The 233,616-nt window shown below is 43.3% G+C and overlaps 5 protein-coding genes and 1 long non-coding RNA gene across 16 annotated transcripts; 4 read left to right on the forward strand and 2 right to left on the reverse strand.

The window, feature by feature from the left end:
* Positions 1-41,465: 41,465 nt before the first annotated feature.
* Positions 41,466-72,029, forward strand: YWHAZ (tyrosine 3-monooxygenase/tryptophan 5-monooxygenase activation protein zeta). The gene is made up of 6 exons (XM_054814988.1): positions 41,466-41,626; positions 44,130-44,433; positions 62,351-62,474; positions 66,473-66,636; positions 66,728-66,823; positions 70,976-72,029. The coding sequence occupies exons 2-6, from the start codon at positions 44,140-44,142 to the stop codon at positions 71,033-71,035; spliced, it is 738 nt and encodes a 245-aa protein (XP_054670963.1). The 5' UTR covers positions 41,466-41,626; positions 44,130-44,139; the 3' UTR covers positions 71,036-72,029.
* Positions 72,030-88,522: 16,493 nt separating this feature from the next.
* Positions 88,523-92,283, reverse strand: LOC129202351 (uncharacterized). The gene is made up of 2 exons (XM_054814989.1): positions 92,258-92,283; positions 88,523-90,939 (listed from the first exon to the last, which is right to left on the reverse strand). The coding sequence occupies exon 2, from the start codon at positions 90,935-90,937 to the stop codon at positions 90,314-90,316; it is 624 nt and encodes a 207-aa protein (XP_054670964.1). The 5' UTR covers positions 90,938-90,939; positions 92,258-92,283; the 3' UTR covers positions 88,523-90,313.
* A 9,225-nt stretch (positions 92,284-101,508) lies between these two features.
* On the reverse strand, positions 101,509-109,887 carry LOC129203547 (uncharacterized). Of its 3 annotated transcripts, none has more exons than XR_008576073.1 (3): positions 109,598-109,887; positions 108,543-108,712; positions 101,509-102,798 (listed from the first exon to the last, which is right to left on the reverse strand). It is a non-coding gene; the product is annotated as an uncharacterized LOC129203547 (long non-coding RNA). The 3 variants fall into 3 exon arrangements; XR_008576074.1 differs by having other exon boundaries at positions 108,371-108,712; XR_008576072.1 differs by lacking the exon at positions 101,509-102,798 and having other exon boundaries at positions 106,727-108,712.
* Positions 109,888-110,448: 561 nt separating this feature from the next.
* PABPC1 (poly(A) binding protein cytoplasmic 1) lies at positions 110,449-127,610 on the forward strand. Of its 2 annotated transcripts, none has more exons than XM_054814622.1 (15): positions 110,449-111,231; positions 116,084-116,277; positions 116,381-116,496; positions 118,349-118,488; positions 119,828-119,922; positions 121,461-121,598; positions 121,697-121,792; positions 122,245-122,517; positions 122,697-122,790; positions 122,983-123,093; positions 123,942-124,096; positions 124,541-124,625; positions 124,809-124,939; positions 125,241-125,336; positions 127,169-127,610. In XM_054814622.1, exons 1-14 carry the CDS (start codon positions 111,039-111,041, stop codon positions 125,331-125,333), a joined length of 1,914 nt encoding a protein of 637 aa, XP_054670597.1. In that variant the 5' UTR covers positions 110,449-111,038; the 3' UTR covers positions 125,334-125,336; positions 127,169-127,610. The 2 variants fall into 2 exon arrangements, with proteins under 2 accessions (XP_054670597.1, XP_054670598.1); XM_054814623.1 differs by having other exon boundaries at positions 110,485-111,231; positions 118,349-118,479.
* Positions 127,611-133,441: 5,831 nt separating this feature from the next.
* SNX31 (sorting nexin 31) lies at positions 133,442-165,565 on the forward strand. 3 transcript variants are annotated; one of them, XR_008576046.1, is made up of 15 exons: positions 133,442-133,559; positions 133,634-133,708; positions 140,391-140,505; positions 141,703-141,767; positions 150,184-150,294; positions 153,581-153,671; positions 155,282-155,369; positions 157,283-157,352; positions 157,860-157,952; positions 158,800-159,003; positions 159,524-159,616; positions 161,396-161,473; positions 162,067-162,151; positions 162,507-162,566; positions 164,721-164,800. XR_008576046.1 is itself a non-coding variant. In XM_054818004.1 (14 exons), exons 1-14 carry the CDS (start codon positions 133,494-133,496, stop codon positions 164,814-164,816), a joined length of 1,305 nt encoding a protein of 434 aa, XP_054673979.1. In that variant the 5' UTR covers positions 133,442-133,493; the 3' UTR covers positions 164,817-165,565. The 3 variants fall into 3 exon arrangements, 1 of the variants encoding a protein (XP_054673979.1); XR_008576045.1 differs by having other exon boundaries at positions 162,067-162,566; positions 164,721-164,810; XM_054818004.1 differs by lacking the exon at positions 162,067-162,151 and having other exon boundaries at positions 164,721-165,565.
* Positions 165,566-166,326: 761 nt separating this feature from the next.
* ANKRD46 (ankyrin repeat domain 46) lies at positions 166,327-225,310 on the forward strand. 6 transcript variants are annotated; one of them, XM_054816102.1, is made up of 6 exons: positions 166,584-166,652; positions 168,896-169,001; positions 179,181-179,522; positions 180,815-180,973; positions 210,871-210,939; positions 222,094-225,310. In XM_054816102.1, exons 3-6 carry the CDS (start codon positions 179,212-179,214, stop codon positions 222,440-222,442), a joined length of 888 nt encoding a protein of 295 aa, XP_054672077.1. In that variant the 5' UTR covers positions 166,584-166,652; positions 168,896-169,001; positions 179,181-179,211; the 3' UTR covers positions 222,443-225,310. The 6 variants fall into 6 exon arrangements, with proteins under 6 accessions (XP_054672074.1, XP_054672079.1, XP_054672075.1 ...); XM_054816099.1 differs by lacking the exon at positions 168,896-169,001 and having other exon boundaries at positions 166,327-166,652; XM_054816103.1 differs by lacking the exons at positions 166,584-166,652; positions 168,896-169,001 and adding an exon at positions 166,794-166,868.
* Positions 225,311-233,616: the final 8,306 nt, after the last annotated feature.

The raw sequence follows: 233,616 nt of genomic DNA on the forward strand, positions 1-233,616 counted from the left end.
GTTGAACAGTGCCGGTCTCAGTACCGACCCCTGAGGAACGCCACTTGTCACTGTTCTCCACTTGGACATTGAGCCGTTGACCACAACTCTCTGAGTGTGACCATCCAGCCAATTTCTAATCCACTGAGTGGTCCATCCATCCAATCCATGTCTCTCCAATTTATACACAAGGATGTCGTGCGGGACAGTGTCAAATGCCTTGCACAAGTCCAGGTAGATGACGTCAGTTGCCCTTCTCTTATCCACCGACGCTGTAACCCCATCATAGAAGGCCACCAAGTTTGTCAGGCACGATTTGCCCTTAGTGAAGCTGTGTTGGCTGTCACCAATCACCTCCTTATTTTCCATGTGCCTGAGCACAGTCTCCAGGAGGGTCTGCTCCATGATCTTGCCAGGCATGGAGGTGAGATTGACCGGCCTGTAGTTCTCTGGGTGTTCCTTTTTTCCCTTCTTAAAAATGGGGGTTATGTTTCCCCTTTTCCAGTCAGTGGGAGCTTCTCCGGACTGCCAGGACTTCTCAAATATGATGGAGAGTGGCCTGGCCACTTCATCTGCCAGTTCCCTCAAGACCTGCGGATGCATCTCATCAGGTCCCATGGACTTGTGCACCTTCAGGTTCCTTAGATATTCTCAAACCTGATCTTCTCCTACAGTGGGCGGTTCTGCATTCTCACAGTCCCAGTTCTGCATTTCCTCCGTTTTTTTGACAGTGAGATATGAGCATCATGTTTATCAACAATGCTTGCTCGCTGTGCTGGAGTTGTGTGAGCTTGTTCAGTGTATAGCTCTGGGGGCTCTGTGTTTTCCATGCAGGATACCAAGCTCAGACCAGCTCAGATAATTTGTCAGGAAAGCTGCCACATCCCTTTTTGCAATTGTCCTTCAGCTGAGCCTGTACCAACACCTCGAGGCCTTGAGTTGGGGTTCTGCTGTGCTGCCAGGACTGCAGGGAGCCCATTTTCTCCACCTTTGGAGACAGCATTTTCAAGCCTGCTGAACACCTGGGGACTGAAATTTCACCATTTTTTCTCATGCTAATCCTGGTATCTGTACGGAATTTCAGCTGGATGATCAGCAGCCCTTCTGGAGTCCCACCAGCACAGCTCACTCTCACTCCCAAGCTGAGCCCTAGTACTGCTGGGATGCAAGAAGGGACTTGTGTCCCTTGGCTTGTTTCTGGAGATGTAGTTTTCATTCCTGTGTTTGCTGCACAACATTAAGCAAATTATCTGCAGTCAGGTTTTTCAAGCACACAGCATTCAGTGGCAGAGCTCGGTCTTCAAGGCATGCAGGTCTTGCTAATGCACCATGATGGAGGGGCAGATTTTAGTAGGAGATTTTTTTTTAATTTTTATTTTCCCAGCCAAAGAACTGTGGTCTTAGAGCAGTCTGGCTTTCTGCTCTGCCCAAATGGAAATTACACTCTTCCAGCCCTGAGCTTGGCTTTCCTTATGTCTCAGTTCTCCATCAGTGAAACTCCACCACAAATTCTTCATTGGGGTATTTGTAAGAGAAAAATATGGGCATTAGAGGCAGTGAGCTTGTGAACTAATGCTAGGGAATGTCCTGGGCACTGGAACCGGATGGTCACTTCTGTTAAACTGCTTGAATGTCCCCTGGCACACAAAAAACTTTCCAGGTGTAGCTCAGGACCAGCAACAGGCCAGGGACCTTTCCTGACAAGGTGTTCTGTTTTGGAGGCTGAGAGAGTTCAATGGTGGGAGGTGGGTTGGCCTCAGTGCCTGAGGTTGGGTAGAAGTGTCTCTGATGTACCCATAGAAATGTCACCCCAGATTCTATGGTACAGGAGAACCAAAGAAAATAAAATATATAATATAAGCACTGCTATTTGAGAGGCTGGTGTTTTAATTTATTTCACTGATGGGTGAAATGGTTAATCCTATACATAAACATGCACACATCACACTCAGAATATGAAATACTGAGTCAAAAATACAGGTTTAGACTTTGTTGGTTTGAATGCTACTCTCAGGCTTTCCTGAATGTAATTGTTATTTGTAAGTGTTCTCAAACACTTCAGAAAAAAAACATTTTTATGCTGTGGGTTGTCTGCAAATGTTCATTTTGACAAGTTGCTGTCTGTTACTGGTATTGGACTAGTCACACAGTGTATCTTCTGTTCCCTAACTGGATGACAAGCTTGTAAAACAGAAGAATAGCAAGTGACAGATACTAGCATGATTTCTGGTTATTTTTTATAGTTCCTGATTTCACGGGCACTGGAAGCTGTATGAATATCATGAACAGGATATTAGGAATGAGGAGGTTATTGGAAAATATGCCAGCAGTGGCTAACCCTGTCAGAAAATGAAAGGCTTAATGATGAATCCAGTAGCTTCCCTTCGAACGATTAGCATTCAGTTGCCGAGATGTACAAGGAAATGTTTATAGGAAATAATGGATAGGACACAGTAAGGTTTGATATGTGAAAGACTTGTCTAAAAACTCCTGGTGCATCAGAGAAAATGTTTCACAGATGTTTCACTCATATTTAAACACAGGGAAGAAAAAAGGGAAATATCCTTAAAGCTCAAAATGACAACCTAGCAGCCCAGAGGCTTCTTGCCCTCTCAAGATGCTCTCCATACCACTCTCTCCACTCTAATGAATTCAACGTAGTTTCAAGCTAGAACAATAATCATACAGGAGCATCTTGTTCTCAGGAACTTCTACCTAACATCTACATGGCAAGCACCTGGTGTCCTAATTAATTCTTATACAGAACTGCAATAATTAACCATCTGATTCCTGAATTACAGCTCTGTGCAAATTACCAGTCTAACAAACAAACACATGCCATCCATCAACCAAACAAGCTATTTAAATTAACTATAAGAGTACAAACAGCTAAGAATTTTAACTGCTTTTAATAAATATATTTCTGAAGAAAAATTATGCTTAAAATATTAATGTTTAGCTAAAAGGATTATAATTTGTTCCAAAGAGAAACTGCAATATGGGGTATGTGGCTTTGCTGGCACTCTTTAGCCACAAGAGGAGCCAAGAAATTCAGCGGGGTATTTAAAAGACAGCAGGATATTCTCCTGAAGCATCTTTTGTAGTTATTCCCCAGACTCAGTTCTCTGCTCAAGACTTCACGTTCTAACCTGTCAGAATTATGGAAAGGGATTTTGAAGGTGAAACATGACCTTCAAGTCAACATGTGAGCGTGTCCAAGTTGAGAGGTGGATGCTAAACGAAAATGTTCGTTTCAGTGCCCTTTTCCTTAAAGCTCCTTAAAAAGCAAATAGGCCTCTTTAAAAGGCCTTGGCCTATGACATCAGCACAAAGTGATGTGAACCTCTAGTTGGTATCAGTTGGTCCAAAAGGTATAAAGTTGTGCACAAGCCCTTATAACCTATATGGTAGTAACAGATTTGGCCTGAATTAGGGGATCAGAATAAGAAAACTATTACCACAGTTGAAAGGCAATATCCATATTATCCACACAGAATAAGAAGCATTCTTCCTATCATCCATGCAAAACCAGGTTTCCTGGAACTTAGACTTTATGCCTTTTGGTGGTTTATGGGAGATGAAGGTCAGGTAAGACCAGGTAAGAATATTCACAGATGCCAAAAAGGTATTCAAATAAATAAATTTGTGACCATAGTGGTGAAGAGCTTTGAAGAACCTAAAGCAATCTAGCTGAAGGGCAACACAAGGCATAGGAAATGCAATGCAGATAAATGCTAGAAAGTACCTGCTAAAAGGAAAAAAAATCAGTGCCTGCTACACATTGCAGAGACCTAAATGAACCCATCGACTCTGTAAAGACATGTGGGCATAATGCCAGCTTTAGGCAGGGGCCAGATAACTAGCACATAAATGAAAAGAGAAAGTCTGCATACAAACAGAACATGGTTCACATACCGCATCTCCCCTGCCAGCCCCACTGAGTGTGATGGGAACCGAGATGAAGAAAGCACCATGGGCCCAGCAACAAGGTCACTGTCCCTCTACTTGGCAGACATCAGCAATTTAGAAAGGACTTATGAGGCCCCAGAAAAGAGCAGGTCTCCTGTAAATGCTTTCAGTTGGACAAACACTTCCACAGGCAGCTCTCGAAGATGAACAGCACAGCCTTAGCAAAGTGAAGGGATTCAAATTTGTATATAAATTGTGAACAGAAGATAAATGAAAAAAAGAGGTTCCCCAAGGAACTATTTCAGCCTCAGTACTATCATTACATTCAAATCTCATTAATCACTATGCCAACCATCCAGGTTTAAAGGCAGAATGACCCATTTCTGATGGGGGGTAGTAACTGAGGGACTGCAAGTGTCATGCCTCTCTGCAAAGGAAAGACAGAAAGGCCTGAAAAGTACAAAGTTTACCTAAGTTAAGGTGGTTCTGGACCTGATTCCAGCAACCAGTGCTACCTGTATCACCTCGCATACTCCACAGGGAAGGACAGAGATGTTATTCCTCCCTTGCCACCACCACAGACAAGGTGGAGTCAAACACCCATCAGCTGAGGCAGAATCCACCTAACAGCAATCTCAGAGATGCTGGGTGGCTGCTATGTGTCGGCTGTCTCCATCTCCTCTGCAATCAATGGAAAGAGATAGGCACTCTCATAGATGACTCACTGCCTCTTAAGTGAGGTGTTTAGAGTAGGTGGGATGACTCATCTTTGGGGTGGTCCTCTCCACGGATGTTCACAGGATCCTAGATCATAGCATAAATTATATGCCTGCCTTTCAGATGGGAGGCAAAATGAATTCCTGTCTTGCATGACAAGACATTACTTTCTCTGTTTTCTTGCACATACTTATGACCTAGGACTTTTGGAGGAATGCACAACCTTGTCTGGGACCTGATGCATTTAGTTAAGGCTTTATGTATGCAGGAGGCTAAAACTATAAAATGGTTTTCACAACTTTAGACAATTCATGCTTCAATGATATTACATCTCAGGCCCTTTCTCTCATGTGGTGGCAATATCATAAAGGCCAGCGTGAGAGTAAGGTCCAAATTCTGGCAGGTGACCAGTGTAGGCAGCACTACACTGGTTGTCATGTTCTAACCAGCAATGCAGAAAATTTTTATCATTAAAGTGGTAAAACATATGGGACATTAAACACAGAACATTTTGACATCCTGTTCTGTGTTTGCCATCTTCCATGAATCCACAGCATCGTTAGCAGACATGCTGAGGAGTGGATTGTCAGAAAATCTGTAGTCTTATTTAAGAGCTCATTACATAAAGACCAAAACTGAATAAATTAGAATAACTCAATAAGTAGCCATAGTGTAAGGATTTTATTTTTCTAGTAATACTAGAACCAAGGAAAAAGTTCTTACCTTAGGTCAGATGCAGAAAGAAAACCAGTAATTATCTGGAACCTGCACCAACACCTTGGTATGCCCGGGCGCCTGCCAGGCAGATGTCTCCTCTCTGCTTGGAGACTGACTGAACTGCCTGCACAGGACCCAGAAAACAAAAAACAGGACTCAGAAACAGTATTAGGATTTCCTTTTGGGGAAATCCTGAGATCTACCAGTGGGCCATCTGGGATGCCACCTCTACTCTGTGATCTTTATTAACACATCTCTGGATCAAAAGTGTAAAGTCCTCGTGAAGGCAAAAAAAAAGTTTTGACTTCATTGTTTATGGAGTCAGGCCACAAGGACGGGATCCAAAAGCTTTGCTTTGCATCCAGATGCACTTTTTGTTGATATCTTCCCTAAGGGGATAAACATCTTCCTGTCTGTCAGACTGTGGTTATATTAAATGCTTCAAAACCATGTCTCATAATGAACACCACTGAGAGCAGCAGATCTGTACAGCAGATGGCTGCAGAACATGAGTGCCCTGAGAGGACGGTCCCGAGCTGTGCTTTTATCTTATCTGCCTTCAGCTGACACTGGAAAACCCAATACATCCCTTTGACATTGAGGGTGCTAAGCCTCCACCAGCATAACACTGTAGCAGAGGTCCTGCCTTCTTGAGATGTAAAGTTTGGAAGTGTGATTTCACTTCTTATACATATAGTGGTGGTTTTACACCTGTAAGAATACCTTTGTGCCTCTCATGACTAGCTTTTTTTCCTTGGCACAATTCGAAATGACACGTTTCTGGGCATCTTGGAAATCTAAAGGAGTGGATAAAATTGCCTGTCTTTCAATAGAGGAACACAAAATGAGCACTGTATTTCAAAACTGGTTAATAATGTTCATGGAGGGCTTGATTCCACCAAAGTTAGTCATGCTGAGTAGTTTCTTATTCCACAAGTAGCCTATTCATCTCAATTAGATTAGTCACAGCACAAGGAGAGCAGAATTGGACTCTGAATAATTCCAATTAATTTTCTGCTGTAAAAAAGTGCTATTAATTAATATTTCCCATTTCCTCAGCATTTGGCAAATATGTTTTAACTATGCATAAATATTAGTCATTTTATACATTTTCTTCCCATAAAATATATCTTGATGATTTGTCAAGTTCCACTTAGCTTTTTAATACAGTTTTTGTCTAAGCATAATTCACTGCATAATCTAAACAGAAGTGTCAGCCTAGAGCAGGCATAGTTTTGCTCTGCTACAGTTTAGAGTACTTGCAATTAGGGCCACATTTCTTATATACAGAATTAGGAGAATTATATGACTGATCTAATGAAATTACTAACATTTAGTATTCTCTTTTCTATGTAGGAAAGTGCTTAGTCCTTTAATATTATCTTACGTACATAGGGAAGTGCTAACTTCCGTAGGGCTCAGTACTGGGACCAGTTCTCTTTAATATCTTTATCAATGATGTGGATGAGGGGATCAAGTGGACCTTCAGTAAGTCTGCAGATTACACCAAGCTGGGCGGGAGTGTTGATCTGCTCGAAGGTGGGAAGGCTCTACAGAGGGATCTGGACAGGCTGGATGGATGGGCCAAGGCCAACTGTATGAGGTTCAACAAGTCCAGGTCCTGCACTTGGGTCACAACAACCCCACGCAATGCTACAGGCTTGGGGAAGAGTGGCTGGAAAGCTGCCCAACAGAAAAGGACCTGGGGGTGGTGGTTGACAACCAGCTGAATGTGAGCCAGCAGTATGCCCAGGTGGCCAAGAAGGCCAACGGCATCCTGGCTTGTATCAGGAATCGTGTGGCCAGCAGGACTAGGGAAGTGATTGGCCCCCTGGACTCGGCACTGGTGAGGCTGCACCTCGAGTGCTGTGTTCAGTTTTGGGCCCCTCACTACTGGGGTTGTTTAGCCTGGAGAAAAGGAGGTGAGGGGAGACCTTATGGCTTTCTACAACTACCTGAAAGGAGGGTGTAGCCAGGTAGGGGTTGCTCTCTTCTCCCAAGTAATAAGTGATAGGATGAGAGGAAATGGCCTCAAGTTGTGCCAGGGAAGGTTTAGATTGGATATTAGGAAAAATGTCTTTACCGAAAGGGTTGTCAAGCACTGGAAGAGGCTGCCCAGGGAAGTGGTTGAGTCACCATCCCTGGAGGTATTTAAAAGATGTGTAGATGTGGTGCTTAGGGACATGGTTTAGTGGTTGGAGTTGGCAGTGCTAGGTTAATGGGTTGACTTGATGATCTTAAGGGTCTTTTCCAGCCTAAATGATTCTATGATTCTAAGTTCTGCATTTCCTCCTCATGGTTGAACCAATGTAACTGGTAAATCAAAACTCTCCTCCATTCTTTCCTTTTACTACTATCCTACAGAGGATAAGATGTTCTCTCCTGATAACTATGGTGTTGGTAAATACATTGCAGAGTATCAGTATGCATGTACCTCTAAATACTGGTGAGGGGGATCTTATGGAGAGTCTAAAGCATACATATGGCCTCAGGATGAGAGGTGATGGCTCTGCTTCAAAGCATAACTGAAAGAAGGAGCTGTGCTTCTAGAAAGAGGTGCTACAGCTAGATGAAGTCCATCCATCAGAGGGCAGTGCTTCCCCTGCACTCAGGTAGGAGGGCAGGGGGCATTGGCCTCCAAAAGCAGAGGTGGGAGGTTGTCCCTGAGTTTGTCCCTGCTGGTCCCATATGCTAAGGGGTCAGTTTCTGCATCAGTGCTGATTGTGAGCAAGGATATAACCAGCTCAATGAAAGGTTCAACATAAGCTTCCAGAGGGAAATGGAGGGACATTCATCTGCCACCCACAGCACCAGAGGATGACTGAAGAGGCCAGGGCAGCCAGGTAAACTTTGGGTTTGAGGTTCCACAGCCTCAGTGTGACAGAGACGTTCCTGAACCATTTCTACAGACAGAGCTGTTCTGCAACTTGGTACGATGGGGAAGCAGAGGGGACACTGTTTGTTTGCCTGGTCTGCTGCTGGGTAAATGCCAGTACTTACTGCCACTTAGGTTTCCGTCAGAAGTATCTTTAGCTGACAAAAATATCTGTCCAGCCCTGCCCGGGGGAGGCTTCTGCAAGAGTCTCTGGAAACATCTGAACAACATGTTCCATCTGCTGGCCCCTGTATCCACAGTGTTTTTAGGTGGCATTTGATGAGGTCCAAGTCTGTGCTCATGTCTAAGAGCTTGTCTTTGACATGCTACAAGTGAGCTATAAAGGTTAGAGGAAAATCTGAAAAAAGAGAGCATCTGTATCTGATTTCGCTGGATGCTTAGACATTTTTCTTTTTTACTTGTCCTATGAAACTGCTATCTGCCAGAAGTTTCACTCTGTTGTCTTACATAACTATACCAATTCTCTCCCCTGTGTCACTGCTCCTGACAGACACACAGTCGTCCCCTCCCATACAAGCAGCTGATCTCTATGAGGCTAACCAGAAAATTCAGAAAACAGATCGAGAACCACAAAGCAGACAGATGCCTCGTTTCCGTTAGTTTCTACAGGTATTAGGCTGTTATAGATCAGGACCTTAGTCATTCTGAACACAGAATGTAAGCAAAAGTCATGTTATCAATGCAAAAGAGGTACATTTGTTTCATGATGCTGCACTGGGTTATACAGACAACATTACAGAGGAGTAGCTTTGGGGAAAACAATGTTTGTCAGCATCCTTGAATACTGAAAATTTAAAATCCATGAGCAGAGGAACTAAAGAGATCATCAGACCTCTTCAACCAGTCATCCAGAATGCAGTATTAATTTGCTGCTCTACCAAACCCTGAAATGCCATCCTTAATAGATAGGAACTGATTTGCTAAGTTCGGTGTTATTTGCCTGCGGGATTTATAGGGATAACAGCAAGATCAGATAGAATTAATACTTTATCCTATAATATCTCATTTCTCTGAGAGCAGCTGAAAATGCTTTACAAATCGCAGTGATCCTTCACTAATGCACGGTATGCCAAGTACACTATCACCTCAGAAGAATGGACCAAGGACCACTGTTGATCTCCTCCTTAGCGAATATAATAATAGGGAAGAAACAAGGACAACTTTCCATGACTGCTTTGCTTCATGGACATTCCTTTTAGAGCATTCCTTGTAAAATAATTAAAAATAAATGGTGCACATAGGCACCGTTTTTCCTTACCATAGAAAAGATCTTCCCATAGGACCGGTAATGGCATACCACAGTAGCAATACTGGTTTCCATAATCTCAGAAGCTGCATTTTCTAGTTGCTGACACTGAACAGCTGGTCTGATTTGTTTCACATAACAAAGACAGTATAAATTAAGTTGCCATGTGAATCAAGAATGAATCCCACACACAAAGAGATATGCAATACCTTTTATTTAGCTTTGTGCACTAGAAGCGTTCACAATACTGAAACCTACCATCCTGCAGTGAGGGAAAGATACATATCGTGCCATTTCTTTGAACCCCAAATACATTCCTTTAGGCTTTGATTTTAAGAGTACGTGAATCCATATAAAATACATATTTTTATTTTTATAGCTCTAAAGAAAATTTTTGCAGTGTGGCTATGTTTTTCTTCAACAATGTAGGTCTTTTATCCTATTTGGCATTCACACAAATGCAGTTATATACAGGGGTTAATGAATATCCAGTTTGCTGATGGTACCCCAGGGAGCTGCGTTTTATTGTAGTGATGGAACTTCAACAGATATCTCACTCACCTGTCAACCTGGAGGTGTAAAACTGAAGATTTATATATTCTCACTTCACTTGTACAAGTACTGCCTTTAAAAGAAATTGTTTCTGGCAGTGGTCAGCTGGCATTTCTGAATGACCTAGTTCCCTCCTGAGGGATGATTCCTAAAACCACTTAATTCAAAGGCAGTGATCCTTACTTCTTTAAAAACACTCTGGAAAAAACAAAAAGAATACTAAATTCAGTGTTGTGTTTATCTGGCCAACTCTTCTGTGCTGGCTCAGAAATACCATACTTTCAAGAGAAAGTTTATTTTTTGGCATATCCAATCAAGTAAGGGTTAGTGCCTCTCATGAGGGAAAAATATCAAATAGGCAGCTTCAAAGAGTCACCCCACCACCTTGTTCTTTGCCCAGTTTTGCTTTAGAAATATTGGCCTTTGCCTGTCCTTCCAACTGCCAGCAAGGGGAGGCAACCAGGAACTTTGCATAAGGGGCAAATTCAGTCTGGTTGGGCCACCTTCTCCCTTCTCTTTGAGCAAAAACTTCTCTGAACTCATTGGAGGGACAAGTGCTTTTCCTCAGACGTTTGGGCATCTCTCTACATCATTTCCTCTTCTGGAATAATACCATCACATTTCCCTTCTTTGGAAGAGTTTTCCCAGTGTGCAAAGGCTCCACCAACGTACAGCCCCCAGCGAGGGATGCACTGATGGCTGTACTGTTTGAGGAACAACACGACTGCCATCTTGCCCACAGCCATAACCTGCTGCACGGGTGCCCCCAAGCACCCTGTAGGATCACAGCAAGCTTTTATGGAGTGAAAATGCTCTCTAAATCCTGCTTATCTAGCAAGAAGATTTGCAAAGAAAGAGCCCTCTGCCCCCTCATCTCGCACAGACGGTCTGACTCACTGGACTCAGGATTCCCATCTGGATGTCTCTTTGAAAGATGGGTGCAAGCCAAGGAGTTTGCCTATTCTTAGCTTTATCTGTTATAAAGATAGTTTTCTGCACAAAAATCTACTTTTGTTCAGCCATCTCAGAGAACACCTGTCTCTAAGCAAACACAGCAGCCATAGCAGTGTGAATCCTGTTCCCTGCTCATTTTAATGTGTTAATATCAAAGCCTGCTAGAGATTATATAAGTGCTAACATCACTAAGCAAAACCGCGAAAGAAACAAAAATAAATGGAAGTCAAATCATTTGAACCCTGTCACCACACAGTGCCAGCTACAGGAACGTGAACCGCACTTCGAGGCAGAAAAATCTTCTTACATCTCCTGTGCTCCAGAAATGACACCGCTTGTTTGCCAGCTTCTCTGACCAGCATCTTCCCACTTTCTCCCATGTTGCCTGAGGACGTGGCGTGTCCTAGCTGACGTGATCCATAAAACTATGCCGCTGTCCCATTCTCTGCAGCCCTGCTCCCCTCCCGCTTGCACTCCCGATTCCTGCAAGAGATTGGCACCTGGCAGCAAAGCAGCAGCAGAGAGGAAAGCCAGAGGGGGCAGTGTATATTAAAAAACAACCGCACAGCCTCTTAAACCGTCTGGAACAAAATTGTGCAATAACTGGCTTGTGCACCCATGTGATCTTATCACTGCGAGCCAGGGTTTTCACAGGGAACTGAAAGGAGTGAAACACCCACTAGATTCTGCTTCAGATCATCTGAAAAGCTCAGCTGTTTCCTTCATCCTCCTCTCTTCGCATTTTACATTTGCTCATCGTGGTATTTCTCCCTGGGAGCTCCTGGGAGGCCAGGCTTGTTGCCAGATCTGTTTGTACACAGTCCCAGGGTAGGTTTGGGTTGCTGGCCGTTTTCCCTCGTGCCCTGGCTTTCCCTGCAGCTTGGAGCTGAAGCAGCCCCGGTCATCTTCCAGCAAAAGGCCAGTATGGCCAGGCAGGGTCAACCAAGTGCAGGGTGGGATTTGCCCCGGCTGTAAATGGCTTTGCAGGCTGCCACCCTAACAGTGCTGGGGGTGCAGGGAGGACCTGCAAAGGTGGTGTCTTGGGATAGACAAGATGTGGAGACCGAAAGGACTGAAGAGAATGAGGAAAGAGAAATCTTCCTCACTAAACAGTTAAGACAAAAAAATAAGAGTCTGTAAAAACAGGAAGAAATCATAGCGAAGCATAGTAGTGTGTTGGGTGGTTCCTGTGCTGGGTTTATAAAGAACATTCAGGGTCATTGAGTTTATGGTCTCTTGGCTGTCCATGACAAATGCCTGAGGCTTTTCCTTTCCCACAGATGTACCTTGCAGCTTACCCCACCTTCAGATGGGATCTCTGGTTGCTGCACTCTGTGTACCAGCCAGGATTACACTGTGGGGCTGACTGTGTTTGCTACCCACATGTGCTTCCTGTGGAAGCTATGATCAGTCAGGGATGCAGGGAGACATGAGTGACACAGGGAGCAGGAGGCAGGGGTGCTGGGACAGCAGCACCAAAGCAAAATGTTGGACTCCTATGATAGTCAGTGTAGAGAAATCAACACATCCAGAACCTGATTCCTCTCATCCTCTTGCAGATGTCTCAAGGAGATCATAGAATCCTAGAATCTTAGAACACTTCCAAGGAGGGGGCATCCACAGCTTCTCTGAGCAACCTGTGCCAGTGCCTCACCGCCCTTACAGTGAAGATTTTTTTCCTAATATCTACTCTAAATCTACCTTCCTTCAGCATAAAGCCATTACCCTTTGTCCTATCACTCCATGCTCTTGTAAACAGTCCCTCTCCAGCTTTCCTGTAGGCCCCATTAGGTACTGGAAGGCTGCTCTAAGGTCTACCCGGAGCCTTCTCTTCTCCAGGCTGAACATCCCAACTCTCTTCGGCAAAACACCTTTTAAGTGCCTGTTTCTCTCTGACTACAAAGGGACCCCAGCTGCCTGACTGACACAAGAGACACGGAAAGCACTGAAGTCGGGTGAAATCAATCTCATCACATCTTTAGAAACCAGGGAAATTTCACACAAGGGCTTGATGCATGGCACTTATATGTGGAGACAATTACGTGTGGAGACACCCATGTGTGTAACATTATACCAATATGCATGAGCAAGTATCATCCTCAAGATGATATAAACAGTACACTTAATCCTACAGTCAGATAGCTGTAGCACCATAAGGCCTTTTAGTACTTAAAACTGGGTAAAATACCAGAGTGACCTTAAATAGTCCCCCGGATAAAGCCCAGAACTAGTTTGGGACCAGACTGACCCCAGAGCTGCCAAGCCCCACATTGGCAGAGTGTGTGATGCTGGGCCTCATCTAGAAGTCACACATGTGCCACAATTTTCTTTTTAGTACAAACTGCCCTTGATTAGTCATCGACCTGGTTTAGAAGTTGCACCGCTACCACTCAAGCTGTGAGTGTAGTACGTATTTAAATATAATAGGCTCTGCGATCATTTTAAAACTGGCCTAGATCTAAACCCACGGGGGGCTACAGCTAATTTGATAGAAACTGTAGCTTCTAAATAGAGACCTGAGACCTCTCAAGAGTTCAGTTACAGGGTTCACTGTTCCAGCACAAAGTCTCAGCTTAGCTCCCCTGACTGCTTCTCAGCCCTTCTCAGCAAACCGAGGCCAATTTGGTGGGGCAGCAGGACCAAGTTTCCTGATGGGTATCCTTCCCCATGGGAATTATGAAGCAGATCATGGGAGGAGGGAATTATGGTTTCAACTCCCAGAACCATTGAAAGGCTGCATTTTTGCACAGCTTTGAGTCAAAACCATATGCAGCTCCATGGTTTTGGCTGTGTTTTGCCTTGGGTTTTTTCCAGCTGACTGCAATAGTCGCTGATCCAAAAGGTAGGAGTAAGTAAAGTCACCGTATGTTTTAAACCTTCCATACTGGAATGTTTTGTGCAGTATGCAAGTCCCATTTTTAATGTCAGAAGTACTTCCCACCTGAGCTTTTCACTTCTTCGGCATTGACTAAGTACCTCTGCAAACTCAGGACTAAATATCTGCCTTTTATCAGCAAGCACAACACTGTCAAGCAAATAGGTGTGTGTATCTGTAGTGAATTTGTTTGCACTAGCATGTACCACCTTTCTGCATTGGTACTCCTGTAGCCTCCAGACCTGAGCATCACAGGTGCTGGCTCTATATAAATAGTGAACAAAACTTTGGCTGATGGTGGGTGGCACTTAGGTGCTACTGAACTAAAAGCATCAGCCTTCAGATGGTCCACAGCTGAAATTCCCTTGCCCATCACTGATGTCAGCTGAAGTGGAAATCAGTCATTGCCCCAGGCTCTTTTTTTCAAATTCAATTTCTTTCAAATTTCACCTCTTCACTCTCCAAAAAATGTTTCAATGGAAGCTTTGAGTGAGAGTGTTATAGCTGCCATATTTGCCTCCAAAATCACTTTCCCACTTCTGTATCATAATATAAATGCCATGAAACCGTCTTTGGACAGTAAAGCAAGCGTTAGTGGTATTGAGTTCTAGGATCACCTTTATTCACTGCAGACAATACTACAACATGCATTCTGAATCCAGTGCTACACAACTGACCAAATATTCCAGTGCAGGTGAGGCTCACCTGTAATAAATATGAAGTGCAACTTATTTGCTAACTAACTTTCTTGCATCAAATGAAAGCAGACATTCCTAAAATGTTTATTATTTTATGCTTCCTCCACACCAGCACAATTGGTATTGCAAAGTCTGCGATACTCATAATGAACTCCACACTCCCCTAGATCCCAGTCATTAGAACTGTATTATACCCTTTCTTGCGTGGGGCACAGGAATAATGTTCAAATCTTGAACGTACAAAGGGAGTATTTGCCCCAGGATTTGAGCGAGGGAGGGAGGTAGACAGGGTGCAGACAGGGTTTGCGTGCAGACTTTGCGTGCAGACAGGGTTAATTTTTCCTTCTTCCTGCATTCTTACTCACAGCCATCCCGAGGGGACGTGTCATATTACCTCACCTCTCATTCCTAGGTTTCTAAGCTGGACCTGGATTTGAATTTCCCTGGCATTAGAGAGGAGTCTCATTTGGTGTTCTGGTTTGGATCCATCTTACAATGGTAGGTGGAACCTTCACACAAAAGGAGTTTGATTTGCTTATTCCCATTCCAGCCCATCTCATTTTGCACAAATCCTGGTGTCTAGTCTCCCCCCTTTTGTGCAGCTGGGGAAGATACTGGGAAGAATCACTGCTTTAAAGGGGAAATAAAGCATTGCCTTCCCATGGGAGAATTCCTGAAGACAGAAAGACAGGGTGGTTAAGCACTGCAGCCTTGTCCTGGCTTGTCTACACATGAAAGTTATTCCAGAATAAGCTAAGGGTTGAATGTAAAGTAGGATAGGCATTCCACAACTGCTGCCTGTGTTGCTGAGATCTCAGCAGAAGCAATGGGTTAAGGTAGCTGCATGTTGATTCATTGGGACTTCCCTGGGTCTTCTTTAGCTATGTCCAACAGAAAGAAACAGGCAGGGATTTTGAGGACTTTGTATGCAGTGTAATACATACAAAAGCAAAAGTAAATTATTGCAGAATAGTCAGAATTAAATGAAGAATTCTTATTTTCCTGACTTTGTAAAACTGAAACAATGAGACATCTCCAGGACTTGTTTTCTTCACCTTTCATGTCCTTGGCTCAGAGCAGGATGAGAGCGCAAGGTGAAGATGCATGAAAAGGTGGCTTCAAACCATTTTGTTCCTCCCAGGTCTCACCCCAAAGATAGCTCAGTCCTGCCAGTATCCCTTTCGGCTGCACCATGCCTGGCTCCAGCACAGCGGCTGGGATGCTCACAGGTGCTCTTTATTCACCACCTGAAAGGCACACTGTGGTGCAGGATAGTTCAAAGGAGCCGGCTCCCAGTCCAGAAACATCTACTCCATTTTCCACACCATCACAGATGCAATCTAAAGACAAACACTGCTTGGCATCGGTTTAGCCAGATTTCGCCCAAGTATTCTACATTACCCCTAAGCACCAGGGATACAAAGAAAGGTTATTCTTTATGGCCTTTAACTGAGACTTCATGTCAACCATTTCCTTGAACAGCCTGGCAGTGTACCTTTGGCCTCCACCTCCATCCCTCCCTGCTGTCCACTGCAGGACAGAAGCAGGGCAGTTGAACCGATAGAAACCCCACCTTGAAGGCATTGGTGGCCCACTTTTTTCCAGTGTATATCTTCTGCAGTGGTGGGCATCAGATCTTTTCTGAAACTAGATTCCGGTGACTGTCTGGACACTCACTAATACACCTTTTCTGATGATGATAGCACCCAAGCATAGTGATCATGCTCTTTATTAGACTCTCATTTGCTTACTTAGGATAACATTATCCTTGGTGCTCATACTATAGCTCTGCTGCATGTTCATGGAGTGTCCCATGGAAGTGACACCTGATGGCATTATTTGGCATTAAACCAGTGCCATAGGGGCAGGAGCATGTGAGGGGCAGAGGTGATGGGAATGCAGGTGGGTTTGTTATGGCTTCTGCATGTTCCCACCGTGAAATGTCAAGCCAGCCACCCCACAGCAACGTGGTGGGCATAATACAGGTGGGTGGCAGGGGCGACTTGGATTTGCTGTGTGGATGTTGTAGGTTTCCCCAGCTACCTCTGCCCACAGGTTGCTGGAAAACTCCAAATACTTCTGCAGGGAGAGGGCAACACCAGCAATACATCCCAAGGCAAAGCAAAGGAGGAGGAAGAAGCATCTGCCCAGAATTTTAACTGATTTTCTCTGTGTGCACGACAGCAATTCAAAAATGATTGTTTTACTTCTTGTTCCTGTACATATGGGGAGTTGCAAAGGAGAGATCCTCACACACATGCTGAGACCATTTAAACAAACAAGGCACACACTTTCCTCTGCTCTGCAGAGGCCTCTGACCCTCACAGCCTGTTGTTCCTCGCTGCCAGGTCCTTCCTGTCTCTGCTACAAAAAAAGCCTGGGGCTTCTAACCTTGCTTGGGGCTCAAGCCTGCTGTTGTCCCTGCATTGACCCACTCAGCTCAGTGCCTTTCTCCTCCCAGAAAGAGGATGGCTGCCACCTCCTCCCCCTCCAGGAGCTTCTTCCCATGCCAAGTGGAGCCTCTTCAGTCTCTGGCCCAGCCTGCCGTGTCCTGACACCACCAGTGCTGCCCTAAGATGGTGGTGGGGCCCAGTGGGGCCTGGGCCCTGGCCCCAGGGTGGTAATAGCAACCAGGCCCACCTCTGCCCCACCACAGCACTGTGCTTCAAGGCTCGAGTCGCCAACTAACCCAATTAACCAGCACCTGACTGAGGTGCTAATTAGGGGTCCCGGAGCCCTCCCCTGACAGCATACTCTCTGCTCATAGGGGTGTCCCAGCAAGGGTAGTGATGTTGCCCAGCCAGTGCAGGTGAAAATCCTCCATTTTGCTCAACTTCACAAATAACCAATGTTTTGTGTTCACCTGATGAAATAAAGATTTATAAGGTCCATGGCTGGTCTGGATTGAGAGCTTGTTGACCCTCCGGCTGAAGTGGAAAACCAGCAAAGAAAGAAAATGCGGGACCTGGGCACAAGGGTGAAAGGTGTTGTGTTTTATTTGGGGAGATAAGCTGATTTTTACTAAATTAAATGCACATAAAACTTGAAAAGGCTTTTAGATGTGAAAAAAACCCAAAGGTTTCATTTTTAATATGTTGGAATAAAATGTTTTATTTTCAGGGTGACTTCTGAAATGAACACAATTCAGTGCATTCAGCATAGACTTAAATATGTTTTTAACATCCTTTCCTCCCCCCAGTGTGGTGGACTCCAAACTCCCCAGCTGGCTGAAGCAGAAACACTTTATGCCACCCAAATTTAGGAAATACTTCCCTTGGATTTAAAAGGATGCACTGCTTTGACTTCCCTAGAACATGATCAGAGACTAATGAACAAAAATTACTTTAACAGTGGCTTAAAGACTTTTTTCTTTTTTTTTTTTTCCTGAGAAGTGCTAGGCTATGTCTTCATTGTGAAAAAAGTGTATTTTAATGTAGCTATAAAGTCCAAGTTGAAACAGGCTTTCCTACTGTTCTGCCACACACTGACTGACGGAGCAGGGGTTGGGTTCAATTTTTAGAGGGTCTTTGCAAAAAAAGCACTTAAGTATTATTTTGAGCTTCCATGGAGAAATCTGGGAAACTGCATTATATTACCTGGGCCTCATTGTGTGAAACATCTCCAACTGTGAGCAATAAAGTAAAAAATGTATTTGAACAGACATAACATCTTTGGAGGGGGATGAAAGAAAAGCACAATAAATCACATCAATTTGGTAAATGTGAACAACACTCCCCAACACCTTTCACTCGGTACGCTGGCAGCAGTCCTGACGTTTTCTCCTCTAGCTGGGAGTGCTCTCTGCAGTGAGCAGCTCCTACCCTCTCCTCTCCCTGCTTTCCCTAGCAATTTTTCCCCAGCTCAGAGGAACGCAGTCAGGGAACATGGTGATGTCTTGCTCCTGTTTTCTGCAGCAAGGATATAATTCTTTAGTCAAACGCATCAATTCTATAGAGGTAAAGCTTCAAAAACAGACATACGCACAGTGCTCCAGCGAAGAGTTACCATCTGCCTTCCCCTCTCCTCCTCCTCCTCAAAGGAAGGAAGAAAGAAATTTAGCAGGGGCTTAGCTCTTCATTACCTGCTTGTGCTGACATTCATGAGATTCCCTGCAGGATTTTTCTTGCTGCCCAGGCAGGATGAACACCCACAAAAATTGGCAAGGAGATGACTTTTAACTCATTTTCAAAAGCTGGCTCTATTTCAAGTAGACAGTGTCTCTCTGGTATCAAACCAGAAAGAATTTGGTTTTGCTTTCCTCTGAAAAATAGAAAAGACAAGTAGCCATCCTACTGGCTGCCTTGAATACTAACAGAGAAATGTGATGTTTCAAGGATTAAAAGGAATACGATTTCACCTGTCAAAGCCTGAGGATGAAGTTCCATGCTTGCCTGATAACATCTTTTAGCCAAGAATCCTAAAAACCTGAAGCAGAGTTTGCTTTCTGCACAGTCTGCTCCCCTGCCACTACTCCAGAGATGCAGGCACTACTGCCTACAGCAGGCAACACTCAAACGTCAAATTCAGAGCTGGGCCATTGTGTCAGGAGAGAGCTGTTACTGCCACACCAGTTGTTAGTGTGCAACACTATACATCTGAATGATATTTGTATGCTTGGAAAAGTTGACTCCTGGTACAGAAGCAAAAAAGTAATTTTGTTGGGATAATTTTATATTGAGAAAAGTTAAACTGGCTCCCTCAGCAAAAAAGCCCCAAACAAACCAAAAACCCCAACCAAACTTCCTTAGCCAAGGTACTGTGAGTGAGGAAATTTACTCTCTTGGTAGAACTATATGAGGCTTGACAAGGCTTGAGATAGACCTGACAGATGACTGAGAATTTAACAGGAAAGCAGAGAAGCAGCAGGTAGGAAAGGACTGTTGTAGAAGTGTGGCTGCAGAGTTACTCAGCATAGGAAGGCGCGTGTATTCTCAGACAGTATTAATCTTAATAAGCTTTAATTTAAGTCAATTTATTGTCTGGGCAATAAAAAGAAGTGTTATCCCTAACAAGTTGTCCAAGATAGTTCCCTATCTTGGAATGGTTACTTCTGCTCTTTGAGTTACAACTCAGCTGATTTGAGTTTCTTGGGGCTGTGAGGTTCTGCGATTGCGTGTAGGAAGTGATATGTTTGAGAGACAACCACCAAGATCTGCTTGAGCCACATGGAAAAAGACAAACTTGCTGTACAGTTCATATGCTGCAGATAGGGAATGTGTTTCTTTTGGATGGCCTCTATGGCAAGCTCAGCAAGCAAAGCGCTGTGAGGAACTAGCACCCAACAGAATTACATGACTGAGGCTTTTATCACTTACTGGAAGTCTTCCACAGCCTGAAGAAACAGTTGCAGTTTATTGCATCAATAAGAGTGCAATTTACATTAGAAAGTAAGAGCACAGTGTTTATTCCAGGAAATTATTGCCATAGCTTGATGCCACTTATTACCTTGAAGGTGAAGAGCAGTATCACTACCCTGTAGTCATTAGCAATAATTATGAACAGCTCATCAATCTTAATACCTCCTGTGGCAGACAGGGAAACTTTGACTGCAATCTCTACCGTCTACAAGTATAGAAAGCAAGAAAAACTCCTGAATATTTGCAACAGTGGGATGGATGACACTTTTGTGTTGCCAAAAAGATATGCTTTGTAATGCAGCACAGGAGTCAGTTACCCTCCACCACTTTGTCTTGATCAAGATTTCTCATAGGCCAAGCATGAGATTTTTACTTACCATAGGAATTTACGTGCTTTCCTTTCACCTATGCTTTTCAAAAATATTATAAGAAATATTGATGTATTCTGTTTCCTGGCTTATCTTATGTTGCTGCAATGCTGCATCAGGTATGGAGTCTTGCTCCATGTTAACACCAGTTGGATCAATTTGTCTTGAACGCACTCAGGTCTAGATGGTCCTGCCACTGCATCTGGCTAATCTTCACTTTAGATTCAAGATGGATTCAAGATAAATCTGTTGTTCAGATTTACCACTACTCCCGGCCCGAACATGGTCTAGTAGCAAGAAGAGACTCCTTCTGTGTCATTCACCTATAATGAAGGGTCTGACCCAAACTCCAAATCCACATACTCCAGTCATTGTAGATATTTGCATTTTGATCATACACTACAGAAGTTTTGCTAGTAACTATACACACAAATCCCCCGCTGGCTGGAGAAACATTTAATACCTCAATGGAGACCTGTGGCTAATACAGTTAAACTATCTCCCTGAAAAATTCAAGCTATCTAGTCAAAAGGCTCTTTCGCCTGTATGTGTTGTGCCTGCTTTGGCTGTGGGTTACAGGAGAGGTGCCAGCAAATCTTTGTCAGTAACAATATTGTTTTTCCTACTCCTGAGCCAGTGGGGCCGTGCCAGGAAAACTTGGTATCCAGAACCTGCCTAGCATGACTCCAGTCCACTTCCACCTCTCTCTGAGCAGACTTTACAATGAATGATGTGCGATATCTCACTTCGGGCATCTCACCAAGTCTCCCTCCCCAGATCGCTGTAGCTGCTAGGAAAACCAGTATCCTCAAATTAGACACCTACTTTAAAGAACAGTGTGCCTCACAGTAACAGACATGATAAATGCTATGAGTAATGACAGATCCACGTGTTAACAGTACTCTCTATCAGCCACCTACTGGCTCATTTCTTCTTTTGATAAAGGCCTTTCTCCTCTGGTTATGTATGAAATGCATACTTCTTGTGTGAAGGTGGATCTCTCTGCAGAAGCAGTGGGAGCAGAAGGCAGAAGTTCTTGAGTCCTGACTGCGGCTGTGAAACAGACTCAGTGCTCATCAGACAACTGGCACTCTTTGCCTCAGTTTCCCCACTTGTAATATGATTAATGTCTCTCTTGTAATCACGCTGCAAGGCGTAGTTAATATTTGTACAGTGGTGCTTTGGAGATGCCAAGCATTAGATAATCCCAGGAGATACCAGTATCGTCAGTATATCAATTGTATCTACACGGTGAACAAAAGCAGGCACAGATGCTAGCATAATGTTATGTATTTTGGTGCAAAATGAAATAAAAATCTTGCCTTCTGTCCTCAGATTTCTTGTCAAACATTCGTTGCTTTACATGCTGAAACAGTTAGTAATACAAAGCATATTTCTATCCTACTTTACTTTATTCTTTGAACAGAACTCTACATAAAAAAGTGAAGAACCATGACTGAATCTTAATACAAAAAAAAGGGCTTAACTTACATTCTCCTGGGATCATCTGTAGCAAAGCATAATAAGTTTCTCAATATCTGACCTAATTATATCTGTCCTTCTAAGTTTTGTTTCCCATAAGAGCTAGATGTCTATGGTTAAAAATAACATTTGAAACTCCTCCAAGTTCCAACAGAACTTTTTCAGCCTCTCTCAAATTTAATATCTATTTTTAATTTGTTTTAATTTTTCACCCAACTTTAAAAATTATGATTTTGAGGCTGGCATTCTGCTCTATTATCCAGTGTCTAAAAATGCTTGGGTGAGATAAACTCGAGAGCTGGGGGAAGAAAAAATTATGTTACATGTGTTTATTTCATGTTGGAAAAATACCACAGCTATCGAAACAAGTGACAGAGAGGCATGGGGAAGGAAGGATGCCTCTGCAGTTGAAAAGGAATTGGCTCTGTTAGAAATCTATCTTCTGGGTCATGCTGAGGTCTCCTGACAGACAACACCAGGCAATTCTGCGATGGCTGGTTGTATCATTTGTCCCCACCTGAGCACCCAGCTCTGCCAGCAGTCTCTGCCCCAGAGCAACGGTGATGGAAGGTGATACAGGCCCCAGCCCCTGTGACCTATCAGTCCTGTTTAGAGCAAAAAAGCTGGCAAATTATGCTAATATCAGGATGGCAGAATACTTCATATGCATCTTTTCCTGCTGGCCCCATTATTAGAGGGCTGGCACAGACCTGAGGCTGGGAATGCCTCGCATCTGGACCCCAGTCAGAGATCCCAGTGGCCATTTAAAACCTTTGTGCCTTGGTTTCCCACCCGTATTCCACAGATAACAGCACTTACCTTCCTGACCAGACACTGCGAGGCAGAAGTCCTAATGTTTGCCAAGGGCTAGGAAATCAGGTATAAGGTGTTTAAGAAGTGCAAGGGATTATTATAACTGGTCATGCTCCATTCCCAGGGAGGTTAATAATAAATGACATTTATACAGCACCCTCCATTGTGAAGAGGCCAAGAAGAAAGGGAATCTGCAAACAGAGATCGAAGACGGATTTTTGGATGGGAAATTCAGCTCGGCCCTTCTGTTGAGAAGCTTTTTTGGCTTTGTGCAAGGAAGGATCTGGAGATCAGACTGACTATTTGAATATCAAGCCCTGTCCACCTGCAGGAGTTGTGCATCCATCACTGTGGACGGGCCATAAAGCCTCATCCTGGAGCTTTATAAATGGTGCTGCCTGGTCACAAGTGCAGAGCCTGCGTGAGCACCGTTTTCATGGTTCAGTTCACAGGAGGGGGGCGCAAGCTGAACAACAAACGCAGTTTATAATTGCCCAGCTGTTCTGCTTCCGAGGGTCTGGGAGACTTAAATGTCACAGTACACAAATGGGAATTGTTGGGAGAAATAGAGCAATGCAAGGCTCAAAGTGACTTCAAAGGCATCCAAGTCCAGTGCTTTCTCTAAGTCACAGTACAGGTTCAAGGCTGGAGCAGATTGCCTAAATTCCCTTAGAAAGAGGCAGCGAAGGGCCGGGAGGACAAGGCAGCAGCTCCTCAGCAGGCCCTGTGGTGAAGAGGTCTGGTTTTGTTACACGAGCGGCAGCGCAGTTTGGTGGTCATGGTCTTCCCGAAGGATGTGTGCATTCAGATCCCTGCAGGCTGAGACGCACCGAGCTCTCTGGTTTCACTGACCTTGCCTTAACTGTGAGGTTACTCTGCTGGTGCAAAACCTGATGGCAAGCTCTGAATCCTCATTTAGCTGAAGCATCTGACTTTTCCCTAAGAACTCACATGAGGGACACATTCATACCTTTCCTGTGGACTGCCTTAGGACCATGGGCTGCTGTGAGTGCCCAGCTTCAAAAGTAGCCCTCTGCTACGGGGAATTCAAGGCAGAGCCAGCCGAAGGCTCCTCAGAAGAGCTGGTGGGACTTAACATTGCCATCCTGAGGACAAGGGGCTGGGGCTGGGTTGCTCCTGCCACAGGAAAGGGGAAGGAAGGGCAGCACTGTGACGGAAAACCAGGCTTGTTACTGCTGCCTCTGCTGCCGAGATAGGAAGGGTGAAGACAGAAGTGCTGTTGCAGGATGGGGCCCTCCCTTTACCCCTAACAGCAACTGCTGCCCTGGCTATCTGCGCTCCTCTGCCGGCTGTTGCGGCTGTGAGCCTGGTTTCCCGGGGCTGATGCATTGCGTTGCAGTGACAGCCTGCCGTGCTGTGCCCGTGCCGTGCCGCCTGTGCCCAGCACTCGCCCTGAGTGGGGTGCATGTGGCAGCGTACATTCCCCTGGGGAGCTGTGGGTCTGCATCTGCTGCACGTCTGCACTCCATGGCAAAACATCATCCGGTTCCTGCAGAAGGCTTGGCTACTATCTAATATCTAGCTGGACTAGATGACCGTTGTAGGTCCCTTCCAACTGAGCTATTCTATTCTAGTCTCTCCTGCACAGAGAGAAACCATAATGGTGTGGCTGGGGTTGGTAGCAAGGAGAGCATCCCATGTTCACCCCCAGAACAACAGAACCACCAGGCAAAGGAGGAAGGAAGACGAGACAGCAGAGCTGGGCTTTATTTACATGGGATTCCAGCTACTTTAGTTGGGGGCTGAAATATAGCAGTGGTACCCTGGCTCACTTGTAATGCAAAGGGAGAATTTTACATGTGAATTAAATGTAATGTGCTTCTGTTCTCCATTTTCTAGCTATTCTCCCCTGGATAAGGTGTTGAATTGAGGTTTTTTTCTTTTAGCCATCTTTTTTTTTTTCAAGAGTAAGGTAGAAATTAAGGATCCTAGACACTTCTGAAAGTTTAAATATCCCCAATTTTGGATAATGGTTCTTTTTTCACTAGGATGTTTTCTAATAAAAAGATGGTTTACAAGTACTGAGCACATGAAATTCTTTGATGATATATCACAGCTCTACCACAACCACTTTGGGAAGCAGTAGATGGGAAAACTGCTATTACAGAAAAGCCAGTGTAGATCTATCTTGAAATAAAAGGTCTACAATTTTACCAACATTAGGCATCCTATTTTGGGAAGAAACTGAAGAGAGAACTTTCTTTTTTCCCCAGAAAATATTGACATTTCCAAAAGCAAGATATTCATAAGTGACGAGACTGATTTACAGCAATAGGTGCACACAAACATTCACTTGCTCCTAGACTGTGAGCAGGAATGTCAGAGACTCATTTCTAAATTGAGCACTTGCACCTGCATGTGTAATATTCCAAACATAGTAGGTGCTTCTGACTGTTTTGCTATGTCTGATTCTGAAAAATCTGTTCCTTGCTAGATTGAACTCATTACTTCCCAAATATCTTCTTAAATACAAGTTTGCATGTGATATTCATCTTGGAGTTCTCTGCAGGATCAGTTCTGATATTATGGTTTTGGATGTTATTTGTTTTCATTGTTCCATAATATTTTTCTGTCCTCCCTTTCATTTCTATCTGATCTCTCAGTAAACCTTTATAATCCTGATATGCTATGTTTTCATAGTTTCTCAGATAATCTCTTTGAAGAGACTGGACAAGCTAGACCATCCCTCAAATGATGTAAAACATTTCCCTAATGTGGACATTATGTGTGCCAAGAAATTCCTGAATTAGTTTGAGTGTTTCCATACTGCATTCATGTATGTCAGCAGCAGTCACGGGAGCTGTCTGTCCTCACAGGAGACCGCTTATTCCCGGAGAGGTTATTTTGCACCTCTGGGTCACCACATCCACCCCCAGTGATCACCTGCCCAAAGCCCATCACGACAGATTCTTTTCAGCATCCTAAGAAACAATTCAGATAGCCAAAGTTCGTTTATTTTTTATGGCTAAACACTGCTCAGATGCTCTTTTCAAAGAATGACATTTTTTTCTTCTTCTTTTTTGGTGTCTAGAGCACGTTCTGATCACCCAAGCAAGGCCAAAGCAAAGACACTTTAAGCAGAGAAACACAAAAATAGGATCCTCTCCCATGGTGATTTTGGATTTCCAGCAGAGCTGGTTGTTGCAACAGCTTTTACACAATCGCTGCTCCTTTGCTCCCCCCATCCCCCCATAGGGAGATTTCAACCGTCCCAGCTCAGCACCCTGCCTCCCTGAAACAGAGAGGCTGTGCGCAGACTGACGGGCTGCTGCGATGTGCAGCCAAGGTGCAAAGGCAGACCCGGGGGCCCTGCAGCTCAGTGGCCTGGCTCGCAGGGAGGTCAGAGCCTGCCCACTGCACCCCTTCGCAGCCTGCTGACCCCTGCGTAGAAGAACAGGGGTCCTCTTGTTTCTAGCTGCTGCAGGCTTGCTAGAGGGAATGAGGGTTTGTTCTTCTATCTCTATTTGTGAGAGCGTTCAAATACCGAAGTTAAATCCAGGCTTATCCTCTCTTTTCTTTACATAAAAGCTCCCACTCAAAGCAGACATGTTCTCAAATCTATTATCCTCTATATTGTTCATAGTGGTTCTAATTTTTCCCACGTTGCTCAAAGCTCTATCCTCAGGTGACTGTTCTCTGAGCTTTCGCAGCTCTGCTTTACCTTTCAAATAAGATTTATCCATTAAAAAACAATTCCACTGCTTTTTGCAGCTATCATTTTGTCACATATGGATTTATTCAATAAATGCTTTTAATAGCAACATTTCTAGGCTTTGTTTGTCAAGAGCTGCCAGGCTTTTACAAGCCAGGGTTGGCACAGATGCTGAATTGCCTCTCTGTACCCAGGGGAGAGTTCCCTGCTGGTCATGACAGAGGTCCTGCACACACGGCTAAATGAAAGGAAATTAAAAATACGAGTATCTACATAATTCACAGCCAGTAAATGGTGGAGAGTATCAGGCTTCCAGCAACTTCTGGACCTCAGCAAAGCTTCTAATAAAAGCAGAGATGTGGGATTTTAATCTGCAGTTCCAAGATTTACCCGAAGACCTAAAAGCCCAGCTCCAACACAAGTACCAGTGCAGGGAACGATATCAAGGCCATCAGCAAGAGCACATTCAGCCAGCCCAAGGGCACTGGGAGGTAACAGCTGACAGGGCAGAAGAGAGAGGTCAAGATCGGTATGCCAAAAACCTCTTGTTCCTGGGTCAGCCTGAGATCAAGCAGCATTGCTGTTGTCTATCTGCCGCCTGCTGTAGAGCAACGGGTGCCTAGCGTTTGTGTCTCGGTGTGCGTGGCATCCACCCACGTAGGACTTCACACATGTCTCCTGAAGAATGGGAAAAGGTGGTGGTTGTTGAAAAAGAGAGAGAGTCTTTCCTTTTGTTCTGGTTCCCCAGTCCTCTGCTTTTTCTGAGGTCTTCAGATGTCTGTTGCTAAATCCTTGGCCCAAATTCTCCTCCTTGAAAGTGGTGCAGTACTAAGAAAGACTGTCTAAAGCAAAATTGAGAGAGACAAGAGAATACATTGTCTAATATTCTTTTTTTAGGTTTTCCAAGAATTATAAACTCCTTTTGGTGGCTCTTTTGCTTTCTTTCAATGAAATACTTAGTACATTCAGACATTAGGAGGATTTCTTTTCGCTCATCTTCCTCCATTCTTTCCATAGTCACCCACAGTCCCACAAGGACTTATTAATTAAATTCTCTTGGTGCAGTGTTATTTCTCTCTGACTATCTCTATTTTTTTGTACTGCAGCTTGTGTACATTGTTGAGAGGAATCAGAGAGAGCAAAGAACCAAATAAAAAGATCCCTCCAGGAATACAGTGTTCGATTATACAAAGAAAAGCTGCAGTTTAGATTGCTCATCCTTATTTCCCAGAGGAGGCCTCAAATGTCTTTGTTCTTTGGCTTTTTAAAAAGAATTTCCTTTTCTGGTAAAATCATTTTACCTGTGAACTGCAGGCCAGGCTTTTGGTCACATTTACCTGCTTTTCTATTATCAACTGTTACACATTGTTCTTCCCCATGCTCTGCCTCCCACAAACAGCTTCAGGGTGTTTTGCAGCTCTCCCTCCCCGCAGCTTTGTGCCCGGGCTCCAGGACCTTCCACCAGCTCTGGGTTTCCTGGTGGGAATCTGGCTTCGTGCGAACAACACAGCGGGTTCTTCTCACAAATGACAAAGTGTCATAAAAGCATTACTGTTGATAATGGTGATGATGAGATCCCTGGAGAAGCCAGGAAAGGAACGAGCGTGGGGCCCAAAGCCCCCTCTCATCTCCTGAAGTGCTGTACCTGGTTTATGGACAAAGAACTTCTGCTCCCAGAGTTGTCAGTCAAAGCCAGCTTCATCAGTGCTAAAGTTACTATAAATAACAGAATAACTCTTAAAAACATAAATGGGAAGTACAGTAGTATATATCATTCGCCAAGCATTGCAAGCTGTGAACTCCCTGCCTCCTTGAAGTCCACAAATTTGCATGACTCATAGCCATCACACCTATATTATATGTGCACGCATATACATGTTTTGATATGTTCAGTATTTCACTCTTGTCTAAAAATAAAGATGTAAAATGGAAGGGGAAAATACATTTATTCCCTTACACTTTATGCAGGGAACCTGATACTACCTCCAGTTTGCTGTCTTCCCAGCTGGCTAGATATTGTATCGTTTATGTTGGACCTCCTCCAAGATTAATGGCATCATCTGTACGGTTTTAACAGTCTAATCTTGCTAAATCTCTTTGTTTTGAAATTTGATTGTGCCTGATCTTCATTATTTTAATTGTTTAATGTATTATAACTAAGGCTCAATTAGATCTAACAGATCCCAATTCAGCCCAACATATTCACATCCGTCTGAGCTGTGGGAAGCACCAAACCAACCAGGCTGATTCCATGCTGGTTTTTCAGTCCAGAGCCCAGGTACTATTTTTGCCACTGACTTATGTTTGACTGCAGGCAAGTCATCTATCTTTCTGTTTCTCCAAGGGATTCCAGCTTGCTGTGTTTATAACCTAACTGGGTCTCAGCGCAGGTTGACATCTTTACAGGCAAGTGTTATGGAAATAACAATAACAACCCACAGCCCATCCCAGACGCAGCTGCCTTCTAACTGGGACTGACTCCTGTTTACACAGAGCACAGGAAGAAAGATCGCAAACACAGAGCCTTGTAAATATGCATGTCGTTTCGGCGTGAAACATGGAAACCTCCCTTTCCTCTCCACCCACCTCATATCAAATCAAGTTCTGGCAAGATTTTGGTACTTCCCGGAGGACAGGCTCTCTGCCTACGTAGAGGTATACTTTGCACTCGCTGTGCACGATGCAGCCACAATGGAGCCATGACAGTTGTCTCCTGAAAACGCTGTTGCTGCAGGCCTGGCCTCCAGATTTCCTGCACCATCTTGCCAACGGTGCATCTTCATTCTGCCTGCATCCAGGTTGCGGGGAAGGATGTCTCTCTGCCAGGAGTTAAAAGCTAGTTGCTTCTTCTGAAGATGGAGCTGGGAGAACAGCAACCAGGTGTCATGTGTTCCTCTCAAACAGTGAATCAAGTCGCCTACCTTCTCCTCCCCATCACCTTAACCCGGCACATTAGCAGGAAGAGCATTCACCCAGGACACAGGGGACCCAGATTCAATTCACTCCTCCATCTGCAAGAAGACAAACCCATTTCTTCAGAACACACTCCTGATATCAGGCTCCACAAAGGGAACTTCAGCTCCTGCTAAAAATTTGTCATATTTGTCCAAAAATTAATGACAGAACGTTGATCCTGAGAGCAATCGCAGCCTGCTGGTCTGCTGGCCAGAGCTCAAAGCCAAGGGCAAGGAGATCAGGTCCGATGATTATTACTGTGTAAAATAAGTCAACTCAGATTCCCTTTCTGAGGAGTATCAGGCTTCCCTAGCACCTTCCCCACAGCAGTAAGCAGCATGGCGAAAGACTGAAACCACCCTACAGATAACAAATCAGACCTCGGCTTACTTCACCACAAAAACAAGATGAGAAGAAACAAACATATGCAGAAACCTGCCATTTTCGTCTCCACAAGGAAACCACGTGTTAATCCCCCCACAACCTGATAAAAGGCATTCTCTTCAGCATTGCAGGCAGCCAACTGCACGGGGTCGTTAACTTGATGGTAACGAACACACGGTCCGAGGAAGATGCAACAGGTGTGACAGGAAAAGAACACACACACTCGGTCCAGCCAAGATGCCCCCCGCTAGGTTACAGATCAAGCCCCCACTGGTACCGCACCCCTCACAAACACTGCGTCTGCAGCATCAATGATTTTGTGGGCTCAGCAGCCAGCCCCCTCTGAAAGTATTTTATTCAGATTAATTAAGACCCTCCCCAAAAACCCCAAGAAAAATAGTATCTTACTTAAGAAGCTCGGTATACAAGAAGCAGAGAAGAGGATCTCTAGCAAACATGGAGATAGAATTTAGATTTTTAAAGCCCTAGGAGCAAAAAAAAAAAAAGTGCCTCCTTTATTTTTAAATGCCTTTGAACATTTTCAGATCTGTAAAAGTATTCAGTTATAACAACTGTAATCAAAATAATATACTGTGTATTTTCGTGATGTAGTTTAGGGATTCTTTTTCACTCCCAAAACATAACACAGGCTCGTTTATTGGTAGAGAAACATTTTTATTTTTGCAATTTATTTTTTTTCTAAAGAAAATGCACTTTTAAATGACATGCAGGATGGCTTCATAAATTTGAAGCAGTTTGCGGGCTGTTAGAGCTGAAAAAATAATCTGAGAGTTTGCAGCGTTGGGGCCAGGTATTCTCACATCCAGCTCTTTCCGCTGAGACAGTCCGGATGGCTGGGTACAATTCAGCTGGTGACTTGCTCTTTGTTGTGCTGTCAGTGGAGCTGCCGAACATTTCTGACTCAGGTGGGCAGAACACTTCACACCCCAGTAGCCATGACCACAGACTGGGAGGAACCCAGCAGGAGCTATTGTTGCCAAGGGAGAATTTGTCAGAGCAAGAAGCTCGCTGGGGAGTGCTGGGGAAGGGAGGAGCAGGCCAAAATCACCAGCAAGGCTGGTCTGTGGGAGGAAGATCGTGGCGGGGGGGGTGTGGATTTTTGGTTGGTGGGAAAGCACCAAGGCACAGAAAAAGAGCGCTTTATTGTCCCATATATCCAAATGAATGTATTGAAGAGCCCTTCTGAGCTGCTATGCTTTATTTACTTGGAGAGGTGATACGCTGGAGATATAAATTGTTCTGTGAATGTCGGAGTGGTGCCAGGGACCACGTGAGCTGGAGGCAGGACATGCCCAGCGAATTCCCAGATCTTGCTGGGAGTGGCACGCTGCACAAGTGCCAGGAGAGGCTTCTTGGTTTACAGCTGAGGTACGTGTATGTCAGCCTGTCTTCTTACCCAAGAACCTGCAGGAAAAGTCTGCCCCGAGTCTGCATCCACCTGTTTGAGGGGTACATTTGGTATTGTAGATCTGTGCACCAAGAGCTTAAAAGTTTCATCAGAAAGAGAACTCCTAACCACATTTGCCTCATCACCAGCTATCTGTAGGAGATGGAGAAAATAAATAGTTTGGAGACCTTCTTGGTCAGTGCTGAGTAGCTGTAGCATATACCGCACTGACTTAGGGATTTAAGCATGCTCTGTGGAGGTCAGGACATGTCGAGAACTTCCTGCCTGAACATCAACCACAGCTCTAGCTGGAGACTTCCGAATCTCCACCTTGTCTTACAATCCGCTTATCAACATCCCCGCCCCATTGCTTTTCCAATAGTTGCAGGATGCAGTACAGATCTTTCCATCCTTTAAGACCATCTATGGATTTCATCTGTAGTAGTGATTTTTATTGCTTCTTTTTCTTCAGCTAAATTCTGAAACTAGATACACCTCGAACTTCTTTTAATACTCTCCTTTGTTTTTATTTTCACAGCAGGTGGAACAGCAGGTGTTTTAGGTTTAGGGTTTTTCCCCCAAATCTTGCCCCTCTACCTATTCTCCTTAGAAGAGCACCCAACCTCTGCTTTTCAGTTCTGATCTTTCCTTGTGCAAACCATCGTCTCTGAAAATTGGCACTGGTATACATCTTAATCAATGGCCTAGCAAGTCTTCCTGCGCGCTGTTGTCTCCATACAACTTTTTGCATTTGCAGGCATGAGCTGTAACCAGCTCTGGTGACAGTTTTTCTGTTAAAGAAGAAGAAAAATGACATTGTAAAATCTGGAGCTGATCAACAAATCTGTTGGTGAAGCTCAGAGGAACTCACTGCATTCTGAAGTTAGACTACTGCTATTATTGCTGCTCACATGCTGCTTATTGTATCATAGAGATCGTTTGGTTACAGCCTAGCTGCACTCTTAATTAGCCTAGCCAGAAGCCTGCCAAGTTTGAAAAAGAAGTTTGTTTAACTGAGAAGTGAGACATTAACTATTTGAGAGATAATAACATCCATAAACTTGGTAGCCTCCTTCAGCAGTTTAACTTTCTTCTCATGAAAACCTCATTTTCAAGTTAAGTAATAAGTAAAAGAAAATCCAGAAATCGGGGGGAAAAAAGAATACCTGCCCTGTGAGACCTTAGGCCTGGAGGTTTTGCTCCAAAAATCCTTCCTTGAGGCTTAGGTTTCAAAGTCTGCCCTAGATAAATGATGAGCAAGATTGGCTCAGTAACTGGCTCTGGCTTGCAAGTGACAGGGTGGGATCTCAACTCCTTCTTCGGCCTCAGGCAAATCATGCCGACATTTGCCTGAGAGCTTTGTCCTTACAGAGCCTTATCCTGCAGGACTGGGTGTAGATGTCAATTTGCTGCTGACCTTTAAACGACTGTAAAACTGTAACTTGGCCACACTGCAAGCACTGCCACTAATTTTATACTTCCTGGGGCTTATCTATTATGCAAAACCAGACAGGTTTCACAAGCTGGGAAGTTGTGCAGAAGAGCAGCATTTATCACAGCCCAGTACTATGTATGTGTCTATTCTTTGTTTTGACATCAGCTCAATTGTGTCCTGTTTAGATAATTGACCAGAGAAGAGCTGCAAAAACTTTCCATGCTAGATAAGGTATCCATCTTGAGGAAGAACCTAACAGAAAAGACAAAAAGGAGACAAAGCATTTTTCTTTGTTTCTCCAGCTAAGCTAATTTGTAAAATACACAACTCACACTTTTTTTAGAGCAATACAGATCCTGCGGGACAGCCATAAGCCTCCATACTTTATACGAATATTCTAAAATCATTGTGATGTTGGGTTGGATATACTATTTGAAATGTGTGTATAGATTTTAAAAAAATACAATTTGTTTAATTGTAGTTAGCTGCTTTTAAACTAGATTCACTAGTCCCATCACACAACAGCTGGGTCTTTAAAACGTCAGGTAGCTGGCAGGGGGGCACAGTAAGAATCCACAAATGTTTGATGAGTATAAATACCAAAGCAAGAGATCCTCCAGTCAGGGTGGAAAGGGGTCAGTACCAATTAGTTTTGTTACAGCTATTTACATGAGTACATCCTAACAGCCTGGTTGAACTTTTTGGATGAAGAACAGCCATTAACTGGCTCCCACCAGGGTATATCTGAGACCTCATTACTAAATCAGACAGAACTCTTAGGCCGGTTAAGTTACAGGAATTAATGCTGAGCCAGGAGAGCAAGGGGAATACAAAGATAGTAACAGACTCTGGAGATTCTGGGAGGAAAAAAGGTGTTCAGGGTGGGAAGGAGGAAGAAAAGGCAGGGCAAGAGAATCCAGTTGCTCTGCAAGAAATACAACAAACAAGGTGGGGTTTGATTGATTGTTTTCATGGACTTGTGTTCTTTGTCTCCTAAAATCTCCTCTACCAATAGCCTTAGGTTCCCTTCTGAAGCCCACTCTCCATATAGGGCACATGCTATGCTCAATCAAAAATCTTTGAGCACACTCTGGCAGGCTGACGGCTCTCAACCGCTATATAAAGGCTGGCTTCCACCTGCCTTTGCCACAGCACAGGCATTTAATTACGCGCTTTGTCCTCTGTACAGCTGCAGTTTTTCACAGACCTTATTTATCTTGAGATTTCAGCTCATCTTTCAAATTTGGTTGAAATTGGGTCCCAAAATTTTTAAGGGGAATTGCTGAATGTACAGAGAGATAAACAACACAATCTCATAAACCTCATTTCAGAGGCAAGCAGGCTAAAAAAAATGCCAGTTTTTAATTTCTGATCCTGTTCATGCCAAATGTTGTCTAACATTTCAGCAGCAATCTGTGGCCCTGAGAGCCTCTTTCAATATCCTATCAAGAATATATAATAAATTGTGATAAATGTAGTCAGTATAAAATAAAATGAGTTGAAACTGGTTGCTGGGATGCAAAACTGAAGTTGACAGGCAGTTGTGAGGAAACTTGCAAGAAAATGCTTATTTTATGTATTTCTTTGGGGCTTAGCAGCCTGGAGCTGCCAAGATGGTTTTGCACATGCTCGGCAGCAAAAACAAGGGAACTGAGCAATTTTACCAGTGGAAATTGTAAATTCCTACTGTATTAAGCAAACCTTCAAGATTACAAATGCCATTAAGGCCTATAACTTGAATAAAGTTACTTAAATACGTATTTAGGGGCCTAAGTTGCCCTTGTAAAAGTACAGCTTGAATTTCTTTAGTAGCCTGTTGTGATAATTTTACCAAGGGCTTGTGAAAATCTAAATAAAGTATATTAGTCGGTTCTCCATACCTCTACTGAGCCATTCAGATACCAGTAAGAGATTAATGAAATTTTTCTGCTCTAGACCATCTCATAAAATGACTTTGAGGTGCTGTATTATTCCATTTTTAACTTCAAATGATCACCTAATACAAAATTCACTGTATTATTAATTCCTTGAATTACCTTATAAAAATACAGGTTCAATACATTACCCATTGATCCTTTTAATGGCAAATATTTATAGTGAGAGTTTGCCTGTATCCTATAGCAGCTACACTATTTCATTTCTGAGGTCCTCCAGAAATCCTCAGGGTATTTTTCTGATGCCTTCAACTCTAACAGCTACAGTATATTTCTAAAGAATGTAAAGAAAATAAATAATTGATAATTTAAAAAATAAGATACAAACTCAGGATAAATGCATACAAGACAAGAAGCTCTGAAATTAAGTGGCAGAACTGATTTGAAACAAGATGTTATGGAGCCTTTTTCCTGACAATCAACATTAAAATAACATTAGCTAGTAAGTGCAAATAAATAAAAAATAAGCTCAAAAATAAATCAAAGTAGGTATAATAGTATGATGTTAGTCTCAAGTTTGCTTCAAGACATCCTGTTGCTTCTGGTAACACTTTTTAAGTATTATCTTGCTCACTCAAGAGCAGTTACACATAATGGAAATGAATACAAGCTAAAAAGAGTTCCAAGTTCCCAAATCTCAATGGCTATTGTTTGCAAAAATAAAAGAACTGTTTTCATGTATAAACCAACAGAACTACTCCAGTAGTAATTCAGTAATTCAGAGTGTAATTCAGTCCTGTGTGGAGGATTGGGATAAGACCAATACATGCTTATTTTATCAACACTGTATTAAATTCACTCAAACTTGTAGTTCCAGTCCCGGACGACCCACGTTCAGTTGGTGCTCCCAGTGAAGCAGGTGGCCAACCGCCTTCATGCATCCCAGGGCAAAGCACACCCGTTTTGGCACCATCCGTCTTGCTTCCTGTAGGGAGAAATGGAGAAGAAAACATATGGGATATGATGTTTCAGTATATATATTTCTTTGAAAGACACACAAATACCTCAGCATTGGGCAATCAGTTAGGAATGAGAATATAATAAAATCATAATATATAAACTGCATATATTCCACTTGCAGGCCTCTGTCTAGCCAAGTGTTTTCAAACACTCATGTTCAATCTCCTTTTTGTTGCTGATGTTGGGGATGTTTCATTTGATTTCTTCATGGTTCTGATGACTGCAGCAGCATTCCTAAAACGCTCCTTAGCTGCATCTCAAAATAGTCTGATTAATCAACCTCATTCAAGAGTGATGAACTTTGCTCTTCCGCACAGCTTTTGAGTTTGCACCTAATATTGCAAAATCAGGACAGGTACAGAAACAATCTGAATTTTCCATGGGAAAGTAGATACACCCAAAGCAATGCTGAGGTACCTGTTTTCAAAATGAGCTCTCAGCGATTCAAGAATTTGCACGCTTTTACATTCAATATGTCAGTAATGCACTTAAACACTACAATGAAAGGAACCAAATGAGATCCGTATACGGACCTATACCTACATGACAGCCTTCACCCAGACCTCTCAAACCCTCCTTCCAGCTAACTGGTTACTGAAAGTTATTGCAGCCCTTCAAGTTTGGCCAGGTCCTGATGTTCTCCTCCATCTCATACACTGAATGTCAGAAGTAAAAGTTCTTTAGATTAAATTCAGCTCTTAGTGACCCCTGTGCAAACTTACGGTCTTTCATACCTTTCAGGAGCTTTTTCTAAACAAGGAAGAACAGCATCTAGCTTCCTTTCTCAGAAAGGTCAGTAGGAAGTAAAGAGCAGCGCTGATTTATCTTCGTCATTTGGTGACAAGTTCTGTGAAGGAAGTTGCCATTTTACATTACTTTTTTTTCAGAATCAGGGAACGTGGTAACTTACAATTCATCACTTCTGTGCCATTTATTTGGTGGGTATTCTGACATCCTTCTTGGATACTTGTCACTTTGGTGACAAGATATTTGCAAACATTTTTAAATTGTTTTTGTGAAAATGACCTTTGCATTTTACTGACAGTCGAATCTGTGGAATCATCCTTGGGGACACTTCCAACCATGCACTAACTCTCTAACATATATACTTAAACCAGTCCATATACAAAATCATTTGAGGATTTTAACCCAAGGTACGGGATTACTTATGCAGGACTCACTGGTACTTTGATTCTTCAGCTAAATGTGTCATTTTTTATAAAACTAGACTATGGACAGACAGGTGAGGATGTTAGAGGTGGTTCTGAGGACATCTTTGATGGGGCAGAGAGAAAGGTCATGTGAGATACAGCAGCTCTACTTTCCACTCAGTGATGGAAAATAGCAACCTTACCCACAATTTATAGGTTTTACCACTGGCACCTGACAGAGAGTCAGAAATCTGACTCATTTTAGACCACTGGGGGGTGGGAGGGGGAAGGAACAAAGAGAAAATAAGTCTAAAATGCATCCATCCTTCACTAAAGTTGGGTCTCAGTTGGGTCAACCTACACAACCGTCTGGAGGATGAAGGGTGTCAGTTGATCCAAAGGCACCATCAGACTACAAAGGAGAGGAATGAAAGATCTCATTCCCTTGTGCAAAGCTTGAAGTTTGGCTTGTAAATCACAGGCTGTGGCCAAGAAAAGAAGTAAAGGTAGCTAGGACATATTCCTAAAAATGTTAATAAATGTTTTATTCCAGAATGATGGTAATACTCCAATCATCTTGCTTTTGCTAAGTGGGGGCAAGAAGCTCAAAGCCTTACAGAAGCACACAAAGACTGCATAAGAATACCCCTATATACAGTATAACCATGTAGCCTGAGAATCAGCACAGAAAGGTATGTAGAAAAGTCACAACAGTCAGGATTTTGAGCAAGCAGCTTTCGAAAAAGTAGCTCCTGACAGCAGAAGAGCACACAACAGAGCTGCCAACTCTTCTTTTTTCCCCTCGCAGGCCATAGATTTGCAGAATCATCTCCTGGTCTCTGGAGAAATGCCCTTTGCTAGGCTGTCTTTCCTCATTTTCCTGTTCCCAGGGGAAAAAAAAAATAAACCAACAATCAGAACATCTCCATTTTCTAGCATCAGCCTGGTTAGCACCAAGAGTAACCACCACTGCACCTTCGAGTCCTGACAGCATTCGCCGACTTTTAAGAGCTGTTCCTACGGACTTCCCTGGCCTGAGTGAGGGTAACCCCCCCAAAACCCCTGCTGTCCTCTTCTAGTGTGTGGGTAACCCTGCCTTGCTACCCATCCACATTTAATTAAATATGGTTAAGCACAGGGAAGAATAACAAAGCACTTATGGGAGAAAGGATGGGGGGGGGAAGAAGAAAGAACTAAATGCTGTGTCAGAGGGAGAATAAAAGATATCTGGGGTCATTCTCCCCCCATCCCTCCATTTCTTCCTTTCATATAAGAAAGTAAAGTAAGAATGACTGTAAATAAACACACATATATGTACTTTTATATGCAAATGTGTCTAACTACAAATGAGTTTTTGCTCCTCACTGCTGACAAGTACGCCTGACAGTCTGAGATAGTGAAAGTGCAAGTCATCGAACAAAAAGCTGTGTGGAGAGCAGCAGGGAAAATGCATTTGAAGAAAAGGGAAACTGCTTAAAGCCTATCTTTTTAAGAGACCAAGTTCCCCGGTCAAAACTGCAATAAGCAAGACAAAATAAAACATTCCACACTGGGGGAAAAGTGCAGGAAATAGAAGAATAGAAGACAGCGGGAGAGTATCTGTTCAAGAGATGGCATATGCAAAGGTGAGTAATGTCTAATTCCTTGGATCTGTGTCAAATGGCAGCGTTCATGAAATCCAGAGGAGTGGAAATGGTGTTTGGCAAAAATAGTCCACTTAAAGGGGAACTGAGTGCAGCATCTATTGACACATGGGGCTGTTAGCAAACAAAAACTCTGGTTAGTGGCAATTAGGGTTGTTGGAGGAGACATTCCATTCACTCTAAAACCAGAAATAATGGAAAGGACTGAATGAAAAGGCTGATGTTTTCCTTCCACAAAACTATTGACACTGCCTACGGTATTGCAGCCTACTTCACAGGGGGTTCCCCTATATTTCCTGGAGACATCAAAAAGCAACACATACCTGTGCTTCATCTAACGTATGCTCCAGTCTGGATTCTTTATGCATTTTTAAGGATTATTCTTTTTCCCATATCAGTTAATTTTTCATCATGTTACCGCAAAATATTCAAGCACCTCTGAAAACGTATAGTCTGTATTTGGGTGGTTGCCATTTCAAAGAGACTTTTCTACAAAATAAAGGTTTAAAGCTTATGTTAAAAATGAACTCTGTAACATAACTTGAAGCAAGTTGCAGCAAATGCTGTGCCATCATACCATCTGTGTTCAAGTACAGCTCTCAAGCTCTCCTCCTATTGCTTCCTAAAGTGGAAAATAATGGTAAAAAAATAAAAACAGATAAGATGAAGAAGCATTGTGTATTGGAATACATTACAAACCTGAGTGTTACAATGCTTGTTTCAAAACCGAACTCCTCTATATCTGTATACCCCAACAAAGCATCACTGGGCAAGTAAAAAGGAAGGTTGTCTTCTTCTTCACATTTAAATTAAGCAACAGTGATGTTCTCACCTGACACAGCTAGTAAATTCTGGTGAGCTTTGCTCTACCCGATATTGCTCACTTTGCTTTTTTTTTTTAGCTCTCTTCACAAGCATTCCAGCAATATTCCTCAAGAACATGAGTGAAATTCATTAAATCTTGAAGTAAATGGAAGGCACTAGAACTGATGGAAAATAATAACAATAATAAAAAATATCCCACTGTTAAATCAATGTCTAAGATAACAAGTTGCTGGACAAAAATTACACGGAGAAAAATGTACGTTATGACAAACCCCAATATACATTTTAGGCCATGAAAAAGGGTAGTAAGAGGTCCATAAACAAACCCTACAGGTAAAATGCCACCACAGAAAACCTAACTCTTTTTTATATGATGCAATTTTTAGGGTAAATGAAAAAAAGCCCTATTCTTAAAAAAGTCAACTTTGTCATGCAGAGCTTAAAATAGCACCTTTCTGATATTCAGTCAAAACATGGGATTGTGTTTTGAAGATTTAGAAATAAAACTCCCATTCTGGTCACTTCATCGCACTGTCAGGTCTACAGTCACTTCATCACTGCAGGGTGGAAGACAAGGAACACGCTGAGAAGGAACATTCTCCCAGAAGCACCTGGAAAAGACAGGGAGAGGCATGCAGGCAAGACTAGGAGGCATGAGGCAGAAGGCAGTGCATCTGCAGAGGAACCTATTGATGCTGTTTTCTCTGATACGATACCAGCCTGGTCCCGGTCAGTCCCTAATCAAGAACACAAATGCATTCATAACGTCCTCTGGCTTTCCAAGAAGCAAGCACCTCACTCTTCCTATGCTATTCCCATTTACTGCCCTACTAACAGATTTTTATGGGTCCATCTACGTACACATCCGTCCTGCTCTGTAGCTATTTCTGCGTGAGTTGTTTTGAACGATTAGTCAAGCAAGTATTTGTGATCTGAGCGTGAGTCGCTCAGAAAGCTGCTGCTGCTGCTTGATTTCCAGTTACGGCTCCACAGCTGGGATTCGGTAACCCACCGTGTGACCGAGCCTGAGGTTTTATATGAGACCTGGCATTGAAAAGGGATGGGCAGCGTGCTCACCAGGGTCTCCCAGAGGCACTACAGCCTGGAGCAAACCCCTGGGCAGGGATCTCCCTCTCCCACTGGAGATGCTCCTGTTCCCTAGCATTGCCAGATACAACATGAGTCTGGAAGGGGAAATCTCCCTACCCCCTCTATCCTACTCCACCCTTTTCAAAAAACATATTGAGGTGCTCTCTCCATCTGTTTTCTTATTCTCCATCTTATTTCTAATCCTGTGAGATAGTGCTGATCCCAGAGGCCAGGAGAAAGCATCTGAGAGGTCAGGACACCGCATACTTGAGACAGGGATTCAAGCTGGGACATGCTGTTCAAAAAGGGGACAAGTGAATGCAGGCTTTGAACACCTTTGAGAAACACTCTTTTGTCAAAAAAAGCATTTCCAACAACAGCAGTGTTTGTTATTTTCATACTCTTCCTACTCCTGCCAGGATGTTCTCATCAACATTTGCGTGGTGCTGGCCAAAATGCCCTTTGCCTTTCCAAGGCAGAGGCTGGCAAAAGGGCTCTTGTGCCTCTGCAGAGCCCACCTGCGTGCCAACCCCACCAGCCCCAGGCAGGTCTGGAAGAGCCCTGCTGCTACCCCCAGGCTCCTTCCAGGGGCTTGGGGGTGCCGCTGCCCTGGCTCCTTCTGGACCTTTCCGACCCACAACCTCCTTCCCACGCCTGGACCAGGATTAGGTTCCCGTCACACAGTTCGACGCCGAGCAGGCCGTCACGCAGACCTGCATGCACCGGGACGGTCCCTGTCCCCTCGGTACCCCGGAGATCACCCACCACCCACCCTCTGGCACAGGCGCCCCAGGTTGTGGCCCTGCAATGGGAAGGGCGGTGGATGCTCAGCCAGGCCCTGCAGGGGCTCGGCAAGGGGGTAACTGGAAAAACTCGGCCCTCGTGGGAAACACAAAGCCAAGAGAGGTCGCTTGGGGTGTGTGGGGAATGGGGGGGCGGCGGTGGCACCCACACACAACCCACGGCCACATCAGGCGGTGCCGCCCTCCTCCCCCCCCGTCTCCACACGGCGCCCTTTGCCGCAGGCCCGGGGACAGCTCCGCCACCGCCGATCTCCTCAGCCGACCAGCGGAGAAGCGGGGGGAGGGGATGCGGGCTCCCCGCCGAGCGGCGGCGGGCCCGGCCGGGCCGGGCGAGGCGGCTGGCGGAGTGTCAGAGGCCAGGGCTGAGGGGGCGGGACGCCGCCTCGCCCCGGCCCGGCCCGGCCCTGCGGCAGCCCCGCAGCGCGGACGACCCCCCCCGCTCGGCTCCGCAGTCGGGGGGGAGGGGGGGAGCGGGGGCAAAGGCGCGCGCCCGCGGGCGAGGCCGCGGGTTCTAGGCGTGTCCCGCCGGCCCGCGCGCCGCCGGCGCCCGCGGCGGTTGGTGAGGCCTCCACCCTGTGGCGCGCCGGGGGAGGCGCGGGCTCGTGCTCGCGCCTTCGCCGTTGCCATGGCCCCGCTTGACGTCACGGGCGGTGCGCTGCCCGTGCGTTGCGGCGCGGTGATTGGCGGAGACGCCGTGTGTGGCGCTGGGAGAGAGGCTGCAGCGCAGCGAGCCGCGAGACAGGCACAGTCCGCGCCGGCCGCCCGCCCCGAGACACCCGCCGCCGCGCTCCCGCCGCGCACAGGTAACGGGGCCCGCCGCGCCGCCCCGCCTCCGGCCCCCGCGCCGGGCGGCCGCTCCGGGACCCTGCCCCCCGCCCCCGGGGGCTTGGGGGGGCCGAGCGAGGCGGCCGGCGGGCAGCGCCGAGACCTCCCTAAACCCCCCCCCTCCCCTCCGGCCTCGCCGGCGGCGGTAGCAGGGCGGCTCCGCGGGGAGGGAGCGGGGCGGCGGGAGCAGCCTGCCCCACGGGGGTCGCTGCGGAGGGCGGCGGGGGCCGCGCAGGTGAGGCCGCGGGTGCCCCTCCCCGCTGGCGAGGAGGGAGTGGAGGGGGGGGAAGAGTGGCTGGGGGCGGTGGGGCGGGGGAGGGGGCGGCAGGTGAGGGCCCCGCCCGTGGCGCGGCAGGCGGGGGCGACCCTGCGCCCGTGGGCGCGTGGGAGGGGGGGGCGTCGCCTCCGCCGGGCGGGGGGCCGGCGCGCCGGGCGCGGGCGGCCGCCGCTGGGTGTGGTCTCCCGCCGGGAGCGCTGCCCGGGCGCGGAAGAGCCGCAGCGGCCGCCCCTCGGTCGGGCTCGCTTCCCTCCCCTCTGCCCGGCCTCTCCCTCCCCCGCCTCCGCCCATCCTTGCCCCCTCCTCCCCTCGCCCCGGCCGAGGGGTCCGGGCGATAGCGGCGGCTCCCTCGGGACAGGAGGGGGCTCCCCCGCCGCCGCCTCTTCTTCCCCCCCCCGCCTCATCCCCCGGGGCTGGGCCCGCGGGCTTCCCCTCGTCCGGCCGCTGCCGGGGCGGGGACGCGGCATCCTCCCCCGCCGCCGCCCCCGGCGCTGGGCGGAGGTGAGCGGGATTAACGCGCGCTGAAGTGGGCTGGGCTCCGGCGCCGATCCGCCATGACAAAGGCGGCCGGCGAGGCGCTCGGTGTCCCCGCGGCGGGCGGATGCGGCGGCCGCAGCGCGGGGAGGGGCGGCCCGGAGCTTGCTTCTTCGCCCCCGGGGACCGCGCCGCCCGCTCCTCCCCCGGGCCTCTCCATTTTCTGCTGTCACCTCGCGTGGGGGGGAATCGCGGGCAGCGCCCAGCCCTCGCCGCGCCTGCGGGCGGTCCCCCTCGGTCGCCGGGAACGGCGGACGGCCTGGCCGCCTGGGAAGGATGCCGCCGTAGCAGCCTGCGGGCAGCCCGGTGGCCCGGTAGACTGGCGTTGGGGCCGGCTTTTTAACTACGTTCGTCCTGATCACGCCGGGTGGTAAATAGCCGTAGCCAAAACGTTGCCTTAAAATGGCTCCTTAACCCCGCCGTTCACGGTGCGGTCAAGTTTTACACGCACATTTGCAAACGCTGTGGAACAGACGCTGAGTTTATGCCCCGATGTCGGGGGGTAGGAGCTACTAAAACTCTTTCTTTCAGGTGACTAGAATGTTAAAAAAAAGCTTAATTTATTCCTAAACGGAAGGTAGTGCTGCTATTGTTTGTGATAACAATGTAAAATGACAAAAAGGTTAATGGTTAAAGATTAAGATGCTGGATTGTGGTGTATGAAACATACAGAAATACATAAAGCAAACATGACCAAAATTGCATCTTGCTTTAATAATCTAGAAAAACTTTTAAAGGCTGGTGTATCCCAAAGCACATTGCCAGCGCCTCAAAATGATCAAGTCAAGATATGTAAAAGGATGGGGATTGAGGGAGGACTAATTTTTCATGATGTACCAAAAAAACCCCAGCCCAATACCTCTGTTCAACAGAGCTTGATTTTATTTATTTTAAGTGCTGATAAGATGCAGATTATGAAACATCTCATCTGGGTTGTGCTATTTCAAATACTGATGTTGAAGTAATATTTTTAAATAGTAAATTTTCCTTTTGTCTCTGAAAGCATAGCCTCTCAGGCTGAGTGGCAGTACCCAGCTCATAATGTCTACTGTATCCCATTTTGGGAAAGGAAGTTATTAACATTGTTGAAGGGTGTACACCTTGAAATTTAGATATTTGGTGCACTCTATAACACCTAGCGTGGGATTTGATTTGCAGATCCCTATGCTAAGTCTTTCTGTATGTAAGATTCTGTTAAGGCACAGAGAGTTGCCTGGTACTGTTTGTCTAGCCTTTATTTGGTCTTCTGTGAAAAACTTACTATTGGATATTTTCTTTGTCAATTTTGTTATATTGATAATTTAGTGCAGTTGATGCTGCAGCTTGAATGTAGTCATATGAGTGAGTGATGGCAAAGAACTAGGATTGTTTATGTGCGTAAGATAGGAATGATTTGCTCTGACTGCACTGTTGGATGTTTTTGTTTGCATTTATTAAAATAACATACCTGTAAAAGTTAACAATTTTCCAGGAGGAAGCAGTGACTTTAACTCTTTAATCATGTATCCATGTGTTTAAGCATTGGGTGCTTGTATGCCTTGCATTCTGGATTTCAGTTGTACCTCTTGTAGTTCCAAACTACTTAGAGAATGGTTGCTCTGCATATGAAGTTAAAACACCTTTGTGCTTGGTCAATGTCTGAATAATCCCTCACTATTTTTCCTCTTTAGAAATATCAGCATGGATAAAAATGAGCTGGTGCAGAAGGCCAAACTGGCTGAGCAGGCTGAAAGATATGATGACATGGCAAGTTGCATGAAGTCTGTGACTGAGCAAGGAGCTGAGTTGTCCAACGAAGAGAGGAATCTTCTCTCTGTTGCCTATAAAAATGTTGTAGGAGCCCGTAGGTCATCTTGGAGAGTCGTCTCAAGTATTGAACAAAAGACGGAAGGCGCTGAGAAAAAACAGCAGATGGCTCGAGAATACAGAGAGAAAATTGAGACTGAGCTAAGAGACATCTGCAATGATGTGCTGGTGAGAAATAATGAAACTGTTGATCCATTTTTACTTAGAGTTGCAGGGTAAATGGTCCTGGGCCCTCTGGGACTACTTCCAGTCTGTTAGTAAAGCTGTGATCTATGCTATTTCTGAAGGACAGGGTTTAAAAAAAAGTCTGACTTTTCTCTCCTTCTAATGTATTGATTATTTATGTACAAATCATCATGCTTTTCAATGCTAGTGAATTTGGAGATGTGTTGAAACATTATTGTATATAAAGTAATAGGTATGAAAAGTCAACGTATTTATTTGAGACTGAACCAGATACAGGTTTAGTTTGGGGTTTACTCCTCCGCCCTCCCTCCTCAGTGCAATATTTGTATCCTAGATCACTTTGATTTCTGCAACTTTAATATGCTGCTCTGGTTGTAAGAGGTAGTTCTTACTCTACGGAAATTGTGCCCCTCCCTTGGCAAGATGATGTAATGTTAGTTATGACTCAGCCATGCAGAAAACTGTCTGCAGGAAGAGGCACTAGAAATGCTGTGATACCTTCTTAAACTTAAAATTTTTAGTAGCAAACTAAAAGGGTGTTCAAGTTGGGTGTTTCTGTGGCTTGTAGTTATGTTAAAACATGCATATACCCGGTAAACAACCCTATATTTTCGTTAGGAGACTGGTTTATGAAATCTGAACCTCTTCCAAATGCTTATTCCAGATTGTCAGGGTTTTTTCAACTGCATCCGCCTGTGGTGCTTCAACAAGCACACGATCAACGGATGTCCAGTCCTGCGACCACTTGTGAGGTAGATGTTACTGTCAGCAGTAGAATTGTCCACTGGACTGTGGACCCTGCTGGTGTGTCATCATGTGTGTGACAAGGGATCACGTACCTGGAGGTGACAGAATGCCATGTGATATGAGGGAAGTGTTAAATAGCTAAGTATGTGCTTGAAGATCTGATGTCAAATGAAAATTAAGATCAATGAGTAGCATCAATTTTGCTTGCTGTGTAAGATAACTAAGTGACATGGATGGTAATTGCATCTAGAAGACTGGTTCTCCAAGGGTGCGTAAAAGTTGGCATGGATAACTCTGAGCCTTGGCTTCCAGCTTAGGCTGGCTTCCATGGTTATTGTAACACACCCAGTTTTCGTATGTTTTGTTATTTGTGTAAGAATAACTCTTAAACTTCCACTATAAAAATGGAAATGCCAAACTTGCACATAGGAAAGAACCGATTTGCTAGTTCTTGTGTTGTTAAATGGTTGCTCATCTATTTAAGCCAGGGAAATAAGGATCCAAATCTGGTGTTCTAATTTCTTGTTATTTCTTTTTTAAATTAATGAATTTATTTTATTAATAGGAAAGTCCTCGGGGGTGGATGCTTTCAGTTCAGAGTGATCTGAAATTCTTTTGTAAACTACGTTTGGGTTTAAGAAATCACTTTAAGTCATTGGGCTTAGAAACTCCTTTTTAGAAGAACTTAGTGTTTGCAATTATTTTCTTTTCCAATAATGGAAACCAGATTGAGGTGAAACTACCTTTTATTGTGCATGCTATATACAAAAACAAAACCCCAGCTTTCAAGTTTGCTCCTGCAGCAGCTAAAGTATCTGGGTGAGTGCATAGAGGCGGGGAATCTTGTTAAATCTTCTGAATCTCAAAATGGACTGGAATTTCTTTTTGAATTTAAGGAGATACACATACATTATTCAAAGAAATTATTATTCTTTGACATGTTACTACTTTTAGGCAGCTAATGTCTTAGTAATCTTTAGTGTTGCCAGTCCGGTTTTTCTTAATGGATTAAGAAAAAATTACTGTCCAGAAGAAACTATGCCTTAGGCAGTCATGAGCAGTAATAAAAACTACTGGTTTAGACTTGGGTTTAAAAAGAAAAAAATTAAAAACTTTTTTTTATTCAAGAGAGGATTTTAAAATGCTTTCAAATGACATGCACTACCTTTGCCATTGCTAATTGCATTGAAGAATTAGATTAATATTTAAAAACATATTCTTGTTTCTTGGGAATATCCTGTTCGGATACATTCTTACTTACCTAACAAGATGATACTGACTGTATTGCTTTAACAGAGGAAAAAAGAATTGTGGTAACATATTTAGTTGGTTTTTTTATGAACAGGAGTCTGCACAATGCCACAGGCAAGCCTAGAACTAGGTTGTTTCGGGGGTTTTTTTGCCAGAAGTTCCTCTATAATTTTTGTATGGCCTAAGCTAGTCTGTTCAGAGAAGTGAAAAACAAAGCTTACCAAGTCTTGATTGGTGTGAACTGTGCCATTAATAAGACCCGAAGTGTTAACAAACTTTCGAAGTTTTCAGTCACGAGCTTTATCAATTACAGTACAAAAGTAGCTTGGAAACTTTTTTTATCTTTTATTAAGACTGTGAATCTGTTTGAGCTGTTGTTGTGTCTTCAATTGGCTGCTAGGCTCTTAAGTAATATTTAATGCCCTGGGGTGTTACATCACAGCTCTGTGTGGAAGTGACTGGTGTCCTAACTTCAGTGTTGAAGGGAGGAAACCAATTAATAGAATGTGTTTGTGACTAGCAGAATGCAGCCAAAGCTGGCTCCTCTGCTGCTTCTCACTCTCTTCCCTCGTTTGTTGGAATCAAATTACTAGTGGATTGGAAGAAATAGCTCCTCTAATCCAGTAGACGCAGAGTATACTAAACTGTGCCTGGGTTCTGTTCCCAGCTCTTCCACTAACTTATGGAGTGAGTAAGAGCAATTAATATTGGACTTCTTTATTGCTTCATAACTATTAGACCGTTTATTTTTCTCCTCTACACTGACCTTGCAGCACGAAAAGCCAGCATCTATATCAGCTTCTTCCTAAATCTTCCCTCACTTGAGCCTGCTGTGGAGTACCTCTGCAGCTCTACAAACAGCTGAACTCATCCTTTTGTTTGCAGCAGCCTCAGAGTGCTGCTCTGCAAAGAAGAGACACCTAAAATTTCTTGGTCCAGCACCAATTCTGTCAGATGTACTCTGGAGTATATTCAGGTGTGGTATAACTGACTCTAATTTGGAGTTGGTCTGGTAGTGCTGATAAACTGCAAATAATTGTGATACATTGTGCTTAGTAGAAGTTCCTTACACTTAACAATAAAGACTGAATTTCCAAATTCTTCAAGAGTAATCTGATGTGTGTGGGGAAGGAAGTACATTGCCATACTCGAGCATCTTAAATGTACTTGAATATTCTAGAAAATTTCCAGCCTCAGAAATTTTGTATTGATACAGGAAATTAAGCTTTCTGTTAAGTACTTTTCCTCATGTTAGCTAAGTGTGTGCTTCACATCCTGTTTCACTTTCTGTAGTAGAAGGGAGGGTCTGTCTAAAATACCAGTATAACGATCTTCTATTTGTCATTTCCATAATAAAAATTGTTGTTAATCTAAGAGGTGTGGATTTTCTTCAAAATGCTTTTTGCAGTTAATGGGAAACAGAGCTGTAACTGAAGCAGTTCAAATTAAATCTGTAGTAAGGTGAGTTTTTCAGCTAGTGAGGATTCTGAGGTACAGAGCAGAATGTATGGAGAGGACTTAGCTAGCATCTGATACTGCTTGCATGTTAGAAGTTCTCAGGAGCTCTAAACTACTTGTAGCTTTCAGGCAGTCTCTGATATGAGCTAAATGTAAACTAATAATTTAAAACACAACTAGTTATCTTCACTTTAGTATGAATGTAATTCTAGACTGTTACGCTCTTTCCCTAGGCTGGTGCTTGCGGCAGCGGAGTAGTCCCCTGGATATCTTCCACAGGATGCACAGTTCCCGTGTCCTTCCCCCATGCCCGGTTTTCTAGCTGATGTCTTCCTCCCCCAAGTTCCCCCACAGTCATACCTTAAGTAAATCTCTTTCCTTGCAATGCCCAAGCACTCTGTTTCACTGTTTCTTTTTCCCTTTTGATTGTTGCCCTTAAGGTCTGGAGAGGTACCGAAACTGTGGCTGCCTTTCAGTGCTCTAGAGTTACTGTTGCACATAAGTGCTACACAGCACACTTTTCCCACTCCCTCCCTGCCAGAAAAGCTGTAGGTTAATGGTGCTGTTCAGGACCCTTGTTGGCTTTCTTCACCACATTATTTATTCATAATTTCATGCTCAGAAGTGTAAAATGGTACTCCTTGTGTGCTTCTGCTATTTAGACTTCTTTGTACTTGTTATAAATGCTTCACTTTTTAGAAGTGGTTATTCTTGTGAGAAGAGAAGGTACAGTTAAATCTCAACTAAGTGACTTTAGGTTTGTGATTCTTTCATATGTATATCGGTTTTGGGGGGTGTAGGAGGTTGAGTAACCTGTCATGGGGCTGCAGGTCACTGGGGGAAAGGGAGCGTAATTCCATTCAGAATGCATTTAAATGGCTTTTTAAAGAACATACCACAGAATTAATGCCTATTGCAGGCATATTCAAAGTATTGTGGGACTATTTTCTAGTTGCCTGCAAACATCTAATAGGTTACTATATTAGCATTTATAAAACCTGTTTCCGCACTAATTCTTAACAGGATTAGGAAATTTAGTCCTCACTCCTACAGGAAGCCATATGCTTTTTGACATGCACGTGTCAAGTTTGTTAGGTTTTTTTAGAAATGTCAACCATTGTATGGTCAAAGAGCACAGCTAACCTATAAAGTGGTGCTAACAAGCAGATGAGTAGATTGCTTATGAGCTCATGTGACTGATTATACCACGCAACCTTCTATGCTATGAAGACATCTGATACTAACAAAAACCTCAGTGTTCTCACTGAAAATTGCTACCTTTAGTTCTGTAACTCCTTCATGCTTGGTTAATTTTTTATCTTTGGCTCCACTTTGTTTCTGTCTTTGAGATCCGTGTCCTTTATTTGATGTTTTTGGAAAAGAAGAGGAGGCGTTTGTAGAAGCTTCTATTTGCAGAATGTCAATCACAGAAGAGGGGTTTGAATTGAATAGATTTGTTGAAATCTAGGTGCCAAAAATCTTTGTTTTGAAAAACTTAAGTCTTTGTTGTTTTAAGCTGTTTTGATTGAATAATTTAGGTTGGAAGGGAGGTCATTTAGTACTCTGCTCAGAACAGATCCAGTTAGATCACATTGCTCAAGGCCTTGTCAGTCAAATTTTTAATATCTTCAAGGATGGAGATTCCACAACCTCTCCCAACAGCCTGTCATAATATTTGGTCATATTTATGGTTAAAAGAAGAAAAAAAAAATCCTTGTATGTAACCAGAACTTCTCGTGTTCCAACTTGTCTCATGCCTCTCGTCTTTTCACTGTAGACCTCCAGGAAGAGTCTGGCTCCATCTTCTCTAGGCAGCTGTACACAGCAGTAAGAGCTGCTGGTTGTCTCTTTTTCCAGGCTGAAGAAACCTAGCTCTCAGCCTTGCCTTGTACATCACGTGTTCCAGCCCCATAATCATGCTGGTGGCCTCCACTGGACTCATTTTACTGTATTCAGGTCTCTTGTACTGTGGAGCCCAAACGTCAACATAGAACTCAAGATGTCATCTCCAGTTGTTAAAATTTGTATTAAAAGATGGTAATTGATAATGTGCTAGTGGTGTACATGAAAATATGTGAGTATCTCTGGTTCACAAATGCTTCTCTGAATGAACTTTCATATACTGCAGAGCAAAATGTAGCCAGGGTTTACGAACTTCCCAAAATGGTTATAATTTAAGCTTTTGATTAACTCTCCAAGCCTAGCTTTTTCAGTTAGGGTTTGTCTGGTATAATTGCTCACCTATATTGAAGGTAGGAGGCTGAGACAATTTGCATCAACCTCATGATTTCACTTTGTTAATCCTTTAATCACTTTCCTGATTGTAGCTACACCCCTTCAGGGTTTTAGGGTTGGTTTTTTTAATCTATTGGGTTTTTGGTTTAGGGTGTTTGGGTTTTTTCTTTTTTTTTCTTTTTCCTCCCTGCAGTGAAAACACTGTCTAAACTAGAGCAATTTGCTTTATTTTTTTAAGCAAATTAAACTTGAAAATCTGTTGAATCTTGGAGAATTGAAACATCATTTATGGATCAGGTCAAACATGAGATGACGTGCGGTTTTTTATTTATTCTGCATTATTCATGTAATTGTTTGTAAATGCATGAATCTTCAGCTCATGTTTGAAAGGATTTTAGATTCCAGCATTTAGAAGTAATTTACTGGTGGCTGGGCTGCATGAGCAAAGGTGAGCTAGTACTTACTAATTTTAGCAAGAAGTGCATCCATAATGTTTATACGTGTGTTTAATGCACGCATTTATCGTAAAATCTGCTAAGGTGCTCTGCGTAAATGGAAAAAAATTAAATTAAATATGCAGTTACCTCTGATAGTTGCATTAACTATGCACACACGTGTATACACATATATACATGTATCTATATCCTCTTGCATTTATTGGAAGTAGATCAAATCTTTACTATAACCAATAGGCTGCTTTATTAATTCCGCTAGGCATTATTGCTTAATAATTGGCTGTGGTGTACTTTTTAAAAAAGTACATTGTGCTTATACTTTTCAGAAGCATCCAAGTAACAACTTGCTTTATATGACAGCAGCCTTCAGTATTCAAGTACTTTATGCATTTACTGTTGATACACAGTTCTAAGCAGCAAATTAAACTAAGTTGATCAGTTTAGTCACCTGTGACAGATACTCTCCTCCTCCTTCCATGCTGTTGAAGTAAGAACTTCACTGCGTGTACTTGTAATTTTGTGAAGCTAAGTGTGTTTGTTTCACTGGTTGGTTACTTAGAAGGCTAAGAGTAGTAACGCTGCATTGTAGAGATACCTTTTACTGTGCCTGTGAAAGTTCTAAGTGGTAGAAATATGAAATCTAGAATATAATCAGAGTTGGTGCATTATCTCTGTACATCTGTATAAACAGATGCCACACTATCTCTGGTTTTGTCTGGAAACTTCTGTCTTGTTACTATACACTTGGCAGAAAACCATTTCTGAAACAGGTTCTGAAATGCTTTACTTGTTCTTTGTAGTAGGCAGACGCAGTGGCTCCTGTCTCTGAACCTGAAGCTGGTTGTCCATTCAGGCAGTGGTTGACTACCCTTTTGAAATAGTTTGAGAAAGCCAGTGCTATTAAAGTTGATTGAAGAGCAGTAAGATTGTGATTATTTCTTAAGCTTGGGTTTTTTTACTGAATGTCAGCTCTTGTGTAGTTGCTTATTTTTCTTGAATTCTGACAGAGGATTGGCAGTACCTCTTCTAATGAGAAGTAGTAATAATAAGTCATGCTGCTGCTGAGATGAATAGTAAATTCTTAAAGGTTTTGTTTTGGTTTTCAGCTCAAATGAGGTAGCAGTTGTGGGTCAGTTTGGAGGTTTCTTCTGGATGTTGTTGCCCGTTGTGATTATGCAGGTTACAAAATATTTAACAACAGGAATCTGATCTCATAACTGATCAGATTCTCCTAGTGCAGAGTAGGCTAAAATGGCATTTTTGCTAATAAAATGCTTTTATTAACATTGTATGCTATAATGAACTCCTATTAGATACATAGTCTGCTTCAGGAGGTTTCGGATCTGCTCAGACTGCAAGCTGCTAAAGATGGTTCGTATTTCTGTTTCTTATCAAGGATAAAAAGTGTTACATCATCTTTATGGGGCTTTTCTAGTAGTATTTCTTCAGAGACAAAACTGTAGAGTCTTAAAACAGCTAGGACATGTCCTGCTTTGAAGTACAGCCATCATAGCTATCACTTAGACCTACCTGTCTAGCAGAAATTCTCATCCAACTCAATTGGTTTTTCAATTTTGTATTATCTCAAGTTTCTCAGAAGATGTCTGTTTCTTCAAAGAATAATGATCGATGCATTTGGCACCATTCTTTTTTGTTGCAAGTCCCCAATATTCAGGAAATAAATTAATGAAGTGATGCAGAAAAAAAACCCAACAGGTAAAAATTGTGTATTGGCTTTGATCCTCAGTGGAGGAAACTGTTTTGTGTACTAATGTCTATAGCAATGCCTCAACAAATTAAATACTTTAATCCTAATTATTTTTCTGTAAAGTGTCTTATTGGCTGCTGCTTTTAGTATGAGTTTTCTCAGAGTTGGTTACTAAACTGGAGATGTATTTTTGCCTGTGCGTCAGAATTTGGTTCCTTCACTATTGTGTTAAGCGCACTTTCGTAAAAACCTGTAATGATTAGCATGAAGGACTTTAAAAGTATTTTGAATAATCTCAAATAGTATATCCTGATATGAAGCTTGCTTCCCTTGCCATAAATACTAATTGGAAAGCAAAGTGATAGAAGGAACAAGCTAGTAAAGGGCGCGATAGTCTAAGTTGGGTAGGGTAGATCTGCAAGGAGAGCTAAGTGTATGGCTGTAGAAGTGTGAACTGAGATGCTCCTTCTCATTGCCTCAGTTTCCATCCTTTTCTTTTCATGCAGACCAGTGGTGTGTCTGTCCGTAAGTGCCATATCTTCCCTCTAAGCACCCTGTAGGCGTTTTAGTGTGTATACCTACTTCTTACTGACTTAGTTCTATCCCCCAGCATGTGTCGGCATGAAGATGGTTTTTTTTTAGGGTGTCCTACTTCCTCCATATTTTCTTCTGCCTGCCCATATGTGATACTGCTTTTGTTCTCTTTTCTAAAGAAACACATTTAGACTGTTTTAGTAGTATTTGTTTTGCATAAGCTAAAATTTCTCGCCATTCTGTCTATTACATAGGATTCCTTTTTCTCCATTAATCCTTTAGTTCTTTTTTCAGTTACCCTCTTATTACTCAGGACTCATTTCCTCCATTTTTTCCCTTTGTAGAACTTAAGATTGACTACAGCAAAACTGCTAATCAAGAGTACCTTTTTCCTGCTCTTATCAGTCCCAGGTGTCCCTGTGCATGTCACATCTCCCACTGTTGCATGAATTCCACAATCAAATTCCTCTTTGCCCCCTGAAGATCCTTTGTCCCAAATTCTGAATTCCTCCCATGCTGAGGTTCATCATTCTCACCTAATCTTTCCAGCCAGCCTTCTCACCTTTTTCAAACTTCTATCTGTTTGTGTGGGTGGTCAATTTGATGGGAAGGGAGAATAACTGGTACTGAGAACAGGCAGCAGGCTTCTTTCCTTCTTTAGCAGATATTTTGCCAGAGAGATCTCCAGTGCCACAGCAGTATTTGACAGATTTTCTTGTATTCCTGTTCTGCTGAGCAAATGAGTAGACAGAAATCTATAGCTAACTTTGAACAGGAGGCTTTGCTTTTGGCTGGAGTAGAAGGCTGACAGCGGAACAGTCCTTTTGGTTTTCCCCCAGGAGGGCTGGAGGTCACCCATGAGGCAGCAGTTGCAGAGTCCTTATACCAAGCTCTGGGTAGAACTGTCATCGGAAACAGCGTAATGAGCCTGTCTCAAAACAGCCTGGGTTTGGGAAGGGATTAGCTAAAAATATTCCTCTTAAAAATACAAGTATTTGTTACTTTTCTCCAACAATTCAAATAGACGTGTGTAAATAAAGTTTCTACTGGCCACAGATGGCTTGGTTAAAAACCCTTTGTAGTGTGTGTGCCAGTCTGCGCAGAGCAGATAATTGCACGTGTTGTTTTTATAGCCCAAGTAATTTTACTAACTGTGATGCTGAGGCAGAAAACACACGCCTGGAAAATAACACACTGGCTTTCTAGGCGAATTATAGGTGTCTTGAACTTGTCCAACACAGGTGGACTACTTTTACAAACTTCTATTTTGATGACAAAATTATTAAAGAATAACTTAACAAAGGTGTGCTACAGTTACTGTGCTGGTTGGTTAATGGGTTCAACTTGATGAAACCAAGTACATTTAGCTCTTCCAGCCAAGCGTGTCCCCAGAAACACTGATCTGAATCAATACTCTTGAATGCCTACCTAAGTACACCTGATACTTTTTACGTGTAATTCTTTAAGATACTCATGCTCTGCTGTGCAGGTAGTCTGAAAACAGCAAGTCAACATTGTAACAGTAGTCTGGATAGTTTTGTGTCTCGTGCCAGGAAGGAAGGATTGTTGCCCTAGGAGCTTTGGCACTCAAGGAAAGCTTGGTACTCTCTGGGTTGCAGTTGGTAACTGTATCTTGATGCATCTGGAAAGCTGAATATTAAGATTCAGTAGACTGTAATTTTATTGCTTGTTTTAACACAGTGCTTTAGCTGGATGTCCCTTTTCTTAATATCCATCCCATCTTTCTTGTTTTTCTTTCTCTCCTCACCTTCTTCCTTTGTAGAGAATAAAATAAATAACAACCAGGATGGCTTTTGATTCCTGTTTGGAAATGGTACTGAAACTCTTCAAATAATCTGAAGCTATCTGGTAGTCTTCTAAAAGAAATGCAGACTTGAATACCAGTGCTTTTATAAGCTAAACTTTTTTTAAATGAAACTGTGAAGTAGGTTTAAGACAAAAGTATCACTTTCTCATGTACAGGTAGTGGTAGTCAGGTATCTCCAGCTGCTTCTCTGTAGTCTGTTGTGGGTGTCAAGGTTGTGCTGATGTGAGGGGAGTTTGGACAAGTGTGGAATGCAGATGAGAAGCCTGTTGGAGGTTACTACAGTCAAAGAAGCCACATCTGGCTCAGGAAGTCCCGAGGCATTGATGGAGGCTAATGGAAGCATGACATTTTCTTGCTTTATCTGTGTTTCTAATGGCATCCCCGTTTGGGCATTGTTACAGGTAGGTTAGTAGACAGAAGAGTCCTGTCAGCACTACAAGCCTTCCTGTGGTCTTGTAAAGTCTTGGAGAAAGATAGTGGCGTGCTGCTTACATCATGAAAATATTAGGCCATTGTCAGTGTGAAATAGGTTTCAGGCTAAGCTTAAAAAAAACCCACGAATTTTCTTTCATGTCTTCCGTGAATTTAAAAACCAAAGAATTCTTCCATGTCATCTTCATCCCTATGCTATATGCCACAGATGGATGACAAATGAATTAAAGTTCAGCTAATACTCCTATGTAATTTATCTTCAAAACTAGAAGTAATCTTAACTATGTCAGGTGGCTTTCAATACTGCATGAAAACAAAAGGCCTGCCTTGTTACCTCTGAGAAAAACTGATACTGTTTAAATTACCTAATGTTTATCAGTGTATTCTTTTGGATTTTTGCCATTCTGCAGTTTGGCTCTTTTGTGTGAGAGCAGTATCTTCTTGTTTCAGCGTATTGGGTTTGCATGGCAAGGTTTTGGTAGCAGGAGGGCTACAGTGGTGGCTTCTGTGAGAAGCTGCTAGAAGCTTTTCCCATGTCTGATAGAGCCAATGCCAGCTGGCTCCAAGACGGACCCACTGCTGACCAAGGCCGAGCCCATCAGTGATGGTGGTAGTGCCTTTGGGATAACAACACAGTTAAGAAGGGGGAAAACAAAAAAAACCACCAGGAACATTTGCAGCCAGAGAGAGGAGTGAGAGGAACAACTTTGCAGACACCAAGGTCAGTGAAGAAGGAGGGGGAGGAGGTGCTCCAGGTGCTGGAGCAGAGATTCCCCTGCAGCCTGTGGAGAAGACCATGGGGAGGCAGGCTGTCCCCCTGCAGCCAATGGAAGTTAACGGTGGAGCAGATGTCCACCTGCAGCCCATGGAGGACCCCACACTGGAGGAGGTGGAGGCACCTGAAGGAGGCTGTGACCCCGTGGGAAGCCCACGCTGGAGCAGGTTCCTGGCAGGACCTGTGGTCCTGTGGAGAGAGGAGCCCAAGCTGGAGCAGGTTTGCTGGCAGGACTGGTAAAGGACCTGGGGGTGTTGGTCAACAGCCGGCTGAATATGAGCCAACCATGTGCCCAGGTGGCCAACAAGGCCAATAGCATCCTGGCTTGTATCAGAAATCGTGTGGCCAGTGGGAGTAGGGAATTGATTGTCCCCCTGTACTCAGCCCTGGTGAGGCCTCACCTCGAGTGCTGTGTTCAGTTTTGTGCCCCTCACCACAAGAAAGACATTGAGGTGCTGGAGCATGTCCAAAGGTGGCAGTGAAGCTGGTGAAGGGTCTAGAGCACAAGTGAGAAGCAGCTGAGGGAACCGGGGTTGTTTGGCCTGGAGAAAAGGAGGCTGAGGGGAGACCTTATCCCTCTCTACAACTACCTGAAAGGAGGTTGTAGCCAGGTGGGGGTTGGTCTCTTCTCCCAAGTGACAAGTAATAGGACGAGAAGAAATGGCCTCATGTTGTGCCAGGGGAGGTTTAGATTGGATATTAGGAAAAATGTCTTCACTGAAAGTGTTGTCAAGCACTAGAAGAGGCTGCCCAGGGAAGTGGTTGAGTCACCATCCCTGGAGGAATTTAAAAGACATGTAGATGTGGTGCTTGGGGACATGGTTTAGTGGTTGGACTTGGCAGTGATAGGCTAATGGTTGGACTTGATCCTAAGGGTCTTTTCCAACCAAAATGATTCTATGACTTGTGACCTCATAGGGGACCCACGCTGGAGCAGTTTGTGAAGGACTGTCTCCTGTGGGAGGGACCCCACACTGGAGCAGGGGCAGAGTGTGAGGAGTCCGCCCCCGAGGAGGAAGGAGTGGCAGAGATAAGGTGTGATGAACTGACCACAACCCCCATTCCCCATCCCCCTGTGCTGCTGCAGGGGAGGAGGGAGAGAAAATCAGGGGTGAAGTTGAGCCCAGGAAGAAGGGGGGGTGGGGGGAGGTGTTTTAAGATTCAGGTTTATTTCTCATTACTTGACTCTGCTTTGATTGGTAATAAATTAAATTAATTTTCCCAAGTTGAGTCTGTTTTACCCATGACAGTAATTGGTGAGTCATCTCTCCCTGTCTTTATCTCAACCCATGAGCCTTTCATTATATTTTTCTCTCCCCTGTCCAGCTGAGGATGGACAGTGACAGAGCAGCTTTGGTGGACACCTGGCCTCCAGCCAGGGTCAACCCACTACATTCTCCAACAGTTCTAGAGTTGTTATTCAATGGTATATCTTAATAATTAATTTTTTGGCATTTAAAAACAAAGTTTCTTGCTCTCAGTACTTTATATTACCTGCTCTTTTACAATTATATTTTCCTAGAATCTGGTGATTTTATTCTTAATCTCCTGTTTGTCAGGAGTGAAATATCTTAAATAAAAAATAGAGCTGTTGATGCAATCCTCAAGTGCATTAGTAATTCTCTAAAGTTCCCAGGCAATAACGTACTGAGACCGAGCTTGTAATAAAGGGAAATATGCACGGAATTATAAGCAACAAGGCAAAACTGAGGCATTGATTCTAATGCTGTTATGATGAATTTGGGAATAGTCTTCTGGCCCACACAAGTCAAAGATGTAAGCAAATGCTTTTGAAAGGGTAGTTTTAGGCTTCAAGTGTCAGGAAAGGACTATTCAAGTCTTTATGGGTTGGCTTCCTGTCTTCAACTGTAGTTCTCACCACAACTTTACAAATTGAAGCATGTCTACTTGAGTAAGAAGCAGGCAGACTTTTTGTAGAGGGTTGAGCGTGGGGGGGGGGTTGTTACACAGAATTACTACTTGTTATGCTTTCTTCACACTCCTGAGTCTGATAACTCTTGCCTTTCAGACTTTATCTTGCAAAACCACAGGAGCAAGTCCATAGAGCCTTTCATCAAAATAGGCTCAAAATGCATTGTGTTAAATGTTGCCATGTGTTGACTGTGTCCTGCTTTAGCAAAAGAATGTGTGTAAGAACGAAGAAAGTGAATCTCTTACCAGTTTAGTGTTTAAAGGATTGAAGTTTGCCTGTAGAATAATAAAGCTGTGTACATGCAGCCTCTGTTAAGTTTTTGGAGACAAAGACTCTTCTCTAGTGCGTACTTGCTGGGGGTGGGGGAACATACCAAATTCATGAGATTTCTTATTTGTGCTGTGTGTGAGCATAGCTGACATCTCCCGAGTTCAAATGTGCTGTCTGTCCCAGTCCAGAGTACCAGGAAGCTGTTAACTTGGTCGTAATCACAATTGCAGATGTGAGGTGTTGAAGCCTGACGTTCTAATGGCCAGCACATTAGTAAGAGTTGATATTCAAATTTGGTACATGCATGTTTGTTTTAAAAAAAGTAATAATTTTCCATTAAGTCTTTCTGGAAAGACTGTGTATGACTTTGCTATGAAAAGTATTAGAAGCACTTGTACAAGCTGTTACAGGTTTTGGCTGAAAAGTGCTCTAAGATGCTGCTGCATCTGCCTAATTGACTACAGTGCTATGGTTTGTTTCACAGCACTTAGATTCTTGCTGTCAAATTAAAAGCTCTGACAAGTACGGCTGAGTAGTTGTGAGGCTTGAGGGGCAGGGAGTGGTGTTTTGGTTTTGTAGAAACAGCTTTTTAAACCAGGTTCTGATTGAGGCACTGTAATTAACTGCCCATGGAGTTGTAGTTAGCCCCTATTAGTACATATCAAAAATGGATGGGAATTTGGCACCATAGCATGAATGTCATGAACGAGCACAAGGGCTTAGCTACATACCATGTAGCTATAATATACCTGTGCTGTAGGGACTTCGGTTGTCAGGGTGTTGTGTGCGTTGCAGTGATGGGATCACCTAACAAACCTAGTAATTACAGATCAGCTTATTGGTCCAGTCTTGGACTAGCTGTTAGCACTTCAGTGGCCCTTATGGTGATCAGGTCTATACTCATAAACATTGTCATGTCAACTGATAAAGGAGAGAGTAGGTAGGCATATATTGGTGGTACTATTGAAAGAGTTCTTATTTCTGTTTCTTCTTCTTTGGACAAACAGAACTCATCAATAGGATTTGAATTTCAAGATATTCCTCATTGTGAGAAAAAATGTATCCTCCAAAGAAGCCTTGCAGTTAAAGCTATTTTAAAAAAAAAGATAAACAGTATTCCCCGTAAGCAGATGTTTAGCAGATAACAAAGTGTTAGGTTGGTTATGCCTTTCGTTATGCCTAACATGTTATGTTCTCTTGTGTAATTGAACTCTAAAAGGTCAGTAGTTTTACTGGTCTCATCTGTATGGCTTTCTGTAGCCACACCACCTCCATGCAGACTGCAGCTTTCACAGCCACTCTCTAGGATAAGATTCAGTGTACTTTGAATCTTCAGGCTAACTTCAAAGGAGTGTTTTATGTTTACTTATGCCAGTAAAGGAAAATATATCCTGAAATAAAAAGACTGGTACAGACAGGAGAAACTGAATATATATATAGCACTAGATAAATAATAGGGAGGAGATCTTTCAGTAATTTCACATGCTAGCTTTTAAATGTTAATCTGCTTTCAGGTTTTGTTGTTGCTGTTTATGAAGTATTTGGCATAAATAAAATTCTTACAAAGATATGTGGCCTACCAGTCCTATGTGTTGTTTGTATAGAATAGAGTCTTTCATCCAGATATGAGCAAGCTACCAGCGCAGTCTTGGAGTCAGAGCCTCTTTGCATAGGCAATATGCTATGAAGAGCTGTTCAAAGGGATTTTCTTAGTTTGTCAGTCTTCTAAATTCGACATGGATTTAGAACATTTTTTCAATACAAGGTGTATGCACTGTCCAAGCTGCTGTTGCTCTGCTACTATCTATCTGATTAGGAAGACTTTCTCAATTGATAATCTTTCCTCTTCTCCATCTGCTGGTCCCATTCACCCATTCAATTAGGTGTTTGCAAACAATTTTACCTCATTTGTTGCCTAAGTGAAGTCTGGCAGTTTGGTTGCTGCTGTGGGAGTGAGCAGAGCTGTACTTTTTAATCTAACAACCTTCTATATGGATGATGACTGATTTCTGTTTCTGGAATCACTGACAATATTTTGGTCTGACCAGTTAATGGAGGGTACAGACGGAGGGCAGTTCCCCATGGTGCCAGAAGTGTAGGTGCAGACTGACACACCTGGCTTAATTGCAGTCCTACAGAGAAAAAACTAATAAAGAGCCTTATTCTCAGTAGCTGGGAACCTTCAGTTGTCATTGAAGTCAGAGTTTCTTGGCACTGATGAAAAAAATCTCATAGCTGTGAATCTCGAAGCTCTCTAATGGTGAGAACAGAGCATGTAAGTAGTTAGAGAGCTGAAGCGCGTGACCCATATACCTTCCAGCCTTCTGCTTTGCGCCAGCGCCCTGGGACAGAGGTGACTCTCAGCCTTTCCCCTTGCATAGTGGTATGCCCTCCAGAAGGGTGCCCTTGGCATGAGGCAGCTTGGCAGCCCGTTTCACTGGCTCCATAAAAATGCTGCTGCTGCCGACTTGCTTGTCTTGTGTTTCCTTTGTTGCCATAGGGTTGTCTCTGCCGTCATTCAGATGGAAAGCAAGGGTATGCAATATCTTTTGATGTCTTCCTGCATGTTTATAAAATGAAGCTATATACTAACCTCCCCTGGTACTGGAAATATCTATATATTAAAGATAATTGAATAAATACCTCTCATTATGTTGAAACAAAGAAAGTCCACTAACAGTTTTCTGTCTCATTGGAGCACAGGCGTAGCTTGTTTCTGTCAGCCAGACTTCTTCATTACTCTGTCTGCTGAGTTAGAAATGAGAGAGCTGCCATCATAGGTCACTTCATTTTGAAGGGTTTCACACAATGTTGAGGCTACCAGGCTAAATACACGATTTATATAAATGAATTAGCAGTACTTAAAACACACAAACAAAACCAAACAAAACACACACCCAACCAACCAAACTTGTTCACTCTTCATGCTCTTTCTGTGAATTATGAACAGTTTTCTGTAGCTTTATGTCAGTTGGCCTGTTAAGCAGCGCAGGTATGATGGGTACCTGTGTCACACTACAGGGGTTACAGGCTGCCATATTCAGGGTGTGCCTATGCCAGGAGTACATCGTGCAAGATACTCACTTAACCTGCAGGGTGCTATCTAGAAGAAAGTACTGTAAAGCAGCCATCGCTCTGTGGGTTGGAACTGAATTAGATTGTCCATTTCTGTGGTGTCATTGGAAATATGAGCTAAAACCAGTGAGGCAAAACTGAAATGCCATCTAATTTATGGGGGGGGGAACACCCAAAAAACTCTTACTAAAACCTTTTTTAAAAATTATTTGCTACATAGCCTTAGCAAAGTATTTGTAACAGCTTCTGATTTAATTTTGAGTATTCAGTAGCACTTCTGCACTTTTTCTGGCTTTTAAATAACTGGCTTTTCTTTCAAAGTCTGAATTTAAGCACTCTATCAAGAAGTTTGACAAGCTTGTACCTTAATTTGACTAAATGTGTGGAAGCTAGTGATTTTTTTTTTTCTTTTTTCTTTTCATCCTAATAGAACTCTTGCTAAATTACATGACTGCCTCAGCTGGGAACTTGCTATGTTAATTTAATAAGCAGTTAGAATAATCTAGAAAAACCTGATCTTAACTGGCAGCCCACAGGGAGGATTTGGTGGAATAACTCCAGAGTTTTGCTTGGGAAGATATAGGAAACACCTGTTAGGGCAGCACATAAAGTCAAATAGATGATCCTTTTCAGTGCTACACAACTGACTGTCAGATTGTCAGCTGTCTGGAAATGCAAGAGTCCAGGTTCACCTTGCAGTTTCTTGCTGGTGATGTCAGTATGGCATTCCAGTTAATGGGAGCTAGGGTAATGAGGCTTATTTATTGCCTGTGTATGTGAAATATCTGGGTCTCCGATTTCGCAGCTGATAGTTCAACTCCTTTTATTATCTTCTGTGGATGCAGACTTTCTTCCATTGTATACCCTCTGCCCAGACTCTTTAGATTGCTTTGTTTTTGTGAGGGTACTGTATAAGGACTTACAGAAACCCTTCCTGTGGTCTTACAAGACTCATCTGTTAAATTAACGTAGCCTCTTTCCCATAGAGTCACACTGTGCAGCATACCTTATTGTACCTAGAGTTGTGATCCAGAACATGTTCTCCTTAGCTGAATATGCTCTGTAGGAAGTGAAGAAAATAGGCAAAAAGTAAAGCTGTCTTGACTTTGAAATGGACTGTAGTATATCTGCAATGTTGGTTCAACACGCTGTACAAGTATGTATGTTCAAAACACTATGTTCTTTGTTTCTCTTTTAGTCTCTGTTGGAAAAGTTCTTGATCCCTAATGCTTCGCAAGCAGAAAGTAAAGTTTTCTATTTGAAAATGAAAGGAGACTACTACCGTTACTTGGCTGAGGTTGCTGCTGGAGATGACAAAAAAGGTATTGTATGTCAGCTTGTGGATAAATATTGTCAAATTAATTGCTTTTGCCAATTCTAGAATAATTCTGATTTGGATGTAAATTTCTTTGGTAATATGAAAGTTTCCATGTACCTCTGCTTTTGTAAGCAGGGAACAGATGTTCGGTCATAAAATCTTGAAATCAATTCCAGCTTATGCATGCACACATCTAGTTTATCACTGAAGTACAGGTTTATGCATCTTCTGCCTGGCCAAGTATTAGTTTTTTATCTCTTTGTAGGGGGACAAGTCTTGTAGCTTTTTGAAGTCTTATTCCTGCTATTTCTCCTGCATTCCTACAGAATATAAAAAGCCTGCATAGGTTCAGTGAGCAAAGAGACTAGAAACCACCTGGAGAAGAAACGGATTAATAAAACTAATCTTACTGTTAGGGTAATTTCTTCCATAACCATGGTAGTTTAATGTCCAAATGTTTATTTTCTCAAGTTTCTTGTATCTTCATGTAAGCAGCTTGTCGTAATTGCAGTTAAGTTGTCTTCACCTAAATTTACTTAGAAAAGTTAATATAAAGTGGCACTTAATATATTAGGTGGCTTAACTACTGCAGTTGAAGAGACGCCCTAACAACATGCTGACTCCATACAGAGTCACCTCCAATTCAGAACTATACGTTAAGTTTAGATACAGCTTGTTGCAAACAGTGCTAAGCTGTTTCCTGGAGCCAGTTTAGGACTGGTGGCAGCGTGCCCTGAAGAGCAGCGCGCTTCAGCACAGAGCCCAGTCTAGTGGCTTCTGCTAGCCTTGAGCTGTCTTCTTGCAGGCTCAGTTTAGTCTGCGGAATTATGGGATGCTTGGGAGTGTGCAGGCAATCTGAATGTGTGGACTTGGGACTCTCGGGTTATTGGAGAAGCATTCAGCAGTGCAGCTGTTGCTCAGCAGCATTCGGCCCTTTGGTAGGACTTTGTAGGTTCCTTGCAGTGCTGTTGAACCTGTGGTACCCCTGTGGCCTTGTGCTGCTCTCAAGCTAATAAGCTCTCCCAGTACCATACAGAAAGATGTCTGTGCAACTTCACAGAAACTACGTTGAGTCTTATATGGAGGTGAAACAGACTTGGAATAATTTCAAGGGGATAGATGTGTCTGCTTTAGCTTTGTGGCGTATGTGTTATGTCCACATTACATAGGGTAGCCCAGTTTCTCCGGGATGCTGGATAAAAAGGAGTTGCATAAAGATACTACATCTGAGTATAATAGGGCTTGATTTGGCTTCGGATGCTTACTGTGTGTCAACTGACCCAGTCTTGGTGGCTGCAGAATTGTTATGTGTCACCAGTACTTTAGATCTGTTACTGCACAGAGAGTAATTATATTTTCCTTTTAGTAATCTCTATTCACATGCATAGAAGGTATGATATTTTAAGTCCCAACGTTTCTTTTTCTGTTGAGAATTAAGTTGCAAACTCTAAAATTAGACTGTGAAAGTCCTTGTTTAAAGTGGTTTTAAAGTTCATTTTTACTTAACCAAGTCTCCTGGCTGAGCAGGTTTTAGTGGGTTTCCAGATGAAGGAAATTTTTTGAAAGCCCATCTAGCTCATAGTTGCTACAGCTCCTAAACTTCAGATTTTTATTTCCCCCCGCCCCAAGTGTTTCATCTCACAGGCTTTTCCTGTATGCTGTCTGTGACCTTGAAGAAGAGCAGTTGATAATTATTGTTTAGGAAATAATCGCTATTTAGTTGGACAGTATTCTTTCAGCCTTTTGCAGTAAATACAGCAACAGTATAAAGCTCCCAGCTCTAGGACTGGGTTTTTATCTTCGTATACCAGATTGCTGTAAGAAAGCCCCAGTCAAGAAAATAAACAATCTAGTGGACAAGAATCTCAAGCAGGTACTCACCCTACTATTTTATCCTTGAACTTTGGAACTGTGCAACACTTTGTAAAGAATTCAAGGTTAAAATCTTGCAACTTTTTTATACTGGGTGACTGATTTAAAAATTAACAGAATACATCAAATTTTGCACTAAGTTTCTTGCTCAAAAGGTAGCTGTATTTTCTCAAGGAGAAAAAAATGCACTTTTTTATGTTATGTTAAATAAAAATGCTTAACAAAATAAAATGCACAGCTTCATTCCTCGAAGTTACTTGTTTTTCATGTTTTGAGTTTCATAAGCAGTACCATTTTCTAAGGTTTTTCCATTATGAGAAGAGTAAAATACTTCTCACTATTTCTAAATTTAACTTCCAGTAAACCTGGTTCTTCCCAACTGTAATGTACCAACATCTGGTTGCTTTCAAGGTAGTAGGGCAGTTGTCTGATTTTTCTGAAGCACTCCATTATTAGTGATCAGTGTAGAGAGGAGAAACAGGTGAATAATTGTGCAGTGAGTGTCCTCCCTCTTCCATGTTGAAGAGGACAACGTGATGCTTTAATTTTTGTGAATACATAAAGGTGAACAAATAGAGATAGTATAGACATCCTGAATATTAGTGTTCAGTTATTCTTAGACTTTGAGTTCTTCTAACTTAAATACTAATGTGTTTTTGAGTCTTAGCCGAAAATTCCTTCCTTTATTTTTGAATACGTGTGACTGGTGCTCTTGCAGAGATCAAGCTGGATGCATTTCTGGTTTGCTCCAGAAATGTTAGGATTGGAATCCTTTTGCATCTGAATTGAATGATTTCCTGCCCACCTTTTTCTCAGATGCTTTTAACAGCCTTGGAGAGTGCAGGAACAATGGTCCCTTTATGCTCAGTGTCTCTTGTCTCCTGCAGTCATCAAGGGCATAGTCCTGCTTGTGGGCTGTGTGAGACCATGGTCTCTGGCTTGTGCAGGCACAGTCTGCTCCTAAGTTCAAGTGCGTTCAGTGAGAATGGAGACGGAGCTCTTCAACTTTGGTATACACAATATAGTTGGGGGTTTTTTTGGTTGTTTGGTTTTGGTGGGTGTTCCCCCCCCCCAAACATTTATAACTTGTACAATTGAACCAATTAAGAGAATGGCAAAAGATTAATATCTTTAAAAAAAAAAAGACCAATTGTTATTTTTTCTCCCTTACTTCAAAGTTTATAGGTACTAGAACATTTAAGTTAGGTAACAATGCTTTCCATATCTGCATTGGAAATGGAACCATGTTGGAAGCTTTTAAAAGTATATATTTAATTTGGGTTGAGGTATGCCACACTTTATTATCATAGAAGCTTTAAGGTTGGAAAAGACCTCTAAGATCATCAAGTCCAACTGTCATCCCAACACCACCATGTCTACTAAACCATGTCCTGAAGTGCCATGTCTACACGTTTTTTGAACACCTCCAGGGATGGTGACTCCACCGCCTCTCTGGGCAGCCTGTTCCAATGCCTGACCACTCTTTTGGTGAAGAAGTCTTTCCTAATATCCAATCTAAATCTCCCCTGATGTAACTTCAGACCATTTCCTCTTGCCCTTTCACTAGTTACTTGGGAGAAGGGACCAACACCCACCTCACTACAACTTCCTTTGAGGTTTCCAAGCATTTTAAATGGCAGTTCATAGATGACTGTTACTGAAAGGGTTCAGTGTGATAGGCAAAGGTCATCAGTGTTTTCTGTGACTAAAATGTGGATCTGTAGTGCTTTGCAGCGTTTAAAGACGTTGAAATTGTGGTATTCCCTCAAACCTGTGTGTAGTTAAAACTTCAATTTTGTACCTTTTCATGTAGGTGGTGGGTTTTATATTCCTTAAGTGCTACAAAACTGCTGCAAACATTTGAAAAGACAAGTAGTCACAGGGTGGCAGGGAGAGACTCAAATCTGTGATCTGGTCAGTGACAACTTCCTTTTTTTCATAATTTAAAAATGTAATTTAGTAAAATCTTCATAAAATAGTGACTTGTTAGGTAAAGTGCTCATTCACAGGCGTTCATTCTTAAGATACTTTGTTCATGCAACCGTGAACACAGTCCTGGTTGTATGTCTGAATACAGTATGTGAATTACTTACTTGTTGTGCGGTTTGTGTGTTTGTTTTTTCCCCAAAGGGATAGTGGAGCAATCACAACAAGCATACCAGGAAGCTTTTGAAATCAGTAAAAAGGAGATGCAGCCAACACATCCTATCAGATTAGGTCTGGCTCTAAACTTCTCCGTGTTTTATTACGAGATTCTTAATTCCCCGGAGAAAGCCTGTTCCCTTGCAAAAACGGTAAGTGTAAGGGGGGGAGAAATTCCATTGATATTATTTGCATAACCTTTTGTTGCATGGCCAATGGAGTTGTTTGTTTTTATAACACTAGGCTTTTGATGAAGCAATTGCTGAACTTGATACATTAAGTGAAGAGTCATACAAAGACAGCACGCTAATAATGCAGTTACTGAGAGACAACTTGACAGTGAGTATCATTAAAGTTTGCCTATTGTTGATAACGGGATTGGTCTTTGTGGCACTCAGTTGTCATGTTCGTTCTTAGCTGTGGAGCTGTGCCTGTCATATACTTACAGATGAGTTTACATCATGTTTCTGAGCTATACCTTTTTCTCCTGCCTAGTCTTTTTTGTCTGCATGCTAATTAACACTGTTTTCTGGCATGACAAATGACCAAATTATTCAGGTTTTTTTAATTCAAGGAATTTAGCATGTTTAAGTGACGTAGTTCGGACTGTGACTAGCAAAGCTATTATCTTTTGTTAAGCAGCATTTGAGAATACAGTTGCATTTGCCTCTTGAAAACTTAGATCAGATTCCGTATAGCTTATTCTGTGTGATTGCATGTGCAAGGAATAGATCCTACATGAAAACCACAAACAAAGCTAACAAGCCCATTTAAGGGCCTGTTGTTTGGGGTTTTTTTGTTTGGTTTTAATTTTGATGAAGCTGAAATTGGAATCAGTGCTAGCCAGGCTATTTCCATGGCAGTCCTAAAACAACTGTCTTAATTTTTTTTCTTTTCTTGGACTCATAGCTGTCTGTGGTGTAAGTTATGGATCAAGATTGTGTTGCTCTGTCAGTAATCAGAATCTTCATCTTGTGTGGGGGGTTTTTTAACCTACTTTGAACTTTAAAACTGGCAAAGATAAACATCTAAAGCAAATGAAACAGTAAATGTAAGCAAACATGCAATAGTGCAATTAATGGCATAGTTCATTCCCTGGTCTTCGTGGGGGGGAAGGGAGATCCACAAGCAAGATCTGAAAAAATAAGAAGTACCTCTCATTGCCATATGTAACCCCTTGTTCACGTTCTGTGTATCTGATATCAGAGACACTTACAAAATACCTGGACTTCTTTTTAAATGACTAGAAGTTGTACAGTTGCATAAAATTGCAGTTGCCGTATTTTCTGCTTTTGTTTCTAACACATTATTTCCCTGTTCCTTGGAGCCTTTTCCACTAGAATGGTAACTTAATGCTACTGAAAAAATTACTTGTGATTGTTCCAGCTGTTGCTTACAAAACAAATGGAAGAGATTTCTCAGCCTCTATAATGGAGACAGATACAGGGTTGGCATTGCTCTCAATGTCTGCGTGTACTGTCCCTTTCACTGAGATTGCTCAAGAGCTGTCCTCTGAATGAGTGGTATTGAAATAGAGAATAGAAGCTGACTTTAGTTGCTAGCTTCCCAGTAAAAATAATGTAAAGCTTGTCATAGCAGTTGGAAGGCAAATTGTTTCATGTAAGAGCAGAAGTTGGGCTGAGCTACCATAGTGTGAGTGTTACGGTAGCAGACCTGATAATTGATGTGAGCTTTCCATTATAAGAGAGAAAGCTGTAGACAGCTGCAGGATTCCATATTCTTGAGTGGATGATATGTCTTGCCTGAAATGCTTAGCGTGACCTGTATGAGTGCATTGATTCCATGTTTTTCCACAACTTGTTGAGGTAGAAAATAAGTTTTGATGTATGGGGACTGACAGAGACTGCAATGAATTTCATAAGTGTAAAAAAGGTCTGTTTTGCTAGTTATGCAAGTCTGTTACAATTTTTGACAGTGATTCAGCACGTTGATCAGTTGTATACAGGAGCAGTTTCCTCAGATCATTATTTTTACATTGAGTCTTGTATGGCTGAAGAAGAGTCTGTGTTCATTTTCAGTGGGGACTGAAGGCAGAGAAGTGTTCAAAGGGTTGCTTAATATATCAAGTCAAAATCTGTTTTACTGGGATAATTCCTTCTTTGCTCTGTTATGAAATTGTTTTATCTTTGAAAAACAAAACACATTAAAAAAAAAAAAGCATCTCTTCCCCCTGGGGTTTTTTTTCCCCAGCAGATTTGTTAAACTGTGCTTTTAATTGGTAATCTTCCTTTCATACCAGTCAGGCCCTTTTCTATTTAATGAATAAAGGTTTATATATGTACATATATATATGTAGAGGTGAGGATTTAGGATAGAAGCCTCTGATAAAATTCTAATTAAAAGTGTTCTTACTAACTGTTCCTTACAAGAATAACACTGAAGTTGAGATTAACATAATATTCTAATAATGCAGTGTAGAATGTAGTGCAGGGGCTAGAAACTGGCGAGTGTGCTGTTGTCTCCAGTAAATGGACTTGTTGCTTAATGCCTTCAGCAAGGAACATGTAGTGCAGATATTGTGTGTTATGTTCAGAGCAAGAACAAGGCTACTTGTGCAAGTTTCTCTATTGTCTTGTACTCCTGGAAAAGATAAAATGTTTCTGATGATGGATTTTTTTTTTTAGCATCTTGTGAGACCTTAGTGTAGGTAGAAAGTAGACTGGAGACAGAATCAGTTCTTTTGTTTTACCACCTTATGCTATAGAGCATGGAGGATTTAGTTAATGCCGCTGTAACTCCATAAAGTGAGAAATTACAAATCATACTGGGCTGGTAATCATTTGGAAGCAGTCAGTGTGGAGAAATACTTGGTTCACAAAATAATTTCTTTGCCCTGGGTGTTGCTCTGAACTGATGCTTAGTTTCCTTAGTTGGTACTTAATCTTGATGTATGACTCCTTAGTATGATATTTTTTTTTTACTGGTGCTGAAAATAAGATTTTGTGCATACTGCATATTTAGCATGATTTCTTTCCTCCTTGCCCTGCCCTCCAAATTTGGAAACACTGTGTTCCAAAAGTTGCTGAAAGGGGGCACGATTGGCTGAGCAGAGCCAAGGGATAGAGATTTCAGTGAAATGGTCTTGGATTTAACTCCCCTGTCCCGTTCCCCCCCTTCCCCCCCCCCCCCCAAAAAAAATAAAAGCCACCACAAAACTTTAGATGCCTGTTTTGAAGAAAAGGTGGCATTCACTCTAATGTTGCATGTGGAGAGAGACCTTTACTTAAGCTCTTGCTTCAGAAAGAAGTGTAAAGCTCGCTGGAGGGAAAGGTACAAATCCACAGGAAACAGAGTAGTCTTAGTTCCTGATTCTCATGTATCTGTTCTGTAGGTCCGATTCTTACCCGTTCTTAATCGTATTTTAGTGAGCCTTGTGGATAGGAGGCTTTGGTTTTGACTCTTCACGAACTTTCTCATTAAATGCCATCCAGAAGGACCTGGACAGGCTGGAGAGGTGGGCCCGTGTCAATTGCATGAAGTTCAACAAGGCCAAGTGCAAGGTCCTGCACGTGGGTTGGCGCAATCCCAAGCACAACTATAGGCTGGGCGAGGAATGGATAGAAAGCAGCCCTGAGGAGAAGGACTTGGGGGTATTGATTGATGAGAAGCTCAACATGAGCCGGCAGTGTGCGCTTGCAGCCCAGAAAGCCAACCGTGTCCTGGGCTGCATCAAAAGAGGCGTGACCAAGCAGGTTGAGGGAGGTGATCTACTCTGCTCTTGTGAGACCCCACCTGGAGTACTGCATCCAGCTCTGGGGGCTCCAGTACAGGAGAGACATGGAGCTGTTGGAGCGAGTCCAGAGGAGGGCCACGAAGCTGATTGGAGGGCTGGAGCACCTCTCCTATGAGGACAGGCTGAGAGAGCTGGGATTGTTCAGCCTGGAGAAGAGAAGGCTCCAGGGAGATCTAATTGCAGCTTTCCAGTACCTGAAGGGGGCCTACAGGAAAGCTGGAGAGGGACTGTTTATCAGGGAGTGGAGTGACAGGACAAGGGGTAATGGGTTTAAGCTGAAGGAGGGTCAATTGAGATTAGATGTTAGAAAGAAATTCTTTACTGTTTGAGTGGTGAGGCACTGGATCAGGTTGCCCAGAGAGGTTGTGGATGTCCCCTCCCTGGAAGTGTTCAAGGCCAGGTTGGATGAGGCTTTGGGCAACCTGGTCTAGTGGAGGGTGTCCCTGCCCTTGGCCAGGGGAGTTGGAACTAGATGATCTTTGAGGTCCCTTCCGACCCAAACCATTCTATGATTCTATAAATGCAGTGTAGGGTTGGATCACCTAAGACTAGATTTCCAGTTTTGTCATGTGTAGAAGTAATAGCAATTTACTTTGTCTGTGTTCTTGTAAAGAGAAATATATTAATGCTAATGTGTGCTTTTCCCCATGGTGCTTTGTAGGACCTCTTGCAAAATTAATTACTAGTCATAAATGTTAATATCTTACATACTCTACTCGTTTTTCTTTCCGAAACAGTTGTGGACATCGGATACCCAAGGAGATGAAGCTGAAGCAGGAGAAGGAGGGGAGAATTAACCAGCCTTCCAACTTTCGTCTGCCTCATTCTGAAATTTACACAGTAGACCATTTGTCATCCATGCTGTCCCACAAATAGTTTTTGTTTACGATTTGACAGGTTTATGTTACTTCTATTTGGATTTCTATATTTCCCATGTGGTTTTGTTTAATATTAGGGGAATAGAGCCAGTTAACATTTGGGGAATTTATCTGTTTTCATCTGAGATGGCCAATATAGGGTTGTGAAATTTTTATACGAGTTTTACATGTTTGGCATAGTACTTTTGGTACATTGTGGTTTCCCACAAGGCCAGTGTTAAAACAGCTTTCTATGTCAAGCAAAGACGACTGCTTGCATATTGGTCTGTCATGATGGAAAAAGGGATAATCGGTTGCAGCCACAGGTGTAGTTAGCATGAGTAGTCAAGCCGGAGCACACATGGCTGTGAATAAACTGATGTCCCATAGATATTGCATGTCAAGTCAACATGTGAAATCTGTGGAATATACCAATCAAGTGTACATCTTTGATTGCAGCTGAAGTGTTCCTTAAGACAGTTTGATAACCCAGTCGACTTTCTCAAGAAGGACAGAGAAACGGTTCACATTCCATTATTTGTAAAGTTACCTGCTGTTGCTTTCATTATTTTTGCTACACATTTTATTTGTATTTAAATGGTTTAAGCAACCTAAGAACAAATGTACAAGTAAAGATGCAGTAAAAAATGAATTGCTTGATATCCATAATGACACTGTATATCGAGCACAGCAGTAAAACAAAAACCCATGTATTTAACTTTTTTAGGTTTTTTGCTTTTGTGATTTTTTTTTTTGATACTTGCCTAACATGCATGTGCTGTAAAAATAGTTAACAGGGAAATAACTTGAGATGATGGCTAGCTTTGTTTAATGTCTTATGAAATTTTCATGAACAATCCAAGCATAACTGTTCAGAACATGTGTATTAAGTTGATGTAAGTGGAATAAAAGTTTTATGAATGGACTTTTCAACTACCTTTGGTGTAGATTTCATGTGATCTGTCTTCCCACACCTTTTAGAGTAATGACAGTATTATACACAAATTCGATATGGAAGTATTTTTATTATGGAAAATCTTAATACACATTTTGGCATTTAGTTAATTTCAGCAAAGTCAAGACTGAATACTTCATATCTGGTTTTAAGATTGCTCTAATTAATTAATTTACAATTTTTAGATGCCTACAACTTTCTGACTGTCCAGCTGGTACTCTGGAGATACTGTAACAAACATCTGGTCCCCAGACTTACGGCAAAAGGCATATGAAGTTCTTTGAGCTGACTGTTGGAATAGGTCTAGTGATACGGACACCTGTAGCTTGCTGCTGTTAGCTCTTCAAAGGAGAACCGAGCAGGAGCCTCCGCAGAGTTCACAGGGTTCAGACAATGCAGCTCAGTTTGTGGAAGGGCTCCCCAGAGTAAAGATGCTCTTCCTTTCCTCATCCCCAGTGAGGTCTGCGCTGATGGTACTCACAGAATAACTGTGGCATTTGTAGATACTTGGTTTGAAACTGAAATAATTACGGGGAAATTGAGACTGATTTTCACACAGTGTCACATCTCTGTCAGGAACTTGAGACTATTGGAAAATACTTGAACTGTATTAAAATACTCTTGTTGTATTTATGTAGTCAGCATAAGGGGAGCTCGAGTGGCCTTTTTCTTGATTGAGCTGTACCTGCACAGTATAAGTATTGTCTAGTTCTAGATAATTTTCACTCAAATGTTTTCTTGGTGTCACCAGCTTAATCTGATACCTGGAAGAATAACATGAACCAAGTCACTGAACGTGAACTCCATTGCTTTACTCTTTTGCACATGCAGCAGACTTCAGCAAGTTACAGGTCTGACTTTTTAGAAGTTCAGTATAGTGGGTTTTTTGTATTTAAAAAAAAAAGTTAAAATACATATGGTAATTGCATTTGGAATGTGATGTTCCATTTCTAGAAGCAGCTGAGCCCTTTGTCCCAGAATTTAAGGATCAAGAGTGGTAGAAAAGGTGGGTAGGATAATCTTAAACCTTAAAGTAGTCAGGCATACTAGTCACCATTCCTGGAATTGAAAGTTAATAATCTGTTATAATAAGTAATAAAAATTAGAATCTGATTAAGAACAGAAAGAACATGGACAGCAAAGGTTAATGAGGCTTTCTAAGGGAGAATTTAGTCTATCCCTCAGTTACCACTAAAAAAAGTAAGGATGGCTTCTTCAGTACATGAAAGGCTTGTCAAAAGGAAAAAGCAGTAATCAAATACATTTACAAAACAAAGGGCTACATTCCAGGCTTGGAAGCAAGGCAAGTTGGCAGACCATGACTAAAAAATTCCTTTGGGGATATCAGATCCACTTTTAGAAAGGAAAGACCGTAGCTCACTGTACAACAAATGTGTGTTCTGTCTCTTGGAAAGGCTTTAATGAAGATGTTCCCTGCTTCCCTTACTGAAAGCATTTAGCTTTCAAGTTGCACGGTAAACTGCTTTACTCTAAACGTTTAAATTTAAGCTATATGAAATAATGTGACCTGAAAGTGCCTTTTTGGGTTTTGGTTTTTTCTTTTTTAAAAAACCTTTATCCAACTGTTTAAGAAAGTTTTGAATTCATAGGGTTCTGTAAAGTTACTCCACGTACTTGGAGAAGTCAAGGCATTACTGAAAATTAAAAAGCTCATAATCAAATAAGGACCAGCAGAATATAGCAGAAGAAATACTATATTCTTGTGTCTTTAAACACAAAATATGAAGGTACCTTACATAGGAAGTCATTGGGGTTTTTTGGTGTGGAGTTTTTGGGTTGGTTTTGGTTGCATTTCTGGTTTTTGGGCTGCTTTTTTTTTTTTTTTTTTAAAAAAAAGCCTTCCTTATTTCAGTACCTAAGCTGATCTTTTAGGTGTCCCTGAAGGTTCACCCCTGAGTCTTCATTTCCTCCATTCCTCCACTAGAGTGATCTACAGTATTTGATCATGAAAAAAGTCCTGTATTGAATGATCAGCCTCCTGTTATTACAGGCATATTTTCATGTATTTTTAGTCTTTGTTCTGACATTGAAGACCCTCCTAAAATGTGGCAGCGTTGCTTCGCACACAGCACGTACCCTGTTCTGCCATGTAATCTGCTTCATTGAGCAGAAAAGCCTCACAGGGGCCCTGAATCCTTGGAGCTGTTAGTGCAGTAGTAGCACTGCACGTGTCTGCCATGCAGAACGCTGTTTCTACGGGAACCGTGTAGTGCTTACAAACCAGGGACTGCACAGCACAGGTTGAACAGGCAAAACACTGAAAGGTGGAAGGCGTTTAAACTGAGCCAGCTGTTGGGCTGAGGGCAGCCCCCAGCACCCACCTGCAGCCTTGTGTTCCTTCAGGGGAAGACTTGAACGATGCTGTGGGTGTGCAGAAGCTTTAAAGATGCAAGTCCAAGGTGCTGCAGAAACCGACTCAGTCTAGTTAGCACCTGCCTTTTACTCATCTTGCCTTTTGCTTTGGATCCTTTTGGAAGGCAGGTCACTAAAGTAGCTACACCTCCTGTTGGTAAGCTGTCCGTGCAGCTGGTAGTATGTGACGGGGTGTGCTTCCTTATTTCCAGTAATTCACGTCTCAGCAAGATCCTGCCAGGCTGATATCTCCAGATTCTGAATGGAGGAGGGAAGGAAGGACAGCTCTATGGATAAGAAAATGTATTGGAAGTCAAGATTTACTCTCTGTTCCCAACTCTCTCTTGGGACTTTTTTATGGTAAGTAGCTTTATTTTCTTCCAAGGTGTAGTTATGGGTTGTTGGAAGTTAGGGAATCAGCCTTTCTGAAAACGGTGTCCTGGTTTCGGCAGAGATAGAGTTCATTTTCTTCCTAGCAGCTGGTATAGTGCTGTGTTTTGGATTTAGGATGAGAATAATGTTGGTAACACACTGATGTTTTCAGTTGTTGCCAAGCAGTCAAGGACTTCTCAGCTTCTCATACTGACCTGCCATCGAGAAGGCTGGGGTGCACAAGGAGCTGGGAGGGGACGCAGCCAGGACAGCTGACCCCAACTGACCAAAGGGATATTCCCTGCCATATGATGTCATGCTCTGTACATAACTGGGGGGGTGGGTTTGGAGGCAGTTCGGCTCAGAAAGTAGCTGAGCATCAGTCAGCAGATGGTGAGCAATTGTGCTGTGCATCACTCGTTTTGTATATTCTTTTATTATGATTATTATTCTCTTCCTTTTCTGTCCTATTAAACTGTTTTAATCTCAATCCAAGAATTTTACCTTTTTGTTTTTCTCCCCCATCCCGCTGGGTGGGGGGGGGGATGAGCGAAGGGCTGTGTGGTTGTTTTAGCTGCTGGCTGGTTAAACCAGTGGTTACTCAAAGTACCCTTTCAAAGGGGGAAATTGCCCACTACTGATGTGGCCTTAAGGTGCCTCAACACTCCTGTAAGGAGTCTGTTAAAAGTGAGAAATATTCTAAGCAATTGCTGTAGCCTTTGAACTGTATTCAAAGGCCTTGCATTAATCTTGTGGGTATAACTGAAAATAATTTTTTTGCCTACCCCACCCTCAGAAAAATTAGTATTACCTGTCAGCTGGAATAGTAGGGGCTGCTAGTTGTGATGAGTCAGACCCAAGCACGCTTTTTACTCTTGAGGTTATGAATTATACAGCAAAGGTTGCTTGATTCATTTATTCTTCTCTTTTAATGTAACAAAATAATTTGCCTTAAGGATTCTTCTCTTTTTTTCCCTATTCTCTTGTAGCCTAGTCTGAAATAACAAATTCATTTTAAACTTGGCAGTGCTAATTGCCATAATAATTACTCATTTTTAAACAAAAATTAGAAATATTCATGACAAAAGACAGCTTCAATGCAAATCCAGAAAATGAAGCTCACTTCTATGTTCTTTACATTGTGTCCCGCTGTCCCCAAGCTCTGCTTTTGACAGACGAGTGACAGGAAAGTGCCCCAAAGACTTCCTACTTCATGTAATCCAGTTTCCGGCTGAAAGCCGAAAAGCTGAGGCTGCTCTCCTGGTTTGGTCTCGGGGTAAGAGATCCCCCTCGGGTTGGTGTGGTTTTACTGGAGTCAGCACTTTGCGCTGTCGTTAGTCGTTTGAGTTGTGGGTCAAATTATCTTCTACCCTCTCCTCAGCAAGGCTGATGTGGAGCTTTGGAAGATGCAAAGCACAGCAGTCTTTAAATGGCTGCTTGAAGCAGAATGAGCTATTTTAGAGGTGTAGATTTGCTTTGGAGGCAAGAGGGAACATTAGGGGTATCAGTCATCTGCACTGGCTGGTTGTAGTGGGTTGAGCCTGGCTGGAGGCCAGGTGCCCACCAGAGCCGCTCTCTCACTCCCCTCATTCACTAAACAGGGGAGAAAAGGTATAACGAAATGCTTGTAGGTTGAGATAAGGACAGGGAGAGATCACTCACTAATTATCGTCACGAGCAAAACAGACCAAACTTAGAGAGGGAATTCATCTAATTTATTACTAGGCAAAACAGAGTAGAGGAATGAGAAAATAAATCAACTCTTAAAACACCTCCCCCCACCCCTCCCATCTTCCCGGGCTCAACTTCACTCCCGGCTTCAACCTTCCCCCCTCAGCGGCACAGGGGGACGGGGAGTGGGGGTTACGGTCAGTTCATCTCACGGTGTTTCTGCCGCTTCTTCATCCTCAGGGGGAGGACTCCTCTCATCGTTCCCCTGCTCCAGCATGGAGTCCCTCTCACGGGGTGCAGACCTTCAGGAGCAAACTGCTCCAGCGTGGGGTCCCCCACGGGGTCACAAGTCCTGCCAGCAAACCTGCCCTGGCGTGGGCTCCCCTCTGCACGGGTCCACCGGTCCGGCCAGGAACTTGCTCCAGCGTGGGCTTCCCACGGGCCACAGCCTCCTTCAGGTGCTTCCACCTGCTCTGGCGTGGGGTCCTCCACGGGCTGCAGGTGGAATCGCTACACCCCCTCATCCTTCCTCCATGGGCTGCAGGGGGACAGCCTGCTTCACCATGGTCTTCTCCATGGGCTGCAGGGGGATCTCTGCTCCGGCACCTGGAGCACCTCCTGCCCCTCCATCTGCACTGACCTTGGTGTCTGCAGAGTTTCTTACATCTTCTCACTCCTCTCTCCGGCTGCAAAAGCTCTCTCTCTCTAAGTGTTTTTCTACTTCTTAAATATGTTATCACAGAGGCGCTGATTGGCTTGGCCTTGGCCAGTGGTGGGTCTGTCTTAGAGCCGGCTGGCATTGGCTCTGTCAGACACAGGGGAAGCTTCTAGCAGCTTCTCACAGAAGCCACCCCTGTAGCCCCCCCGCTACCAAAACCCTGCCACGCAAACCCAACACACTGCTGCAGGAGGATGCTTGGACCGTGGGACTGGGCTGTAGCTACGCATCCCTTATCTCTACCATATAGATGAGGGATGCATCCACTGGTTTTCCACTGGGCTAACAGTGAAATACTTATGGGGTAGAGCCAAGTCAATCATGCTGTGTCAAATTGCCGTTTTTTCTCTAGTTCTAAAAAAGCAATTTCAGATTCTGTTCCTAGGCAAAATGCAGCAACTCTTACGGCTTGGAAGTAGGAGTTTCTAAGGGCTTCAGTGGTTCACTGTGCAAGCTGGGCAGTTTTGGTTCGCTTCTCAGGAACACACATTTTTGGAACATCTGAGGTTCCTGCAGTGAGCAGGGCAGTTTTAGACACATTTGGAGAACTTTCTGGTAGAGTTGTTCTGCAGAAAATTATTTTTTTTTTAAGGAAACTTTTTCTAATGCAGCTGCTTAGATGGATGCTTAACCCTACTGGCAAAATCTCGAGACACTACCAGATGGTAGTGACTGAAAGCCTTGAAGGAAGCTGAACCATGCAGGCCCCCCAAGCTCAACTACTAGATGCAGATCTGGAATGCTGTAATTCATTGCAGGCCCGTTATTTTATGTGACTCCTGACTGGGAGGAAGAGGGCAAAAAGAAAAGGTTTCAGGGACAAAACTTCAAATACGTCAAGTTTTGGATTACATGTCTGGGGCTTGTCTTTAAAAGAGCTTGGAAGACTTGAAGACAAGTATTTTTAACTGTAGGCTTCCTTTTTTTTTTCCTCTCCTCTCCTTAGGGTGTTTTGTATGTTTTCTTTCCTACTAGAGATGTGCTTCCCTGAAGCAACTTAGCAAATGATTTCTGTTGACCAGCCATTTCTTACCTGGCAAGAAACATTGGGTTTGGTGGGAGGAATTATTCCCTTGCTGCCTCTGCTTGCTCCAAGTTCTTTCTTCTCCTTGCTTTTAATTCCGGTCCTTTGTATAAGCTGTGCTGTAGCACTTTAAAGCTGGAGCATTTCATCAGGAATCTACGAGTTTGTGGTGAGTAAAGTGGTATCTGCATATTGGAAGCTTTCATTTACAGTGCCACTACTGCTGTAGATTAGAGTGCTGTCTGCGTAAATTCTCAGAATCATACACCTGAGCTGCCATCACAGCAGACCATCCCAGGCAGACTGGCAAGCATGCATGGACCCCAGGTGACTGGTAGGGCAGATGTAGCAGCCTGTAAACATGTGTGAATTTGCAAAGCCAAGTCCCATGCTGCTGAATTTTTTAAGATCCTTAAAAAGGAAAGAATTATTTAAGTATAAATCTTTATCATTGTAAAATATTCTCATTCATAGATGAATGTCAAATTTAATTCCATCAGGTTATTTTTTTACATCTAAATTTGATAATTTTCATAGAATCATAGAATGGTTCAGGTTGGAAGGGACCTCAAAAATCATCTAGCTCCAACCCCCCTGCCATGGGCAGGGACACCCTCCACTAGACCTGGTTGCCCAAAGCCCCATCCAACCTGGCCTTGAACACTTCCAGGGATGGGGCCTCCACAGCTTCTCTGGGCAACCTGCTCCAGTGCCTCACTACCCTCATAGTGAAGAATTTCTTCCTAAGTAAAGAATTTCTTCCTTCCTTTCTTTACATTTCAAAAGGAATACTTATAAATGTTCTGGTCTGGATTGACTCTTTCTGCTGCTGTATGGCCACTTACTGAGTCGAGAGGAAGACTGATGCCCAACCTTGTGCTACAAAACCTAGTGCTCATCCATTGCAATGAGTATCTTTTAAGAGGCTCATTATAGTTTAACCTTCTGGGACAGAGTAGTTAAGCTGTTTTGCTGTTAATGCTAAGCCATTTAGCATCAGCGTATCTAATTCCAACTCCTATTGCCAAAAGGAGCTGGAGAACCCTTCTAGGTCAGTGAGTTTGTCTCTGGATTGCCAGCAAGTGGCATTTCATGAATGAGAATTTTTCTGACCGGAGAGAAGGATGTACCGTTGGCTGAGTTGGTTGCTTAATGTGTCCTGGGATGACCAGAGGTTGTGGGCTGTAGGCTTTGTAGAGAAAACACTGAATAAACATCTGTCTGTGTCTTTTGAGACCTGACAGCGTTTATGTACTTGGTTTCATGATTCTAGTCAAAGAGGAGAAGGTTAATTCCTTAATGCTTATAGCTGAGATGATGGTAAGGCATTTCAGTGTGAATCCAGACCATTCCCCTCCTATGTTCTCATCCTGCCATGTGTCCATGGCCACGAAAGCGTGACAGGTTCTTATACTAGAGTGAAAAATCACTCAGTTACTGAAGCAAAGTGCTTACCTCTTAACAGCAGAAAAACAAGTGTAAGTCTGTTACCTAAAGCAGCAAACATCAGCAATGAGTGATTTCCTCCAAGACAAAGCAGGTTGATGGTCAGTCTGCAATTCTAGCATAGCTTGAACTTTAGGCCTGACCTGCCAAGACATAAGGATGGGGTTTGCTTACTGCTGCCCATCAGTAGTATTAAAGAAGTCTAACTTTTGCGTAGCAAATTTTATGTACTATCCATCTTTCCCCCATCTACTTTGTCAGGATTGAAATCCACTGTGTGCCAACCAACAAAACAGAAGGTTGCACAGCTGGGGCTATAGAAATAGCTTACTTTTAAACGTTAGGGAAGATGAGTCTGTGGTGTTATGTATTGTGGAAGATAATTATTTTACAAAGAATGCAAACAGATACTTGGGTGAGGTGAGCGAAGAAAAAGCTAATAACAAGAGTACAACAAAAAAAAAAAAAGACGGCATGTTGAGAGAGATAGGGAAGTGAGGCAGCAAGAATCTAACCTCAAAGCACATAGGAGATGGCATGACCCAATTTCCGAGCCAGCCCTCTGAACATTGCAGTGAGGACGATTAGAGTAGCACGTTGAGTGGGACCCTGCCATTTTGTAGGACTGAGAAGTGTTTCACAAACTATTCACATGTGGACTTGATAAATGGGAATTTTTAGACGGAATGTGACCTAGAAAAATGGTCTGGACTTTTGCAAAATGGGATCAGGTTCATTAAATGTGACCTGCAGAGAGAAGCAGAGTTAGACTTGTTAGACATATATATATATTTCTCTCCCCCTCCCCTGCCTTTTTTCTAAATTAAAAAGTTATACATTAAGCATATGTCAGGCCTATGTTACTTACAAAACTGTGATGAGCTTTTGATTAAAATTTGGTTTTGGTTTTACTGCTATTCCCAGTAGAAATTCAGGTCACAATTAAGGTTATAAGGGAACCTGTAAAATAACATCATCATCAGAGTGAAGATACTGAATGCTGCACAGATAAGGGTTTTAAAGGAAGTGCGTAATTGATTTTGATTTTTCTTAACTAAAAACCTGCCAGTGCCTGATGAGCACTGGGGCATGTCAGCACAGACTCAACAGTCTCTCCTTTTCCATTACTGCAGGAGCTTAAAATTATTACCCTGAGAGGTCGGTCAGCAAAGGGAGTTTTTGCTTCAATGCCCATTACAGTGATATAATACCCACCAGAAATAATTCTTCCCTGCTCTTGAATCTGCAGTATATACAGGGCCCAAGGTTTTGAATATGCTTACAAAGTAAAATCAAACTCAGCCTTGATGTTCCCAATTGCAGCGTGTACAAGCCAAGGACATCATGCCGAAGCTACCCACCTGCCACCCACCCAGCTGCAGAGCAGAGGCAATTCTCTGCCTTCTGCTTCTCCTGCCGTCAGGAGCAACTGCCAGGACAGACAGACTGCCTAAGGAAGACCTGGGAAGCAGATTGGGAGAGAGGTGTGGAATTGGCAAGCAGAAAGTGAAAGGACTGATGGGTTTTTCAAGGAGAGAAAGGACATAGGTCTGATGGCATGCAGTGGAGACTTTTTATGGTGGGGATAAACATAGTAATACTGGGGGGGGAAAAAAACCTCCAAAGAAGTCCCTTGGCAATATTTTGGTAGCACCTCATATTCCAAACCCATGGAAAGGTAAAGGATGGATCCAAGATGCCTTCCAGACAAAGTGGGCTTAGGTCGGGATACTACCTGAAAGTCAAGTGAAAGGCTAAAACTGATGCCGAGGTGAATATTTGGTGGTGGCAGAAAATGTACGTGTGAAGAGGGAGGGTGGCTTCTAATGATCACCGTGACAAAATTTGTAATGAGTTTGTAGTCTCGCCAGGTTGTGCATCATACATCTGAAGAGCCACAGTGATTCATGAGTCACCTGCTGCTTTATCCTACTAATTCATTGGGATTGATAACAAAAGGAAGCGAAAAAGAAGTTGCTGTGCTGGTTTTGGCCAAGAAGTTTTCTTAAGAAGAAACTTTACTCAGACTAAAAAAAGAAAATTGCATTTTTCTGTCACTGAATTCCAAGATTTTTCTTTTTTTCTTTTTCCCCTATCAAATGGACGAAACAAGATAGCCAATTATTGAATTGTCTGTTCACTTTCTTCTGGTAATACTGTATATGTGGTATTTAGTTGCAAAATGAAGAGGAATGATGTTCTTCCCCAAAGAAGTTCAAGAGCTCGGTATCTCCATCCTGTGCCGCACCTGATTTTCAAGCTGTGCTGCTTCCCTGTCTCTATAAGCATCTTAACCGGGCAATATGCATGTTTAGCAACTGTTGCTGAACATGGCAGTGCTCTGAGGGCTGCATCCTCATCTGCGATTCGCTTCTCTGAAACTCTGAACAAACTGGTTTCAGGGATGAAGCCACGAAGATCTCCCCACAGGCCAATACGATGGATGCCCGAGTCATTTTTGCAGATTAGTCAGTTAACACGTTATGGTCATTAAAGCTTTGAAACATGAAAATCCCATCCGAGGCTGACGGCACAAATGACAAGTCAACGAGTGAAATGGAGAGCCAATGGAGAGCATGTGTTTATGGCCATCATCTCTGATGCAATATTCCAAAATGATTCCCCAGAAATTCAGTTCATTTGAACCTGGGAAGATGATGTGACCAACCTCCTTCACCTGCCTGTCAGCTCCTCCTCCACTTGAGAAGGCAATGCGAGTGATAAACCTCCAAGGAGCTGCATGCACTCGCTGTGGGTGTCCGGTGCAGACTGGTGATGACAGCATTCATCCATCAAAGGCCAACCAAACGGGCCAGCTCTTTCTCCTCTGCTGCAATCACACCATCTGTCATTGGTGCTCTCTAGATTTTGTGGTACGGTAATAGGAAATTACATTTTCTTGGAAGGATAATGAGGAAGCCTGAACTCTCCTCTGTCCCCAAAGGTCACAGCTGAGACATTGGCAATCAGGGTGGCTGCCTGCCTTGCTCCTGCCTCTATTCCCTGGCTAAAGAATGGACTTCAGTCTGCAGGGCTGCCAGGTTTGACTTTTTTGTATCTTTTAATTGACATGTTCAATTAAAGCATTTATTATTCAAACAAGAACTTCAAGAAGTAATTTAAACCTTATTGAAAATCACAGATATTTTTGAGGAAATGTAAGCTGAATTTGGAGCAGACTTCATGCCGCATACTGAGCAAAAGCTACGTCACGCTCTCCCTAACAAGGTTCCTGGGACAAATTAAAGAATCAATTAAGTATCTTTCACAAGGAAATAAGATATCCAAGAGCGATGAACCAGAGGACCTTTTCTTGATTCAAGAAATGTCTGTTACACTTTGATGATACATTTTCTTTTAGTTGTTAACCCTACAGAATGTACTGTAATACTATTTTTTGTGATATTAGATTCTCTCTGTTTTTTTTCTTTCATGCAGCATGTGCTGAGGTTTCCAGTTGTGTCATAGACTTAAACTCCTTATGCTAAGACCATATGTAGCTGAAGATAAAACTCAATTTAAAAAAAACAACAGATTGAGAAGCTATCAGATACTCTAATGCAATTTCAGTGGCATATTACAGCAAGACGTAAAATCTACCTTTCAAAAAATGGAAACGTTGCTTATGTTGTTGATGGAAAAACAAGTATTTTTGTAGTTACTTAAGGGCTACTGCTGAAAGTATCTGACACCCACCTTTAGATGCATCTCTGATGGAGAGCCTGAGGATGCTGTGTAGAAGTCTGGCGATTCTGTAGCTGAGGAAGGAGCACCAAGAGAAGGGTTTGTTTCTTCTCAGAATTGCCAGAAGATGCAGAATTATCTGAGAGAAGAGGGAAATCTCTTGGGAGATGTTTGTGCTGTTGGTAATGGCAGCAAATGCTGTGCTGGGCTCTATAGAGGCATACAAAACACATGCCCTGGGGGGCTTACGCTCTCAGCTGTTGTTCAGCGCCTCCACAGAATTCCTCCAGCAGCTGGATGCAATGCTGGAGTTCATGTCTCTGTCCGTGACTGCCCAGCAGCTCCATCTGCTATGTAACCTCAGCGGAGAATTGTCCAGAGACCCAAGTACTAAAGCCTTGGCACCCGCAAGTAAATGCTGTTGGCGATCCACACTGAAACTCCATTTTCTGTAGTAAATAATGAACTCGAGCTCTCTTAGCAGAGCGGCAACGTGTGTGTTTTCTGTCCAGAGATACCTGTAATCTTTCTTTTTGCCTACCTCATAGAACGGCATCATTATCCATCTCATGACGGAAAGCATCTGGTGTCACATAGTAGGAGAAAGATGTCGGGCTCCCCAAATTCAACACTGCATCCAGCCTAATGGAGCAGTTTTGAACACGAAGACCCCTGGACAGTATTCCTTGGCATTGAGCCATAAAAGAGGGCAACGTGCTGAACTGTAAAGCATCTAACCCTTCAACTTGGTGCTGTAGATGGAGAGGACAGAGTGGGAGTGCCCCCTCCACCTGCCTTGTGTGCGCAGCCTTGTCCGCTGCCCTTCCCCCCCATGTCAATGCCAGGCTGGATATGTTTAAAAGTCCGTGTCCCCAGGAGCAGGCAGCTCTGGCAGCGCTCCCGAGCCGACGTGCACAAGCAGCCCCCAGAACGGGCACACTCTGCGTGGCTGGAGATGACGATGTGAAGAGCAGGGAGATTCCTAACCTTCTTGTTTTCATAGCTGGTTCCCTCGGTGCCAAGCAGCAGGTTAGGCAGCAGGCAGCTCCTGCAAACCCCCCCAGGTTTCTCTCACTTCTGCGCTTACGTGGCCGGGGCAGGAGGGCAGCGGAGCCGGTCAGCCACCCCTCAGCAGGGATGGTACCACTCCATAGGCCCTGCCTGCAGTGATCCCTCTGCCTGCAGGCACCCTGGGGCCTCAAGAAGCTATTTCTTGCTAAAATCATAATCTCTGAATAAGCAGAGGAGCTGTGCAGATAATAAACCCTTGATGCTTCAACCTGTCATACACACAAAGCAGAGCACTAAAGAGAAATGACGCGCAAAGCTGCTGAGAGTAAGTATTCAAGCAGAAAAAGTGTTCACGAAACCTGCAGCTGGGACCTGGGCATGTTTTTCTTATCATTAATTCAAAGTTGTCCGCAGCACATTGATGCTATCTGCACAGAGTGGTGCACGTCAGGACACTGACCTCATCTTCACTGCAAAGCGAAGGAAGGGAGCGGTAGTCCCCACACACAGCCACCCGTTGGAGCGGGCCTCCGGTCCTTGCTGCTGTGGTGCACCCCATGCTCGGTGGGGAATTAGCTGTTTCTGAAATCAGGTGGGGTCTTGCTGTTGCCTTTCAGAAAAAACTGGATTGGAAACTCAACAAGGCAGAAAGCATGTGTTGCAATTAAAAAGCAAAAGCCTCACCGCAAATGTTGTAGTTCACATGAGAGGGAAAGATTTACAGTTCTGCTGTGTTTCTTTCCCAGGAGGACTGGGCTCTCCTACATGTCTCTTCTTGTGGTTTCACAATCAGCAAACTGATGCAGCTGTAAATCTTTATTTTTAATTAATCTTTGTTTTCTACTGGATGGGGTCCCTGATTGCAAGGGCACAAAGACGCCAGTGTCAACACCAGAAGAGTGTGGGATCACCCTTTCTGATCACAGCCCATTAGGAAACCACAGCCTGCACACAGAGCTTGAGCCTGCAAACTTGCAAGAGTCCCGTGCAGCACTCAGCTTTTCCCTCCCATGGGGCAAAGGTGTGGGTTGTGTGAGCATCTATGGCCTGAACCGGGCTTATTCATCCTTGAGCCACTCCGTGAAACAGAGGTCATGCAGTGCTGAATCCTGCCCTGCATGCTCTCTTGATATAAGATATAAATAGTTATTGAGCCTAAAAATGTTTACAATTTTTTCTGTACCTGAAAAGAAACTAGGTTAGGCGCTAAAAAATCACATTGCTTCATCTTTCTTTCCCCTAAGGAGAGAGGAAGGTGAACTTGCTGTTTGTAGACAATACGTATAATGGTGTTCATCAGTGAGTTGATCTCATCCTCGTGTTGCCTTGTTACTCAACAGTAAACAGCGTGCTGATGAGATCTTTTAACGTTTTGGGTTATGGGTTTAGTTGCATGCTGCTGTAACCACGATGAGCTGGAGATAGAAGCCAGGCCATGTTTGTAGGGAGACACTAACAATATGTTGTATCAGACCAAATTTACATTGTAAATGTTGGGCACAGCATTTCTCAGTGCATTCTCATTTGAGAATCTTTCCATCACGCATGGTCAGGATCCTGAGTGAATAAACTGAATTTTACAGTTTCTAGCATTTGCTATCTCCTACGAGAGGGGATGGGAAAGGGAGAGCTGTTAATTCGGTTTCCATTGCCCCGTGATGTTCTAAAAACACTTCACCCACCACAACCGTGCTGTGGAGCCTCTTCCAGAAAGAGCACGGGATTCTCCCGCTTGCTGTAATTGCTCCCCAAAGCTCGTGGCATTGCCAGCAGCTGCCTGCAAGTGGGGGTATCGCTGCTTGTCAAGATGAACCATGGTAACTGGAGAGAAGAAAGGAGTCTCTGGGGGTTCTTAATATTCCAAACTTCCTGAAGTACATGCACAGCAAGATTAAAAAAGCCTAATTTATTTTGCATTTGAATAAGTCCTTTGGCAAAGAATTTTGATTTCCCGAATCAAGACGACTGTCAACAACTGCTGAACCAATGGAAGTACAGCAAAATTCAGTGGCCCCACTCACCTGAGATCAAAAGACACTCTGAGAAATTGCCTTTGAAAACACGGTGCTGGAGGGAAAGGTACAATCTAGACATTGCTTTTCATTCTTTATAAACATGAGCATATAGCAGCTTCAACAGTTGATGTCCTGATTGCAGCTGCTTGGAAGATGCCACGCTAAGCTGACGTGGCTCTGGGCAAGAACTGCTTTAAGTAGCGCTGTCGCAACCGGTACCCACGGGAGGTCAGACGTCTGCATGGCAGAGGCGAGCAGCCCGGCTCCTGCAGCCCCTCCTCTCCTCTCACCAGCTGTCAGCCACGGACCCTCTCCGAGACACCACTGAGGAGGATGCTCTGTGTGCCGAGGCCATGGCACAGGCCCGGGGAGGCTGCTGGGACGTGCTGGTGCCATAGGGCGCTCCTTCACCGGCAAGAGCAGCGGTTGTCTTCCTGCACCGAGGTTTATCGAACTAGGCGCGCTCATATTGGAAATTAAATCCAAAGTGCCTTTCGGGTGTTAGCAGTAACTTATGCCGCTGAAAAAGAGATCATGAGATCTTCTGAAGTTGTCTATTGTGTGGGCTTAAAACCACTGTTTGGGATGTAATGAATGCTGCTCACAAAGATTCAGGCGACCACCCAGGAGTTAATATGATTAAGATCATTTATTCCTTTTGTAATTCTAAGAAAGCTTTCAGGTTCATCAAGCGAGCGGCTTCTGTTCCTTTTATCCTGAAATGCATACACCTACTAGAGCTCGCTGCATGTCACTTTTTGACAAAATACATTTTCTGAGCTTTATCTACATGGAAAAAATCCAGATTATTATAAACAATTCTATTCACATCAAAAGCATTTTTATTTTGCAAGTATTTCTTTGTTATTTCCTACTTAGACTTCACTGCTAAATCACAGCTGCTGAGAGAGGAGTGAGCACTGCTGCTCAGCCTTCCCACCTACCGCTGCTGAACCGGTGGGGTTTCCATTCCTGCATGGGGACAACAGGTCTGTTGATGGTGGCCCATGGAAACACACACGCCCAAAATAACTCCTGGAATGTCCAAGCTCAGAGCTTCAGCCCCGGGAGAGTTGGGAATTGCTGCAGGCTCTGGTGTCCCAGCATTGCTCTGCCCAGGTTTGCCCATGCATGCGTGGGGAGGCCGTCCCTCCTGCCCCACCATGAGTGCCGATGACCAGAGGTGAGAGATGGCCACTGACACCTCGGCAGGGAGCCAGGAGGCAAGCAAGAGCAGGCAGCACCCAGCTCCTGCTGTAACACGAGCTGGCCTGGCGGCACGCAGCCTCCTGCATCTGCTGGGCACCCAGGCAGAAGCTGCAGGAGAGGCACTGCTCGCACTGGCAGGCGATGGCAGTGTGAACGGGCCCTGGGTGAGAAGACATCTTGGTGCCAAGCACTGTGCTGCTCGGACAGGGCCCGACCTGATGCCTGTAGAAACGGGGGAGACCAGAAGCTCCTTTTTAAGGTGGAAGCTTTGCTCCAGCCCTGGGAAGGACGAGCTAACGCTGCTGCTGGGGCCTCACCTGCAGAGCTGAGCTGCAGCAAAACGGGACACAGCCGCGGCACACAGGTACGGACACCATTGCGAGGCAGTGGAGTGGCATCTGGCCTGGTAATGGGATCCCCACGGTTAACTGTGAGGTTGGTTTTTTGGCAGCTTTTTCTCATTCTTACAACAGCATACTTGTTCGCAGCCACATCTCTGTGAAGACCCTGCAGTCACACGAGCTGTTACATAAATCAGTTACTAATTTCTCCAGTGACTGAAATACCAGGCAGCCTCCGGAACGGCTCAGCTAACGCAGCAAACCCGTGGGGGTGGGAGGGAGGACGAGAGACCTGCCCACGCCTGGCAGAGTGTGGGACGCAGGCAGCAGGTGGTGATGGAGCCTGAGCTGAGAACAGGGTTTCCACCTGTCCAGGGCTTGTCAGCAGAAGGAAAAATTAACCCATCCAGCATGTTTTAAGCACGGCTGTGAGCCTGCAGGGCACCGGGCAGCTGGGCCGACACCAAGCTGCTCCCTGCGCCAATGCGCTGCTCTCCTCCCTCATGCCCCGTGAAGCCCCTTTGGCTCTCGTTGCAGCAACCACAAAAACTCTTCTGTCCTTCAGATCCGAGGGAGGCAGGCAGGGCTGCATCCTGTCTGGGCAGAGGCAATGCCACCTCGTGCCCCTGGGGAGGAACAACCCCGTGCACTAGCCCAGGCTGGGGCCGGATGGCTGAGAAGCACAGGGCTGCTCATAGCAGCCTTCTGCACTCCTCCATTCTTTATTTCTTAAATAATTTGTTTTTAAAACACCTTAGTTTCTTGGCAGATGCTGCTCAACAGTTTGCACACTGCAGTGCACCGCAATGCCCTGCAGCACGAGGACGCTTCTGCCGAGCGTGGGGCATCAGCATGGGCAGCGCTCAGAGCTGGCAGACCCAGCCTGTGCCTGTGGGTGAGAGCAGCCGGGCTGGGTGCGCTGGGGATGTGGGATGGTGAGGCCTCGGCAACCCACAGAAACTGAGCCAAAGGCTCCCACAGATGCGCCTCACTGCCAGCGGTCATCCGCTCATGGTTGGAGCCTCATGTTGTCCTCGACCCTGCAGGGTCTGTGTGTGATCTGGTTAAGAGAGGATGGTTTTGCCAGGGGTCCTGTCCAGCCCGGGTAGCCCCATGACAGCCTGCCATGGGCGCTCCTGGGTGTCTGCAGCATCGGAGACCGGCTAATAACTGAGTAACTGTACAATGTAATTACAGGGTTACTTTTGCCCTCTCAAATAAAGTGCTACCTCATAATTAAACATAAAGAGAAGGGCAATTCCAATTATTAGACTTTAATTAGGCTGACAGAGGCACACACGGCACTGCAAGGTCTGTTCTCGCAACCTGCTCTTGGTCCCCACACCTCCCCACGATGCTCCTGGGCAAACCAACTGAAAACAGAGTGAGACATTCATCTCCACATAAACCTCACCAAATGCCATGTGGATCTGAGAAACAAGAGGAACCTGCCCTCGAGCATCCGTCCAACTCTGATGCCTGTTGCAATCTGACCTGCATCTTGCTGCTGTCACTCGATCCTCAGTCACCTTAGCAGCTCACACATTGCAATTTTAACATAAGAATCATAAATTAGACTATGTTCAATCTGTTCACATCTACATGGAATATAATCATAGCCTGGTTTCTCTTTGTGCTTAAAATACTGCAGCAAATACACTGTGTTGTTCTTTCCAGCTTCCCCCAAGCAGCCTTGTCCCTGGTGTGCTGGGGAAGGAACAGCCAAGTGGAGCTGTCTCAGGCTGCCTCTGCTGAGGTGCTGGGTACGGGTGGATTCTGCTGGAGGTAGGAGGGCTTAAAAGTCTCTCTTGCTCCCACTAATCATGAAGTGAATCATAGAATACCAGGTTGGAAGGTACCTTGAGGATCACCTCATCCAACCTTTCTTGGCAAAAGCACAGTCTAGACAAGATGGCCCAGCACCCCATCCAGCCGAATCTTAAAGAAGTGTCCAATGTTGAGGAATCCACCACTTCCCTGGTGAGATTATTCCAATGGCTGATTGTTCTCATTGCGAAAAATTTTCCTCTTGTGTCCAGTCAGAATCTCACCAGGAGTAGATCCAGCCAGGTAATGGGTACAAGTTACTCCTGGGAACATTCCAACTGGACACAAGAGGAAAAGACAGTAAACAATGTTGAGTCCAATACCCACTGCATGGACCACTTGTCTAGACCATAACACATCAGTTTCTCTAGGAGGAGGCTGTGGGGAACCATATCGAAAGCCTTGGAGAAATCCAGGCAGACAATGCCCACCGCTCGCCCCACATCAACTGAGCAGGTTACTTTGTCGTAGAAGACGATCAGGTTTGTCAAGCACGATTTGCCCTTGGTGAATCCGTGCTGGCTTTTCCCAATCATGTGCTTTATTTGACTTGTGATAGCCCCCAGGAGGATTCATTCCATTAATTTCCCAGGGACTGAAGTAAGACTGATAGGCTTAAAATTTCCTGGAACCTCCTTTAAGCCTTTCTTGTAGATGAGGGTGACATTAGACTTCTTCCAGTCTTCTGGGATGTCCCCCGATCTCCACATCTTCTCAAAGATTATGGAGAACGGCCTCACAACATCAACTAGCTCTTTTAACACCCGCGGGTGGACACTGTCAGGGCCCATCGATTTGTATGGGTCAAGCTCCTGCAATAGTTCATGTACCAACTCTTCCTTCACTGATGGCTGCTCTGTGTTTGCATCAACCTGGAGTTTTGTTCCCAAGGCCTGAGGCCCAACAGTGCTGGTAAAGATAGAGGTGAAGAAAATGTTGAGCAGCTCTGCCTTTTCAGTGTTGTTGGTGACTAATTCACCTCTCCTGTTTAACAGCGGGACAATATTTTTCTTCTGTTTCTGCTTGTTGTTTACCTCCCCAAAGAACCCTTTCTTGTAGTTTTTGACATCTTCGGCCAATTTCAATTCAAGCTGAACTTTTGCTTTTCCAACTGCATCTCTGCACGCCCTGGCAATGCCCTTGTAGTTCTCAACAGATAATTGTCTGCTGACACAATATTGTATTAAAAATTCCATTCCTGGAACAAAAAAAGGGTGAAAATCAGGTTCTTGGAGGCCTCTCAGTTTGAGCAGACAGTGGATTTGCCCATATTCCTTCATGAATCTCTTCAGGAGTGCGCACGGGTCCCGTTCACCCACACAGGCAGTGCTTCCTACTAGCAATGCCATCAATTTCAACTGGACAAAACCCACCAGAGCCCCCGATGAATAAAACCACATCCCCGGCCCTTAGGCTATCACAGAGTGGATCTGATGCCTCTCAACAGTTGGGGCCACACCTGCAGAGGCAACTCAGATTTCTGGGACCGGGCTGCGCACTTGTGGTTGGAGGAGCCCTCGTGGTTTTGCACTGCAGCCAGGCACCTCCGGCGTCTGTTTGCAATGCTGCGTTGAAAACAACCAAGCAAACCTGGGGCTGCTGCAGCACTGCCTTTGCTGCTGCACAGGTCAGATGATTGCTGAAAACCAGGAAACAGGGAATTAAAGCGATAAAGTGTAAATGTCTGAGAACTAGGGACCACTGAGATAAGGTACGTTCAAAATGCAGCCCTGCGAGCCAGCTCCCTGTGGGATGACCATGCCTCACCTACCCCATCCCACTGCCCAACCCTGTCCCCCCACCCCTGCTCCCATCCTTTCCTGCCCTAGGCCCCCCCGCTGCCCAGCCCTGATGCTCTCACACTTATTCCCTACTTTAAAAGCAGCCAGGAACAGCTTTACCCCATGCATCTAAGGCTGAGATTGAGGAGTGCTGTGACCTGAAGCACTCTGCTCCAGTACTCAGGGAGCAAGGCTACTACGTTACCTGAGCCAACTTTCCTCCTCCTGGTTAATCAGTGCTAATTGTTTGATTGATCAGGGCTCACCTCCAGCTCAGGAAGAAGAGAGGCAGCACTGCTCTGTCTCAATAGAGCACATGTAATGTATGTTCTTTCAGAAAGCTGTTAGCACCCTTTCAAAAGCAGCTGGGCACACTCCCCAGCACAAGAAATCATCATTTAAGTGAGATGGAGGGTGGCTGTGTGCCTACCAACTACTCTGACACCTCTGCCTGGAGTGGGACCAACAGTGACAGTGCCCAGGTGCCACTCAGGTGTGATGGCCACGTGCTGTCAAGAACCTTGAAACCCTTTTTCCTGGCCTTGTGCTGGACCAAGGCCTCTCGGTGCATTTAGCACCTGCTATCTGGGACAGCTTTTTCCACCATCCTTCCCCTGGGGGTGCAAGGGATAGGGAGCACAAAAATGGTACGGGGACCTGGTATTTGTACCAGGCACTGGGGAGGCACCCAGCTGCCCCAGGGAATGAGGCAGGGAGGGGGCCGGAGGCACTCACCCACTGCCGGGGAAGGAAGCAGTGGTTTTTGTCAGCCACAGGAGGGGAAATCCAGAAAGACGGCTGCTTCGTCAGTGCCTGAGCCTCCCAGGGGACCACGTCATCTTGCTGAAAAAGGAGCTCATGTGCTGGGAAAGTTAAAAATTGACTCGGGGTTATTTAGTCACTGGCCACAAGCTGGTAGCAGGATTACGGGCATGAGCGCAACGCCCCCGCCAGCACCCACCACGCAGCACCCAGGGGGACAGGCTGCCTTTGCTCCTGCATGCCTTGTCCCCTCTCGTCCTGGCAGTGCGGTGCAGGGGATGTGCAGCTGGTGGCCCTTGAAAGGCAGCTCCAGCCAGGCAGAAACCCCGCCACTGCGGTGCCCTTGCCGGCTGCGGCAGTGCTGGCCTCTCCTCTGCTTGCACCCAGCTCTGGCTCTCGAGCACCCTGTATGCCACTGACAGCCTGCAGAGAGAGGGGCCATGCCTGGGGGACAGGCCTTGAGGACATAGCCTGGGGACATGCCTGGGGACATGCCTGGGGGATGAACCACTGGGCTGGTGGGAGCAGGCTGAGGCTCTAATTCAGTTATTCCTATCCAACCGGGAGCAACCTTGGACATCCCTCCAGGGCACCGTGTCGTTTAGAGGTGAGGCTGTCCTCAAGTGCCATCATTTTGCACATTTTAATACAGAAAGAAGATCACCCCCCACTCTGTGCCACAAGAAAGGGGGTGGCAGGACCCCAAGAGACCTCAGCCCCTCCCTGGGCAGAGGGACAGCACTGCCAGGAAAATAAAGTGAGTCAAAAGGCGGCATCGTCCCTTGCTCCTTGAGGGTTGCAGGACATGATCATTTTGGGATCAGCAAAAGGAGATCAGCAGTTCTGGGCAACCTTTCCTGTTCTGCCATTACCTTCTTTTTAAAACCTCTGAAGGGGGCAAAGCAGCAGGGAGGAAGCCAGAGAAGCGGTAAAGGCTGTGATCTGAGATCTGTGTGCCATCGATTCGTTGCTCACAGAACAGGGATGGCAATTAACTGTCTAAAAAGTGGAGGATGAGGGAGAGCTCAAGGAAGGAGCAATCCGCTTTTTCACATACAGTAAGCCATTCTGGATTGCTGTGGTCACCTACATGGTGCAAGACATCACGGGACAAAAAGTTGGAAGAGACAACTTTCTCAAGCTCCCTTTTAAGTCACATACCCCAATGTGACTTTCCACCTCACGTTGTTTTGGTGGGACAAGCTGCCCCGGTCTGCAGGGAGGATTCTGCAACTTCCAGGAGAAAGGACATCTCAGGATGTAGGCTTGTAACTGGCAGCTTGAATTCAGCCTGTCAAATAAACGTGGGTTAGATTCAGGCTAAAGTAGTAGCTGTACAGGTGAAACAAGAAAGGTCTCCAGATCCACATGGCTTGAACTCCGGGGGAAGCTGAGCCCATCCTCACACATTCAGTCCTGAGATGTGGTGAAGCAGAGACCAGCAGCAAATTTTGGACATGAATCAGATGTTTTCAGAAACATATGCAATTTTTGAGATCCTGGCTGCTGATTCAAGCCCACCTGTAATTTATAGTTCTGCTTGTCAAAAGAGAAGGCAGTGTTTTGGGGCAGAGCCAGACTGGAACAGCTTCAGACTCAGCAACAGACCTTTCATGAATGTAGGCATGTTTCCAGTGACCTCATTTTTTGGAAGGGCTGCCCTCTCTCCTGTCCTCAGCGGATGGTCCTCTTTTGAATATCTGTTGGCTCCCTGTTTGCATCTCTATTCTTAAGATTTTGAATCCGAAGCACCGGTTAGGACATACACCACTTGCAAGAATACCTTGTTGTGGCAAAGCCCATGAAACTGCAGGCAGTGTTAATTAGCTATAAAGCTCCTGAGCCAACTTTCTGTAAATGGTGTCGTAGGGCTATAATTCTCCATTCAGCTCTCCAGGCAGCCTCCTGCAGATATAAGCTCTCGTTCCCTTCTGGATTGTTACTGGATTTGAGAGATATGCTTCGATCCTTGTTGCTGCCAGAGCAGCTAATGACTAGACAGGTCTACCTGGCAGGCTCTGTCATACAGCGCACCGGGTGCTCCAGCCCTCAGTCCAGCAAAGTGATGACGTGCCCTGTATAAAGCATGTGAAGATTCTTGCAGAAGTCAGCATAAGGGCCCAGCACCTTCTGGATCGGGCCACCAGCAACCCATGAAGGAAGAGCCATCAAGTGGCAAATACTGCCATGGCTGGATATGGTTCTTCAGAGCAATGAACTGGTGAGCCATGGTCCAAGTGGTCAGTTCCCAGTCCATACACCTCTAGTCTATAACACTGGTTTCCACTGCAAAGATTGTAAGTTGCTCCAGTATGTGCCTCACCCTTCTTATTTATAGCAATTAGTGAGGCATTTCATGAAAAAAAAAAAGGGGGGACTTCCTATTAAAGAAAGGAAACGATGACAAATCAAAAGATATCGGTGGTAAAAAAAAATTACAGCTTGCCTAGCAAAACAGCTATCCTATTATCTCATCAACATGGCACAGACAGCAGAAATTATAAATAGCAGCAGTGGTAATGCCTGGGAGTTGCATCTTGGCACCGCTGCCTCTGGCCACCTCTTTCTGGCTCCCGTTCACAGTGACGTACGAGGGCAGGGATAGCAGCTAGACAGAAAATCCCTGTCAGCCCTCTGACCCCGTGCTCAGGCAGGGCAGGCCCCAGCTGAGCACTCACGGGGACGCAGCAGGCAGGCGTACCACTGACACTCAATCCTAGCCTCAACAGCAGTGGAGAACAAGGCTCTTTTGTTGGGAAATGCAGATTTTCTTGGTGCAGCTTAGCTGAAAGGCACAAGGGGAAGAGTCGGGAGATGGTAATTGTTTTTAACTGGTTGTCCTGATACTTGAGATGATGGCGTATAGTGCAGCCTTGGCTATGATAATCTCTGGAGAAAGGCTTTGTGCTACTATTACAATATTGGACTAAAGAAAGGCAGGAGGAGAGCCAGGAGAGCCTCTGTGGGCTGGCTCTCACACCAAAGCTGGGAATGGGGAGCATCATTTATTAATTTCTATTGGGAGGGCTTCATTAAGAATGTGACTATATTTATGGAGGATAGTGAAGGAAACAGCCTGTGCACCATCCTGTTGCTTGCATGTTTATTCCAAGATGTTGGAGACATGGATGTATACGAGCACCTCATTGCATGACCCTCGCGATATGGGACAGACACAGACTCCCAGAGCCAGCGTGGTATTCCAGAGGGGTTGCAGCAGGATCCCACTTTCTTTTGGGTTTCAGACCAGCACACATCACTGGGACCATGGGCAGCAGATCAGTCCCAACCAACAGCTCAGCTGACAGACAGTAACTTGGGACCTTTGGTAATCTGAAACGTGTTACCTTGTTCAGGGTCAGGCCAAGCTCAGCAGATGGGATGGGACTTCCTAACTTAATTTAACCGCTTCAAATTCTGTGTCCCTAGCCTAAGATTGGTATTTAGCCAAGATACTTGCTCCCGGCTCCAAAACTAAGGCAAACTTCACACACATGCCTCCCATGTGAAGGTCGTCTGCACAGGGCATAAAGACCTTACCTCGTTGATGGAGTTAAAAGCACTGAGTGCATCTCCTCCAGCCCACCACAGCTGTGGGCATACGGAGCAGTCACACATCCCAGTGGGATCCCCATTTGCAGCAGGGTCTGGGTATCACGGTGCCAGCTGGTCGCCTGTCACTCCAGAAAAGAAAGGCTAACTGGGCCTAAAATGTAGGGCACAGCTTATTTCCAACAGATGCCCTCACTGACATGTTAGTTGTGACACCTACTGATGTTCAGTATGGAAATCATCCTTGGGTGCGGATGCACGGCCCACTCCAATTCATGACTGGCACAAGGTGTGTGCTCCAGCCCCTCGAGGGGATGTGGGACATTCTGCACCAAAAGCAAGACCAAGTTCAGACCCCTCTGCTCCCATTTTGCCTTCAAAGCTGATTTCCTCAGTGAATGAGAATGAAATCATGCAGAATCTCCACAATGACAACAGGAAACGCTTTAAAAACAGGCTGTGGCTCAAAACCACTGGCCCAGTAGCTGCTTGCAGGTGGAGGGCTGGGGCATGGGAAGCCATGCCGGGCTCTGAGACCTGGTGGTTCATGTTCTCCAACTACATCCTTCCTGACCACAAATGTCTGTGCCAGTAGAGAGTGGGACTGAGACTGAGGGGCTCCAAAGATCCCAAATGAACAGTCAGTGATCTGGTAGGAAGCTGAGTGAGAGACAATCCAATAATGACAGAATGTAAATTGGTTTTTGGTTTTTTTTAAAAAAGGTAACTCAGAGAACAGGAAACTCTTGGGTGGGGTTTTCTTGTGACCATCTTGCAAAGAGGAAAAGGAAGATGCAGAGACGCGATTTGCAGATGCCTGTGGTGGGGAGGAGAGGGAGGCTGCAGAGTCCCACCACCAGAAGCAGTGCTGTCAGTGAGCTGAGCGAGGGGTTTCACCCACCGATGCCCTGCTCTTCCGTGGGCAGCTGGGCTCAACTCTCCCAGTGGCCCTTTGACTGGCATCAAGGAGTTCCTGCAGGTTGCCTAGAGGCGCTCAGAGACAGCCCGAGACCATGCCCTGCCTGCACCGTGTGCTGGCCGCCTGTTGCCTAAGCCAGGACTCAGCATCTCCAGGTGTGCTGGCCGCCTGTTGCCTAAGCCAGGACTCAGCATCTCCAGGAAATCTCCTTCCGTGGTGTTTTCTCCCCCTGTGGTGTGGCTGGGGGTTGGCAGTGTGGAAGGAGTGCAGGGTGCCTGGCTGCTCTGACTCGCTCTGCTTAGGGTAACAGCAAACTTTATCCTTCAGGAAAGGGAGTTGCACAACCGGTTGCGTATTCCTGTATTCTGTGGTTTCTCACCATACAACCCTGCTTTCTGATAAACCAAGCAATGTCAGGGCCCCTGTTTGCTCCCCAACAGCAGGAATTAGTGGGTAAATGCTGGCTTTCCTGGGGGCCTTGTGATGAGAACAAAGGAGGAAAGGGGATGGGCAGGAAAATGGAAGTGCTGAGATGGGCAACAGGTACGGGTAATTCGACATCGGGTACAGCGTGGAGGTAAATCCCTTTCCAAGATAACAAAACACAGATGAGACAGGCTTTCATTTGGGTACTCCAGCCCCAGATAGCCACCGTTTGGCTACAGTGGCAGAAGGCTTCATCTGTCATGAAGTGAAGGTGGGACAAAGATGTAGAATTATACAGAAGGAAAGCCAAAGCTAATTAGCAGCAGAGCTTCCTGTGGAGTAGTCTGCATTGGGACACTCATGCCTTACTGGGGTTGGTCCTTCTGGAGCAGAACACAGGATTGTTTTCTCTGTCCAAATCGACAGGATTACTCAGAAAGTGGGAATGAAGCACACTGGGAAGCCAGCCCTGTTTTTCAGTAGCCCAGGGTTAGCAGCAGATACTTCTAACGAGCTGTTCTCCTTAGTTTCTGTGGCAATTTTTGCTATGACTTTCACCTGAATTTGGGGAGGTTTTGGATTATAATCTGGCAATATCCTGGCTGTGGATGAACGCCCCTGTGGAGAAACTGAGCTGCTAAGTCTCAGCTGCCTAGTCACATCTTATGAAGATGGGGAGGGGGATTGCTTTTATGCAAAATGGCTAAACCAGCGATAACTTGATTTTGAAGATCAGCAACCCAGCTGCAGTGGCACTGTTGCAGGAGGCAGAGGTTGCTGTTATCCTCCTTTTCACTCCAGGGAGGCTGTGCTGCTGCCACGCAAAGCCAGCTGCAGCACCAGGGAGCGCAGAGCCTGCTGAACAAAACCCAGCCTGAGCCCTGAGGAGTTAGAGCTCGCCCAGTCCTCCCTGTTCAGCTACGCTAGCATCAGCGCCCTCAGGCTTTGTACTTTGCTAACGCGGTATGGAAGATGATTTTGGATCACTGTGCTCACGGTTTACTCCAGATGCCTTGGGAGTCTGCCAGCGTGCCGTACCAATACCTGCTTATTCATGCCCATGCAGCATGCACCTAAGGCAAAGAGCATGAAAACATCAGCAGCGCTGCTGGAAGGTGCAGCTGGATGAAAGAGGCCTGTTCTTATGGAAAAAAATACCTGGCACAAAACCAATGCCCTGGTAGAAACCAGTCTATATCCATGTGTAAGCCAGATCCTTGTGACTATCAAAGCACATGTTCCTGAAGACTTTCACAGTCGATCCTCTGAAGTACCTGAGCATCATGGCTCTCAGCACCGGGACATCTGACCTGTGGAAGACCTTCACACCTTGCAAGAGGCACAGCCAGGCTGAGAGCAGGGGAAGATGGCAGCAGCAGATTCTCACCAGGTGAAGAGATGGCCATCCCTGTGCTGGCTGGACCTCCCCCTCAGTGCTGCATGCCCAGCTCTGTCAGCCAGAACCATTCCCTACCTTTTTGAGCTCTGGATTAATTTTTAGTCTGCATTTCATAAAGGCAAGAGACTTGTATAATCCTGAGGCCCACCTGCCTGTTTTTTCCCAGTATCCCCAGGTAACCTCGTTCAAATTTAGCCAAGACACCTCAGATATACTGGAGCTCCTATAAATTTACTGACAATCAGTGGCTGGACAGAGAAAAGAGAGAGACCTGTATCAGTGACCCTGTCTGTGGAAAGGGAGGCCAAGCTCACCTGGTAGGAGCTTGGTTGGATGGCAGATGACATGCCACATGCACCAGCCACCCCTCAGCACGTGGGCACAGCTGGGGTGGCCATGCCACCGCCTGCCTCGGGCCCAGCAGCGGCATCGCTGGCAGCAAGATTTAGTGGGCCGAGCAGCTCAGGGGGGTTGGGAGCGCAGTTTTATCCATTCCATCACTCAACAGCGTGTTTCCTGATGCTTTCAAAAAGTGGCAGCTTGCAGTGCATGAAAAGACAGTTCCTTTTCCTGTGTTCATATAATATTTCTTTGGATTGCTTTTGCAATGATATTTTTAGTAGCTGTTTCTATTTCATTTTCCTCTCTCTTTCGGTTTAACTGCACTCATGCTACTACAGTTAAGAATCACTGTTTAATGGTTCCCCTTTCATTTTAAGCAGCCATGTTTAGAGTTTTGCTGGTCCATAGGACTTTGCCACATCCTCGATGGCTGACAGCTAACGTCCTGCGCTTGTTCAGGGGGCTCCGTCACTTGTACAGATAGAGCAGGCACAGACCTGGGGGGAAGGCAGCAGGAGAGTGAGTGCAGCAGGAACTGGAATGGAAGAGTTTACCTCAGAGTATCTGAGGACACTTCCCAGAGTATGCAGTCCAAGCAAAGGGAGTTTCATAGCTGGTTTTAAAGTCCTTCCTTTGAGCTATGCCTGCAGTGCTGGGCTAGATGTAATCCCCTGCTTGCTCCCCTTCTTCCAGTCACATTTTGGATGTGTTATACGCAGCCCTGATGTCATGCTTTTCCCTCCCCTTCTCCACTGTCGTGGTTTTACCCCAGCCGGCAGCTAAGCCCCACGCAGCCGCTCGCTCACTCCTCCCTGGGTGGGATGGGGGAGAGAACTGGAAGGGTAAAAGTGAGAAAACTTGTGGGTTGAGACAAAGACAGTTTAATAGGTAAAGCAAAAGCCACACACATGAGCAAAGCAAGACAAGGAATTCATTCACCACTTCCCATGGGCAGGCAGGTGTTCAGCCATCTCCAGGAAAGCAGGGCTCCATCACATGTAACAGTGACTTGGGGAGACAAACGCCATCACTCCAAACGCCGCTGCGCCCCACCCCAGTCCTTCCTCTTTCCCCAGTCCCTTATATGCTGAGCGTGACATCATATGGTATGGAATATCCCTTTGGTCAGTTGGGGTCAGCTGTCCCAGCTGTGTCCCCTCCCAACTCCTTGTGCACCCCCAGCCATCCTGCTGGTGGGGTGGTGTGAGGAGCAGAAAAGGCCTTGGCCCTGTGTAAGCACTGCTCAGCAGTAACAAAAACATCTGTATATAACAAAAACATCTCTGTATTATCAACATTGTTTCCAGCACAAATCCAAAACACAGCCCCATACTAACTACTATGAAGAAAATTAACTCAATCCCAGCTGAAACCAGGACACCTCCCAGCCCTCAGCACAGTGCACAGCAGAGCTCGCGCTGCACCACATCACACCCGCAGGCCTCCAGCCCTGGCCAAGGCTGACGTTGCAATAGGCCATTGATGACTTGCTTCTCTGGGCCAAGTCAGCTGCGTCTGGCTCTCTCACTACGTTCACCAAACATGGAAGCCTGGGGGAGGAAGCCCTCACCAAGCATTTACCAGGAGGCTCTCAGTCAGCTGCATGGGTTTGGTATTTCTCACTAAAATGGCCATAAGCTGGGCAGGCACACAGAAGGTACAAGACACTGAGGACTCTGAGGTATGGATGTTCAGAGCAGAGTGAACATTTCTAGAAAGCAGAAAAGCATCAAAACGTTCAGATGCCTCTAGGCTGCCCACAAGCAGCATCTGCCACGGGATGGAGCAGCCAGTGCTTTTGTTCTGCCCCTCTGCAGGGATGACGGGGACTCAAGCGGTCCCAGTTCAACACATGCTTGAAAATAACAGCCTATTTGCTTCAGCTCCCCAGTGTCACAGTAAGGCAGTGAGTTGCCGTCTTTCCTAGGAAGGGTGGGGAATTTGTACAGTGTTACATCATTTGCTAATTTGTGTGTTACCTGGCATTTTGTTACCTGCCCTTTGGGGCTGCAGGTGACTGGACTGGTTTGACTCCCATAGCAGGGGGAGCTGAGTCCCTTTCAGCTGGGGGGAGAAGGTGTTGAGGAGCCAAGGACCACCCCTGTGGTCATCTCAGTGGGTAGGAGAGCTCCTGCTCCATTTCCAGCCCAACTCTCCTCTTCACTCACCAACTTTGTTTCTTTGCAGACTCGTACAAAGCCCCATGGGAACGAAGCTAACCTGGCAAGAGTGATCGAGGCACCGCTGAGTCTAAATGGATGCCCTTACAAGACATAAAAATGAAGTGTATTTTATCTAATGCTGATAACTTGGACTTGGGCCTTCAGAGAGACCAAGGTGCTTAGCCAGAGACCCACCACCTATTTTCCATACTAATTGGGCCCTTTTGTTGGGAGAAGCTGGACAGAAGCCAAACATGTTAGATGTTAAATCCTGCCCCAGGCACCTCCTAGGGCTCTCGGTGAAATCCCTCTTGCTCTGGAGGAGGGTCTGCTCCCCCTCCAGTCATTGAAATCCTCCTCCCATCAGATCACTTCCCAACCCCAGGGCCTGAAGTCCCTCTTGACACATCAACTCTCTCTTCAGTCCTTTCCCAATCCTCTCCCCTTCCACATCCCCCTTTTTTGGGTAAAACAGGGTGACCAAACAACTAGTGCTAATTATTCCTCCAGAATTGTGCTGCAACGGACATAGTTTCACAGGCAGCCAGAAGGCCAATTAACATTTTATCAGCACTGGAACAGTCTCCCTTTGTCCCTGGGCACGAACCCTGCTGCTTATCTTGTGTCAGCTCTGACTCTGCAAGCAGATTTGTCACTAAAACATCCGAAACTAACTCATTGGAAAAAAAAAAAAAAACAAACCCCAAACCCCCAAACCTACAACCAATGAACACTTAAGAGGGAAGTGGTCAGGACTGCATGGGCTGGAGAAGGGAGAAAGCTGTGAGGACAAGGGAAGAAGGGGGCACAAAAGGGGAATGGTCCTTCTCTCAGTGGCAGCTAGTCACTGGGTATGTTCAGCTGCCGGTGGAACCACAAATGGTGACTCAGTGCCCTCTAAAGGATGGCCGGGCAGGGCCACGCTCCCAGTCTTCTCCAAAAACACCAGGTTTGGCCGTGTTGGGTTCCAACTGTAACCCAAAATGCATTGGAAGCCACAGACACCACAAAATGCACCTGAAGTGAACAGTTATTTGAATATATAGAATCACAGAATCATTTAGGTTGGAAAAGACCTTTAAGATCATCAAGTCCAACCTAACAATGGCAGTGCCCTACTTCCCACCTCTTACAGGTAAGAGCATTATTATTATAAGGCAGTTATTAATTGCCACTACGATCCTTTTGAACCGAGAGAAAAACTCTGCTGTGGCATCAGTGGTGGAGAGGGGAACAGGGTCAGCTTTGGCCAGAAAGACCATGTCAGGCTATGGGCAAGCTGGCTGGCTCCTTTCACAAGTGAGGGCCACAGTCTGATGATACAATAAATTACGTCCTAAAATTGGGTTAAAAGCAGTGTGTGATATGAAGCACTCAGTGATATAAACTCCTCATGGTGGATCAAATTTATGCAGTCATGATGGTTTTACTTCATATTAGCAAGCTTTATGCAGCAGGTTCTGTCATCGTGTGTCCAGGCCAGGGTTTCATGGCACCTCATGCAGCTACCTTGGAGGCTTCATCATCTGTTCCTTCTTGCTCTCCACCTGCTTCTTTATCCTTGGTGTTACCAGCTTCCTTCAAATGCAGAGCCTTTCAATCCTGTTTGCACCTTCTTCTCAGAGCACCTGCTATATGCAGGTCTTTTCCTGCCCCAGGTCTCAATTCTTGTGTCCAACTCCTCCAGAAGATGTTTGTCCAGACCCTCCTGCAACTGATGCAAAGGTTTCAAGTCACCCTGGGAAGGTGGGTGCAGCACAGAAATTGTGCTGACAGTGGGAGAGGGAAGCCTGGCAAGTGGATCTACAAGGTCTTTAGGTGGGTGCAGCATTGTGGAACCAATAGGCATAGACCAAGGTGAGGAGTGAGAGTTCAATCAAGCCAGCACAGACTCAACAGGAGCTCATTCAAGTATGACTCTCATTTTGAGGGTCTCATAAGGGCTTATCACCAGCCAACTCCTCTGTGCATGAGCTGCACCTCCATGCCCTGCACACACCTTCCTCAGCAGGCATCCTTCCCACGCCACGCTGCCACTGCAGACCCCCCCAGCGCAGCAGGACCAGGCTGCAGGAGGCACTCGCTGTGTGGCCGTGCACAGAGCCTCGTCCAGCCCCACCATCCTGGCAGCCACTCTGCTCTCTCTGTCCTCTCCCTGGCTCAGTTTCATGCAGGTCGGTGAATCCTATTCTACTTCAGTTTCGGTTTGCCTTTTGTTTTTCCTCTTTGTACTTGTTTTCAAACAGTCCTTCCACTTTTCTTTGGCTCATCATGTGAATTGAGATAATTAGCTCAAGGCTGCCAGGGCTGCAGGGCTGCGCTAGAGGACCTGCAGGCTGACATTTCAGAGCCATCAGGATTTTGGTACTGGGTCAGAAGATGTCAGGCTAGCAATTCAAAGGTGGCAGGACTACAATAAAATGGTTAAAGGGCCTGGACTGAGACCTGAGAGAAGAGTTTAGGGGAAAGCATCATCCATGAAGTAAGAAACACAGAAATACATCCTGCATATGGGCAATCTCATGTCCTAGTGAACAGCTAAAGGACTTTACATAAAGAAATTGGCAAAAGCATCCTTGGGGATTTGGTCCTTCCAGTTCTCACAGCAAATGAACGAACTGCAGTTGGCCCAGTGAAGGTCCATGTTTTCTCTCAGGCAACACACTCTTACACTACTGCCATCAGCCTTTTGCAAAGCAAACATACACACAAAATCCCCGCACCACCAAAGGACTGGCACCCCATCACGCACACAGTGCACACATGGCAGAGCAGCAGCAACTTGCTCTGTAACAGGGAGCAGCAGATTGGCACATGCTGGCACAAAAATCACTATCATGTATACCTGCTAATTCAGCAATGCCCATCCGAAACACGTTACCTCTTCATGCCAGAGCTCACTCTGGTCTCACTCACTAAGCCAGCACCACAAGACAAATACCAAAGCATGCCCTACAAGAGAGATGTGGCTTTGTTAGGAGAAAAGTAGTTGAGGAAGGAAGGAAGGAAGGAAGGAAGGAGGAAGGAAGGAAGGAAGGAAGGAGGAAGGAGGGAAGGAAGGAGGAGGAAGGAAGGAAGGAAGGAGGAGGAAGGAAGGAAGGAAGGAAGGAGGAGGAAGGAAGGAAGGAAGGAGGAGGAAGGAAGGAAGGAAGGAGGAAGGAAGGAAGGAGGAAGGAAGGAAGGAGGAAGGAAGGAAGGGGGGAGGAGGAAGGGAGGGAGGAGGAAGGGAGGGAGGAGGAAGGGAGGGAGGAGGAAGGGAGGGAGGAGGGAGGAGGAGGGAGGGAGGGAGGGAGGGAGGGAGGGAGGGAGGAGGGAGGAGGGAGGGAGGAGGGAGGGAGGAGGGAGGGAGGAGGGAGGGAGGAGGGCGGGAGGAGGGAGGGAGGAGGGAGGGAGGAGGGAGGGAGGAGGGAGGGAGGAGGAAGGGAGGAGGAAGGGAGGAGGAAGGGAGGAGGAAGGGAGGAGGAAGGGAGGAGGAAGGGAGGAGGAAGGGAGGAGGAAGGGAGGAGGAAGGGAGGAGGAAGGGAGGAGGAAGGGAGGAGGAGGAAGGAAGGAGGAGGAAGGAAGGAGGAGGAAGGAAGGAGGAGGAAGGAAGGAGGAGGAAGGAAGGAGGAGGAAGGAAGGAGGAGGAAGGAAGGAGGAGGAGGAGGAAGGAAGGAGGAGGAGGAGGAAGGAAGGAGGAGGAGGAAGGAAGGAGGAAGAAAAAAAAAAAGAAAGATGTTCTGCACTTCCACTGGGGATAGAATGAGAAGGAACTGCAAAAATGGGAACTTGGGTCAGACACTAGGAAAATAATTTCCAAGTTAAGGAGAGTAAAACCCCAGAATAGACCGCCTTAGAGATTACTGCATTGCCATCCTTGGAGGATTTCTATGAAAAAGCTGGAAAAAATCAGTCGGGATGATACAGTGTTCTCACTTGGGAAGAGAATGGACTAGGACACTTACCACACTTCCTTCCTGTCTCTCTTTTCCCCCCACAATTCTGCAACTCTAAGTTTACAATCTGGCATAATCTAGGTGCTTGCATGGAAATATGGCAATTTCCCGAAGTACACACCAGGAGCAGCAGCATGATATTCAAATGTTTTTGCCTCAAGTACTTTGGCTCTTAAGGAAGAAATACTGTAGCTACAGATGAAGGGAGCAACCCTCAGACTTCAGCAATTCTGATTCTAGCTAGTAAGGGCCAGAGGGAGAGAGAAACACTAACCTGTTTTACACAGTACCTTAATTTGGTGGTTTCTGAGTGAGGGGGGTGGGACTGTATGTGGTGCAGGCCAGGGAAAGAGAGCAGAGCAGGTGACTTGAGAGGAGGTGGCTGTATTAGGGACAGGGATGGAGCAGCACGAAGCTCACTCTCAGGGAAAGGAGTGAGAGACGAGAACCAACAGACACGGAGCAGCTGAGCCCGTCCTGCAGGGCAGCTGGTGACAGCCAGGCACGGACTCCCCCCGCTCCTGCATTGTACCGTCCCTCTTCCCCAGAGCCAGCTTTCCCAGAGTGCTCCGTGCCCAGCTCACACCCCACTCAAGGACCTCTTCCTCTGCCCATCCGCCTTTCCACCCCGACAGCATGTCCCAAGGCTTCACCAGTTCTTAGAGTGAGGAAGGAGAGACAGAGCATATATACACTTGAGGAGATGTGAGGGGGAAAATGCTGCAATATTCCCAAACTCAGCTCAGTACCTTTGCATTCCCCTAGCTGCACTTGGCATCAGAGAAAACAACCCTAGTGCACAAACCTGTTGCTTTGTTTGCTTCAGCCACATTATAAAGTAATTAACTATTATATTTCCCGTGTCATGACTGCCTGAGAACAACACTTCTTTCCCTGTTTGTTGCCAAAAGGATCTCTCCTTCACAAGGTCAGTAAAGGAAACAGACATGCGGTTCTTTGTATGAGCAAAGAATAGCCCCAAAAATAAGAAAGCAAAACTGCTTTTGCCCATGTTCAAGAAGATTCAAAATACAGAGCTCTGAGGTCTTGGTGTAGGTTATTTTTCCTTTTTTATTTTTTATTAAATAAATTACTCAGAATTTGGGGTTGGCTCTGCTGAAAAGATTATCTAGCACTGAAAAGCCTATCTGGACTAAGTAGGCTACCAAAGCAAACAGTGTTATCAGCTAGGCACTCTGTTTAAAGAAACTGGCACTCCCCTTCAAAAGGTACATGTTTCTCCTTATCTCTTTACACAGACCATCAAGGTTTTAGCTTTCACAATGCGATTTTAGCACATGGCATTGCTCTGTAGCTAAACAGAAAACACTGAGATGTGAAAAAGATCTTGCAGTTCCTAACTCAGAAACACAGCATGCATATTCTGAACAGTAAAACTTTTTGTAAAATCAACTATCAGCTGTGTGAATTAAAAAAAAAATTAATCTTCAATATTAGCACTTTTCAGATACAATTTAAAAATGCTTCCTGTGGCTAACTACAAAGCTGGGTTTGCATCATTTCCAACAGTTTAGTGCAATCCATCGTATATCAAAAAGTCGTAATTCCTAGGCAACAGAAAGGAAATTTACTGAACACATTTCAGTAGCTTCCCTATTTCCAAGATAGCCTAGAATAAAAAAAGCAATTGCATTCACAAATCCTAATACCATTGACACAAAAGAAAATCTTGTACCTGCTTAGAGCTTTAAGTTACAAAGGACCTTTATTTAACTTATGTTTAGAAAACACGTACTAGTGCAGTCTAAAATATTATTCAATTGCTGTTAGTGAAAGACACTGTGTAAACTTTGCTCTTTTTCCTATTTGGTAGTTCTATTAACACTTAGCTGAAAGGAGGAAACATGTCCATCAGGCAAGTTATCTTATCTGGATTGTGAAATACTTCAAAAGATTTATAATTAAGGAATTATTACCCCTCATTCAATTCCTGTTTGGCTTAGATTCCCGGAAGCTGACAAAGGAAATGGTTACATCTTCCAGCTAAATCTCAAGCTCAGAGTTTCAAAAAAAGCAGTTTCTGTTAAGAGCGCCAACGTCTAGGCCCAGCCACGCATGTGTAACACCTGCAGTGACGGGGCACATGTTGGTTCTGGGCAATAAGCTCAGCTTATGAGACAAGCGTGCTACAGCAACTTTTATCAGCCACCACATAGTACTTGAGAGCAGCAGAGCTAAAATGGATCTTGGAGAGACCCAGATGAGAATATCAGGTAACACTCAACAAGGGCTCTCCTGCCAGGATTGGCTCACGGAACCCAGACCTCACTCGGGGCTCTGGACTGCAGTTCTGGGTGGGCAATCAGCAGAACCAAGAACAAAAAAAACATCCAAGTCCTTAATCCTGAACAACTAGCAGAATTTGCCAGCAACCCAATCTAAAGCTTAATGCAAATCTTGTGCCTCAACCACAGAACCATTCTTTCTTTTTGCCTTAAAACACTTAGGCCACATCTTGAAAAATAAGTTTAACATGTTTGTTACAGAAGAAGGACAAGATAATTGTTTTGGGCACCATCAGCTAACTGTACCTACCTCCTACTGCAAAGGTTTATTCACTTATAAAGGAAACTGCATTAAATCAAATCCAAATTCCCCATTTAACACTGTGATAATATGGAGGCGTGGGGGGAGTAGACAGCAAAACTTTTACTAACTGTTACACCATTGCTTCAAGTCAAAGCAAAAGGACTGTGATCTACGAGGACAAGACCCATGAAGCATACTATTTTGCCAGAAGAAGAAATACTATATATGTTTAAATAGAAAGCTCCAGTGCTTCTGAACAATAATTTGAACTTTGCTGGCTGTCCATCTAAGGTTAAGAGTGCATTTTTACTGCCCTAATAGCATTTAGTGCCAGAAAATTTTGAAGTCATACGTTGTTAAGAGGCTAAGACCACGATCACCGAAAAGTCCCCTTCTGCTAAGCAAAACTTGAATTTTTTTTTTAATTTTTTTTAAATCAGGCAAGAGAGAAGAAATGCCCTACCATGCTCTGGGCTCTTTCTTGCCATCGTCCAGGAGCACTGAAGACAGAAACAGAGTGACCTAACTCACAGGAAAGAGCAAGAACATATGTAAGCAAGCAGAAACATGTAAGAATACGTCCAGGTGCCAATGACTGAGAAGTGCAAAAGCAAGAGCAGTATGAAAAAGGACAGTCTGAGGAAAGGAGGTATGCTAAACAACAGAACCAAGTAAGGAAGGGAGAGAGCAGGAACAGTACACAGTACATCCTAGGGAGGGCATTATAAACCAGTATTTAAACTAGAGACAATTTTTTTCCCTATAAAAATCACAGTTTAAATTTTAACAAACCCATCGAACCTCACTAAAAGATATTGTTGATTCTGGCTTTACTCATCCGACAGAAGTGACCACTGCTATTAGCAGAGCCAGCAGCAGAGCACTCCTTCATTTGTCAGCTGCTTCAAATGCAAAGTCGGTATCTCAGTTTAAAACACCGGTGCGGGGTGGGGGTTGAATGAAGATGTCATACTTTGCCATGAAACAGATGGGGAGATGCCAGTTCTGCCGTGGGTTCGGTGACCTCCAACAAGAGGCAGTAAAACTGCAGCTGCCAAATGCAAGTGGAATCCTTCACATGTGACAGCAAAATTCCACAAGTACTCCCTCCTACGGCTCTATTTAAACCCGAGATGGCAAATGCTGGCGAAAGAAAAATAAAACAAGATATGAAAATGCAGACAATTCTTCCTCTTTCTGGTGAAACTACGTTAAAAAAAAAAACCCACCAACCCACACACAGAAGAAAAACTACATTAAGCTGTTATCTCCAAGACTTTTGCAAATCCAAATCTGGCTCCTTGCCTTACATTTGTACTAATTTGTTTAGCAGGAATGAAGTACATTTGGTTTGATGCTATTCTTTTGTGAGAATCTGAAACACATTTAATTAGTTGGTAATAAAAAAGCCGTATAATTCTAAAATATGGGAAAATATTTTCTTTTTTTGTGAGAAGCTTCATTTTTTTAGGACTGCAGAAGCTAGCTAAAAACAATCCAGCAGTATGCTTGCCACAGGTTTTCTAAAATCCAGAGGATTACTTCTTCTCTCTGAAAAATTGTTTACATTGCACAAGTGACAACACTCATTTGATAAGCTTCGGATGGGACATGATTGCCTTATATCATCTCCTCCCAAACTGCTTAGAATAATGGCAGATGCCTTACACACTCGTTAAAGCTACAAAAAGATGGTAAGGTAATGCCCAACACTATTCAATCTACAACTGAAACTTTAATGTTTTAACACAAAACACATTAAACTTAAGGAACAACCAGAGTAGAACCTAAATACTGTTCCTGATAAAAGCTTTGCCAGTCTATTAATAACCCTCCTCCCGGAGATGCAGCTTCAAATTTTCCTCCAGCCTTGTTCTGCTTCTTGAGCAAAATCCACACTACTGAAAAGGTGTAGCTCTGGTTTGCACAGCTCGGGGGGGAGGGTAATTAACGGCATCGCTGGGCTCCTCAGGAGCCAGAAGCTAGGCTCGCCAAGCCTTGGAACAGGGCCCCGTTAGGTGATGTTACCTAACGTCCAAGTCAGCCTTGAAAAAATAGATAAAGTTCCGGAGGAGGCCCGAGCCTGCGCGCCGGCAGAAGAAAGCTCTCGCTAACTTTTAGCGGCACGGCTGCGACGCCGAGGACTCAGCCCCCTCCCCCCCCAGCAGAAGCATGGCGCTGGGAAGCACGGCGGGCCACCGACAAGCCGCCACAGGGAAGGAGGACGCACGCTTCCCGGGCGGCAGCCTGAAACCCTGGGACGGGACGGGCCCAACCGCCCACCGGCAGCGCCGCCGCCCTTAGACGAGAACGTCAGCCTCTCGCGACGCCCCGCCCCCCCTTGGCGGAAGCAGCCCTTCCACGCATGCGCCGGGAAAAGGGGCGGGTCAACCCCCCCGGGCCCATCCGTTTCCGGCCGGCACGCGACCTTCCTCGCCCGCGCGCGCCACTGGCGGCAGGGCTACCTGCGCCCGCCCGATCCCCAGCACGGGCAGCCCGAGGCGCGCGCGCAAGGCAAGGCAAGGCGGGGCGCGGCGCACGCGCACGGCCGCTAACCCCTCCCGCCGCCACCCCGCTCGCTGTTGATCCGCTCAGGGCGCACGCGCCCTGCGGTTCAGCCGGCACCCCGTCGCCCCGAACATGTGCTCTCACGTACGCGCATGCGCCCTGGCGCCGAGCCCCCACCGCCCCGGTGACGTCACGAGGCGCAGGCGCGTTCCATCCCGGCCGTTTCCCCCCCAGCAGCCGCGGCGCATGCGCCAGAGCTGCCGTCCCCCCGGCCGGGCGCCGGCGCTGCGCGTCTCTCCGCCTTCCCCCGCGGCGGCGCCTGCGCGGTGCGCGCTGTCGGTGCGTGGCGTGCGGTGCGGTGGGGGCGGGTGGGGGCGGGGCGGGTATATATAGTGCGCGGCCGGGGCGGTGGCCTCCCCCTTGTCCCCCGGCCGCCGTCGGAGCTGTGTGCGCAGTGCGTGTGCTCCGGACACCCGGACACGCCGGCCCGGCCCCGCCGCACCATTTGTTACTAAAAATACTAAAAAAGCCAAAAAAAATCCAAAAATCCTAAAAAACCTTTTAAAAAAAAATAATCCTTCCCCCTTCCATCTCCCGTCAACCTTCAGCAACCGGCCGGTTTGATATAAAATAACCCGGTGAAGCGAAGCCCCCGGACCCGGCGCAGCCGAGAGGAGACACAGAGCGAGCCCGACCCCCGCCGAGGCCAGCAGTAGCCGACGCCGCCACCTTCGCCAGGCCCGGCACGGAGTGAGCCAGAACCCCCCCGCCCCTTCCACCCGCCGCCGCCGCCGCGCATCCGCTTCCTGCAGCCGTTAAGTTTCGAATCCGCCTCCGGAGCGCCCCTTCCCCCCGCGCCGCTACTGCCGGCCCCTGCCCTCACGGACCGCCGGGCCGCCGCGGCCTCCTCGCCTCGTCAGCGCCCCCCCCTTGCCCTCCCGCGCCGGGAGACGGCGGCAGGATGAACCCCAGCGCCCCCAGCTACCCCATGGCCTCCCTCTACGTGGGGGACCTGCACCCCGACGTGACGGAGGCCATGCTCTACGAGAAGTTCAGCCCTGCCGGGCCCATCCTTTCCATCCGCGTCTGCAGGGACATGATCACCCGCCGGTCGCTCGGCTACGCCTATGTCAACTTCCAGCAACCCGCCGACGGTGAGTGGCCGGGGACCGGGCCGCGGTGGAGGGAGCGGGGGGGGTCGGCGGGCGAGGCGGCCTGAGGGGAGAGTCGGGGCGGCCGCCGGCGGAGGAGCCATGTTTCTCCCCCGCCCCCACCAGGGCTCGGCGCGGCCGCCCCCCCTCTCCCTCCGGCCCCCCCCAACCCTCCCGGCCGCCGCCCCGCATCCATTTTCCCCGCCCGGTCGCTCCCGGGGCCGGTGTCGGTGTTGCCGGGACGCGGGCAAACTTGGCGCCGCGCGGGGGGAAGTTTGCGGCGGGGCCGCCGCTGGCTGACACGCGGCCTGGGGCCGCCCGGCCTCGTGGCGGGGAGGGGGGGGTGGGGAGGCGCTTCCGCGCCCCGCACCTGGAACCGAAAACCGACGCGGGGCCCCGGCAACGGGCGGGGAAGGGCCCGGGCGCCCCCGCCGAAAGCTTGGGGCCTGGCGGAGCTGCCCCGAGCGGCTGCGGCTCCCGGCGGCCGTGGGGAGGGTGTGTGCATGGATTGGGGGGGGGTGTGGTGTGGTGTGCGTGCAGGCGGCTTTTCCACAGGCTGGCACGTCCGTGCGCGGCTGCATCAGGAATCCGAGATGAAGGCTAGCTTGAAGAAAACAGCATAGTGATTAGCACCTTTTAATAACTACGCAGGAGCTGGGTGTGTATGTGTGATTAAGAGGCCAAAAGAAGGAAGTAGGACGTACCGGCATGGTTTGGTGGCTTCATGGACGTCCAGTCAAAGCGCAGGCCAAAGCATAATACGTTAAAACACCCTGGCGGATCTGTCACGTGTAGGGAGGGGATGAAATTACTTGGGCCTCCAAGCAATATGGCAAGCTGTGTTCTGATCCATTTCTCTTTGCAGTGAACTCTCCGACGTTGCGTTTCCTAAACTTGCTTTACATGACATCTTGCTAGTTCTCTAAAGTTAAATCAGTAAAGAAACTTTCCATGTAGTTCTGGTCACGTTTGTGCTGAGTTTGGCAAACTGGCTTGTTCATTTGGAGTGTGTTTTGATGAAAGAAACCATGACTGGTTCTAAGTTTTGTGGAGTCCAATTAAAAGAAAAATAATTCGGTCAGCTCGAACATATTTGATTTCAAGTACATTTAAATAAACAGCTTTCTATTACAATGGCTTTATTTTCAAGCATATGAAAGTGAGAGATTTGAATTACAAACTTTTCAAGCAATTAGATTAACTGGCTTTCAAAATTGGCTTTAGTATATAGCCATTATCAGATCAGACTTTGGTGTACTGATGATATCTCTATGTAAGTAGTAAAAGTTACTGTCTCATCTTTTTAATAGGCAGATATTTCACCTGTTATCAGCTCTCTCACTTCAGAGAGCTTTTAATTTATTCAGCCATTGTTTAGAATGAGATTATTTGAATGCTTTTTTTAACATACTTTGCTTTCATTTGAGAAAAAACCTACGGTACAGTTTAATCTCAAAAAGAAAAATAAGGGGTCAGTACAGTTCAGTACTGTGATATGATAATGTCAAGGCAGAAGTGAAGGTGATTCAGATGCTTCTCCTCGTTAGTAATGACAGAATTCTGTAAGGGCCGACCTTATCATTGTCCTCTGTTGAGCAACCTGTTCAACCCTGCGTTTTGTGACTTAGTTTGTAATTTGTCAAATGTGGGAACAAATACAGCAGTGCTTGCATTCAGAGTTTGAGGATGTGCCTTTTATAAAAATGCTGTTACTCCAAATGATGTAAGTATTTTTCAGACTTTGGGAAGCACACGTATTTTATTCAACACGTAGTCCAGTTCAGCCAAAAGTATTTCTCATCTGTATCAAACTTGCATCTGGCACCTTTCTGGAAGCACTGGTTTAAAATATAGTTAAAAGATATTGTGTGATTATACTTTTGCAACATTTTTAGAATTTGATGTTCTTGACAAATACCTAGAAAGCATTTGCTGATTTTTTTTTTATTACAGATCATTTTATCCATTTACTGAACCTTGAAATAGGAGCTCTGAGGATGAGTGGTTATTCTTACAGTAATACTGGTTTCATTTTGATTCCAAACTAGCTGCCTTTTCTTGGTTAAGCCTAATTCTTAGCTACATCTCAGGCTATGCTTATTAAACAGCTAGTAACAACTAGCTCGGGTTTTGAAAAATGGCTTTGAAGGTGTGTTTGACGTTACCAGCTGCCTATAAACTAGGGATCTCAAAACTCATCCAAAAACTAATTAGGCCTGATGATACACTTGTGAGGTATGCACACATTTCATAATTGTGACTTTTCTGAATTTGAGTCATAGTCTGGAGTAAAACCCAGGCAATCTTGTTTAATCACTAAACTAGAAATATTCTTGAGTAATCTGAAACTGCTCTTCTTTCAAATTTTTTTGAATGGTTATGTTTCCAGAGGTTTATTATTTTACAGCTATTGCTATGTATATTTAGCACAGTTTAGTATTAAGAGCGTGTTTTGTGTGATTTTGAAATTGTTACTAAAGTGGACTGTCCAGTTGCTCATGCCTAAAATGGGAACTGGTGACTCATTCAGTAAAAGCTCCAGCAGAATCAGCAAAAGTACAGCATGGGTAGGTGTGTCCACTTGGTAACAAGTTAACTGCTGAATGGGAATTGCCTCCTGCAAACTAGCGCAGCCTTTTATGACTGAAATGTAATGAAAGTTAGCCAATTTTACTAGTTGTGAATTTTAATGAGAGGAGCTTGTACCTGGTTGCAGATGTATTCTAGTAATGTAAAACCTATTGTGGAATGGCAACATAGTGTTAAGCAGAAATTTTTAAATTTCTTGTAGTTCTGCTGCTGAGAGTTTCCATGCTGTCCTTGTCTCTGGAGAAATTGCATTGGTCTAAGATAGGTGCTCACCATTAGTTGAGAGCGGTAATGTTTGCAAAGGCTGGTATGGACCCGCTTTGAGTCAGATGTTGGGGAAATGTGCCCAGGAACACACATTTTTGAGGAGTGGCAGGATTATTCTAGAAGCAATTAGGATGAATTAGAAAAGCCTCTTTTCTAGTAAAGGAAGCCCTGTTGCTACTTCTGGAAATAATGAACTGTTTGTTGCTGGCACTTTTGCTGGTGCTGGCAGTAATAATTCTAATGACTTCCAGGGTAATACTGAAGAGTTAGATGTTTCTGCTGTGGCCAGTCTGATATCCACAGTTCTTATGTCTTTGGCCATCTTTTTTTATCTTTTTTTTTCTTTTCTTTTGTAATGTAAAACCTTGCAATGCTTTTTGTTTCTCATTATCAGTATCTAGGTTGTCTTTTCTCTCCTGGTTAATTTATATGAAGTTGGTGAAAGCTTTGTTAACTTATTTAAAAGACTGGCAACGTTTATATTTTTTGTGGCTTCAGTTTAAATCAGTTGTTGACTTACTGCTCTTATGTGAATATGGTAATAGAATCAACAGATTATTTTTTTACAACAAAATGTTACATGTCTGTCTCATTAACTTATACAGATGTCTTTCAGAGAATATAATCTTCAAATTCACTTGTAATCGAAAACGTGGCAAGAAAAGATGTAAATTATGGCATGCCAGCTGAGCCAGAGGCTGATTGCAAATTTTCTTTGCCCATGATATCCAACAACATTGCTAAAGATAAAAGCAGCACTTAAAGAACGAAAACATAAAATAAAGGTTTTCATAATGTGACTGGCCTTTGGTCCTCCTCTTAAGAAAAGCGATTAACTGACATGGTTACTGTTTTTAAAGTAATACTAAATTGATTTCAGCCTTGTTAACATTGCATTGCTCTGTTATATGCAAATTGCAGTGAAGTGAGTTAGTACCAATGAGTGTGATTTCAGGTATTCATTGGGACTTTTTTCAGTGTTCTTTCAGACCTACAGGAACAATGGTGAAAAGGAGGGAATGTAGGAGATGATAAAATATGTCTGCCATACTTGAGAACTCTTGCTCTTTCTTGCTTAAATACCTTGTTGACTTAAAACATCACAGACATGTTTTGTTGCTTTGAAGGGACATACGAAAACTGAAGAAGGCTCAATACTTTCCTGTCTAAATACACTGAAATCTTAAATTCAGGCTTTGAAAAGTTAGTTATAGAGTTCTACTGGAAAAACTGCTCCATTGGAGTAACAAACCTGGTTTATGTTAATTAATTTTGCTGTTTTAATGCTCGCTCCTTCCTTGATCTTGTATGTATTTCATCATAACCTTTTAATATATATAATTTCAGATTTTAAAAATTAAGTGCTAGTTTTAAATCTCTTTGAACTGTCCCTTGTTCGTAAGTCCATCACAAATCTTTTTGGTCACTAAAGAAGGAGTTGTGTGGAACAGCTGCCTGAACCAGGCTTGAACTCCACCTAGCAAAGAAATTTGTCAGTTTAGGGGTATTGGTGATTTAAGAGTTCTTATGTTAATGTTAAGGTCTCATATAGGCACATCTGTACTCCTGAAAGGATTTTTATCGATACAATATACATCTATGTGATGTGGGAGTGGCCAGCTGATTTTCACAAATGTTAAAACTTTTCCTCCTGTGGAATAGGTTGCAATTGCCATCACTCAATACATTTTCTCCTGTCACTGTACCACCTTTTCATAGCAGGGCCCAATTCTTTAGGCTGCTGAGTTTTCTACAGCTTGTTGAGCTGACTTGTGCTCCTTCCTGTCTCCTGAGCAAAGCTTTTCCTGAGGAGTTTTTGCCAGTTTTTACCTGCATCAAACAGAGTGGTGTTTATTCACACTGGAGGTTTGGGTTTGCATTTTGGTGGTGGTGCTGGACTTAATAGTCAAAATTTTATGAAGAATTGTACTTCAAATGCTATTTGTGTGCTTATTAAGATACTTTAGCATTTCCTACTAATTCCATGATGTTTTTCCAGCTGAACGAGCTTTGGATACCATGAACTTTGATGTCATTAAAGGCAAACCAGTGCGCATCATGTGGTCTCAGCGCGATCCGTCTCTACGCAAAAGCGGTGTTGGAAACATCTTCATCAAAAACTTGGACAAATCAATTGATAACAAAGCTTTGTATGACACATTTTCTGCTTTTGGAAACATCCTGTCTTGTAAGGTTAGTGGAAAACCATTGGCGCATTTAATGGTTTGACATAAACCCCCCTTGATTTACGCTGGAAACATTCCGTGGGTATTACAACAGAGTTTTTCTTTAATAGGTGGTATGTGATGAAAATGGGTCCAAGGGTTATGGATTTGTACATTTTGAGACACAAGAAGCTGCAGAAAGAGCTATTGAAAAAATGAATGGTATGCTGCTTAATGACCGCAAAGTGTAAGTACATAAATACGTAGTTGGGGACGAACAGACTGAAATTCATTTTACAGTGGACAAATACTTCAAGCTTACCTAGAAAAGACAGATTGTTCTAAAACTTCCTAATTTTAAAGAAGATTTAGAATTCTAGTGCTAGGAATACTATGAATTGTATCACCTGCCTATTCTAAAGGCAGAATAAGTTCAGAAGAGGCTAATAATGGACTCTAGGGAAAAAATTGTTGTATTAGTTGTCTTACAAGCCAATGCTGTAATGCGGATTTGGGAACTTCTCTGGTTTTCTGATCTTACTGGTCTGAGAGAAAATACAATATATCCAGTATGATTCAGAATACTTCCCTTATAAGGGTTGAGATAGGTACGTTATCCATTTTTTGGATGAAACTTGAAGCTCTAGAGTTACTCAGTCCTGAGTAGCAGTCAGATTACACTAATGTTTTTATACAAATGTCTGTCAGGAGGCATATCTAGGAAATAGGAGTAGAAAATACAACTTACAGAAGCATAATGTTTTAAACATTATCACGGTTCTATAGGGAAAAAATGTTATAGGCTTGAGGGGGTGAGTGTGCACAGCTATGCCTAAGGGATCATTATGGTATTTGGTATAGTTGCAAAAGAATAGCTCTGTACTTGGGAGGGTTTGGAAAAAGAGTAAGAGAAATCAGCATCAGCTTACCATCATGAATTATTTTTACATGTAGAGATGGATGGATCAAGCCAGGAGAGAAGATACAGGGAGAACATACATTTTGAAACTCTGGTTTTCCTGCTTGTTCTGTGCTTGACCGTGATGTTTTTACTCAGCTTCCATCTTTATACAACCTTTTTAAATTAGTAAAAAAGGGTCAGCATGTAGTCATAAAAGCACATGATTTACGTAAACTTTGTTTGGTAAAATGCATCATGAGAGTTAATTTTGCTTTGAATTTCTGTTTAGGCTAGGCTTTTTAAAGTGAATTAAAAACTATCAAAATCTGCTGAACACATTGCACTACCATTCTTACCATCCTCGGTTACTATAAATGCGATGAAGTTGTCAAAGTTTAAGAAAATGTTGACTTACTGTATGCTACTTTATTGGATTTGTCAGATTTGCAACTATAAAGTTGGACAATACAATAAAATTTGAGAGCGTAAGTCTACTACAGTCAGAAATTGTTAGCCATGTAATGTCTGTACTAGAGCAGTTCGTTGGTTGTGTTCAGCTTCTGTTCTTTCTCTGACGGTATGAACTGACCTTTGGTGTTCCCAGCCAAGTTGCAGTGGTATTTGATTAAAGACCAAGTTGAACTATTTATTTCTCTAAGCCTATTTAAAAAAAACCAAAAAAAACCCCCACCCCAAAACAAACCAATAAATAAACCCGAACCACAGACAAGTCTTGCTTTGATATAGGCTGGAAAGGTGTGTAAGGGAGTAGGGAAGGTTAGTTAAATATCCCTTGCTTAAAAACTGGATCGGAGAGTGGTAACTGCTTTAAGGCTGCCAAATTTTTATTATGGCTATGGTAGAGGGGTTATGGTGATATCTAGAATTTCTGTTTAGCCGCTTTACCTAATACTCTTTCTTACTGTCCAGCTCTTGTTGTCAAAGGCTGTTTTATAAGAGTGAACAATCTCGCAATGGCTTGAAAGCTTTGTTATGCTAGTAACTGATAAGCACACTGATGTAGCAAAGGATAGTGAAATTGTGTTTCTGGTGGAGTTTTATCATAAATATCTGAAGAATTTCATACTTATAATGAACAGTGAGACTGGTTAGGAATAAAACATGATGCCAGAGGATTAAAGTAAATTTTTAAACCTTGACAGACTTACTTTATACTATTCTGTTCTCCTGCAACTAGATTTGTTGGAAGGTTTAAATCCCGCAAGGAACGTGAGGCAGAACTTGGAGCCAGAGCAAAGGAATTCACCAATGTTTACATCAAGAATTTTGGAGAAGACATGGATGATGAGAGACTTAAGGAACTCTTTGGCAAGTTTGGTAATGTCTTAAACTTTAAGTTTATATAAACATGAATGAACTTCAGCTTACTACTTGTATCTTACCTGTACAGTGCCTTATAATACAAGGAATCAGCTGGCTGGCTGATGTTAATTTAAAAAAAAAAATTAAAAAAGGTACTGAAAAGTTGGTACTTAATTTCAATTTCAGGTTCAAAGTGCAGTAATATCGACTGCAGAATTTTAAATAGGCAGAATAGCATGTATAATCCTGCATCTGAATTATTTCGGATAATCTGAAAATAATGTGTCTAAATAGTCTTTTGAATGGGTTTCACAAATTTTTAAGTTGCAAATAGAAGTGTTTTCTGTTTCAGTACAGATTAATGTTCTGTATTCACTACAGGATACATGACAAATTAGTTTACTTCTGTTGACCTGCAGACTTGTCTTTACTCTGAGTATCTCTGCTTTCATTATTCCGTTGTGTTGTGGTTGACCTAATATGAAATTAGAAGGAACATTTCCATTGGCAAGTTATTTGGTTCTGTCTTGATCCTCAGTTATGCACAGGGCAAAATTATGGCAAGCATACAATCATGATGTAATACATATAATGTGTCACCATCAAAATAGGAAATGGCAAACTCCTTAAGTCAGTTACAGATTCTTACACTGGTTTATAGGACACATCTATTTTATTTTCAGCCTCGGTGTGGGAGGTTTTTTTGTATTTTCTTTCCTCTGTGCTTTTGCTGTTCTCCAGTGGATACCATGTAAAGCAAGACAAAGCCTTGTGTATGAGCTATTCTATAGCAGCCCTAAGTAGCATTTACAGGAAATTCCTTTCCACCATTGACGTATCTGTGGTTGAAATGATAGCGAATTTAGCTGCTAACATCTGTCTCAAATGAGTCTGTGAACTGTGATTTTTCAAAGGTTTGGAATTGCTGAACTGGGATGGCCTTTCACTGGCATAAGTGGTGAAGCACACGCCTAATAGAAAGGCCTCCTATCTGGCTTTCAAAGGATGAAAGCACTAATGCTTTTTAAATGTCATAATTTTTGATGAAAAAACCAATTTCATTTACTTTGAGGTGAAATTCCTACCCCATTTTGGTAGAAAATACAGTAGGAAAGAAAGTCAGCATGGTAGACTTCAGCTGTAATGGCTGAAGTTCAGCTTCAGGGCAAATTAGTCATTTTATATTAATAGGTGATATTTACTAGATATGTTTAGTAGATACTACTATTGGCGCAGGAGTCCTTTGTAATACAAGTGAAACAAACTAAATATTAAAATTTCTAAACAGGATGTTCAAAATGTGAAGAGAATACACTCTGTGTATGAAGCATAAGTGTTTCATTGTCTTTTTTAGGTCCTGCCCTAAGTGTGAAAGTTATGACCGATGAGAGTGGAAAATCCAAAGGCTTTGGCTTCGTTAGTTTTGAAAGACATGAAGATGCCCAAAAAGTAAGCTTTTGGACTTTATTTTAGGAATCCTATAACTGAAACCCAAATATGTTTCATTGAGTGATTTGAAATCTTGTGAATTCATTAAGGGTTTTTCATTGGTCAAGGACACTGCAAAAACAGGTGTCTGATTCTTAAATGACTTAGCATAGTTTCTGTCATTTAGAATGCTTCCTTAGGAGCAAATGTCAGTTGATTTGAGGAGCCTTTTAAGTAAAGACACTATGATACAGCTTGAACTAGTGTAGAAATGGGGAATCTTGAATAATTTAATAATGTGTTGTAGTTGGGCTTAAAGATCTTGTTAAGTTTTGGACTCCCTCATGCTGGGCAACATAACAAGCATAGTAAATTATTACATCTCTGTGAAACCCAGATGAATCATTGGATCCAGTTTGGTTGCACAAAACATTTGTGCAAGGCAGAAAGGATTGTGTTTTCAAACTTCACCATTGCAAAGTCAGCAGGAAAGCTATTAGTTTTATGGAGCAGGTTTGGCACAGCTATAATAGTCAGAGCCCTGTGATGTTGCTTTTACTCCGAAGAGTAACTTTGGAAGAAGGGTCCTTTTAATTCGTGTATATGTCTATAACATACCAGTATGCTGTATAACTTAATTCTTTGTCAGCTGGTTGCTTTGATGTGGCAGTTTGACTGTGGCAGTAGGGACATAGCATCAGGAGAAAAACTTGGCACAGAACAAATCAGGGCAACAAAGGAAGTTTGCTTTTCAAAAGGCATTTCACTGATTTGTCAGTACTGCGAGTGTACAAGCAAGAGATGAGAACATACTCTGTCTGTCTTACATCCACATTGTTCAGTCTTGCATACGTTCATTGATGAATTGTTTCTCTGACAGTAGTCAGAATCACCTGTTGGGTGTTTTAAATAATGCACAATTCTAGTATCTTAGTAAATATGTGTTTAATGGCTTTAATCATGAAGGTATACAGTAAACTTGTGACTGCTGTTTTAAATTAATTGAATAAATCTGTGCCAGAGTTTTCACATCTTAATAGTTGTAAACTATTTGTAACAGCAAAAAGTTCATATTTTCATACTCTCATTTCCTTAATGGAAGATTAATATTTTTTTTAAGCCATATATGCCAGCTGTAGCTTAATGTATACTATAAGAAAATCTTGTAGATACTACAGTTTCAGATGTTACTTTTAAAAACAGAAGTTGGGTGTGTGAATTAGAGCTTTTCAGCTTAATTTGCTTTCTTTTCTCTGCCTTTAGCAAGATGGGGCTGGAGGGAATAGTTCTTCACTGTTTGACTTTTTTTTTTCCCCCAACTTCATATAAGAAGAGTTTTTTGCATCCCTTGTGACTTTTCTGTAACTGGGCAGAAGCACACTCAGAAAGCAATTTCCATTATACTTTAAGCAGGGAAGTCTTGGGGTATTTTGTTTAAGCTAGTGATAGTTTGGGTGGGTTGGCTCTTTTTCTGGACTCCTAATGTAACTTTTTATATTTGGATTACTTTTTTTTGACTGGAATACAAAGCACTGCTAACCTCTTGTTTATTAATGAAGGCTGTAGATGAGATGAATGGGAAAGAGCTCAATGGGAAACAAATCTACGTTGGCCGGGCTCAGAAAAAGGTGGAAAGACAGACAGAGCTGAAGCGCAAGTTTGAACAAATGAAGCAGGACAGGATCACCAGATACCAGGTTCAGTTTTAATTCAAGAGGACTAACTCTATTCTATGATAATCTTTAGATTTACACAGACCATTTGCTTTCAAAAATAACTCAGCTTTTTTTTTCAGGGTGTAAACCTTTATGTGAAAAATCTTGATGATGGGATTGATGATGAGCGTCTTCGAAAAGAATTCTCCCCATTTGGTACAATCACTAGTGCAAAGGTAAAGTTTATAGATTGTAGTCATGCTTTCTCTGAAAATGAACAGTGATTCTTCACCAAGGGACAGTGATTTGTTTCATTGACTAACAGATGTGACCTGGTCACTTAGCACTGCTACTGTATGCTATATACTGTATACATGGACATCTGCTTTCTTGGTTATTGTACATCTCAGGTTAAATGCAGGTGATCATCCTTTCTTGAAATAAACTGAGTACTGATATTAATGTGAGAAAAATGACATCTTTTCAGTGTAATAGTGTCCTCATTATTACTTCATTGAGATTTTCATCTCTATTCAGTAAACAGCTATTAATTAAGCATTTGTATTCCTTTTTATAGATCAATTCAGTAAAACAAACGTGGTCTCACTGCTAGTAAGCTGAAAAAAGAAACTCATGCGAGTTGAGTAGATACATTCTCTTGTTTTGAAACTGAGTTTTGTACTGACAGGTCATGATGGAAGGTGGCCGCAGCAAAGGATTTGGCTTTGTATGCTTTTCATCACCAGAAGAAGCCACTAAAGCTGTCACAGAAATGAATGGTAGAATTGTGGCTACTAAACCATTATATGTAGCTCTAGCCCAGCGTAAAGAAGAGCGCCAAGCTCATCTCACCAACCAGTATATGCAGCGAATGGCAAGTGTAAGAGCAGTACCTAATCCTGTAATCAACCCGTACCAACCAGCACCTCCTTCAGGTTACTTCATGGCAGCTATCCCACAGGTATGTAGAGAGATGAGTGACTGCTTTGTACTGTGTATAAAATCTGTTTAGATTTAACAGTAAATGTAACTGCTAGCACGTGCCCATAATTTCAGCATTCTAATTGCATAGCAGAAAGGCAATGGACTCTTCAGCCTACCCTTCAAAGATAAGTTACACATTGGTTTTATATTTGGCAGACTCAGAACCGTGCTGCATACTATCCTACTAATCAACTCGCTCAACTTGCTAGACCTAGTCCTCGCTGGACTGCTCAGGGTGCCAGACCTCATCGTAAGTCACTTCTTTACCTCTTCCCAGTGATAGCAGTAAACTCCGTAGCATTTACCTTTGCACTTTTTAAAAACCTTCTCACAACATTACAGTATCAGTCTTCTCTTTGTCCTGTTAGCGGTATTACTTCTGAACTCTTTTCACCATTGAGTGTTTCAGCATGTAACTTAATGTATTTTCTCTAAAACATAGCGTTCCAAAACATGCCTGGTGCAATCCGCCCAGCAGCACCCAGACCACCATTTAGTACCATGAGACCAGCTTCTTCACAAGTTCCACGAGTCATGTCAACACAACGTGTTGGTGAGTTTCGTTTATGCAAACTTTAAGTATTAGACTTCTTTTTTTAATTGGACTGAGTCAGAATGATCTCTCGAAAGCATTCCGAAGTTCAACATCGCATGTGGTAACACTTCCCTCCTTTTCTGACTCTTACTAAATGAGTAAGCTTCTAGTAGTTGCTTCAGATATTGTCCCAGCAAAAAACTGCTGTAGTCTCATTTCTTTAGCATGAAGCATTTCTTTCTTTAGTGTGCATTTTCATAATACTGTATGGGAGCTGCTGCTGTTTTTAAACGTTGTGGCAATTGTAATAATAGGTTGCATGTAGAAATACTGAGACGATAGAATTTTAGCTCTTAACTATTTTGTTATGGAATACTGTGAGCCAGTGTCACATATGCAGAATCTGCACATCACTGAGTGAACCAGAATTGATTGTAATGGAGTCTTAATTCTCTCAGAATGTATTAGGCAGTTGTATTTTTTAGCTACCTGCTTCATGAAAGTATCTTTTTTAGGATGACTGTTGATGTAATGTGCTCAGGAAATCAAGTGTCCTTTGAGGTTAGAATGAAATTAAATTAATACACAACCAAAGTGAATGTTTTCTCATAGATCTTTTTTCAATAGCGTGTAAGAAAAGCAATTCATTAGTGAAATGACTGGAAAGTAATATCCAGTAAATTTCGAGCTTTGAACCTTCAGATATGACCAGTGATGTGACAGTTGACAACACTGCTGAGATTAATCTATAATACAATACCTCAATTAGGTATTCCATTTGGGCTGTTCTGGGGGTTTTTTTGTAACTTGTACAGTGTAGGCGAAATACAAATCAATTACATATGGAATTATGTTATTTTTTTCAGCTAATACATCAACACAAACAATGGGTCCACGTCCTGCAGCAGCAGCCACTGCAGCTACTCCGGCCGTACGCACAGTACCACAATACAAATATGCTGCAGGTGTTCGTAATCCTCAGCAACATCTTAATACACAGCCTCAGGTTGCTATGCAGCAGGTATGTAATTTTAGGAACCAGTCTGTGCTTCAGCTGGTGTTTTTGCAGAGGAAGGAGGGGGGCGCTTATGATTCAGAGTTGCCTTTGTTATTCTGGAATTCAGGCTCTACATTGTGGCAGCAGAGTTAGAGCCTTGGGGTTTTAAGTATATTTCAAGTTCACCTGGGGCAGGATGTGATCCTGTGTTACTTCTTATTTGTAGTTGCCTGATGCCTTAGCCTAAATTCTCCTTGTGTTGGCTCTACAGTGGAGTGGTTGATACTAATCTCCAGCATCACTCGGCTCTAACCAGCACTATTTGATTAAATTGACTTAGTTGTAATTTCTTCCGTGTTTCTAACAGTGTAGCATTGCTTATGCTGAGTTGTACAACATTGGATATTTGAAGCTGCACTTAATTATGAGCTAGAATTGAATTTTGAAATTGTGTTAATTAATTTGCAGCCTGCTGTCCATGTGCAAGGTCAGGAACCCTTGACTGCTTCCATGTTGGCTTCTGCCCCTCCACAAGAGCAAAAGCAGATGTTAGGTATGTACATGATACCTCCCTCTGCCTTGTAGCAGAAGGACAGTCAAAGAACTCTTTAATCAATCTTAAAATGTGGAATAAATGGTTTCAGCAGTAGAACAAGGTGTTTGTTTCCCTTTTCCTGTAAATCTAGGCTGTGTTTGTCAGATGAGATTTGTCACTGGTTAACTTGTTTCTCTCTAGGTGAACGTCTATTTCCTCTCATTCAAAGCATGCACCCTACTCTGGCGGGTAAGATCACTGGTATGTTGTTGGAGATTGACAACTCTGAACTCCTCCACATGCTCGAGTCTCCTGAGTCTCTTCGTTCGAAGGTAGGTGGACTTTTGCCTTACACCAGTTCTATCAGCAGTTAAGTCTACACTGATATAACAGGTGTTTGTGCTGGCACAGTGGGGTAGCAGCAATGCAACAGTGGCCCGGGCTGAGAAGTTTAATACCCTCTTTCAGAGGGTGGCAATGACTTACCTCAGTGTGAACTGGAGCTGTAATGTTATCCTTTTCTTTTTAACAATGCAGGCATTGTTTGTATGTATAACTTAAACTATTTCATTAGCCTAAATATACAGAAATCACTAAGCTTCCCTTTCTTAATTTTTCTTTTTTACTTAACAGGTTGATGAAGCTGTAGCCGTACTACAAGCCCACCAAGCTAAAGAGGCTGCTCAAAAGGCAGTTAATAATCCCACTGGGGTTCCAAGTGTTTAATAAGTAAGTTTTCCGAGCACTGTAGTTTTATAGGTTGACTGGGGCAGTAGTCCTTAGTCCATGACCCTTAAAAGCAGCGTGCTCCCAGGCTTTCCATCATCTGCAGCCACAGAAAGCAGCAGCTATGGTCACAGTTGTAAACAAATGTGCCCAAGCCTGTTGCCCAGTTCTGTAGCTCTTGGTTAGCAAATGCTACTGATACTGTGTTGCATATTTAGCTGGAATTAAAGCATTGTTTTTAACAGCCTATTTACCTGGAATTAGTTCTAGGCACGCTTGCAAAAATGGGCAGTTCTTACAAACACTACTATTCATACTGTTTGTTGTTCAAAAAGAACTTGTGGAACTGAAGTGAGCTTAAAATGATACTCCAACCCTATTTTTTCTTGGCAATTAAATAGCTTATTTACACTATAATTTGTATATACTTGCCAAAATCTACAATTATACAGTAATTAAAAACTAAACTATGTATTGTCTTGACTTCACATTTTGGTGAATTTAATGTCAGTTAAAATAGGTTTTCTTCATTGGCTTCTATGGGATTAGTATCATAGAATCATAGAATGGTTTGGGTTGGAAGGGACCTTAAAGATCATCTAGTTCCAACCCCCCTGCTGCAGGCACGGACACCCTCCACTAGACCACGTTGCCCAAAGCCTCATCCAACCTGGCCTTAAACACTTCCAGGGATGGGGCCTCCACAACCTCTCTGGGCAACCTGATCCAGTGCCTCACCACTCAAACAGTAAAGAATTTCTTTCTAACATCTAATCTCAATTGACCCTCCTTCAGCTTAAACCCGTTACCCCTTGTCCTGTCACTCCACTCCCTGATAAACAGTCCCTCACCATCTTTCCTGTAGGCCCCCTTCAGGTACTGGAAAGCTGCAATTAGATCTCCCTGGAGCCTTCTCTTCTCCAGGCTGAAGAGCCCCAACTCTCTCAGCCTGTCCTCACAGGAGAGGTGCTCCAGCCCTCCGATCAGCTTCATGGCCTCCTCTGGACTCTCTCCAACAGCTCCATGTCTCTCCTGTACTGGGGCCCCCAGAGCTGGATGCAGTACTCCAAGTACTGCAGTAGTATCTTAATTTTGCATGACAGGAAGAGGCAAAAGGTGTTATCTTTACAATTTTGAGAGGAGACAATGTTCGGTCCAGTTAGGTTTTCCCTGTCCATGAACTTACTTTCCACATTTATAACTCCCAGTTGAAGATGCCTGCTTTAACATTTGATCACTTAACATTTTCTTTTTTCTTGGTCTTTCCATTTCTGCAACTTTCCTTTTGGAGGCAGAATTTGAGTCAGTTTTTTCCACACTTCTTTCTTTTTCCATATTTTTGTTAGTGACACTTTCACACTGGAGAGATAAGTGCTGAATAAGTTGTCTGTCCTAAACTAAGATGCCCAAACTTTGAGACCATGACTCCGTATGTTCCATAATGCTTTAGTAAATGGAAATTGGAAATACTACGAGTGTAGTTATTTGATAAGCTTTGGTATGCTGACCTTAAGAGTGGAGGTGACCTGCAGTCAAGTTAGTTACAGTAACAAATTAATGTGTGTGTAGCCGTTGTCCAAGTCTGTGCTGTGCAGAGTACTGCTTGGTTCTAGACTCAGTTTTGCCCTACCAAGTTTCACAAATTTGGGGTACTTTACTTCGATGTCTCTAAAAAGTGGGGGATACTGCTGATACTCTGCTTGTAAAGAACTTTGGTCTGATTGATACCGTGAAAGCCTGAAGTGCTTTTCAGCTTACAGTTGCAGAAAGCATGTCAGAAAACATAAGGGGTTGCTTTCATTTTAAAATCTAACAACATTGTTTTTTGTTTGCAGAAAGATCCGGGACTACAATCTAGAACTTCGCTTCACCGAAGAAAAAAAAAATCTAAACATGGAAAAACTATTAAATATTGAGAAAAACATTGCAAAATATAAAATAAATAAAAAAAGGAAAGGAAACTTTGAAGCTTATGTACAGAGCAACGCCGGGGCTAGCAAAACAAATGCTAGTCCTAGATTACTTATTGATTTAAAATTAAAAAAAAAATAGTAAAATAAAAAACACAAATTAATGTTTTATAAACCCGGGGGAAAAGAATTTTCAGCACAGTACAAAAATTTAAAGCATTCCTTTCTTTAATTTTGTAATTCTTTACTGTGGAAAAGCTCAGAATATCACCACTGTTTTAGTTGACAGTGAGAATTGATAGCTGAGCAAAGAAACGTAATTTGGATTATAAAATTCTTGGTTTAATAAAAATTCCTTAAACACTGACTGACTTGTGATGGCTTCTTTTGTAGAGTGTACTTCTCATAAGGTTGTAATTCAGAATGCCAAGTTAGAATGCCAGTCTGTACTATGTTTTAGCAGTTTCTAGAGAAGATTAGCCTATATTTAGCCACCTGTTAGTGATAATATAAACTTAGGCACTAAAACAAATGTAAAGAGTGGCTAGATTATAAAAGGCCCATGTTGGAATTGTGTAACATACCAACACGTGTCCCATTTGACCACCTGCATGTGGCATTCATTCTCACAGGTTTGGGTGGACGGAACAATCTCTACATAGGTGTGCAGCTGTGCCTTGCCTTTAGATTGCTAATGAACCCTGAGGTGGAGGCTGCGTAGAGGAACGAGCAAGGATTGTCTGCAATAGTGTTGCGAAATCCCATTATTCTGAATGTATGAACACAAGGCATTCCTAGAATAAAACAGGTGAGGCTTCAAGTGGTAATGTATTAAAAATTGAATGTGTAGTAACTAAAAGATCTTGATTTTTACACAGTAAAAATCCTGTGGACAGGACTGCTCAGTCCTCTTGAGTTTGGTATTTCTAATGCTGTGTTCCATAACAAGCAAATGGCTACTGTTAGCTTTTTTTCCTCTCAGTAAGAGACCAATTGGTTTAATTTTAGCTTTGCTACATTTTTGATTTTTTTTAATGTGCTGAACAAATCCTTCTTGTCAGAGCCAACTTCAAAAATCTCAGCTAGCTCTTTGGTAACTATCATTACTGACAAAGATTACAGTTAGGGTACTTTAAATCAGCAGTTTTGAAAACAGAAGGTCTTCTGAAATGGAATGCTATTCCTTATTACATAATATTCATTACAAAGATCTTGTCTGTAACTTCCAGGTGTAATGTGTCACAGAGCTCTGCATACAGTGAGCTTATGCAAAACTTGGTGGGTTTTTTAAATCAAATTTGTGCATGGTGAAATAATTCTAGCAGTTTTACTGGCTCCAGGAATCTGCTTCTTCCTGCAAAAGCTGGCCTTCCTGGTTCATCCTTATATTTGATTGTCACTTAAAAAATAGAATTAAGTGGAGGGGAGTGCCTTTTTAAAATAAATAGTTGTTTGATTTAAATTTGATCTAGTGTACAATACCATAGAAATAATCCTGTCTTCACCTTGAATGGTAAATCCTACAAAGGAGGCAGTTCAGACAAGATATGTACACAATAAGAGGTTGAATGTGCAATGTTAATTTTATGTAATGTCAACTATAAATACATTAAAGCTTTGGAGACAGTTTTAAAGACCTAAAAATATTTAGCACCATAATAAAAATGTTGAAGAATTGGATGATATTAAAGGTTTAATCTAAAGGAAGATAGAAAGACCTATTTGCAGGAGTTTCAGGGCCCTAGCAGGAAAGTAAGAGCACATGTCACTTCTGCTTGTTTCCTCAGGTGAGAGGTAATGTGTCTTTCATGAGTCTGCTGGAGCTAAACCAAACTAATTTTTATATTTTGTAAGAATGTGCAAGTTATTTAACCTCTTGCATATGGGGAAACTAAAGAAGGAAGAAGGGTTTTTCCAGCTTTGTACAAGACTTTTGTGGGTGTGTCAAGCAGTATCATCTGTACCAGCCTGAAGGACTAGGTAATTTTTGTGATGGAAGGAAACAGTGAGGCAATTGTGCTGAGGTGATCATGACTGCTTAAGAAAACAAAACCCTGGGTTGGTTGGGTTTATTCGTTCCCACTCAAGTACATTGTAATTCCCCACTGTATACCACAGATGTCTATTTAATCAATGTCTTTTTTTAAAAAATCTTAAAGATAGCGAACAATGTGTGTGTTAGTGCCTCTATCAATGCATCTTTAGAGTACTACGGTAAAACAACACACCACACAGAAAAATCCATGTACTCAATAGAGGTAGAGCATTGTTCCCCTGGGTTAATAGGCAGCCTAACTGGCAGTCACTTCCTTCTGCCACGCGTTCCCTGTGGCATGTCTCAGAGGCTTACGCTGATCCTCTACTGCCCTGCAGCCACCCAGTGCTAAGCTGATTTTGTCAGATCCTCTTGTATTTCATTCCTTCAGTCCCTCCCTGTCTTCCATTCTAACCGGAGCAAATGCTTCAGAGTTCAGCAGCAGCCAAAAGCCTGCTCCTGAACTGAATGGTGATTTGAATGAATGAATGAATGGTACTATATTCACCATCCACTTTCCCAAGCAAAATGTGGCTTTATGGGCAACTAAATCAAAGGTTTGGTGCAGAGGTAATTTGGATTGCATGCGTTCTCTTTGCTGCTCTGCAGAAGTCCAGGAAATTAGAATATCATTAGGTCCTGGGGGAGGAGGGGATAAGGCAGTAGAAATCAAGATGTTCCGGTGTCAGGCAATGTCATTACAGTTGCCAGTTTACACTAATTAGGTGTCTACCCTTGAATAAATGATATCTTCAGTCTTTGCACCTAAATGCATTTCCTTCTTGGGCATTGTTAATGATTGCTATGGACAACTGGATGTTGAAAGACAGCCATGTACTATTTTGGATTACTATTTTCTGCAAAAAGGTTTTCTGAATTCTGCATCTAATAGACATATTTCTGCTTGGAGTAACTGGGAAAACACACCACCAAACCTCCCAAAAACCAACCAGGATTTGTATTAATTCTCAATAGGTCCAGGAGTCGTGTTCCAAACTGACATGCTAGAGAGGGCCACAGTCTCGTCCTCGGGACCACAATTCACTAGGCTTTCAGTTACGTGTTTCTAGCCATCCTATTTGGGATTAAGTAGGAAGCTCCATTTCTAGAATTGATCCTTCCATTGGAGTTGCTCCCCAAATATGAGCAATGTTTTCACTCCCTGCTGGAGTAGTTTAAATTACTACTGAACTCTTCATAGCTTCCTGTGTATGTGAGTTGTCCCTGTGAGGCGATTCGAGGTTAGAAATGCCTCCTGAGTAAATCCAGCACAGGCTTTACTGGAATGAGAGGCTGCTCTCAAAAGTCTCAGTTCTTCTCTGAGATTACTTTTTATGGTGTAAGTGGGCACTTTGAATTAAACTGCCCTGTTTCCTTTGCCTCCTTCCTTCCCATTTTCCCTTTGATCAACTAGTCCTTTCCTTACAAAGAGAAACACCACATCCTATATCCCCTTACATCAATTAGCTGCCTCATCAACATCATGGCAAGTGATAGAGCCCCACACCACCTTGCAATGAAAAGGCTACAAGGTCTGTCTGGGAAATGCTGCAGGTTGTCTCTGCCAGAGTTTCAAGGGCAGCATGCTGATTTAAAGAGTATCTGCAGCTCAAATGCTAGCAAAGAGGTCAGTCTAGGATCTCCCTATTCTCATGTGGAGACTTGAAAACTCAGAATCCTTGTACACCCTACCCCCACTGGGTGACAATTTGCATTTGGGATCCTGTCTCTTCTAAGCTACAAGTCAGCATCTCACTCACTGCCTCCCCTCTTCACAGGTTTCTCCTCAACTGACAAGCCAGGAAGACCACACAAAAAACCCCCCAGTATATGATTCCTCAACAAGGCAGGCAGAGATTTCAGCACACCAGCAGCCGAAGTGCTGGTCCTTAGGCAACTCTGAGTCCATGTGGTATGACTACCTCTGTGAAGGAAAGCTCTTAGTCCCTCTTACCTGCTCTAGGATGTGGTCAGTAATGATGTATATTAGCTGTATCCAAATGAAAATGCACCTGGCAAGGTTACAAATCCTTAGGAGTTGGCATTTGAAGTGAATACAAATTTGAAACAAATGTTTTCAGCTACACTAAGACCACAAGGTGCACGTGTAGTTGGAGCTCCCTTTGAAGGACTTGGGCTACAAGAACAAAGGAAAGAATATTTTCAAAAAATAAATTGAAACTGTTCTTAGATTTCTCACTTGTATTGGGATTGAATGTAATCATTAAGAAAAAAAGGAAATTACAAGCTGGGCCAATATAATGGGCCTGTTGCACATTAAGAATTAAGAGCAGTATATCTATGCCAAATAGTTTCCTACTTCCCACATAACCTACTAAAGAAACATCCCTAATCAATTCATGTTCCAGCTGGCTATAGCTGTTCAGAGGTACGTAGCTTTTTATAGCTCTGAGCACACTTTAAAATGTTCCATGTGATATCTGAGCATTCAGAAAATAAAACTGACACCCTGGGCAAGTTAACCGGTTGTCACATTACAGTGACTGGGACCTTGGGTTACACATGATCTAGGTTAAATTTGAAGTCAGCAGATGACATAAACCAGAGATTACAGTTCAAAAAGTGGGCCCCAAACATATTGCATTGTCACATCTGTAAGTGGAAGCTTGCTTAATCCTGTCTCTTGCCACTGTTCCAGAGACTTGCCACCAAAGGTAGCTCAATTTCCCCTCCTGTGGTTTTCCAGAGGGGAACCAGATTCAGGAAGATGAGACAAGACCACCAACCTAGAAGGACAGCAGAAATGGAAAATTCCTGCCCGTGGCCTAGAGCGCAGATCTTTCTTCTGACTGCCTATACCTCACATTTTTCCATCAAACTCATCACACAACTGCCTTGCCTCCCAGGTTACAAGTGGAGTCATACATTTGCAAAGTGGCCTGGGATGTGAATGAGGATGCACGCAGGGGCCTTGCTCAGGAGGGGAAGCAAAGCTCTTCCAGATTCCCCCAGGGTGTGGGTGCCTCATCTCCCGCGTATAACAGGGCAGCCGTGACACCATGAGCTACAGAGTTGGCTCTGTAAGAGGGCGGTTGCGTGGGTGCTCCAGAAGTTGTCAGACTGGTTATATTTGGCTGCACAGATGAAGAAGAAAAACAAATCAAGTTATCAAACACATTACACAATGTTATTTTACTTACTCTTCTCCTTTTTCTCCAAAATGCCCACTGTTAATCCTATTTCTTGAAAAATACGTACAAACCTTCTTCCACCGGGAAGGGGTTTTCCCCAGGTCATTTAGTGAATCACGGCTTTCCCAAAATAATTTTCTTCCTCTGATGAAGGGCCTTTTGGTGAGGCCAGAGTACTGCGCTTACGTCAGGCCCCAGTTTGCAGGGGAGGCATTTCAGCTGCATTATTTCCATGCTGATGAACTCATTTCCCATCTCTAGCAGCACTGCTTGTGTAAGACTAGGAGGACTTCCATGGTGATTCACAGAAGAGGGCCCAGCTCCCGCAGAGCCTTTCCTGCAGGGGTACCAGAAGTACACTAAAGGAAGCTATGAAATACTGCAAGCATAATTTATCTTTATTGTCTGGTAATTAGTGATAAACAAAAGTCCTAGGCCAGAGACGGACCTGCCATTTTAACTATATTTGACCTCCAGTGAGGCACTGTGCAAAAAAAGGACTTTCTTTTCTTACAAACATGCTGCCCGGGGGGGGGGGGTACCTTTCACCAGATGGTCCCGAGTTCTCGTGCCTTGAAAAATAGTAAATTATCATCACTTCGTAATGAATTATCACTTCGTAGTCCCCTTCCCCGCGCTATTCACGCCTACACAGACTGCTGTCACAGGGTCCCTCGGCCGCCTCCTTCCCTGCTCGGCACCGGCTCTTCAGCGCCCCGAGTCACCCCTGCCGCCCTTCCCAGCCAGGCCCCTTCCTCCGCGGGCACCGCATGGCGCTTATTGACAATTAATTTCACCCCCACGTTGCCCCTGGCCCTAACCAGACCCCCCAGAATAGAGCCGCCCTCCCGCCCTCCCAGGGCTTTTTTCTGGGGGGATTTCAAATAAAAGCCGCCGCCGAGGCTGCGCCTGAGGGACTGTCCTGCCTCAGTGCCCGTACCGCGGCAGCGCCCCCTGGCGTCGCGCCCGCCCGCTCCCACCTGCGCCTCCCTCCTTCCCTCCCTCCTTCCCTCAGCCCCGCCGCCGCCGTGAGGGTGGCGGCCCGGCCCGGCGCGGTCTTGCCATGAAGCTGCACTTCAGCATCACCGCCGCTGAGGAGCTGCGGGAGAAGCTCGGGGGGCGCTACGTGGTGGGCGCGGGTTGGGAAGTGGGCGGCGGGGTCTAGCGGGACCGGGTGGTGGTCTGACGGCGGTGTGTTTGCAGCTGTATTCGGTGTGTCTGGAGGGCTTCCTGCTCGGCAAAGTGCGGTACAGCCAGCTCCGCCGCTGGGACGCGCAGGTGAGGGCCGGCTGGGGGGCTGGCGGGACGGGGGGGGGTACCTCGAAAAGCCTCGGTGAGGGCAGCCCGCTGGGGTGCGGGCGGCCGTCGGCCCCCGCAGCCAGGTCGGGCCCCTGTGGAGCAGGAGGGGCTCTCCCGACCCTCACAGGCCCAGCGTAGGGTGGGGACAGCGAGTTGTTCCTGCCCAAATCCCCGTTATTAAAGCCTTCCTTCACGCCAGCACCACGGGGGGAATGTGTCTGGTCCAAATCCGTGCCCTGCCCTCCCATCTGGCCTTCACGCCCTGCCTGGTTCCCCCTACCCCAATGCTGTGCTGTTGGAGGGGTAGAGCTGCTGCTTGCAGGGCACCCGTGTCTGCTGCTGGTGAAATCCAGCAGCAACTGAGAGGCAAATCCAAAAAAAGCCATGGGATGTGGCAGAAGGGTATGGTAAACTGGCTTAATGGGAAACATTGGCCAAGCAGCAGCAGGCTCCAAGCGCCTCCTCTCCTTGGCCTCTGGGAGAGAGGTGCAACTGCTTTATTGGGGTCTTTTAATCCTATGAACAACTCTAGAAATGCATAGAGAGGTCAGTCCAGGCAAATTGAACAGTCAGTTGCAGGGGTTTTTTTGACAAGCCAGAGGTTAAATGAGTGTTGAATCCTTTGGCCCAAATTGCCTAAGCACATACCTCAGGAGTGACCCTTTACACACAGGCAATTACAAACCAGCTGGAACACAGGCCTGGAATATTCCAAGGAATAGTGGGCATCAGGGAATAATACATGGTCCCAGCTAACTGAAGTGGACTATTTCAGGGTGAATCTGCCTGTTTATGTTTCTGCTTTTGTTTTGTTTCTTGTCCACGTTGCCTCTGTCCCTTTCCCTTCTATCCTTCCTCTAGTTTTCTTAGGAAGATAAAAGGGAGCATGTGACATTGAGTTTTTCTGTGGAGACAGAGTGACCACCACCTTTCCTTCTGCTAGCCTGATCTTTCTGGTCTTTGCCAGTCCTTGCGTCCAAGCAAAATGTCTCCTGGTTCTTCTGTCAGTCTGGGTGCACACTGTTATCCCTGCTGAGCAGCCTTAATTTACCTTAACAACTCTATTTTAGGGCCCTGTTTGATCAACGCTTCTTGTGGTAGTGGGTTAGGTAGGTGGTCCTTCTTTTGGCAGCCTCCTTGCTGTGCTCTCTGTTGCAATGATGGGACCACTCCAGAGTAGTTTTTCAGCCAGGTAACCCCCAATAGGGATCGGTCCATCTCTCCCAACTCTGTGTGCCTGCACAAGTAGTTGGTGTAGCACAGCTAAAAGGCGGTTGAGTCAGCAGCAGGGCTGCCATGGGAAGCAACATTTGCTGAGGTGTGCTCTTGTGCCCCAGCTCTGCAATTCTTTTCCCTGTGGGAGCTCTCACAGTAATATTTTGCAGTGGTGCATTTTGGATAACATATCTGAACTAATAAAGTAGCTTATGTATGTGCTTGCTTTTTCTTTAAGGCTTACTGTTTCTTGCTCAAGAAGTTTTAACTTTACTAATGCTCTCAGCAAAATCTCTCCCTTCTCTGCATCCTCTGTAACATACAGTTTGCCTCTTGCTGGGCTTTACAACTCATTAGCTGATTTTTATTTTTAATTCCTTTGTTCCTGCTGTTGTTAGCTGTCATACTTGGTCTTGAAGCTTACAACTACACTGCTGTCCCTTAATTGTCTTCCCTATACTTATGTGAGGTTGCTCATCTATAATCATTATATCCTGTTCTGCTTATTTTGCTTGAAATAATCTGTTAAGGTAGAAAAATGCACACATACAAGAAGTCTTAAACTCCAGGATACAGTAATTTCACCCTCCTGACCAGATCACATATGGTGTCCACAAAGTCCCACAGATCAACAATTCTGTGATGGATGCAGGATGTGAATTAGAAATAAGTATTCCCCTTGGACAGATTTCTGCATGATTATACTTGACAGAATTTCTTGAATGCTACTCTGGAGAATCTTTCTTCGGCCTCTGTTGGATGTGATGCTGGACTAGTTGTGCCTCTGATTTCCTTCAGGGTGGCCATTTCTAAAGCACTGCTGTTCCACCTCTACAAGCTCCTCTCCTAACTTGTGATATAAAATCAGGACACAGTTTTCACGATGCTGCGCCTCACAGCATCACAAACCTTTCTCTTGCTGTGCGTTTTCCTGTTCCCCATCACTTTATATTCTGAGAGTGCTTCTGTTGTTCAACACTCCCAAACTCTCTTCCGCACTGTCTCCCAGAGCAGTTGTTCTCTACAAAAGGTCTGTATGAATGGAGCGACTGTTTAGAAGTTGGTAGTAGGCAGTGCAGTGTAACAGTATATGAGGTTTGGATACACTGTTGAATGGGGAGGTGCACATGTACTAACTCTGGGCAACGTTTCCTTACCTCTAGGTGCCTTACCTCGAAATGGGATTCATAGCCTTAAGCTGAGCACCCAAGACAAATGGTATAGAGGGAGGCGTGAACAACCAAGAATGATATCTTAAAAGAGATCTTGCTCAGAAGGAGTTGGTTAGGCAGGGCTGGCAGAAATGCTAAGGAGAGCAGTGCAGCTTCAGCCTTTCTCCTTTTGTGGAGATGGGTGCTTGGCTGTGGATTGCCAGAAAGTACCTGTCTTGATCTGAGGATTTACTTGACCTTCCTCTGGGAGATGAGGTTTTGTGTTGGCTGTAAGAGGGTCCAGAGGTGGCTCTGCCTTCTCCTCTTTTGCCCCTTCTTTTAGTTGCCCCTTTAGTTGTGGGAAATCCAGTTTTCATTCCTTACTCTGTCTCGAGTATTTAGGTATTAAGTATTAGCGGTAGGAAAGACAGCTGGAGGACCAGCTTCCTTTTGCTCAGGATGAAGGCCATACACATTGGGCAGCATTCCTTATTGTTTGCACTTGCTGAACTAAGAGTTGTGTAGCCATTCTCCACAAATGACTGCAAACAGCTTCAGCAGCAGTGTCGATGGCAGATGGATGTGCATTTTAAAGATCTAAGCTTTGGCCCTAGATTTATACAAGGACAGCTAGGCAGTGCTCTGTCCTGTAGCCATGTTCTCCTCTGGCTTTGGTTCTGTAGGGACTGCACACTGACTGGAGCACCCCTAATAGAGCTGTGGGTCTTTGTGCTGCTTGTGGAGAGGTAAGGCTCTCTTGCAAGAATATATGAGCTACAGAACCTTCTAGAGTGGGGCTAGAGATTACCTGGACAGTGGTTTGTGCACTAAAAGTGTTACTGACTTCCTCAAAATTGAACAGTTGCTAAAGACACAGACTGTCCTTGGTTTCCACCTTTCTAATGTTGTGATGTTTGTATTTGGCTTTTCAGTTTGGCAGCTGCTCAGTGCATCCCTCTCTAAACAAATATAATAATAATGAACCTATATTATGTTGTGGGACTGAAAAGAACGTATTATTTCTTGCAATTGTTGGAGTATTCACTAGTTTGCTTCTAGGTAAGGAGTAAATAGGAAGTGTCTTCTGTAGGATTAAGAGTGAAATGAAACACTGATGGATTCTGATCATAATGCCAGTTAACAGACTCAGTAGAGTCTGTTAACAGCATCTGTGATTGGTAGGAATGGCTGTTGGGAAAATAGTTCTAAAAAAATGTTAATCACAATAAAACAATTGGTAAAAATGAATTAAATATAGGAAAAAAAAATTTTTTTTTGAACGTCATTTAGCCAGTCATGTACCAGAATAGTCTCATGCCCTTGATCGCTTGGACAGTTTCTGCGTACATATATTTTAACTTTCCCATGAACTATGTTTAAGCATTTTTAAGCTTAGAATGGTGTCTTCCTCCTTTTTTAATATTTAATCAGGTAACTGAGAAGGAAATGCCTGGGGGCCTGTTCATACTGTATATAATCTATACCTAATAGCTTTATAGTTATAATGCTGCTCTATTTTTTTCAGGTTACCAGTTTTGTTTCTGGTGCTCTTTCTGACTTTGGCATTTGTACACGTACAATGGAGCTTGGCCCTGGGGTGAAATAGCTCGTCTAGACAGCATAGGCAGGACTTGACACCAAAAAGCAAACCTATGGGATTAGACTAAGTAGGAGATAATTAATTCTGGTTGACTACACTTCAAAACTGATAATGTCTCCTGCCGAGGTGGGGGATATTTATTGCAGAAAGATGAAAAAGAAACAGCACTAACTATGGCATGTGTCTTTACTCCCCTTTTTGGAGAGAGTAGCTCTTGGAGCTTAAAACTGTCGTATTTAGGAAAGCTGCTCTATCTAGGCTTCTAGCTCTTTTAGGTGGAAATCTTGGAGGAAGAACAAGTACCTTGGCCAGGTTGGAACATCCTGTCTGGGCTTCCAGCAGTCAGATTTAAGCTCAATTTTGTGATCCAGTCTCTTGTGGGCTTTCCTGCCCCTTGCTCTTGAAGCTGCTTCTGAGGTGGGAAGCTGGAAGTGGAGCTGTGCCCAGCCTTGGTGCTGGGCTGTGAGGCAGGATAGGCCCAGGCGGCTGCTGTGTGTTGTTGACATGAGTTGCACATAGTGTCCACAGAAGCTGGCATGTGGAGAGGCCAAAGGATGGAGGTAGTCTCCTTGGACAGCTTGTGGAGCAGGATGGCTTGGAAGTACATGGCTGGTCCAGACAAGAGAAAACAGCAGTGCACAGGGCACCCTGGCGTGGGGCTGAGATACATGTCTTCTGCTGAGTGGCTTTAGGTTGCAGAAACAAACCCAGAGTCTCAAAAAAAAAAAAAAAAAAAAAAAAAAAAAAGGTCAGAAGCAGGTTTTTGGGCAGGAGACCCATCTCCTGTGGTGGTGTTGGCCTGGCAGGGCAGCAGGCACTTGATACCTGGCACCACCAGATACAGTGTTGTTGACTTGCATTTAAAATGTAGCCTAGGCTGGGGGGTTTGAGAAGACCTGAATACTTGGCTAGTTTCATTCCGCTACACTGGAATTTCATGCTGGTGGCTGACAGTCTGGCAGATTTTCAACACTGTACACAAATACACACTTAAAGTGTATGGGCATTTTTCAGTAATTATGAGATGCAAAAGTGTAATCAGCTGAGAGAAGTTTCTCTTCTATGTAGCCCAAATCCTGAGGACACACAACTGCAGTTCAAGGAACTTACCAAGCAGCTGGTATTGAGATGAATTAATTTTAAGTAGGCCAGAGTCTCTGCTTGTGTAAACCGATGATAACAGACAGCACAGCTTTGTAGGTGAGGGATGGCCTAAATGCAGAGGGAGGAGAGAGGACCTTCTTGTGAGTGTGGCTCTGGCTTTCTGACTTGTGGCAAATTTTTTCATGTATCTCCTCAGTTTGCCTGCCTGTAGAGCAGAGATAACTTTTTTTAGTCCTTGGGGGAAGATCACATATGTGAAGGACTTTGAAGATAAAAAGCACTCTATACTAGCTATTACTGTTAACTTTACATAAAACCAGAGCATGTAGTGTTATCTAACTCTTTTATGCTATGTATCTGAGCAATTCATGCATATCTAATAATCAAGAACTCAGAAATATCAGTGTGTTGCCAATGGAGGGAAAGTGGAGCTGTGAGAATATGCCTCCCTCCTGTTTTAGCCAACAGGCAGGAAAAAGTATTGCTAATTCTTGCAGTAGTAATAGTTTTGGGAGTTTTGTTCTTCAAGCTTCAGCTGCTGGAGTCATGTGAAAGACTTGGGCAGCTGGGGCCAGAGGGAAAATGTCATCTTTCACAGGATTTAGTGACACTAATTGCCAAGTTGAGTACTGGTGGTGAAAATTTAATTAGTAGTAATGTCTCAGCATACTATAGGAGTCTCACTTTACTGATCACATGCCATATTCTTTTGATTCAGGTGAAGGAATGCTTATAGACAAGCTCACTGCATTTTGCTGTGTTTAGTAATGTGCATATTGGGAAGGTAACCATATCTCATCCTTGTCTTGAGATAATTTGCTTATAGCAGAGAGTTTTTACACCTACAAGTGACCAATCAGTGCCCAAACCTATACTGGAACTATTTTATGCTACTATAAGATAGTATAATAGTGGCTTTCTAGTCCTTGCAGATCTGTTTATAAATGAGGTAGGGTTTATACACAGAGACATTATTCTCTTATTAGCCAGCTGACATAGCTGGAGGAAGAATCAAACTTTCAAACACTGTATTCCTGAAAGATTCTCTGCTTTTTGTTGAGTGGGGGTTTTTTTCCCCTTTGACAATATTAGATGATCTGATAAAAGATACTACCTCTCATGGACCAAATAATAAAAGCCTCTGGGGTAGCACAAGTCAATGCAGAAGTTACCAGTTCTTAAAAAGTAGTTCTGTAGGTATAGATCAAAGAAATCCTGTATGGACATATTGGTGAAGAAGACATCTGTATTTATGTTGTGTTTGTCCATGAGGTATATAAGACCTAGCTGATAAGGTTAATACAATGCTGCTTTTCTGACTTGGAACAGGAGCTCAGAAGTGGTAAGACTGTAAAAATGAGAAACTCATCCAAAGAGGCTGCTCACTTGGGCTGTCTTCTGGTGGCTGCCCGGACAAAGGCTTTGCTCTTGCTATGGGCCCTGAGGGCCATCACGGAGGTGCTGGGTGGGTATCCCCATGCCCTTTGCAGGCCATCATGTCTTGCTGTGAAAACAAGAGAGCATTGAAAGCTCCTTGGAAACTGTGAATACCTCTTGACTAATGCAGAGCTTTCCTTTGGCTGTTTTGCAGCTGAGGCAGCTTTTTGGGACTGCTGTGCCTGCTTTCCCTCCAAAGTTTTACCTGGCAATGACCAAGTCGATGGCAGATGAGAGACGCTCTCAGCTGGAGCAGTACCTTCAGAATGGTAAGCTTGGTTATAACAACCTGATCAGCTTTCATATGTAGAGTTTGAACCTTTGAGTATGTGTTCGCAATTATGACTGCAGGGCGCTTTACCTCCTATGCTGAGCTGCGTAAGGGTATACCTAAAAGGCTGGGGCTAAGCATTGCAGCCCTGTCCTCTCTGTTGATTCACTGGCTCTAGAACAGCAGCATATAATTTCTCCTCTTATTTCTGAAGAGGCTGCCTTTCTGCAGCCTTCCCAAAATGTAAGGGTGCAGTTTCACACTAAACTTAATCCAGCTTGTCCTTCTGGTGTCAGCCTGTGGTCTGGCTGTTCTCTGCTCTTCTGTATCAGTGAGCTGTGCCACCCACTCCTGCTGCTTCACAACTGCCAGAGCTGACACAGGGTTGGGTGTGAGAACTCACAGCTGGTGGGTAAAAGAGAGAGGCAGAAAAGGCAGGCACTTGGACTGGTAGAAGTGTAATATGGAACCGGGCTCTGCATAAACCTCTTCCCTTCAGGGGTTTCCGGACAGACTTGTGAGAATCATAACAAGATAAGAGTGTCTGGGGGTGTTTTTGTTTGGTTTTTTGTTTTGTTTACAAAATCTCAGGTGCAATGTGTTGTGTTATATACCAGGTCTGCAGGATCCTCAGAATGCATCTTGTGAGTTTCATGTAAGCCAAGAAATGGGGGAAGAAAAAAACAAAACACCACCACAACAACAAAACCCAAACAAACACCACCCCACCACCCCCCCTCCCTTTTAAACTACCCAAAACAAAGGGTGTGTGAGAAGATGATCTTAAAGAGGTTGTACAGCCTCTGGCCTCAATACTTTGTGCCACGACTTACAAAACAGACTCAAGATTAGTCTTTAAAACCTTACTTAGTGATTATTTGCTCTTTTTCACCTGAATATTCAACAGTTCCTTTTAGAGCCACTGGCCATAAGTGACCATGGATTTATGTGGCCGAGAACCTTACTGTAGTCTTGCTTTGGGAGAATAGTAATGCTACAGGTATTTTGCACTGTTCATGGTTTCAGTGATTTAACAACAGGCTAGTAAAGGTAGCTGTGCAGAAACCGAAGGATAAGTAAAGTAGCACTGATGGTTTAATCAGTAGTCGCATGGTATACATCTTGATTTTAAACACCATGTCATCTTTTGGCTAAGTTTGGATTTTTACCTCCCTGTTTTCCTCTTGTTTTTCAGTTACTTTGGATTCAAATATTACCAATAGTGATGTCTTCATAGAGTTTTTCCGAAAGCTACAGCAGGTAAGTTTTGAATTTTTTGGCCAAATAGTTTGTTTTTATGAAAGAGTTGAAATATTATCCTACCTCCTGAGTTCAAGGCTTCCTTTGGTATCTTCCTTTCATTGTGTTCTTAGCATATTGGTCTGTCTTGTAAAGCAGTGAGTTCCAACGCCAGAGTGCTCTCTCTGAAGCCTAGGTGGCAATAATAATAGTATTGGTATTGTTTTGTCCATGTACAAACTTGTTTCTCACATGGAAAGAACTATTTGCTTTGGTTTTATTATCCTGTGGCATATCTGATGAATCTTTTGCCTCTAAACAGTTCCCAGAAGAGTCTTTGTGAGAGCTCAATAGCAGGATTACACACATTCTTGGATTTTGCAACTGTAAATGCTTTTTTGGTAGTGTCAGTGCTTTGGACTGATAAGTGTATTGATGACTGCTGTGAAAATGTCACGTTCTCTTACCTTGCAACTGTAGTGATGGGCAGAATCTGGCATGTGTTTAGGTGGTTGTAACCTAGATGACTTTTGAAATACATTACATGTGTGATCTTTCTTTGGCAGGGATGGGCAGGTGGAGGAAGAGAGTAGGAGAGAGAATAATCATCAAATTCTATGAACATATGTACTATCTGCTGTAATGCTAACTTTGTTGTAAATGCAAAATCAGAAGACAGTCGTGACTCCTGAAGGACTCTTAGGTGTGTTTATCTGGTTCTGCAAATGCTTGGAAGCTCTGCCTGTGCTGCCTGGATGCAGACTGACTTCAACCAGACAGCTGATGAGTTCAGTTAGCATGATGTGGAGGTGAAAGTAATGAGCCCTGCCAAGAAACAGGATATTTGTCTTCTGCTTAGTCCTGGCCTAGTGTAGCTCCTGGGCTTCCCATTCGCTTGGAGTCTGGATAGTTCTTGCTTGTGTCTGACTACTGCAAGGTGCTCTATGTCCCTTTCCTTCCCTTACCTCCTTTCCAGCTGCTGTGGCTCTTATGAGGATAGTAGTGTGTTGGAGCAGGTGGTTGCAGTATGACTCCAACAGCATTTTCAGTGAGAGAATGCTGCTTTAGTTTTCTGGGAAGTGTTTGGTATGCTGCTGTAACTTCACTTGCAGAAAGAGGGGAAGCTTTGAAGGACCAAGTAAGAGTTTTGTGACTCAACAGCTCTTCACTTGCTATGTGTGACTAAGGTATGTAAGGGGAGTTCAGAAAGGCTGTAGAAAATAGTGTGAAGTATTCCTAACAAATTCTGGAAAGATTTTTCCTATATATTTTGTAAACAAAAGGATACAGTTTATTTACAGTCTCTTAAATTCAGACCTACTGAAGTGCTCAAGACAGTGAATGAAAAGCCCCTTTCTGATTAGGGATTTCTTTTGTGAGAAGAGTCTCTTTTTAGTTCTGATCCAATGCTTGTTATAGCCTTAAAGATAACTCCTAGCAATTACTGCTGAGTCTTAATTAGTCTTGATTAGACTGATAACAGGCCTGCTAAATAAAGTTAAATCCATAAAGAATGCCTGTAATTTGCCCTCAAATACCACCAACTGACTTTCTGACAAAGTTCTTTCAGGAAATAACCCTACAAAATGCATGTTTGCAATGTTTAAAGATGTCTTTTGGCACACCAATATTATGGATTTCTTTTAACATACCAGCAGAAATGATATTGTATATTTAGGTTTCTCTTTAGCGCAGGCCCTTTTGGTGAAGATAAGTACATCAAGTAATACTTGATTTATGGTTATGGACATATGTGCATGTGCTTACTAAGGCATGTGACTGTGCTGCCAAAAGCAGTCAGTTATTTTGTAGAGTTCAAAGTAGGCACTGAATTATACCTTAAATCTTAGTGCAAGGTCAGTACATTCTCAAGATATAAAGTGAACCCAAATTTCTGTTCCATAATACAATGGATTTTCATACATGATGTTTAGGCTTCCTGCTTGGCAAAGACAGTAGTTCTGCAGCTTTTTTTTGTTTACAATTTAAACTCATAATGGTTGTGCTTACATAAATTACTGCTTCATAATACAAATAGCAGTAGTACTTTATGTGGTCTTTCATTATGTTAAAGAACAAACTCCTAAGAGAGATTAAATAACTCTGAAAGACAGGAGTGCATCCACTGTCATTAGCTGTGCACAGTGCCTTCAATTGCTGTAACTGACAGCTGAATAAGTATTCATTTTGGCTATTAAAGAATCTCACTCAACAAACTGGCTTTGTTGTGTGTGTTCCTGTATTTAGTAGCAAGTATACTGTGACTTGTGAGATGTTTTATGGCAGAGTGACAAAATTTCTGTAACAGCGTTGAAAGATGCAGAGTGAAGTTCATCTTTAGAGCAGCTCTGTACCGTTCTTTCCTTCTCCATTGTTGAAGATGCGTAGGCAGCACTTGGCGTCCTATGCATTGCCTAGGAGTAAAAACATAGTTAGGGTTTCAGCATTACTGCTACTTAGTGTTAAAACCAGGCATTCCCCCAAAACTTGCTCTTGTTTGTTACATTCATCATAATGAATGATTCAAGAATAAAACATCATTAAAATGATGAAATAGCATACTCTTTTTCTGTCAATGACATGGACTGGCTTTGGCTAGTCAGTCTTGGCTACCTGAAACAAGTTAGTGTACACCTGTACAAGAAACCTGCCACCTAATGTGGGAGAAGAGGCAGAGGGACCGCACTGCAGGAGGTGATGAACAGGCAGTGGTCAGCCATTTTTTCTGCCACAACAGCTATCTGTTGAGCACAGATCTGTCTGCAGGTAAAACTGGTGCAGCTTTTATAATGGAAACATTCAGTTTTAATAGAATGAGAAGATAGGAAACCAGAGGTGAATGAGATTGTTAGGTTAGTTTGGGGTTTTTTTCCTAAAAATTCTACTGCTGGCTTTTTTCACCTTGACTTCTACCTTTTATCAAGAGAGAATAGAGCTGTCCTCTCAGGTAGTCTGCTAGTCCTTGCTTCATTTTCTTGGCTTGTCTTAAAACCAGCAGTATTTAAGCTTTTAGCTGAAGGTATTTGTATATGTCACTGACTAAAATAGAAAATGCAAAGGAAAAATCAAACTGAATTTAAAGCCTTTTTGGTCCTTGTCCTGTTTTGCTTCTGAATGGGGTTGTGAAGGGTGTGCTGAGACCAGTACTCCCTGGAGTGGGAGTGCTGTGCAAGGACCATGGCTTTACTGCAGCTGCCTAAGTGTTGAATATGACTCATCTGTATCTGCACTCAGCATCAAACCAACCAGCTATATCTCCCTGATCATATCTAACAGGCCAAACTTTTCAAGTAGGGACAAGCCCATGCAGGTTAGCCCAGATTTCCAGGCCCCTTTTTTTGCCCAGCACCACCTTTACCTGTTGCATAGGTTGTTACAGTTTGATGCTTATAGCAGGCATGCTCTGGCTGTTTCCCCAGCAACCTAATCTCATGGGAGAAGTTGTCAGGGGACAGCAGGGCTCCTGATGCATGGGGAAGCAGCTTGGCACAATGGATGCTTTGCTCAAAATGAACATTGCTGAAATATTTACCAACACTATCGTGTGGCAGAGTTGAACAACCTCACCCGTAACCTTCCTGCCCCTACGCTCTTCCAAACTCTGCAAACTTGGCTAGTGACCGAGCAGAGACTGTTGTAGCTATGTTGTGTCTTCTCCTTTTTCATCAGGAGAAAACCCATATGAGCAGGTACATACATCCCTGTCAGTCTCATTTTAATGCAACTCATCTATATCCTTGGATGTAGTCTGAGATCATAGTCTGTCTCTGTATTGGGCACCCATGGAGTAATGTGTTGTATTGAGGATGCAGCTGTGAGTACAGCCAGTCATTATGCATTTAAGAATAAAACTGAGACGTATTTCCTTGCAGCAGCAGAGGTTTGGAGTTAGTGATCTAGGAGGCTGACCTTTTCCAGTCTGTGTTGCTGGTAAACAACAGCCTTTAGCATGAGCAAAAGGACTCAAGTGTTGGTGAAAGGACAGACAAAAAGTTTCTGAGTACTTGAGCAAATAGAGCCAACCAGTGCCTGATAACAGGCGAAAAACAGTGTTATGTGGTCCTTCATCAAAGCACTCTGATGTAAGGTGATTTTTCCTTCTGAGGAGCTAGCATGAGACCAATGATTGAATACCATAAGAGAGCTGTGGTGTGTATGCTATTGAGAGTGTAGGTAAAATGTGACCCAGAAACATGCAGATGTTACCAGGAATCAAAGCTGGTCTGATCGTGGGCTGCATTTTCTTGGATAAAGCCCCTGTCTCTGACCATACAGCCTCTGCTTCTGTGTGGACTTGCAACACACTTACCCTTTGTGCATGCAATGGACCAATGCATGTTTGTAATATTTTACTCACAAATGTGTTTTGGATGTGTACGTACACAAATAGAAGTCAGGCTGGGTATCTATGATTTCAGCACTGCTCTATAAATGTTATTTCTTTCATATCAAATCAGGTTGGGTTTCTTATTTATGAACTTCTATTTCAAAAGTGTGGCTTGCCGGAAATCTGAATTTCATATTGAAAGTTCCTATACTGTCACATGTTTATTGTGTGCACACCAGGGGTGAGTTTTCTGGCATAGAAAGTTCTGAAAATGTTTAATTCTAGGATGTCTGTTTTATTTTTATTTCTACATTAAGATGTAATTCAGTGCCCTGGCATGCTGTTCTTTTCAACTCTTGTAGTAAAGAGGCTCTGTTCTCACCTTTTCACCTTTTATGGCCCATGCTTCTTAGGTGAGCAACAGATCCATTGAGAGCTTGCAGAGGGTTTGGATTGATGTTGACTTCTACTAAAATAAAATCACTTAATTTTAAGTTTTCTAATGGAAAATTTAGAGGATGACTTCTCATCCTCCTACTTTTCCTGTGGGGGAACTATATAATAGGGTGGGGTTTTTTAGTTTGTTTGTTTGTTTGTTTTGTTGTTTGTGGAGGAGGGTTGTTTGCATTTTGGGGGGTTGTTGGTTCTTTTGAAAAACAGTTCCTTTCATCAAAACCAAAAAAACAAAGAAAATCCCTCACCAGCTCTGTATTATTCTGTATATTAATGACTGAACTGTGCTTTAAGCTACTAGGGCAGGCAAGTGGGGAGTAGGCAGCAGCTCTAGATGTTTCAGGAGATTTTACCACAGGTAATAGTGACAGCGTTAAGGGAAGGTTCAAATAAGCGGTATTCGGAGATACAAGAAAGTATTTGATTCTAGTTAGATGGCAAGTTCCTTGAATTTCAGGAATGAAAGTGTAGGAAACATGAGTAATATGTACTCTTGCCAAAATACAGGTGTCTCTTTTTTTTAATGTTGGTGCCTGTTTTGAGTAGGTGAGATGACTCTATTGCTTTTTTCAAAACTAAAATAGCAGCTTGGGAGAACATCTGAACCTTTCTAACTCACTGGTGCAAATTTCTTTCAAAAGTATTTTTCTGTCCATTTTGGAAGTGGCTGGGATTGCCATGTGTGCTCACTGAATGGATTATCGCTAACACCAATAAACGCTCTTTTCTTTGTATTTGTATTAAACTTATGCTGGATTCTCTTGTATTGTTTTAGGGACTGTCTGTATTTGTATTTCTTCACTTAACACTGTATTCTCCTGCCTCATAGACTGCACTGTTTCCTCCTTTTGTTTTTATGTAAGTAAATTTTTTTTGTCTCAACAATACTTTGCTGATAATAGGCTAAACACAAATATTTATAACACTGAACAATGTGTGGAGTTTCTGGCATGGATGGTTCTGCCTTCTGGGGTAAAAGCATGTGATAAAGGGGGAAAAAATCCCCAAACCCAACAGTTTAAGATAATTCTTATTTTTTGTTTGGTGTGTGATAACTATATTAGGAGAACAGTATGCAAAAGTTGGAGATAAGAAAGTAGAGAATTTGTCCCCAAGACCATGAACTGAAGCTGTGCCTGTAGTTCAGCAGAGCCAAATAAGAGAAATTAAAGCAGTTTTTAAAAGGCAATTGTGGAAACCACTGGTTTAAGTACTAAACTGTAATACTTAATGTGACTATTCCAGATGGGACTGAGATGTTCTTTTCTCTAAAATCCTTTCTTGTAGATCCTCAAATTAATCTGCCCTACTAGTATGTTGCATAGTGTTCTTGGAGAACTCAAACTGCTTGAAAATAGCTGCAAGTTTGGATCATGCTTCTTTTCTGCCCCTCATGATTGCCAAGTAGCGACGTGGCAAGTAGGGTACGGTACTATGAGATGTGACTCCCTTTGAGTGGCAGCAGGGTGAAGTGACCTTTGTTTCTCTGACCCTGGGCTGCCACAGTGGATGAGGTGGCCTGTATTCAGGCTGTGAAAGCTGCAGGAGCAGCAGCTAGGATCTGGCAGAAGTAGATGCATGTCTTTTTCTCTTTGGGAGCTTCAGCATTAGCAGCCCATACCCAGAAGCGCTTACCATGATGTGTGAGCCTTTGCACTCGTCTTTACCTCCCAGCACTGCTGAGTCCTGCGTAGTAAAGTGGTTATATAGTGACCTGATTGCTCTTCCCCGAAAGTCAGTAATGACTTACATGTCTTTATCTCATTCTTATGTTTGTATCCCGTGTTTGTTCCATGTTTCACATACATTTTTATTGCATGTGAAGTGTTTAATACCAAAATGTGTGCCAAAGTTATTTGTGAGGAAGTATCTGTTCCTTCCTGTTTGAGGAAAACAGTAAAGTACTCAGGTAAGCACAGGAGATGATCCTTGGTATAAAAGAGGGGCTTTTGTATCTCCACAGAAGCAAAGTAATGCTTCTTTTAATTAAGAGGAATGACTAGACCTGTCTCGTGGATAAGAAGGAAATTAGTTTGGATATGAAGATTAAATCTGTGTGGATCCCCAGCAGGACTTCAGACAGAGCACTGGCTAATGTCTTGAAGAGGTTCTTTTGTTCTTTAATACATGCAAACATATGTGTAGGGATGCAGCTAGGTGAAATATTGGGTGTCAGAAAAATCTGTGGGAAGTCTGTTTAAAGAAGAAAGAATATTTTGTTTTGGTTTTCCTCAAGACCTTTTTTCCCCACATATAATTTTACAAACTTTTGAGAAGATATTCTTAACTTTCAGATGTTGTGGAAGAGAACACTTTTTGTTTGCATTTGATCTTATGTCTTAAGCCAGATTTACTGGAAAATGGGGTCTCTTACCCAAAAAAAAGTTACCAATCTGAGCTGAGTTAGTTAATAGGAATCATACATCGTAGCATGTTCTCCAGGGTACCCAGAGAGGGGTGATGGAGCACAGAGCATAAATGTCAGCCCTGCCACACTGCTCTTTCTGACATGACAGGAGTCGGGAGATGCTCCTACGTACAGGCACTATGAAGACTCTGCAGCAAGATACAAAGAGTCCTTGAAACCTAAGGGCTCCGAGGCAGTTTCCCATATCTTCCACAAGGCTAGCAAAGGTGGAGACAGAAATTTAAAATTTGATATTGCATGCAGTATGTACAACTACAACATTTTCCTCCACTATGGATCTCAAGGGAAGTACTGTACCTCTCCTTAATAAAAATGCCAGAAGGACCATACAGGGCGGTCAACAAGAAGAGAAGCTGCAGCGATGGGTTTCTGCCACCTCATCCAGATGCATCCCTAAGGAAGTTCTCAAACTAGTCTCCATCCTCTTGACTTATGCATAGCAAGGCACGGGACTTTCTATTTGAGCTTGTGGAAGTCTTTTAGGGAAGTATAAAGTCTTGATATAAAACTAGTGGAGAATACCCCATTCCTGTGCGCTGCCTCACTGTTAGAAATGTGTGCTTTACTTCTAGTCTGACTGCATCTATCATCACCTCACAGCCAACGGATTTGGCTTCTGTACTTTAGTTTTCCAGATTGCAAATCACCCCTTTATTAGGTCTAGACATGAGACAGTTCTCTGAGGTCACTTATTTGAGACCTGTTTTCTCATGACCTAAATACTGTCAGGTTTCTTGGTGGTTTTGAACCTTGGGCACTGGCACTGCACAGTATTCCAGTAGCAGCAACTCTGGTATATTAAGATACTATAGCCTCATTATTTTCACTGGAGATTTTCCTATTTATAGGTTCAGGGATGCATTTTTTCCTTTTGGCAAGATTGTGGCTTTGAATATTCATCTGCAGCTGTTTATCCACCTCTCTTTTTGGAGTCTGTACTTCTAGGACAATGACTGCGTCGTTCCTACAGACACTGAGACACTAGGTAACCTGTGCTCAGCTTAACATCAGTGACCCTCCTCTAATTCTTCAGTATCTTCCCACTTGCTGTTCTGCATATTTTTTAAATCATCTGCAAGCTTTAACAGTAATTTTAGTAACTTACTGTTTACTAAACAGTAATCTCAATTACTTATTTTGAGTAAATAGGGAAATGGTGCATCAACATCTTCAGAAGGGCTCCAGCAATATGGAAAGCAATAAAACAGTGTTCTGTTTCTACCTAACAGGATACATTTAAGATCCGAACCCAGAGAGCTTTTTTGGATGTTTACCTTGCTGATGGCAGCAATATTAGACTTGATATCCAGACATCGGACACTGCAGAAAGAATATTAGAGGTAATGGGTTTCTAGAATTGTGTTGAAATTTTCCATTTGTGAGAAGTGGGCAAAAATGAAGAAAATTTCAGTCAATAAAAGATAAAACTCTCTATTTTTAAGACATACAAGAATATCTTCTGCATTTTTTTGAGGGGTTTATTTTACCGGGGGGTGGGGGATGTTGCTGATTTTGCAGATGAGCTTTTATGGTTCTTATGTTTGTTCATAATTTACCTTTTCTTAATGTTATTCACCCTCTGCTTCTACGGCATTTGGCTGTCAAGTTCAGGCTTCCTTAATACGTGATAGAATCAGAAAACATATACTATTCCTTATGGGAACACATTCTTAACCCCCCTGCTTTGGTTTAGCATAGCATGGGTGAAAGTACTTGAACACTGTAGTCGGAAACGACAGTCTAGTCTTGGCTTATGTCTTAGCTGGTGCACTGCTGTTAAAATGTATTGTGCAACTGATATGTCTTGTTTTTCTGCATGCTTCTCCTTTACTTGTTCTGTGTGCCCTGATGTTTGCAGTTTTGGCACGGTTCTAGCACTGTGGCTCTGCAATGTCAGTAACAGCTGGTGTAATACATACAGTAAACAATTGCTAGTTACATTTTGAAACCAGTAGCAACCAAATGTTTACACAACTGGCCGGCTTGTGTTTGAAACTTTCAGCTAGGGTTCCCTTCTTATGCCAGGAGAGGAAGAGCAGCAGTGGCTCTGCATATTTTTTGTGTTTGCACACGTGTGTGCATGAGCAAGGCTGAAGCCTGTTCCTCAGTTGCTCCCATTTTCTAATCTTAACAGCAATAACAAAGCATACACCTGCCAGATGGGTACTCTTCTTTGTCATCGGAATCTGAAATTTCCTCTCATCGTACATAAAATTGTGTGCTGTATTTCTGTTGTGCCTTTACAATCTGAGTTTATGGAGGCAGTTCTCAGCTGGCCATACATACAAGCAAATCCACCCTGCTCTGTCAAGCTGATGTGTGTTAGTCTGGCCGTAAAACACACAGCATCCCTGTGCAGTTCCCATGAATTGGATAGCACAGGGTAACCCCTTGCTAGCTTTTCTGCCATGGGGTTTGCACTACCTGAGGCAATGCTGGGACCAGTTCTTCCAGGGGAAGGTAAGTGTCAGAGTTGGCCTTAGTTGGTCTCCCTGCAACGGGAGACTTGTGAGGTGGGAGATGCTGAAGCTAAAAAGTGTTGGGGGTGGCAGGGAGATAGAAATTTTGATTTGAGGAGAGAGAAGTAGGTGTTAATAGGGGTGGAAGAAGGAAGGAGACATTTTTAGATAGGAAACTTGCATAGGGAACTTGAGTAAGGAAAGGATTTGCTAATATACTTTATCAAGCCCAAATTATTAATATTTTTAAACTTGTTAGTTTTGCAGTGGGTCAAGGTAATTACCAAGCCAGACAGTGGTGTTATATGTTGCATCATATATTGCATTTATAAATGTTTAATGTTTATGTGGCACTTAAAAGAAACAATGGCATTTCAAATGCTGCAGACTCCTATCTCATCTTTAAGACCACGAGAAGAAATGCACTTTTAGGAATTGTTTAGCTTTCATTGTTGTAAATGTGCTACCACATTCACTGTTCTTTTGCAGTGGAGGTAGATTTTACAACTGTCACTCCCTAACATCCTGGTGTTCAGGCAGCATATACCAGCTTGTGCTTTGATCCAAGAAATAAAATAAGTCAAAGTCCTACTGAATGAGATCTGTGTTTGACATTCCTGGGAAATGCCATCTGGTACACTTAGTATTATGCTACTAAGGGATAACACCTTGGAGTTCTCGTTAATTTCTTAAAGTAATTTGTGGGGACTTCTTAGCACAGAGGCAGACAGAATGAAAGATGGTGCTGCTAATATTCACTTTTTGTCTTTTGTGTTTGGACTTCTGAAACTTTCTTCCATTATACTTGGTGTCTGAACTGAGTGTGAAGCAAGTCATTTTTATGTTCTGCTACACTCTCTGGTAACAGCCCTGATATTAACATGTGTAAGGAAAACCTCATGACTATGTTCTTTAATTTTAACTTGGAACAATTCTTCCCAACCTATATTTAGCTTGATGTCTACTTTTCCTCCATGCACAAAAACATCTGCTTTTTAAAACAGCTGGTACAGCTGGAGAAAACCCTTCTGAACTGTGGAGATGAATGAATTTACAATGCTGTCACTGTGCTACAGAGCTGGAAGTGTTTTGGGATTGGCACCCTTTTGTAAGAAGACTGAAAACCAGTACTTCCACCTTGTGCTCAGACAAAGAAAGTCCAGATTCTCTGACCAAAGCATGATTCCTCTATCAGGTTGCACAACCTGCCAGATGAGCTATGACAGGAGTGCTCTCAGGGGTGGAGAATTTTCTTATGGTTGCCACAACACTTTCCTGAGCAAACTCAGGAGATTATGGTCATTGTAGAATTTAGGAAAGCTCTGATGGCACTATGCTCTTTTAGTTTATGGCTGCTTTAACTTATGCTTTGATTTTTCAGGACCTAAAATAGAACAGGACAATTGCCCCAATCTGATTCAGCAGTTTCTGTGCTCACCTCTGCCTGATTTTTTTCTGTCCTCCACTATCCCATTATGCAGCTGGTCCTGCAAATAATTTCTGCATTTTCTGTTGGTGCTACTTCTGCCTCTTTCAGAGATCCAGAGGGGCCACAGCAAGCTAAAAAAGAATCCAAATGTCAAGCTGGATAAGATTTTTCCTCCTTATGCGCTGTCAATAATGAAAGCTCAACAGAGCTCAAGCCTGCTCTTGTCAGAAGCCTTCACACAGAATTGTAGAAACCTACAAGTAAGAATGGTGCTTTCAGTAAAGGGGCCGAACTTCTACATATTTCCTAGGAAAAACAAGAGGACTCTATATCACTTAGAAAATATACAAATCCTGTAACAATACATATTTGTGATGGTCACAAGCAATGTTTTTAGCTCAGAGCATGCAGTGCTTACTGTACAACAGGATTTGAGGATTTAGTAGTAAAGATCTGGAATACCATGGCAGATGCCTTGCATTAGAGGACACTTAAATGCATGGCAGAATAGAAAACACTTTCTGTTTTATCACATTTTTATGTTTCTTTGAAACTTATGAAACTCCTCACAAACTCAAATGCTGCAATATGGGAATGGTTATATTTGCTTTTACATAGGCAGTTAAATGGGACATAAGGGAAAATTTAAAAACAATTAGGTTACATTAATAGGTATTGAACATTTCTTCCTTATTTATGCTAATGGATAGCTAAGCTTCTGACCTCTTTTTTTTAAAGGTTACATCATGCAAGATGGGGTTATCAAGAGAATTAATAAAATATTTTAGCTTATTTTTCTTTCAAGATCATGATGATGGAGTGCTCTCTGGTAAGTTTTACAAGGTGCTTAACTTAGCCCTCCCTTGGATTTTTTTTGTTGGCTGCAGTGGCTGAACCTGGAGTCTGAACAGAGCTTGCATGAGCCTGCTCAAGTGGGAAGACCCATCCTGTCTGATTAAACCCCCTCAAGCCCTCTCCTCACATGGCTTGGAAAGAGCAATAGTGGGGAACAAAGTACGGCAATAAATAGTGTGGTGCAGGGGTGAGACTCTTGCATGTGATTATCATGTCCCTATCAGTATACAAGACATGTAGGAACTTTACCACGTGGGAACCTCTGGGTGGGCATTTAATCAGATGGCCATACCTACATAAAACAGTTCTTAATTTACAGATCACATGCTGAGTTTAACAATGGGACAGGAAACTCTTTTGTTATATTTATAAACAGTATCTGTGGCTTACTTTCCTTTATATCATGATATGTTTCCTTTCTTAACTGATAGAAACTTAAGTTTAACCATGATGGTACTGAGCAAGCTGTAAATCAGGGCTGCAGTCATAAAATATGAAGGGGCTTTTATGTCTTCATTGATCTGCTGATGTCCTGTTTGCCATGTGGCCTGGGACTGGGATAGGCTCAGGCCACATCAGGGAAGTGAACACAGTCTTTACTGTTGACTGGAGTGAAGCTAGGCATTGCAGTCTCTCTGTGGGGCCTTGACAAGTTGTTTAGCTCTTTTCAGTGTTCTCATTGGCATAAAGATGTTAATGCTCTTCTGAACCTTTTCAAGATGAAGGTCCAGTAAACTTGGGCTTACTCAGTGGGGTAGGACCTTACTGTCCGTGTCTCTTTTATTTATTGTTCCTCTGCCCCCTTCTCTCTAGCTGTGAAAGGTTTCTCTGAGTACACAGAATTCCTGGCCATTACTATGTCTCAAATGTATCTGGATGTAACACATTTCAGATACTTTTTTACTGCAGTTGCAGATGGGTTTCTGCCTTGCATTGTGATGTAATTAGATACACAGTAGAATAGAAAAATTTTTCAATTGATTGCATTTCTATGCATCTTTGATATTCCTCACACATACATCAAGTCTAAATGTAACCCACAGTCCACTGCCAAAAAATGATGAGATACTCACATGTTTAAAGTCACATGTTTAAGTGTTCCGTGCAATAGTGGTATTGGCTTAGAAATAAATGTTTACAAGTTTGAGCCTTTAGACATATAATTTTTAAAAAGTTTGCAGGAAAGTAGTGATCTCTGAAGAGTGTGCTTTTCTTGCTGTACATTACAGTGCTCTTGTCTGGTGTTCTGTTCAAGAAAAGCACCAGTCCTGAAAGCTTGCGTCCACGAGTCCTTCAAATGCAGAAACATCTATATTGCTTAGCTGTGTTTTGAGAGAAGGATATTCTATAAAAGCATACCATAAGGAAATAGAGATATTCTGTAAGTAACAGAGCTATGTTAGTTTAGACTTGGAGTGAGGAAGGTAACTAACCTGTCACCTTACTTTACCCCAGAATTTATATTTAAGTTCTTTTTCATCTCCAAAAGCACATTGCTAACCAGCACTAACTGATATATGAAAGTAGCTAGGCTATTTCACTAGATTTTACTAAATGTGTCTGTGTTTTTTCTTCTTTTCCCAGTGGTGAAAAAAGTGGCAGACTTTGAACTTCCTTATGTGAGTCTCCAGAGCATGAAAGAGTTGCACTGTAAGCTTGGGATCAGAAAGTGGTGAGCAAGAAGCTTAAGAGAAACCACCAAGATACATGACAACTGCTATAAAAAGAGAAAGAAATCCCTTGAATAACTTGGTTACCAAGTCTTCAAGCCTCAGCAGCTTGACTGTTTTTCTCTGAGGCCAGTTTGTTATTGGAATTAACTGGTTTCTGTGGCCCTGTGTGTTTAAAATTGTATCACTGTAGTATTCCTGAAGTGTCCCTTACTGTCCCTTAAAGCTAGCTGTTTATTTCTTCCGTCTTTCAGAATCTATAGAGAGGTGCTTCATGGTGGCTTGTCTCTTAATTTGTATATCTGCATAATGCAGTGACCACAAATGGGCATATACCTGTAAATAATATAGAAGAGAATGTTGAGTTCTGAGTTGGAAGCTGCAACTCTGGGCAGAGATGGATTACCTTTTATCTAAAGTGCTCATTTCTATATCCTAATACACAAAATACCTGAGGCCATAGCTTTAGCATTTCTTTTGGTAAGTGGCCTGGCTTAAGCAGCAGAGCACTCTTCCCCTTTCATTTGCTCACACCTCAGGCTCCTCCTTATGTTGGTAGAACTGTGTGGGCAGACATGGTGAACTGGACTGGCAAGCTAGTCTGGCCTAAAAACAAGCTGCTGACCATTTATTTTTTTACTTGGTTTTGCTGGCCTATTTTTGGCCTCGGTCAGTCCCCCAGTCTTGTTTGCTGTGCAGCAAATAGTTGTGCTGACTTGTGGGTAAGGATAAACCCTGGGGACAGGGAGTCTGGTGCCAAAGTTCTGCTTGTCAAACTGCCCCAAGGGTGCAGTTAGGCCCTATAGCCAAGCTAGTCTAATGAGTTACTGCTGTGGTTGTGGTCTGGTCTACTTTTCTCTACAACAAAAAAGAAGAAAGGGAATAGAATTATATATGCTTAGTGAGTTGCATTAGCTGCATCAGATGATTGCTAGAGCAAGGACTGTGGTTGGAAGCAGAAGAGGAAGAACAGACCATGCCTTTTGGTGGCAGCAAACAAGGTTGCTTGGCTTGAAGCTACACAGAAATATGTTGTTTGATGCTTGTAACTTGTCTGGTTTAAATCTACTGGACTAGACCTTGGCCTCTACAAAGCTTTCTCTATTATTTCCCTATATGTGCCCTTATAAACTGGAGAACCTAGAAACCTAATGAAAACACTGCATGGTACTAAACCATGACAAAGTGACTGTCTGAGTAGATGCTTCTCCATCTAGCACCGCTTCAAAGTGCAGAGGTAGGAAATGGCAGTCCTTGAGTTGTTCCTGTGCTGCAAGAGGCATATCACCTGTGTAATGTGAGCAATACAGCCGTACCAGTTATGGAGCCTGTGCTGCTCCGAACTGTCATGTAGACTTACCCAAGCTGCTTTTAAAATGGCTTAAGGTAGTTGTTGCAGCACAGCACTTGGATTAATCTTTAACTTGCTTTGCTGCTGTACTGATCTGATCTTGCAGCAGTTCTACAGTAGCTGGTACTGCAGCTAGCTAGCTTAAGGCTAGGTCTTGTATGTCAGCACTGCAGCATGGCAGTGGACGCTCTGAGACCCTTACCAACTTTTATGTAGACAATCCCCAAGTTGTTTGAGAAAAGGAGGAGGAAAGTTTTAGTTTTAAATTGTAACTGTTTGTTTGGTACCACCAAAATCAAAGTGGAGAGATTAATAACCTGACTTTAGTTTATTTCCATTCTGCTACAACATATAAAGAATGAGTATAGTACATACTTCAAGGGCACAACTGTTGTTTGGTTGAGGTTTTTTGTTGTGGTGGTTGGTTTTTTAATATGGCAAGTAATGGGATCTTTCTGGGTTATACTCCCATCATATTTAGCTGGGGGAAAAAAAAAAACCCCACCGTATTTAGAAGCATATCTTCATATTTTATTACTTTTTTTCCCCCTTGTCATGGAAAAGGTATATGGATCCTTCTCTTGATATACTGCTGATGGATTGTAGAATTTCACTGAATTTGCTATATATGCAGGTAAAACCAAAAGGTCTTTAGAATTTTAAAAGTTAACTTTCTCACATTAAATTTTTTATATAAATTCTTGAAACGTTTGTAAATGATTGCTGTTTAACACTGCTTTGTTGAGCTTTTCTAAATGCTGGGTATAGCTGTTGCTGATCATGTTTTTCTTTTTCTCTTTCCTCATCCCCCCCAGATTCTAACTCATCTATGTTTTGTGCATGGAAAAAGTATTGCACAAAAAGGACATATTTATGTGTCTGTCCACTCTGTTTTCAAGTGTACATATGTATCTGTATGTGTCTATATGTAGGCACTATGCTATGATATGACAGCATTTGAATTCTGAACTGTAGATGTATTTCCTCCTTTCAGGAGGAAAGAACAGTGTAGAGTTAACTTGTCCTTAAATCAAAGGCCTTGTTTAAAAAAAAAAAGGTTTCTCTGTGTGTGTTTCTGAGTGTGTGTGAAAGGAAATACACTTTTGCTGACTTTTTTGCTATTTTTAACAATTCTTTTAAGGCAATCCAGGAAGTTAAGAGGAATTGGGTTAAACCAACAGAAGGGCAGATGCAAGAACTCAAACTTCTACAAAAAAATGCAAATAAAGCAAAGGTAAAATGGTATTTTACAAATGATATAAACAGATCAAAGGAGTGGTTTTTGAAGCAATGATATTAGAATCATAGAATGGTTTGGGTTGGAAGGGACCTTAAAGATCCTCTGGTTCCAAGCCCCCTGCCATGGGCAGGGACACCTTCCACTAGACCAGGTTGCTCCAAGCCCCATCCAACCTGGCCTTGAACACTTCCAGGGAGGGGGCATCCACAGCTTCTCTGGGCAGCCTGTTCCAGTGTCTCATCACCCTCACAGTGAGGAATTTCTTCCTAATATCTTTAAAATCTGGTATGGTTTTGTGGAGTGGTTTAAGCTAGAGACCCAGGTTTCCCATCTCCTGGTCAGATACTGAGCCCCCAAATAGAAAAGGAGGTTCCCATCTCTCTTAACATTTTAAAATATCCCAACAGAATGACTTGGATTCCACAGGCTAGCAAGAAGGTTTTAACTGTGAATCCTAGTCTTGTCTATTTGCTAAACTCAGGTGCAAAGGTTTGTCATCCAGTTTAGGAAATCTGATAGAAATTCAGGCTGCTGTGACTGCCATTCTCAGTATTTCTTTCTGGTTAGTTTTATGTCTTCCCATCATCATATCTGATAAGCATCCAAAAGACCTAGCTCATCTTATCCAATGAAAAAAATTAATCAAATTTCAAAGTCTGGACTGTGAGTGCTATTCTTTGAATCAAGCATTGACATATTGTGGTGAATCTGTGTCCTCCCAGGAGAAAGAGTATTTGGAAACTGAAAAATTTGCTTTATAGCCCTTCCTTCCCCCCCCCAAAATCACTAGATTTCACTTGCCCTTACAGCTAATTGCTTTAGTTCTGTCCTTTTGGTGCAGTTTCTGGAGCTGATTCGAGAAATGCAGTTCTATGGATACATACGACTTGATCCTTGCATTTGTGACTATCCGGAAGAAGGCTGCTCAGCTGACATCTATATCGGCAATAATGAGATTATCTGCTCCATAAAACTGCCTACTAACCTAACCAAAGAGGTCAGCTTTAAAATCAACAGGTTAAGAAGTTGGCAGGTTACTTTTCTTGTAAGTACTTCCCTGACTTTGTATCTGAATTCACTTTCTCTTCATGAAAACTAAGGCTGTCAGGGAAGGGCAGGTCTCGGGGGAAGGAGGTGGTCTGTTTTAAATCCCTCTCATCTGCCCATATTTGCCTCCAAACTTATCCTGAAACATATTCCCTTGGCACCTTTACAGCAGTAAACCATCTAGCCTTACTCTATTTTCTCCCTTCCCTGGCATTCCATGTCATACTTTACCTGCCCCTTTCCGTTCCTGTTGGCGGTAGAATTGGCAGGGAGTTTTGTGTGGGAGCAAAAGAACTGCTTCAGCCAGCTTTATGCTTGTAAAGACTCCTCCGTCCTACCTTCCACTTGCTCCCTCTCCCAGGACAAGTGTTCTGGTACAGATTTTCAGCTGTTTTATTTGTATACTGTATAAAACAAACCTGATTGACTAATTCTGATTTAAGGCTGAACAACTTAATGCTGGTTTTAGCTGTTTCTTTTGTTCGATAGGTTTTTTGTTGGGTTTGGTTTTTTTCCAGGCTGCTACAAAGGATGAAGATGACACTCTGGAGCTCAGATTTGAGTACAATGATTCAGGCACATGGCAGTGGATAATTTTGTACACAAAACAGGTTAGTTCTCAGTCCTTTTAGGAAAGGATCAGAGTAAAATGTAATCTTAGAGCCACAGGGGATCTTCAAAAGCAGAAAGTCCATCTCTACCAGAGTGCAGCGGTATGCTTTCAAGCAGGCTGCCCTAGGGACAGAGTTATCTGGGGAAAAGCAGAATTTATAGCATAAGGGGAAGAGATTTTTTTTTTTTATTGAAGAGAAATGTGTAGCACTCAGCAGCAAGCCTGTTCAGTAAGTATCTAAAGTCATTAATTGGTCAGACCCACCTAAGGTCCAGGGCTCCCATTTTCCACAATAAATCCTACTGTTCAACTACAAATATAAGCCTTATTAACACAGGTTAATGGAGGGTGTAAATATGTGGCATCATATATATGTCATCATATATAAATAATTCTTAAATAAGATTTTATAGGTTGCCATTCCTCCCACTATTTTCAGGCAGCTCTTTAAAGAGAAAGGGATCCAGGAATTCAAGTCATCCATCTGTGGTCATGCTGCCTAGCATGCAGTATCAAAGACAGCACCAGTCTTAGGTACGGAGCTTCTATAAAAAGTACAGAGCCTGTTATTCAAGTAAACTGCTTCTCTTGTCTCTCAGACTCACTCAGCAGCAGACAGGATTTTTCAAATAAAATCAAAATACTTAATTTCTCACACATGACTTCTGAATTCTGGGAAGTTCACACAGCTATTTAGTAAGTGTTAATTTCCTGCCACGCGTAAGGTTTATGAGAACATGAGCCATAAGCAGTAAGCTTTCTACTTTCTTTGCTGTTGGAGAACAAAAAAAAAAAATCTAGAATTACCACAGTATTAATTCTCCTGTGAAATCTAAGGTTGTGCTTGATGTAGTGACTTGTTGATTAGAAACCCTGTGTCCCACTTTCTTCAGAAGTGTGAGGAAGAGCTAAAGGCCAGAAATGTGCTACTGCGTGGAAGAAACAAGGGTTTAATCCAAGAGCCCACTGCAGAAAATGGAAAGACTGGATGATTTGGAGCTTAGTCAGAGATAGCTCCCCACTCCATCATTGATCTTGTAGGATATTTTGTCTTTGATTCACCTCTCAGTGCTTGATGCTCTACCTGAGATGCTTCCTTTTGGAGAGTAAGCAGTAAGCTGCATCTCCAGGGTGCAATTCGGACCTTAACTTGGGCTGCATCATCCCAAGGAGTTGTACATGCTCATCAGACAACATGAGGAACTAAGAACAACTCTGCTCCTCTCTGAGGTCCCTCTGCTAGATACCCAATATGTGGGATGAGCGCATACTGCTTCGCTCATACTAGCTGTGCAAGATGTAACTCTGAGCTGGTCTACACACAGTTGCAGTCATCTTGTGTAACCACCTGGGCTTTGCTTCTCAGCAGTGCTGAGTGCCTGTGAACTCCACCTTGCTTCACTTGTTGAAGTGGTTTTGATGCTGATAGTGCCACATTTGATTAACCTTAGTTAACCTTTGGTGTAATCTGGCAGCCTTTAAGGTAGGAGCTACAGACAACTAGAGAGAATAACTTGTCTCACAAAACCAGTCATAAAAATTCTTGTTCTCCACTCTGAGCAGTACTGTGAAGGCTAGTTATGCTGAGGCTGGGCTTTAAGCAGCTGCAGCTAGTTTGGTGTGCTGGATGGATCTTAAGCACAGAGTAAAATTAACTGAATTAAGGAAGTAATAGTTCAGTAGTTGTGGCTTTTAATTTTCTGGTGGAGGAGGAATGGAAGGGTCAAGTACATCTTTAATAGAAGAAATCAAATGTTCTCTGCTCTATCCTCTTTAGGCCTTTCTGCTCAGTAGCTGCTTGAAGAAAATGATATCTGAACAGATGATGAAGGCAGCCAAAGAAGGCCAAGAGATGGTGAGCACATGTGTTTGTTGGTATCTGAATTTGCATTTAAAAGAAATAAGCCTGCTATTCTATCATTCTTGCAAATGTGCTGAGAGAAGTCCCATTGAGGAAAAGGATCTTGCGTGTTCCAACATTTCAGTACAGAATTAATTGACTAAAAAGTACATCTTTGCTTAGTTTTACTGAAATAATATTCTGAATGTTGAAAATGGTTTATAAGCATGGTTTTAATAATCTGGTTTGCATTCTCTCTCCTTGACTTTAATTTCTGCTGCATATTATAAAGATATCTATGGCATAATTTTTGAATGTTCTGCACTACTCTGTTGTATCCATTTCTGGCTTTCACTTTTTCACCACTTCACTTGCTTGCTCCATCTGCTGCAATGTTAGGCCAATTTGAGATCTGTGACATTCACACTGAGAAATTTTTTTGTTTTAAATAGAAGTGTTAATAAAATAAAAATCTGATTTGTAGCTAAAATACTTCTGCTGCATTTTGTGTAGACCTTTAAGGGTAAAAATATGTTTAGATACTTGTTATTTTAAAAAATAATTTCCAGCATTAATAATGCCTTTATTCAAACTTGTGATATCTGAAGACTTTGAATGTCTGCTAACTGAAAACTTCTGAAGAGGAAAAAAGGAAAGGAACATGTGTGATCTTCTAGACCCATGCTGATTACAGTGAGCAATGAACAGCATGTTATTTCATAGCTTTAAACTACAAGCAATTCAGAAAAAAAGACCAATTTTAATTTTGGAAAATACTTGATCTTTTCATTATAAGTTTATTTGTAATGGAAGTACAGTAAACCTTTAATTATGAAGATGAGCATTCATTACTTAACTGTTCAGCTGTTGATAGTACTTAGGTAGCTTGGACTAAAACAGAATTATGAGAGAAGGGTCAATATGCCAGTTCGTTTCCTACAGTATTTCTACTGGGTTTAACTGAATGCTGATTTGCTCAGTGTATTTTGTTAGGACTTGTGGGAGCATTTAAGCTTATTGTAAGTTTTAAATTTTTCAATCTGTTTAGGAGATCAAGATGCCTGAATCCACAAAAAATAGTAAGAAATCCAGCATCCAACAAAAGCAGGTTAGTGAGTGAGAGTCTCCAAAATGTAAATACAGCATGTCTTGCTTGCTAGTGGTGTTTAGCCCAACCTCTGTTTTTCTGGTTAGGGAGACTCCTAATAAATTTAATGGGAACTTCTTTTGGTAGGAAAAGGAGCTAAACTTGAATTTTTGGAAGGAAGAAGAGGGCAAGAAATATGTCTGAATAAAAATTTTATTTTACTTTGGGCTTAATGACATCACTAACTGGTCTTTGATAAGCAAATTGATTCACCTGTGTGGTGGGTTTTCTTGCCCCTTTCTTCGAAGTGCTCTGTACATCTCACTGCTGGAGACAAGATTCTAGGTGAGGTGTGGCCTTCAGTATTCACAAACAACTTGCAAATGACAATAAGGGAGATAACACTTTCTGTACAGACTTGCATCTGTGATGAAGAGACTGAAGGATGCGGTTCAGTGGTGTCACTCTGGTACAACTTTAGCAAGGACTAAGTTGCATGGCACTGGGCTTGAGGCAATTGTTCCGACTTGAATGTACTTTAAAATACCTCATTGATTGTGAGCCAGATGGACTGTGAATGCTCCCTCTGATTTTTTTTTTTTGTGAGGTGAGCAGCCTTGGACAGGGCAATGTAAAACCACTGAGCTCATCAGCTGTGTCTTGCCAGTACAGTGTCGGGCTGCTGATATGAAACTCGGTGAACTAAGAAAATTACAGCTGATAGTTAGAATGGAGTTGTTTTGCTAAAGCAAGTCAAAGTATGCTGTTGTGTTGAACAGTGATAGTATTGCATGCTATACCTCATTTTATACAGCAAGTTTAAGCTGCTTGAGGTCTTCATGCACCGAGCTGTGTTATTAAACAGACAATTAATATAAAATCTTAAACCATGGTTAGCTAACTTCTAAATGTTGTGATTGCAATGTTAAGGTTCTTAAGGTTTCCCTTTCCTATTGTTCTATTTCTCTTTGCAAGACACTTGAAAAATATATTAAAAGTGTATATCTGCACATTCTCATTTGAAAAAGTGTTGTTTGAGTTGGGTCTTTATAATTTTGCCATTAGTATCCCCAAGGGCCTTACAAGTCTTTGCTCCAAGCTGGCAGAAAGTTTAACTGACTGCTGTCTAAAGACTCTGAAAAATTACACCAAATATTTTCTGCTGACTCATAAGAAGAGAAACAACTTTGGTTTTCTTTGCGATCCTGTAGCAGTATACTGGTACTACCAGATCAGCCTAACAGCCTGTAAATTCTTGTTTGACTAGATAATCTAGCACAGCAGTAAGATTTAGTAGGAATATCAAGAACAATCTTTTGAATTGAGATAAAAATGATTTAACTAGTATGCAATAGTTGGACTTTGCAGATAGTGAGGCTTTGCTGTAGAATGTGCCTGCATCTAGGCAATTTTACTGCGATGTCTCTTAGAAATCTTGAAAAAAGAGGTATGAAATAACTTCTGGAGAGATCATTTATGCAAAACTTGATTCCAGTTTCCTAACGCCTTAATGTTAGTTATTGCAGCGTGGTTGCCATAGCTTTGTGATGAACACTTTTGGAAGGGTTTTTCAGGACATTTACTTATATATCAAAATAACATGATGCAAGAGGCAGAAGAAAAATATGTGCCATAAATTTTCCTAGTACAACAGAAAACTGCAGATACATGCAACGTAAGGGTATAGCTTGCCTGCTCATATCTTAGATGCTTACAGTTCACCTGCTTTACCTGCTGGGTGATGTGGTGGTGGGAAGGTTCAGACAGTACATGGAACCCTGTAGGAAATGTAGAGTTGAAAGATATCATTTATGCAGGTGTTCTGGTTAAAGTTAAGAATGTGCGATTAACAGTAGTCAACCTAATTCAGAAGGCCTTGTAGGCAAAGTACCTGCACATATGTCCTTGTGGCCACTATAATGCTAAATAACATTGATGTTAGTACAGTTGGAGCTGTCATTTGATCTGCACCACATTTAGTACATTGCAATACACCTTAAAAGCAGAAACAACTGTTCTTGTGTCCTATTCCAGCAGAAAAAAATAATCTGTTCTCTCTGAAATGCCAACATAGAGGTCAACCACTGCACCTGAATGTCAGATTTTCTAGCTTATGTTTGTATCTAATTACTGAAATGCATATTCTCTTGTAACTCTTTATTTGTTTCACTGCAGGTAGTTCATTCAGGTTTTATATCAAGAAAAAGATTTTTGGTTATGCCAAATGAAGACAACTGTGTATTTGAGAAAATAAGAGAAGAGGACCTGTGATAATTCATTTTGAAAGACAGTATTCTAAATAAATTGCCTGGGAACAAAAACTCCATTGCTGAAACCTTGAATTATAAGGGGGGGGAAAAAAATCTTCAATGTAATTCTTGGCCTTTGCAGTGTTCTTTATAGTATCTACAACTCTAGTAAACTAGTTTGAATGGGTGCTGAGAATCTGGAGACATCTTGCATACATGCCTTTTTGGTTTTTTCCCCCTGACTGAAATTGTTGGGGTGGAAAGGGGAGAAACTTAGAGTGCTATGATGTTAGAGGAAGAAAAAGTATTTACATATCAGTTTGTTTCTGTGAGTATTGGTGTAATTAGCGTGATGGCCGAGCAGGTTCTCGCCATCCAGACCTTCTCTGGAAAAGGCCCATATTTCCTGTGGTCATTCCCCTTACCAGGACCAGTCATTCCTTTCGTGCAGAACAGGCCATTATGGTGCCCTTAGTGACCTCTGAGATACCACCAGTGCTGATTCAAAAGGTGACATGTTGGGAGAATGAAGGTATTCATGTGCTCTCTGGCATGGCAGTGGGCTGGGCTATTGGTTGAATGCATGTAACTGCATCAGGAACTGGGCAGTCTTATACGGATGGCACTGGGATAAGCTGGTACCTGATGTAGTCAGAGAAAGGCAGACACACCATTAACCAGCTCACTAAATGATCTGCTACTGCAAGAAGACTGCCTAAACCACCATACTCCACACCAGGCTTGAAGGGTCTTTGATTCTTCTTACTGTCCTTGCTTTGAAAGGCAGGATCAGGTGTGAGTATAGGGGAAGTGGGGGAAAAAAAAAAGCCCCACTTATATTTTTGGGGAAGTCAAATAACTTCAGGGACTTCCTACCTTTTTTTTTTTTTGGTTAGTTGGGTTTCTTTTGTTGTGTGTAGGGTTTTTTGGGTTTGGGTGGTTTTTTTTTTTTTTCATTTTCCCCATTTATTTGGTGCTGAAGTGACTCCAAGTGCAGAGGAACTGTACTCCTGTCTGAATTTTTAGCTGATTTTTGTGGTGGTAGAAGGGTAGCATACACAGCAGTATCAGAAATAAAGCTTCCCCTAAGATGCAGAGTTTTGACACCTTCGTGGAATTTCCTTTATTTAAGAAAAACAGTCAACTGTTAAAATATTTGGATTTTTTTTTCTATAAATCAGAGCTGCTTCTCTTCATTAAAGCTGTTACGCCTTGCCCTCTGGCTGTTTTCCTGCCTCTCCGCTGGCCAGCATCCTGTCCCTCTCGCTGGTCGTTCCCGACTCGGCCAGGCTGTGGCGGTGTGGAGCGACGGACGCTCTGAAGGCCCCGTTACGGCCGCTCCCCTCACTCTCGTTCCAGAATTCATTCCCGCCCCCCCCCCCCCGCTGCTGCTGGCGGCCTCCTCGCACCAACTGGGGAAATGATTCAAAACACAAAAGCAGGGCCCCTTTCGGAGCCGGAGGAGGCCGCGCCTCACCCAACCCGGCTCCGGGGAGGCGGCATCCCTGCCGCCGGCCTCCTCGCCCGGCCCGGCCCCCTCGGGGCTGCCCGCCGCCCTGGGGCCCATGGCAGGCGCTCCAAGCGCAGTACTGGGCGGTGCCGCGCCTCCACCTCCGGCCTGGCTCAGCGCTGGCTGGGAAAGCGGCCCGACCTCTCTCGGTGGGAGAGGAGCATCCGAGGCAGCGAGCTGGGCCCTGCCCTCCGCTTCGGCCATACCGGGAGCCGCAGGCCCCAGCGGCGGCCTCCGCCCAGTAGGGGGCGCGCGCGGCCTCTCGGCCGCGCCTCCGCCACCCCCGTTCGCTCGCCTTCACGGCTCCGCGCGCCCTGTGCGTGCCGAGCCGCCACCGCCGAGTGGCAGGTATCGCGGGGGGGGGGGGGGGGGCGGTGTCCGTCTGTCCGCCCGTCGGTCTGTCCGTGGGGAGGGGGGCAGGGTCGGTCGGTCTTTCTGTCTGTGGGGGAAGGGGCGGGGTCGGTCGGTCTGTCTGTGAGGAGAGGGGAGGGCGCTGTCCGCCCGCCTGTTTGTGTGCCGGGCCTGGGCCCTGCTGAGCACTACGCGTCTGCCGCGGAGCGGGGGGTGAGGAGCAGCGTCGGGTGGGTGGTGGCGGCACCGGCACAGCCCGCCCCGAAGCCGTGGCACCCTCGCCGGAGCGGCGGCGGGGCGCGGACCGCAGCGGCGCTGCCCCCAGACCACCGGCGAGGGCATGCGGCGGCTCGGCTGGGAGCAGGGCCCGAGGGCGTGGAGCTGGGGCCGGGCCGGAGGGCGCCGCGGTAGGGAACCGGGGGCAGGGCGGCGCAGGGGAGGGCTCGGCGGTGACGGGCACAGCAACCGGCGACAAAGGCGACGTGGGGCCTGGGCAGTGCCCGGGCCCGAGACCTGACGGGGTGGAGCGCAGTCGATGCTGTTTCGGTGGGAAGACGTTTGGTGGGAGAGCAGCGAGTGTTTATCGCGGGAAGGGAGAGAGATACGGACAGGAAAGCGGCTGCCTTCCTGACAGGACGATAATAAGCGTGCAGCCCTTGTGGCGTGCTGCTTTAGAACATGCTTTTTAGGAGAAAACAATGAAGATAAGTGAGACTAAAAGGCAATACGTATTTTTGCCAAAAGAGCTTTTTGGCTCAAAAAAGTCCTCAAAACTGTCTTTGATAAAATAATTACTGTTTTTAAGGGAAATGGAGTAGTTCTCTTTTTTTTCCTAGACAACACTAAGGTTTTTGATCAGCTGCTGCAAAGGAAATTGTTATTGTACTGAAAAGGTAGGAATAACACCCGAGTTGTAAAGAGGGTGGGGAAGTACCTGGAGACAAACTGTGGTGACTTCTGAAAAGAAAATCTATCAAATCTGAGTATAAAAGATGATAAAATTAGTTCTTTGAAGATCTGTCCTGAGACCAATCTTATTAAATATTTAATAGAGATCTTGATGTAGCAATTAAAACTTTACAGTTTTAATTGGATGTGATGAAGAGTTAGAAGGCATTGGCAATATAGAAGAGGGTTACGGTACTACACAGAAAGAACTGGGTGATCCTGAGAAGTAGAGAATGAAATAAGTACATTAACAATTGAAAGAACAAGAGTTTGCAGTTGCAAACTTGTAAGCACACAGATTGCAGAAGAAATTCTTGCTAGGTGAAAGCAACACAAAAACAAAATATGTATTAGGTAATTACAAGATATGCAGTTTGGAAAAAGTGAATGCTGACCTATGGTGACCCAGAAAAAAAGGTTGTTATTATTATCCATGAGCAAAACTCCAGAATACTGTGTATAATGTTAATCATTCTCAGGTAAAAAGGTACGGTAGAACAGATGCAGGAAGATGTGCCTGGGACAGGTGGGGAAATTAAGAGTCTGTTGAAAGAAGTATTTGGATTTTTTTAGTTTTACAGAGTAAATGCCTATTTTACTTTCTATTGAACCATCAAGGTAAATACTGTGAATGGAATACATTGAGCTGAATAATGATGTTGATACATGAATAATTTAACATATATTTTAAGAGTAATAATATCTGAAAATTTCTAACCATCAGAGAGCACTGATGTTCAGGAGCAGCCTTCCAAAAGGTAAAGGAGGAACAAATACTCAATGCTTTTTAGATGGAATGTGACTGGTTTGTAAAAGTAATGCTTTTGCTTGCTGCAGCAGAGGACTAAGCTTAATGTTATCTGTAGACTTCAGGTCTATTTTTCTTTTTTGTTTATAAAATAGATTATTAACAAGAACTTGTTCAATTTGATTTTTAGAAGAAAAATATTTATAATAATGTTTGCAGCCTGAATAGTAGGGTTGGTGACAATCAGAAAATAACACTGACTAATTGCTCTCTTTTTGAGTTGAAGAGAAGGTATTGGAGAGTAAGCTGAGATGAGTTGAAGGCTAAAGTGTAGTACATGCATCTGCTCTCTTCTTCCCATAGGGATGTTAGTTTGCCTCTGCAAAAGGGGACTAAAAAATCAGTTCTGATCTTCCCTCAATGACAGGTTTCCTCTCGGCAGGTTTTGGTATCCTTAATTTAGAGTTGCCTCATCAGCAAGAGTGAGGGATTCCAAGTGGTGCCTTAAATTGACTGTATTATCCCACCTCATATTCTTGTGCAGTTAATTTCTGAATACAAGTGGCCTTGAAGTCCTCACCTGCAGCCCAGGACCTGAGATACCTGGTCATCCAAGGAGTCGACTACTAGCGGCTCTTCTAGGAATTTGGGTATGCTGGAAATTTGAGGGCTGTTTCTCTTTTGATCAGTCTGTCAGTTGGTTGCCTCCCACATGATCTCAGTTGTGGATGCACCACCTCCAGATGGATCGATTAATAAGCACATAAAATATTTCAGAGGGCATTTGTTTATACACATGTCGTGAAATACATGATCCCTGATGCATTCAGCTTTCTGTGGAGACCATTCATAGCATGCTGTTAGTGTAGATGACAGGCTGACTGGCCTGTCTTGAGTGCATGGGCCTGTTTGACCAAATTTCAGTCGTTGATATTTACTGAGGTTCTGTTGTCACCTAAGTCATGAGCACAAATACTGAAATGGTCAGATTTGTTGTGGTTTGCTTTACTACTTAAAGATGATACTTACTAAATATGTGGAAAAAAATTTTGTCTCACACAGTACCTCACTGAAACCATGTCTATACTTACAGGACTTAGATTCTGGCTTTAGTTCATGTATCAACACCACTTCCAAGTGACAGTTCTTTCTCTTACTTTGTCGATAAAATTTCAGTTGACTAAGTGGAACAGAGTTGCTTAAACACTAGTTTTGTCACTCAGCAATTTTCTCACATCCAAGTAATGCAGCTGTATCAGCTGAATTTTATAACATAAACTTAAAAGAATAAATCTTTTAATGTTCATTGATAGGATTATATTCTACAGCATGCTCAAGACCTCTTATAGCGTCAGATCAGCGTAATGGGTGATGGCAGAGAAGGGGCAGCTGCCCATTTCAGGAAAGGCTCCTGGTGTATGGGTTTCCCATGGATGGCATAGAATGTTTGTCTGTCGTCTTCACCTCGACGTTTTTTTTGTGCAGAGAAGCCTATGCCTGTCCTTGCTGTGTGTTAGTATGTTAGGGACTGGTTCTGAATGAGGATATACTTTTAGAGGTTTGCTACATCTAAGGCTCATCAGCTTTTATTAAAGTTTACTGAGTAGGATTGTAGATGCAGGTGATGTGATTTATACAGTCTACTTAGATTTTCAGGAAGCATTAAAATAAAAGTACCCTACCAGTAGCTTTTGAAGGGACTGGGTGCTTATGGCATAAAAGAGATTTCTTACATGCAGAAATAGTTGAGTTGAAAAATTTAAGAGAGGGCAAAAATAAATTGCCAAAAAAAGGAAGGGGGCAGAAAGGTGGAACATGAGCTTCAGTGAACACAAAGGTAAGATGATGTCATGAGTAGAATAATCTAAACCATGTTTACATGGTGCTGAACTCACAACTGGTGGCCACCACTCAAGAAAAATCTCTTGGAGTCATCATTGACAGTTCCCTGAAAACCTCAGCTCAATGCCGTGGTAGCCAGAAAGCCAGGAAAATGGTGACTGTCCTCAGGGAGGCTGCTGAGAAGAAGACAGAGGGCACCATTTTGCTGCTCCAGCTTGGTGCACCCACATCTGGAGTAGTGTGTGTGGTTCTGGTCTCTGTGTCCGAAGAAGGGTTAGAGAAGAGCAACTGAAAGGACGAAGGGGATCACCTTCCTTGTGGGGAAAGACTGGAAAGTCAAGATTGTTCATATTAGAGAGGAGATGGCTGGGGCATGACCAAGACTTATGGAATGAAGGCAGTGGATAAGGTGAGAGTTATTTCTCCAGTCTTGCAGCACTAGAAGGGGGTTTGCTTGCTGGGACTGGTGGGAGGGCGATTCAGATGGGTATAGGGAAGGATTTTGCCAGGGTGACGGGGGAGCTGCAGCGGCAGAGAGTCGGGCAGGTTCAGGAAGGGATTAGAAAAACTCATGGAGAAGAAGTCCGTTGAGGGCTGCCAAAAGGACTAGTCAGGGAGGTCTGTCGTGGCTGCCGGGGTGTGTTTGGGGAACGGGCTGCAGAAAGCAGCCAGGCTCATGTGCTCTCCCAAAGAAGGATCTCTCATTACCACGGTTGAACGCAGAGTGCCAGGCGAGCTGGATCAGTCTGATCCAGGACAGCAGTTTTTGTGAACTTATGATCAGTCTTTTCAGTGGAAGAATTTTAGTTCTGCAGGGTTCGGTTCTGGATTCTGAACTGTTAGCATTTCCATGAACAGCCTAGAAAAGACAGTGAGCAACAAGGTGATAGTGCTTGCTGATGACAGGGGTAGTAAAGATAGGGTCAACTATGAAAACCTGCAGGAGGACCCTGTAAGACTGAGTTACTGGATAATATAACATGAATTCAATGTAGGTAGAGTGATTCAGATAGCGCAAAAAGAATCCTAACTTCCCATATGAGATACTAGGCTCTCAGTAATGAGCAGTGTTTTGTAGTTACGATAAATGGTTCCATGAAAACGTAACCACAATGCTCAGCAGCAGTCAAAAAGGTAAATCAGATAGTAAATATTATTGGGAAAGAAGTAAAGAACAAACCAAAGAATTTTGTCATGCCACTGTGTTAATCCACAGTTCTCCTCAAACACTCTGTGGTATTGCTGTTCATTGTCTGGACACCAGCTTCATGTTGAATATCGAGTCTTGTACCAATAAGTTACTAGCATTTACTAAGTTATCTAAAGGTGAAGGTTTTCCCTGTACAAGTGATGTCTTTTGTTTCTAGACTCAGCAGGATCCATTGATGCAATTGGTAAATGTCAGTTGAGTTTCCTTACCCAGGGGTTCCATAATTACAGTTTCAAATCCATTTCACATCTTTCCAACCATCTTCCATTACATTTTTGGTCAATTCCTGCCTCTGTGTGGATCAGGAGCTTAAGGGTGGTCTCCCTGATTCTACTCAGACTTGCCAGTTGTACTTGGAAACTGTAGGCCGCTAATTTGTCACCTTCTGTCCCTAAAGACACAGTGTTGGGCAGACACTAATGCTGCAGGTTTGTTTACATGGAGTAATTTTTTGAGCCTAAGCACGGTGAAGTAGCTATTCATGAAAAATAGCATGTGTGTATATATATAAAAATATATATATCTGTAAAACCGTAATAGTTTTATCATTTAATCTTATGTCACATAACGTGATCCAACATGATACCATTAAGTATTTAAAGTCATGCCATATTGATAAACATTTAGAATATTTGAAAGAAGTAAATATATCAGTTAACTATTCAGCTTTGATAAACTGGTTTAATGATTTACTGTGTGAACATGAAAATTCTGAGCAGAAATATCTGCATCCAGCAGTCGCAGTAAGTCACGTATCTGACAGCATTAGTTGTCTTATCATTGGTATTATTTGTTGATATAAAATAATAAACTCTAATGAACAAGGAGAGCAATATTTTATTTTAAAGGTAAAGCCAAGTATACAGTTATATATAAATGACTTACAAACTTAGGAGACATCTGCTTTTTAAAGTTGTCTGCTTCTCTTCTCTAGCCATTAAACTGGATTTGATGTTGGATACATTACTAAGGCCATGTCATCAAGGTTATGTATGACCAAGAGCATATAAGCTATTATATACATTACAAGAAATAAAGTAAGAAAATCTGGACTGCGTAATAATAAGCAGTTTAGTGACAGGTTCTTGGTTCTTAGTTTGCTTTATTGCTGGAATAAAGCTGACTAAGCTCTGACTATGATTCCTGCTAGATGCAGAAAGTTTTTCCCATTTTAGTAAACTTGTCATCTCAGGCTTCTTGGGTGGTTTTTTTAGGTAAGGACTGGGCTTTTTAGGTGTCAGTGGTGTTTTGGTTTCGTTTTCAGGGGTTTTTTAAGAAGCAGGCATAAACGCCTACTTTTTTTAAAGGAAATACCTTTGTCTTCAGAACTCAAGCCACCTACCGAAGTCCTTATTTCGTCTAACACAAGATCAGAGCTTAAACGAGATCGCTCTTTGTGCCACAAGGGAGTAGCAGTTTGGATTTCAGAATTCTTTTTTTATCAAGTTTTATAAATCTTACTTTCAGGCCTTCCATCATTTCCTTCTCAGGAACATAGAAAACACCACAAAATGTAGATAAAGTGGTCAGTGCGAGTCCAGGCTTACCCAGGGAACTGTTTGCTCTAGTCGGAGTGGAATTTGTCAGTCCATATGGCGGCAGTGTTTGCCCAGAGACAAGCCCGGGACCTGCTGCGGCAGCTTACAGCCATCCCTTGCTGCTCAGCTCCTGTTCGTTGTCTTCTCCTGCTTCAAGGTCTGCAGCTAAATTAAACACAAACACTTCATTAGAAGTGGAATGAATTCTCTCTAGTCTGTTAAAAAACAAACAAACCAACCACAAACCATATGTGATGACCTTTAATATTTTCTTGACCAACATATATTAGCACACTGCATGTTCCCAGGAGAAACAAAGAAAGAATTTGAATAAAGGTTTGTGGAGAGATTGATAATTATGACCAATGTAAGTGATTCGATAACTTTATAGAAAGGCAGATGTATTAAAACTGACCACGATGATCAAGGAAGTACTGCAGTTATTTACTGATTTACCTGAGGCAGTGGTGGGGAATTTAAGTTACAGATGATTTGTAGAAAGCTGTAAATTGCCTTTCTTCCTAAACAGTTCTTTTACAGAAGATGAAAAATGAGCAAGGTTCAAAAATACTTAAATGTATATTTTATAGAAGTGCACTGAAGCATGTAATGCAACTGAATTACCAGTTAAGTGTGGTAAGGAGAAAATGTTAGTGAATCTGCTTGTCAATAAAAGTGTTTTAAAGGTGATCTCTTTCCTATTGTTCCCGTATTTTGTGTACATAAATACACAAGGTATGTACTGTATTCTCTGGGGAAGCATTCTGCAACTGTGGATTGGCATTTGAAATCTTGTTTATTTTCTATCTTGTAATGTTGACATACTGTACGATGATGAGCAAAGCTCCCTGTTTCTGTGTCATTCGTTGTCTGCTGATCCATAAAGGCGCAGCAATAATTACCCTGATTTTTTTTGTAAAGCACTTTGTAGCCTGTACCTGCAAAGCACTATGTATATGCAGTGCACCAAAGTTTCTACTTGCAGGATGGTCCTGACATCAAGAGAATATGTCTGCAGAAGGGAGTGAGAATGCCTGAAAACAAATGGCATATGTGATGTTCTTGTATTACCACTTACCCACATGTCTGGCTAGTGATAACCTGCTGTGATACCTTGAATCCAGGAACTGTTGAAAAAATAACTAAAGTTAGGAAGGGAAAATGCTGCAAAATACAACTGTGTGTAAAACAGACATCATGCTGTCCTGAATCCAAGATGCTGCTTTCAGCAGCAGGTCCATGTTAGTGGAGCAATAAAACTCTGTTCCAGCTGGATTGAATAGATGAAGGTTTTTAATAGAAGATACAGAGCTCTCATTGGAACTTGATGTAGATAATGGGGTTCTTTCCTAAACAGAAATGACAATTGATGATGATTTTTTACTAAAGACAACACTTATGCAGGTAAATGACTTCTCAGTAACTCACACATAAATATAAGTGTGCATGAAAACTCAGGAAGGAATTTCTCCCACAGGCTACCTAGCAAGTGAAAGAGAATAATATTGTTGGGTTTACATTTCCACATCCAGTCAGTGGATACATAAGCAAGGTAATGTGGTTTTGATTTGGATTTTCAGTTATTAAATTACACCTTTTTAAAAACTTTATCTTGTGTATCCAAATAGTGTGTTTTTAAGGGAATGATCCCATTTGACCAGGAAAGTTTGCCTTCAGAGATCATGGGCTTACAATTTAAGCAAAGTACTGGAATATTTTTCATTCATTTAAAGACTGAAGAGGAAGAGCTCTGCTAGCCGCTGCCACTGAAGTACTCTCAAAGTGTATTACAGAAAGAGGAACCTGTTTGCCATGAGGGAGTCGTCAAGTGTAGATTTTGCAAGTAACACATTGTGTGGTTTGCTGGTGTGGGATGTTACTTTTTCTTGGTTTTGTTTTTGTTTCCATTTCTTGTGGTGGCAGTTGCTCTAGTTTGCTGATACTTAGGTTCTAGATGTCAGCATGGATATTAATATTGAGAAGTCTCAAGTACTGAGCAATCTGATGTTGTGGTGTTGTCCTGATGTGTTGTTTTAAAATAGGGACAGTTACTTCTGTTTTTCTGAATGTTCTTGGAAATGCTGTAGTTTTGCAGAACTGGTATATCTTATGTAGCAGTGACTGGGTGATTAATGCAATTTGTCAGATTCATTAATATTTTTGTAGTGGAAAGACTGGTTCCATTAGTGATTCTGTCTCACAGTCTAGCCATACGCTCCTTTTTCTGGAGCTGTTTGGTAGCTGTTGAACTTACTGAGAAGGCAGAGACAGCAGCATATATAAAACTGTCCACACTTAGTGCAAATTTAGAACTAGTTTAAGAAGCAACAGAACTCGCATCTAACTCTTATGGTTTGAATATTTGACATCACTCCTGGCTTGTGCAAGTGTGAACGTGTTACATGACAGATCAGCCTGTCACACTGAGTTACCGTTGTACACAGTTCAGTGAGAGACAACTGTCTTCTAACACATAAAAGTAAATTATTCTTACAGAATTATTTAATATAAGCATTCCTTTTGAAAACAGAACAGGTCAATTAGATTTTCTTATCCTGTACTAGCCTACGTCATTGAAGAAGTGGCTTACAGCATCATTTCTAAAATTTATTAATAAACTGCTCAGGCTATATCCATGTTGCATAAATTTAGAGACAATGTATTCTTATATTATGCCTTTCTAATGGAAATCCTTGCTTGGGAGGACATCCTTGAATTTACTTTTTTTTCCTAAAACTAATTTTCTATCAAAGTACCAAGTTATTAACAGCAATTATTTTTTTTTTAAACAAAAGTATAATTTAAAAGATACGTTTTCAGTAGATAGTAATGCATTTTTAGAAGCAGTCATTTACTGAACCAAATTAGATTTCTTTAACTCCAGTAGTAGTAATTTATAGGGATATTCAGAATGCTCATTTTGCAATACTTTTGTGTCTTGTTACTAATGCAAGTCCGTTTGTCTTCATTTGTGCCTGTGACATTAGTGCTTAATGGTAGGCGTACTAGCTTTTAGGCAAGTTCAGAGATGTTATCTGATTCACCTTTGAAAAGCAATTTAAAGAGAATGGATAATGCTTTGGAATTTTGTTTCTAAATCCACTGCGTTAGATATTCATTATAGCAATAAGCTTTTTGATACATACTGTGTAGAGAAATGTAACCACTGTTTGTTTATTCAAAAATATCTAATTAAGTTGACCATTGTAATTTTTTTCTGAGTTTTTTTAGACAGGAAATTTTGCTAAATTGAGTTAAATTTGAGGCAAGAACGTATCATTTGGGGACTGGCATTTTAAAGATGGTGTATAGTTCAGCTTTGTATGCATCTTGTATCTGGCATAGGTTAGGTAGCCATATGTGAAATAGAACTGTGTTTGTAGAAAAAATCTTTTTAATCACAGAGGTAAATCAAAGCAGATGGTCCAGATTTTTTTTTTTTTTTGTGAATGCATTTGCTTAGTCCACAGTTTTCAAGCATTGGAAAGGAGGATTTGTTGGGGTTTTGTCTTTCTTACTGTGAAATACTAAGGTTTTGCTTTAGTTTTCTACACTTCAGTGATCAATTCTGAAAGATTCTAGTGCTAATAAATTCTGAATCAGAATTACTTCCAGTTACACTTTCTGATAACTGCTAATCTTTGTGCTTCCTTTCCTGAGGAGATAAGGTGGTGATGTTTTTTTTTCTGGTATTATTAGCTAATGTTTCATCAGAGTTGTATGTAAAGTGAGGGGGAATTCTGTAAGGCTTTACCAGACATACACATCTGGTATGAAAATATAAACATTAGCTTACATTTAACAGAGCATGCCATACTGTTTCTCAAATAGCATAGTTCTCTTCCAGTATAATATTCTGTTGTTGATTTATGTTAGGCCTTGTTTTATTAAACAGGTTTAAACACTCAAATATTATTTTACAAGCGAACCACGATCCTTTTATCAAGTACAAGTAGGGGTTGGTGCTGTTGATATGCCATTACTATGGCTGATAATTGGAGGTTTTTAAATGATTTATGGTCTTGCTTTAGGGAAGATTTAGTGCAGAATTTAAAGGTCACAATCACATCATACAGAAACCGGGCCCAATGTTTTTCTCAGCAAAGATCGAACTAGGAGAACTGAAGAAGAATTTTATCATTTATGATTTGGGTGGGAAATGGGCAAGAAAATTGAAATTGCTGTCAGCTGGGAATCCGCGCTTTGCAACATCCAGGGGTTTTGTTACATGTTCAGCGGAAATACTACTCAGTACATTGTCCTTTCTTTTTGCGTAGGGTTATAAGAAAGCTGTTACTGCCCTAAATGACACCAGTCTGGCAAGTTTTACGGTACGTCAGTGAACTGGCCTTTTGCTATTGGAGGTGATTGTGGAAAAGGGTGCTTGAGCCAGTGACATACATCACGTGTTTAAAAGCATACTTGCAGCCTAGGGGAATGTACTCTGCTTAAAATCATTCCTTATACAGATACCAAAACGTAGAACTTATTCCTATCTCTTTCTCTTCTGCGTCCAAGAAAGAAAAAAAAGTAGTGCATTCCTGCACTGGGAAACTAGATGGTGTTGATACGTGTAGCAGAATTTGTCCAGATAGGAAATACAACCTAGGAAAGTTTAAATATGATTTATGAACCTCAACAGCCCCAAATGCTACAGCTGTTAATCAGACCAGTGTGTAAACATTTTGAAATTACTTCTGTAGGTGCTTTGATCTTGAATTTGATCTAAAACATGGGGGAAGAGCTATAAAATATAGACATAAACTCTCAAAAAAATGAGAGGTTTTTAATTGAATTCTTTGGCTACTGGCCATGTTTCCATTCTCCCGACTGAATGAGTGCACTGGTGTGGAAGGATACCTTATATAGATGAGAAAATTTAAATCTGCTTACAGCAGTCTTAATAAGAGGTTCAGATAGTTAATCAGAAGACTGCTACATCATGAGTCCAAAATACAAACCCTGGGCAAGTGAAATACACTGTTTCAAGTGAAGTTTCAGTTCAGTTTCCATTCAGAGCTTATCTAGTAAAGTCACTTTTCCTTCCTGTCACTTGAACTGTGTCATATCTGTATTGACATTTCTTCTAAGGGTTTTTACTGGTTTATATGATTTTTTTTTTCCTTTTTTGCCTCCTTTCTGGGGCATTGCAAAGCTTTGCTGTCCAGTCTCCTAGAAGTTTTAATTTCTTCTTACCATTGCTTCGTGCACATTTCACCATCATCGAGCACAGTTGTTCCCTTTTTTCTTCTTGTTTTCAAGTAATTGTTTCTTTGTGCTGTAAGCGGTGTCATCATACCCTCATTATTTGACTCATTCTTAAAATACTGTTCTGCAAAATTTAAATCGTAGTTCATGAAATATTCTATATCAAAAAAATCCATGGTGAAACTACATTTCTCTTCCTCTTTTAGGTCCTGCTACAGAAAAGGACTTAATCCTTTATTTACTGTTAAGCCAGATAAATTGCATTTGTGCTTCTCTATACTGGGGTTCTAGTTGAACCCACAAGAGCATTTGTTCTCCTTGTACCCACTTCCAATTTTCACTTTCAGGTGGGCATTTTCACACAATACCTCTGTTTTCTGTGGTCCATATTGTTGTTGTTCTTTGTTCAGTAGTTTGTGTGTCTGTGGCACTATAAAAATAATGTTCTGCAAAGAGTATTGAAAAATATATTTCTTGCAGATTGAAGGAATTAGTATTTATAATAATCAAGCATTTTCAGCAACTGACTGTACTTTGTGCATCAGAGTTCAAATTCAGATGGTGGAAATCCCACAGGAGTAGCTTTGCTTATAGCTAGGAAGAATTGCAGTTAGCGTCAGTATATCTGTTAACTGAATTGTTTATCGTTTCCCAATTTATGGAAGGTGGTTCTTCTCCCTTGCAGTTCTGATGTACCAGTGTTTTGCCCTTTAATATCAATGCTACTACATGTGATCTCTTACTAGGTGAAAGCTAATCACCTGTCTTTCATTCGTGGCGTTCATCTTACCAGTTTTCTGTAATAACAAAGCTTTGCTGCTGTTTCCAGAGGTGTAAGACTAAAAGGAGCTCTTTCCATATTACCAGAACGGAACACAGCACACAAAGTTAATATGTAGGACAGGAAGATTTCAAAGTTGGTTTATAAGCTAGTTTGCCTTCTTGTTTGGGAAGCTGAGCAGTCTGCCAAGTATTTGCATTGTGTTTATTTGCCTGGTTTCACCATCATTTCTTCCCACGTTTACTTGCAGGATAGTCACTACTCCGGAGAGAATCAGAACAATGTCCTACGTTTTTGTAAACGACTCTTCCCAGACAAATGTGCCGCTGCTGCAGGCTTGTATTGATGGAGATTTTAACTATTCCAAACGACTGTTAGAGAGTGGTTTCGACCCAAACATTCGTGACAGTCGAGGCCGAACTGGCCTTCACCTTGCTGCAGCCAGAGGAAATGTGGACATCTGTCAGCTCTTGCATAAATTTGGTGCTGACCTGCTAGCCACTGATTATCAAGGTAACACAGCCCTTCATCTGTGTGGACATGTGGATACCATCCAGTTCCTAGTTTCTAATGGACTTAAAATTGATATTTGGTAAGTCACTTTTTTTTTACAGCACGTATTATATGATACATTAGTCTTGTGTTGCCAGAGCTTTCCATATAAATCTGTTGTTGCTGAAATGCTATATTTGGCGCAATTCAACTTTTTTAACATATTGCTTAATAAAAACACAAAATAAGAAGGCAGGAAAACAATAAGAGGCCACTTCTGCTAGTCTGTGCAACAAGCAAAGCAAATAAAAATAGCAGCTGCTGATGTGGGCTGCTGATTCTAATTCTGCGTCGCTGATGGCATTGCTATCCTGGTTTGGCCAGACAGCCAGGTGTGGGTGGTTGGCACCAAAGAAAAAATCACATTGACTACTTTAAAAGAATTTTCTCCACCACAGTGCTATTGTTTTAATTGTTGTTCTGTGTAAGACAAAGAAAATACAGTATATCTGTGTGTCAGTTCATTCCCATACTCCTTTGGTAACAATGCTTCCTTTCAGTGTTTTCCCCCTCCCTCAAAGTCAGTGACTCAGTCCTTCTTTTAAATATTGTATATTCTTTCCTTCTGGCTTCCAGCATCTGTCAGATGCCAGTGCTCAGATGTAAGCTCTCAAGCTGCAAAATAACTAGCTGTTTCATTGCAGTAACTGAATTATTTTGTTTGTGCAACTTTCTGCATATTCACAACGCGTGCAAAAAACAGTAGTAACTTCAAAACCTTTGAGGTTTTTAATCTGTTCCTTTTTCACCTGTCCCTCATCAATGTTTTCAACTCAGCAAAACTAGTTATTGGTAGACCACATTCTTTATGGGTTGTGGGTTGGGTTTTTTTTTCAACTCTGGTGAAAATCCCTAGTCTGAAGGCAGCTCTGGTCTTACTCAGTATTATTTTAATAGTAGCAGAGAGACCATCTGTATTTTATTTCATTTTTGCCTGATGTTCTAATACTCACATGGAAAAAGGAACTATGAGGAACCAGATTGCACAATTCTTTCTTGGAATTAAGCTTAATCTTGAACGTTGCCATAAATCTACTGTTTGGGTTTTTTTGTTATAACACCCAGAGATTCCAATTAAATTAGAGTACTAGGAATTTTCATTGTATTTAGAGGAAAAAGAGTTGTGCAATGTAAAACCCAACTATACTGATTTTCTTCTATAGTCAATTATGCTCTAAGTTGTATAGATAGGAATTTCTTACTGTTTGATATGACACAATATAATTCCGAGGATTAACTAAATTGTAATGCATTATGCTGAGTTGTCTTGTTACAAAATTTCTACATTAAAAGTTTCTTTTCTTCTCATGTCCTTTTTTGGGGTTATTTTAGCAATCACCAAGGTGCAACACCACTTGTTCTTGCAAAACGAAGGGGTGTGAATAAAGATGTGATTAGACTGCTGGAATCTTTAGAGGAGCAAGAGGTGAAAGGATTTAACAGAGGAGCTCACTCAAAGCTGGAAACGATGCAAACTGCTGAAAGCGAAAGGTACTTACAAAACAAAAATAATTACTAGGAGAAATAATGTTTATGGCTTTTAGATTTTTGTGATTGACTTGATTGTTTGTTCCTCAAAACAGATAATATCAAATTTAGCCTGGTATTATCAGACCAAATCAAAATAAAATTTTAAATTTTGGAAAAATATCTTTAAACAGATCAAATGTAAGGAAAAAAAAGAACTTTTTCTATTGAGATTTTCATTTTATGGTGGAAATTTTAAAAAATAATTACTCATTTTCCATTACAGCCTCCAAAAAAGAAATATTCTACCACTTATCACAAAGCCAAAGGGAAAATGGGGTGAAATGCAAAATGCCAGTACCACAGGCTAACCTAACATCCTTTTGATAAGATCGATTGTCTATGGAAGGAGGGGATAGCAGACTTTTCATCTGTCTGAACTTGAATAAAGGATTTGATATGGTGCCATGTATGAAATTTCTATCGGTAGTAGTCGTGGAAAAAAATCAAGAATTAAATAAGAATTTCATGGTGGCTAAAGAGATAGCTAAAGGAGAACTGAAGATCTCAGGAAAATTACAGGCAGTTTCAGGGAAATTATTGGGTTAGACGGAAGTTACTAACAAATTCCTCAAGGGCTGGTTCTGAGACTGTGCTTGCTTACAATTTTCATAAATGATACTGGCATAGAAAGGAGTAGCATGTTAGTGATACTACAAAGTGAGATAGAGGCAACCCAGAGGAAAATTGGAATGGCATAGACAAAAACCTGGGATGACAACGGAGAGGAAATTAGTAGGAATAAATAGTGATTCAGCAGCACAAAGTGCAACTTCATTTACCTAAAGCTGTATGCCATAAAATGGAAGTTCCTCAGTGGAAAACAAGGGTTTGGGAAAAAAGGCTGGATCTATTAGTCAGTTCCAGGAGTTGGTGCTACCCTGAAAAAGGCAATGAAGTCCTAGAACGTGCAAAATGAGATATTTCCACTACATAAAGAAAACTGTCAGTGCCATTGCAAAAAGCAACGGTAGCTTCTGCTGTGTAGTACGTTTTATAATGCTGTTTAGCCCCATTCAAAAAAATGTAATTAATCCTTTAAGAAGCGTGGAGAAGCATTGCTTCAGCGATGAAGGGAACAGAGCGTCTCCTTGCGAAAGGAGGCAACTAGAGCTCGTTTTAGCCTGGCAGAGTGAAGGCTGAGATGTGTGTGGTTGCCGACAAGAAATACTGGTTTTGAACAATGTAAAATAACAGTTTAAGACAATAGAAGATGATAGCACAAGGGCCAAAGGATACAAATAAACCACAAATATTTTTTGGATTGAAAATTGGGAGTGGTTTTTTTACAGTGAGCTTCCAAGACAACCTTCTTGTAGGATTTAGATGAGGCAAGAAGCTTTGCAAGTTTCAAAGGAGGCTAATTCTCTTGCAGAAATCATTGAATTGCCAGTAAACATGGCAGAACATGGGATTGGTATTAATAATGCAAGAGATCTATCCAGTACTGGTTTGGTTTTTAATTTACATTGGAAACAGGATATCAACATTGTTTGGAATACTTGCTCTTACACTGAATTTATTCAAGTATGTAATTTTTTAGATTGTCTAATAATGATCATGAACCGTGACTGCTGGAACATTATATCACAAAAACCAGGGAGTTTTGTCACATAATTCTTGTTCAGTTTGTGTTAAAATGTACACAACCTTTACTGTAAATGAAAATTAAACTGTGTAGATGGAGTTGTTATCTAAATTGAGTAAACAGAAAAAGTGAAACCAAAATCACAGAAATGCAAAATACTCCCATTGAGCAGATTGGAAGTTCTTTGTTATACATCAGGTGATCCCACTCATTAGAGAGACTGTTTTAAGCCTTGAAATAGAAAATTTAATATTATTCTCAAAATTACGTGGGTATAAATTATAAGAATTTGTGCATATTAGCATTCTGACTTAACTAAATTCTACTGAAAGTTGCTTGTCACACAGAAATGCATTTATGCTGGTTTTATTTAAACATATGGACCAACAGCTCAGCCCCATTTAAATTCCGATCTTTGATTTGATAGTGTCCCTTTAATGAACATAGCTTCCTTTCTGTTATTTGACCTTCATAAATGTTATATTGTTTGCTTTGGCGAGGAAGTCAGCAACTCTCCTTGGGGAGAGGCACAGAGACATAAACAGCGCACTACCCAGCTTGTTTGTGAACATGTTTAAAATGTCTGAAATATGTTACTTTTAAAATAACAAATAACAGATGCCTACAGCAGCAAAAGCAAGCTAGCTTGTGTGCTGTTTGTTTTGTAAATAAATAATGTCTTTCTAACAGTTGGCTTTTCAGACCTCCACAGTTTCATTCCTCCCTCTTGGTATTATTTGCACATTTTAGAAGCGCTTAGATGAATGTCTTCTCTCTTCTCCCCCCTCCCCGACTCTCTTACATTATGTATGAACCTATGGAGAAATAATGGTTGCTCTTTCTGAAAACGTCTCTGACTTAAGTTTTCTGCTCCTTATTACATACAGTTGCTGGTGCTCTGGAACCAGAGGCTAAAGCTAGGTTAGCAAGTCAAATTTATTTTCTCTTGTGTTGCACTCCTCCTAGTGAGGAGCGGCACTGTGCTGTCCGGAGGCCGAGCTGGCTCTGTCTGTCTTTCAGCACAGACGATCTGTCCATCTACACAGCCCAGTGTGACCTGTGACTGTGCCTACTAGTTGCGTTGTTTCCACATTGTGTTGGAAACAGAAGAGAACATCTGTCAGGGCTACGTGGCACAAACTCTTCTGTAGGATGTATTGCTGCATTGCCATTTCTTAAGCAGCTGTAATTTGTAATAAGAAAAAATGTCTTGAATAACGTTGATTTTAATTGGGTTGTAATATAACATAGCAAAAGTGTTTTCTATGTACCCTTTTCTATTTAGTGAACGAACATGTGATCTTTTCATTTAAATTGCATTGCACCTTTATTTAACCTCTCTGTGGTTATGTATTAACTAGTTAGTACTCAATGAGTGAGCAGTTCTGTTCTACACCAATGGCTGTCTTTTATTAAACCCTTTGTTTTGCTTGAGAAATCATAATAAGCAAGGAAGATGACAAAATCCTGCAGTTATGGGCAAGCAAAAATAGCTTTGCAGCAAGGTAAATACTTAAAACACAAAAATACAAGCTGTTTAACAGGTAATTTCTGAAGTCTTCTGCACGTGATGCTGCAATACTTCAGCAAGCTATGGGAGTTTAGGCTAATTATTCTTCAGTGGCTGTACTTCCTAAGAAAAAATACCATGTAAACAGTGTGATTTTTTTTTTCCGTGGTGTAATCTTAGAAGAGAGATTCATAAATAAGACCTTTTTCTGATAACAATCATTTGTCAATTTATTATCGTCACCAAGAACAATAGCACTTCTACAATTAGTTTTGACTTGGAAATTACTTTTCCCTGAAATGTTTTCTTTTCTTATTGCTGTAAGAGATATCTAGGAATATGATAACTGCAAGCAATTAGAAGGGAGGAAAAAAAAATGCCTTTTCTATGCTTACCTTCTGCTATTGACATCATTGTGTACGTAGTTGGTTTCACCATTTCCGTTCCCTGCTTGTCGGAGCCTGATCCTGTAAACACCTGTGTGTGTAATTTCACTCAAGTGAGAAATAGTAGTAGGACTGTGCAGATGGCTAAAATTTTACATAAGTGAAATCAAGTGATGAGAAAGTTTTCCTGTTCTTCGTGAGGTTTTTCATACAGCAACAGAGAAAGTTTCCGGTTATAAACCGATTGTGAAACTAGCAAAATTGAGAGGCTGATACAAGAAGCTATGCAGTATTTGAAACAACTTACATTTTTTTATAAGGCGATTCATTGTAGACATGACTGCCTCATTCTAATTTTGTATTTGTTGCTCATTTAAAAGTGAGAGTTCCAGTCCCTAATTTATCATCTGACAATTTAAGGGGGCCTGATGGATTGGTAGTGGAATGTTAAAACATCAAAGCAGTTGCTGAACACCATATGGCAGCAAACACAGCAATGCCAACTTGTTTCGAAGATCAGAAAGTTTCTGAAGTTCTTGTTACCCAAATTTATTGTTTTCTGTGATATTTTTATGCTGGAGAAGAGGCCTCTGTAACAAAGACATGCAGGAGAGTAGTAAAGATCACTACAGAGTTCAGAATTATATTGGTTAAAGTTTCCATGTTATTCATCAGAGTTTATTTTTAAATCATAATTTGTTGTTTTATTAACAAGACCTGTGCCCCTTGAGGTTTTAGCCTTTTATTTAGCCTTAGATTTTACTAAGCCATATTTAGTAGGAATTACGAGAACTGACTTTTGAGGGCTTCTAGGTGGCAAGCCTGCAAAATCAATGCAGTTGTACAGATACAAATATCATTCTCTTTACACAGGTTAACAAAACATCCCTTCAACTAACTTAAGTTTAGATTTAGGAGTCTTTTCCTGATATGTTTTGTCTTGATTTTGTGGAGGCAATGCTATAAATCTGCAGGTGGGTTTAGTTTTTTAATTTAGAATGTTTCGGTTGCTCTTAGTAGGATTACTGTCGTACTTAAAGGCGCATTCTTTTGCTCTGATGTATTTTTAACTTTAATCCTTCGTAGTGCGATGGAAAGCCATTCCCTCCTTAATCCAAACCTACAGCAAGGTGAAGGAGTTCTTTCCAGTTTCCGCACGACATGGCAAGAGTTTGTGGAAGACCTGGGCTTCTGGAGGGTGCTGCTCCTGATAATTGTCATTGCTCTTCTGTCGCTTGGAATAGCGTACTATGTTAGCGGGGTGCTTCCTTTTGTAGAAAACCAGCCTGAACCGGTGCACTGAAGCAAACGCAAAGTCGTGCACTGTGCTTTTCCCTGTTCTGATCTTATTTTGACCTTCTTGGAATTATTCTCTTGGTGCAGGCAGTGGCAGCTGTATATACTGTTTGCCTTTTGTACTTATTATTAACCCCTTTGAAAGAGGGATTAGTTAATTTCAAGTAAAACACTAAATTCGAAAGCATTCCTAAAGCTACCTCTGACTTTATCTTGACTTGCAAGCAAGATGTGAAGATAATCCTCTCTGTTGATAAAATATTATGATTAGAAAAGGCTTTTCATAATGAATATTAAATTCCTGGGCATGAAAAATATGTCCTAGTACAGAACCAATTTGATTTATATTCCCTATGAAGAGAGGTAAATCTATCGTTGCATTTTTTTGTGTGTGCTTCAGTTGAAAGAAAAATATTCTTTTAAAAGTCCTCCTCAAGAAATCAGAATAATGTAATAACGCATTCTGATATACAGACAGTAATAAGCCTCAACTTCATAGTTCTTTTAGTGCCTCCCCATAGTTTCATATCTGCTAGTTCATAAAAAGAATGACAAATAGTTCAAGTTTTACTATGTCTTTAATGTATAGATCACTTCTTTATTTATTAGGTTAATGTAGTGTTTCTTCCTCAGCTTAATTTGATGTTGTTAATACCTGCCTGAAGTAAATTTTTCTAGAACAAAGCTGTTTGTTGTGCATTGGAAGTAAAGCTGTTTCAGCCTTAGGCTGAAATTTTTGCCTTTTTTGTTGAAATGTCACTAAGCAAACCTTTCTTTGTAAGGGTGGTTAAAAAGTGATTTAGGTGTTCTGCTCTGTATATAATAATTCTGTAAGGCCATTGTCTTTGTGAAATACATCACGAAGGATAACTTTTTCTTCCTTCCACAAGGACCAGACTGAACCAGATAAATGCATTGTTTTCATGCTTGTGGAGAAGACTTGATTGAATGAATTCCTTTCTAGAATTGTTTTCCATTTCAGTTGTTTTCAGACAACACTTACAGGCTTAGGAATTCTTTTCTGAGTATGCAGAATAGAAGTATTTAAAATGTTAATATTTAGGAGCATTGTATGAAATGAAATCTTGACCCTTTCTGTACTTAGCTGTGAAATCCTTTGTTTGTAAATAACCTAGGAATATGAATCAGTTTAAATAGTCTTTTGTGAAGGCTAGAAGGGAACTACGTAGTAAGTTGGAGGTTCTCAAAGAAAGCAGATTCTCTCCTTCCGTGCTGATTAGACATCTAACTCCCTTAGTTGCTGTTCCCTTGAAAATCCCAAACAAAATAAATTCTGCAAATCTAATGAATCTTTTTTTTTTACTCAGCCACTCATAAATTGTTGCTAAATAACATCAAACATTTATAAAATTATAAATTACAATAAGTATTGATAGAAGTAACTACATCTCTCTGTTCTGCTACCATGTATATTTTTCTTTCTTGTTTATGGGTTTGAGTGAAGAGGGTCGTTGTCTTTGTTTTGATCTGGGACATGGGCTTCACTGACCTGGGCCCCATTCTAAACTGTATCTGAATAATTTGTGATCTAATTCCTTAAGTTAGAGGTTAATGAAACAATACTTTTCTAGCAGCTGCAATGCCACCAAAAGGAAAGCCTCTTAAAAAAAAACCCCCAAACCCCCCAACAACAACAACAAAAAACCCAACAAAACTAGGGCATACTCCTCTTCTGAATATTGTATTTAATATGTTCATGAACAGAGAAATATAAACTCATACTTTACCTAAATTACATTTACTTCTCTAAATAAGTACGTGTCTGTTAATAATACTCTGTATCTTGAATATGTTGTCTTTCAGTATGTATTATTTGCATAATTTGTAATTGTATTCTCAGTATGGGTGAATGCCACAAATAAATATATGTAGTAAATATGTTTTGGATTATTATTACATTAGTGCAGCAGTAATGATGCTACCCCATTTTACTGAGTTTATTTGTTTCTTGTGCATTGATAATGAGCATTTCAGAAGTGGGGGGAGGTTCCTTCCCTGACAAATAGAAACCATGCTGTTGGTAGAAATGAGGTTTTAGAACAGTTTCTTTAGATTTGTTTATTTTATTTTCAGTGTGTTACCAAATCACAGTTACTGTCTGTCCCTCTCTTATCTAAGATTTCAGGTATTGAACATGGGATCTACAGGCCCCTTGAGACTTAAGATTACCTATGAGGGGATACAAAATATAACCAAGAAAACTGAGCTTGAGTCTTAGGTAGCCTTTCCTACTTTGCTGTACAAGGGTATGCATAAGCAGTTTAGGAACTGCACATTGAAAAATCGTGTGTGTGTTCCAAATTAACTTACATCACTTTGTAAACCCAAAGAAATCCAAAGCACTGTTTGAACATCACTGTGTAATGGCTGCTGCTCTTTGAAATAAGGATGTGATAAAGGTCTGACTAAAACAGGAGTTTGTTCTGTATATACCTCTGTTATTGAAAAAGGACAGCTGGGCCTTTCAATATATCTATAAACATTAATGACTTCCTTTTCAAAGGTTGATTCTGAAGAATGAATTTACCCTCTGTACATTAGATTTCAAGGAATACAATCTGTCTTACAGGAACAGAAAGAGGACTTTAGCCTACTTCCTTTTGAAACTTTTGTCATAGGTAGTTTCATTGTTTCAGCATAACAACATAGATCAGTTTAGATTGTCTGTAGGTCAATAAGGTTTCTTTTATTTGTTATTGCAGTGGTGTCTAGATACTTTGATCCAGGGACTCCATTTTGCTAGGCACTCTTCACATCCAAGACAGGTTGTTGTCTCAAGCTCTTCTCAGACTAATGAGATAAAACAAAATAAAGAAGTGAGAGAGAAAATAATCATGAATGATGAGTGATGAAGTGATTTTTTTTTCCAGTGTCATAAAACAACTTGGTGGACAAGATAGTCTAAGGTAAACTGGAGTGTAAAACAGATGCACGTGGGGTGCTCTGCAGTGGGCTGTCCCTGTGCTCACATTTATTCCATGGCAAGATCACGCCTACCGTATCTTATAGTAACTTGTTCACGTACCATATTTTTTTATCTTCAGAGGCCTCTATTTTCACTCATATTGGTAGTTTACTTTGCAGAAGGGGATGGTCTATTGTGTGACTGTCATGGGTAGGTATTGTTTCTGGTTGCTTCACTATAACAGGTATTCATTACTGCACACGATCTGGCACTGTGAGGTGTATCATCATGATAAGGTCCTAAGAGAGAAGGAACGTGGTTTCACTTTAAAGTACTGAAACAAAAGATCTAGGCAGTTTCTGGGTCTGCAGCTGATCTCGAGTTTGATTTTAGCGTGAGTCAACCAATCTCTCTGGCTGTTTTTCATATCTTAAGCAAGTGTCCTGGTTTCAGCTGGGATAGAGTTAATTTTCTTCCTAGCAGCTGCTTTAGTGCTGCGGTGTGGATTTAGGATGAGAATAATGTTGATAACACACTGATGTTGTAGTTGTTGCCAAGCAGTCAGGGACTTCTCAGCTTCTGATACTGGCCTGGCAACAAGAAGGTGGGGAGGCCCAAGAAGCTGGGAGGGGACACAGTCAGGACAGCTGACCCAAACTGGCCAAAGGGATATTCCATACCGTATGATGTCATGCTCCATATGTAACTGGGGGGAGTTGACCAGGGGGTGCCGTGGCTTGCGAACTAACTAGGCATCATTCAGTGGGTGGGGAGCAATTGTGCTGTGCATTACTTGTTTTGTATATTCTATTATTGTTAATATTATTATTAATTATCATCTTCCTTTTCTGTCCTATTAATCTGTTTTTATCTCAACCCACGAGTTTTACTTTTTTCAATTCTCTCCCCCACCCCACTGGGGTGTGTGGGGGGGCAGCAGTGAGTGAACAGCTGTGTGGTTGTTTTAGCTGCTGGCCAGGTTAAACCACAACCATAAGTAAAAATATTCAGCTCGCCAATGTGCTGTAGATGGGCTAGTTAGCTAGGTAGCTGTTTTTCTAATTAAAATATGTTTGGTCATAATACATTAGAGAAATGCAAATTAATTTATTCAGAAATTCAATAGCATCATTTTAAAGTAGTACTAGAAAGGAGAAATTGCAAGTGAAAACTCTCCTGCAAGCTCAAAAAAAAAGGGTAATATTATCTGTTGTCATATTCAGAATTTTAAAAAGTCTAACATATATTTAAGCATTACCTGAAGTTGACTTTGAACAGAACTGATTTCTTTCTCAGCTGACACACAAGTTAAGTTGTTCCTGAAGCCAGTTGTTCCTGAAGTTGTTCCTGTTTCTGAACAGCTCTTTGTTAAATTGTCACTTGATTCATATTTGAATTGGTTATTAAAATAAGTCTTAAATGATGTGAGAATTCAGTCAGGAGGTTTTTCCTTCATTCAGTGTTCTTATATTTTAACATTAATCCTTGTAAATTGGTTCCTTGGGATACACTTTGTAAAATTCCCTAAGTGATCCAACATGTTACAGAAATTGTTGTTGCGGATTGTTAACTATATTTCTCACCCCTAGTGCTGGGGCTTTCTAGAAGAATTCAAATCTCATTGCACAGTTTCATAACCTGCAGTTCTCTATGAGCTTGGTAATTGCTGAAGTACTGTTGAATCATGACTCAAATCTCTATTCATATTATGAAACTAATTTCTGGTGACAGTAGAGATAATTCTGTACCTGCACTTGCAGGGTAGTATGATGCACTTGTTGTCTTAAACATATTAAAATACTTCAGCTGAATTTTGGGTTGCCAGGCATCTTTTGTACTGCTCTTACAAATGCTTCAAAGGAGAAATGCTTTTAAAATATACAGTATTAGGAAACAAATGCAATTAATTGGTAGTTCTTTGCTATTTGTTGCCAGGAAGCGAAGTGTTCCCAAGGTCGTGCTGCCAGAGAAATCTGAGATGAAAACTAGACATCGCCGACTGACAGTGATCTGGTGTAGTCTGTGCTCGTATGCAAAGCAGAACTAACGCTCTGATGTTGCAGCTGAAGCAGTCTGTGTGCAGAACCCTGAAAAATGTGTCGCTGCTGTAGGCATTTATAGTTTGTAAATCATTGTTGTAGCTAAGCATTTAGCAACCGATATTTCCTAATGACTACGATGAGACAAAACTATTGTTCTTCATTACTGCCAAGGGAATTGAAAATCTACTGGAAATTGCCATAACTAAAAAGCAACAAATCAGAATTTCTTCTGAAGTCTAAGTGTGAACAAGTCACAACTGTGGCTTCAAGTGACATGTCCTTTCCGCTTCTGATTTTAAACTACCTTCTGGATAAGGAAAAATGAGGAGATGTTTGGAACAGAATTTGTTGTGTGGTATGTCTGGTTTGCAGAAAATAGGAGGGAAATGAATGCAGTGAGCCAAGACAGCAGCAAGGGAGGCAGAGCAGTGTGATACCTCCATGAATCACTGCTTAAAGGCCAATCCCAATGCTTGTAAGAAGTGCGAGGAGTAAGCAGTAATAGCCTCCTAGCAGGAGAAGGATTTCACTGCCTTGTGATTGCACCATCTCGCAGGGGTGGCCATGCAGCCCTGCAACCTGAGCTGGCCCTTCTTGGCTTTCAACATCTCGAGCGCTGCTATTTCAGACAACTGCGTGCTTGAATGTGTGCCTACATTAACAGCTGCGCATGTGGAAGCCGAACTGGTTCCTCTCATACAAGAATCCTTCTGCACATAGGTTAGCAAAAGAAGTTTTACCAAATGTGAACAGAAGCTCTTTGTAAAACATTAAATATTTCTGGTGTATTAAATTATGTTTATCTAAATATCAGAAGGCAGGAAGCCAAGATGTAGAAGGATCAAGTATATGCAATAATATCTCATTTTCCTTTGCTGAAGAAAAAAGAACAGATAACATTCTCTTAATGCAAAGCAAGAAGAAAATCATAGTAAGTTTGTTTTGAACTGTAGAATATGAATTCCTTATTGAGCTAACTTCCTTAGTAGGAGGAATTTTTCAAATAACATAATCTCTGGCAGGTAAGTTTTCTAGTAAAAAAGGCTGACATAGCCTTGCAGTGGTGCGAAGGTAATACTGTTTAATGGTTGTGCTGGCTTAATGAAGTGTGCATATTGAAACAAAACTAGTTAATAAAGATAGTGGATTTCTGCTAGGATGTAAGAATTGAAGTGCCATATGCTCATCTTTATATTGTTGTCTCATTGCAGGTTGAACATCTGGCTTGATTTGTTTTGGTACAGATACTTTCAGACAAAAAATCAAGTATGTAAAGGGCCACAGGTTTAAGCTGGCAAGTGCAGTTCCTGTAGTGGACATAAAGAATAATGGAGTAACCCGCTGAAAGTCATGGCAGCTTGTATGTGGACTGCTCAATCTTGCTGGACGTTTTCCTTACGGAGCTGGTGGTTTTCCCATTTATGGTATCAGTTTGAATCCGTGTGTCAGTCGATGAACACCAGTGGTTAACATGGGGCTTGAACTGAAGGCTGTTTTCAGAAATTTTAATTATAATAGAAGTTAAAGCTTTATTCTTTATTTCAAAGTTCAAGGAACTTTTTTTTAATCTAATGTTTACTAGAACTACAGCCTGCAAATGTGCGCAGATAATGAGCAATGTGTGTGTCCGTACTCTGTGCACTCCTATGCCAAAAGGAGGTTTAGGAATAGCAAGCAACGCCTCCAGTAAGATCAGTTTGAAATAAGTCTGATTTAAGGAATTCTGCTTTTTGTCATTTGTCATCAGATTGGTGTTTAATATACTACCAGTTCTGTTTTTATTCATTGCACTGACTTATTGGCATATTTTCTTGGTCTCAGTGTACAGTTTGGGAAGCGTAGATCACATTCTCTACCTCACAGAGGTGTGCTTCACCCACTGAGCACCATTATTTTGATAAGTGAATTCTTCAGTTTTAAAATGTTAGTCAATTCCCTTTGTTTTTTAGAGTTATGCTGTCTGCTTTGCAAAGCGAGCAGCTCCTTTGCTAATATGGTACAGTTTGTTTAGTTAAGGACTTGGTCATTTTGTCCATTTTTCATGTGAAATGCAACAATGGTTAGGGGAACTGTTGGCCTTGGCTTTAACCAGGGCCTCGAGAAATCCTCTGCAGATGGAGCAAACACTTTGAGGATTAAAAGCCAGTCTGGCAATAAAGCTGGAGAGGTGTGTGTTCCCTGCATTTTCAGGCTTTCTAGGACCCTGGGAATTTCATATTGGGCGTTTGGAGTCACTCTGCCAGAAGGACGATAGCTTTGTAGAAACTTCTGGCCTTTCTGTATGCTCTGAGATTCAAAAGTCTCCAGTTTTGAAAGCTCTTGTCTTCCTCCAGGCAACAAGCTATGCTCCAATAGAGCAATTAGGAATACTTTATATGTATTTTTAAGCCAAGAAAGCAATCTAGCTGCAAGTCAGTTTTTAAATCATAACTAAAGTAAGGGTTCAAGGCCACAGACTTCACCTCCTGCCTGCACCCAGGCACCTGCTACTTTATTCCCAATGTGTTTCCCTGCCCTGGCACTGGCACGTATCTGACCCCAGGGAAGCTGTGCCAGTTAGCCCTACCAGAAATTTACTCTCGCTCCCACTGCATTCTTCCTAAGTCTGCCTGTCCTCATCGTTTCATCTCCTGCCCTCCACTCCATGCCTCTATCATGCTTCCCCTGGGCTTGAGATTTACCACATTTCTTACGCACCAAGGATACTGTTCATAAAACATATTTCTTCCCCATAACTTATTTCCAGTTTGCCGTCTTCATTGCTTACAGTGCACTATTCCCCATCTCATTTGAGCCATTGTTCTTTACCACGTATCTTTATTTGCCTAGCCTAGTCAATGCTGAAAGCTGTTTAGGGGGTGGAAGGTACCATATTTTGAAAAGAGGGTTGTCAGTTGTCTCCAATTCCTCAGTTCATTGCTAGCAGTAGTAGTCATCTTTTTAATTGACACTTTCATGTAATAAAGAAACAAGAAGCTAACCTTGTTGTATAAGCCTTGTTTTCAGTTTTACTTCTTTTCTGTAATGCTGTAGTTGATGCTTTTGGCACCATCATTAAATCAAACGAAGTCATGTGTGGATTGCTTCAGCTTTCAGCAGAAAATGTCCAAAATCTGATCTGTGAACAAGCCGAGCTTGGCTTGGGTCAGTCGATATGGGGAATCTGTGTGCCGCTTGTGAGACTCTCTGGATGGTGGGACTGCATTGAGACCAGTCCCTGCTCTGTGGAACAGGGTATTGTAGCATCTGGACTCTTGTAGTCTACAGCAGCAGCACAGATCACAGAAACAGCATGCAGGGATGCCCCAGGTTTACCACCCTTCTTTTGGCTATGGCTCCATAATAGGCTCATGCTGGGCTGAAATAGCCTCTAGAGTAGACATGCACCACTGGAGATACTCCCCTTCTGTTGCAAGACTTTTGACGTAGGACAGAGTCTATTGAGGCCAAAACAGATGTTAAGAGATGAGACCAGTGTGGTTCCTAGTTACTGCCAAGTGTCAGTGAGCTGGTGGAACCACCTGCACATCTACTGTGGTTTATGACCATACTTTGGCTTTTTCAGCACCTCCCCGATGAGACAAGGCTGCGCACCTGGTGCAACGGCAGGGAGGAGAGGAAGCATAGTCAGTGCTGTGACCTCTGCATGGCCAGTGAGCAAGCAATTTGGAAGGCACAAACCATATATGAGAACCACTGGTGCACAAGAGAGAGCATATTTTCTTCATAAAAAATATTTTATGCAAGTAGTTTTGGGTTTTGGTTTTTTGGTTTTTTTTTTTTTTGTAGGCAAGCAAGCATTAGGATCTGAGGTTCAGTGCGACTTTTTGGCACATGAAGGAAGAATGCTGAAACTAACGGATCAAAAAGAGTAAGGAGAAAGATTCAGAGAGAGAGATTAGCAACTAACTTAGAAACTGCAGATGTTTCTGAGGAAAACTGGGCAGACACAGACATGCTCCTGGCAAAAAGAACAGTTTTGGGAAAATCTTTTCATTCTTCCAGTTAGAGATATCTAAGTGTCATTTTACCGGAGCTCTTGAAATGAGCAAAACATTCCCAGTTTTGTAACATTAAACATAAGCATAATTGGAATTTTTCCTCTTGACTAAAACTAATAAGATTTTTATTGTGAATTTTATTTGTAACATCATTTAAGACGTTTCCGTATGCTGGGACTCGGAAGGCTGTGTTTCTGAAACGATAACGTATAGCAGGAGTAGTGTCTGGTTCAGACTTAACTACCCGCAGAGTAAGTTTAGAATGTCAAGTTCTAAATTAAGTATCAGAATATGTGATTTCCCTGTCTATTTTTTACATGCGGGTATTGGATCAGGAGCTTGTTCAGCTGCTTGACTTTAACCAAAGCCAAGTTCAAATAGGGCCATTCAGTTCTTTATTCTCTACTTTCTGGGGGGGGGTGGTTCTTGATACTTTCTTTGTCGTTTGAATCTCAGTCTCTTCTTCTCTCTCAATGCACAGAAGAGATTGTCGTAGGTACTTAAATTTGGCTCTGCTGGCAATAGGTTGGGATTTATTCTATGACGTGTCATAAGCGTAAATGAGGTGCAGTCAGAAGAGGGTCTGTGGAGCAGGCAGTTTGCAGCTTGAACTGCTTTGGGCACTAAGGCCTTTACAAGTCCCGTCTGATGTTTCAGGGAGCTGTGTCAGGTTGGGCATCTCCCTTCTGTTTACCTATAAAAGGAAATGAACTTTTTATGGATGGAGACTCTTAATGGAGTGGAAATTAATTTTTTATTCCCACTCCAGAGCCACATTCCAGATGGTCTGGTTATGGTATTGTCACGTAATCGGCACTTCCTTTCACACTCATCTTGGTTAATGTCTGACTTGAAAGGTCTTTGAAATTGCGGGGTCGGTTCCATTTAATTTTCTTAGTTTCCCTAAAATAGTTCATCTTTAAGAGGAGTAAATTAATATTTAAATTCTTAATTTGCTTAAAACAGGTTTCTTTTTTTTTTTTTTTAAATATTCCAGTACGTATAAACAGGTCCAACACTGAGGAGCAGACTTACATAATGTAGAAGTCTTCGAGAAGCTGGAGTAACAGTATCACTGCTGGTTTCTTACAGTCTTGTGGATGCCAGAATCTGCATGGAGGGAACAGTTCTGGCTTCTCTGAACTTTACAGCTACCTTGGGATAAATCTCCATAAACTTCATTTGAAATCTCAGACACATACTAGATTTTCTTTGTACTGGAAATCTCATGACATAAGGCTGTTGTGTCTGACTTTCAGTTTTGTTAAAAACACTGTCAGAACAATCTCCCTCATGTTATTCCAGTGCTCTTGTTTCTGGCTAACACCCTGATGAGGTGGGACAACTTAAACAGAAATTGACTCACATTTTTTAATGGCAGAAAACATTTACATTTTAGAATTGATGCTTACTTTCTGTGTACCTTTTGTTCCTTTTGATTCCTGTTGTCCCTTAAGAGTTTGCTGGAAACATGCATTCCATGGTGAGTCAGCAGGCCTGCTGGACTGAGCAGAAAGCAGATTTGGGAGTTATAAATCCAAGCACTTACTTGCTGTGTGGCCTTAAAAAACTTACTTAACCTCTGCTTCCCCACCAGTAAAATCAGTATAACTTATCAATGTTTGAGCGCTCTTGTCTTTAATGTGCATAAAAAGACTTTAAAAATAAATACTGGTGCTGATAGCCTATAGGCTTTTTTACTGAAATAATTGTATTAATTTTACCCAAAATATTCTAAGCATAATCTAATGACAAAGGAATACATATTCCTTGATATGTCAATTATTAATCTCATGTTGTTTCCTATTACTTCTCTAGCACTCTTAGGCATGCATGAATTGCAGAGAAAAGCTCTGATCTTTCAGCATCACTCTCTGACTGACACTCCTGCACCAGTGTGGGAAGTCCCATTGATTTCAGTGGCTGTGGGCAAGAGCAGTTGGTGTCCGGAGATGACTTAGATCCAGAATCATGGCCAAGTATGGAAGACCTGCCTGTTTGCAGCTAGGTGTGGCAGAAATGGAAGATGACTAAAATACAGAAGCTGAGTCAGGTGTCTGCCGTTTCCTAAAGTTTTTAAGAAACTCGTTCCGAGGGTCAGTGGCTCTGGCTGAGGTTCAGTGTAGGCAGAGTAGGAAGGATTGTGACCAAGGCACTTCCCTTTCTTCTTTCTGGTGGATGTAATGGCTCTCACATTTCCCTGTTGAGCAGGGGATCAGTTTTCATTCTGGAAACAAGTTTGGCAGCAAGAGGATGTATGAGCTATGGAATCAGAGCTTTGGAAGGTCTTCAGTGACATTTCTCCATTCTTAGCACATCATTTAATGACAGCACTTGATGGCCAGGTCCTAAATCCAGCCCCAGTTTCAGAAGTCAAGCCAGACATTGCATGTTTGGGTGCAGGAATATAGGGGAGTTCTCTCCAGCCATGACTTGGACTAGCTTGGAGCTACTTTGCTCAGGCTGCTCCAGTCTCACAGTTACTCTTTCACAGGGTGAAGGGGCTTCTTTCTTTCCCATAACATTTGCAAGCCTTACCCATCCTGCTCCCTGGGTTGCCAGTCCAGGCACTCACCCAGGATTATATCTTAAAGGTCTTAGCTCTCATACGGCCCTTGCCAGCACCTGGTCCTGTGCCGTTGAGGTTAGTGCCAAAACCCCTCACAGCCATGGAGGAGGCAAGTAGTTTGTTCTCAGAGCAGATAGGGGCTGGTGGCCCAAAGTGTCTCCTGGTATCCAGAAAGAAGAGGTGTGGGAAACTTCTGGAGCGGGGGGAGGGGAAGTAAAAGCAATCAAGAATCCCCTGAGAGACAGGAAGGAGGAAGAGTAAAGGGAACTCGAGGTCCTGATGGCAGATAGTATTTTATGAGGCTTTAATTTGACTGCAAAACTCATTTCTTTCACCACCACTGTGCACAGTGTTGGACTGTGGGAACAAAATGCCGGTGTTAAGGCTACTGCATTACAAAAAGCTGCCTAGATATGTTGCCTTGATTTTGGTGGGGCTCTTGGTGCAACACAGCTAACATCAGAGACACCTATCTAGTGTGGAAACAGCCAGATTAAAGGGCATTCTTAGGGCTACAACAGTTAAAAGTTAGGCAGTCTTAGAGCTCCTGTGTAAGCTTTGTTGTTTCTATTTTCTATTGTGTTGTGCTTTATAAAATGTTCTTTACCACAGATTTTATTGCACTGGGCTGGGGCAAGATAAGTGTGAACCTCTCTTGTTGGGTGTTCGTGTCTGAGCCTGCATTGGCCACATTGACCACTAAGAGATCCGTCACATTTATTGTTAAACTTAAAAATAATAGTCATTCGGATTCAAGAAGAATCTTTCTCCCTCTGCAATCAAAGGTCCATCTTCCTTTAGAGCTGTTGTATCCTTTGCATTCCCTTACTTGGCTGCTTGCTCATCTTTCATGAGGATAAACATAGAGTTTGAGGGAATTTCCCAGGTGGAAACTCCCTGTTCTTTATGAGAACACTACGTGCAGCATTAACTACGTGCAACAGCCGCTTCACTTTACTTTCGGTCCAGTATAATTTTTATTAGCTTCATTGTCTTTCTTGGGGGGAAAAAAGCTAAGAAAAGGACTTACTGACCCCTTATTAGTTGTTCAGATTCCAATCTCACTTTCCGCACTGTAAATCATAGTAACTCCACCGAAGCAAGGCTGTTACTCCAGCTTTCGCCTATGGAGTTGCCCATCTTCATTGTCTTGAGGCTTATTGTACATAGAGATATCTGGTAGAGATTGACAAAGCTGTCTAACAAACCATCTCTTTCCAGCTGTGTGAATTGCAGGCATCTCTCCAACCTTTCACAGTCCAGAAAAGTATTTTTGGATATGGGCAGCTCATCATTCATCAGACATGTTGCTATGCCTTAGCAGGGCAGCTAACTTAGGACAAGTAACTTACCCAGTGGATTTTGTCTTAGCAGTCCTGTGAATGTAAAGATCTGGTTATAATTTATGATAGAAACACAAAAGGGTGGGAATCCTGATGGACAGTTACTCTGGGAATGGGGGAAGAGATGAGTAAGCTGAGTTACATTGCTTAAATGCTATCACTGGCAGACTACAAGCATCTTTAAAACCCTGTGAAAAGTGTAGATTCTTCTTCTAAAGACAAGATTAACTGTTTTCTATTGCCAAATACTCTTCAAGGAGTTGTTACAATTTGTAAACAAACAAATTTCTTTGCCGTTCTTTGTGATTACAGATCACCAGCTCAGGCAGATTTTAGTCAATGTGTCCCCTCATCACCCTGCTGCACGGTCTGTGTTGAAGATGCACTCCTTTTATCCTGCCAGAGCTGGGTGGTTGTTTCGTTGGGGTTTTTTAATGAATCAGCTCTAAGATGAGACGCTTGCCTGCTTTTGCGAGTCTAGATGATAGAGTTGATCCTTTGGTTGAGGCTTTCCAAAAGCTCTTTCAGTTTAGGTCCATTCAGCTCTCTGCGATGCCAAAATAAGCCTAAGTTTTGGAAGAGATAGTTTTACAGCCAAATGATCTTAATCCTTTCCTAAGCAATTTTAAGAAAAATCGCTGTAAGTGCAAAGTGCAAAGTGCAAGCCTCTAGCCTGTTCTCTCAGTCCTTGCAGATGTAGGTACTAATGTGCTGGAATTCAGCAACAGTGCACATATTGGTAAAAACTGCTTGTAAAACTAAGAGGTGCAAGATAATTCTTAATGCATGGAACTTGGCTACTCTTGGCGTATCTAGGTAAACTAAACATTGATTAAAATGCTGAGGCTCTGCTTGCAACATCTTTAGCTTTAAACTCTGAATGCATTTTCTTTGTATTGGAAAAAAGGGGGGGGGGGGAAGAAAAAAAAGAAGGTAACTTGGCATTTTAATAATGAGGTGGTTCGAAGACCAAGTCCTGAAATAAGTCCTGAAAGCAGGGAAATTTTTCTGAATAGCATATTGGAAAGGGAATGAAGGTAAAGCCAGCTCTCTGTAGGGAAGGGAGAGTTGGTTAGCCATCTCAGCCAAGTAGAAAACAGAACATCTAAATGAACTAGACTAGATGTGTTTTTCTATGTAAAGAGTGACTTACACCAAGTAAAAAGCCATGTGATTCAGGCAAGGAAAAATACCATCTCACTGGGAATAATGAAGTACAATTCTTTTTAAAATAAAATTAGAATTGAGTTCTGTAGTTCCCTCATCCCATTTTAATGGCACCCTGCCTCATAAGTTTTCAGTGGCTTTGTCTTTACTTTCCATGTTTATTCATCATTTATATTATACTGAAGGCCTTTTTGTGAGAAAGTGATATTATCCTGCCATGAGTACTTCATGGATATTAAAAAGGGAAATCATAAATTCTATGCTTTTTTCTTAATTTATGTACCCAGTATCTTTTTTCCCCTATGCTAACAATGAAGGACAGAGTCCAGCACAGAGTTTGTAAGTTGCAGGCAGTGTAGTGCCAAAAAGGCTGATGTGCATGAGATGATTATCATCACAAAAGACTTCCAGAGACCTTGCAGGTACTGGATTATTGAGAGGAACTGGCCCCCGTTCAGCTAATGGCAATGCCGTCTTTATGGATATACCCCAAATTCCTCTGTCCATGGATGCATGCAATGTGCTTCTAGACTTGTGCAGCATAAATGTTATGGGTCAAAGCCATTCTCTTTGAGCTTTGGATTGTAAAATAAATAGTAGAAATTCCTGTAGCCCCATTGAAATGCACCTCCCGAACTCCTGAACAGCAGAACTGGCTTCTGCTGGTGGCAGGTAGCACCCTGTCAGCCACCGCAGTGAGATCTGCCACTTGGTTCCTCAGCGGCTTGGGTAGCTGGACTCACCTGAGAACTTTTGGTTGTTCTGAGGTCTGAGTGCAAGGATGCCAGTCAGCGAGTATCACTGTATCATCGGCCTGATATTGTTCATTTATCAGAAAGACTGTCGCTGGCTTGAGGGGCAATAGATCCAGCCCACTAGCTATGAGTGGTGTCAGAAACCTACACCAAGGCACCCCAATTTTTTTGTGCCACTTGTTTGAAGTGGCACCCCCCCCTTTTTTTTTTGGAGCATTATAGTTAACTCTGGGAACAAAGATGTAACAGGTATGAATGGAGCTTTATAACACTGTGAGACAGACTGGGATGTGCAAAAAATGAGATTTTTTTTTTCAGGAGTCAGTATTTATTTACATCACTGTATTATGTTCAAGAAAAACAGAGGGCAAGTACAGAAAGAATGTAAACATGGATGTGAATGGAAGGGACTAAACCAGTGCAAGCCTGGCTGATGAAGTTAATCTGGCTTTAAATACCTGTTTAACTGAAAAGTATACCTGGCCCTAAGAATGGAATGGAATGGGCTATTTCAGTTGGAAGGGACCTATGACAATCATCTAGTCCAACTGCCTGACCACTTCAGGGCTGACCAAAAGTTACAGCATGTTGTTAAGGGCATTGCCCAAATGTCTCTTAAACACTGCCAGGCTTGGGGCATCGACCACCTCTCTAGGAAGCCTGTTCCAGTGTTTGACCACCCTCTCGGTAAAGAAATGCATCCTCATGTCCAGTCTGAACCTCCTCTAGAGCAGCTTTGAACCATTCCCACATGTCCTGTCACTGGATACCTGGGAGAAGAGATCAGCACCTCCCTCTCCACATCCCCTCCTCAGGAAGCAGTAGGGAGCCATGAGGTTGGTCCTCAGCCTCCTTCTCTCCAAGCTAGACAAGCCCAAAGTCCTTCATCCGCCTCTCACAGGACATGCCTTCCAGCCCTTTCACCAGCTTTGTTGCTCTCCTCTGGACACATTCAAGTCCCTTAACTGACTTCACGCTTCTCCATAGTCTTCCAGTTCTTTCCCTGTGTGGTGGGTTGACCCTGGCTGGAGGCCAGGTGCCCACCAGAGCCGCTCTCTCACTCCCCTCATTCACTAAACAGGGGAGAAAAGGCATAACGAAATGCTTGCAGGTCGAGATAAGGACAGGGAGAGATCACTCACTAATTATCGTCACGAGCAAAACAGACCAAACTTAGAGAGGGAATTCATCTAATTTATTACTAGGCAAAACAGAGTAGAGGAATTAGAAAATAAAATCAACTCTTAAAACACTTCCCCCCACCCCTCCCATCTTCCCGGGCTCAACTTCACTCCCGGCTTCAACCTTCCCCCCCTCAGCGGCACAGGGGGACGGGGAGTGGGGGTTACGGTCAGTTCATCTCACGGTGTTTCTGCCGCTTCTTCATCCTCAGGGGGAGGACTCCTCTCATCATTCCCCTGCTCCAGCATGGAGTCCCTCTCACGGGGTGCAGACCTTCAGGAGCAAACTGCTCCAGCGTGGGGTCCCCCACGGGGTCACAAGTCCTGCCAGCAAACCTGCCCTGGCGTGGGCTCCCCTCTTCACGGGTCCACCAGTCCAGCCAGGAACTTGCTCCAGCGTGGGCTTCCCACGGGCCACAGCCTCCTTCAGGTGCCTCCACCTGCTCCGGCGTGGGGTCCTCCATGGGCTGCAGGTGGAATCGCTACACCCCCTCATCCTTCCTCCATGGGCTGCAGGGGGACAGCCTGCTTCACCATGGTCTTCTCCATGGGCTGCAGGGGGATCTCTGCTCCGGCGCCTGGAGCACCTCCTGCCCCTCCTTCTGCACTGACCTTGGTGTCTGCAGAGTTTCTTACATCTTCTCACTCCTCTCTCCGGCTGCAAAAGCTCTCTCTCTAAGTGTTTTTCTTCTTCTTAAATATGTTATCACAGAGGCGCTGATTGGCTTGGCCTTGGCCAGCGGCGGGTCCGTCTTAGAGCCGGCTGGCATTGGCTCTATCAGACACACGGGGAGCTTCTAGCAGCTTCTCCCAGAAGCCACCCCTGTAGCCCCCCCGCCACCAAAACCCTGCCACGCAAACCCAACACACCCTGAAACAAGTTCATCTATCAATATAACATGATTCACCATTTTACAAAGACTCTCCATGTTCTTTATCACGTGCAGCCTAGTGTTCCCAACTGAGAGCAGGGCCAGGTTGTTTCAGGCAGGGCATGAGCACCCTGTTCCTCCACAGCGTGCAAACCCTGTTCAGACGTTACTCAAGTATTAATCATCACGGTACTCTAGAGCTGAGATTGTTGATGGCAAGGCTTGGTAAGAATGATGGGTGGTTTATATCTTCAAGAAGTGCATCAGGAAGTGAAGTGCTTCTGGAGAGATACCAACTGACATTACAGGAGGTTGAGCCATAGTCTGCAGGAGTCAGCAAGACATTTTCTGTAGACAGCAGTGTTGCTAACAAGAGCTGTCACTTTTCATGCTAAACAGAAAGAAAAACACAGGCCATTTGAGCTGACCTTAGTATTCCTCATTCTCTGACAAGCATGTGCATACAGCATTATCCTGTATGGACAATTGTCATTTTTCCACCCTAAAAGTTACTTCAGTTTGTTTCCTGCCTATGGCATTAATTTCCCATCAACTTGGGGATTTCTTCTAAAGTGTGCCATTCATTTTTAATTTATATTTTTTAAATATGAGACAAATATTTGTGTTAGCATTAGATAATAATGATCATTCATACTATCCATGAAGATGGTCCTCACAGATGAAGAAGACAGTAAGCCATGGCTTTCTTAGGTCTCTCTATCCCAACATATGTTGTGAACTCAATGACAAAAACAAGAAACTATTTTCCACCCTACGATACTCATTTGGACTTACAGCAAATCCAAATTTTACAAAGCTTTCATTCTATATGGGTTTTCATGACTAGCTGCATCCCCGTCATCTTTGAGTGCATTCCAGTAATGCCTTAAGCGTTGTGCCCAACATCCGTCCAGCGGGTTTATTCTCTCACAGTTGCCATGCGTCTATGCTTTCCAGTTGAGCTTTTCAACAAAAAAGCATCAGTCTCTCTAGACTCTGCTTCCTGCTATTTTTGCTCAAACTTGCCTTCCTCAGATAACACCCATCTTTATCCAGATATCCAAAGCAACTTAGCAGGCTACTGAGTAGCTTCAGCAGTTGCAGTTGCTGTGTGGGAAGATAGAGACTTTTTTTTCTCAAAATAGCTCTTCTGTGAACTTGTGTGCTATTTCCTTTTCCTGCCTCCTAAGACCTTGACTAGTTCCCTAATTTTGGTTGTTGGAAAGCTAAGCCCTTTTGCCTAAGCAAAAACCAAACAGAAATTTTCAGTATGCATGACCATCTCAAAACCAGTGCTTGCTATGAGCCTACGATTCTGGGATAGCTCTTCTGACAGTGCAACTCAATCCTGATGGGCAATGGTAGCGGTCGAGGTGCATTGACTCCGCTGTGTTTGACCTGTTTGGCAAGTGAGCTTCTTTATGTGTGTCTGCTGTGACATGCAGGGCTTTCCACCATCCAAACCTGCCCCAAAAGCCTACAGCCAGTCCTCTAGCACAAAAGCCTCTTCTTCAGAAGTAGATGTTTTATCCTTGGAATACAACAACTAACAGTGTCACCAAAAGCCCTGTCTGCCCTTTTGGCACAGTAAAGATCCCCTGAGCTTTCTCAATAAGTTTTCTTCAGTTTCTTTGCAAAAAAGTCTTCCCTCTTCAAGTGCAATTTTTCCATCCCCCCTGCTGTCCCATTCAGTGTTAGGAATGAATCATGGTTGTGAAGTAAATTCATCATCTGTTCAAATGAAGTTCAAAGTTTCTCAGCACTGTAAATGAAACTAATTTTTGCTGTCTCAAGGATGGCCTGGCCTAATGTGAGCAGGGAAGGAATAGAGGGAAAGATTGGGGTGGTCCCGAAGTCAGACTTGCTGCTTCTGCCATTGCCAGTGCAGTGGGAAGAGGGGAGGGTTGTGCCTGCTGCAGCTGGGTGGGCTGTCTTCATGAGCCACAGGTAGCACAGAGAGGAAAAGCAGCCATGGAACTACACAGGCTGATGGAGAGAAACCTGAATAACCACATAATCCACTACAGCAGGCAGGAGTCTTGTGGAAAATTAGTACATTAAGAGTATTGATCACTATTGTTGCAGTTAGTGAGAATCATTAGGAATAATTACAGTTATTCCTGCAGCATCTTTAACCATGGGATTTCAAAGCATCTACCGAAAAAAAAAAAACCAAACACTAAAAAACTTCCAACTTTGCAAAGGTTTTGAGCCCTAAATCAGCACCTCCCACTTGGTATAAATATAAATAAAAATGCATAAACAAAAACTCAGTTAATTTGCAAAGTCAAGCACTCAGAAAATCTTATAAATATGTTTCTGTCCAAATTATTTTTTTGGGTTTTTTTTTTGGTTTTTACTTAGGGGCTGCAACTCTCAAAGCATCTTACAAACACCCAAAAATCTTCACTATACCTCTGTAGGAAGGTGAGATATGGACTGGATAAGTGGCAATAAAGTGGATGGAAAATTGGCTGGACTGCCTGACTCAAAAGATTGGGATCAGCAGCACAAAATCCATCTGGTGGCAGGTTACTACTAGTGGTGTCCCTCTGGGACCGATACGGGGGCCAACACTGTCTAACACATTTATTAACAACTGGAATCTGTGGATGATACCAATGTGGTTGATATGCTAGAGGGCAGGCCTGCTATTCAGAGGGACCCTGACAGTGGGAGAAATGGACTGACAGGAGCTTCGTGACAATCAGCAAAGGCAAATGCCAAGTCCTTCAGGTAGAATGGAATAACCTTGTACAACAGTTCAGTATGGTTGACTGTCTAGAAAACAGCTTTTCAGAAAGGCACCTGGGTGTTCTGGTGGACCTCAGGCTGAACGTGTGGCAGCAATGTGCCACTGTGGCAAAGACCAACCTTGTGCTGGGCTGTATTAGCAAGAGTATAGCCAGCAGGTCAAGAGAGGTCATTCTTCTTTTCTGTTCCACACTTGTGAAACTGCAGCTGGAGTACTGTGTCCTTTCTGGGGTTCCCCAATTCAAGAAATTCATTGACAAACTGCAGCGAGATCACCCAGGTGGTTGGGGGACAGGAGCACATGATGTTTGAAGAGAGACAGGCAGAGCTGGGTTTGTCCAGTCCCATGATGAGAAGGCCAAGGGGAGATGTTTTTGCTTTCCACAATTCAGTAACAGGAGTCTTCTGTGTGGTACACACTGAGAGGATGAAAGGCAATGGGCACAAACGGCGGCAAGGGAAATTCATTTGATGTTAGGAAGATAATTTTCACCATGAGGGTAGTTCAGCACTAGAAAAGGCTGCCCAAAGAAGCTGTGTCATTTCCATCCCAGCAGACATTCAAAACTCAATAGGACAAGGTCCTGAGCCATCTGATCTTGGCTGGACTAACTTTGCATGGGAGGAGGGACAAGATGACTTCCCAAAGTCTCTTCCAACCTAAATGACCAATCTTAAGGCAAAGGGCTGCTGAGGGGAAGTTCAGCCCCACTAAAGCTATTGCTTCCAATATGAAACCTACTGGTTGAGGGGCATGTGAAATGCTTTTCATGCCATCCCACGAAAACAATTGAGATTTTAGAATTTTCAAATTTTTTCAGTAGGTCAACACCAAGGCCTTCCTAAGTTTTGTGTGGTTTGGTTCTGTTTCTCTAAAAGGACATGAGAAAAGATTAGCTATTTGTCTGGTAATCAAATAGCAATTGAACCTCAACCTGGAGCTCTTGCATCCAAGAAGAGTGCCAAGAAGAGATCTTCAGGCCAGAAAGTACTAGCCTCCCTCCACTTTCCCTGGCACAGCATATACTTTATCAGGAAAAGTAGCTCCCAAAAAGGTAAAAGTGAAGCATTTTTGCAGGGAAAATAGTTTAGTTTTAGAAATTTCTGACCAGGTCTACATGTCCCCTGCAGTGCAGGACCACACAGCAACTTTAGAACAGAAAGTAAAGAAAAAACTCACTCGCATTGCAACTGCTGTATTTCTGAAATACAAGGAAATTGTGAAGACAAAGAAGTTGGCCAGTATTTTGGGATTAACACCTCTGAAATGTGAAATATGTTCCAAGACAGATCATAATAATAAATGATAGAGCTTTCTTTGCTTTTGTGTCTCATGCAGTAATGATGTATTTGATCTCAGCAGGGACTTCCCACAGATAAAAAGCAAGAATGAGACTTCAGGCTTTCAGCTCACATGGTCATCAGGCATCTTGTGACTGTGGTGCTTTCGTGTGTGGCAACAGGGCCAGTGGTAACTACAGTTTTGGAGCAAACTTCATGAGCAAGATTAAAATGCTTTCAGTGATAAAGACTGTGGCATTATCTTCCTTGCATCATTCAAACAGTGCAAAAAGATGTAAACCTGTCCTAAATTTTACATAAAATCTTTGTTGGCTGCTTCTTCACCACCCCTTTTGCCAGAGACAGTTAGTTACAGCTGGAAAATGCTCTCATCTGCATGATAGTGTCCTGGGCATCATCCTGTCAGTCAAGCCTGAAGAGATGAACATGGGGAGAAAAACTGGCCCTTGTGATTCTTATTGCCTCTCCTTCGGTTGAATCCAGACTGCATTCAGCTCAAATCTGATATTTTATCTTTCCATTTTAATCTTCCATTGGAGTCGTGAGCTCTTCAAGGTGGGCATTGCCTCTGCCTGGGTGACCAGTGCCTACTGCAGCAGGTTCCTGGCCCCTGGGCACTACTGCAATAGAGCAAAACACCCCCAGCCATCCAGATGTGGGCACAGTCGTACTGTCGATAATGGTGATAGCAAAATGAGAACCTGGAGGAAGTTATTTTTATGCTGCTGGTAATTACAGGGCATTTGGTGGGAGCATGTGGAACAGCGAAAGCCATGCTGCCATGCTGTGTGTGAGCTATCTGTGTTACACTGTGTTGTCCTGAGTGTTACTCAGTTCCCAAATTGCCTGGTGAATACAGGGAAGTTCACGCTGAATGGATTTGATGGTCAAAAATTGCCCATCCTGACTTATAGCTGGCTGGCACTTGGGTGAGGGCCAAGGAGGCTTAAAGCTGCCCTTTGCCATCAGAGGCACATTTGGGAATTCCTGAGGAACCTGAGGGCTCTTGGCTTCCTACAGCCACCCTGGGAATCCCAGGAAATTTTTTGTTACAATGTATTTGCTGTCTTGATTCTGGTTCTGCTCAAACACAGATGCTGGATCCTTGCTGTGACCCCTGGATCCCACTCCCCTCCCTGGTTCTTTGTTGCCTGCCCCAGCCGTTTGCACTGGCCCTGCAGCCACCCCGCACCCGCTCTTGGTGCGGAGGGGGAGGACGTCCCTGCTAGACTGCTAACAACGTTTTTCTCAGAAAAAGCGTCACCGCATCCAAAGCCAGGATGTAACTCCAGAGAAAAACATCGCTTTCCTGAACGGGGCCACTGTGTTCAAATCAGGCAAGGAAAGTTTTTAAATAGCTTTAGCAAAGCCTGTGAACTCTCAGGCCATGAGAGGGAGCTTTTAAAATGCTCTTCGTGTACAGGAAAGCCTTTTGTCTTCAGGAGTTCAACACAGCCCGTCCTGGCTGCACTGCCCGGCTTACCCGCCAGCTCCTTTGCCCCTCCGCTCTCCACTGCCTGCTGAAAGTGAAAGACGCCAGCAGCATGCGGTGACGCAGCCGTCCGGTTTTGGAGCAGTTCTTATCTTGTGTTTATACTCTCATTGTACAGCGCGTGGTTGCAAAAGAAGCCTGCTCCAGATCTGCCTGCCTTGGCTGGTGACAGAAGATGTGCTACCTGATGCATTCAGAGGGGTGACTAAGTCAAAGGGGTTTCATTTGCTTTCCATCACCCCAATGTTTTCATTTCTTATTTCATTCTTAATAAATCTTTAGGTTTAGAATTTGTGTGTGAGAGGTTATGCACAATTTGGCAGGGGGATGTTAGTTGTTAAACTATTAGCCTTAATAAATAGTGTTATCTCATGGCGATAAGACCAGTATTTCTGATAAGCCTGTGGCAATGGACATAAGAAGTCTCATAACCACAGTTAAATAACAAGAGTTTCTTACAGCTCGGAGCCAGGGGACAGCATCAGGCACCCAACAGCCGCGGATCTTACATGTCAGCTATGCTGCTGTGGTAGTTGTCATCAGGGGCTGATGTTATACACTGTTATTCTCTCCTGTGGCCTCGTTTCACATCTCTGTAACCCTGGGGTCTTCACCAGAGAAAAAATCAATGTGATACCGTGAGGAGCAAGGCAGAGTTTAAGATATTTGATTTTCTTAATTGTACTTCTAGATTATCCAGTATTCAGCATTGGAGATGGTCTTATTAAAGGTGTTTAACGTTTGAAGTTTCAGAATTTCTCATTTGCAAAACAACCCTATCATATTAAGCTGAAGGAGGGCAGATTTACATTAGATACTAGGAAGAAATTCTTCACTGTAAGGGTAGTGAGACACTGGAACAGGCTGCCCAGAGAAGTTGTGGAGGCCCCCTCTCTGGAAGCGTTCAAGGCCAGGTTGGATGGAGCTTTGGGCAACCTGGTCTAGTGGAGGGTGTCCCTGCCCATGGCAGGGGGGTTGGAACTGGATGATCTTTAAGGTCCCTTCCAAGTCAAACCATTCTAGGATTCTATATTCTTTTACATTTTGTACCTCTAAGTAGATATAACTATATAACAATTTGAGGCCCAGCTGGATGGATTATCCTTCTCGAATTTTCAGATGGAAATCTTCTTGAGCTTTTTAAAATATTCATGACTGGATTATAACATTTTGATATGCAGTCTTGTTTTTGGAAGATGGGATGGAGTGTTTTTGTCTTTAAGCTTGTAATTTTTCTCACTGTGCAAATCTTCCTAGAGGAGGAGGCAGATTTAACATTTTTAAGAGGCCCTCTCAGGCTTACAACCACCACCAGCTATATGGGAACCCTTTGACAACGTCTTGGAACGTTTGTCTGCAAACTTACCAAAGCTCAAATATCTGATCAGTTCCAATACAGACAGCCTCTGCTCAGATGCTCCAGCATCCGTCCAGTACAACTTGCTTCTGCTTCGTTTGGATCAGTAATGGCTAATAAGGATGAAGGTAACACATCAGACTCCATCAGTGTACTATTGCTGCTTTCTGACAAGCTGTTGGCTGAAAGGAGAGACCCTGCAGGCAGTTTCTGTTAAGAAGAAAAAAATAACAATAAACAGTTGGGGTTTTTAATGCAATCCCTTTCATTTACAAAGCATGTGCAAAAGTCTGTTTCTTTTAGAGCAGAAGAAATCAAATAGGAGTGACAGCATCTTGGAGCTGGGAACAAAGACATTATCTTTCAGCCAAAAGTCTGTGCTGGGGTGGGGGGATTTTTCTTGCTGTGAAGACTTCGGTGTTTGTCTGCACTTAGTTGCTATCTTTTTTTTCCTCTGCTGTGTCTTCATGTCTTTTACATTTACAGAAACTACCAGAGATAGCCAAGGAACTGCTCTGCCTTTGTTATGAGGCAAAATCTTCATTGTTTGAGTGATTTGGTTCCAGAAGGGAGCCTAAGCCTTTCTGTCACAACAGGAAGTGCTATGTCCAGCCCTTAATGTTACTTATCGCTGTGATAGCTCTGAAGGTCTCAGGACACAGGCAAGGGAAGGATTGTAGGTCTAATTTTTCATGAGACCAACCTATGCACTCAAAACCTATACATAAATCTTTGGGCAACCAAGCTTTTTTATAGGTCTGAGACAGAAGCTGCAATTTTCATGGTACTGGTTGGGAACAATCGCTTTGAGATCAGTTTACTTTTAATAAAATAATTTTAATAGACTAAGGCAATGACACCCATGGACCACAGAGGGTGTTATGCTTGGGAGGGACAGTGACAGGTTGGGAGCACTTGGGGACTGAGAGGGATTAGTGGGTGTAGGATGCATGAAACATTGCAGGATGACGTCAAGCAAACAACTCCACTGATCTGCTGATTTTTAGTAGCTAGTAGAGGTGAATGTGATTTCCTAGGATTAGTTTTGGTAGGTCTTTCTTGAGAACTGGCAAGTACAGATGGGGTAGTTGTTTTGTGAAAAATGTTCTCATGGGAAGCTGGCTTAAAGGTCGTCCTGGAGAGGTCATCCTGCTGGGCTCTCTTCTTCAGAGACTGTGGCACATCACAGCTAAAGTCTTCCCTCCAAATTCTGCACTGGGGAGAATAGTAAAAAGGAATCCAAAATACAGTCATGTTAATTTTCTAGTGATTTTAACTTTTTTTTTTTCTTGTCTTGTCTTGTCTGATAAACTTGTCCAGCCATCCCCAAGTAATTTTGAGTATCATTTCTGACACAGATGAAAAAAGCACATCACCGATTCCCTTCAGGTTAGTTCAGCTATGAGAGGGCGTGAGTGTGGTTATGTGTGGGTGTGGTGCATGCATATGCTTATCAAAATCAGATAACACCAGAAAACTAATTACAACTTTTAACTGTTGTTGCAAACTCTTCTGGGGAAGAGAACTTTTCACATGAATATTTCTTACATTAGAGGTGAAATCAGATCCCTGTCCCGCACTTGCTGTGTTTGGAGCATTGCCAAAAAAAGTCTTTTAAAAAGGCATTCCTACTGGAATATGTCACGGACTATTCCCACTCCCAGCTCTGATGGGCTTCAGACAGGGAGCTGGAATGCAGACCTCCCAGTCACACACTGGAGTGGCGGCAGTCGGGGGTCTCACATTGCAGCCTAGAGAAAATAAGCACCAAGACAGGGGCAATATGGCATGAAGATGACAGGGAGAAATAAGCAAATGCCACGTGCTGTGTGTAGGGAGCTCAGCAAATCCACAGCTCTACAAATCTGCATTTAACACTAGCCAGAGCTTAAGTCAGTGTAATGATTAGCTGGGATTTACACATACGCACCTCTACTAAAAAGTTATTTTTATTGCTTTAAAAGGCAATATCCCCACAGTAAAATGGGCTGCCTAAAGAGTACAGTGAAATGCAAAGAGAGAAGGAAACACCTGAGCTGAGTAAGGTGAGAATTAGATCATGGAAAACTCTTTAAGGCAGAGCATTAGATGCAGAGTCCTCTTCATTCATCTTCTGGTTAGCCTGTCTCCCTTAGAAGGGACTACCCTGCTGTAAGGAGAAGGAAGTGTAAATACATATATATATTCTGAACTAGGGATAATTTCATTTTAGATCCTTTGTTTCCCAGGTTTGTTTTTAATAAGCAGACTTACTCCCTCCCAGTAAATATTTCCTACTTCCTTTGGTGTCAGGTCAGATTAAACCTGGAATATCTTTTAGAGATCATGTGAAAATGATTCTGTTTTTGCTGGGTAACTGTCATGAATATCAACATACCAAGTAGAACAGACTGTGATAATAAAAATGTTGATCTCTGTGGCTGCTGAAAGAGCGACATTAAGTGAATCTCACTGATATTTAATTTGCAAACTGAATTGCACCTATTTAGGGAGGGAAAAAACAGCAGCACTCATATTGATGAGAAATTCCGCATTTAAAACCACTCCTTATTAATGATTCAAAACATACAGTTCCTAGGAGCTGTAAACAAGTTCAGTATTCTGTACACTAATCCATAACCATTATCATATGTAGAGAACAAGAAGTTACTCACAAACAGATGTTCCCTCTGCCAAACCCATTCATTTAATGCACATTTTACTTTCCAAGTCCTAGTTAGCAACTTTCTGTGGTGGGCGGATTACATGAAAGGATGGAAAAGCAGGGATTAGTTTGCCTGCAAAGGAGCAGTGTTTTCATGTTTGTTCTGGAGTCTTTTCCATCTTGCCTTGCAGTGGAAGAGTTATTCGTCTTGGACTTGCTCTCACTGCCCTGGAGGGCACTCAGCTTTATGTTTCCAGGCACTGTGAGGCACTGTGAGATGCCAAACTCGTTCTATTACAAGAGAGCTGCATCATTAAATGTGCTCTCTGCGCTGACCGGTAATGAAGCCTGGCATTCACAAATGCTTATGCCCAGGGAAGACAATTACCTTGCCTAAGTTATAGGTGAGCTTTCAGGGAAAGGTATGCCAAGAGCTAAGGGTGGAGGAAGAATTACTGCTCAAAGCATGACTAATTTCAGAGTTACTTCTTGTTTCTCAGGGCCTAGTTCAGTCAGGTTTTAAGTATCTCCAGGTATGGAGATCCCACCACCTTTCTGTCCCACTGGTTAAGTACTCTGGTGAAATTTTTTTCCTTACATCCAGATGGAATTTTTCTTGCAACTTGTAACCATGCCTACTGTCTTTTTGCTATGCACTTCTAAGCAGCATGTAACTCAGCCTTTACTGGAAATCTCTGATAGGTAGATGTCGGCAGCAATAAGACCCTCCCTCAGCCTTCTCTCCTCCAGCGTTAAACAAATCCAGTTTCCTCAGTCCCTCCTCCTGCAGCGTGTGCTGCAGGACTGTGACCATCTTGGTGACTCTCCACTGGACCCTCTCCAGTTTGCCAATGTCTTTCTTTTACTAGGAGCCCCAAAACAGGACACAGTACTCCAAATGCAGTCTCATGAGTGCTAAACAGAGGGGGCCCTTACGTGGATCCTTACAAGGAAAAGGACTGTCATGAATTAAAAACCTGACCAGGTTGTGCTGAGCTCTCTGAGAACTCCATCACTGCAATTACTTAAAGGGGGCTTATAAGAAAAATGGGCACAGACTTTTTAGTAAGGCTTGTTGCAATAGAACAAGGGGTAATGATTTTAAACTAAAAGAGGGCAGATTTAGACTAGATATGAGGACATTTTTTATGATGAGGGTGGTGAAACACTGGAACAGGTTGCTCAGAGAGGTTGTAGATGCCCCGTCCCTGCAAACATTCAAGGTCAGGCTGGACAGGGCTCTGAGCAACCTGATCTAATTGAAGATGTCCCTGTTTATTGCAGGGGGGGTGGACTAGGTGACCTTTAAAGGATCCTTCCAACCCAAACCATTCTATGATTCTATGATTCTATTAGCATTTTGCTAACCCTTTCTTTTACCTGAATGCTTTCTGAGCAAGCAGAAAAGGAGATGGAGCCAGACTCTTCTCAGTGCTGTTTAGTGAAAGGACAAGAGACAATGGGCACAAACTCAAATACAGGAAATTCCATTTAAACATAAGAAAAAACTGTCTTATTGTGCAGGTAGTCCAACATTGGAACAGTTTGCCAGAGAGGTTGTGAAGCCTCCATCCTTGGAGATACTCAAAACCCAACTGAACACAGCCTTCAGCAACCTGCTGTGGCTGATCCTCCTTTGAACAGGGGTGGGTTGATGAATGGGTCTCCAGAGGTGCCTTCAAACCTCAACTACTCTGTGATTCTGTGAACTGCTGAGATTAAAGAAGCTATAGGTTTAGGACAGGTTATAGGAGGAGGGAATTTCACTTACCCACATTTGGACCAATGCCTTATCAACATAAGATGCAGAGACACAATAAATGATTGTTTCCTAAAAATAACTAGCCATAGAGCCCACAAAAAGATGCTATTCTGGATTTGGTGTGGGGTGGCACACAGAACCTACTTCAGATGTTAATGGGAGAGCAGTTCTGTGATAATAATCACAGTACAGTTAGGTCAGTGTTGCAATGGGAGATAACAACCCAAGCATATTCAATGCATGGATATTCAGTTTCAAGAGAGGTATATCAAAATGAGATTTAAAAAAAAAAGAAAAAAAGAAAAAAAGAAGGAAAGAAAACCTTAAAAAGAGTAGTCCAAAAAGCAAGAAGGGAACATGCAGCCTAGATGCTGTTAAAAAATACTATATGATGATAACTTCTTTCTCAAAGTGATAGAGAAGCCAATGAGGAGAGGCACCATGCTGGACCTTGTTCTCACCAACAAGGAGGGCCTGGTAGGGGATGTGAAGCTCAAGGGCAGCCTTGGTTGCAGTGACCATGAAATGGTGGAGTTCAACATCCTCAGGGCAGCGAGGAGGGCGCGCAGCAAACTCACTACCCTGGACTTCAGGAGAGCAGACTTTGGCCTCTTCAGGGATCTGCTTGGTAGAATACCATGGGACAAAGCCCTGGAAGGAAGAGGGGTCCAAGTAGCTGGTTAGTATTCAAGGGTCACCTCCTCCAAGCTTAGGAGCAATGCATCCCAATAAAGAGGAAGTCAGGCAAAAACGCCCAGAGGCCTGCATGGATGAACAAGGAGCTCCTGGGCAAAGTCAAACAAAAAAATGAAGCCTACAGAGGCTGGAAGCAAGGGCAGGTAGCCTGAGAGGAATACAGAGAAACTGTCCGAGCAGCCAGGGATCAGGTTAGGAAAGCAAAAGCCCTGATAGAATTAAATCTGGCCAGGGACATCGAGGGCAACAAGAAAAGCTTCTATAGGTACGTCAGGGATAAAAGGAAGACTAGAGAAAATGTGGCCCCTCTCTGAAAGGAAACATGAGACCTGGTTACCCAGGATATGGAAAAGGCAGAGATACTCAATGGCTTTTTTGCCTCAGTCTTCACTAGCAAGTGCTCTAGCCACACCGCCCAAGCCTCAGAAGGCAAAGGCAGGGACTGAGAGAATGAAGAACCACAGTAGGAGAAGATCAGGTTTGAGACCATCTAAGGAACCTGAAGGTGTTGTGACCCACAAGTCCATGGGACCTGATGAGATGCATCTGTGGGTCCTGAGGGAACTGGTGGATGAACTTGCGAAGCCACTCTCCATCATATTTGAGAAGTTATGGCAGTTTGGTGAAGTTCCCACTGACTGGAAAAGGGGAAACATAACCCCCATTTTTATGAAGGGAAAAAAGGAAGACCTGGGGAACTATAGACTGGTCAGTCTCACCTCTGTGCCCGACAAGATCATGGAGCAGATCTTCCTGGAAACTGCGCTAAGGCACATGGAAAATGAGGAGGTGATTGGTGACAGCCAACACGGCTTCACTAAGGGCAAATTGTGCCTGACAAAGTTGGTAATCTTCTAAGACAGGTTTACAGTGTTGGTGGATAAGGGAAGAGTAACTGACGTCATCTGCCTGGAGCTGTGTGAAGCATTTGACACTGTCCTGCATGACATCCTTGTCTCTAAATTGGAGAGACATGGATTTGACGGATGGACCACTTGGTGGATAAGGAATTGGCTAGATGGTCGCACTCAAAGCAACCAACAGCTTTATGTCCAAGTGGAGATTGGTGACGAGTGGTGTTCTTCAGGGGTTGGTATTAGGACCGGCACTGTTTAACATCTTTGTCAGCGACATGGACAGTGGGATCGAGTGCACCCTCAGCCAGTTTGATGACAACACCAAGCTGTGTGGTGTGGTCGATACGCTGGAGGGAAGGGTTGCCATCCAGAGGGACCTTGATAGGCTTGAGAGGTGGGGCCATGTGCACCTCATGAAGTTCAACAAGGCCAAGTGCAAGGTCCTGCATGTGGGTCGGGGCAATCCCAAGCACAAATACAGGCTGGGCAGGGAATGAATTGAAAGCAGCCCTGAGGAGAAGGACTGGGTTGTGTTGGTGGATGAAAAGCTCAACATGAGCCGGCAGTGTGCGCTTGCAGCCCAGAAAGCCAACCATGTCCTGGGCTGCATCAAAATAAGTGTGACCAGCAGGTCGAGGGAGGTGATCCTGCCCCTCTACTCTGGTCTCATGAGACCCCACCTGGAGTACTGCGTCCCCCTCTGGGGTCCCCAGGACAAGAAAGACAGGGAGCTGTTAGAGCGAGTCCAGAGGAGGCCGCGAAGATGATCAGAGGGCTGCAGCACCTCTCCTATGAGGACAGGCTGAGAAAGTTGGGCTTGTTCAGCCTGGAGAAGAGAAGGCTCCAGGGAGATCTAATTGTGGCCTTCCAGTACCTAAAGGGGCCTACAGGAAAGCTGGACAGGGGCTGTTTACAAGGGCATGGAGTGATAGGACAAGGGGGAATGGCCTTAAGCTGAAGGAGGGGAGATTTAGATTAGACATTAGGAAAAAATTCTTTACTGTTAGAGTGGTGAGGCACTGGAACAGGCTGCCCATAGAAGCTGTGGATGCCCCATCCCTGGAAGTGTTTAAGACCAGGTTGGATGGGGCTTTGGGCAACCTGGTCTAGTGGAGGGTGTCCCTGCCCGTAGCAGCAGGTTGGAACTAGATGATCTTTAAGGTCTTTTCCAACCCAAACCATTCTATGATTCTATATTAAAATCCTCGGTAAAGTTGTGCCACAATTTGAAGAGAAAACAATGTAGTTCAAAAAGGTCATTCCATGGCTTAATAGGAACATTAAGGATGCTATAACAGGGAATAAGTTAATGTTTAAAAAATGGGAAGCTTACCCAAATTAGAACAGGAAAGCCCATAAAATAGGGCAAGTCAACCATATACCAGAAATTAAAAGAGCTAAAAAAGAAAGTGAGTTGAGCCCTGCGAAGACCGATAGTAAATAGTTCTTTATATAGCAAAGGCAGGAAGCCAACTAGCTTGATGACAAATATGTAAAAGGGCACTCAGGGAAGACAAGGAAACTGCAGAAATGCTCAGTCAGTTTTATGTACCAGTCTTTCCTGCTGAAGACATAAGGGAGAGCCCCAAACCCAACATATTCTTGACAGCAATTCATCAGAAGAGCTAGACCAATCTGGATTGAATTCACAGACATATCAGACCAAACAGATCAGCTGAAGATGACTAAGCCAGCAGGACCAGGCATCATATACATGATAGTTCACATGTGAAGCTGCAGAACTGCTGGCCAAGGTGTGTAAACTGTCATTACAAATGGCCTCTGTGCTGGAGGAGGGCAGAGCTCCCAGTTAGAGGAGTCTTGTGGACCAACAGACCGGTGAGTCAGACTTCCAGCCCTCCTATGACAGCAGAGCCATAAGACCACTGTACACATGGGGAAACATGATGTCAACGGAACAGTCAACACAATTTATGTAAAGGACAATCCTGCCAGTCTGCTGGAAGTCCACAGTGATGGTAACAAGCAGGTAGATAAATTGGACATAATGTATTTGGATTTTCAGAAAGGTTTTGACAGTTTCTCAGCAAAGGCTATGAAGATACTAAGTGATCATGGACTGGACAAAAGGTCATTTTCTGATTTGAAAGTGGAAAGGAAAGGTTAGGGCTCAACAGTGACTTTTCAGGATGGAGAAAAAGCAGCAACAGAACCCCTAGGAATCAGTTCTGGGTCTGGTATTATTCAATATCTTTACCAGCAGCCTGGAGTAAGGGGGTGTGTTGTGGGATGCACAGGTTTGCAGTCAATAGCAAGCTCATTTGTCTGGTGAAACGCTGAGCTGTTAGTGAAGAATTCCAGGAGGATTTAAAAAGCCAAGGGAGGGGGCAGAAAGGTGGCACATGAGCTTCAGTGAACACAAAGGTAAGATGATGTCATGAGTAATCTAAACCATGTTTACATGGTGCTGAACTCACAACTGGTGGCCACCACTCAAGAAAAAAATCTCTTGGAGTCACCATTGACAGTCCCCTGAAAACCTCAGCTCAATGCCGTGGCAACCAAAAAGCCAGGAAAATGGTGTCAGGGGGGCTGCTGAGAAGACAGAGGACACCATTTTGCTGCTCCAGCTTGGTGCACCCACATCTGGAGTAGTGTGTGTGGTTCTGGTCTCTGCATCTGAAGAAGGGTTAGAGAAGAGCAACTGAAAGGACGAAGGGGATCACCTTCCTTGTGGGGAAAGACTGGAAAGTCAAGATTGTTCATATTAGAGAGGAGATGGCTGGGGCATGACCAAGACTTTTTGTGAACTTATTTTTCAAAGAATAGAGATGGGTACGAAATCTGGTCTCCCGACAGTGAGGGGATAACTCACTAAAAAGAAAAAAAATTGTTTCCAGGAAGCTAACGGCTTTGTTGATGCTGTAGGTAGTCCCCCAGAGGAACTTGTTGTCACAGGGACCAGGATTGTTCCTATGATCTCATCAGACCCTGTGCCCAGGAGGCTCTGCGGATGGCTAAACAACGTCCTATGTTCTGCAGGAAGTCAAGTTTTTGCTCTGTCACTCTTGAGCCAAGGACTGATCCAGTCTGTGGGTGTGCAGTAGTGCTGGAGCTTTTACTTGAGAACAAGCAGAGGTCCTGGGATCAGCAACAGGGCTGAGGCATTTCCATTAGAGACAGGCATTTGCTCCAGTCTTCTGACCAACTTGTTTTGAGTGTCTTTTGCCATTATATGGTTTGCAGTTGTGTCCCAAAGGAAAAGAAATTATATGCATGCCCTTTATGCTCTTTATAGTATGTTAAAAAAAGGGGGGGGAAAAACCTCTTTGTTTTGAGTTTCCTTCCAAACAGGATTTTTTTGGTTGTCTTTGGATTTTTTTGCCTTGTTTTGTTTTACTGGTTAATGTCATCATTCATCTTTCCTGTTTTTGCTGTAGGACTTCTTAGATGGTTCACAGATGTGCACTGGAAATTCTCTCACTGGAAATTAAAAGGTAGCATGCTGAATCTTGAACACAAATAATCTTCATTTGTAACTTGAGTTGTTATTGCTCATGAAAGACAAAAAAGAGATTTCAGTAGATCTTGCTGCTTTAGTTTCCCTTTTCCCTGGAATTTTTAAAAACTGCCTCCCAATACTTGTGCAAGCCCCAAAATAGTTTTTTTACAATAACATCACAGCTCAGTTGGCAACCTTCCCCAAAACAAGTCTTTCCTCATCCCATACTTTCTTCAGCCCTTTGCTAAATGTAGTGGAACTTTCTAATCGACAAAACCTGTTTTTTTCTTGTCCTTCATGTCTTCCCATTTAAAGCAGCTTGTTGCCCTGCTCAAGCATCTCTTTATGCTGTTTACTGCAAAAAGCCAGGCTGATTTGCAGACACATTTCCCTGGTTCTCCCTGTCAGTTGTTCTTCTCAGGATCTCCTTCATATCTATTTCTCCTCTCAAGCTTGGACTTGAGCTCCCAGACATGACCATCTCTCAACTTTCTGGGTCTAAGCAGAGGAGTTTCTGCCACATCTGCTCCACATGCTGAGCACCTTTGGAGACGCTGAACCTTTTACCTTTCCTAATTTTGCATCTTCCTGTTTCAGACAGGACATCCTCTTTTCAGCGGAAAGTCATGACTCTCTGGGCCAACAGTGACAGCCCTATACCATCTGGCCCGGTAAAATAATATTCCCAACTATTTCTACGCATGTGTAGCATGTCATATTTTCTTCATAACACATAGTGAAAAACACTTGATTGGAATGTGAACTATTCACTGGAGATGGTGGCAAACATTCCCATGCCTGCTGTCCCACCGAGTGTTAGAGTTAATCATGTTCCTGCAGAGAAGCTTCATGACGATTCAGCAGAAAAAGGTGGCTGAGTATCAAGTGTATCAAGAATCTCTGGAAATTGGATCATGTTGTTTTCATTAGTTTCTGACTTTGGTAAGCTGGGATTGACTGAATGCTCTGAGGGAGTTCAAAATGAGAACGGCTGAATCACAGCAGACTCACTGGAGTGATCGAAGGCGACTGCAAGCAGAAATCTGCATGAGTCATCCTGAAGAAAGAGGCCAGAGAAAAGGGTGGGTGTGCTTTGTACTAAAGTACATAGCTCTTCTGGGAACATGAACTTCTCAGGAGCTTCTGCTTTCCTATCCTGGTGTAAATCCAAAGGGAATCTACTGATTTCTATGAAATCCTCTAGATAGGGATGAGGTCTGCGGGGAACATGAGGTACAGCCCAAGCTCTCACACCTATTCTGTCCTTAGACCTACCTGTTTTTCACCTGCTGCAGATCCATATGTGGGGGAAGGCAACACTCCAGAACAAAGGCCCAGGGCTGAGCAAGGAAAAATCTGTACTCAGAGACATTATGGGTCCATGGCCTTGGCTTCTTCCACTGTGATATCCTCAATGTGCGGAGATAAGGACCTACTCTTCTTGGGCAGAGGCTTGGAGCACAGTGCCTCCGGAAGTAGGGCCGTGCCTTGCCTTTATGTTGCTGCTTTGCACAGCCTTCCTTTCATGTCCCGTCTGACTAGTTGTGCTGTTTGCCCTTCCTCCCACACTTGCCAGCACAGGCAGGAGAGAGGACTATCAAGAGCTAGTTGGCTTGACAGGGGGATGCACGGAATTTTTGGTATTTTTTGTGCAGATCAAGTGACTGGCAATGCCGCTATTGTTGTTTAACCCCAACCAGCAGCTAAGCACCACGCAGCCACTCGCTCACTCCCCCTGACAGCGGGATGGGGGAGAGAATCGGAAGAGTAAAAGTGAGAAAACTTGTGGGTTGAGACAAAGACAGTTTAATAGGTAAAGCAAAAGCTGCGCATGCAAGCAAAGCAAAACAAGGAATTAATTCACCACTTGCCATGGGCAGGCAGGCGTTCAGCCATCTCCAGGAAAGCAGGGCTCCATCACATATAACAGTGACTTGGGGAGACAAACGCCATCACTCTGAATGTGCCCCCCTTCCTTCTTCTTTGCCCAGCTTTATGTGCTGAGCATGATGTCATATGGTATGGAATATCCCTTTGGTCAGTTGGGGTCAGCTGTCCCAGCTGTGTCCCCTCCCAACTCCTTGTGCAGCCCCAGCCATCCAACTGGTGGGGTGGGGTGAGGAGCTGAAAAGGCCTTGGCTCTGTGTAAGCACAGCTCAGCAATAATGAAAACTTCCCTGTGTTATCAACATTGTTTTCAGCACAAATCCAAACCATAGCCACATACTAGCTACTATGAAAAAAATTAACTCTGTCCCAGTCAAAACCAGCACATTTTCCATCCCTTATACCATACCATTTATATCATGCTCAGGTACCACACTATCCGATATAACCTCATTAACCACCCCACTCCCCATCTTTTGATATAATACACAGATATCATTCCCTTAGTCTATGGACCACGCTTGTGAAATGTCTGTAATATTTCCATAAAAGTCCACAAATGTCCACAAAATGTCCATTGAGTTAATTTAGTCCATGACTTTGGGCTCCATCTGTTATGGTGGTCACTCAGGACAGGAGAGGTGGTGTGTTGCGTGGAGTTACTGCGCACCAAAACCAGCTCAGGTTGGGTCCACTGCTGCACTTGCACTGCTTTTTGTAAGGCTTGTCCTCCATTGGTTCAGGTGGTTCCTGCTATACTAATTCCTATAAGATGCAACGCAAATCCTGGGTTACAACAATTTAAAGGTATTTCCATTACAATCGCCATCCCTGGTCCATTTGGACCAGACCATCGGGTTTAACATTGCAATCAACTCCTCCCCTTGCCCCTGCTCTGGCTTGGACTTATCCACAGGCCACAGTCCTTTAGGGGTGTACCTGCTCCAAGTGGAGCCTTATGTATGAGCCACAGTCTTTCCAGGGGTATACTTGCTGCAGTGTAGAGTTACCCACAGCTACAGTCGCTTTGAGGTGCACCTGTTCCAGCATGGCCTTCTCCATGGGCCACAATGCCTTCAGAGATATGCCTGCTCCAGCATGGCCTTGCCCACAGTCACAGTCCCTTCAGAAGTAAACCTGCTCTGTCGTGGGCTCATCCATGGCCACATGCTTTGAGGTGCTGCAGCATGACCTCATGCACAGCCACTGATGCTTCAATGTGTACCTGTTGCAGCATGGATTTATCCACATCCTTCAAGATGTACCTTCTCCAGTGTGGACTTATCCTTGGACCACAATCTCTTCAGAGGTATACCTGCTGCAGCACAGGCATAACCACGGCCACAGATGCTTCAAGATATACCTGCTCTGGCGTGGACTTATTCATGGCCACAGACGCTTCAGGGTCTCCTGCTCCCACATGGACTCATCCACAGGTCACAGTCTCTTCAACTCAAGTTCACACAGGAGTTCTAGCCTGTCCAGTACAGCAGCACAGAAACAGCAGGGATGCCCTGGCCATCGGCCAGCCCAGGCGCACAGCCATTGCTGTTATCAAAATGTTCCCAGGCACAGCCGAGTGAGACGATAAGCAGTAGAGCAGTACAGCGAGCAGCGAAAGCAAAAAGCAGCCACTAACAAACACTAAACTCTACCATACAGTAAGGCAAGCAAGTCCCATGGCAAGGACAGGAGCCTGCCAATTAATAGCTAAACAGCAATAACAGCTATAAATTCCACCTAACACATTCCAATCAAATCTGTCATTGTCCTGAACCCTTTGTGCCCCACGTTGAGTGCCAGAAAGCAGTGTCATGGTTTCACCCCAGCTGGCAGCTGAGCACCACGCAGCCGCTCGCTCACTCCCCCGCGGCGGGGTGGGGGAGAGAATCAGAGGGGTAAAAGTGAGAAAACTTGTGGGTTGAGATAAAGACAGTTTAATAGGTAAAGCAAAAGCTGCGCATGCAAGCAGAGCAAAACAAGGAATTAATTCACCACTTGCCATGGGCAGGCAGGTGTTCAGCCATCTCCAGGAAAGCAGGGCTCCATCACGTGTAAAGATTATTTGGAAGAAAATTAACTCTCTCCCAGCCAAAACCAGCAGAGCCACGAGAGGTGTTGGTCTGAATCCCACACATCAGCAGTGTACCAGCACCCTTGCACTTTGACAGTAGTGGTATGGTCTTTGCAAAACTGGTGTCATCTAGCTCATAGTAATCAGCTGCCTGGTAAATACAGCCACCACTGAGCCTTTGCTTGAAATCCCAGAAGAGAATGAGCTGCCCATGCTCTGCCTATCCTGTGGTTGATTCTAGAAAGGCATGCAGTACGCCTGCCATCCTCAAACCAGTTAATAGTTCCCACTGCTCATTTCTGGTGGAGAACACTGTCCCTTCAATGTGCTGAGCTGCTGGTGAGACTGCTCCTTCTGTCAGAATGAGCTGGGTGAGACCAGGCAGTTTAAATCATCTGCCAGCTTGATAATTTGGCTCCTTTTGACCCAAAAGGAGAGGGATAGCCCAAATGAATACCTGCCCTAGCAGTTTGCCAGTGCATAGGAGTGAGCAGCTGAGTGCTCGCTCATGTGCTGCCTGCCGCTGGGCACCAGGCAGCACATTTGAGGGACCCCTTCACAGTAACTCCAAAAGCTTCCTCTGGCTGAATTTTCCATTCAGGACACTGTTACCTATAAGGTGTCATGCTCCCATGGCATGGTGGAAACAAGGATCTCAAAGCTCTTTATAGATGGAAATAAGCACCATCTTGGCAGTGACCTTCCAAGGTGGGGAAGCACCCAAAGCCTCAGCTTGGAGCTGTAGTAACGGAGCTGTTTATCTTTGGGGGGGTCCAAGGATGGGCCAAGGATGGGCCACTGTACCTCCCACCAATGACAGGACACCCCCAGCTACAGCCAGTGGCAGAGAGAGCTGAGGGCACTCAGCACACCGGCAGAATGGGCTCCCAGCTTGGCAGGGAGAAAACAAAGGGCAAAAACCAGCCAACCTGTCCGCAGCATCCCACAGGCTCAAACAAACAAACCTCAGCGCCTGTGGATACCTGTCACTCCTCTGAAGGAGCAGCTAGCAGGGGCTGAGGTGACAGAAGCAGTCTGTCCTCTGTGCCACTGCCCCAGCTGCTCCCACAGCTCACCTCCTCTCTGCTTGGCTTTATCCTCCCGGGTTTGTTGCTTTTGATGCTCCTTCTGTTTCTGACAGGAAGAGCGCCAGCATGACCATAAACCCTGTGTTCCCCTGTGGCGAGGCTCCTCCACGTTCAAAGGAATGAAGTTAGGCTAATATTTACAAGAAATATTCTAATTCCACATGTGAAACCATCGTCTTGACAACTTCTTTCTGTGGCTAAGCATTAAAATGTTTATTCAGATTGGACCAAGGTCTATTTCAAGTCAAAATCCCACAGTCAGACATTCCTGCATCCTACAACAGTGTTTCCTCAAGCCAACTGTGACAAAGCTGGCTGTAGCTGTCCAGGGGATGGAAAGGTCCACTCCTCGTCATGCATCGTCCCTTTGTGCCTGAGAGGGGATGCACAGTGACAGTCAGGGCTTTGGTGGCTCACTACCTAAGAAGCATTACTGCTCTGCGCGTGAATGAGTGCCCAGCACTTCCAGAAAACTATGAGATGGGCAGTTCCCCTTTTTAAGGCTCTCCGATGTCTAGTGAAAATATATATGGTAAAATATATGCACCAAATGCCTCTGCATTTACTTATATGTTCCTACCAATCTTCAACAGCAGAAAAGTATCTCCTGGAAGCCTTCTTCATTTCTAGTTTCTCTATATCTTGATGTGAAAATCTAGTGTATGATGAGATATGAGAACTGTTTTTTTCAGATTCTTTTTGGCTTTTTTATCCACATTATTAGATGTCTCTCAGAAAGTTTCTCCTCGTGATCTTATGGTATGAATACTCTTTGGGGTATTATGGCATGCATCTTCCCAGACTAGTCCAGGAAATGTAACCAGGTGAACAAACAGAAGTATAATTAGATATTCCTGCACCTTCTATACATGAAAGGGTCTAATGGGTATTTAAGAATACAAGGCTTGCACATATAAATATGATAAATGCAAAACCAAAGGCTCTTCTCTGTAGAGAGACACTGCAGCAAATGAAGTGACATGTATGTATGTGTATATATTGTGCCTTCCTGTTCCGGAGTGCGGTATTACTAACTTGGAAAACTGAAAAATAACAAGAAATAATTTCACTTCCTTAAAAATGATGAGATTTTTTTAAAGTCAATATATAGTGAATTCTCTGCCTTCCACTTTTTCAACCTTCAGGTTTTGTTCTAGGATATACTGTCAAGCTTTAAAAAAGCGCATTGTTGAGATTCCTACATAATCAAAACAGGGCTTGAAAAGACACCATTTGTCATGAGCCACACACCGAATCTGTGAGAGCTGGCAGCAGTGACAGTATTAAAATTAAGAATAACATTTTTTCCAGATAGGATAAACACCATTTGTCACTTCATAAGCTTTAGGATTGGAAAATGGAACTACAACTATTTCCTTTTCTCCTCCAGATGTAGATGCTGCTGCTTCATCTTCTGACATTGCAAGTATTAGTAGACATCATTAAATGAAATTAAAAGCCTCCTCTCTTTCTGCTCCCCTCCTTTATTCCCCAATTTTGACACTGTTTTTCTGAGCATTGATGTAGAATCCATCCAAGTGCTTTACTACTGATTGGCTGTATCATTTTAGATTCAAAACATGCTATAATAGAAAAGAAAGATCCAAAAAGGATGAGAGAAGTGTGTGGGAATACTTGAAGTTCTTAGTATCCATACTGTAAAAATTTGGTATTTGTTATAGCAGTACCTTTCACAACTGCAGGACTAGGATCTGTATGGCAGAGGTAAATTTGCAGTTAAATTGGATGCCTGGATATTTGTTGTTATGACAGTTGCACCTTGTATAGAAATGTCAATAAATCTGTTAGCTATTCATTCCATATGTCAGTGAACGGGAGAGGGATGTGACCGCGTCCATGGGTGCAGCTGGGAAGGCTTACTGCAGCACCGTGGAGCAAAGGAAACCTAGAAAGGCTTTCAGTGAGGATTTCCACATATTCACAATACAATAATCTGGTGCACATCACCCAAGCAAGCTGTGGGAGTGCTGCATGTTTAATGATTTTTAAACACCTTTGAAAATCCTTCAGCCAAAAGAACTATGCCACTAAATGAAACATAACTGCAGGGCACTGGGTAGACCATTGTTTTTCTCAGCAAAGTTAAAAAGGGATTTTTAATGACCACAGATAAACAGGATCCAGGTAATGCCTCTCGCTGCTGAGATGGTGTACCAGGATGTCTCCTAAGGGACACAGAGGAAAATCAGCCAAACGAGTGGCCAGCAGCACTCCCTGGAGTTCTCATGTCTTTCTAAAATCTCTCTCCTGCTGTCGTGCGCCCGGCTCTGAGCCACAGGGACATTTCCAGGCTCCCCAGGCTGCAGGGCTTCTCCTTTTACCTCCCTGAGTGACCGTCAGAGCCCTGCTTGCTGGCACGCTCTGCTCCTGCCTGGGCTCTGGGTACTGACAAATCATAATCTTTCCAACTGTATTTCTTTCATTGGTCTTGATTTTGATTTTTTTTTCCCAGGCAGCGCCCTCCAAAGTAACAAGAGGCAGCCTGGATGTGGATGGCCAGGCCAGAAGCCTCTCCCCCTTGCAAAGCTAAAGAAAATGCACATTCCTTTGCAGAATCATCATGAGGGACATACAGGTCCCTTCAGCCCTCACGCTGGCAAAAGACAGTGCCCCTCCGCCCTCCATCAGGGACACTGTCCTTTCTGGGCCCTGAGTTGGTGCCAGTGTTAGCCTGCACTCACTACTCCAGCAAGGAACAACATAACATGAGTACCAATGACTCAGTCCACCTAAGTTAGTTCCTAGTTAACTTAAAAGATAACGCTGCATTAACGATGCCTTCACCAAGGCACTGGCACACTGTGAGGAGCCGTGAGACAAGTACTGTGCCCCAGCTTCACCCCATGGTCCAGGGCCTGGTTGCCTGCCCCATGGGCAGCCCCAACCTCACCCTCTGCTCCCACCCCAGAAGCTGCGTCCTGAAGTGAGGACCTCTGCTTGGTCCCCCACACGCCATCCCAATTCTGAGGAGAACAGGGACCAGCCAAAAGCAGGACAGGCCTTTCAGCCTCCTCTGTTCCCAAAATACCTTATTTATAACCTTCAAACATTCTTTATAATCTTAAAACACCCTGGGAACTTGGCATCACCACTATCTTTGATCCTCTGACATTCACTTTGGCTGCCTGCAGTTTCCAACCTGGGAAGGATGGAAATTTCCTGACAGTGCCCCTCCATTTAAGCACATGCCTGCCTTGGGGTTGAGTCATCCCTGGTGAGATGATTTGCAAAGCAAAGCCTTCCTGACCTGAGCTCATTGGGTTTTTGGCCGTACTGCCCTGCCACACTGCCTGCCCACCCCCTGCCCCGGGCTGTGGAAAGAGCACTCACATGCATAAGTTGGTTTCTGATGCACAAGCTCAGAAGCAGCAGAAAAAGCATTTGACCCGCGTGTGGCAAGTGTGCTAGAAACAGATCAGCATGCGGCAGCGAGAGGCACAGGTGCCTTTTGCGCAGGAGAGAAAAGGAGCATTGCAAGCCTTTTGATGTGTCTCAGCGAGCAAGCAGCGACATCAACAAAGACAGGAAAAGATTTAGAAAAGCATACTTGTAATAGCTGAACACAAAAGTGTCCAAAAGTGACAATTTTGATAACTTCGGAGGCAATTTGCTCTGTGTTGTGCCTGATTTGCCTGTCATTTCACATAATAGGAAAACTTGAAAATAAGACACAGTCAAAATGTTCTGGAGAGGTAAGTGGCTGCCCCAGTGCTAATATCCTGCTTCAGATGATCTTTCTCCATTTTGCAGTCAAAGGAGGGAGGTATCCATAGGCCTCAAGATGGGGATGGTTTAGGCTGTATTATTCAGGGCACTTCTGAGCCAGGGGAGAGACAAAGAGCTGAGAACAATCCTCCCCTTTTACCTGAAACCTTTCTGCTTGCCCTCCTGCAGTGAGAAATCTCAACAGCCATTATCACCCACCTCCCACTGGCTTTGCTGTGACCCTGGTCCAGGAAGCCCTCAGCTGTTTAACCAACAAAGTCGAGCAAAGCAGAAACCGAAATGAAGGACCGTGACTAATTAAGATGTTATCTTGTGAGCACATTCAGATGAAAGTTCCTGGGAAGAGAATACAAAAATCCTAAGGAGCTGTAAAGTGGCTCTTTTCACCAACCTTAAAGCACAGTACCACATAATAACTCACAGCTGCGCATATTTGATCATCATCTAGCATCAGCTCATGCATTATTTACATCCTTATTACTGGCAGTGGAGTTGGGCAGAAATGACGGTAATATCTGTTACACCTGATGGGAGACAAGCATTTTGCATTGCTCACACTTGTTGCTGAGCACAGCCCCTTTGCTAGGAGAGAAAGGCAGTGGAGAAGGAGGTGGGAAAGCAACTGAGCTTGGAGAAACTAGAACCCTTTAGAAATCAGAAAAATGGGAAGGGGGAGCATGTTTTGGATGTGAGCAGGCACTTAGTGGATGGGAGGGAGGAAGGAAGAAAGGAAGAAAGAAAACTTGCTCACTTTGCCTCTGTGCAGTGCTGCAGCAAAGAGCAGGTGAAGACTGGAGAGGCACAAGTGGAAAGTCCTGCAGGATTAGCAAGACGTGAAGCAACCACATGGTCTCAGGGAGTGAGCTGAAGTCCTTGTTAGTCATGTCCTTTGATTGACACTTGATGGCCTGTGATAAAGGTAAGGAGTCAGGCAGGTTTCTTGGCCATCGGCCTGGGCAGGGAGCTGCTCCCTGGCTCAGACACCTCTAACAGACACAGAGGGCCCAGGTGTGCCCCTAAGAGAGGTGGTGAGGCACACCGTGCCCTGTGCTGCTTAGGCAGTCTCCTGCCATCAGGAGTCCCAGGACCACTGTCACGTAGCCTGGTTGTGGAGGTGGCTGGTGGCAGCTTTTGCGTGGATGATGGCCCATGAGGAAATGGATGGACACCACCAATTACACTCCTGCAGAGCACCAGGCAGCTGGTGGCAGCTGAATACTTTCCCTCCTTCCCAATGAGGTCAAGAACAAAACCATGAATAGCTGCGTTTTCTGTGCCTGAAACCCATTTTGGCTCCTGCAATGCTGTCCTGTGGGCAGTCTGGAACCGATTATTTCTACTGTCTTTAAACAGCTGCTCCAAAGAGTCCTCACTGGATGGCAGGGACAACCTTTGTAGGCAGGCTTCCAGGCAGAATGGTTTGGGCTCTGCTGGTCCCTCATGGTTACCACCAAAAGGGTATTCCAGGACCACACCCAGCTGCAGGCAGAAACAGGCAGGAAGCTAACACACAACCTCCCATACACCATATGCTCCAAAAACTGGAATCAAAACCCAAAGCAGCAGCCCTTCAGTCAGCAACATGACTAAACCCAGGTTGGCTGAAGCCAAATTCTCCGTCTAAATAAGGAGACCTCCAAGTATTCCTTCTCTGACACGCACAGTAGCACCACGCTGGATCACCGCATGCAAGATGAAACTAGCCCTTCTCCTGCCATGAACTCTAAGTCAGAGGCAACTTTTCAATGAATCATGGATCAGTCTGTCCAATTGTGTCCGATCCATGTGGGTCATGAAACAGAAGCGCCACGTTGCAAAAGCTCTGTGTGCCGGCCTGGCTGCAGAGGAGGAACATGAGGAAAGAGCAGTGCGAAGCTCACATCAGGTCAAGTTCTTGTATACATGGAAAGCTTAGACTAAAGTATGCTACCAGCTGTAGCTGCCCAAGGCAGCCAAGACTCAAGGACAAGCAGAGCCTCTGTGGATGAAGGTCACGGGAAGAAAAAGGGTCCAGAGCTGTACGAAAGCACGCGGCCCATTTGGAGGACCTCTGAGCAGTGGCCCCCGGGGGAGGCATAGCTGCCAGTGTGCATAATTGCCAAGAGTTTTAAAGGGAAAACCCACAGCACAGCATGACTCGTGATGTTGTCCAGATCAAAGCAGCTTTGTGGTTTAGAAAATGTGTCATTAGAGGGAGGGGAAAAAAATTTAATGGGAACATCTTCCAGGACAGCCTAGCAGTAGGTAAGGGATAAGCTACTTGGTACAGACACCCCGTGTGAGATTTGTATAACCCTCCCTGACAGCCTGGCAAATTGCCAGTGGGCTTGAGAAAAGAGGGTACAGTGTACCCCAGACCAAAACCAAGCTCGTGTGCACAGGCTAGGTTTGTAGGCTACACAACATCACAGCTAGTTCAGCTGGCTTACCCATTCCAGGGCACCTGGACAATTTTGCCTGGTCCTACGTCTTCTCTAGTGTCTCATGGTGATTTAGGAAAATGTAAAGAGACATAACCTCAGCTTTCCAGGAGTCTCCCTGGCAAGGTAGCCTTGCACAGGACAGCTACAGGAAAGCTGCTCATATTCCAGCCCTCCCTCCCCAAGTTCTTTTGTGCAAGGGTGAAGTACAGATGCACCTCAGTGTTTGCTGCTTGGAGACAATGCCACACTCGAGACCTTTATCTGACTGACCTGATTTGCCCTGGCTCCAGCATCTGACTGATGTAAGCAGTAGGACAAGCCTGGTGCAGGGGAATATGTTCGTTAGCACATTCCATCCATCCAGTTGCCCACAGAAGCTTAGGGAGATGCAGGAAGGCAGCCATGAGGCCAGGCAGCTCAGACATCTGTAATTGCTTCTTGTGCAGCAAGTTGCAATCATATGGGAGCTACAGACATTAAGAGTGTTGCCCCACCAAGAACACAAGCAGGAGGAGAGACATCCCTGACACGATTTTAGTTCAAATCATCTCAGGACCCACCTGTGCTAGGAGAATCACAATTCATGGGCTAAATCCTGAAGGCCTTGCTCAGTATTTTTTCTGGAATGGAAAAGCACTTGTGGAAGCCATGCAGAAGCCTTGCCTGGCTAAATGTTTTGAGACCAGGTGTCCTGCTCTCCCTCAGCAGGTATCTAGTACCACAAAAGCCTGCCTTGCTTTGCAAAGCACAGGAGAGAGAGGGATTCTCTGCCTTGAGGAATTCACAGTTTAGGAGGTGTCAATATGAGGATGGGCAGTCTCTTAGTCTTGTAGTGGATTAGTCTCCATCAGTCTTTAGGTCTTTCACATTTTGCCATTTTTTGAAACAAAAAAAATTTCCAGTGTTGTGAAACCCTTTAGAAACCTACAGTAGCAGACCTCTCTTGCACGTTTACTGGTGAGACTTGACAGGAGCACTGGTAGGGCAGCTTCAGAGCAGTTCATGCTCTGGAGTTCATAAAGTGACAGCAGGCGCTGATTGGGGGCACATTTCTCAACCCTACCAGCAGGATGGAGAGAGAGCTGGGAAAGAACAGGCATGTGATTCCCTGCATTAAAACAGACGATTAAATACTATGCGGTGTAGTACTGTGCGTGTTCTGGCAGTGCCTGCTGAACCCAGTGAAGGCAGGGGGTCCTGTGGCACTTGCACTGGCACTCAGCCTAATAATAGGTTCCCCCATAATTTCTTACTGAACATAGAAGAGGTTGCAAAGAAAGATGTCTCTTCTGTTCAGTATTTATCATTAGGGCTGAGGCTTGTTCAAGGACTCCCTGTCCTCCCCTCCCCGACAGGCTGAGGTCAAATGAGAACACAAATCTCATTGATAAGATTGTCAAAACATGTCAATTGAATGTCGGATATGATTAATAAGGACGATAATAATGATGTGATAGGTCATGGGGAGGAGCCTGCTACACCAGTTGTAAAAATGGAGAATACATTGAAGGAGGCAGCAGAGCCAAGCAGAGTGCAGAGGTTTACAGTGCAGAGCAAAAGTCAAATTTGGGTGCTGGTGCAGGAAACTCTACTACAAGCTCACCAGTCACTATGGGAGGGCTTGGAACATCTGCAGGAAAATCACCCTCTTACAACATCCAAATGGTTTCAGGATAACTTCCAGAGACACCTGTGATTTCATTGCATTAATGTGTTGCATGGCATTCCCTGGTATACTGATTTTCAGCCTGGATGTCTATCTAGCTGAACTATCTCTGAGTGGTGGTAGGATGTGTCCTTAAAGAGTTTAGTTCTTTAACACTGGTTGTGCAGCAGACCAGGGACATAGCAGGGAGAGGAAATCCCCACACATGCACCATTTGCAGGATTACAAGGACATCTACAAGGGCCACAGCTTCCCTGTTCCTCATTAGCATCAGCTGCTGCACCATACATGCTCCAGGTCACCCAGGAATGGCCATACGGCTCCTGTCACTCAGATTACGGTTGTTTTCAACTCTACATGTTTGCACAAGAAAACGCTGGAGGCTGAGGTGGAGGAGGAAGGGAAAGGCTGGGCACAGAGTGCTGCACTGCTCTATCAAAGGCAGTAGGTGAAGGGCAGGCCAGGTTTTACAGTGCCCTTTCAGCCATCCCATCTCAGCAAAACTGAGAGGTGATGTTGTAGGGGTGAAGAACACATCACCCATACCTCAGAAGAAAGCAAGGCACAGGGAAGAGCTCTTGCTTTCCTCACTCATGATTTCTTGCTTACACTACTTCTGAGACAGTAGTTCCACACAATGCTTTGGGCACAAAACAGGCAACTTCACCCCAGTCTCAGCCTCATTTATTGCCTTGGGTTCGAGGTCGTTATTGTGAAAGAGCAGAAGAGGGCAGACCCTGGCAGCTCAGCCTGGCGCACCCATGGGCCCCTCGGGTACTGTGGCCGTCCACGGGTACGCCCTGCCCTGGGCACTCGCATGGCGTGCTCTGGCTTTCCCTCCCCCGCCACACTAATGCCCTCCTCCTCCCCCGCATCGCTCCTGCACCCCAGGACCTGTGGGTCTCCGCTGAGCCAGTGCCGCCACCTTGGCTAGGCTGAGGAATGAGCAGTGGAGAAAGCAAGTGCTTTGCACCCGTGAGAGGGTGTTTCTGTGTAAACTGCCAGTGTACTGAGTTGTACCAACACACAACCCTGGCGCAAACGCACGCAGCTGTAACCTATACACCACGAAACTCCGGACAAATGTAAGTGGATGCTGGGAGCTGGGTTCACGGCAAAGGAGATGGTTTCTGGCCACCAACAGCAGAAATTTGAGTTAATTTTTATGCCAACAAAACTTCCATTTTAATTTAAAGCTCTCTCATCTTTCTGCCTTCCTACTCTAAACCAAATATGATTTTACCTACTGGAGGCTTACTGCCAGTGAATCAGATGAAAAAAACATTTTTCTTGCACTGCCACAAAGCTCCATTCTGGGGCAACTGCATGTGTGGAATTTTCCAGGTGGTTGTGATAAGCAGCCCATGTGTACAGAAAAATAAACAGTATGCCTTTTAGATGGTACTAGAATTGCCCCGGATTATTTCCGCAGCACCTGTACAAGCCCCTAACCAAAGCCTCTGGCTGCCTCCAAGCGAAACAGGGCATTCAATGCTATCAAGACAACCAAATGCTGAGCAGAGCATTTAGAAAGTGTCAACAAACAATACTGGAGTTGTTGGGATATTTAAAAGTGTCTCAAGCAGCTGTAGCCAGCTAAAGCACATAAACGGCAATAGCAATTAATTCCCAGTGGTCCACATCACTGATATAATGCACACAAACTGGAGAAGCAGGGGCCTAAATGTCATGTGCCTGGCTTGTTTCTGAAGCCCAGGTAACAGATCTCCAGTTCCTTACCAGACATAGTAGAAAAAAA

Source organism: Grus americana, chromosome 2 (assembly GCF_028858705.1).
Source record: "Grus americana isolate bGruAme1 chromosome 2, bGruAme1.mat, whole genome shotgun sequence".
NCBI lineage: Eukaryota > Metazoa > Chordata > Aves > Gruiformes > Gruidae > Grus > Grus americana.

Coding starts and splice junctions, on each gene's coding strand:
- YWHAZ (XM_054814988.1), top strand. CDS start 44,140: ATGGATAAAAATGAGCTGGTGCAGAAGGCCAAACTGGCTGAGCAGGCT. Junction 66,637..66,727: donor CCTGTTCCCTTGCAAAAACG/GTAAGTGTAAGG, acceptor TTATAACACTAG/GCTTTTGATGAAGCAATTGC. Junction 66,824..70,975: donor TACTGAGAGACAACTTGACA/GTGAGTATCATT, acceptor TTTCCGAAACAG/TTGTGGACATCGGATACCCA.
- LOC129202351 (XM_054814989.1), bottom strand. CDS start 90,937: ATGGAATTTTTAATACAATATTGTGTCAGCAGACAATTATCTGTTGAG.
- PABPC1 (XM_054814622.1), top strand. CDS start 111,039: ATGAACCCCAGCGCCCCCAGCTACCCCATGGCCTCCCTCTACGTGGGG. Junction 122,791..122,982: donor TCAGGGTGCCAGACCTCATC/GTAAGTCACTTC, acceptor TCTAAAACATAG/CGTTCCAAAACATGCCTGGT. Junction 124,940..125,240: donor CTGAGTCTCTTCGTTCGAAG/GTAGGTGGACTT, acceptor TTTACTTAACAG/GTTGATGAAGCTGTAGCCGT.
- SNX31 (XM_054818004.1), top strand. CDS start 133,494: ATGAAGCTGCACTTCAGCATCACCGCCGCTGAGGAGCTGCGGGAGAAG. Junction 133,709..140,390: donor TCCGCCGCTGGGACGCGCAG/GTGAGGGCCGGC, acceptor GCTGTTTTGCAG/CTGAGGCAGCTTTTTGGGAC. Junction 155,370..157,282: donor AAGCTTGGGATCAGAAAGTG/GTGAGCAAGAAG, acceptor GTCATGGAAAAG/GTATATGGATCCTTCTCTTG.
- ANKRD46 (XM_054816099.1), top strand. CDS start 166,360: ATGGCAGGCGCTCCAAGCGCAGTACTGGGCGGTGCCGCGCCTCCACCT. Junction 166,653..179,180: donor CCGCCACCGCCGAGTGGCAG/GTATCGCGGGGG, acceptor GTTTACTTGCAG/GATAGTCACTACTCCGGAGA. Junction 180,974..210,870: donor CAAACTGCTGAAAGCGAAAG/GTACTTACAAAA, acceptor AAACTTGTCCAG/CCATCCCCAAGTAATTTTGA.